This window comes from Heloderma suspectum, chromosome 3, assembly GCF_057233095.1.
Source record: "Heloderma suspectum isolate Gila_16-S chromosome 3, 16-S_ref, whole genome shotgun sequence".
NCBI lineage: Eukaryota > Metazoa > Chordata > Lepidosauria > Squamata > Helodermatidae > Heloderma > Heloderma suspectum.
In genome coordinates this window covers 88,429,321-88,717,678 of record NC_139460.1, presented here as the reverse complement: position 1 = coordinate 88,717,678, position 288,358 = coordinate 88,429,321, and the positions used below count along the sequence as shown (strand labels likewise).

Genomic DNA, 288,358 nt, shown 5'->3' with positions numbered 1-288,358 from the left:
TCTTTATAACCATGATTGTCCCCACAAGAAGCAGTTCTGCTACCTTCCACAATATGAACTGCATTTTGTGTTGACAACACTTAATCTAGCACAGCTTGATTTGAGCAAGCATCCCGCCTTTAGACCCAACCAGTCAGTGATTATTGCATCAAATGATTCCAGGCATAGAGAACACTGAGCCATGGTGGGCTTGTGCAGATGAGAAACAGAAACCTGTCAGCATGACATATCTGTCAATCAACAGTGGGGATAACATCACAGCACACATCTTAACAGACAAATATAACCGTCGCTTAACATGTGTGTGTTTTAATTGTCATCCCAGAGAAAGACAAAATAATGCAAAAGCCTTTTAGAATATAATTTTGTAATTTTACTTACTATTGGCACAATTTATTATTGCTAAATAATTGTATTTTTCACCTCTCATGGGTTCCTCTGAGACAAAGTATTTTCAATAATATTAGAGGTCAGTCCTAACTATTGCACCCAAGAGAAAGGGCAGAGGGAGTGCATGGAGGAGGAACTAATCCTTCAGAATCTAAAATTTTGTACTGTCATTGTTACGTGCAGCCTCAGATGTGGGATCAAGGGAAGAACCATAGATGCAGCAGATATTAAAGTATATGATGCCTCACCCAGAAAAGGATATTCATTTACAAGAGTGCTTCTGCCACAAAGCTGAATCAGGGTGTACATTATATTATTTTAAATATGTCAAAAAAATTAAATACCCATTTATTATGGAGTATGTGAGGAGGAGGGAGAGGGTTTAAACATAGGCTTCAATTCTTCTTAACTATGTGCATTGTTACCTCCTTTGTGTAGGCAAGTCATCCATAGCCCATCATTCAATAGCTAAAGGAAAGAGAGAGGATAAGTTCACACACAACCCAACTCTTATTTTATGCCAGGGAGGTCTGGGGTAAGCTAGTCCTATGAATGAAAATGGAGAAAGAAGGGGGAGAAATGTAACCATTGCATTTTGTTTCCATTCATCCTATTCCCTTAGAAAAAAGTAAACCAGATTTCTAGCTGAATAAGCAATATTAACTGCAGGGCATGGCAGAGTGAGCAAAGAGCTGAATTATTGACACCTTTAACTATGGCTTGGTATCAAACTTTCCATCTTGGGTTGGCTTGCCTTCCATAACAAGGGAAAAATCCAACAGTGTCCAGACACTAGTGCTAGTTACATTGCACTAGCAGAAACCAATGTTTGTGCAACATCAGTAGCGCTTTCTAGCAAGTGCTGTTGGCATTGCACAAGTGTTGGTTTCTGCTAGCACAACATAAACAGTGGTAGCGGCCAGACACAGTCGGATCCTTCCCCATATCTTCATTTCTTGGAAGAGGGCAGAAGACCTCTGGCAAATTATTAATCAAGGTCAACCACTGGGTTGTTTTTGTAACAACAGGTATGATGAACAATGATGACACTTAAATATCAAGAAGCTCATTCCCCTGTAAGTTTGACTAGGATGAACAAGAAAAGAGGAGATTGTTTGCAAGCTCCTCCAAACCTAAACTTAGCTTGTTCTCTGTGCATGGAAAGTTCTCTATATTTGGTTCTACACAATTATTTTGCCAATGTATGGGTCATGAAGGAAACTGTGTTCTTCCCCACAAGCCACCATAATTTAACCTTTAACACAGTCTTTCCTGTTGTTGGACTACAACTCCCATAATCTCTAACCATTAGTCATGCTGGCTAGGATGATGGGAGCTGTAGCCCAACACTACCTGGGGACCCAAGGTTGGGAAAGGCTGCTTTAACAGAAATGAATCATTGAATTGTTTTCATCTCACAGACTTCTAGATTGAGAGCCAGTGTGCTTAGAGAGCTGTACTGGGACTGGAGAGCTGTACTGGGACTCAAGTCCCCACTTGGCCATGAAGCTCACTGGGTGACTGTGCCAGTCATTTACTCTCAGCCTAACTTACCTCGCAGGGCTGTTATCATGTACACCATGTACGCTCCTTGGAGGAAAAGGCAAACAAATGTAACAAACAAACAAATTGGTTGAGTCCTTCCCAACCATTCTTATTGGTTATACTGCAATGCTAACCACATCCTAGCCATTATAGTTTTTAAATCTGCCGTGGGTCTTCAGTTCTTTCAGAAACAGGGATAGGTTCCTGAAAATAGGCTGAGCTTCTCACACATAATTCCTCTGCCTGTTTTGCTTACAGTGCTGAACTTCTTCCAAATAATACAATTACTGACAACCCTATTCTGGATTTTTCCTTTTCGAGTAATCTTTTTGACAGAGCCCTAATAGGGTATTTGGCCTTCCTTTGTTAGATTTGCAGCCAGGGAATTCTATATATCAGTGTGTTTCATCCTTCTCTTGCCATTTTAATCTCTGCATCTATTCCTTCTGTCATAAACTAACAATGATGTCTCTCACTTTCTCTTCCACAAAACACGCACACACACACACACAATATTATACTCTTTTATGTTCTCTTCTTCTGTTGATCATACAGTAGAACTAGAAATATAACATTTTCAGAGTGTTGCTGATGGTTTGAAATGCCGTTATTTCCCACAGTATATACAATAGACATGCATTTTTCTTCTATCCCTGTTGCAGGCTTTGGTTAAAGCAATTTTGCAAGTTTTCAGCATCCTTCAAGCTGAATCTGGAAAAAAAAACTGGTTCTTCCTCCAAGAAGGAAAAAAATGCTGATTCTTCAGACATATGTACAGTCGTGCGTGCCTGTTAGCTAACATCTCTGACACCACTGGAGTCAAACAACATATTCATCCCACCCACCCAACCTCCAGTCAGTTTGCAACTGTTTTAAAGTTATTTTGATTTTTTTTTCTTTTTTCAAGGAAGGAAGGACTCAAGTGCATGTGTGGCTTAAAAAAGAATACATCGTGATATATTCACTCTACAATAATGCTTGCCATTTTAAGATCACATATCTCTCTTTCTTTAAAACAAAACAAAACACATTTCTCTCTGAACAGAGTATGTTTCCATCTCCAGCACTAGAGCTAACACCTCCAAGGTCTTTAATTTGTTTTTAAAGAAGCAAACTGGCTTTTCCCCAGCAGCAAAGTTATTCCTCCATGGATGAGAAACCTCCAGCCTGTGGGTCCATTTGGCCCACCAGGCTGGCTCATCAACCAGTGCCCCTCCCACTCCCCAAGCTTTGCCCTTTCAAGGCTAGTGGGGAGAGGAGTCCCTGCTGTTATATCCAATCAATGATTGGAGATAACAGCAGATTTCCCTTAGTGCACCCCTCACCCTCCCATTTGAGGGTGAGTGGTGCACTAAGAGCTCCACCCCACATCTTCCCCAATGGGGGAAGGTGCAGGGCAGGCAAAGCCACCCTTGCCAATATATCAGGTAGAGGAGCGCTCTACCACCTGGTGCCCTGGCTAGGGCAACATTGCTGTACATGGGGTTTCCTCAGCTGGGGAAAGTCTGTGCACAGCAAAGCCAGGTCCCTCACTAAAGTGCTGAGTAGAGGAGCATTTCTCTACATGGTGCCTCAGTCAGGGCACCTTTGCCAGCCACATACCCTCCCCAATGGGGGAAGGCATGGGTTGTCAGTGAAAGGGGGCTCCCGACAGCACTTCATCTGGGGACCAAACAACATCAGGAGGCATGGCTCTGTCCCTTATTAGGGATGGGACAACACCCCCTGACATCATCTAGCTCGCTGAGGGTTGGGTGGGGAGTTATCTGGCTCTGACCTAATTTTAGTCCCTCACCCATTCACAACCCACTATGCGAACAGTGCTTTCTGTCTCCATTATGTTGGTGTGGTCGGCCATCTAGCACAGCAGGATAACCATGGCAGCTGCAGGGGGGAAATCACCCTGGGCACTGATGTCTTCACACAGCTTTACACTGCTGTTCTAAACTGGTTTATTAAGCCTCATTGATTCCAGTAGAAGTACATATTAATATACTTAGGATTGTAGCCTTCAACAAGCTAAGGGCCAAACTGGACAAAACAGCAGAAAACTTTTGATTTTTCCTCCAGAGTGTTATTTTATGTGTCATCTTTTATGGGGGACATTTCTCTATTTGAGGGGCTGCCAGAAGACTGTCCTCTATTCTGAAGACATCCTCTGTTTGAAGTAATGTCCAGTACAAGACTGGTACAAAGATAAAGAATCATCAGAAGGAAAAGCTGGGCCTCCAAGTTGCCCATCGGCAGCAGCTGGACAGCAGACTGAGCAAGGCACACAGGTCACCTGGTCACAGTCTTCCTCACCATGCTGAGACTGTATTTAAATAATAACTTCTAAATTTGCACCTATGCATATGAATCAGCATAGGCAATTTTATACAAATGAGTGTTCTCTTTTGTCCTCTCTCTTTAAGTGATGCATGTCCTCTTTTTTGGCAGTTCATAAGTGGCCATCCAATTCTTGACTGGACTTAGATGTCAAGGCTTCAGTTTATTAAAAAGGTGACTGCCCTGGGATCCCATTTTAAAAAATTGTCTGCCTTGGAACTCCAAGTAGCGTCTGAAGCTGCCTCTAGTCATCATTTTAATTTCCCACAATGGCCCCAATTTTTTCCCTGAGGCACTGTGAGAAATTAAAAGGGCAGCCAGACACAGCTGCCTAGTACTGCTTAGAATGCTACTGTCCACCACCAGACAAACCCACCAAAACCTGCCTACATAGGAGGGAACTTTGCACGGGGGGCCCTCCAAGCTGGAGCCAACCTCCCTGTTCGCACAATGAAACAGAATAGACGTATGCGGTCATCTGCATTTCTTATCTTCTATTTACCAGGAATCAGGATGGAAATGCACTTTAGGATAAACATGGGGTTTATCTACTGAAAACAGCCCTCCTGTGTCGGCGTTTCCCCCTTGATAGAATCAGTAACATTTTCCCATGTCCTGAAACCATGACAACGTGCACATCTCCATCCCTGCCAGTGGCAAGCAGTGGTGTGGATAAAGTGTGGGGAAACACATGACATGATGATATCATGGCATGGATGAGCTTTTCTACACATTATGAAAGAGGGTGGTGGAGAATCTGACATGGGCTGCTGATTTGGGTGCTTGGAAAAGCTGCACGGCAGGACATAATCCACAGGGAAATTAATCATCTCATTGGCTGGTGAAAAGCTTCACCTGTTGAATTTTTGAAGCATAAAATCAGGTTGGTGAGCCCAAGCCACACAGCTTTCCAATAGCATCAGTCATACTTCAAATCAATTGGTCTTGCACTGACAGGGCTGAAAGGTGTGCCGTTTTACAGCTTCTCCGATAAAGTGCTAATCTACCTTTTCACAAATCGGCCAAGAGCAAAAGGGCTACAAAAGAGATTTTTCAATGTTACATTTAAGGCATATGATGGATATTGATACATCAGCTGCCCAAGTCACAGACACTGCTGTTATGGAAAATGTACTTGCCTACTTAATGCATAACACAAGGCAGCTGTCCTTTTCTCCTGTTTTTAAACTCATCCTTACACAGGGAAACAGTTCCTATATTCAGAGCTGGTTTATGCATTACTTTGTTCATTTAACACCACTTGCAGAAAAAGTGCCTTATACTTTTCGATTCCTGCCATTAAGTGGGAGCCACAAAACTCACTTGCCCTGTGATCTCTTGGTGACATCTGTGCAATTAAAGCATATGCTTTTGATACCATTGATCACAGTCTCCTTCTGGACCTGTTCTATGAGATGTGGGCATAGCAATACAGTGCTTTTGCTCCTGCTTACAGGATGGCTTCAAGAGGTGGTGTTAGGGGATATCTTGGCACTTCTGTTATGGCAAGGATGGGGAACCTTTGGCCCACAGAGTTCCCCTATCTGGCCCATGGCCCCATCCAACTCCACCCCCCAAAGCCCCTGCCCCCTGGAGGCTAGTGAGTGAGGAGAGGATCCAAAAAGAGAGAACTAGTCTCAAGATGCTGGAAAAATAGTTTATTCTTTAAGAACCCAATACATTTAGGCTCATTATTATTTGGGGGCCTTCCTAAGGGGAATTCTTAAAAAGCCTTCAGAGAACTCTTGTCATGTCTGTCTCATACTTTTGAAGATAGGCAGTAAGGAGAGGAATCTCTATTGCTTTCTCCAGTAACTGTGGGCTTTCCCTTCTGCACTGCTCCTTCTCCCAATTGATCAGAGAAAACAGCAGGATTTCTGGGATTCCCTTTTGCCTGCTGCTTGCTGTCCCAAAGGAGAGAGGCATGGGGAAAGTGAAGCCAACCCGAGTGGGGTGTGGGGTGGAGGAGGAGCAGGTCCCCAGTCAAGACACCTGTTGGAGGGACACTCCTCCACCCCATGCCTCAAGTGGGGTGGCTTCACTGGGGAAAGCCCATGCACAAAGACGCCAGAGACCAGATGATGTCAGGGGTGTGGCCCCTCCCACCAGCCCCAGCACAAGCTCTCTTGCCACCTGAGGCAGGAGAGAACATGTGCCGCCATGTCGCACTCCGCGCCCCTGTCCCCCTTACCTTTGTCGCCGCTGCCTGCCATCTGTTTGCCACATAGTGTGGGAGAACGGCTGGTGGGAATCTTCAGAGCACCTGCTTGAGGTAGTGGGGAAGTGGCAGCAGGCCCTCGGGGGGAGCTAGGGAGTGGCACAGTTCGTCACTCCTCCCACTCCACTGCCTGATGTGGGCACCTCCCCCTGTTTCATGGGAGGGCTGGCCCTGCCTCCCCCTGACACCAGCCAGCTCCCCACTCAGAATAAGTCCCCCCTCCCGGTGTTATGGTGTCCATTTTGTTCCTTACACTCTTTAACTTCTATATGAAGCTACAGGGTGAGGCCATCAGGAGATGTGCTGTAAAATGTCATTAGTATACAGATAACATACAGGTCTACTGCTCCTTGTCAGCTGAGTGAGGTGAGGCTGAGGAAATGCTGAAGTGGTGCCAAAGTTTGGAAGTGGGCTGCACAAGTGGCAATAAACTGAAGGCGAATCCTGACAAGATGGAAATACTGTGGGTGGATGGTTCCCATGTCCAGGGAGACAGGATTCAGCCTATTCTCAATGGGAATACACTCCCCCTGAAAGAACAAATTCACAGGCTGGGAGATTCTCCCAGATCCAGCTTCGTCGCTAGAGCCCCAAGAGGCCTCTATGGCACAGAGTGTCTTTTACCAGCTATGGCTGGTTCGCCAGCAGTGACCACTTCTAGACTGAAATAGTTTGGCTACAGTTATCCATGCTGTGGTACCCTCAATTGGATTATGGCAGTGTGTTATTTGGGGTTGCCTTGGAAGACAGTTTGGAACTTCCATTAGCACAGAATACAGCTGCCAGAGTTTTGACTGGCACAGCTCGTTATGACCATATTGTGCCAGTTTGGGAAGAGCTTCACTGGCTGCCTGTCCACTTTCTGAGTCGGATTCAAAGTTCTGGTGCTTACCTTTAAAGTCTTAATAGCTTGGGTCCCAAGGAGGCCATCTGGCACTAACACTGTTGTCTTTTAATCACCAGGCAAAACCCTTATTATGTACCCAAATAAATAATTTTACAGTTTTGTTAGCAATGTGTTTTATTATCGCTTTAGTTGTTTTATCTGCTGCTTTTGGTCTGTTGGTTTATTGTATTGTATTGTTGTGCTGTGTTTTAATGTCATTATGAACCACCCTGGAATTTAGATCCCCCTACCCCTAAGCAAGTCACACACTAAGTTCAACAGGTCTCACTTCCTAGTACACGTGCAGAGGATTGCAGCCTTAATTATGTACCCTTCTAATTCTATATGAGCCCTCCTGCGGTGACAAATTGATAGATTTCTTAATGCAATTTTTGATTGCTCTAATAAGAAGAAATAACAACAAGCAGATAGGACAGAAAATGGCATAAATGATTGCTAAACACAGACACATTTGCCTGCAAGACCATGCCATACAAATAGCTTTCCATATACTCTTTGAAAATAACAACTACATTATTTTAAGACTTTTCCAGTATACCGCCTTGGTTTGTCGTTAGTCGTTCAGCTTGACTGCTTACATTCAAAGAAATACTTGTCAGAGAATCTTAGTGGTTCTAGCCACTCTAGACAAAAGAATGCCATGTGCCATTCCATGCCTAATGTTTATTACACCAAGACATTGCTATCACTGCTCATACAAGAGAGAACAGTATTTTAATTAACACAGGTTACAAACTGAAAGAGAATTCAGTTTGGTAGGGTAGAGATGCATAACTTTGAGAGGCAACCCCATTCAAGCAGAGCATCATCCATTTTGACAGGATATATTTTGCAAGCAGATATATGTGTTTCATATCCACTGTTCCTTTAACCTGGGTGATTTCGACAGAGTAGCTGCTTTGGGGTTGTTTAGACAATCAGTTAATTCTAAGTCAATGGGGAAGGGAGGGGAAATATTTGAACAAGGTCAACAAGTCTAGATGATAGAAAATAACATTCTGGTGGTGTGAGCACATGCACTAATCTGGATTCCGTATGAGTGGAGTAGCTGTGTTCCCTTTGACTGTACAAGTGCTGGAGAACATTAAAGGTACATTGTTGCAACTGACATGGAAGCCTGCAGGAGCATTTATTTAATTAGGCAGGAGAATGAGCAGAGCCAGAGAGAGAAAGGCCATTCTGTAAGATGGCTTGCCTGCTGGGTTTTGATATTTAGAATTGATTTTTCTTGTTTAATGAAAAGTTAAGCATTTTGCAGGAGGAAAAGGAAATGGAATGTCCCAGTTCCACAGTAGGCTGTTAATGGGCAGACAGCTTATGCTCAAATGGAGTCCTTGTTTCCTTCAGAATTATCCTGCTTCTACATGCATCCTATTGTATTATTTGAACATAGATTTATGCTTTAATACCTTACTAGATTTAACAGCAACAGTGAATCAATTGTGTTGTTGAATGTGCTGTAAGGTAGGGTACTTGATGAAGTAGAATTATTTGAGAGCATGTCTTTTTTATCATGAAAATTTTATTTTGAAATAAAGTTTAAAAAAATAAAGGCAACAAAAAGAAGAACACATATAATGATATAACAAGATCATTAAAGAAACAAAGGAACTCACTAATTATAATTCTTAGCCTATTACCAATATGCTTGTGGAACAGCTAGGGTAAAACAGCCTAAGCTCACTATCTAATGAAAGAACAAAAATACAAATTATATAGCACATATAAGGTGTGTGTATATATGCACGTACGAGTCAGAAGAAATATAGGCAACTGTATTTGGTTGGCATTTGATCAAAAGTTTGAAGAGCTGTGTGACAGACCTGGTCTTAGGGTGGGACCTTCTACACTAAGACAATCCCCTCCTATCACCAAAATTTGGAAGATCACCCCTCTCCACTGGGTAATCCTTCACTTCCACTGCAACCATTAAACTACATTGTTTTTATTTAGTGATTCCCCACCCCCCAAGGTAGCTGGTCATTAGGCATGTGACAAATCAGATCAGAGGTACCAGGAAAGTAAACAATGATACATAATATGTTATTAAAAAGAAAACAAGAATGCTTATTATTTAATAATGTTGTTACTACTTTTAAACAGGGTTTCTATACCACTACTTTTAGCACCAAACAGAAGCTCCAGTTCCTACCCCTAAAAAACTTTAAGCCAATTTCCCTCTCAAGCTCCACCCCAGTTAATTCACAGGCCTAACAATGACGGTTTGACAGGGAGTCTTCTCTCTGGTCAAGTTTGACTTCCGCCTGGAACCTTCAAGGCTGTTCACCAGGCTTCTCCTGAAGTCTTCATTTAGGTCCAGCACCTGCTCAGTCTTCAGACTACCACCACCAGCTGACACTCAAGCTTCAGTTCTTTTCTCCGAAGGCTGCTCCAGGAGGCTTCCTCTCCTCACTTGCAGATCTTCTTCTGCTTCTAACTTACGTGCTCTCAACTCAGCCTCCCAGTCTTCTAACTGCTCTTCTTCCTGGCTGATGTCTTCTTCAGGCTCCCCAGCTTCTCACAAAGATATCTTCTGAAAACTCTTCCTCAGGCCAACTATTCTGACAGACTCCCCTGTCAGACTCCTCCTTACAGATTTCCCCTGATAGACCTCAACAGCTCTTTATATTTGCTCCAGTCAGAACCCTCCAGCCAATCAGCTTTGTTGTGGCCAACATTCCATCACGCTACCTCAATTTAAACTTCAGACAAATGGGCATCTTTAGAATGCTTAGGTATTCTCCAATCAGATGGTACTACTTTTAATCGTACCTTCTAATAGAAATAGAAGCTGGCTTTATTTTCACCTCTTAGAGGTAACAGTAACTGCCATTTTACCAGCACATAAGAACATAAGAAGATCCAAGGGTCCATCTAGTCTAGCTTTCTATTCACACAGTGGCCAATCGACTGGGAACCCACAAGCAGGACACAAGTGCAAAAGCACCCTCCCACCCATGTTCCTAGCAACTGGTGTGCATAAGCATACTGCCTCTGGTACTGGAGATAGCACATAACCATCAGAACTAGTAGCCACTGATAGCCAACTCCTCCAGGAATTTGTCTAACCCCCTTTTAAAGCCATCCAAATTGATAACCTTCACTACATCTCGTGGTAGTGAATTCCTTAGTTTAACTATGCACTGTGTGAAGAAGTACTTCCTTTTATCTGTCCTGAATCTACCACCAATCAGCTTCATGGGATGACCCCATGTTCTAGTATTATGAGAGAGGGAGAAAAATGTCTCCCTATACATATTCTCCACACCTTGCAAAATTTTGTAAACCTCTGTCATGTCTCCCTTAACCTTTTTTTCCAAGCTAAACAATCCCAGCTGTTGTAACCTTCCCTCATAGGGGAGTTTTTCCAGCCCCTTGATCATTTTAGTTGCCCTCCCCTGCACTTTTTCCAGCTCTGCAATATCTTTTCTTTAGGTGTGGTGACCACAGTATTCTAAATATGAATTAGACCACACTTACACCACAGCATTCTAAGTGCTGTCACATGACAGATTTGTATCAAGGCAGTATGATATCAGCACTTTTATTCTCAGTTCCCATCCTTATTATGCCTAACATGGAGTTTGCCTTTTTTTTACAGTGGCTGCACTCTGGGTTGACATTTTCGTCAAGCTGTCCACCACAACCCCAAGATCTCTTTCTTGGGTGGTCACTACTAGTTCAGATCCCATCAGGTTATACTTGAAGTTGGGATTTTTTGACCCAACATGTATCACTTTACACTTGCTTACATTGAACCACATTTGCCATTTGGATGCCCATTCTCCCAATCTGGAGAGATCCTTTCGGAGCTCCTCACAATCCCTTTTTATTTTAACCACCCTAAATAATTTGGCATCATCAGAAAACTTGGCCACTTCATTGCTCACTCCTAATTCCAGATCATTTATGAACAAGTTGAAAAGCATTGGTCCTAATACAAATCCTTGTGGGACTATTTACATCCCATTGGGAGAATTTACTATTTATTCCTACTCTCTGCTTTCTATTCTTTAACCAGTTACTGGTCCATAAGACAACCTCTCCTCCTATTCCATGACTGCTAAGTTTGCTCGGGTGTATTTGGTGAGGGACTTTGTCAAAAGCCTTTTGGAAGTCCAAGTAAACAATGTCTACCGGATCACCCCTATCTACACGTTTATTGACACTCTCGAATAACTCTAAAAAGTTAGTGAGACAGGACACAGGACTTGCCTTTACGGAAGCCATGTTCATTCTTTTTCAGCAGGGCTTGCCTTTCTGTATGCTTACTAATTTTATCTTTAATAATGCTTTCAACCAATTTACCTGGAACAGATGTTAAGCTAACTAGCCTGTAATTTCCCAGATCCCTCCTGGATCCCTTTTTAAAAATTGGTGTTACCTTGGCCATCTTCCAGTCCTCTGGTACAGAGGCTGATCTTCGGGACATGTTGCATATTTTGGTTAGAAGATCAGCAATTTCATATTTGAGTTCTTTAAGAACTCTAGGATGGATACCATCTGAGCCCAGTGATTTATTTATTTTCAGTTTGTCAGTAAGGTTAAGAACTTCATCTTTTGTCACCACTATTTGCTTCAGTTCCTCAGACTCCCTTCCTGAAAATATAAGTTCAGGGACAGGTATCTGTTCTTTATCTTCTGCAGTGAAGATGGATGAGAAGAATTCATTCAGTTTTTCTGCAGTCTCATTGTCCTCCTTTAGTACTCCTTTAACTTCATTATCATCCAGCGGCCCAACTGCCTCCCTACCTGGTATTCTGCTTCTGATATATTTAAAGAATTCTTTATTGTTGGCCTTGATATTGTTAACATTATGCTCTTCAAAATGCTTTTTTGCCTCTCTTATTTTCTGCTTTCATCGCCTCTGTGCAAACTTGTACTCCCTTTTGTTTTCCTCATTTGGGCAAGACTTCCATTTTCTGAATGAAGCCTTAATAGCTTCCTTGACACTGTTCATTAACCATGCCGGCAACCTCTTGGACTTGGTGCTACCTTTCCTAACCTGTGGTATACATGTTAGCTAAGCTTCTATTATTGTGATTTTGAGTAACTTCCAAGCATTTTGAAGGGATTTAACCCTCTTGACTTCCCCTTTCAACTCCCGTTTCACTAGTTCCCTCATTTATGTGAAGTTTCTTCTTTTGAAGTCGAATGTGACTATGTTGGACTGCCTTGGCAATTTTCCACTTAAATATAGTATATTAAATCTGATAGCACTGTGGGCACTGTTTTGAATTGGTTCAGCATCATTTATATCTCAAATTCGGTCCTGGGTAGGGATGTCAGAGAATTCCGCGACGGATCTCGGTGAGGCCGAATGCCAGTGCATTTAGCGCCCCGAAATCCATCGTGGAACGAAGCCCCCACCCCCCCCAACCCACAAAAGACGCGTGGGGTGAAGTCCCCGCTGCCCCCAACCCACAAAAGGCATGCGAAACAGAGCACTTACCTGCTCCCGTCCATGCTGCTTGGCCGCAGAGCGGAGCCAGCCGGGCAGGATTCCAGGGGGGCAGGACCGGATCGCCTCCCCCCCATTGAGGATTCCTGGGGGAGGGACGGAGCACCTTCCCCCCCCCAGCGGAAACAGAACAGAATGGAAGGTAAGTGTTCCGTCCATCCCTAGTCCTGGGTGACACCACTCTGGTTGGTTCCATGACCAACTGTTCTACAGCACAGTCATTGAGGGCATCAAGAAATTTAACCTCTTTGTCATGACTGGAACATGCATTTATCCAGTCAACGTGGGGGTAATTGAAATCACCCATTATTACAATACTTTCTCATTTGGTGGCCTCCCTGATTACATTTTTCATCTCAAGGTCTCCCTGAGCATTTTGGTCTTCGGGACGATACCACATTCCTAGAACTTAATAAGTTTTAGAGCCTGGTATTTTCACCCACAGCGCTTCTGTGGAAGATTCTGCCCCTTTTAGGTGTTCTAGTCTGCTCAACACTATGTTCTGTTTGATGTATAGAGCAACACCTCCCCCAGTACGCCCTTCCCTGTCCTTCCTGTAGAGTTTATATCCAGAGATGACCATATCCCAATGGTTCTCTCTGCTCCACCAGGTTTCTGTAATGCCCATTATATCCAGGTTCTCCTTTCAAACCAAGCACTCCAACTCTCCTGTTTTGGCTCGGAGGCTTCTAAGCATTTTCATAGAAATACTTAACATGGTGTCCCTCCTAGGGGTGTACGAATTCCCTACCTGGGTCTGTTTTGGGGTGTCCACGCGGTGGGGAGGCGATCCATTCCGCCTCCCAGAATCCTCGGGGGGGGGTTGGCTTCCTGGAACTTCCATAAATAATTCTGAAAATACCTGCGGGAAATCCTATTTCGGCACCTGCCATCTCTCTCTGTAATGCGTAGTCCAATTGCTCCGTTTTACAGGAAAGTTTATGGTTCACTAAATTGTCCTTTTGGGTGGAAGGAAAACTACAAACGTTAGGTATAAAGTCTTTTCTTAAGAGAGAAATGTTTGGAATTTTAAAACTTGATAGTTTAACTCCAAAAGGACAATGAAGACCTTGAATATATGCTGTTGTTATAAGTTTCTTACTGGCTATTCTTAAATTTCAATATAGTAAGGACTAAGCCCAGTTTTCTGCATAACTTGGTCATAATACTCATAAGTAAATGAGGCTACACTGTAACCAAGAAACAATAGTTCCCTTTGGATGTTATGGAATCTTCCATACATACCTGCAGTCATTCAAGGTCTATAAAGATACATTAGGTGTGCTTCTAGGTGAGGCTTTTATCACACCACTGCCCGGTCTCACTCATGGAACTTTATGGGGGGTTCAGATGATATCATAGATATAGATATAGACGTTATCTCCTGTGTTTCCCTATCACTTCTTCCATCTTTTTCCTTATTGTTGAAATCTTTTAAGGAGAAAAAGAGGGAATAGCTGCACCTAGCACTACCAATAGCTATCTAACTGGTAGTGCTAAGAGCCTCTTGTCTGGAAACACCCCCAGTCATCCATATTCTCAGTTTGATTAAGTAAGGGCAGAATCCTATGGGGATAGTCAGCCACCTCCAAACTTGGATGTGGACGACTATCCAATGCAGGGTCGGCGGAGCACAGATGGAATCTTCTCCGTACTCTGGCCACCCTGCATTTGCAGCTAGACAGCCAATTTTGGCTGTCTAGCTGGGGGCATCGGAGTGGGGGAGGTGAAGGCTGGATGGTGCATAGGAAAGGTTTAATGACGCTTCTCCCCTCCCCACACCCAGGAACACCCCCTTTTTGCCCGCTCTGCACTGTGCTTACGAGCGCGGAGATGGGGATGAACTGCACTGCCTATGAGGCAGCAGGGGAGGGGGACAGGGAGTGAGGTTTCTGGAAAACAAAAGACACTGGCTACTGGCCATAGGATTGCTCCCTCCAGGAGAAAGCCATGAGAGCACACCTTTGCAGACTGCTGATAAGAAAAGAGTAAGTGCGTCAATTTTTTTTTTTTCCTCTCTTGTGGATGTTGAGGCTGTGAAGTTTAGTGTGAATTTAGTTTATCTTTTATGAGAATGAGCTTGTATATAATAAGAATGCTATCTTATTTTTAATTGGTAAATTGTCTAAGTAAGGTAATTTAATACAAACATTCTGTATTGGTGCTATAATTTTCAGTTGGTTGTCCTTGTAAGAAATTAACTTTTTAGGGGGGAAAAACTACAACCTCATGCACATCTACTCAGACGTATGCCCCACTGAATTCAGTGGGATTTATTCTGAGGTAAATGTGTATAGGATTACAGCTTTAATGCTCTAAAAAGTTGTTCATGTTTTTTTAAAATATATGTTGATGTGTATTTTATATGTTGCTAGATTGCCTCTGAAGAAGGAATTTTGTTCTGAAATGCACTGGGTTTTAATCAGAGCGGGCAACTGCATGAGGTCTGGGAGCCATTTTCACCCCATGGACCCATCTGCCTCACAAGCCACACACATACCTGGGGGGAAAAAAAAATTGGTGGTTTGCTCCTGCCACACTGTTGAATTCAGCCGCAGTGAAAACAGGTTGTGCCTATAGCACTACACAGCGCTACAAGTGTAATAGTTAGCTTGTTTGCAAGCTAAATTTGATCATTTTAGCACTTTGTAGCCACTACAAAGCACTGCAAAGGTCAAATTTAAGTTGCAAACAAGCTAAATTTGTCCCTTGTAGTGCTCCGTAGTGCTGTGGATGCCATTTTTTTCTTTTTAAAAAATGGTGTTGTAGCAGGATCAGTGAGAGCTGCATGCAAGCTAAATGTTGCCCATCCCTAGATTAAATAAATGACTTTGGCACTTTCAGAACAGTTTTGCTACTGCTTTTTCCTTATTTTCAAAAGACACACTGTTTGATTTAAAGACTGAGCCTTGTTCTAGATCATCACAGCTTTGCACCAACTAGAACATAATGGACATACTTTGTACTTTCGTTTTTAAACTTCTTATCTCTTTCAAACAGAATGCCAGGGAACTGAGGGTACTCAGAAATCAAAGCACATCCACCATCTTCCACGGAGCATTTTACTTTTCAGATTTTCTTCAGGCAACTCTACCTGAGAAAAAATAATGGCCACCATAGTTGACATCATGGTCAGTGAAGCTTGTTTGAGCACTAAAAATAAGGCTTTCAACGAAAAAAATAGTTTTACCGTTACACAAACTTGAGTTTCAATTAAGGCAGGTTTGGGATTGATCTTATATAAAAGCAAGGAAGAACAAAGACTGCAAATTTTATATATAAGCTAGACAGAGAACAGGCCTTCTGACCTCTTGTTCTGAAGTGGGAGAAACTAGAATGAATTTCTGCAAGACTGATCAAAGTATATCTGAAATTTAAAATCGCTTTCGTGCTACTGTTACTACATCTCTGAGAGTCAATTGATATCTTCGTAGAAGCTAACTGGGATTCAAAGATCTCAGCATACAAGAAATCCATGTGTTCCATTCCTCACTTCTTACCAGAGTCCAAAGCAGGACAAATAAGTAAACCATCTAGCATTTTTGTAAGCCAATGGGGGAGCTAGGGATTTGAGAAGGAAGCCAAAATTGCAGGACAGTTGAGTAAGGAAACAAGAGTTCCCAGAGAATTGGGGAGAGGAGTGAAAAAGGAGTGAGACTATTAAGTTGTTTATAGTCTAAGGCTGCAGTCCTATACTTTCTTACCTGAGAATAAGTCTCATTAAGCCCAGCTGGATTTACTTCTGAGTTCACACATATGGGGTTACGCTTTAAGAATTACGGTGTTATTATCTGAACATGATAAGAGTTTATTGATTAATAAAACAATAGACCTTTAAAGAAATGCCCTGTATATAACTATGGTTGTTATGTAACATGTACTTTGTGTGGCCTCTGTGAGGCAATAATGTATCTGAGTAGGCCTGAGGCCTTGTTACTCTCAAAGGTCGGTATAGTAGATGTTTAGTGGTGTTCTAAAGAGGAGAGAGAGAGAATCACTTTGAATATTGTTAAATGGGGCCTGGATCAGGTAAATTCAAGTCTGATTGGCTGAGAATTCTAGCTAGGTAGAAAAGGGCAGTTGGGAAATGACAGTTACGATAGGGCAGTTGATAGTTGGGGGAGAGTCTGTTGCACAAAATGCTAGTTTCGCCCCCTGGAGGCTAGTCCAATTTGCCCCAAAGAGGAGAGTCGACTTCAGCCTGGGTCCAACTCGATTTTATTGTTTGCAAACAGTTCAACAAAGGAGCTCACGCTCAAAGGCAGAGTCGACCCTGGGCAACCCCCGCGCTACAGTTTTAGCACTTAGCTTGCATTCCTCAGCCAGCATGTTACTTTTGATTGGTTGCCAGAGGTTTGCCTAGCAACCTTATCTTAGGGTTACTGTCTGCTCATTCCAGGCATGCGCAGCTCTTACAATACTACGTGCTGCTTAAGACATATACAATGGCTTTTAGGTTACATTTTTACTACAATTCTCCCCTCAAAAGGCTTTTCTCAAATTTATACTCTCTTTGGTCCAGCGGTGGACTACGCACTTAAAGGCGCAAACTATTATCGCTGTGGCATTGACGGTTTTCTCTAAACAGCAAGTGAGGCCTAAGACACCTTTGTTTTAGCTACTAGAATGTTGACAACAAAAACACATTTTGGGGTGTAAGTCTGGAATTTGAACTTTTGGAACTCAGTTTTGTTCAGTTCATCAGGAACCCTTGAAACAAGAGTGCCTTCTTTCTGTAGAGGATGTTAACAATTATAGGCCAGTGGCCAACATCCCCTTCCTGGGCAAGGTGCTTGAGCGGGCGGTTGTTGGACAGTTCCAGGCACTCTTGAATGAAATGGATTATCTAGATCCATTTCAATCGGGCTTCAGGCCTGGTTTTGGAACGGAAACTGCCTTGGTCGCCCTGTGGGATGACCTCTGCCGGGAGAGGGACAGGGGGAGTGCGACCCTGTTGATTCTCCTGGACCTCTCAGCGGCTTTCGATACCATCGACCATGGTATCCTTCTGGATAGGTTGTCTGGGTTGGGAGTTGGAGGCACTGCACTACAGTGGTTCCGCTCCTACTTGGATGGCTGATTCCAGAAGGTGGTGCTGGGGGATTATTGCTCTGTGCCATGGCAATTGTGCCATGGGGTTCCACAGGGCTCTATTTTATCCCCCATGCTGTTTAACATCTACATGAAACTGCTGGGGGAGGTTATCCGGAGGTGTGGGCTGAGGTGCCATCAATATGCAGATGACACCCAGCTCTACCTCTCTTTCTCATCAAAACCAGGTGAGGCAGTGGCTGTTTTGAACCAGTGCCTGGGCACAGTAATGGACTGGATGAGGGCTAATAAACTGAAACTCAATCCAGACAAGACGGAGGTACTGTTAGTGGGTGGTTCGTCTGCCCGGCTAGGTGATATTCAACCTGTTCTGGAGGGGGTTGCACTCCCCCTAAAGGATCAGGTTCATAGTTTGGGGGTGCTCTTGGATCCAGAACTGTCACTTGAGGCACAGGTGAACTCAGTGGCACGGAGCACTTTTTATCAGCTTAGGCTGGTATACCAACTACGCCCTTATCTGGACAGAGATAGCCTAGCTACAGTTATCCATGCTCTGATAACTTCTCGTCTGGATTACTGCAATGCGTTATACGTGGGGCTGCCTTTGAAAACGGTCCGGAAACTTCAGCTGGTCCAAAATAGGGCAGCAAGATTGTTAACAGGGACTGGCCTGCGAGCTCATATTACGCCAGTACTTTTCCAGCTGCACTGGCTGCCAGTCCATTTCCGGGCCCGATTCAAAGTGCTGGTGTTAACATTCAAAGCCTTTAACGGCTTGGGGCCAGGTTACCTGAAGGATCGCCTCCTCCCATATGTGCCTGCCCGGACCTTAAGATCATCATCAGCGGCCCTTCTCCATGAGCCCCTGCCAAAGGAAGTGAGGCGGGTGGCTACTAGGAGGAGGGCTTTTTCTGTTGTGGCACCCCGGCTCTGGAATGAGCTCCCTAGTGAGGTTCGCCTGGCGCCTACATTGTATTCCTTTCGGCGCCAGGTGAAGACCTTTTTATTTTCCCAGGCATTTTAGCTTTCTAAATTTTTATCTTTGCTGTTTTAAATCTGTATTTTAAACTCCTGTACTGCTGCTAGGTTTTATTGTGGTTGTATTGTTATATTGTGGTTTTAATGTTCTGTATATTTTAAATTGTTTTATTGTGTGTTGTTTGGTTTTAATTTTTGTGAACCGCCCAGAGAGCTTCGGCTATTGGGCGGTATAGAAATGAAATAAATAATAATAATAATAGAGCTACCTGTGGTTTTCTAATTAAGACAGGCAACAAAGTAAAGTTTCTGACAGTTGATGGGTGTTCGTAATACAAAGCAAAATTATCTCTATTCTGCTTAAACATAAGCTCACCATGCCTCTTAAACTAATGTTTTTTCTTGTTGTTTTTTACTTGAGTGGGGAGTGTTGAGGCAACTGAACTTAAGAAGGAGAGAATAATGCACATGAGTAAGCGTTAGCAGAAAGCTCTCTCATGAACAAATACTTGAGTCCCTCCAGGGGTTCATTTTTCCAATGGCTGCCTTCAAGTGGGTCAGCTTCCGGTGTGACCCTCTCTGGTGCAGGTGATGCCTTTATTCAGTGTGATGAATCCACTTCTTCCCTTTAGCGACTTTTATAGCAGTGGGAGTGGTAAGTAGGATCTGAAACGGGCCCTTATGCTTCTCGGTAGGTGGTTCATCTTTCTAGGTCTGGATTAGCACCCAGTCACTGGGATTGAGATTATGCACTGGAGCGTCTAAAGGCCAGGATTGGTGAGGTGTCGCAAACCTGTGAAAACAAAACAGACTGCAAGGCAGTAACATAATCTTGACTCGTAAAACTCTTACTTCTAAATTCACATTTAAGCTATCAGCCATAGGTAATATCTGAGGTGGGGGCTTATATAATGTTTAAAGGGTGTCCATTTAATACTTCCCTTGGGGTTCACCATACTCGAGTCAAGGTGATTGGCAAGGCCTGTGGCCTTTCAACTTAATCTTTAAACAAATTCTAGTGTGCATTGTCTTTAAGGCGCGGTTCATCTTCTCGACTTGTGGACTGAGGTTTCCAAGGGGGGTGTAGCTTTTAGTTAGTTTGTTATGCCTAGGGATGGGGGAGAATTTCTCCCCAAAACTTCGGGGGGCCGAGTGCCAACGCATTCGGTCCTCCGAAGGTTCGGGGAGAAATTCTCCACCCCCCCGCCACCCCGCCACCCCCGGGATGGGACTTACCTTTCACGAATGTCGCTCCCGGCGGCGGGTCCCGGCAGCGTTTCGGCAGGTCTTCATCAGGGGCGGGGGCGGCAGCCGGTCTTTCAACCAGCTGTCGCCGCCGCCATTACAAGAAAAGTAAAAAAAAAAAAAATGCCCCTGTGATAGGCTACGTAACGATTAACGTAGCCTATCACAGCTAGATTTGCAAAGTCAGCTGTGATAGGCTTCGTTAATCGTCACTTAGCCTATCACGGGTGACTTAAAAAAAAAAAAAAAGTGCATACGCTAATGGTGGCCCCCATAGGGAGCCACCATTCACGTTCCTTATTTGGTCCCTGTAGTCTACGTAAAGATTTACGTAGACTACAGGGACCAAATAAGGAATGCGAATGGCGGCTCCCTATGGGGGCCGCCATTTGCGTACGTGCTTTTTTTTAAAGTCACCCGTGATAGGCTAAGTGACAATTAACGTAGCCTATCACGGCTGACTTTGCAGATCTAGCTGTGATAGACTACGTAAATCGTTACGTAGCCTATCACGGGGCTTTTTTTTTTTTTTTCTTTTGAAGTTCGTGGCCGGGGAGACGGGGCGCTTCTCCCCGGCCTGAATTTCGGCCGGGCGAGGCGGGAAGCCTCCCCCCCGGCCTGAATTTCAGCCGGGCGAGGCGGGAAGCCTCCCCCCCCCGGCCTGAACTTCAGGGGGAGAAGCGAAGCGCCTCCCCCCCACCGCGAAGCAAGCTGCGAGACCAGGTAAGTGACTTTCGTACATCCCTAGCTATGCCTGGGCCACTACATGCGTCATTTGTCCAACAAAATGGGGCCCCTGATTTGATTCACTCTCTTTAGGTAACAAGAGCCTAGGGATTACTTTTTAACAGGTCTTGGCTACTGTCTGTGCGGTGCAGTCAATTGGTTTTATTATTACTATGAGGTACTGATAGCCATGAGTCGGGGGCAACTCTGAAAAGTCAATTTGAAATCTCTGAAAAGGATAGTAAGCCCATGGGCGACTTCTCATTTGAGCTGGGGGCTCAAACATCTTTGAATTGTTTTTGAGGCACAAAGGGCAGTTAGCCACTGCTCTCAGGTCTTGGTCCAACCTGAAGGAGGTGCTATCGCCTCAGGCACACCCAAAATTGGAGTGTTAAAGGGGGAAAGGAAAGGTTCCTCCTGTGCAAGCACTGGGTCATTACTGACCCCTAGAGGGACACCTGCTTACGCTGGCGTTTTCATGGCAGACTATAGTGGGGTAGTTTGCCATTGCCTTCCCCAGTCATGACTACCTTTCCCCCAGCAATCTGGGTACTCATTTTACCGACCTCGGAAGGATGGAAGGCTGAGTCGACCTGAGCCAGCTACCTGGGACCCAGCTTCCGCTGGGATCGAACTCAGGTCGTGGGGAGAGTTTCAGTTGCAATACTGCTGCCTACCACTGTGCGCCACACGAGGCTCATGTTAAAGGGGGATGATCCCTTTATTAGCTAACCATAATTTTTTGAACTTCTCAGTGAGCGGTTTCAAGCCTGCACAGGTGGCTTTCTTCAGAGGATACTGCCTCACGCACACAGGGCTCTCTCCCTTTTTAAAGAAGATTTTAACTGGTGTTATGCATTTGCTCGGGCAGGGGTTCTGTCTGCCCACACACATGGATCAATAAAGCCCTGCTTTATTGGCAGCTGTACTACATTCTGATCATCACAGAAGATTTCAGCTTGCAGTTTTGTTAACAAGTCCCACCCCAAGAGGGCAACCAGGCATGCAGATAAAACTACAAAGGCATGTTCCAGTATTTTATTTCCAATCTTTGTGAGGAGGGGCTAACATACGGGCAATTTCGTTTTTTTCCCTTTAATTCCTTTTACAGTTACATGCTTTCCACTTTCTCTCGCCGGTAGGGCTTCACAGGGATCATAGAAAATGCAGCTCCAGTATCTACTAGGGCCTCACAGTCCCTACCACCAACCCTTACTTTTACCTTGGGATTCTCCCGAGCGTTTGTTTGTAGGGTGGTGGCCCTTCAGCTAGACTCCCCGCCGCCCCTGGAGGACCCTGCCCGCGTTTGGCAGCCTTCAGGGTGAGTCTCTTTTCTTTTCTCTTACAACTCTGGACAATCTTTCTTCCAGTGTCTCTTCTCTCGACAGTACGCACATTTATCGAGCCCCGGTCGGCCCTTTCCTTTTCCGCGCCCCCCCCCCGGTTGCTTCTGTGCTCTCAAGCCATGGTTTATATTTCCACCCATGGTGGCTGCCAGCATTGCCTTTTCCTTTTTTCAGGAATGACACTCTTTTCATGTGCTCTCACATGCACCATAGCTCTAAAAATTTCATGATCTGGGGTCTGATAAGGCTAAAGCAGGCGGTGATAAGAAAAGCCTTTTTTAATTTTAATTGTCCACTTCTAGTGGGTAATATTTTTGTTAAAGCTTCATACGGGGGCTTTGCCCCTTTTTATGGCTGCTATAGCCCCCCTCTTGTAACAGGCACACTTATCTTTTGGCTTGCCTGTTCTGCAGATCATGTTTCAAACTCTCTGTGCCATGCACCAGCTTTAACTCTTTGTCTTCTCTGCAAGTTAGGCTGTTTCCTGTTTGCCATTGCTTCGACAGAGACTCACTTGCTTAGACCTTCTTACTAATCTCAATGACACACATTTGGGATAAGCTCTCTTTCTTTTTTAAGCCTTTTTGTCTGCTACTTTCTTCTGCCTTCTTTTATACCTTTTTCATATCATTAAAATCTAACACCATGACTGGAAAACATTTGTTTTGCATTGTAGGGCATGGTGGAGCAGATCTAACAATTATACTGCTCCTCTGACTGCATGGTCAGGGCCCATCAAAATCAAGGGAAGGGCATTCTTATACATGCAAAGAGTTCCAAGCCACCATTTTTGCATCAGCAACTCCATACTGCATGAGTTTTGGCAGAGTGTCAGGTTTGCCTCTGAGCAAATGGAACGTCGTCAGAACAGTTCAGATTTTGAGAAAGAGCTGGAACACGTGGGGCAGGAACTTTCTCAGGCTTCAGAAACACAGCTGGGCTTAGAGGTATCACAGGAGAGTGGGGGGATCTTTCCCTCTCACCTCTTAAGTTAAGAGAATTTGCTGCGCCCCTTTTTAAAGGGAAACTAAGTTTCATAGTTTCTCTTTGAACTTTTTGAAGGCTGTTTCCTTTGTAGTCTGTGAATCTCTAGCAATTTGCATCTGTATGCTTCATTAGGGTAAATGAAATCAAAGCCTTGGAAATCATAGAATCATAGAATAGTAGGGTTGGAAGGGGCTTACAAGGCCATCAAGTCTAACCCCCTGCTCAGTGCAGGAATCCAAGTCAGAGCATCCCTGACAGATGGCTGTCCAGCCTTGTCTTGAATGCCTCCAGCGTGGGAGAGCCCACCGCCTCCCTAGGTAATGGGTTCCATTGTCGTATTGCTCTAACAGTCAGGACATTTCTCCTGATGTTCAGCCGGAATCTGGCTTCCTGTCACTTGAGCCCATTATTCCGTGTCCTGCACTCTGGGATGATCGAGAAGAGATCCTGGCCTTCCTCTCTGTGACAACCTTCCATGTCCTTGAAGAGCGCTATCCTATCTCCCCTCAGTCTTCTCTTCTCAAGGCTAAATATGCCCAGTTCTTTCAGTCAAATGCAGCTTTTTATTTGAGTGTTGAAATCACAAATCAAACTGTACATTGAGCTGATCACAAACAAACACACAATCTACAACAATGGGAGTTTAAGGCTATGACAAGCCTCACAGTACTTTTTACGGCAAGTCTTTAACTGTCCAAAGTTCCAGTCCATGTGCAGAGTGTCTCTCAAATGTCTGAACACTGATAGAGCTAAACAAAGAAGGCTTTGGGCCATAAAGAAGGGATGTTTTTAACAAAATCTCTCTGTCTGTTTATCAGTTCAAATGGGGAAGGTGTAACCTTACACCTCTTCTAGATTCCTCCACAGATAAGAACAGAGCAGTGCTGCTCAGCTTTCCAGCTGTGATGATTTTGGGGGGGGGGTTTTGCAAACCTCACTCTTTTGTCAGGTCCTCACAGACACCTTCCAGCCTCTCTGCTTGCTAAGGCTAAACCAGCGGCGGCGAGGGGGGTTAGGTAACTCCCCCTTGGCTCTGCTCTGAGCAGGCTGACAGAGATAAGCTTACACAGACCCTGATATTTTAAGAACTTGCTCTGTCTTTGTTTCTTGATTTTGCCACAGTCTTTAAGACTTCAAACAAATCTCTTTCTTCAGAAGTTGCAACTTTTTCAACTGCTTTTGCTTCTTCTAACAAACTTGGATACAGTGGCAGACAAACTGTCTCTGGAAGGTCCCCTCCCTCCCCCAACAACCCCTCCTCCCAACCTAACAAACCAAATAAGATGAGGGGGAGCTCAAGGCACCTTGGGCAGGGTCTCCCAATCTTCAAGCTCCTTCTGTGGGGCTTGAATCAGGGAGAACAGCAGCTTTGGGCTTTATCTCGGAGCACACCATCATGACTTTACAATATTGAACTTTATATTCAACCTTTTCTCGCCTTCAGTGGATTTTGGTCAGCACTTATCCAAATGCCGATAACCTCACTTTGCCTGAGGCAAATCTATCTCACTACTTGATTCAGACGGTCCTTTGCCAGTAACACATTTACACATTTACACTTCTAGCTGAAGCTCAAATATTTTGGCCACCTAATGTGAAGAGAAAACTCTCTGGAAAAGACCCTGATGCTGGGAAAGACTGAAGGCAAAAGGAGAAGGGGACGGCAGAGGATGAGATGGCTAGATAGCATCACTGATGCAATGAATATGGACTTGAGCACGTTCCGGGAGAGAGCGCAGGACAGGAAGGCCTGGCGTGCTATGGTCCATAGGGTCACGAAGAGTCGGACACGATTTAACGACTGAACAACAACAACAACAACAACTAAGGGGGATTCTTTCCGCACCAATTCAACCAACAATCAATATAGGGGAATTGATCCCATTGCCCATTATTCACCACATTTTTATATACAGCATTTATAAGATTTACATCGAAGGATCCTATGTCTGGCCAACTAATTACAAATGCTGGCCAGTCCAGTTGGCAAAAGAAGGTCAATTTACCCTTGGCCATCTTAATTCTAAAATCTCTTTTGAACTTCCTAAAGTTCCTGAGCATGCATTCCAGTGGGGTTGCAGAGTTTTCTTAACAGGAGCTACCCGACCCCATTGTGCCTACCTCTGTTCAAAACCATACATGGAGCCTGACAAACCTCAGACGCTCCAAAGGTAACTCAAACAGAAAGACACAAGGGAAATCAAATACTTACTCTGCCCAGCACCCTGGTGCCGTCCCTTCGGACCCGTTCAGCCTGGTTGACTCAATCAATGGAGTCCACGCCTTTAACCTCCCGGGTGTCTCGACCCCCGTTCTCTGGTGCCGTGGCAGACCTCAAAGGCAGTCTGGCGCGCCCCACAGGCACCTTCGCCGGTCCTGTCGTTTGACCCTGGGGTGGTCCAAGGGGACTCCTGACTACTCACCAGATTGTTGCACAAAATGCTAGTTTTGCCCCCTGGAGGCTAGTCCAATTTGCCCCGAAGAGGAGAGTCGACTTCAGGCTGGGTCCAACTCGATTTTATTGTTTGCAAACAGTTCAACAAAGGAGCTCACGCTCAAAGGCAGAGTCGACCCTAGGCAACCCCCGCGCTACAGTTTTAGCACTTAGTTAGCTTGCATTCCTCAGCCAGCATGTTACTTCTGATTGGTTGCCAGTGGTTTGTCTAGCAACCTTATCTTAGGGTTACTGTCCGCTCATTCCAGGCATGCGCAGCTCTTACAATACTACGTGCTGCTTAAGACACATACAATGGCTTTTAGGTTACATTTTTACTACAATTCTGTGGTAGTAAGAGAGGGGAAAGGTCTTCTGGTTGCTGTGTGGGGTTTTAAAAAGACTAGGACAAAGCTGAGGAGAAAATGAATACTTAAGGCTTGAATTTTAAGCTATTCCTTCTCTATAGGATAACCAAATGTGGCTGGTGAAGATCAGGAGTAGGGAGAAGGTGGCTGTGTTGTGCCAGGAAGCTGCCCTTAAATCTTGCCAGAAGAAGGTTACTCGAGCAGACAGTAAACCCAGATAGACTGTCCAAGCAGCCAGAATACACAGGAGGTTCTTTGGTGTCAGAGGAAGACTGTACCCAGAAGCTGGACCTCATTGTTAAAAAAAAAATGTGTTCTATCCCTGGTAGACTCATCCAATTTGTTTACCAAGAACGAGAGGAGGCAGAGATCTGGTCCAACACGATTTTATTCTGCAGAATAAGGCAATCTTTGGGGTTTGTGCACCAACAAAGACGGCAATCAAATAGTGTGATCCAGAAGCTTATATACACAAAGTCTTTGGGGGCTGTCTTACGCTTGCGCTCTATTAATCTCTTTGCCTAGCTGAGAAGGAGACAGGAAACAGGCAACGCCTTTCACATACTCAGGCATGCGCAGAAAGAGGTAGCAGAGAGATAGTCATGTACTCTTGCATACTACATTCTTGATATTCTTGAGTCTCTGATAAAGCACTATATCTTTGCTAGCATGGCAGTTTCATACAGAAGTAGAACACACACAAAAATCTAACTACATAGAACAGCTTAAGCTAAGCTAAACATATTAAAGCTGAAATTTCTATAACATCATGAGTGTATCTGGCTGGGGTGAGGGTTTAGGGAATGTGGCCTGAGGCAAAAGAAGTCATTATTAGAGGCTTGTAATAGCAACAGTGTTTCTTGAGTCTTCAAGAACTGCCACTATGCAGTCTTTTGAAAACCCCAAAGTAAATATTACTAATCTCTTATGTACAGAGTCACACTCTTCCACACTGTAGTGAGGTATACTGTATTTCTATTTAAATTATAATAATTATACACATTTTATACAAATCACTACCTGTTTTTGATGATGCATTCCTCTTTTTGGCAATTAATTAGTGGCCACCATACCTCACCACAAGCATGGGCCCTCATGCATTATTCCTCTTAAGAACACCTCTGTCTTTACAGCCAACTACATTTTAAAAAAAACAAGCATACTGTGCTTTTAAATTTAATTCTGAATATTTCCAATAGTGATTCTTTGACCATTACTATAAATCATGTACCATGTTACTGAAATCTCTTGTTATAATGCCAAGTAGGTCATCTGACCAGTGCCCAGATAATGGCAGGAAAGGTAGAGGGCCTTTAATGAAATGCATGACCACCACCTGCTTTCCTCAGTTTTAACCAAACCATCCCCATCCCCTACTCCTTTGTTTAATTAAAAAAAAAAAAAAAAGCTAAGGAGGCTGTCACCAAAGATAAGGGGGCAGACTCCTCTTTATCCCTGGTCTAGCTTCATCAACACAACCAAAACTGCCAGGTAGTGATGGTTTGCAGTTGCCCTATGATGGCTAGGGGTAGAAAATCAGCCACTACAAGTGAAAACCAACTGCTGAGTTAGATTGTGCTACATTCAGTTCATGCACAACATTGTCTAGTAACTAAAAAGAAAGAACAGCCTCCTTTCCAGTAAAATATATATATTTTAAGGGCCAGACTACACACTGCATACAATTGCATGTAAGAAAACCCCAGCTGCCCCTTCTAAGAAAAAGTAGCTTCAGAGGTGGAAATTTGGAACAGACCAGTGGTGGGAGAAAGGGGGTGCTTTAATCCCTTCCCTATCTACTGTTTTTCTGCTGCAAACTCCATCACCTAGCTGCTTTTCCCCTCACGGGTTTCCAGACACTGTTTTGAAATCTTGCAGCATGAAAAGTAGCTTGGGAGATACTGCAGCATAAACCAATAGGCAGGGTAAGAGTTAAGCAACTCCACATAGGCATGCTGCCAAATTTGAGGGAGCCCTGGGCAAGGTGTCCCCCTCCCCGCCCCCAGCCTTGCCTTGGCTAGTCTCCTACTTGCACAGTAAAAACACAAATTACAGCACAGGATTAACCATGGAAGTGTGTGTTTGGGAAGAGAATGAATCATTGTCTTTTTGTCGAATGCTCAGTTCTGCATAGCCTTTAAAATTAAACGCATATATCATGTTATGTTAGTGGTTTTGAAACCCAATGCATTAGTAGAATGGCTTTATCTGACTAAATTGCTATCCATCCTTCCTTTCTCACTCCCCTCATTACACTCCTCTCTGGGACCAATGACTTGATAATTTCATTGGCCACGGATGATGTAGTGCAGGAGATCTAATTCTTTTCTGAGCGTTAAGGATATTGTTGTTCAGTCGTTCAGTCGTGTCCGACTCTTCGCGACCCCATGGACCATAGCACGCCAGGCCTTCCTGTCCTGCGCTCTCTCCCGGAGCGTGCTCAAGTTCATATTCATTGGAACGTTAAGGATATTACTGTTCCTTTTAAGAGTCAGAACTTCATAGTGTGGCTATTGCTGTGCAAGTCCCAGACATATAATTGATTGATAAATAAATCAGGTTTAGCTGCTTTGTAACAGTGTTAAATTATGCGAAATACGCTTTGCAAAAGTCCACATTGAAACAGATTCACAGGATGTTCAGGTTCCATTTTATTAATGGGGCTCATTGATCTACAGGACTGGCCACCAGGGGAGGCCCTGCAGCTCCAAGCTCATACCTTCTCTCATCCCAATTAATATTACACAGTCACACCTTGTAGGGAAATTAACAGGCCTGCTATTCGCTGGAGCATGTATTTAGTTTCCCTAATTTGATAGGCTATGGAAAATGAGGCCTATACATACATTTAAAATAACCATTTATACACCATACTCTTGGTGTATAGCACAGTACTATTCTGAAGTCTCTAATTATGAAATTGTGGTTCAGTGTATTATAAGTCAAAATGTAGTTTCTTTTAAAGCCATTATGTACTTTATCACTTTAGAAAACAACAGAAATAGCCTCAGGTTATCATGTTATATATTTATTTTGCTACCGTGAAACATCTTTTGAAAAGCTTTCACAGCTCAGCAGCCTCCTGGTGTTTTCAGTTTTTAAGATTGAATATTCAGTATAATCCCATTTCTCACACACAGTTTTATAGTGGCAGTAGTTTGGGTATGAAAAAAAAGTCTGACTGGCAGGGGCATTGCTAGACCAGGGCCCATGGGTCCCCAGCCCTGAACCTATTTACCAGGACCCTGGATCTTTCCCTCAGAGCCTTGAGGGTCCATTGGTGCCAATGGAAGGTTTCTTCCCTCAGCTTAATTGCACCTCAGCAGGGGGCAATTTTCAAGGGGGATTGCATCTGGGGAAGGGAGGGTTAACCTCCCCTCCCCACATGCTGCTAACTCTCCCCCCCCAATCCTCCCCAACATGGCAATTAAGCTTAGAAAAATAATCTTCCATTGGTGCCAACTGACACTTTTTTCCTCAGGCTTAGTTGCATGGGGAGGGGGCTGAAAAGGCCCATGAAAGAAACATAACAGCCACTCTTTTTTTCTGCATTTCCCCCCACATGTTCATAGCCATTGAACATTGATTGTTAACTGAATAGAAACTACAGATATAGGGTAATTTGGCTATAGGTGCAAATTAATTTAATAAAAGTGCAATCCTATGCATGTTTAGACAGAAAAAAAGTCCTACAACTCCCAGCAGCATGGCATTTGCCAGCAGCAGCATTTTCTGTCTAAACACACATAGGATTGCACCCTAAGTCATTTTATTTGGTGTGATTTGGATGGCAAATTAATTGGCTGGCTTTATCTTCTGTGAAATTTAAATATATCATATTTAAAGTTTTCCAAATTTGCATTTATAGACATAAATTAGCATATGTCAGTTTTATGCAGATCTTTTTTTCCTATGGGCCTGGGTCCTGAATCTTTTAAGTGCCTAGTAACTCTGTTGCTGAATTGTTTAAAATTAAGTGTGAAATCCACCAGCATTTTAATATGTAAGCATTGGCTTCTCAGAGTGTTCACCCACCTAGCTATTCTCTATTTTGGGGCGTCTTCTCATAACTCTAGATTAGTTATTTCCTAGCAGTGTTCATTTTTTCTTCCCTCATCCCCTTATGTCAACCCTGTTCCCAGTGCCCCAGCACATGTTACATCTAGTCCAGCTATTACTCTTATTAGCACGTCAGAATTGCTCCAGAGCTACACACACACCCTCTCATATTGTACCATGGAATCTTTTATAGGAAACTTCATCATTAGAGTCGGTGTGTAGCGTATCAATGCCACTTATTACAGTCATAAATAACGCAGACTGCACAACGCAGAGGAAATAAGAAATTAAATTATATTTTGATTATCACACTACTGAACAGTTATATAAAATAATGACAGGAAAGGTCAACATGCAAAGGAGAAAATACAATGTAGATTACATTACTTAACTCACTTCTTCATCTCTGGACTAATGGCATTTCAATTGACCACCCGCTAACCCATTCTCTTCCCAGCAGGATTTCCTATAAATTTGCCTACTTTCTTGCAATTCCCATGTTATATTAGCTTTCTTCTTAGTGAATACATGTTTCTGGAAATGCATCCTTGAACACAAGTTGAACTGTAGTGCTTTGATAAATGGCATTTTTTCTTATTTTTAATAAAGAAACCCCTACAGAAACTGGTTGTTCAGAAGCATCCTCAATAAGACCACCCAAGGTTTGTGGAGGCATAGATCACAATTAAACTCCTTGGGATACTTCTTGTCCCAAACACAATATAAATATGTATAGAAATTCGGTGCTTATTAATAATTTTGAGCTACATTTTAATTTGGTCTTAAATTAAAGTGTTGGGTAATCAAGTGGTCTATATACAAAGAGTTCCCATTAGACCTGGATTCAAGTTTTACTCAGCCAAAAACTGAGAAAGTTGAGTAAAATAAAAAGCTGTAAAAGTACTGCAATGCATTTCTGAGCATATATAACATATAGCAATTAACATATGAAATGCCACATACAAACATTTTACATTCAGCAACACAGAACCTTCATTAAACATCACTAAGATAAAGGTTTGCTTGAAAGAGAATGCTGCAAAGCTGAAAAATGCAAGTTTCAGCAATCTTTGATAGCCAAGTGTGACAATTAAATGTAATTCATTTGCTTGAGTCATTTGGAACTGTTTGCGCTAGAGGCACATATCCGGAATGTACCTGCTCTTTCCTAATGACATATGGCAAGCCAGACTGAGTATTCCCTTGGGGGAATAATGAGTGAATGATTCCACCTTAGGATAGGAGATTATTTATTTATTTATTATAAATTATATTATTTATTTATTACATTTATATCCCACTTCTTCCATTGGGAAACTCAAAGCGGCTACATGGGGTTCCCATGCACTTCCAGATCTTTCACCCAGGCACTTGGTGTGGCTATCAGCCCCAGAATTCTGCACCAGCTGCAGTATCTGAACTATCTTCAAGGGCAGCCTGATGCAGAATTTACTGCGCTAATCCAAATGGAAGGTCTGATTCCACAATGAGAGGGTCTCTCAGCTGGTTTATCATATGAAATTATAAAATACAGAACTGGTCACTGCTACCACCTATGAATCAAGGAATCAGACCTTCGTCTGATCTTCAGTGACCTTCCATTTGGTCCCAGAACATGGTTATAGTCCTGGACTCAGTGAAGTAGAGTCCAGGACTACAACCAAGCTGGAAATGCAAACATTGGGTGGGAGGGAACATGGGGTGTCTGGATTTAGCCTCAATTTATTTTGCATCATTCATCCTGTAACCAAGTCAAGACACTAGCACAAGTAACTGACTGCTGTTACCTGGATCTGATGAAAGAGGTGGATGGGACAAGGTTCTACTGAACTTTGTAGGAATCTTCCACATGCAAGGTCTACACCAGCACTAGGACTGCTTCAGGCCCCAAGTACTTTAAATTGCTTCCACAAACATTTTCACAGGTTGGTGGCTTTTTAAAAGCTGTCTGATCTACTATGGCAGTTAATTGTATCATGCAATCTTCAATACAAGAACCTAAGGGTCTAGGAAACAACAGAGTCAGAAATGTTTGTGTGACTCACGTAGCAAATAAAAACAAATTTCAAACACCCACGGTTTTTCAGTTAAAAATTCCCAAAGTCTATGAGGAAATAGATGCATTTTTAAAAGAGACAGACACAGGAGTTGACGATGGAGAATTTAAGGAACACAAAAATTCTGCCCATGTTTTCACAGTCCTCTCTTGTGTGTGTATGAGAGGTGAGTGACCTTTTTGAAGCTGATGGCCACATTTCCTCAGAGGAGAGTTGTCAGGAACCACATCCCAGCGGTGGATGGATCCAAAGCTGACTATGGACAAGGACAAATCCCAAAATGGGGTGAACACCCCTTTTTCTCACTCACTCCCTCTTATTTATTACCTCTTCCTCATTCATTCTCTTTTATACACACACACCAGCCCTCCACTCACACAAACACACAAGCATTTACCCCATTGATCCATCATCTATCCATTTTTATTTCAGTCATTCTTTCTCTGTCATTGTCCCTCTCTGTCCCTCTCACACACATGAATACACACACACAACCCACCCATTCACATAAATGGACACACACACAAGCAACCACTCTGCTACCTCCCTTCTCCCCTGCAGTACTCTGCTCCCCAGTACTCTGCTAGGCCTTCTTCTGCATGGCCCCCTCATACCTTTGTGCTTCTACCACAATGAAAAGTAGAAGAACTGGCTGGAGAAATAGAAGAGTTGGCAGGAAGGCAGCCAGGCACATGCACAACCCCAAAGCACATGCTCCTAGAATGGCATAGGAATGATGCTCTAGGTATTTTATTTACTTACTTACTTATAGTATTTATATAGCACTCAATATTTACAATATTTATAAACATCACAGTGGTGAACAACAAGATAAAAGAATAAAACCCCATAACTAAAACAAATTAAAACATTTTAACAGAACAGATTCTGAACTTAATAAACCGAGGCTCATCACTCAGGGAAGGACTCTCGAAATAACAATGTCTTCAGGAGGTGCTGAAATCAACACAACATTGGTGCCTGCCTGACCTCCAAAGGCAGGGAGTTCCACAGGAAGGGGGCCACCATGCTGAAGGCTCTTTTCCTGGTGGACTCCAACCAGACCATAGGTTCATGTAGAACCACCAGGGACATGACCTCTGATGACCTCAGTGACTGGGCAGGTTGGTAAAGAAGAAGGGCTCTTTCAGGTATCCAGTCCCAAGTTGTTTAGGGCTTTGTACACTAGTACTAAAACCTTAAACCTAGCCCAGTAGCGAGAAGGCAGCCAGTGCAGTTCCCTCAGCAAAGGAGTAACATGCTAAAAGGAGGCAGCTCCTGACAACAGCTGAGCTGCTGCATTCTGCACTAGCTCCAGCTTCCGGACCAGCCTCAAGGGCAGCCCCACATAGAGCACATTGCAGTAATCCAGTCTTGAGATTACTAACGCCTGCACCACTGTGACCAAGCTATCCCAGTCCAGGAGAGCCGTAGCTGGCAAACCAGCTGAAGGTGGTAAAAGGCACTCCGAGCTGCAGTGGCCACTTGGGCCTCCAGCAACAATGATGGACCTAGGAGTACCCCAGTCTATGAACCTGATCTTTCAGCAGGAGTGCAACCCCATCCAAAATAGGCAATGATCCCATCTACCATTCACCTGCAGTGCTTCCATCTTGCCAGGATTCAGCTTCAGTTTATTGGCCCACATCCAGCCCATTAATGAGTTTAGGCACTGATCCAGGACTTGCACAGCCTCTCCTGATTCAGATGTCACAGGGAGATAGTGCTGCATGTCATCAGCATACTGATGGCATTTAGCTCCAAATCCCCTAATGACCACTCCCAGCAGCTTCATATAGATGTTAAACAACATTGGGGACAAGATGGTACCCTGCGGCACCCCATAGCTCAGTTGCTAAGGGGCCGAGGAACAGTCACCCAATGTTAGTCGCTGAAATCTGCCCTGTAGGTAGGACTCGAACCACTGTAACACAGTGCCTCCAATACTCATCTCACAGAGTCGATCCAGGAGGATACCATGGTCGATGGTATCAAAAGCCAATGAGAGGTCAAGTAGAATAAACAGGTTTGCACTCCCCCTGTCCCTCTCTTGATAAAGATCATCCATCAGGGCGACCAAGGCTGATTCATAACCAGACCAAAACCCAGACTGGAATGGGTCTAGATCATCAGTATCACCCAAGAGTGCCCGCAGTTGCTCCGCCACAACCCTCTCAAGTACCTTCCCTAAGAAAGGGGTATTTGTGACTGGGCAGTAGTCTAATACTGTTGGATCCAGAGTGGGCTTCTTCAGGAGTGGCCACACTACTGCCTCCTTAAGGACAGCAGGGACCACCCCTTCCCACAGGGAAGCATTTATCACTCCCTGAACCTGGTTAAGCCTCATCTGGAGTACTGTGTCCAGTTCTGGGCACTGTACTTTAAGAAGGATGCAGACAAGCTGGAGAGGGTTCAGAGGGCAACAAAGATGATCAGGGGACTCGAAAAAAAGCCCTATGAAGAGAGACTGAAAGAACTTCAGAACTTTGGGGGTTGGACTCGATGGCCTTGTAGGCCCCTTCCAACCCTACTATTCTATGACTATTCTATGAACTGGGCATGTTTAGCCTTGAGAAGAGAAGACTGAGGGGAGATATGATAGCGCTCTTCAAGTACTTGAAAGCTTGTCACAGAGAGGATGGCCAGCATCTCTTCTCGATCATCCCAGAATGCAGGACATGGAATAATGGGCTCAAGTGACAGGAAGCCAGATTCCAGCTGAACATCAGGAAAAACTTCCTGACTGCTAGAGCAATATGACAATGGAACCAATGACCTAGGGAGGTGGTGGGCTCTCCCACACTGGAGGCATTCAAGATGAGGCTGGACAGCCATCTGTCAGGGATGCTCTGACTTAGATTCCTGCACTGAGCAGGGGGTTGGACTTGATGGTCTTGTAGGCCCCTTCCAACCCCACTATTCTATGATTCTATGATTCCTTGGCTAGCTTTTATTAGCCAAGAGGGGCATGGATCAAGAGAGCATGTGGTTGGTCACATTGCTGCAAGCACCTTGTTCACATCATCAGGCTGCAGAAACTGGAACTGATCCCACAAAATCAGGCAGCTGGTGGCATCAGACACCTCAGCTGGAACTGTGATAACACCAGTACCAAATTTGCTGCGGAGACAAGCAATTGTGCCCTCAAAGTGCAATGCAAAAAGGTCATAGTGGGTCCTCGATGGGGCCAGGGCCCTATTTGCTGGGCGGGGTGTTAACAACCCCTGGATCACCAGGAAGAGTTCTGCTGGATGGCTACTCGAGAACACAATGGAGGCAGCAAAATAAGTCTTCTTTGCTGCCTGCACCACCACGCAATAGGCACAATTATGTGCTCTAGAGTGTGCTCAGTCATCTTCGCTTTGCATCTTCACTTCTAGGTGCCACACTTTGTGCTTGGGTCACACATTCCTGCTGGCTCTTGATTCTTACAGTTGCATGAAGGTATGGGAGGGGGCTGCACAGAGGGACATGAGGGCTCTAGATTGCTCACCTGTGGTATATGTACTACATTCTAATGAATCACTGCTTTGTGCAGGAAGGTTCCCTTTAGGTTAGGATAATCTGCTGCTCATTCAGAACAGTCTGTTAAATCTTAGTTATTGATCTTGTTTTCCTGAACAATCAAAAAACAAGCAAAACTGGAACAAAATTCTAGAAGGTAAGAAAATGTATTCCAAATTCTTATACCTTTGCTACTATATAAACCACTACAAATTACAGCTGAAATTGCCAGTATATGAGCTCCTTCCTTCTTCCCTCCTCACTGCCCTTAAAAACAATGATAATGAGATAGTTCTCTGCATTAAGCCATATAATATCAGGCAATCCTAACCACCAAACCTACTCAGAAAACAGGTTCCAAAAATTAAACACACACAGAGAACAATGTCTAACATTTTTCATTCGGAGCTGGCTCAAAACCATTTTCAGTATCTGTTACCCTAGCATTTAGCTCTAGCATGCTGTCCTTGATATTAAGGTTGGAAGCTCTCTATGTTGAATAAGTGGAGAGAGTATGCTATTATATGAATAAAAGAAGTATCCAGGCAGGTGCAATCTTAGAGGCTAGCAAATATCAGTACTATATTTAGTTAGACTTTGACATAATACTGTTATTGGCAGTTTCATATGTAAACATGCCCAGACCATTTTTGAACACTATCTGGACAAAATGTTTGGTTTGTGTTAGTAATCTCAGTTGATGTAAACTGTAAAGTTGCCATGAGGAGCAGGTGTTTCTGTACACCCTGTTGTCTGGGAAATCCAGAAGAACAATACATTTTTGTTCTGAGGCAAATCTTGTCAAAATGGTGAATGGCAGATAGGACAAGTTAATCAGGAAACCAGAGGGAAACTAGTATACCCACATAATTTTCATAGATCATTTGTGAATTCTTACATTTATTTGGTGTCATCTTGAGTTTATTGGGAACTTGGTTCTGAAGCAGAACAACTATTCCTCTTTGCTCTGCTTTCCCTCTCATTCATGTGATCATTCATTTCTAAACTGTGAGTGCTTCCAGATGAGGCTTTTATTGTGCATTCACCCTGCCTCATTCATGAAGTGAGGGGAGGCTCAGATGATGGTGTCTTCCACATGTAACCCTCCAGTGTTTTCTCACTGCTTCTTCCATCTTCTTTTCATACCACAGAAAATTCATTAAGGAGGGAAAAGCAAAATAAGTGTGCAATGACTTCTGACTGGTAGCACTAGGAGTTCTCCATCTGGGAGAACCTGCTTTTTTTTTTAACAGATCTGCTTCACTACATGGCTTTCACTTACTTTGTTTTAATTTGCTATTGCATAATAGCTAGAATTTGTGAAGGAAGAAGCACTGTTGTATAGACACTTTGCTAGCACAAGATGTGTTGTCTTTTTTGATACCAGGTGAAGACCATTTTATTCTCCTGGGCTTTTAATGGATAATTTAATTTTTGTGTTTCTTGTTTTACTGCTACTTTCACTCCTGTTTTTAGCTGTTGTTTTTAAGGTTGTGTGAATTTTAATTAGCTTGATGTTAATTCGGGGGGGGGGGGAGTGAGAGAGAGAGAGAGACCTTCTTAGCCTGAAGTGTTATCGGAAATGCAGCCTAAAAACCTTTTAAATAAATAAATATCAATAATGCAACACAAACAGCATGGACCTGAAAAGCAGACATAGGCATCCTTCACAGAATGAACTCTTTGCATATAGTTCGTTACAAGCTTATCAAGTAGAAATGTAGCCACTTTCTTGCTCCTAGGACTGAGTTAATACGAAGTGCTTGTTTTACAATCAGGAGTACAGACTTGACTTATTTTTTAACCATGCCTTGATCCAGATTAATCCTCAAATTAATTTATATGAATAAGGCTACCCAGAAGAATACTTATATTTGCTCATTTTTGTAGTAGTGCAGTAGATTCACCTAGAATGCTAATGCAATGTGAATATCCCCTTTGAGAGTTCAGCAATATCACTAGTTTTAAAGAGATCACAGGCAATGCAGGTGGGCAGCCCCCTGTGCAAGAGCAAGGCTTTATTGTTTTTCCTCCTTCCCCTGTGTCCTTATTTGGTGTACTCTTCTGCATAAATGGTAGTATAATCCTTCAGTGTGTGTGAATTCTCGATAAAGGTTAGCTAAAGAAAAAGGCTGGTGCCTTTGGTAAAGAACAAGGGGATATCTATACTACAGATTTACAGGGCATTCCTATGGTCCAGCTAAGGTGGCTGCTGCCATGCTAGAGTTTACAGCAGTGTAACTAATTGGTATCCTATGCAATCCTGGCAGCAGCATTGGAAGCAAAATAATAGCAGTAGGGAGGGAAAGAGCCAGTTAAACAATGATGGAGACTCCCACAGAACCCCTGGCAATTCTGTCACACCACTCACCACCCACAACATTGCTCCCCACAATGCCCCCACATTACCCCTGAACCAATCAACATGTGTCAATGCCATAAACACCATGATGACATCTCTTAACCCATCCCACACATCCTACATGAAGAACAAACATGCTGCCAGGAAGAGCCCATGATGCCTTCCTAACAGCTACATTCAATAAAACAGTCAACCCTTTTATTTTAAATATTAATACACTTTTGGCATAAGGGAAGGATTATTTTCCAGTTTTAAGCAGATGGAGTTTTGCACATAGCTTTACAGAAGCTTGGAAGTACATCATGTGATGAGAGGGGAATCAGACTAGCTTTTGTTTTCATTTCTTTAGTGAAGACTAAAATTGAGTTTAATTAAGTCCAAGACTGATGGATCCTACAGTATATTTCTAGTTTCAAGGCTTTTGTCCCACTTTGAGAGCTTTTCTTAGCATACAGAAGAACATAAGAAGAGTTGTGCTGGATCAGATCAAAGACCTACCTAGTCCAGCATTCTGTTCACACATTGGCCAACCAGCTTCCTATGGAACGCCCACAAACAGGATATGACTGCAATTTAACATGCCCCCTAAAAGGCCAAGTGAGTAGTCTCAGGTGGCTGCAGTGTCCAGGAGTGTTTTACCAGCTTAGGCTGGTACTCCAGCTGTGGCCCTATCTGGAGAGAATGGACTGCACTTCAGTTGTCAGTGCACTAGTGATGTCCAGACTGGACTACTGTAATGAGCTATATGTGGAGCTGCCTTTGAAGACCATCCAGAAACTTCAGCAGGTGCAGAATGCAGCCGCCTGAGTGTTGGTGAGGGCAAGACAATTTAATCATATAATGACTATACTGCACCAGCTGCGATGTACCAGTGTGTTTCTGAGCCCAAATTAAATTGCTGGTTTTGACCTTTAATGCCTTAAATGGTTTGAGACCAAATTACTTGAAAGACCGCCTTCACTCGTATCAGCCTGGCCACAGTTTCAGATCAGCAAAAGAGGCCCTTCTCATTTCCCCACCTGTGAGAGCAGTTAGGAAGGTGCCGACATGACGGAGAACCTTTTCCACAGTGGCCCCTCACCTCTAGAATTAGTTGCCATCAGGGGTCCAACAGACCCTGTCATCGCAGGCTTTTAAGAAGGCCCTGAAAACATATTATTTTACTTTGGCCTCCCCCCAATATGTTTGCTGTTTGCTGTTGTTGCTGTTTTTATTGTGTTCTTGCTGTTTTTATTGTGTTTTTATCCTTTTTAATACTGCATTGGTTTTTATTGTGTGTTTTATCATTGTGTGCCGCCTTGGGAGACCTCCTGCCCTGAAAAGTAGCCAAGATTTTTTTAAAAAAAATAGTTACTGGCAGGAAGAGCTTTAAGCTACAGTATGGTTATATTTTTTGTATTTTTGGCTCCATCCCTTTTGGCTTTGGCCCCACCACCTTGTCATTTGCCCCTGCCTGCTAATGGCATGTGGTCCCTGAGAGCTTCTCCGAAACTGATTTCAGCCCACGGGCTGAAAGAGGCTCCCCACCCCTTGCCTATAGTTATTCAGAACAGGAACGAAGGAAGACTCATACCAAGTCAGACCATTCGTCCGTCTAGCTCTCCAAGATTTCAGACAGGGATCTTTCCCAGTTGTACCTGGACATGCCACAGATAGACCCAAGAACCATTTACCTTCAAGGAATGTGTTCTACCACAGTGCTATGGCACTTCCCCAGAACACTGGGAAGCCCAAGAATGGTTCTTCATAAACTGCCTAGTATGGTCCATAAGGATCTTACAATTGTTTTGCATATTTTATGCATGGCAGTAGCTCCCAGAGGACTCACAGACAGATGTACAAGTACAACTGTCTTTTATTTATTCATAAGCCAGCCCCACTTGTACTTCATAAGACTAATGTCAAAAGGCTTTAGTCCATCATCACAGAGCTGCCTAAGGGTAATATTGCTTAACCTTTGCGAACTAGTTTAAACAACTCTCAAACTCTCAAAATCAAAATTTGTATATTCCACAAAAAAATCAACTAAGGTGCTTGGTTTATGGTCAGTTTGTCTCCAGTATGACTTGCAAGAAACATTTATAAATTCTACTTACATCCTACCTTTTCACCATTCAGCAGGTATAGAGTTTGGAACATCTTCCTATATTGCAACAGGGAAGCTTCCTGTAGCATAGACCAAAACAAAAAATTACAGAACTATAAGGGAAGAAAGTACCCCAGATCAGGCTATTGATGTTTAATACATGGGTATACATACAGTATACTAAGGGTCGAAAAAATATTATGCCCATTATGTCCCTAACAGATTAACCCATATTTATTCAGTCTATAACACAGAGGTGTTGAACAGCAGGCCAAATCTGGCCCTCCAGAGTTCCCCAGATTGCCATGCCCCCTTCCCCTAACCATACATCTTTCTCCTGACTGCCATGTGTTTGATTTCCCAGCTTCTGTGCAGTTTTTTTCTAAAAGGCAGGAATTGCCTCTCCTAAGACTTAGTTACTGAACCAAAGTATATTCTGCTACAAGTGATGACCAAAAAAAAAAGAGATTAAGATGCATCAATGTGAAATATGCTTGTGGGCATGGTTGAAAGCATTCCAAACTGGCAAGGGATGAATGGTCTTGACAAAAATATGGTCACCAAGCCATGCAGAGCACATCAGGCATATTCTGTGGCCATTAAGTGCCTTGACAAAGCACATGATTTCCTTTTGTTTTGATCTCGCTAGTCCGGCTTTTCATTCCTGTTGACTAGAAAATGTTTGCCTAAGTGGAAGGGGATCATGTTCTGCCTGAACTCGTTTGAGAAGCATAACACAGAAATATAGTTGAATTGCCATACATTAATACATTTGCAAAGTGTTGCATTACAATCATTTTTTCTCTTGAAATGAGTCAAAATCTCATTTGGCTCCACTGCAATATGTCAGCACTAGGTAGTAATCTCTATAAGATGAAAATCAAAGGTTGTCACCCAACTGTCCATGCCATTTATTATTCTAAATAGCAGTTTGCTTTAATAATGTACACAAGCAGTACAAGCATTAAAAATACTGCCATTCATTTCAGAAGCTAACCCATCTTGTATTTCTCTAGTTTCTCCACAGAAAATCCCCAGCCTGAAAGAATGTGATACAACTTTCACTTAAAACCAGGTAGCTGTAGAAATACAAGGAGGGAGAGAGAGAATATTAAGCATGCAAAACCAGACACTGAAAACATAGAAAAATTCAGATTGACAATTGCCCCGTAGTGTTAATTTAGTGCCCCATGCTTCATGTGTAAAATAACCCCCATATTAGACTGGATAATTTATGTAGGCCTTTCCACGTGATCTGACAAGCATGCCCTGATTGCTTTTTAACCTTTGCATAAAGACCTCCCAAGTCCCTATTCTGTTTCAATACTGTAGAGTCTTGTATCCACAGAATAGCTAGGAAGGACGACGGTAGAAACTTGGTGGAGGGAGATAAAACTGGCTGGATGTCCAGTCTAGTACTGGAGTAGAGGAGCATACAGTCTCTCAAGTGCTTACTTGTGCGTGTGTGTGTGTGTTCACAAAATGTCAGCAAGTAGGATGGTGTGTAGCCTTGCTACTCTTTTCTAAATATAAATCTTTCCAGATGGACCCTCAAGCACTAGGGTAGCCCAAGAGGAGAGTACACAGCCACAGAGGATGGTGGTGGTGGTGGTTTGTTTTCAATTAAAACCAATAAAAATACAATTAGGGTGCAGTCCTTAATTATTATTTTTTTAAGAAAGTTTTCAAAACGTTTCACAATGGTGCATGCATGAGAGGGAGTTCCATTGTTCTGCATTTTTATGCATCAGTAGCTTTCACCTTGCTTGCCAGGATGCATTGATAACTGACCAGACAAAAACAAGTACGCCACCCTTCCAGCCCTGCCTCTATGACATAAGAGAACTGAAAGTGAAAACTGGTGTACAGATTTCATTGCAATTTTATGGTGCACATGGAGGCAGGTGAAGGGTAAGACCTGACAAATGTTAGGGATATAATATGGAATCCCCTCAGACCAGGAGGGATATTTAATTCTGATTTAATACCAGAGTGCTCAAGTCCTGGGGGCATACAAGTTGCAATGCATCTGTTTGGAGCTGTGAACAGGAAGCTTTGCAGAATAAAGTGTTTAGCGAAAGCCATTTCTTTATTGCATTCCCCCTACATCAATAGGCATCAGATGAACAGTTATATTGTTATTGGTACTGCAGTCATGATCAGGAAATGTTTGTGGGGGATGAACACATATTGAAGAGCAGAGGAGGCCAGTTAATATTGTTAGGGAAGGTGATTTTTCCCCTTACACTGTTACATCTCTTAAGTTAAATTTTTTGAACAGCATCCATAGCATTGCATTACAAACCTCCACCATCTGTACATATCTCCCTCAATCCCTAATCTAATTGCCTTTGGGGCATATTTACAAGGCAAAAGATCTACCTATGATCATAGATCTGTTCTGACCCTGGTGTTTTTGTCTCCATGTAATCTATTGGTTGGGGTGGGGGGATGGTTGTTAATATGCAACTTAGAAGTAATGATCTTGATTTGGGTTTGTTATGTGCTCCACATTTTCCCAAACGGCAAGACGTTCCTGGGAATGCACTATTTTGTAATATCTGCTTTATTTATAAATATGCACCTAGAACATAACTGGAGGCAGGAGGCAAACACACTCCCACACCAAGCAGCAAATCTGCTCCCTCACATCAGATCTCCACTGGGAGACACCCTGACCACAGCATACTTCCAGCCTTAGAGCTCCATCACATGGGTGGAGAATTCCACATCAATGCTGATTCTTCTTCGTGGTCTCTGTGCATCACACATATGGGCTCTGCGCCTGCGTGAAGCCTTGATTCAGGAAACTTCTATAGCTAAGGAATGTGTTTTTTGGTGGGAAACCTCCCCCACCATCCACTGAGCATGTCCCTGCAGGTTCCGCCCATTCCCTCCTCTCTCTTTCAACCTCTGTAGTGGTTACCTCATCGGGAACTTCTTCCAGTCAAATTGATTGTTTTTCCTCAATCGCTCAGGCTCTATCCTTCTTTTTCCTTAGTTTTTATTCCTCCTGTTCTATTCTTCCTATCATTTTCTTCCAACTTTCTCATTGGTGGTTTTTTTTCATCGTTTTTGCGTTCGCATCATTGATCGCTATCCACCTTAGGCGGATGGCCCCATGGGGCCCCTTTCAAAAGTGCATACATTGTTGGAGCAAATTGCCCCCATGGACAGACACTCTTTGTGTTTATTTTGCTTGGGGGAAGCACATGTCATCGAAGCCTGCCACCACTGTCAGTCTTTTTCCAAGCAGGCACACAGAAACCGGGCAGACAGGTTGAAGGCGGCGCTTTGGAAAAAAGCTTTGGAAGCGGTGGACGTTCTCAAAGAGCAAAGGTCTCACGTATTGGAGACCTCTCCTAAATTGTCGGGCATGGCGTCACCATGACTGGCATCACCAGTACAACCCGCCTTGGCTAAAGAGCACCCAAATCTGCTGACTCCTGGACATTCTTTGTCACTTTCATTGGCAAAGAAGTTGACTAAAAATGCGAAGGCCTCAAAGTGACCAGTAGAAGAGAAGTGGAGAAAAAAAGAAAAACAAAGAGAAGGGGGCAGAAAGATCGCCTATCCCACTGCTTCCTCCATTGCTAGATTCTCCTATTCCAACAGTCTCAGTGTCGGTACCGACCACCTTGGTACAGACTACAGACACGAACCGCCTCGTATCGATGTCAGAGGGTGAGATAAGGGATCTCTCTCCAATGCATTCATGTATTGCTTCACCTTTTCCAGTGCAAGCTTATCCCCTACCGACCTTTCATCAAGAGGCTACGTGTTCGAGGGGTAGGTCTCCAGAGTCATTGCACTGCTTTGACTCAAGCCGCAGACTTGGTTTCTACAGGGACAGGGAATCCCATGTGAGATTGAGATTCTTGATACAGGATTGGGATCGTTATTCTGAATATCATGATCCCTCCATGCGATACACGTATTGGAACGAATGGGACTATCAGGACCATGAGAGATACTCTGATCGGATGTGCTGCCTAGGTGCTTCTGTCCCTCGGTACCGACCACCTCTGTCAGCATCAGCATCTCGGCCTCCAGTGGATAAAAATTTGCCACCTCTGCCACCACCAGTACTGAGGGATTTCCTTCCTCCACCGGTTCCACTGTGCTCTTCTTCATTGCTCAAGCACCAGGATCAACATCACCTTTCAGTCCCACTGCAGAGGCATTTGCCCATACCTCCACCACAGGTGCAGGCTCAATGCCAAGAAGAACCTTTCGTGGCCACCACAACCCGACAGTCGGACGCTGAGGACTATGAGTCAGATTCAACTTCTTATTCTTCTGTGCCGCCTTCCATATCTTCTGATGATGTTGTTGGTGTCTCAGAGAGAGCCTCACCATTGGAAGATATGGGACATTTCACAGACCAAGTCCTTCGTATGGCCCAGTCATTGGGCACTGAGACCCAACAATCCACAGAGAAATTGCAGGACCCAGTGTTTGACGCAGTTTACACAGAGTCTTCAGCACCAATGGCAGTACCGTTTCTACCTACCTTGCTACAGACTGTACAGCTTTCATGGAAAGCTCTGTCTTCGATGGCTCCAATTTCTAAAACGCTGGAGTCAATGTACAGGGTGCAAGAAAAGGATGCCAGCTTTCTTTTTTTGCACCTGAAACTGAACTCTGTCATTGTAGAGTCTTCACAAGGGAAGTCACAGAAACTACATGCCTCACCAGTCGACAAGGAGGGTTGCCGTTTAGACTTATTTGATAGGCGAATATATTCATCAGTGGCCTTGGGACTCCGTGTATCTAATTATCAAGCAATGATGTCTCGATATCAGCTCTTCCTATGAGAGAAAATTGGATCTCTCTGTGACTACTTACCAGATGGCTAGAATGTTTCAGTAGGAAGCCCTGAAACTATCTAAACTACAAATAAACACTGCTAGTCACCAAACAAATTGTGGGGCAAAGCACAGTGGTTGGAGCAGTAGCACTCAGGAGGCATGCTTGGTTTCGTTCAGCTGGCTTGGCCCCTGAGGCCAGGTCGCGGATAGAGGTTCTCCCTTTCAATGGAGTGGGGTTGCTCAAATCTGGCACTGACGAAGCAATGGACAATGTCCAGAAGGCCAAAACCACTGCAAGAAAAATGGAATTAGGTCAGATACAGCAGCCATACAAACCATGTAAATGGTCTAGTCCACAACTATACTATTCTCCATGACAATACACAGATCATACATCCCGACAACAGCCTTTCTCTCAACAAAGGCGCTCTAATCCATTCAACTGCTTCTATCAAACCTGAGGGCAGATTGACCATGGTTCTAAGCAGTGTCTTTGACTTCCATTTTCTTCGTATTCAACCCCCTTTGTCAGGCCCTTTATTCGGTTCCCATTTGGTTCATTTTCTCCCCAATTGGGAAAAGATCACATCAGACACTTGGGTGCTGGCTATCATCAAACAAGGATACAGGATCGAATTTGATACCTTCCCTCCCCTCGGTACCATAAAACATTCACCAGTCATGGATGCACTGCTATTAGAGGTGGCCTCTCTTCTACAGAAGGGAGCCATCCAACGGGTGGCACTCATTCAGCAACTGGATGAGTTTTATTCCTGCTATTTTACTGTACTGAAGAGGGACAGAGGACTTTGTCCAATCCTAGATCTCCGAAATCTCAATTGCTTTGTTCACACCAGAAAGTTTTGGATGTCTACACTAGCAACCATTCTTCCTCTTTTACGGAAGGGTGTGTAGTTCTCAGTGATGGATCTCAAAGATGCAAATTTTCATATAGCGATCCACCCCTCACATTGGAAGTATCTGTGCTTCACTATTGACCACAACATTTTTCCGTTTCGGGTCTGCCATTCGGATTAGCCACAGCCTCGAGAGTGTTTACCAAATGCATGGCCATGGTGTGTGCACATCTCAGGACCCGACACATTGAAATATACCCTTTAGTTGACTGGCTAGTTGTGGGCAGTTCCAGAGAGGCTCTATCTCAGAAGGTACTTCTGATATGCAATCTTCTGCAGGACTTGGCCTCTGCATCAATGAGGAAAAATCCAAGCTCCACCCATCTCAGAAGATTCTCTTCATCAGAGTGATACTGCACTCCAAGGCCACAAGAGCTTGTCTCCCTCAGGAAAGAGCATTGGCTATCCTTGGTCTTGCCACATCACTAGTTCAACAAAAGAAGGTGACAGCTTATTCTATTCAGCGTCTTCTCAGTTTAATGGCAGCCACAGTGTCAGTGTTGGTGTGGGCTCACCTACAAATGCAGCTGCTTCAAACATGGTTCATATGTGTTTTTCCCGGGTGGAGGATGCATATCGAGTCCTACTGATGCTACCAGATGAAGTCCTGCAGTCACTTTTATGGTGGACATAGATAGGGAACCTTTCTCAAGGCATGCCTTTTCTTCAAGAGCCACCTTCCTGCGTTCTCACAACCAATGCTTCACTCCTTGGATGGGGAGCACATTGCATGTCCCTTCGGGCCCAGGGTCTATGGCCCAGATCCGAGAAGAGGCTACATATAACCATCTAGAATTCCTGGTTGTGTGGAAAGCATTGAAGGCTTTCTAAACAAATATAATGGGTTGCCATGTACAGATCACATCGGACAACACAGCTGTTGTTTGGTACTTAAACAGGCAAGGGGGAACTCATGAGCCAGCCTTGAGCTCCCTAACTCTGAAAATATACTACTGGGTGATTCACAGAAGAATTTGTCTGTCAGCGATTCACATCGCAGGGAAGGACAATGTGCTAGGAGATTTGTTGAGCAGGACATTTCGGCAGTCTCACGAGTGGCAACTTGCACCTGACATCCTACACTGCCTATTCAGAATGTGGCGTTCTCCAACAGTAGAGCTATTCACAACTCCAGCAAATGCGGTGTGCGAGAGCTTCTGCACAAGAGCAGGAATAGGGACTGGAACTCTTGGGGATGCTTTCCTTCTTCCCTGAACAATCAACCAATATTACCTGTTCCCTCCCTTTCCATTACTATCGAAAGTCATTGCAAAGATGGCCTGGGACAAAACGCAGGGGATTCTGGTCGCAATGTGGTGGCCATGGTAGCTTTGGTTCACTCCCCTGCTGGATCTATCCAGAGGCAACTTCTGGCGACTGCCACTGATACCAACACTGCTGTCACAAGCCCAAGGGCATCTCAGGCACCCGGATTTAAGGACACTCAAGCTGACGGCTTGGAATTTTCAATGAATACCCTATCTCTTCCTGTAAGGTCAGTACTGGAGGCAGCTAGGAAGCCTTCAACAAGGTGCTCTTATACTGTTAACTTGAGAGCGTTTTCTATTTTTGCAGCTGCCAACAATGTGGATCTTCTTCATTGCTCTGTAGAGCATGTTCTTTGTTTTTTGCATTCGTTGTTCCTGAAAGGTTTAAAGTATTCTTCTGTTAGGGTTTACTTGGCAGCTAGTTCTGCTTTTCGTTCACCACTACAGGGTTTCTCAGTCTTCAAGCATCTGTTGCTGAGACCATTTCTCAGGGGTTTAAGACATTTAGTGCCACCAATTCAAGCACCTGTCTCCCAATGGAGCTTGTCCATCATACTCCATGCTCTCACAAGTAAGCCCTTTGAGCCCCTTGCCACAGTCGATTTGCCCCTTCTGTCTTGCAAGGTGGCCTTATGGTTGCAATTATGTCGGGAAGGAGATCAAGTGAACTTTGTGCATTAAGGATTGACCCTCCATACCTCATATACCACAGAGACAAAGTGGTGTTGAGGCCGGACATTACATTCATACCAAAGGTAGTGTCAGAATTCCATTTGAACAAGGATATAGTTTTGCCAGCATTTTTCCCAGCTCCTGTTTAAAAATTGGAGATAATTCCTCCCTGGTTCGTACCACTTTGCCTCCCCTTGCACGTTACTGGTGTATGGGGACTGACACACAGACAGAGCCTCCCCACCACCACCAATCTTCCTGGGCCACCCACCTCCTTGTTCAGTGTTTTTGACAATCTCTGCTGTTTACTCACTGGGAATGCACAGCAAGGGGGTATCCCAGAAGGTCGGAAGGCTGGCATGCTGCTCTGCCATTCTGCTGACCTGCTGCCTTGTTCAGAATGCCGCAGGCCAAAAATGGCGAGGGCCCAAAATGACACAGGTGCGGGAATGCGACACACCCCACAGCCCATCATCACCATCTTCGCCATCATGACCACATTCCCAACAACCCAAAACAACTGCCCACAGCCACCAACACACAGCAGTTCATTCACGCTACGAGAGAAATACATGGGGAGGTCATGGTGCTCCATTTGTGCATGTTTGGAAAAATACCACCTTTTTTCCTTTTGAGGAAAACATGGGATAGGTGGGCAGAAATGGTGGGATAATTACTGGATGATGATGATGACTTCATGTAATGGACCTGCACAATTCAGTAAGTGGCCAATCATGCATGTGCAATAAACTGGAGGTGTAGAGACGCCCTTAATCTGACTCTCAATGCTCATTCATTCTGCTTCTGTCTGTCTCTATCCCCAAAATGCCTTCCTTTGTTTATGCACACACCTTCCCCCAACCTTCCCCCACCTGCTGCCCTCTAGATGTGTTGGGCTGCAATCCCCATAATCTTCCAGCCATTATAGCCATTTTTCATGCTAGTTTGGGGATGATAGGAGTTATGGCCCAACATATATGGAGGGCACCAGATTGGGGAAAGCTGTCTTACATCAATCCAGTGGAGACTGGTGGCTCCAGTATCTGCGGGGTGTGACCCAAAATAGGTTCAGCATGTTGGATAGCTCCTTTAGACTTCTGGCTGGTTCTCAGCAGGATCCAATCATGCCCATGGTCCTGGTGTGAGCTTCCCCTTCCAGAAATAATAATTTCCACTTGTTTCAGGGCTTGTCCTTGGAAGCACTACATTGCAGCTACTAGCAGTAGGGGCCGTGTGCACACCGGGACCAGCAGGCCTGGTTGCTCATGCAAGGGCACAGTTGGATCCTGCTCAGTACTGAAACGCAAAAAGAATTCATAGCCCTACTAAAATCAGAGCCATGAGTCTGCACTGCATCAATCCCCTCCTCTTAGCTGTGAGGGAGGAAGGATTATATCACCTTCCAACTTCTGCTTACTCTCCCATCAAAGGCCATGAACAAACAGACCCAATGGCAGCACCAGCACCCTTGGGCAGGCTGCAAAGGCCCCAGCAGGACCAAGGACAATGATCCCAGTCCTGAGCCCATCCGCCATACCAGACTCCTAGCGACTACAAGCCACCACTTTAAATTCCCCACATAGCATCACTTTGGGACATTGTAGGCCCACCAGGTGCAGTTTCCCCTGGCATGGCCACAGAAGGCGGAACCACTACAAGCCAGTGTTTTAAATTCCCTACAGTACCTTGAAGTCACACTATACCAGGCAACAGGGCTGGCTCAAACCCTTTTGCTGGCCAAGAGGTGGAACAGCAAATGGTACACACATTCCAGTCTAGGTCCTGATTACAGACAAGACCTTACAGCAGCCTTCCTGAATAGGGTGCCCTCCAGCTGTTTTGTACTACAATGCCCATCTTCCCTGCCCATTGCCCAAGCCAGTTGGGACTGATGGGAATTGTAGTCCAAAACATCCAGAGGACACCACATTGGAGGAGGCTGCTTTCTGGAAAAGGCACATTTGACAAAGCCAAAATAGACTCCCAGGTTCTGGTTTAGTTCAATTTTCTTCCTGCGCTGTTGCTCATTTTCTCCTGCAAGCAGTTCTCCTCTTGTCTGAGATTAAGAGTGTGCATAACAGAGACTGAAGAACATTTCAAAGTTTTGCTTATCTCTTAAGGCACAAAGCTGGTTACCAGTGGTTGCTGGGTTATGTAGCATTTGAGCAGAGAACAGTTTAACTTTTTAGTAGTGGAAGAGGTATATCAGGGAACTGGCATATGGAAACCAAACTGATTTGTTTTTGTTTTTAAGTAGAAAGCCTTCCTGAAGCATGAAAGTAGCATTCAGGCAAGTTAGGTGCATCTCATTCAGATGAGATGACTAGGGATGGATCAGTCTATTTCCAGTCTGTCCCTCTTCTACATGAATGTGATTTAAAAAAAAAAAAAATCTGCATGAATATTCCTGGATAAACACACATTTAAATACATATTTTTTGAATATTTTTTTCATAGAAACAAGCTTTTCTTTTTTTCTCATGATTTTTTTTTCCAAAATAAGGTTAACAACATAAAGGCAACAAAAAGAAGAAGAATGTAAATAATAATAAAATCAAAATCACTAAAGAAACAAAGGAATTCACTAATTATAAATTTTAGAGCACAATCCTACGGCTGCTAGTCAGTGGCTAGATGGCCATAGGGTAGGCTGGCTCCCGGGAACCAGCCCTCGACACCTGCACTCCAAGGTCGGTTCCCTGAGAACCGACCTCCGCCCCCTCCCACACTGCCTTGTAGGCAGTGCAGATCAGCTCCACGCTCTGCGCTTGTAAGAGGAGCGTGGAGCAGTGAAAACGGGGAGTTCCTGGGGGCAGGCTGGGGCGGGGAGGGCAGAAGTGCCATTCTGACACTTCCTATGCATCGTCCTGCGTCCCCCCCCCTGCTCTGACTTCCCGCGGCTAGACAGCCAAAATCGGCTATCTAGCCGCAAATGCAGGGCAGCTGAAGTGCGGAGGGGAAGATCCCCTCTGTGCTTCTCCTACCCTGCACTGGATAGGTTGTCACCTCCAAGTTCAGAGGCAGCCGCCTATCCTGATAGGATTGTGCCCTTAGTCTATAACAGATATGCTTATGGAACATCTACAATAAATTAACCTAAGTAGGAGTTTAATATCTAGTGAAAGTAAAAATACAAGTTCTACAACACATAAAAGGAGCATGCGTGAGTGTATGTCATTTTGTGTGTTTGTGTGTATTAATCAGAAAAAATACAGGCAACTGTACTTTATTGGAACTTTATCAAACATATGAAGTGCCTTAACACAGGAAATGAATGGAAACCATGGTGCCATAATACCATTCTTCACATTAGGATTCCTATCTCACTGTACTTGCTGAGTAAGTTTATACATACTCATAGTATCCCAAGTTTTATTAATCCACTGCTCTTTAGTTGGTTGCTTTGGGGACTTCCAGTTACATGCTATACATAACAAGCTTTTCTGAATGCATTTTCTCTAAATATATGCATTATGAATGCATTTTATGCTAATACACACTTTAAAGTGCATCTTGATACATTTTTGAGCCAAGAACTGCAATGCAAAATTCGGAGAAGTGCGAAATCTGTACAGCAATAACATTCTGACCTGCATATGATGCCAGGTGATGCAGATCATGTCAGTTTGCATTAGAATTCACAAATATCAAATTCCTCAAGCATCCCTAGAGAGGACCAGAAGAGAAACAGACAGAGAATATGACAGTCTTGATCCATAATTTAAAGGACAGTAAGTAGCCCAGGAGAACATAGCAATTAACTGAATGACAGTGGAATTATGTATAAAATCTGACATTTATTATAACATTTAAAAATTGAGGGAAAGAACATAGAAATTAATTACAGCTCTCTTTCACTTCAGACAGAGTTACTGTAAGCTGAAGGACTAATAAAAAGCAATTAAAGAACCACTACAGGACACCTCTTCAAAATTCCTTTCATACTTCATACCATTGTGAATAAGCACATTATTATATCTCTCATTTTAAAATCCTCATTTATGCATTTTTGGATATACTTTAATTTATAGTTCCACGTTTCATTTTTCTATTTGAAAGGGTGACAGAACACTGCTCATTCTCAGCCCCTAAAATAGATGTATTTGCGTCGCATTTTGAATGCAAGAAGCAAGCAGGTGCAATGAGCACACAAATGGTTGCAGAATTAAAGTCCAAGGGTCAAGTACACCGTAGTGAAAATATGGTAGAAACCCCAGATCAAGCTGTCAGCCTCAGATGACTGTTTCCATATTTGCACCCAGTTTGTGTTTCATTTCACAGTGATATTTGCACCTGAAGGGTGGGTAATTAGGGAATTGGTTAGTTGTTGTTGTTGTTCAGTCGTGTCCGACTCTTCGTGACCCCATGGACCATAGCACGCCAGGCCTTCCTGTCCTGCGCTCTCTCCCCGAGCGTGCTCAAGTTCCAGCTACCAATTCAGAGGTATAGCCCATTCTTTCAGAACAGCTTTTCCCAACCTTGAGTGCCCTGATGTTACAATACCAGGACAGGATACAATGTGCAATTTAAAAAGCCTTATATAACATACAATACAAATGACAAAACAACACCAACTACAGCAATAATAGACAGAAAATACTTAGAATAGACAACGCACATTAACCAGCTTAATAAAACAGTTAAAATGCCTGGGCAAACAAATAGGTTTTGACCTGGCACTGAAAAGAATATAATGTTGATACTACTCACAACTCCATAGGGAGGGTGTTCCACAATCGGTGTGCCACAATGCAGAAGGCTCTCTCCCTTGTTCTCATATGACATACCAATGGTACTTGGAGAACAGCCCCCTGTGATGGTCTTAAAGGCATTAGCACGCTGGTATAGGGAGCGATGCTCCTGCAGATATTTCTGTCCCAAGCCGTTTAGGAGTTTATAGATAAGCACCTTCTTCTGGGAGTGCCATTCCACCGTCCATCCCCCTCGAAAGTGATAACAATGGACGCATCTCTACAGGGGTGGGGAGCTCATTGTGCAAAGCCACTGGATAGGATCAGAAATGGGCAGACATATAAAATTCCTTGAGTTGCTTGCAGTACAGAAAACAGTGAGGGCTTTCGAATTGGAGGTCTGGGGTCGGATTGTAGAAGTGGCATCAGATAACACAACCATTGTTTATTATTCAAACAAACGAGGGGGAACAAGGTGACTCTAGATATTTTCCAATGCTGTATCACAAGGGAGATTTCCCTAATAGCAGCTCATGTTGCTGAAGCCAACAATGTTTTGGCAGATCAACTAAGTCAGTCTTTTCGGGCATCACACAAATGGCAGCTCCATCTCAAAGTTGTCCGCTACCTGTTCAGTCAAAGGGTGGTACCTCTAGTAGACCTTTTCACAACAGAGGAGTACACAGTGTGCTGGGACTATTGCAGCAGAGCGGGTGTAGGTCTAGCCTCCTTGGGGGATGCCTTCCTCCTGCGATGGACCAAAGGATTTTACTTCTTTTTCCCACCATTTCCAGTGTTGACTCAGGTGCTATCAAAGATTCTGGAAGACAAAACAGACTGCATACACATCACCCTGTGGTAGTGAGGCAGGGGTGGTTTGCTCCATTGCTCAGCAGACCTTGACACCAGTATCTCCAGCTCCCACTGAAACCGGACCTCCAGACCCAGCAAGATGGACAGATCCAACCTCCAGATGCTGCGTTTAATGGCATGGAGAATCCAAAGTTGATAGATGCACTGCAGTTCACGGAACCACTACATGTAATTTTTGAGGCTGCTAGGAAACCAGCCACTAGACATTCTTATGCCCTTAAATGGGCAAAATTCTCTGACTTTACAAATGCAAATAAGGAAGACCAGGTTAACTTCTCTCTTCAACAGGTTCTGCAGTTTTTGTTTTCCCTATTTGAAAAAGGACTTAAATTCTCATCTATAAAAGTTTATCTGGCAGTGATTTTGGCTTCACATGCTCCGTTAGACGGTTTCTCCATTTTTTCATACCCTCATACCCGGCAGTTTCTTCGGGGAGTCAAAATTCTTCAGCCTCTGATTAAACCACTGATATACCAAGTTGGAGCTTGTCAGTCGTCCTCCAGGCTTTAGCAGTTAAGCCTTTTGAACCCCTCACAACAGTTGATTTTCATTTATTGTCTTGGAAGGTAGCCTTTTTAGTGGCAATTATGTCTGCCCATCAGGCTAGTGAATTAGCAGCCTTCAGAGTGGATGATCCTTACATGGTTTTCCACAAAGATAAAGTTGTGCTTCGTCCAGATCTACAGTTTTTACCAAAAGTTGTGTCTACTTTTCATGTTAATCAGGACATTATCTTACCTGCATTTTTTCAATCTCCTCAGTCAGAGTTGGAATCTCAGTTGCATACTTTGGATGTTCGCAGAGCATTAGCTTTCTATAAATCAAGGGACTTTTTGTGTGTTATGGGGGCAACAAGAAAGGTCTACAGATATCATCCCAGAGATTGGCCGTTTGGGTAGTCCAGACAATTACCCTCGCCTACCACCTGTCAAACTTGGATGTGGGAAAGGTGACAGCGCATTCTACATGAGCCATGGCAATATCCATAGCGTTCAACAGTGGTGTTTCTATTCTGGAGTTATGCCGTGCGGCAACATGATTGATGCCATCAACCTTTGTGCAGCATTATCACTTAGATGTCAGGTCTTGAGCAGACTGTTCCTTTGGCTGTGCTGTTCTTTCATCTGTACTACATTAGAACACCTGCCTCCCCTTCCAGTAAGTGAGCTTGCTACTCGCCCATATCTGTGATGCACAGAGACCACAAAGAAGGAGGACAGGTTCCTTACCTGTAACTGTGGTTCTTCAAGTGGTCATCTGTGCATTCACACAACCCACCCACCATCCCTGCTTCGGTGTTCATAATTTGATCTCTGATACTGAGGTGGTTGTTCATTCTATTCCCTTCGGTTGTGAGGCCACATTAGGATCTCATTGAACTGAGGGATTAGGCAGGAATCCCTCTGAACATGCACAATGGGATGGTGGGGGAGAGTTCCTGCCAAAACTTTCTCAGCTTTACAAGTTTCCCAAATCAAGGCTCCACGCTCATATGTGTGAATGCACAGATTACCACTCGAAGAGCCACAGTTACAGGTAAGCAACCTGTCCTTGCATTACTAAGCGTGCAATACTATCGGCTGCATACTTGATCAACAGAGGGCTCTGAGTTCAGAACCCTCCGCCTATCCTATGCCCTGCTGGCAAAAGCCAGACAGGGCAAGAGGAGGATGGAGAAAATTTCACCTCTGTTCCTCCATTTAAATTTCAAAAAGCAACTAGATGGGCCTCTGAGCCCATCAGTGGGTGGGGAGGGGACTAGAGAAGCCATAGGATTATGTGTATCATGGCCTCACCTCTCCCCCGCCCTTCCCTGCCTATCAGCATGCCCCATTCTCTCCCTCTCCAACTTCTCTTACAAGGTCACAGTTGCTACCTCATAAAAGAAACTGTCCACAGCAGCTGGGAGGGGGGAGGAGGGAGGAGGGAAGGAAGATCTCCTCCATACCCATAGCTCTGTCTCTAGGCATGGAGGAAGAGATCCGCAGCATCCTATGGCACCCCCGATGCTGTCTAGGGGGCATAGAATTGCTCTCCAAGGAGATTGTGCTGATTTCATGTTTACTGGTGGTTTAAAAGAAGACATTGGTGGCAACAAAGGGCCTTTCTACACAAGGCTATTAATCCATTGCATATATTTTCAGTTTTGTCCTAGAACTGAGATCTGAGCACTACAAGAGGAGCACTTCCTTTCCTGCTTTTCCACTACATAACCTTTAGATGGTGCTGTGGTATAGCAGAATAGCACAAATACACAAGAGGAAATTGCATTTTCGCCATCAGAAATAATACCTGTTTTCCTTGCTCTAAAAGAACTTGCAGAAAGTGCTGTTTACAAACAGGAGCAAACTGGAAGAACACGATGTCCTCTGAAGAACCCATAAATAACTGTGAGTAGGGAATAATGAGTGCACAACAAATGCCTCATGCAGAAAAGTTCTAAGGAGCCCATTTTTGAACTTAAGGAAATATTTGACCCTAGCTCTCCCCAGCAGCATTCAGTATGAAGTAGGTTGATCTTAGTATTTAGCATAACAAGTATAGGATGACTCCTGTGTTGTCAGCTTTTGCAGAGGTGGGGTTGGGGTGGGGAACTTAAGTGCCTCTAGAAACTACACACTACTACGTAACAGAAATGTTACAACATAACAGTTACATGCAAATGTTTGTAATCATAGTCTGATGGCCTTTTTTGCACATTAGTTCAGGAGAGGGGCATTTTGAAGGGAAGAAGTAGGAGCACTTAACTTTTCCCCACCCACCATTTCTTCTTCCCAAATTACACCTTCCCTGCGGCTTTCCCCTCTCCCATGAAGTTTCAAATACATAGGGGAGGGGCATAGCTCAGTGGCAGAGCACATGCTCTGCCTGCAGAAGCTCATAGGTTCCATCCCTTGCATCTCCAGTTCAAATAATCCGGTGACAGGTGAAGAGGCCAGTCTTCACTGCCGATCAGAAGGGACAATGCTGGGCTAGATGAACCAATTATCTGACTCAGTATAAGTCAGCCTTCCGTTTTCGTGCCATGTTCATGCAGTGATGGGGAAAAGCTTTGCCCGCTGAATTTCCTGTCATCCATTTGTCAAAGCACAGAAAAATATTGGTAACCCTAAATATATGAATAAATAATAAAGACAATGAAAAAACAATGGAAATTCAAATGGAAAGTAATCAAGCATAAAAGTCTTGTTACAACTGATCACACCAATTAAAAGCAAAAGGCTGCTGATTTAACTACAGTGCTACTTCAACAGGAACTTGTCTGAAATTTCCATGTGAATGAGATTGAGAGTTTGATTGCCCAATATCAGGTCAAGCGTGTAATGCTAAAGTCAGTTGCAGCTAACAGAAATTTATCACAGTCAGCTGTTATATTAATGGCTTGCCAGATGTTGTTTGCAGAACTTGAAGATGGATATATATATACACACACACACACACACACACACACATGAGCAGCAGACAACAAGGGTAAATATATGAAGTAACCAAGGTGTGCCAAATGTCATTTTGTTGAGAACACCATCTGCTCCATCTTCCTAGCTCCTTTGACTGTCTTTGGAAAGGCAAAGTCTAGCGGCAGATTGCATTTGCTAGGTATTTTAACAGCACATATTAGCCTGAAAAGCCATTATCATAGCATCAGTTTCTACAATAAGAAGAGCTAGAATTAAAGGTGGACCAAAATATCTCCTATTGGCTATAAGGAACTATTTTTGCATCTTATTGCAATTCAGCTATGATTTGTGGTGCAGGCATTGTCAAATATACATTAATATTTTCCCCAGCCTCTAGTCATAATATAATATTTCCCCTCTTACTAGGGTGGCCAGGGACAAAAGAGGACAGGGCTTATGCAGCTTTAATAGTTGTGCCACCCTAATTTCGCCTCTTAGCACCTCACTCCCTATATCAGGGGTCCATAACCTGAAGGCCGAAGGCCAGATCCAGCCCTTCCCCTGGCCCCTTTTCCCCAACCACTGATCATTTGGTGGTTTCCCAGCTTTTGTGCAGTTTTTCCCCAGTCGAAAAGGCTGAAATGCCCCTCCTAAGGCTTGGTTACTGGCAGGAAGAGCTCTAAGCTAAGCTATGCTGGCATTTTGGCCCTGTCCCCTTTGCCTTTGATTCCTCCTTTTTTGCATTCAGCCCCACACACCACTGGAATGCAGCCCCCAAGAGCTGTTCCAAAATGGAATTTGGCCTTTGGGCTGAAAGAGGTTCAACATCCCTGCCCTATACCATACACTCATTTGCAGGTACATTCAGACTGGCTGTTCTTCCTCATGATCTAGTACTGATATATCACGTAAGCAGGTGGCACCATTCACACCACATCCCATAATCGGTCCCCTGTCGTTCCTGTTTGGCTTGCAGAATACAGGTGAAGGATTGCATGTTTGAATGACCACCACATTAAAAGAAAAAGGCCATGAGAGCTGCGTGGATGCGGCCAGAGCCAATGTCGCCCTGGCAGCATTCCGCGGAGCCTCCGTGGGACACTATCTCAAACAGCTTTTTTAAAGGTTGAAAACCCTTTTTATCTCTCCCCGGAATTAAAAGAGGAGGCAAAGAGCGCATCTGGATGAAGACTTGGAAGTTTAGTCCTCTCTGCGAAAGAGCAGGGGGGCTGGATTCTGAGACCAGTCTGCGAGAGCTTAATCATCGTTCAAAGTTGTTTTGAAACTCCTATCTAATTAGGCGAAATCAGGGCTGACATGTTCCATTGTAGTTTATGGATTAAGAAATACCAACAATTTCTGAGGAATTGTTTAAGAAATACTAACAATATTTGAGAACCTGCAAGATAGGGATGGAGGAGAATTCCTGTGGCAGAACGGAAGACTAACCTCCATGCCCCACCGGAATCCATGCGGGTCAGCTCCCTCTGTGTGTTGATCCCGTGGAGCCAGCTGCCAGCTCCGCTCCACTGGCAATACAGCTGACCACCATTGTTGTGCTGTATCGCTGGGGTAGGGTAAGTGAGTCTCTGGATGCAAATGGCGTAGTGGGTGCCATTTGCAGCTGTAAAGCCAGTGCATTTACGGCTGCATTTAGGCTAATCTACCAGCTTTACGGCCTCAAATGGTGTTCGCTACACCATTTGCGTCCCCGTTCACATAATAGGCTTCGCAAATATTTGCGTAGCCTATCGTGGGGAAAAACAGGGACGCAAATGGCATGCAGCCATTTACAGCTGTATTTAGGCTAATCTACCAGCTTTATGGCCGCAAATGGCGCCCACTATGCCATTTGCATCTGGAGACTCAACTACCCTACCCCAGCGATACGGCACAGCAATGGCGGCCAGCCATATCGCCAGCGGAGCAGAACCAGCGGCCAGCTACACAGGATTGCCACAGAGCCAGCCCACATGGATTCCAGGGGTGAGAAACAGATCACCTCCCCACCCCCTGTGGAACCCCTGCGGAATCAAGGTAAGGGGGTTTCACACATCCCTTCTGCAAGATCTGTTTGAAGAGAAGGATGGCTACATCAAGGAGAAAAAAAGTGACTGAATCTCCACCTACCCCCCCCCCGTCCCTCCTTTGGCAAAGCTTCCGAAAATGAAAGATATAGGGGAGTTACTTGCTCTGATAAAAACTTTGTCTTCGCAATTTGCTGAACAGGTTGGATACAATTCAAAATTCCATCACCACCCTGCAAGGGTCTGTGGATTTAATTCTTGGCAAAAAATGGAGGTGAAGGTTAACGAGCTGGAAGATAGAGTTGCAACGAATGAAACTGCACCACAAGCTTTTTTCAACAATTTCTTTGTCAGAATTTCTCAACTGGAGGCTTTTATGCGCAGGGCAAATGTACATATCATTGGTATTAAAGATCTACCTAGTGATGTAAATGTGTCTACTTTTGTAGATAAGCTTTTGCATGAGATACTCCCGGTGCCATCTGATTATTTACTTGATATTGAGCAGGCATTCCATGTGCCAAATGCCAAAGGGACTGTTTATATGATTATAGTCCAATTTGCAAGAATCTCCAAAAAAATTATATCCTGAGTTTGGCAAGAGGGGGTGGAAATCTTTTTTGGAAACAAGATAAAGTTATGTTATTTCCGGATTACACCAAAGAAGTTGCTTATAAAAGAAGGCAATTTATCAAGGTGAAAAATCTGCCAAAACAAATGAACTTACAATATCACTTAAAATATCCTGCTACATTGTGCAATTTTTCTGAAGGTCAGATGAAGAAGTTTCTAAATCACGAAATGGCAGAGGCGTGGCTAAATGAAAAAATGCGTGAGATTTCTGTCCCAGCCCCATAAGCTGGAATCTACAAACATGTTTTGTTAACTGACCGTGTTTAGTCTGTAAGATTTAGGCTAGGCCAGAGATAGTTGCTCATACATAGATCCGTCTTTTTTCTCTCATTTTTTCCCCTTAAAAAAAAATCCTTTCTCTTTAAAATGGATAGGATATATTGTACTTAAATCTACTGTTTGAGAGTGTATAGAAATGTGCACACTCATTTATATATCTAGTACAAAATACATTAGTGTTTGCTGTAAGGTTGTTTTTATTATATAATATTATAAAATTTATTAGTGATTTGTTATTATAATTTATCCTTTTTAATTTCCATCCTTTTTTATTACTATTATTATCATTATTATGAGACTGGTTAGTAAGATTTTTGGCTGGTTAAATTGTTAAGCTTTATAATTAAATGTTAACTGAAGGGCAATATATGGTTACTGGAAATGAATTGTAGGCCTGCTTCCTTCCTATAAGGTTGATGATGGAATATTGAAATGTAAGGTTGATTATCTATGCTCTATTGAATTGTAATACTGCCAATGTTATAGGTATAATTCTTAAGTAGAATGGGATTTGAAGTTGGTGTGTAATGGATTTTTTCTTTCTTTTCCTTCTTCTGCTTTCTTTTTTCCTTCTTTCTTTTTCTCCTTTTTGTTATTGCTGTGTCCTCCTAAGAATACTGTATTGTTGGGAAACTGTAGTTACTGATTAGGTTGTTGGTACTGTTTATTCCATTTAAAAAGATAAAAATAGAATAAAAAGTATTCTTCAAAAAAAAAAAAAAAAAAGGCCGTGGCCTTGCAGACAAAAAAGTAGCACATCAGGGAGAATACTGGTCTAGAAGCCTATCCTCCGCCATCCTAGCTTTCAATGGATAGACAGCTGTGAGCACTCTGAATCAGGACCCAGCATGATGAAATAAAGCCCTTTGAGGAAGACAGTACTATGTGCTTTTTCTGAACATGTAGGGCCGATTTACACTGCGCCTTGCCATCGCAATGAATTGGTGCCCTGTCAGGTTAAATCCTCTCGCATTAAAATGTGATTATTCACACTCACCCATTTTCCCCATTGCAGTGCTTCAACAAATGCACGAGGTCGGTTCACACTCAAGCGCTGTGCTGTTTTCCTGCCGTTTTCCTGCGTGTGCTTGTCTGATCTCGGATGCTAAGCAGGGTCGGCCCTGGTCAGTAGTTGGATGGGTGACCACCTAGGAATCAGGCTTCCTGCATTGAGCAGGGGGTTGTTCTTAGGGATGTCGGAGAATTTCTTCACGAATCTCCGGGAGGCCGAATGCCAACGCATTCGGCCCCCCGAAATTGGTGGAGAAACGGTCCGCCCCCCCTGCCCCCCCCCAGGATGGGACTTACCTTTGTTGAATGTCCCTGGCGCTGGCGGCTCCCAGCGGCAGTTCGGCGGCGGCGGCGGCTGGATTTCTGACTGGCTGCCGCCGCCGCCATTTCCCAGTAAAAAAACAACAACAACAACAAACGTGATAGGCTACATAAAGATTTACGTAGCCTATCATGGCTAGATTTTCAAAAAACACCGTGGTAGGCTACATAAATCCTTACATAGCCTATCACGGCTGACTTGGGGGGTGAGCGCGTACGCAAATGGCGGCGCCCATGGGCGCCGCCATTTGCGTTCCTTATTTGGGCACGTGTAGTCTACGTAAACATTTACGTAGACTACGGCGAAAATAAGGACAACGCTATAAGGGCAACACCCATGGGCGCCATTTGCGTACGCGCTCCCCCCCCCAAAGTCAGCCGTGATAGGCTACATAAAGATTTACGTAGCCTATCACAGCTGACTGCAGGGACGCAAACGGCGGCGGCTACGGCTGCCACCATTTGCGTCCCAGCAGGAGACGAGGTTCACGGCCGGAGGGACGGGGTGCCTCCCCCCCGGCCAGAATTTCGGCTGGAGGGACAGGGAGCCTCCCCCCCAGCCAGAATTTCAGCCGGAGGGATCGGGCGCCTCCCCCCCACCCAGAATTTCAAGGGGAGGAACGGAGTGCCTCCCCCCCACCATGAAGCAATCTGCAGGATCAGGTAAGGGACTTTCGTCCATCCCTAGTTGTTCTATCCCTTCAAATGAGGCTAAGTTTTACCCCCTCCTATCTCCCACTCTGGAGGTTTTTTTAAAAATTAAGACATTATCCTCGCAGAATTGGGGCTTCTCCACGATGTTTTTTTTTTCTAATTCAGGCATAATCTTCGAAGATTTGAAGTTGTGAAGCTGCTGAGAAAGCTATGCGATCAGTAGCTGGAAGAAGACATGGGGCCATCGAGAGCTGTGATTGGACAGGAGGGAAATACAAACACTGCTGTGTATGGACAGGCGGGGGAGGGGACTACGACCGGATATGGTAGCGAAGGCGGAAAATCAGAGCACTTTAAGGGGAAATACCGGGATATTAGGGTATTGAAAGTGGGAGCACAGAAGTGGGAAATTCCGGTTCCAGTTCGAGGCGAGTACTGCGTAGTGTGAAAGGTGGGCGGTGAAACCTGATTGGAAGCGAAAAAAGGCAGTAAGTGTAGATCCAGCCGTAGATTGACCATTAGTATCTGGACAACAAAAGGACAAAGGAGAAAAGAAATGCAACAAGTCAAATACATAAAATGGGTTTTATTGTCTATAGCTGACTGCAAAAGTCACAAGATCCCTCACTACTTCTTCATGGTCTCTGTGCATCACAGATATGGGCTCTGCACCTGCGCTGAGCCTCATTAGGGAAGCTTCTAAAGCTGAGGAATGTTTTGGTGGGAATCCTCCCCTACTGTCCAATGCGCATGTCCCAGCGGGTTCCCACCTGTTCCCTCAGTTCTCTTTCGACTGCCTTGTTCGGAGCTTCCTCTGTGCTAGAAAGAGAATTACCAGCGGTTTTTTTGCTGCCGCTGAGGACTGTTCGTTATTCTTGTTTGTTTTTCCCCTGTCTTTGTCATCTTCCACCAAAAAAAAAAAAATCCTTTGTCATCGTCCATCTTTTGTCGCTTGCCGCAGCAGCGGTGTCGCTCATGGCTGCAAAGGCACCTTTTTGAAAGTGTGTCAGGTGTGGGAGTTAGTTGCCCCCCACTGACCCTCATTCCCTCTGCCTTACCTGACACCTGCTCTTTGTGCCAATCGTTTACTAAACAGGCACGGAAAAGACAGGCTTAAGGCAGACCTGTGGAGAAAAGCATAACTGGCTACAGGATCTTCTGCAAAGGACAAAGCAGGGGCAACAATGTCTTCGTCCAAGCCAATGTCCCCTCACCTGACAACTTCCATCAAACGGGCTGATCCTCTGACTCTGGGGTGCTGCTTAGCACTCTCAGTCATGAGAAATGTCACTAAAAAGGCAAAGATTCCAAAGTCAGGATCGAATGGCCTTAAAAAACAGAAGAAAAAGAAGGCTGCCAAAAAATCTTCCAAACTGAAGATTCCGGCACCTCCTCCATTGCTGGATTTACCAATTCATGTGTTGTCACCAGTACACTCCAGTCATTGAGGTGGTGTCGACGGTGTCTGTGCGTGAAATCTTGGATTTTTCCCCTCCACTACCAGTCTCCCTGGATTGAGAGATTTCTCCATCCAGAGAGTGTCAGTCACCAATAAGGCAGGAAGCCTCAAATCGTCGTCTCCTCCTCAGGACTGAAAGCAGCAGTTTCATCCTAGGCTGCTTTGTTCTCCCTATAGCGATCACCGTTTTGAGTCCCACTATGGGGAGAGGTCAAGATCTCCTCATGATGATTGGGAGAGGAGTTCAGAATGGTCTTGCCCTCCACAGAGGTCTTACCATTTCGAGGACTGGCGTACTTTTCAGGACCGAGAGTACTTTGCTTCAGATATCTGGGGGCAGCTTCACCTTGGTATCGGCCACGGGCACCAGCAACTGTTTCTCATCCTCCTGCAAGAGGTGAGTTCCTAGTGCCTCTGCCCATGCCACCTTGTTCCTCTTCCCTGTTGTGGAGCCAGTTAGATGCCCCTAAACGGCTTCACTCAACTCCACTGTCAGTGCCACAGCCAATCCTGCCTGTGACTGCTGCCTCATGAACAGACCTGCTCCATGACTTAGCTGATGACTACCAGTCAGACCCTTCCTCATACTCATCTCTCTCACCTTCCATCCCATCTCCAGATGATATGGTGGGGTCCCAAGAGTGAGTGTCCCCTTCAGATGACATGTTCAACTTTGCTGAGCAAGTCAGCAGGATGGCCCATTCTTTGGGCACTGAAGTACAAAACAGCCAGAGGAGCATATATAGGATCGTGTCTTCAACGCCGTCCATATTGAGTGATCGAAACTGGCGTCAGTTCCCTTCCTCCCAACCCTCCTTCAGATGGTTCAACAGTCCTGGAAGGCTCTATCCTCCATGGCCCCAATGTCTAAATGCCTTGAGTCCCTTTATCAAGTACAGGAAAAGGACGCAGAGTTTCTGTATTTACACCTATGCCCCAACTTGATTACTGTGGAGTTGGCACAGGGAAGGTCACAAAAGCTTTGACAAGGAGGGGAGACGGTTGGATCTTTTAGGTCGGAGGATGTATTCCTTGGCTGCCCTCAGACTCCAAGTGGCCAATTACCGGGCCATGATGGCCAGATATCAGCTATTCTGGTGGGAGAAGATGGATTCCCTTTGTGCCTATCTCCCAAAGCACTAAAAGGATCTCACCAGGGTCTTCCATGTGGAGACTGTCAAGCTGTTGAGACAACAAATAAATAGTTCTTGGCATGAGGTGGACTGTAGTGCCAAGTCAATGGTTGGTTCCGTCCCTCTCAGGAGGCATACCTGGCTGAGGTCTGCAGGCTTGACTCCGGAAGCCAGGTCCCGAATAGAAGACTTGCCCTTTGACAGCGAAGGCCTCTTTAATGCCAAGACGGACGAGCAAATGGACTTTGTCCCGAAAGCAAAGACTACCACTCATAAGATGGGCCTGGGCCCTCAACCCATCCAGGATCAGTACAAGAGTCGCAAGTGGTTTTGGCCTCAACCATATGGACCCAAACAACAATTTGACCGGTACCAACACTACCAGCCTTCCCAAAACCAGAAAAAGCAGGCCACTCCATCTTCAAAGTTCCATCAAGGTCTTGGCAGGCCTGAACCAACCTCAAAGCATCGACTTTGACTTCCCAATGTATGTTGTCCCCGATCTCCTCAGTCAACCTGTTTTCGGGTCCATCCTGGCATGTTTCCTGCAGACCTAGAAGACAATAACATCGGACACCTGGGTGTTAGATATAATCGGTCGGGTTACATGAATTTCATACCCTTCCCCCTCAGGGACTGTCTATGTTACTCCATCTTCGCAAGCCCTCCTTCTGGAGATGTCCACCTTGCTTCGAAAAGGAGCTATCCAAAGAGTCCTTCCATTCTGGCCGGAAGACGGATTTTTTTCTCAGTATTTCACCATACTGAAGCGGGAGAGAGGCCTCTGCCCCATCATGGACTTGAGGGACCTGAACAAGTTTATAAATTCCAGAAGGTTCAGAATGATCACGTTGGCTACGATTCTCCCTCTTCTTCAAAAGAATGTTTGGTTTGCTGCCATAGACCTGAAGGATGCATACTTTCATATAGTGCTTGTGGACACCCACCATCATTACCTACGCTTCATCATCGGTACCAACATGTTCCAGTTTCGAGTCCTGCTCTTCGGTCTGGTGACCACCCCGAGGGTTTTTATGAATTGCATGGCGGTCGTGTGTGCGTAACTGAGACTTTAGGGGATCGAGGTCTATCCTTATCTGGACAACTGGCTGCTCATCTCAGACTCCAAAGAGGATCTTTACCATGCCATAGGGATTGTTCTGAACCTTCTGGGTGTGCTGGGCCTGTATGTCAACAGGGAGAAATCAACTCTGAACCCTACTCACTGTCTCCAGTTTATAGGGGCGCTGCTAGATTCAACAGTTGCACATGCTCACCTTCCGCAAAACCAGCAGGTTCAGCTGGTTACTCTCATGGAGACCATCTTCCTTGATGGATGGGTCACCACCCACCCATTCAAGTTTTTCTGGGACACATGGCAGCTACAGTCACAGTTGTTCAATGGGTGAAACTTCAGATGCAACCACTGCAGAACTGGTTGCCCCAAAATTTTGATTCCACCTCGGATGGTCAGCGTTGTCAACTCATGATCCCCAATGAAGTATTGACATCCCTTCTGTGGTGGATGCAGCCATGCAACTTGGACCAAGGAGTTCTCTTCATCCAGCTGTCCCCTACTAGAATCCTGATGACAGACGCCTCTCTCTAGGGATGGGGAGCCCACTGTGGCCTGTTGCAGATTCAGGGTATTTGGTCTGCAAAAGAAAAGGGGTACCACATAAACTTTCTAGAGTTTCTTGCAGCTTGGAAAGCAATGCGAGCTTTCAAACTTTACCTTCAAGGACGACATGTGCAAATTCTGACTGACAATACGACAGTCTTGTGGCACATCCAGAAGCAAGGTGGTATGCATTCCTCCTGGCTTGTCAACCTCACTCTGGACCTTTTCCAATGGGCAATCCAGCAGGACATTGCCTTGAGTGCTCTTCACATTGCTGGACACAACAGTGTTCTGGTGGATACCCTAAGTCGGGCATACCAGTTGTATCATGAGTTGGGGATGTCGGCTTGTATCTTGGATTGGCTGCTTCTGGAATGGGGTCATCCCACAATGGACCTGTTTGCGACACCAACAAATGCAGTCTGCGCTCATTTCTGCATGAGAGCAGGGATCGGTCAATCGTCTGTGGGCAATGCGTTCCAAATATAGTGGCAAGGGGAGCTTTTTTTATCTGTTCCCTCCATTTCCCCTCCTCTCCAAGGTGCTGTAGAAGATAGCACATGACAAAATGGACTGCATTCCAATTGCTCCTTGGTGGCCAAGGCAACCATGGTTCCCAACCCTACTGTGTCTGTCAATGAGGTAGTTCTTGCATTTTCCGCAAGTTCGAGACCTGATCTCTCAGGACTTGAGGCAGGATTTGACATCCAGATCTCAACACTCTGAAACTAATGGCTTGGCAGATTTGGCAATGAATACCATTCCTTGAGTTCCACCCAGAGTTCAGGCAGTCCTGGATGCGGCTTGGAAGCAGGCTGTGCATCGGTCCTATGTTGCAAAGTGGTCGTCTTTTCTGAAGTTGGCTCATCTTCATGCTTTCAATCCTCTTCAGGCATTGGTGGAGAATGTTCTTTTCTTTTTGCATAGTTTGTTCCAAAAAGGCTTAAAACTTTCATCTATAAGAGTGTATTTGGAGGCTCTTTCTTGTTACAGAGGGTCAGTTCAAAGTTTTTCCCTCTTTATTCACCCTACTACTTGCCAGTTTTCTGAGGGGTCTAAAGAACTTGGCATCTCCAGTGCAAATTCTGGTTCCTCAGTGGAGTCTCTCTGTTGTCTTGCATGCCCCCCTCTCTAAACCCTTTGAGCCTCTGGCCACGACAGACCTTTGTTTACGATTGTGGAAAGTGGTTTTCTTGGTCGCCATCACATCCTCTAGGCATGTTAGTGAGATCTCTGCCTTACGAGTGGATCATCCCTACATAATTTTCCACAAGGACAAAGTTGACATGAGGCCAGACGTTGACTTTTTACCTAAGGTGGTCTCAGACTTTCACGTCAACCAAACCATATCAGTGCCTCCTTTCTTCCCAAATCCTTCTTCTGACCTGGAGAGAAAGCTGCATGCTCTCAATGTCAAAAGGGCATTGGCCTTTTACAAGTTCAGGACAGTGTCATTCCATACCACGCAGTTCCTTTTCATTTGCTTTGGTGGTCCCAAGAAGGGCTCGCCTCTCTCCTCCCAGAGACTGGCATCATGGATCATGCAAACCATTCGTCTGGCCTATGATTTGTCTGGGTTGGAACATCCTTCTCACATCGGAGAGCATTCCACTCAAGGAGTGGCCACATCTACAGCTTTTACCAAAGGCTTACCGCTGTTGGACTTATGCAGGGCAGCGATGTGGTTGAAACCATCAACTTTTTTTAAAACACCTACACGCCTCCAGTAAGTGAGCTTGTTAATCACCCATATGTGTGAAGCACAGAGACCACAAAGAAAAAATGCAGGTTGCTTACCTGTAACTGTAGTTCTTCGAGTGGTGATCTGTGCATTCATACAACCCACCCACCATTCCCACTTTGGTGTCAATGTTGGATTCGATGTTGGCACCGAGGCGTGATCGTTTTTTCCCTTGGATCCGAGGCCACACTAGGCGGTCTCAAGGAACTGAGGGAATGGGTGGGAACCCACTGGGACATGCACAGTGGACGGTGGGGGAAGGTTCCCGCCAAAACGTTCCTCAGCTTTAGAAGCTTCCTGAATGAGGCTCAGCACAGGCTCAGAGCCCATATGTGTGAATGCACAGATGACCGCTTGAAGGACTACAGTTACAGGTAAGCAACCTGCATTTATACACCTTCAACTAGGTGTGAACCAAACATATATTTCCGTAAAATATAGGACGTATATTTTTGCAGGTTGCTCTTCCCCAACCAAAGTACAGAGATACTTTAAAGAACAGAACTATTCTATCTAGAATTCATAAAGTTGTAGAAGCTTTGAATTATTTGTGCTCCTGCTGAGCTATGCTAGATGTGTTCTTAAGTTGTATAGGCTAAGCAGGTTGAAAAGATCATGCATCACTATGAAATGAGGATGTTTCTGAAATATATCTGTTCACCCAGTTCTCCTACAAGAAAAAAAATGTGAAAAGGTTAATTCATTCTGGTGAAAGGGGGGTAATTTACGGGGGGGGGGGGGCAATAAGACAGGCTGTCTTTTTAGTACATAACTGCATGTTAGGTTAAGTACAATGCTTCCAGTGACGTCAGGGCCATTAATTTTTAATTAATACTAAGTGAGAGGGGACAGGTTTTAGCATGACTGCCGCACACAAGCAGAGGAGATATAATCCTTCTATCCACCACCACGATCCTGACAAAAAAATCCTCCCCCTCACCCCATGCTGCAAATAGTGATAGGGAAAAAAAGCTTCCATTGGCACAAATTAGAGTTTATTTCTCTCGCTATCTGCAGTGCGGGGGACATTTTTGTTCAGATCACAGTGGGGAAGGGAAAGCTTAAACCTCACCTCCCCGTGCACTGCAGTCCCAATTAAAAAACCTCCCCCCCACACACACACACTTAGTACTAATCTTAAAAACAAAACAAAACCCAGTACCTTCAGAATCTCAGGCCTGGAGGGCACATCTGGCCCACTTGAAGTCCCAGTCTGGCCCTTTAGGATTCCCCAGATGGCCATGAGTCCTTCCATGACCCCACCCACTTTTCCCTGACCACCAATTATTTTGTGATTTCCTGGCTTTTGTGCAGTCTTTTATTCATTCTAAAAGGTTGAAATGCCTCTCCTGCAGCTTAGCTACTGGCAGCAAGAGCTATATTCTAAAATATGCTGGCATTTCTAGTATTTTTGGCCCTGCTCCTTTTCCTTTGACCACCACTGGAATGCAGCCCTCAAGAGCTTCTTTGAAATGGAATTTGACCCTTGAGTTGAAAGAGGTTTAACACCCCTGTTTTAACCCTGATGTCACTGCAAGCAAGGCATTTAACATATGTAGTTAGACCCTTAGTTTCTCTTAGACATATAACCTAGCACTAGTAACCTAGCACATATAGCACTAGTAACCTCAAGACTGGATTACTGCAATGTGCTCTATGTGGGGTTGCTCTTAAGGTTGCTCTGGAAGCTGGAGCTGGTGCAGAATGCAGCAGCTTGGCTGTTGTTGGGAGCTGACCCTTTTCAGCATGTAAACTTCTTTGCTGAGAAAACTGTACTGGCTGCCTATCCACTACTGGGCCAGGTTTTGGTACTAGTGTACAAAGCCCTAAACAACTTGGGATCAGGATACCTGAGAGTGCACCTTTTCCCTTACCAACCTGCCTGGTCACTGAGGTCATTGGAGGGCTTGCTCCAGGTGGTTCCACATGGACCTATGGCCCGATTGGAGTTCACCAGGAGAAGAGCCTTCAGTGTGGCAGCCCCCTTTCTCTGGAACTCCCTATCCCTGGCGGTCAAGCAGGCACCAACACTGTGTTGTTTCTGGTGCCTCCGGAAAACAGCACTGTTCCAGGAGGCATTCCTTAATTGACTAGTCATGGTTTCTATAGGCATTCTGGGTTTTTTTTTCTTGTTTTTTTAGGCATGATTTTAAGGCGGTGTTTTAATCTTTTTATTCTTTTATGGTTTTATCATTTGTGTTCACCACTCTGAAATCTGTTTTGGATCTGGAGCAGTAAACAATTTGTAAATAAATATATAAACCCAGTGATCCTTGACTCTGCATTTTCTATAAATGGGCTCTCTGGAGCTTAGGTACTCACTGCTCCTCTAGTGATCACTGGGAGCAGTGAACTTTTGGACATTTGCTGGGGTGTGTAATGCTGTACCTCCACCAATGTTCAACTTGTATATTTGTAAATAAACCCAAATATTACAAGACACCAAAAAGCCTCCAGTGACCTCATTCCAAAGGAGACCAAACCCAGGGCAACACAGGGCCCCTGGAAATTCTCACTGCTTGGAGAATCGAGCCATGTATGTAACACTATTTATGCATCCACAGTGGAGCATAATGCAACAAGCTATATTCACTTTTGCTACTGATTTTTGTTACCTTGCTATGTGAAAATGAAGCAGCAGCAGCATCCTTGCAATAGATACTTGTAGTTTGGACTTTGCAAAAAAAATTTCTTTTCCTTTCATTTTTAGAATGCTGGGCAAAGAATAAATGCGTACTCTCTCTTACTTTTCAATGTACACAGACGGCAGCTAAGCTCCTAGACATATGCTGTGTGCATTAGCAACCTGTATACATACTGAGCTAAGTCGGATTGTTTCTATTAAGCAAGTCCAGTTGGAGATTATGATTTCCCTCCCAGACAAGTACCTAAATTGGATTTAAAGAAGCTTAAGGCATGTCTGCCTCCCTCCCATATCCAGGTGAGACCAGTAAGCATTTCCTTGTGCTCTTGAGAATGAAAATAATTAGAAATTGCTAGTGTCTCTTCCTAAGCTGGAGGGCAATGTTAATGCTGAATCACACAGTGATCGTTGCCAGCACAACTTTTGCATACATGTCCTCTGTGACTGGATTCGATGATATTTTTCACTCCTTGGCCTCATTTCAAAGTCAGAATTCAAATCACAAAAGCAAAAAAGGGATGAGCTTCGGCTTAAAACATTTCTCCTGCCACCATCAATGTATGTTCAGCAGAAATCCATCAGGTACATGTTTTCCAGACATGGCTATGCAGTAATATCATTACATCGAGCCAAATTAATCATGTACAAACACTTATAACATAGTGCAACATTTTAAACTGGAAAGTTTAAACTGGAAAATTTCAGAGGGGGCAACTGGGACCTTGGAAGCAGTGGGCAAGGAAAGAATACTTAATCCCCCACCCTCCATTTCCAGCCACTTGCAGGGGCTCCCTGCCCCCTGGGTGGTTGTTGTAGTTAGTTGTTAGTTAGTTAGTTAGTTAGTTAGTTAGTTAATTAGTTAGATATTTGATTTGTACCCCACCTTTGTACCAAAAATGGAACTCAAGGTGGCTCCAAATATATCTTTGGAAGGATGTGCCAACATTTATGTTACAATCCTAAACCCACCTGCTAAGAAGTAAGTTCTATTGAACTTACCCCTGAGTAAAGTTACATAGGGTTGCATTGTCAGAATACTCTGTGCAGTTCTGGTTTCCTTCTCTCCGAATGAGTATTGTAGAACTGCAGAAGGCACAGAAAGGGACAATTAAAATGATCAAGTGAAATATTTGGGGCTTGTTGGTTTAGACAAAAATAATGGTGGGGATATTATTATATTTATACTCCACCATTCTTCCATCATAGGACAGCTTACATAAAGTTCCCAGGTGGGTTCCCTTCCAGGCACTGACCAGACCCAGACTTGCTTAGCTTCTTCAGGGTGGCTACCCAATGTTCTTTCAGACTGTGCCTTAGGACTTAGGGTTAAACTACATGTCACCTTTAACATCATAGAATATGACTACATAAGGTCTTTTTTGCTACTCAAAAGTAAGCATGGGGAACCTGATCCAGATTGGGACCCTGGCATGGGGGTGGAGGGTAGAGTGCTTTACCCTCTGTGGTCCCAATCCTGATCAGGTCCCCCATGCTTACTTTTGAACAGGGGAAAAAGAACTGACATGGCTTCATGCTACATGTTAAAGATAACATGTATGTTGACCCTCAGTACTAGAACTGGAGTCACCCAATGAAACTGGCTAGCAGAAGGTTGAAGACAGACAAAATACTTTTTAAAAACATAATGAACTGACATCATTTGTTATCAGAGGCGGTCTGCCTATGTACACCAGTTGCTGGGAAACATGGGTGGGAGGGTGCTGTTGCACTCATGTCCTGCTTGTGTGTTTCCTGTGGGCAGCTGTTTGGTCACTGTGTGAACAGAATGCTGGACTAGATGAAGCCTTGGTCTGTTCTTCTTATGTACAAAAGATATGATGATGGCCACAAAATTAGATGTCTTAAGGTTAGACAAATAATGGATGACAGAACTATCAAATAAGGCCATTAGCCAAGATAGCTAAGTGGGCTGTCCATGTTTAGAGGCAATATATCTCTGAGTATCAGGGGATAGGGACCACCATCATGCCCTGCATTCGAGTTACTGGGGGTGGGAGCATTTGGCTGGCCACTGTGGAGAGAGAATACTGGACTAGATGGAACGTTGGTTGGTTTGATCCAGCAAAGTAACTCTTATTTTCACATGAGTCTAACCCATTTTAACATAATCTTATGTAAATAGGATTCCCATCTATTGTGGATCTAAGTGCTTGTAGATAAGCTAGATAATGTTTCCCACACAATTAATAAACTGAAAGTGTATTCAATTAACGCTATCCAACTGAATGTACCTCTTTGGCTTGCTGATGATTCCCGTTTTCTGCATACATTTGCCAAGATGAGGCTCGCAAAACATTGCTATGATAAAATATATGACTAAACCACTAAGGGACATATTTTATGTTGACTCAGTCTGGTAACTATGGAATGGAAAAATGAGAATCCAGCAGGTTTCTTTCTCTCTCTCTCTCTCTCTCTCTCTCTCTCTCTCTCTCCAGCCTGCTACTGATTAAAAGTGATATAACTCATTGGCATGTGATGCATTAAACAGAATACATTAAAGAGTCCTGAGTTTTGGTGTGCTTTGATTTGGTAAAAATCAAATGAACTAAATATGGGAGGAAATAATTGCAGGTTAAACATTTAAGCAATCATTATTATACAAAAATGACAGTAAAACTGGCTTTCATGTGAGATAGTAGGCATTAAACCCCCGAGTCCCTAAAAGTATAATATTATCTATACCTTTTATATTATACTTTTTATATTATATCTTTTCAGACAGGGGTTTTTCCCTTGCCTATGGGTTCTGGGTGGCTTGTTATCCATGGCAACAAGCCGCCCTGCCCGTGTTCACACATCACAATAAGCCACAGCTTGAACCTCCACAATGGCAGCCGGCATGCACTGCAACCTGACATGGCTCATTTAAGCCACAGTGGGCACCAGTGATCATGCAAACTGGCCCAGTGAGAGCCCCTTTTGGTATGTCAAGCCTACCAGCTGTAGGTAGAGCAATCTCCTTTTTAATTAAGACCCTTCTAGCCACATCTCCTGGCTCCAAAAGGTGATAAGAGGGCCCTCCTCCCTACTTGGAACTTACCTGATCAGTGGAACATGTTGGCAGGCATCTCTGACCACACTAGCAAAACATGATAAATATGGAAAATGGTCCCTTATTCCTATTGTCACCTCCTTCAACCATCCAAGGATGCTGTGCCAGTGCCACCTACATCTAACCTGGTGCCACCAACATTTCTGTGTTTGCTATTCCAAGAGTCATTGTATAGCTTAGTAAGCCTCTTAGTATTTGTTTTGTTTTTAAAGTACCTTTCCACTTTCCCCCTTATTGCATCCTTTTAATAAAGACCATTATTTAAAGGATGCAGTCATGTATTAAGGGCTTGTGGGTGGGCTGTTTGAACTGTCTGTTAACCCTTTCTTTGACATATCTCAGAGAGCAGGAGTTCTTCATCCATCTCACAGCCAGGAAGGAAAGCAAGAGGGTGGTGGTAGCCAATGGTTAAAACCAGTGAAAGCAACCTGAAAGTCCTGCCTAACCCAGCTGGTGTGCACCCAAGAACTGTCACAGCATGTTAAACAAAGCAGTAGTCTTTTAAGTAAAGAAATACTGTCTTGGAAGTGTAATGCTGAAAGGCAGGATAGAAGTATGTCATAAATAAATAAATAAATAAATATAAAAATTAAAATAGAATAAATACCTATCGTGACCGGAGCATGATGTGTGTGCTGCTGGTCATGGGCCATGACGACATAGAAGATTCATGTCAGATTATAAATGTGAAGCCTGAATAGTTGCAACTGTCTTCCTGGCAACCTACAGAGATAGATGCCATGGGTCAGTTATTTATGGATTTGATCCAAGCTCATGTCATAGTGCAAAGCCCCAGGAGGAAGTTATTTCCTTAATTGGTTGCACTCTGATTGTTTCTAATGTAGAACTGAAGCTCACACATAGAGCTGTTGGACTGATTCAGTTGATCTGGTTTACTGAAGGGGTAATTGTTCTCCAACAGACCAAATCCTAGAAGGAAAGCATGATGGAGTTGGGTATGCTTTGTCTGGAGAAGAGATGATTAAGAGGTGACACTATAGCCATCCTCAAATATCTGAAGAGTTGTCACACAGACGATGGAGCAAATTTGTTGTCTGTTGCTTTGGAGAAAAGGAGATTCTGGCTAAACTTTAGGAAGAACTTCCTAATGGTATGAGCTGTTTGACAATGGAACAGACTGCCTCTGAAGACTGTGGACTCTGCTTTGTAAGAGGTTTTTGAGCAGAGGCTGGAAAGCCACCTAGCGTCCAGCTGGAAGGGACCTCAAAGTTCATCTACAGAGATGCTGTAGCAGAGTATTTCCTGCATCAACAGGGAGTTGGATGAGATGACCTTTGTGGTCCCTTTCAACTCTATGATTCTGTGAACAAGTGATCAAGCTGTATAGATGTAAGTGGGACTATTGCATTCCACCTCTCCTGACTGAAACTACTTGAGAGATCAAAGAGAAGGGATATGTATAACGTTTGCTGAGGGTCTTTATAAGCCATTGTTAATTTCACCAAAGAAAGGTACCTGAAAGCCTAGCCCCAGATGTATAGGATCAAACAGTTATTTGGGGGTGAGGGAAGAGGAATCTTTGCACATGCTCAAAGTACCCTTTCTTATTATAACTTCTCACGGTCTAGGCCTAAGGGCTGGCATTGAAACAAACTTGAGGTCTTTTGAGCAATGCTGATTCTGGCTAAATTCTGCTTTCTCGTGCAGAGGATTGGACCTCTTGCTCTAGTCATCTGGAGCAATTGTTCCATCCCAACCTTTCCCAACCTGTCACTCTCCAGATGTGTTGACTAAAAATCCCATCTTCCCCAACCAGTATCTGGCAAGTGCCAGTTTAGGGACAGCTACTTTACAGAAACAGCTGTCTCCACTTCTGGCTCGCTCTGATGGGAAGAGATATGGTGGGGATTGTTCAGGCTGAAATGGGGAGGAAGTTGATAGGTCAATGGCTCTGCTTTGCAGCAGGGAAAGGATTTTGTTTACAAATCCAAATCTAAGTTTCTAGCATTCATTCATTCATTCATTCCTAGTCCTGCAGTGGATGAGGGTCAAAGCCAGTCAACGTAGTGCAGGCTGGTTGCTCTGTTGTCAGTAGGGCAGTGAATCCGCTGCGGGTTTCAGTCAGAACCAGTCAGAACTCTAATGGAGCTATCCAAGGTGCAAAGCACCTGACTGGTTCTGACTGAAACGTGGAGTGGATTCACCACCCTACTGACATCAGAGCCACCAGCCTCCACTGAGTCAACCTTAAATATTCTCTTTTGTAATTTGTATATTCACTGGTGATGGGTCTTCACATTAAAAACACATTGTTGCTTTAAAAGAAAAAGCCCCTTAAATTTTAGCTCACATTTTCCCACTCTGTTCACATAGTGTGTCCAGGATTAATATTTGAAATTCCCATATTAAATCTTCCCTACAAATGCAGCAAATCAGTTGTAGAATTACTAGTTCTAATGAAACGTTACATCTTACAAAGGAGGCTACAGCAAGACCCTAATTTTATCTCTGTAGAGTTCAGTTCAAACTCAAATGTAATTCGCAAGCAAAATTAGCTTGTGTCGTCTCCCACCCTTCAGCCCCCTGAATTATTTGGCTCATTTACAATCAGCCTCAAGCAAGTTAGGGACTGAAGGAGCTTTCTCTTAAATAACAGACTGGGCTGAAGTAGATTGGCAAAGATACCTCGAAACCCCTACAAAATGAGTGAAATCCAACATTAATAGGATTTCCCTGTCCTCTCCTTCCCCTCTCAGCTCACAACATGCCCCTGAAACCTACTTCAGAGGGTCCCCCCAACCCTCTGCAGAAGATTTGGGCGTGAAAATGGCTGCAGGGAATCCACTCCAGTGGCAAATCCAATTCCATCAGCAGATGGATACAGTTGGATTTCACCCAGTATCTCCTTACATAACACCAGGGCCTGATGGAGAAGAGAAAGAATTAAAAATGCTGTTAAGGAATTTCAGCATAATAAGTGGGACTAAACTAACTACAAACTGCCAATGAAAACCTATGCAACCAGAGGTTTCAATAACCAGATGTTTCAGAAGACCGTTAAATCTATGATTCAACAAAAATATAATTCCTTTATAACTTATATCTGCATTCACTAAAGTTGAAAAATTGTTTGTGGATTAGTTGTGCACCAGTTCTCAACCAACCTGAAAAGTGCGCACCACACAAATACACAGTCAATTTGAGGTATCAAAACTGTCCCACACAAACACACAGCAAACTAGCATGGACCTTTGGGATCTGGATCTGCTATGGAATAGTGCGAACAGGGGGCTTGCTGGCAACACACACCTTGCACACTTGCTAAGATGTCTGTCATCTGGCAAGTTCACCTCACGCATCTTGCTGCATTAGAGGAGGAAGCACTGTTTGTAACCTGGAGGCAATAGGGAGACTTGTTAGAAGGGATTTTCTTATTTAAAGAGGAAATGTTTCCGGAAACAAGGAGGGAGCAGTCTAGTTTTGTAAGTTTCAAGATACTTTTGTTCCCTGTTCCTGGGTCCCCATAGGCCCCCAAGAAGTGCTGTCTGACTTCGCTGTTTGCTCCCAAAGTGCTCTCCTTGTACATTTGTGAATTGTGAATTTGTTTATTTGTACACTGTATTTTCCGAGGCTTTTACCACCTGAGTGGCTTTAACTGTTGTTAAAACATCTGCTGTTTTAACTGTTGCTTTTACTCTGTTCTAAGGACTGTTGTTGTGTTGAATGTTTATGGTCTTGTTTTTATTTTGTAAACCACCTTGATAATCCTACACTGAAGGTCTGTGTGAAATTCCGATAGAAAGATAGATAGATAGATAGATAGATAGATAGATAGATAGATAGATAGAGACAGACAGACAGACAGACAGACAGACAGACATTATAAAGACAGCATAAATCTCCAGTGCACTCTCTCATCCAAAAGATATGACAAAGTTGAAGTAAACTTCAACTGCCCGTCCAGTTGGCTTTTATATAGGGAGTGGGAAACTCTCATCCTTTGCTTCAGGCAGCAAAATAACTTGGGCCAGCCATGTGTGTATAGAATATTTTTGCAGGGAGGAGTATTCAAACACAGCAGCTTTCACTTCCAAGCTGAAGCAATGCATTACATAAACATGTTTATCACCTCATCCATGGTTTATGAGACTAGTTGTGTTTCTGTGTCTCTGTGTCTGAATGCTTGTGGTGGGGTGCATTCATAAAGAAGCTATATACATTATATTTGTTGTTGTTGTTGTTGTTCAGTCGTTCAGTCGTGTCCGACTCTTCATGACCCCATGGACCATAGCACGCCAGGCCCTCCTGTCCTGCGCTCTCTCCCGGAGCGTGCTCAAGTTCATATTCATTGCACCCGTGATGCTATCTAGCCATCTCATCCTCTGCCGTCCCCTTCTCCTTTTGCCTTCAATCTTTCCCAGCATCAGGGTCTTTTCCAGGGAGTTTTCTCTTCGCATTAGGTGGCCAAAATATTGGAGCTTCAGCTTCATTATCTGTCCTTCCAATGAGCACTCAGGGTTGATTTCCTTTAGGATGGACTGATTTGACCTCCTTGCAGTCCAGGGGACTCGTAAGAGTCTTCTCCAGCACCACAGTTCGAAAGCATCAATTCTTCGGTGCTCAGCCTTCCTTATAGTCCAGCTCTCACAGCCATACATTACTACTGGGAAAACCATAGCTTTGATTAGACGGACCTTTGTCGGCAAGGTGATGTCTCTGCTTCTTACTATGCTGTCTAGGTTGGCCATAGCTTTCCTCCCAAGGAGCAAGCGTCTTTTAATTTCATGGCTACAGTCACCGTCTGCAGTGATCTTGGAGCCCAAGAAAGTAAAATCTGTCACTGCTTCCATTTCTTCCCTTTCTATATGCCAGGAAGTGATGGGGCCAGATGCCATGATCTTCGTTTTTTTAATGTTGAGTTTCAAACCAGCTTTTGCACTCTCCTCTTTCACCCTCAACAAGAGGCTCTTTAGACCCTCTTCGCTTTCTGCCATTAGGGTGGTATCGTCTGCATATCGGAGGTTGTTGATAATTCTCCCAGCAATCTTAATTCCAACCTCTGATTCATCCAACCCGGCATTTCTCATGATGTACTCTGCATATAAGTTAAATAAGCAGGGTGACAATATGCAGCCTTGTCGTACTCCTTTCCCAATTTTGAACCAATCGGTTGTTCCATGTCTGGTTCTTACTGTTGCTTCTTGACCCTCGTACATGTTTCTCAGGAGACAGGTAAGGTGGTCTGGTACTCCCATCACTTTAAGAATTTGCCACAGTTTGTTGTGATCCACACAATCAAAGGCTTTAGCGTAGTCAATGAAGCAGAAATAGACGTTTTTCTGGAATTCTCTTGCTTTCTCCATGATGCAGCGAATGTTGGCGATTTGATCTCTAGTTCCTCTGCCTCTTCTAAACCCAGCTTGTACTTCCGGTAGTTCTCGGTTCGCATACTGCTGAAGCCTAGCTTGTAGGATTTTGAGCATCACCTTGCTGGCATGTGAAATGAGCGCAATTGTGCGGTAGTTTGAACACTCTTTGGCGTTGCCCTTCTTTGGAATTGGAATGTAAACTGACCTTTTCCAGTCTTGTGGCCACTGTTGAGTGTTCCAGATTTGTTGGCATATTGAATGCAGCACTTTAACAGCATCATCTTTTAGGATTTTAAATAGCTCGGCTGGAATACTGTCATCTCCGCTAGCTTTGTTGTTACTAATGCTTCCTAAGGCCCACTTGACTTCACTCTCTAGGATGTCCGGCTCAAGTTCAGTGACCGCACTATCATGGCTATCAGGGACATTAAGATCTTTCCTGTATAGTTCTTCTGTGTATTCTTGCCACCTCTTCTTAATCTCATCTGCTTCTGTGAGGTCCCTGCCTTTTTTGTCCTTTATCATGCCCGTCTTTGCACAAAACGTTCCCTTGAGATCTCCAATTTTCTTGAAGAGATCTCTAGTCTTTCCCATTCTGTTGTTTTCCTCAATTTCTTTGCATTGTTCATTTAAGAAGGCCTTCTTGTCTCTCCTTGCTATTCTCTGGAACTCTGCATTCAGTTGGGTATATCTTCCCCTTTCTCCCTTGCTTTTCGCTTCCCTTCTTTCGTGAGCTACTTGTAAAGCCTCATCAGACAGCCACTTTGCTTTCTTGCATTTCTTTTTCTTTGGGATGGATTTCGTTGCTGCCTCCTGAACAATGTTACGGACCTCCGTCCATAGTTCCTCAGGCACTCTGTCTATCAGGTCTAATCCCTGAAATCTATTCCTCACCTCCACTGTATATTCATCAGGGATATGATTTAGGTCATACCTGAACGGTTTAGTGGTTTTCCCGATGTTCTTCAATTTAAGCCGAAATTTTGCAAGAAGCAGCTCATGATCTGAGCCACAGTCAGCTCCAGGTCTTGTTTTTACTGACTGTATGGAGCTTCTCCATCTTTGGCTGCAAAGGACATAATCAATCTGATTTCGATATTGACCATCTGGTGATGTCCATGTGTAGAGTCGCCTCTTGTGCTGTTGGAAAAGAGTGTTTGCTATGATCAGCATGTTCTCTTGGCAAAACTCTATTAGCTTTTGTCCTGCTTCATTTTGTACACCAAGGCCATGGCTGCCTGTTATCCCGGTGATTTCTTGACTTCCTACTTTAGCATTCCAATCCCCTATGATGAAGAGGACATCTTTTTTTGGTGTTAGTTCTAGAAGGTGTTGTAGGTCTTCATAGAACCCATCAACCTCAGCTTCTTCGGCCTCAGTGGTTGGGGCATAGACTTGAATTACTGTGATGTTGAATGGTTTGCCTTGGATTTGTACTGAGATCATTCTATCGTTTTTAAGATTGTACCCCAGTACTGCTTTTCCCACCCTTTTGTTGACTATGAGTGCTACTCCATTTCTTCTAAGGGATTCTTGCCCACAATAGTAGATATGATAGTCACCTGAATTAAATTTGCCCATGCCTGTCCATTTTAGTTCGCTGATTCCCAAGATGTTGATGTTCAATCTTGCCATCTCATGTTTGACCACCTCCAGCTTACCTTGATTCATTGATCTGACATTCCAGGTTCCTAAACAATATTGTTCTTTACAGCATCGGATTTTCTTTTCACCACCAGACACATCCACAGCTGAGTGTCCTTTCGGGTTTGGCCCAGCCGCTTCACTCTTTCTGGCGCTACTTGGAAATACCCTCTGCTCTTCCCCAGTAGCATATTGGACACCTTCCGACCTGAGGGGCTCATCTTCCGGCGTCATATCTTTTAGCCTTGTGATACGTTCCATGGGGTTTTCTTGGCAAGAATACTGGAGTGGGTTGCCATTTCCTTCTCCAGTGGACCACATTTTGTCAGAACTCTCTGCCATGACCTGTCCGTCTTGGGTGGCCCTGCACGGCATAGCTTATGGCTTCACTGAGTTACGCAAGCCCCTTCGCCACAACAAGGCAGTGATCCATGAAGGGGATATACATTATATACATATAATTATATACATATACATATACATATACATACATACACACACATATACATACACACACACATACACACACATATATATATATATATATATATATATATATATATATAGTTTAAGTATGGAAAATAGACTGAGGAAATAAGAGAAAGAAATTATTCCTGTATAAATAGGTCTGTATACAAATGACAGAGAAGGCATAGGTACATTTGGTACCACTATCTGATATTTTATTGCTAGTAAAACAAAATGGCCCCCAAACAATAATGGACACATTCATAATTCTACAGATTCCCTATTCTATTCTCATTATGTTAGCAAATTAGTAGCAGGAACTGGTATCCAAACCTAAAGCATTGTGTATTTTACATTAATATTTGTCAAGTCTCAATGTAAATATTTATTTTGTACTGAAAACAGTACAAATTTCTGTTAGTTTACAATGTTAGTCTATGGATTTATTCTCCTCCCAAGGCTGAGAGAGAAGGATGAGTCACTCAACTGTTGCTTTTAAATCGTCAGTTGACATTTTTTATTAAAAAATTCCAATAGGGGAATCAATAAAACCATTTCCAACACCTGATCTTTGTTTCTGCTCCTTTTAGAGCCTTCAGCCTTAAAGCCAATCTTTCTTGCTCATTTATACAGATGCTATTTCCCATAAGGTCAATGTGGTGCAGTGGTTAGAGTGACAGACTAGGCTCTGGTTCAAATTCCCACTCAGCCATGAAACTCTCTGGGTAACCTTGGACCAGTTACCACCTCTAACCTTAATCTACCTCACAAGGTTCTTGAAGATGGTGGATGAAGAAATACATATGTCTCCCTGAGCTTTCTGTAGGAAGAGTGGGATATAATTGCAATAAAATAATTTTAATAAATCATAGTAATGTATATCATTTATATAAATAAAAATGACACAGATATATTAATTTCAATGTTACCTATAACATTTAAATATAATATTCTAGCCAGCACCTTATTCATCTAATGGTAAAAGGCAACTTATTCCTATTAATGTTCTAGTATCATGAAGGAAAACCTTTGGTTGTTTCATGTAACTGATACAGTGACTATTAATGTGTTGATGAATGTTCTGCATGCACCATCACTATTTATGTTCTGTTTTTCTTTAATGACAGCGAATGTGCTGGAAGGAGACTCAATGGAGCAGGACGTGGAGAGCCCTGTTACAATTCTTCCACCAAAGTTGCCCAAACAAGCCAGAGAAGATCTGCCAAAGCACTTAAGCAAAGAATGTACCAAGAGAAAAATCCAGAGGTATGTTAGGAAGGATGGAAAGTGCAACGTCCACCATGGAAACGTGAGAGAGACTTATCGTTACCTGACTGATATCTTCACTACCTTGGTTGATCTCAAGTGGAGATTCAACCTTTTGATATTTGTCATGGTTTATACTGTGACTTGGCTGTTCTTTGGATTCATCTGGTGGCTAATTGCTTACATCCGAGGAGATATGGAGCACATAGGGGATAAGAAATGGACTCCATGCGTCAGTAACCTCAATGGGTTTGTCTCAGCCTTTTTGTTCTCCATAGAGACAGAAACCACCATTGGGTACGGTTATCGGGTGATCACAGACAAATGCCCTGAAGGAATTATCCTGCTTTTAGTTCAGTCGGTTTTAGGATCTATTGTTAATGCTTTCATGGTTGGCTGCATGTTTGTAAAAATATCCCAGCCTAAGAAGAGGGCAGAAACCTTGGTGTTTTCTACCAATGCTGTAATTTCCATGCGAGATGGAAAACTGTGCCTGATGTTCCGAGTTGGGGACCTTAGGAATTCACACATTGTGGAAGCATCAATACGAGCCAAGTTGATCAAGTCTAAACAGACAAAGGAGGGGGAATTTATACCACTCAACCAGACAGATATCAATGTAGGTTATTATACTGGAGACGATCGTCTGTTTTTGGTTTCACCACTGATCATCAGCCATGAAATAAACCAACAGAGTCCTTTCTGGGAGATTTCCAAAGCCCAATTGCCCAAAGAGGAATTAGAAATAGTTGTAATCCTAGAAGGAATGGTGGAAGCAACAGGTAATGTTTCTCATTCTCGTGTTTTCTATAATTTAAACATTTTCATTTTTAAAAGAGAAATTGTGTTGTGAAAGAGGTAAAAATATAACCCTAGGAAAAATGCAAGAAGTTAAACCTCTCAGATTTTCTCAAAGTAAGTCTCCTCATGTCCAAGCTGCCCACAAAAATATAAGACAGACATAAGGTTAATCTTGGAATATTCCTTCTTGCAATTTGATGGCACAAAAAGACTGAAGAAACAAGATGTAGCAAGATTTAGATCTCCCTGAAACATTTTAAGATGACATAGCAAAAAGACTTGGGTCAGGGAGAATAGGTTACTCTATTCTTTCCATAGCGAGGTAGAAGAACCAAAAAAAAACATTTCATTTTTGGCAGCTAACAAGCCCCTTCATTTTCAGATACTGTGATAGTGATCCAGTCCAAAAAAGCTGGGACATTAATTTTCTCCTCCCACCCTATACTAGGGCTAGTATTGTCAAATCTAAATAGTTAAATGATGTGTTTGTATGTTTATAAATCAAGATTGATTAATCTGATCCTAACTTAATTTTTCAGTGTACATTCAGCTTACACTAAGGAAGGTTTCTGTCCAAAAACTCTGCACTGGGGATTGTTCTGAAATGGGGTTGGGGCCTGTTCCATCATGAAATCACAGTCAAACCAGCAAGACAATCATAAATCAAGGGTGTATGTACCTTACATGTAATTACATGCATGTAGAAGATATTTACATACATTTTGTACCCTTCCATTAATAAACAAAGTTAAAATGGCTGAATTATGCTCTTGGATAGACAGCATTACCAAACATATCTATTCCACTTGCCAGGGTTGATTTATGACTTATTAGCTGACTTGACCGTGATTTCATGAGGGGGTACCACCCCTTTCAAAACAGCCCTATCCTGTGCAGAATATTTGGACAGCCACTTTCCTTGGTGAAAGCTGAATGTACCTTGAAAGTTATGTTTAACTGATCTTGATTTATAAGTTGTATAAGCATACAAACACATCGTTTTATTTATATAGATTGGACATGGCTTATATTGGCTCTAGGGGTGGGGATGAGACAATTTGTATCCTGGATTTTGGGGACTCTATAGCTCTCAAAGCACCTGAAAATAAAAGGACACCTTGGTTGCCAGAAGTGAATGGTTTCTTTTTACTTTGCCACTCTCCTAGTCTATCACCCATCACAGTTTGATACTGTGATTCATTGCCCAATGAGGACACATTCTAGGAGAGATTTAGGGCAGCAAAGGAGCCTCTGCTAGTGACAGCATCTCCCAAGGAAGTATGTCTCACACTTTGAGAACTGCTGTGCTGCATTATTTGCTAATGCTCATACCCACCTGGTGTTCATTCTGCCAGGAAAAAACAAACATTCTTTTAACTGCACTTCATCACAGGAATCAGATACGCTTTGCTACAGGCATAAGCACTCAGTCTTATTAGGCTTACAATCCAAAGCATGTTCTGTTTAACTGCCAGCTTGAGTCAATTCAGAAGTTACTTTTCATTCAATCTCTTTTCAAAGAAGCTATCACATTTTCTGAAATACCTATATTTAGCCAGGTGTTGGGGGCATTTTTCCCCATAGTCAGCTAGTGAAATCCCTAAACAAAAGATCTCAGATACAATCTCCACCATGATAAAGACAAAATATTTCAGACAGTAGACCTCGGAAAGACCTCTCCCTTTCCCAAAGCCATGGATAGCTGCTGCCAATCAGACTGTACTGAGCTGGATGAAACTATAGTCTAACTTAGTAGAAGGCAATTACTCTGTAAGACATTATTCCAAGCAAATTCTTTCTACTTTTGGCACACTGTCAATCAGATTGAGTGGGCTGATCCTTGGAGGTGGGGCTAACAGGTAGAGATGGTCCCGTTCTACCTGCTGGCCCCACCCCTTCCGGGCTATTTAAATAGGTGGATTTGATGGCCTGTTGGCCCCTTCTAACGTTATAGCAATAGAAGCCAATGGTGTGAGAGGATGTTTACTTAAAGCCCATAACAGATCTTTATCCTTCTCTTTGCACCCCAAAATATGAAGTAACTGCAATTTTTGACGTACACAGCTAGTACATGTCATGCTTCCATTTCATGGTATCAGAAGAATACTGACTCAATATAAGAAGAGCATAGTGGTGAGAGATTTTTTTTTGATAATCGTCGCTCTCATCCTCAGGAAGATGTGAGCCAACTCCTTCCTCAAAGAAGCTGAGTTTGGTTGGCAATGCAAGCTACTGGTGATGTCAGCAAAACACATACATTAGTAAGCAAGAAATAGCACCAAGTGACCAAAGCCATGCAGAGATATGCCAGCCTAGACATACAGATGGATCTGACATTGCAAAACAGAAGGCATGTGCAGGGCCGCTAGAAGTTGTTCTTTCCAAATGGAAACATTAACAGGCTTTGGGTGCATTAGAAGTGTTTTTCATCAAAAATTCATAAAGGCAGAACACAAGGTAACAATGGCAAAACCAAGGTGCGTTCACAGTAAAAGGAAAGGCAGCCACAAACACTTGTTAAAATGGCAAGGCACAGATGGCCGATAAAGACGGCTATATTGCAAATGCATGCTGGTTTGAGAATGGTAGCAAGGAATCAAAACTGTAAAAAATACAATCATAAATCTACAGCTCAGAGATGGTGATGATTATGATGAACTACAATGATGATCTGGAAAGAGCTCTTTATTGGAAACTAAGATCAACAACAAACTGGTTCACAGCGCCTGGGACACACGAATAAAAATCAAGTTTGCAAGAAAATGCTCTGAGCTCAGTAATGTGGATTACTGAAACCTGTGCATATTTACTTGGGCGTAAGTCTCCAACAGTGTTCAATAGAGCTTATTCTAAAGTGTGTATGTGTGTGCAATTCAAGCCAAGAAACCAAACAATGAGACATATGGAAGATGACAGGTGAGACAGAACGAAAGTAACAAAGCCAGGAGTGGTGGGCATGCCCCATTCCCCTCTCCCCGCTTCCATACTATACACGGCTCTTCCACAGCTGGTACATCCCATCCTGATATATTAGCAAAAAACCAAATAAAAAAAACAGTTTGCAAATCCTGCTTAATAAAAAAGAAATACAGAGCAGATGCAGTTTTGCATTTGACTGAAGGAAAGGCACTCTTTACATGGTGTAAAGCATGCTAATAAACCAAAACACCATTTGACAATACTCACAGCTTGTGGAAACTCTGAGCTTTGGACACTTATAGGCCTTCTACCAATGCAATATGCAAAGGTGTTTGCATAAACACATCCCTGCTTCTTTCCTACCATGCACCCAATGGGGTTTTGGCCTACACCCCACCCCAGTACACCAGACCGCTACGGTTATTATCTGTAGTATGTCAGTGCAGAATTCCCAACCTAATTGGGATGCAAGCATGCCTAATGTTCTTTTGATTATGGTTCTGTGGTACATGAAACTGTATTGGCCCCAGTCTAGGAATCTGGCAGTGCAGAGGGGGGGTTATTAGCAATATAACTTCAGATAGATCTCTGTGCTTGCCACCACCAACTGACCTTCAAAGAAACCAAAGTGCTTTGTAATTCCATAGGTGATAATTTGAACTGTCTGTAGCTGCAGGAGATCATGGACACTGACTGTGTGGATAATGTCATTACATAGTTTAGTCACTAGGAGGCACTGGACTTAGTTGTATCTAGGTGGAGTTAAGAATTTCATATAGCTTTTCTATTGTTTTTGGCAGGAAACAACATAGTTCTTGGCTAGCTTCCTGCCAAATGTGTTCTGTTAGCCTTCCATGACAATGGCCTGGTTCACATGTAATGAGAAGTTACTGAGGGTGAATTTTCCTGTGGGGCTTCTCATCGCAGTGGCAGTAGACTTTCTGAATATTTGAAGATGCACCATAGCTTCTTGTTACAAGCAAACCCAGAAAAGTTGGGTTGTTGGGGTGGTTGACAGGCCACCCACAAACCTAAAACAGCCCATGAGTTCTGGGTGGCTTATCAGCCACCCCAACAACCCACCCTTGCCAAGTTCACATGTCATGAGAAGCCACGGTGGTAGGTGCTTGGATCGCCAACCTGGTGCCTATGGGCTCTGTAACCCACTGTGGCGAATGAGCCATGGTTGGCTGCGATGATTGTGCAAACCAGGTCACTGACTCCCCCCCCCCATGCACACCCAGTCACCCGAACACAGAAACACTACATAACACCAAAAAATATTTACTAAAAATGAAATGTTTACATGTAAGCTTAAAAGAGAGAGACCCAAAATTAATCCTTAGAACACTGTGGCGATATATTCACTTCTTTATACCTAATCATCTAAATCTGTTTGCAATTTCATTTATGTTCCTGACAGATGAGCTGCTCAAGAGTAATGTTTGCAGGAGGGTTTATGGTTACACATAAAGAAGCATGCTCACCAGCTGTGGAAGATGTCTTTGTAAAGCAGTAAACTGTGCACACAGAATGTTATTTAGATACTAAATGAGACTATCAGATAGATTAACACCTTACAAAGATGGCCCCACTCTTAACTATAACCCTGTTGACTGACTGAGTATTGTCCCTTTGGCTCTGTGCTAATAAATGGCTGTATTCATTCTTTATTATTAGAGCTGGGCATACTCTGTGCTTTAAAAAGCCATAGCATTCTAAGTCAAGGTAACGAAAATTCTGCGATCTGCATAGATATTGGGCGGTATCCAAGCTGACACTTGCATTTATGTAAATTGCATTGCACTAGTGCAAGCAACCTCTAGCGTGATACCAATAAAATTGGCAGGCATGATGGGTTTCCCCAGAAACCCATCACACTAGCGAATGTTATTGGCATAGTGCTAGAAGTCCTTTACACTAGCACAATGTAATTTATGTTAGTGCAAGTGTCAACTTGGATACTGCCCTGTACAAGTTAATCACAATTTCAGATTTGCATGATTTATTTCATTTTTGTCATGCAAAGGAACTAGTACAGTATTGGTGACACATGAGCCAACCACCCAGCCTCCACCAGTATCCATATTCTGCACCAGCTAGTTTCTGATCCATCTTTAAAGACAGTCCCACATGCAGTAGTCCAGCCTGTACATCACCAGAGCATGAATATCCAACACAAAATAGGGTAGCAGCTGGCATATAAGCCTAAAATGGTAAAATGTACTCCTGGCCACTGCCAGTGGACTTGTCTGGAAGAGGATGCCTCTTCCCCTTTCTTCCAACCAGTAATATAACCCAGGTTGTCATGTTCTTCCAGATTTAGGTCCACCTGGCATTCATCAGCAGAGCCACAGACTACAGGGGGCTACAGACAAGCCCCCAGAGTTACTGAGGCTGGGAGGCAAACCAGAAGAGGAAACAGTGCGTAGATCTCAATCACCTTCTCCGCTGATGTCACCTCCCACTGCTGAAGTATCCTTTGCTGCACACTATACTTACAATACCCCAGATTCTTCACCACCAGAACACATAACAGGTTTTAGCCAGCTCCAAGACCCACAAGCTACAATAACCCACTCCACTGGTGAGCTCACTATAAAAAACCTCTCTGCCCAGCAAACTGAGCAAGTGAAAGGTAACCATCCAGGACTGTCTTACACAGGCTCGATCATAGCCTCCCACCAACCCACAGCCTTTTCGCCACTCCCCTTCACTTGCACAAGGTGGTCAGATAGGCTCATCCCCCCAAACATACCATGGCTCTCCTCTCACCAAAAGCCCCAGCCTAAAGAGGGTGGGGTCTCTCCCTCATCCCAACTGAAGGGAGTGGCTGATAGAGACAGCCCCCTATGACTCACCTCCTCAGCAGTAATAACCCAGCCATACCAGGCCCAGAATATGCCCCAGTCTCATCTAATAATTGTCCTTCCCCCACCCAAAGTTTCTTTCAGGCATGGATATTAACTATTCTAGCTATTCAGAAATTCTTGGCAGGCTCCCATCTCCACACGTTATTTTTTTCATGTAATTACACAGGTGATCATGAATTGACACACACAGTAGGCAATTGAATGTTACGAAATTCCAGCCATACTCAGAGTTGTGACCCTACATTGTTGTGACCCTAATGTTTCAAACCTGATCTTGAATTGTCAATATTGATAGTATATCATTTTGTGTATCCTATCACTCCAGCCTTCACAACTGCTGCAACATTCTTTAGCATGCTTGAATTACCAGTCTTTAACTCCATCACATGTACAAGTGCATAGCTGTGATTTTGTGTATTGTTATTGTGGTGGTTAATTATTATTTTTTACTATTATAAAGAACATAGAGATCACTTAATTTTGCTACCAAAAATGAAGGCTGCAAATGTGGATATTCTGCTGAAAATATTTTAGAACTGACCAGGAAAAAGTGAAGAGCCTTGTACAATATACCCAGAGTATTAGAATTTTCCACTGACTTAAAGCATCTTTGTACATCTGAAATCCAGACACCACAGGAGGAGTGAATTAATGCAAAAAGATTCAGGTCACCTTTTCAGAGAGAGAGAGAGAGAGAGAGCCCTGTCATTAAAAAAGAAACTAATATAACTCTAATCTCTGACATACAGAAGAGCCAAGCGGAACACATTTCTGCAGTAGCAACTGTGGCATGGACATACCAGCACTGTCTGCTTCAGCACCTAAGATCTGGTCAGGTAGACTGAGCACAGTCATCAGCACCTAGAAATGAATGTGCCCTGGTAGCAGCTGCGGGAAAGGCTAGACCTGGAAGGTGGGGCAGAGCAACCTGAGGGCAGTAGCATGCAGGAGGCTGAGTCAGGGAGCAGAGAGAGGAACACTCCCGCACCAGCTTAAGAGACCTGGGAGCAGTCAGAACTGAGAGTTGGTGGAACCGAGTTGGACCTCACACTGGGAAAGGAAAGATCTCCCCCTGTTGTCCATGACCAACAAAGGAAGAGAGCCCTGGCAGAAGAGGTGGAGGTAGATTGCTGGCTCCGGAGGCTGGAAAGACATCTCCCAGAGGTGGCCAAGCTGAGGGACTTCCATCTAAATGCCAGGCATGGGCCACAGAAGAAGTCTTTCCTGTGTGGCAGCAGGGGGAGTTGAACAGACCAAAGAAGGGACATGAAGAAGGGTTTGAGGACTCTAGGATTATCCCCTCTTCACCAGGAATCTAGGCTCCTCCTGAATAACATAGTATACAGTATCCAACATTGAATCCTGGGCTCGATCTCTATGCCTATTTTTCCATGGACCTACCAGGCCTTTTGATGCATGCTCCCTATAGAATACACTAACACAACTGATTACAAAGATCTTTCATGACATTTGTCTTGTTTGCTATCTATTTATTTTGAGAGGATTGTGATTGTAATCACAATACTCAGGGTGGCTAAAAGTAAAATTAAAATAGGATTTGAAAACCTAGGATGGAAAATCCTAGTCAGTGATTGTGAGCATAAGGAGATGGATATGGAATTCATGCATCTCCCACTGGGGGGAGACACAAATCTCTCTCTCTCTCTTTCTCTCTCTCTCTCTCTCTCTCACACACACACACACACACACACACTTAAAAAAAAAAGAGTACAGCAAGTTATGGCAGAAACTGGAACTACAAGAACATTTGAACATTGGCTTTTTGCCACATGTTTTCTCAGTTCAACCCCTCTGTTCCCCACCTGGCACACCTGCCTCCTCCCCTTCCATCAGAGCCCCAGCCCAGAAAAATGCACTGTGTGTGTGTGTGTGTGAAGAAGTAGAGAAGGGGCTGGGATGGGAGAGAAAAAGAGCATCACTAGGGGCTGGGAGGATGAAGAAATAGCGAGATGAAGGGTGGGGAGAAACAGCAAGTCTAGAAACTGGGAGGAAGGGATGGAGGAGGAAATAGTAAGAGAAAGAGCAAGGCTAGAGGCTAGGAGGGGGAGAAACAGCAAGAGAAAGAGGTGGGGGAAAGAAACAGTGAGCCTAAAGACTTGGAGGGCGGGGGAAATGGCAAGGGAAAGGGGTAGAGGCAAGAGAAAGAGCAAGGCTAGAGGCTAGGAGTGGAAAGCGAGAGAGCACGCAAAGGGGAAGGGTCTCTGTGGATGGAAGAAGGTTAGGCAAGGCCAGGAAGCAAGTCTGTCCTTCTCTTCCTGCCCACCAAAACAGCTGATCAGCAACAGGAAGAAGAATCTGGCACCGTAATGTTTTTTCACATGTTTTTATTTAATTTTTTTTTTTTAAGAGGGCAGGGAGTGGAGAGCTTAGCGGGTGACATTCGAGATCCCCGTGGGTACCACATTGGGGATTCCTGTGGTCATCTTTATATTACCAAAGGTAGAGATTAATTTTTGGTGATACACTATGTACAGAGTCAATAGACTCCAAATTGGGTAGCATTACCTAGTGGTTAGAGGGCATGTAACTGCCACTGCCGCCGCCGCTGCCGCCGCCACCACCACCAAAATAAAGTCACATCTCTAGGTGGTAACAAATAATTTCCCTCTGGTTTAAAGATCCCTCTCCTGGATGGGTAAACACAGTATTCTCCAAAGAACACAAAATGGAAGGTAGCAATATTGGTTCATAAAAAATAATAATGCAAAGCCATAGTGTAGTAAAACCTTCAGCCAAACTCATTAAATTGTACTCGGATTTTATTCTGACTTGCCATCAAGAACATTTTCCCTTCACAAAATAAGGTTGCACTCATTTCAAGCACAGCTCAAAGGTGAGCAGAACCCATTTTGCTTGACAAGTTACTCCAGATAAGAAACAATTGAAGTATTTAAAAGACAGAGCAAGACAATAAGTTCTGTTTGATTGTCACAGAGGCTTGGCTCTGAACTTTTCCTGATATTCCCATTCAATATCAGAAAAATATGTTTTCCTGATATTAAATGGGATGTTTATTTAAGTTTATACAATTAAAAAAACTGATTTCTTAAAAAAAACAATTATTTATTTTGCTTAATGTCATCTAAATTCTATATTTGTTTCTGGATTCTTATCAATTTACCTTGTGAACCCTCTTGGATAGGAAGTGGAAATAATCAAAGCTGAACCAGAAAATAAATCTGTAATTTCAATCAAGATAATATTTAGTGGGGATTGAATTGTAACTACCTGGTTTATTTACCGTTGCCATCTATTTGTTTCTATATTAATGTTTTAATTTCCTTGTTTTAGAAAAAAATGTAAATCTGTGGTTTCTTTATAGAATCATTGTAAATGCTTCCCATTGTTGCTTGCAAGCAAGCACGCTCTCTCTCCCTCTCCACACACACACACACACATACACACAAACACACACAGATGTGGAAGGAGGATTCATGGGGAGGGGGACTTACCTAATTATTGTAAAGGGTTAGCCCAACCTAGTATCTTTCATCTTGGGGTCTCTGTATTTTACATTTGACTTGTGTTAGGTTAACAGAAAACAACAGAAATGTTTAGAAAATTAAGTTTCACTAGCGTGCTCCAGAGTAGAAAAAATTACCCATTTTACAAATGCTTAATTCCTTGTTAATATGCCACATACATGCAAGTTATATGTTTTGTGCTTGTGGCTCATTGTACTAGTCTGGCCTATAGTAGATGGACGGTAGTGGCCTCATATCATCGACGTGAGCCTAACTATTTCTTAGATTAGAATTCCAACACTCCGCGTGTGTGCATGCGTGTGCACTGTATCAATGTTAATCTAACTTAAGACTATTCATTTCAGTTGGTCTACTCTAAGCAGGACTAACAACAGATACAATACTGTGGGGGGGGAGTATATATATGTGTACACACGCACACACATACGTATGACACAGACATACTAGTGTGGCCACTTATGAATTGTCAAAAAAGAGGAAATGCATCACCAAAAAATAGCACTGATTTGCATAACATTTCCATATTGTAATATATATGCATAGAGGCAAATTTAGAAATAAATTATTATAATTTAAAAAGAAATACAGTACAGCTCACCTTAGTATGGAAGGCTGTGACCAGGTGACCTGTGTGCCTTGTCAGTCTGCTGTCCAGGTGCTGCTGATGGGCAATTTCAACACCCAGTTCTTCCGATGGTTCTTTAAACTGGACTTGGACAGCCTTTTGAAAAGAGGATGGCTTCAAATAGAGGACAGTCTTCTAGCAAATCTTCAGATAGAGGACTCTCATCTGTAAAATAGGACACATGGCCACCCTAACACACACATGTGTTATGTACACACACACATGCACACTCACAATATGAAGCTCTATGTTGTATGAAAGATGGCTTGTATGGAAGATGGCTAGAATTTAAGAATATCATCATCTATAAATAAGAAGCAGCTGCTATTTCTGTAAGTTATATCATCCAGCACAGAAGAGAAAAATCTCCACTGTGTTGCAGTCTGTCCACAGATCTGCACTTTTGCAGAACAAATGCTGACTGAGTGTGTGAAATGCCTTCATTCTAATTTGGTAGCTTCCAGACACCATTTTTATTTGGCCTAGCTGTAACTAAGCTCCCAGACTGTAGCATGACAATGAATTAAGCCCTAGACTTATTGTTGATGATACCTTTATAATCCAAAACCCAGCCTTTCAAGAAGAGAACAGTAAATGTGCTAGAAAAACAATCTTAAAAAAAGTATAGCATTCCTTTTCCTTCTACATCACATCCACCTTAATCGTCTTACACCCACATAATTGGCTCGACTTCAATGACACTGTCTCCTGCGCTAGCTTAAGAAACTGTTACATATTTCCATGATAACTGAAAATGAACAATTTTCAAGTCAGGTTGTTAAATTCCACATACTTAGAACAGTGTGTGGGTGTTGTATGGATTGGCACATAGGAATGATGAAGACATCCCTCAGCCTGCTCACACACACACACAATTCTAAGGATTCATAGACTTGCATAAACACTTTTTCTACATAACAGTCTTACCTAAGGACTTCACCATCAAGTCAGGTTTTTTCATCTCCCCTATTCCCTTCCCTCCAACCTGCTTTTTGTAACATCTTGCATGATGAAGAGATCCAGAGATCTCCAAAGCTTGCACATTTTTGTGGTCTTTTGGTTGGCCTAATAAAGGCATTACACTAATATAGATTTAGTTAAGGAAGTTATACATGACACCAACACCTTATGATCCATCATTTCAAAAGCTACTAAAAAATTCAACATGATCAATAGGATGCAATTACCCCGACTGATCTCTAGACAAAGATATCCAGGTATGCCTGAAGCTGGAACATAGGCCCAATACTTACCTTATGCCAGTAGGGTTGGAGATGCAGCAACCACATTAGGATCAGCAACATCGTTTCTTCCAATGCTACTGTTTCCAGCCTCATCCAAGGAGTGACTACATTTTGAACATTACCAGCAGTTGTGCGGGAGCAATCCCATCATGACTGTCACTGTGTGGGCACTGTTTTAACGAATCCTGGTCTGTTAATTTTATTGGCTTAGATCCTAAGTGGCCCTTACATGAACAGAAGGCTCCATCTATTCATGGAAGGAACTTCAATCCAGCAGGAGCTATCACTGGCAAAAGGCGGGAGGCGACTTTCATCCATTCCTCCTTACTCCTGAAACCTGCAGCACCGCTTCCTGTGCTGTTCCGGAGAGGCCCCCATCCCTCCAGAGCAGATATTGGGTGGTGGTGGAGGGCAGAAGAGAACATCAGAACATAATAAGAGCCCTGCTGGATCAGACCAAGGGTCCAACAGTGTTCTGTTCACACAGTGGCCAACCAGCTGAACATGGGAAACCCTCGAGCAGGACATGAATGCAAGAGCGCCCCCCTGCCTGTGTTCCCCAGCAACTGGTGTACATAGGCATACTGCCTCTGACATTGGATGTAGCATATAGCCATCAGGACTAGTAGTAATTTTGTAGACAACGTTTTTGTAATTGGAATATATTAGACGTTAGCAATAGTGTGGGGAAAAATCCATCCAAAGGATATCTTACAAGACTGGTACCAAAACATTTTCATTGCTTTGTTCACTGAATCTCACCACACTGCACTTCAGTATCTCATGGTAATTTGTTGTTCAGTTTCACCATATGCTTATTATAGCCTGATCTATCCATCATATCCCACTTACTCTCTTGCAACAATGCCTTCACTGTCCCATGGCCTCTCTGAAGTCTGCTAATTGTCTCCTCACTGATGACAGTTATGATTTTTTCACTTCCCTTCAGATGAAAAAGGTAATTTTCATGTTATGATAATTCAGCCTGCTTCATGAAGTATTGGAAAAGGCCAAACGATCTCTGTGGTAAAGTTCAGAGAATGTGAAGTAATTATTTTGGCCAGACCCAAACTGGAGATCCAAAAGAAGAACCCCATCATCATCTTTCTGTGTCTTATTAGCCACCGAGGGTTCCTGCAGTGCTGCAGGCACAGCATCCATGAAACTCAACGCCAGTATTAAATTAAATTATATGGGACACATTCACATTCAGAGATAAACTTCAACCACCTAGCAATAAGCACCCACTGCTACTCACTGTGTGGCTGTGATATCACAGAATGTTCATAATTATTCTCCTAACAAGGGAAACTGTCAACAACAGAACGTTCAGAGAAAATCCCACGACAAAGAACTTGGGATCATCCTGTGAAAGTGATTGTCAGTTTCCCCTTATAATGTAAAAAGCAGCCTTTTTTAATCACAGTGAGGATCTTTTAATCAAAGAACAATGCTTTAATCAATTAACCACACCAATCAATTGATTAAATCTCGCAGCCCTATTATTCTCACATAGCAGTGACAGGATAATGTCAGGATAGTGAAAAATAGACAAGTTCAGCCATGGGTTGAGTGTGCCAACCCATATATCAACACATCCCAAATTAGCATTGCTTTGGCAACTGTAATAAAAGCACCAAGAAAGAAACTATGTAATTGCTTGGCTTATGTTGTCATTAAGAACAATGCTGTCTGGAGCTGGGTTGTAAGGTGCTGCAGTTCTGCAGCAAACAGAGCAAAATTAAGGAAACCACAAGAAACACTACCTAGAAAAACTGGGTGAAGTTTTCTCTTATGCCTTCTTCATTAAATACTACTAGTAATAAACCCCCCATACACACACACACACACACATGCACACAGCTCAATTTAGAATGAGTGTAGAAAGTATGATTTTAAAAAATGAATCAGAAAAAAAACTGTTCCCCTACAAATGTTCAACCCCAGAGACCTCTAGACAGGCCCTAGAGGTCTCTGTAACTCCAAGACCACCCCAAGCCGCCCTGTGGTCATCCCTTTCCCTGAAACATCCCTGATGGAGGCTGCTAGGAACGCCAGGAAGCAGGGGAACTTGTGGTGGGTCAGTGTCATCAGTAACAAGAAACATCACTTGAATTCTGATGGAGAAATCAAGACCAAAGACTACACTAACAACATATAGTATACCTGGGCAAGAAGAATGGAATCACTTGATTCCCAATTAGTTTTACACCACCACTCCTAATCTATATATTATCTATAACTCCCACATAAAATATCAGATGGTGATGGATCTCACCATTCCATACATCACAGCAACCATCTGAAACAGCTTTCATAACTTTTGTCTGTTGCCTTTCAACTTCTCTTGCTTTGAAATTACAAATTATTTTGAACTGTTGTACTGAAGCCAAAGTGACAGAAACAGGAGGCCTGAGTCCAAGCCAGAAGGTGAAATCAGTTATTATTGCGGGGGGCAGGAGGGAGGACTGAATTACTGCCAGAGAGCGGGAGAGAAGATGAGACAAAATTCAAGACAGCAGTGATACTAAAGGGTTTTGTCAGATAAAAAGAAAACAAGGAAGGAGGAAAAGGGTAGGAGGGAACCCCAATCAAATTTTCACTAGGGGTAGAGGGGATTAAGACCCCTGCCCCACCTCCCTAGCACCTGCACACATGCACAGTAAGGTGGCCGCTTATGCATCACCAAAAAAGGGGAAATGCATCACTAAATAAGAGGACAAAAGAAGACACCAATTTTCATAGCATTTGCATGTACGAATTTACATGTATCAGTACACATTCAAAAATAATAACTACAATGTAAATAGAAACACAATTTCATTGTAGGGAAGACTGTGACCAGGCAAAAGACTCTGTGCCTACCTGTTCAGTCTGCTGTCCAGGTCCTCTCTGTTGATGGGCCATTTCCAGGCCCCTCCCTGCTCTCCCTTATGATTCTTGATCTTTAAACTGGACTTGGATGGGACAGCCCTGCAAACAGATGACACCTTCAAACAGAGGACAGTCCTCTGTAAAAGAGGACATGTGGCCTGCTTAACAAGCAGAACCCAGGGACATGTGTGACTAGCTCCTTTCACAATATTGCATTGCATCCTTATCAAAGGCAATCACCCAATGGCAGCGCTAGGAAAAAACATCTAGGAGATACACAGAATGGGCAAAATGCATTGGGGGGCAGCCTTAACCCATATGTTAGATTTCTGAAGACAAAATAACAGTATATTTCACATTAATCCTCCCTAAACATGTTTTCTCTGAAGTCTTATTGGTGTTTATGGCATTAACCTTCAAGTAAACATGATTAAGATTGTATTATTATTATTATTATTATTATTATTATTTTAAAAAATTACAGTAGTCAAAGGGGTCCAGCAATTGTGCTAATGTCTGGGGGGGGGGCTGTTTTCCCCCCTTCACCCTCTTTCCTGATGATGCCTGTTAAGCCACTTGGGAAGCAAAACTGGCATTGAACCCGAGTTTTGAGTTGCTTCACCTGCTGATGGAGGATCAGATAATACAACACAGTTGGACAAAGCACAATGAACTCAAACGATACTGGGTGAACTCAGATGTAATTTCAGCAAAGGCTCCACATTTCTGCATTCCTTCCCTTTCCTCTAACTAGTTGCACATTTTCATCCAATGTAAAAGTCAAACTCCACCCATCTCAGTACCTGGGCCTTGTGGGAGATGGCCAAGCTTAAAGCCAGCTTGTGGCACACACAGCTAGAAATGCCTAAGGTGCCCAGTCCAGTGTTGCTGGCTGCAAGAGTTCTTATGCTGTCATAATGAGGGCTATTTGCATACTGTGCTCTTGCCATTGGCTCAGTCACCATCAGGGCTGGCTCCAAGTTTGAGGGGGCTCCCCTCTGGAGGGGCCTCCTCTTCCCTCAGTGCAGTGCCAGCTCCAGCTGTTTGTGGGCCCTTGGGCAAGACACCCTCACTTGGGCTCCTCCCTCAGTGAGTCTGCCTTCTCACCGCAGGGTAGAACAAGCAGGGTACAATGGTGAAGAAGAGGAGAAACCCCAGAGGGCTCTTCTCAGGGGGCTTCTCAGGGGGCTCCCCTTTAGCAGGGGCCCAACGATGCCTACCCTTGATGCTTGCCCTCCCTCAGTGAGCCCTGGCAATAGCAGGTGACTGGGAGCCATCATTTTAATTTCCCATGATGCCAACAACAAACTTACTCCAGGACACTGTGGGGACTTTAAATAGCACCTGATGCTGATCAGGAATATATACTGGGAGGGGGGAGCAGACATCAGTGATGGGCTCTGCTTGGGTGTTGGGGGGCCCACTGGCTGCCTCAGAATGTTATATGCTGACTCTAGGTTTGGATACCACACAGAGAATTTGCAGAATTCTACATGCTGAGGATTTTGTCTTCCATTTAAAATGGCAAAAGCACATTTGTAGCCCTTAAGATACTAATTCAGGATTCAAGATAGGCTTGAAAGTGTGTGGCAATTTATGGTGAAATCTCAGGAAAGTGGTGGGAAAATGTGAGCAGGAAGAGCTGCTACATTCCCCCCGTTGCTACTCAGTTTTGGAGGCAAAACGGAAACTTCTCCACGAAGAACTTTGACTCTCTCTCTCTCTCTCTCTCTCTCTCTCTCTCAGTCTCTCTCTCTCTGGTGGGAGGGAGGAATGGGTGGTTGGGGAGATTTCTTAAAGTGTTCATAGGGTCAGAGGCTTAGGCTGTCCATGTGTCCTATGTTACAGAGGACAATCCTCTACTTGAAGGGTTATCTGAAGGCATCTTCCATTTGAAGGGCTATCGGGTGCAAGCCCAATTAAAAGAGAAAGAGCCATCAGAAAGGAGAGCAGGGAGGAGCCTTGAAATGGCCCACCAGCAGTTCACACTTGGGCAACGGAGCAGGCACACAGGTTACCTGCTCACAGACTTCCCAACTATGCGGGTGAGATGCATAATTTAAACTACAGAAATGATGTTCAAATGTGCATCTAGACACATCAATTTGCATATGCAAATGTTAAGCAAATCTGTGCCCTCTTTTGCCCTCTCCTTTGGCCATGTGTAAGTGGTCTCCATCCTTGGCACTGCCAGCAAGGCAGTGGCAGTTCCCTCACTGCCTTCCCTAGTGTACACTCGATAATCTCTAGCAGCTATAGCTCGTAGGGGAAGCTGGGTAGCGAGTAGAGAAGTTGTCTTTCAGAGAATCTTATCCATCGCTGATCTTCTGAGTCAGGAGCCCCTAGGAAGCTGTTGAGAATTCCCCTGAACACAGTTTGAAAATTGCACTAAGATCTTCCCCTCCCCACTTTTTCTCTCCCCCCCCCCACTTTCCTTCTCTTCCTTTGCTTACGCCTCCCCTTGCTCCACCACCCCAGGGAACTCTGCTTCCTGAGAAGTGTTGCTCTGTACAATCATTTCTGAACGCATGCCTATTTTGTGGTTCATTTCCCTCTCTTTAGAGCTGCCGTGCATGTTCCCATTGAACGGCCTGACTGACCCCACTAAATGGCAGATTTTGCCGCTTGCCATGTATCCAGACGATCTGGGGCGGAAGAGCACATCTTTGCTTTACGCTACATTTCCAGACATCATGTCTCATTAACATCTGTCTGGCTGAACAAAGCACTTTGCTGCACAGAACTGGCAAAAGCCGGGCATGGCTACAGCCGTGTCCTGAACTACAAGCACAAATGGGAACAGCCACTACATGGCAGTGAGCTGAGGCTACTTCTCAGGCTGAAGCATCATGAGCTATTTGATCTGCGGCAGCTACTTAAAATGTAACTGCTCCCCATGTACAGCTTCAGACACAATGCAGACTCCCATCTGTAAGATATCATACCACTGATTCTTGGTTAACCCTCCATTCACCAGGTGTATCACACATGTACAAAAAATTCTACTGCAGCTGAAGCTACCTACCATTTCAGCCTTGCCCAACATGGCACCCTCCAGATGTGTTGGACTGCAACCCCATCATCCCCGCCAGCATGGCCATGCTGCTGGGGATGATGGGAGTTATAGACCAATGAAAACAAACCAACGCCTTTAATAGTGGCCAGTTCCAGAAATGTTACATATAATTTCTACCTAATTAAACAAATGTCCTGGGCATTTTAAGCTTTTTAACTTTTGTTGATCTGTTGCACTGCTTTTGTTGTCCAGTTCTATAGATTTGCTGGTTTTCAGCTTATTTCATGAGTTATTTTATGGTGGTTTTAATATTTTATTGTCAGCCACCCTGATAATGCATTTGTACGGTGGGGTATACATTGAAAGAATGTATAAATAACTGTGACACAGCTAAGCTGAAAAAAACTTTGAAGTGAAGAGTGCTATCATCTCCCTTCTTCTTTGCATATTTCCTAGCTGATATTTGAATATATATTTTTAAATTGAGTTTACAAATGACAGGCCAAGACAACAAACTGAAGGTGTAAGATACATTATGGCTGAGCTGAAACAACTTACCCATTTTTCTGTTCATTCTTGCCATGTTATAAAAAATGTGCTACATTTTCGCCTCTCTCTTTTTTGACAAATTGATATGGTGATGAAATCATGTGTCATCATATCACAATTTCACAATCTCTGATTCACTGTCTTGGTCCACAAGGCTTTGTTTACCATGCAACAGTAATTTGTTGTTCAGTCGTTCAGTCGTGTCCGACTCTTCGTGACCCCATGGACCATAGCACGCCAGGCCTTCCTGTCCTGCGCTCTCTCCCGGAGCGTGCTCAAGTTCATATTCATTGCATCGGTGATGCTATCTAGCCATCTCATCCTCTGCCATCCCCTTCTCCTTTTGCCTTCAGTCTTTCCCAGCATCAGGGTCTTTTCCAGAGAGTTTTCTCTTCGCATTAGGTGGCCAAAATATTTCAGCTTCAGCTTCAGTATCTGTCCTTCCAGTGAGCACTCAGGGTTGATTTCCTTTAGGATTGACTGATTTGACCTCCTTGCAGTCCAGGGGACTCGTAAGAGTCTTCTCCAGCACCACAGTTCGAAAGCATCGATTCTTCGGTGCTCAGCCTTCCTTATAGTCCAGCTCTCACAGCCATACATTACTACTGGGAAAACCACAACTATGCTAAGCAGCAGCAGGTAACTTCAGAACATCACAGAGTATTATTGTCTGCATAATATAACATGACATTATTCACAGAAGTTATTGTCAGCCACGGAGACTTTGGAGGTGATAACAAATGCACCTGCTCCTTGACACAAACTAGTGGTGGCTACACCACCTTCCATCAGCAACCACGTTTGACACACAAATTTGGAGTAATATTTTTTAAAGGGAACATTAGATTTTTGCAAAAATAAATAAAATTAGCACCCCTGAAAGAGGGCCTTTATGTCAAAATGAAAAGATTACAAAAAATTCAGCATAGCACTAACAGAAATAGACATAATTTCTCTTATGGCAGCTAAGCCTGTTCTTAGCACTCTTCTGTGTCTAGGGCTTTTAAAGGACCATTAGCTCACCACATAGAAAGAACAGTTCCCACTTCTTGTCCTTTTTACTGCTTTTTTTTTTCACTGCTCTAAATCTCATCCTGAATATGTGAACCAGAAGCTCTGATTGTCTGTTTGTCCCACTGCCAGCATTTCAAACAACTTGGTTCAAGAGAAGATAAAACTTTGGTTTATCCTATAAGGCAGGCCCAGGACATTTTGCTGACTGATGCAGAATAGCAAATGTCCTCTCCCACTCCCCACAAATCAAGGCACATAGTACCCTAGGCTGGCCAAACTTACATTGGCACCTGAGGCATAAAATCCCACAAGCACCTGTCCCTAGCAGTAAAAATAAATAACAACAAATTAAGTAACTAACCATTTAGCTGCCCTTTCAAGAAACCCAAAACCAGCTGCCTTAGGTAACCACATCTCTTTGTCTAATATTAGAGCTGGCCTAGTACCAAATGCAACGTTTTCCTCCACACGATTGCATTAGGAGCAATTTTTGTTGTTCAGTCGTTCAGTCGTGTCCGACTCTTCGTGACCCCATGGACCATAGCACGCCAGGCCTTCCTGTCCTGCACTCTCTCCCGGAGTGTGCTCAAGTTCATATTCATTGCATCGGTGATACTATCTAGCCATCTCATCCTCTGCCGTCCCCTTCTCCTTTTGCCTTCAGTCTTTCCCAGCATCAGGGTCTTTTCCAGAGAGTTTTCTCTTCGCATTAGGTGGCCAAAATATTTCAGCTTCAGCTTCAGTATCTGTCCTTCCAGTGAGCACTCAGGGTTGATTTCCTTTAGGATTGACTGATTTGACCTCCTTGCAGTCCAGGGGACTCGTAAGAGTCTTCTCCAGCACCACAGTTCGAAAGCATCAATTCTTCGGCGCTCAGCCTTCCTTATAGTCCAGCTCTCACAGCCATACATTACTACTGGGAAAACCATAGGTTTGATTAGACAGACCTTTGTCGGCAAGGTGATGTCTCTTCTTCTTACTATGCTGTCTAGGTTTGCCATAGCTTTCCTCCCAAGGAGCAAGCGTCTTTTAATTTCATGGCTACAGTCACCATCTGCGGTGATCTTGGAGCCCAGGAAAGTAAAATCTGTCACTGCTTCCATTTCTTCCCCTTCTATATGCCAGGAAGTGATGCCAGGAAGATGCCATGATCTTTGTTTTTTTAATGTTGAGTTTCAAACCAGCTTTTGCACTCTCCTCTTTCACCCTCAACAACAGACTCTTTAGATCCTCTTCGCTTTCTGCCATTAGGGTGGTATCATCTGCATATCGGAAGGTATACACCTTCTGACCTGAGAGGCTCATCTTCCGGCATCATCTCTTTTAGCCTCGTGATACGTTCCATGGGGTTTTCTTGGCAAGAATACTGGAGTGGGTTGCCATTTCCTGCTCCAGTGGACCACATTTTGTCAGAACTCTCTGCCATGACCTGTCCGTCTTGGGTAGCCCTGCATGGCATAGCTTATGGCTTCACTGAGTTACGCAAGCCCCTTCGCCACAACAAGGCAGTGATCCATGAAGAGGCTAGGAGCAATACATATGGGGTATTAGGAGCAATACATATGGGGAATGATGTGTCAGAATTCAAAATCCACATGGAGTTTTCAAGAAAGAAGCAAAGGGAACCTTTCTGAACATTCCACATTGTTGTGCAACAATTTATCCGAAGACAATTTTTGGTAACATGCGGTTCAAGAGAAATGGTGACCCAGGAGTGATATGCCGATCACTCCCATAAAACAAAAATGTAAATGCGAGGAGCCATTCTGATGTATATGCCACAAGGGCAAAGTTGGCCCCTTGAGGCTGATTGGTATCAGTAGTCTCTCTCAGATGCTGTCAGCTGAACTTCAACAATAGACACATATACAGAAACAGAAGGTTCAGCTGGAAGAAAAATCTTTCACTGCCTGCTCTCTGTTGCGATCTAAGCTACTACAAAGAGACATTCCAGCATTACAAACCAGAGTCCCATCTGCCAACTAGATAAAGGTTATACTTCCCCTATCACAGGCATGGGGAACCTCAGGCCTGCAGTACAATTTGGCCCACCAGGCTGGACTATCCAGCCTGCAGGGCCTCAGCTGAGGCCCTTCTCCCTCCCAGAAGCCCCAACCCTTCCAAAAGCCCAGAGCCATGGAGGCTATCAGAGGCTGGGGAAGGAGGCAGGGAGAGGAATCACAGATCAGAGTTAAGAGGGTTTCTCCTCGCTTAGCATGCCAAGAATTAGAAGCAGGCACAATTCATTATACTACATAGCTCTAATGGTTATCTCCAGAACGTTGTTACATAAAACAGCAAATAGTAATAATGGGTTGCTATGATGGTTATTTGTCATTTTAATTATATTGTATTTATATTGTTGTGGAATAGTTTTAATCATACGAACATATGCCACCCCAGAATTCCACCTCACCACAGCCCCAATCGGGTTTACTGCCCACCCACCTCATGCCAGCTATTTCTTAAAAAAAAAAAAAAAATCAGTCACGAGTGGCCATGACAAATGTCATGTCTAGTTTTGCCTTTTCCTTGCCAAGTTCTTTTTAGTTCTTTTCCTTGCCAAGATGATTCTGAATGTTTAGGTTGCCTGTCCATTGATAAATATGACATCACTATGAGTTCTTCCAAAGGGACATCTTCTAGTACTACCAGTCAAAAACATTGTGAATCTTCTGACTTGGTTCACATGACATGACAACCCATAGTGGGTTGTTCCCCTTGTTCGTTTCAGGGTGGCTTGTCATGCCACTCTGAAACATCCAAACCCAGCACAGTTTCCTAGTGTGGTTTGTTAATCATGCACAAGACACCCTGAGAACCCATGGCTTGGGTTGAGTTCTTCAGGGTAGCTTGTTTTCAGCGTGGTTGGTCATGATGTGTGAACATGGCAGATGGTAGGTTCGTATGATTGTGGAAGGAAAATAAACCATGGCAGCTTATTATCCCTCCCAGCACATGCCAGTCATGAGCCACGTAATTACCCTCACCAGACATGGGTTGTCATGACATCCGAATCTGGCAAGGGTGGGTGGCTGGGGTCATTTACAAACCACCCTGAAACCCTAGAATGAGCCACGAGTTTCAGGGTGGTTTGTAAACCAACCCAGCCACCCATCCTGGCCAGGTTCGGACTTCATGACAATTCATGCCCAGTGAGGGTAATTATGCTAATTGGGCTGCTTGCAAACAGCATGTGCAGGAAAGGAAAATAAGCCACCATGGTGTATTTTCCCTCTGTGATCGTGCGAACCCAGTCAGAGTGACTTATGCATGGCTTGTTGGAAAAGGCTACAGAACTGCCTGGCAAGAGCATCAAAAAACCTGGTTGCTCCTCACAATCTCACTAGTGCCATCTCCCACCTCCATCCTCCCTCACCATCCACCCCTCCAAATTTAACATTATTTTTTTCACCATTGGGGAGATTTGTGCAAATTCGAAGTAACTACTGTGCTTTAGCAAATTTGTGCAAATCTCCCTGGAGGTGAAAAAAAAAGTTACCTTTGCACAAATCTCCCCAAAGGTCAAAAACATAACTTTCAATATGCACACATCTCCCTGAAAGCAGGGGGAAAACCTACAAAAAAACTCTACTCTAGTAAACTTCTAATGGAGTAGGCTGCTGAGGCTATGTCACAAAGACAGCAGGCATGAGACCAAGGGGAAAACAAATAATGGCATGCTGTAGAGTGCCTGATCGTCTTTTGGGAGTAATATGGGTTAGGGATCAACCCCCCACCCCCCCCACTATGGCTCATTTTCAGCATGGCTTATTGTGATGTATGAACTGGCCCATCACGTCTTTCCCTTCTTAATGCATTTTTTGTGGAAAGAAAAAAGTCAAAAGAAGTGGTGGGAGAACACGGAAGGGTTACAAGTGGAAGATGTCAATGTCATCTGGACCCTCCCCATTCCTACCTCCAGTAAACTTCTGTGAATGAGGCAGAACAATTACACAAAAACCTTGTCTGGCAGCACCCTATATCTCAGGTAGGGATGTACAAATTTTGTAAAATCTGTTATGTCACTATTTTGTGAATTGTTAGGTGCCTTTCATTCCACTGTCCGCTCATTAGCGGGATCAATTTTCTTCCAGTTTCCTGAATTTGTGCCAATTTGCACTGGCGCAAATTTGCACTTGCACAAATTTGCACTTGCAAAAATGTTCAAATCCCCCCAAATGTGCCAGTCCCCCCAAAATGTGCATATTCATGCTTTATCTTATGGGGGCAATGTGCATTTTTGGCCTGTATTTTTTTAATTTCATATATTTTTCTATGACTAAATTTGCATAAAATTCCAGAAAGTAAAAACTCAATCAGCAAATCCACAGAATCCATGAGATTTGGGAAAAGCTGGTCTGCTGTGGAATCCATGGGTCAGATTCATAGAAGTCCAAACTTATTTGATTCCACTGCAGATTTCTCCAACATCCCTGATCTCAGGTATAAGAAAAGTCTGAGCAAGCATTTTTCCACTTGCTCTTCCTTAGGTTAGGTAATTCTTGGGTACATTATTATTTTGCAGTAATTTTGAAACAACAAATAATACAACAAAGTATTTTGATTTCTATCCCATCCAGAGACCCCAAGATGGGATAGGAACCAAACTGATACATTAATATTTTATCAGAGAGCATTTTCTCATCTCTGTTTGAAAGTAAGTGATGGATAATGAAGACCTCGCGAAGTTAAACACCTTAGCCATTTGAGAACAGGCAGAAAGGATAACTAAAGCAGCAATCCTATGGCCACTAGACACTGTCTAGAGAGCCATAGGGTTTTTTGGTTTCTGAGAACCAGGGTTGGAGCCTTCCTATGCATCGCATGGCCTCCCCCCACCCTTCTGCTCCAAAGCTCTCCAGCTAGACAGGTGAAATTGCTTGTCTAGCCAAAAATGCAGGGCGGCCAGAGCATGGAGGTGAGGATCGCCTCTGTGCTCTGGCCATCCTGCATTGGATAGTCATCAGCCTCCAAGTTCGGAGGCTGATGACTATCTCCATAGGATTGTGCCCTAAGTTAACATAGTGCCAAATTTTAAAAAATGTAACCTGAACTGGAACAAAAATGCACTTAATATGCAATTTTGAAACGATGTAGTTGTTTGTTTTTTGCATTTCTATGCCACTCAATAGCCGAAGCTCTTGATGGTTAACAAAACAAGACTTAAAACCATAAAATACAACATAATAAAACATTATATAAAAACATTATAAATTCTAAAATGGAATAAAATGAGAATAAAAACCAAGGTAAAAGCCAGCAGCAGTGTAAAAATCTTAAAACACATTAACACTATTTTTTTAAAAAAAACGAAGGACTAAAAAGCCTGGGAGAATAAAAAGGTCTTCACCTGGTGCTGAAAATACAACAGCATAGGCACCAGGTGAAACTCTCTGGGGAGCGCATTCCACAACCAGCCACCATTGAAAAGGTCCTCTCCTTAGTAGCCACCCACCTCATCTCATTTGGTGAGGGCACCTGGAGAAGGGTCTTAAGCCCCGGGCCGGTACATATGGGAGGAGCCAATCCTTCAGGTAACTTGGCCCCAAGCCATTTGGGGCTGTAGAAGTTAATACCAGCACTTTGAATTGGGCATGGAAACAGACTGGCAGCTAGTGCAGATCACAAAGCACGGGTGCAATATGATCATATTGCAGTCCCGGCCCTGTTAACAATCTCCCTGCCCTATTTTGGACCAGCTGAAGTTTCTGGACCATTTTCAAAGGCAGCCCCACGTATAACACATTGCAGTAATCCAAGCGAGAGGGTACCATAGCATGGATAACTGTAACTAAGCTCTGTCCAGATATAGTCATAGTTGGTACATCAGCCTAAGCTGATACAAGGTGCTCCGTGCCACCCAGGTTACCTGTGTCTCTAGTGACAATGCTGGATCCAAGAGCACCCCCAAACTGTGAACTTGATCCTTTCAGTGGAGTGCAGGTTGAACACCACTCAGCCGGGCAGACAAACCACCCATTAACAGTACCTTTATCTTGATACCACAGTAAAATGCAGGTGGGAGAAATAAAATAAAATTGGCCTGCTGGATTGTATATTAGGTTATCATTTTTGTACACTAGTAGATCTTCAGTGTAGCAAACATTTTACTTGCTTATCTAGCTCAATGTTCCTGTCAACTGTAGCTATGTGTACAGTAACTGTGTACAGTACTACTCTTGGGAGTCCTCAATGCTTCTAATTTCTCTCTTCTTTCTTCCCAGGGATGACATGCCAAGCCCGAAGTTCTTATGTTGCCAGTGAGATCCTGTGGGGTTATCGTTTTACACCTGTCCTCACCCTAGAGGATGGATTTTATGAAGTTGATTACAATAACTTTCACGAAACATACGAGACCAACACACCATCTTATAGTGCCAAAGAACTGGCAGAGATGGCTAGTCGAGCAGAATTACCCCTCACTTGGTCTGTGTCCAGCCAGTTAGACCAGCATGCCATAATGGATACTGAAGAAGAGGCCAAGAGCCATGAAGAACAAACTGAAAGGAATGGTGATGTGGCCAACTTAGAGAATGAGTCCAAAGTTTAGAACTTAGGATAGGAAAGAAAACCACAAATTGTCCTTTAAAAGGGGGAAGAAGGCAAGACATTTAAGGTCTGAAATGCCTGACTGCTCATAAGAGAAAGATTTGGGTTAAAGCTGCAATGTCCCTTCTTCTACTATGTAATCTCTTACCATTGTTCTGCTTTTCAACTGGAAAAACCAGTGTTCTCATACACAGGTATCTGGTTTGGGGTTGGGGTTGGGGTTTTTTTTTAAGAAAAAGGGGCAGACATTCATTAACCTGGGCCAAACACAAATGGAGTGACTGTAAGTAATATTCATTCATGTCCTGAGCTTTAACTCCAGCTTTTTTATATATTCCCCCGAGACAGTTTTGAATGAGATGCCTGCATTGCAGCTTTAAGACCCAAGGTGAACAGAGAGATCTGCAGTTCAATGAGATACTGTACATATGCCTTATGTAATTACTTTCTCTTTCAGTTTAGTAATAAACCCAGCATGTAAAAAAGTACTATAGTGAAGAACCTCTAAATAATGTATATATGTGTGCAATTAATGTAGGTTTAGATATATAATTTAGAAAATAATAGGATGCAAAAAAATATAGCCCACCATGGAGAAGGCATTATAGTTCTAATACCAGAAGTTTATTAGAGTTTGTTTGGCACCCTTATATAACTGCCCCATTAATGCATGCCATTTTCCTCATTGTACCAGACTGGCAGCTATTTAGAGTACCTCACTCTTTTCTTAAGCGATGATTTAGTTAACTCTAAAAAGCCATACGTCTGGGGGGCGGGGGGGGGGGAGGACAGAGAAATTACAACATGATTCCTGATATACTGTGAAACTGTTTACAAAATGACCCCATCCTTCATAATGTTATATGGTGAAACCATTTATGGTTATTTGGGCAGGGCAGCTAGAATTTAACTGTGGCTGATTCTTGCCAAAGGCAAGGATTTCTTTGTATAGCATTTGTCTACAACAGTTGTATATTGGGCTGCTACCCTTTTAAGTGCAATACCTTGGGAAACTTTTTGGTTTTCAAAAACATTCAGTTAAAAAACTGTGTAGTTTGATAAATAGATGACAGACAGACAGACAGAATAGACAGACAGACAGACCTATATAAGCCATGGAATTTTTTTGAATGTTATACATAGTTCAGCAGAGAACATCTTCAGCTGAAGTTCTGTGTGAAAGAAAACAATTGAATTTCAGCTGAATGTCACTATCATAATACGTACTTCATATGTCTTGAATATTCCCCAAATAACATTGCACCAGTGGGTAATCCTTAGAAAGGCATCTCTCATGAGATACCAGCATGCCAGCCTTGCACCCATGTCATTTCTGTGATGTCAGTTGAGCACAATTTGTAGGCCTCATTCTGCCATCTTTACTTATAATGAGTAGTGCCTTAAGTGCTTTCCCGAGTCACGTTCTCCCAATGGTTGACAGCTGCCAATAAGTAGACACAATGTCTATATAGCATCCCTACCCATAATGCCACCAGTGCACATAATTCAAGCTGAACTATCTAATGCACGGGTGGGCAACTTGTGGCCCTCAGATATTTTTGCCTGCAACTTCCATCATCACTCATCATCAGCTATGCTGGCTAAGGATGATGGGAATTGTAGGCCAAAAGTTCTGGAGGGCCACAAGTTGCCCGTCCCTGGAACAAAATGGCTAATTTGTCCCAGTCACTGAATGTGCAAGGTAGACATCTCCAATCTGGTTCTCTAAAGACATTTTGGACTACAACTCCCAGCATTTCTTACAATTGGCTACACTGGCTGGGACTGAAGGGAGTTGAGGTCATAACAAATGGGGGGTATCAGATTAGAGAAGGCTGCTGTGAGGCATGGCAAGCAGCATTACATGTTGTTGACTTCATCCTCATGGCTTGGGTCAGCTTTTTGGCCACCACAGAAAATACCCATGAGTCTTTACCCTCTTTCTTTCAATCCCATGCTATCTTCCAGGATACTATAAAGTAAGCTTGCAAAGATTTTACCACTAAACATTTTCAGCCCATCAAGCATGTTATCAAGGAGAGTGAGTAGACCTAAACAAATGTTTAGCTGTTTATCCACGGATTCATGGAGAAAAGAACCTTCTATGGCAAGCCACCAAAATATTACCAGGTTAAATGCTTATTTCAACATACACACATACATTAATTAAATCACTGGATACCCCACTCCCCAAGGTTCTTCATCATCATTTTTCATGTTAAGGAAGCCTACCAAGTAATATCTTTGTACCCCAATCCCAAATTAATATGCAGCAGCAATTATGCCAATATTATCAGAGTGGCATCTGTTGAGCTTCTTTCAATGGAATATTTGCAGCTCACTTTTTGAAGCCACCCCATTCATGCATATACATGAAAAAATAATTATGCTGAACTACATAATCAGCATACTTTTGTGAACGGCACTAGGCATAAGTCTAGAAATCTGTTTTGGGAACTGCCCCTGGAATCCATACCTATCTATGTTCAGGAAACGACTTCAAATGTCATTTGGTAAGAGTTCCATCAGATTCAATCCTCATGTACATCAGGTGGTTTTGGTCTTTTCCATTATGCCATAGCAGGAATCTGATTCTGACCATTGACACCAGGGTGGTCAACATGTGGCCCTCCTGGCCCTTTCCAGGCCCCCACTAACCCTGGCTCTGCCACACTACCAAATATGCTGCTAACGTTTGGTGGCTCAGCAGTGAAGAGTGGGGGAAGCCTCCTTTCAAGACCATAAATTCGTCACCAAATTTGGTGGTGGCAAAAAGGGGGGCTTCTTGTTGTTGTTGTTCAGTCGTTAAGTCATGTACGACTTTTCGTGACCCCAGGGACCATAGCACGCCAGGCCTTCCTGCCCTCCGCTCTCTCCCGGAGTGTGCTCAGGTTCATATTCATTGCATCGGTGATGCTATCTAGCCATCTCATCCTCTGCCGTCCCCTTCTCCTTGTGCCTGGCTAGTTTGAAGCAAAATATCCCCTTTCCCCTTTTGCTGCCTCATCACCAAATTTAGACAGCAAACCACACATTTCTGCTTTTAAAAGGAAGCTCCCTTCTGTCCTCCCCAATTTTATCAGTATATTTGACAGCATAAACAACAGTATGGCAACCACTGGGGCAGCAGTGTGGCCCACCCCTGATTTACACCTTGCCCCCACAACAAGCAGACTTTGAATCATCCATCACCATTCCTGTGTTGCTGGACATCTTTGCACAATCACATGATGATGACCATGTCTGCTGATGGTGCATTGACCTAGCTTGCTGCATTGTCACAAAACATTAGATTCAAAATGCAATGTAATGTGACATTGCACTGGTACAGGAAGTCAACATACTCCCAAATGTATAAACCTCTTTGCTAGGACAAAGAACAGGCTGGGAGAAATTTTGTTTCTTTGCTTGTTTAGGACAGGTAACAGCTCCCAAGGGTACCTACATTATGCTATTTGTGCTTGTGGAAATATCTCTCAATAGAAATAAAGTTGTCCAGCTCCAATTGAAACCGTTTATCCTGAACGGAATTTGGTAGCAATCAGTATCCAGAGTAAATTACTGCTCAAAGTAAGGTTGGCAGAACAAAGACAACCATGTAAATAGAAAACAATTGGTGTGGCTCCATAGTGCAAATGCCCATTCAAACAAAGTGAGACAATTCCCTCAAAAAAGAAAACAAACTACAGCCTTAATTTTGTCTTGATACCTGCCTGATCTGGAAATCAAAAGTACATTGAGAAGAATTTAAATTATTTTTTGTACAATATATATATCTATATATAACCATGTTTTAAAATACGTAACTCAGGAGAAATCTAGTAGGCAGGTAGAAATTTTGCACTGTGATAGATCCTTCACATTAATTTCTCATCAGTGTGCTGATTTTTGCTGAATACAGTTCCAGTTATTTAAGTTTTATGGAGTGATGACAAATCTGTAATTCACAACTCCTAGAAGCTGCGCTCACTTCTAGGCCAAGATGCTGTACCACTGAGCTAGTCTGATAAAACCAGCCAAACACCATACTAATTGGGTTTGGGAAAATATTTCCTGGTCACTTTCACAAAGAAGTGACCCGTACATATGGCTTTTACTACTTTGGCAGTTCCCTAAAAGGTGTTTCTGCATTTTTATATACCAAGTTGACAAATTTCACCAGGAAGCATAGAACTGCTACTTCCTGTCATTTCCACTTTTGAGCTAGTTTCATTGTAGATAATGTTAATATGTAGTTAGATGCCCTTTGTATGCTGTCACGGAGTCAGAATATGCTGATTATTTATATTTATACAGCTCACCCTGACCTCATTAGAACTCTAGAGGCTCTTTAATATGTGCAACTAGTAGCCCTAGAAGAGGGGGGGTCTGTATACCGCCATCTGACACATCTATGTTGGATCCAGCAGGGACTGGATGAACATCCCAATCACAACTACATCAACTGTGCATGGGATGTCCCTTGCTGGACTGGGGCACCTATCTATTAGTCTGTGCTTGGGGGCAGAAACAGTTTGCATGACAGAAGATGTCACTGACTGCGATGGACTGTTATATCCACAGCCGTGCTCCACATTGTGAGGAGAGGGAGCAGAGAGCAGAAGGAGATGAATATATGTTGTTTGTCTAAAATATATTTGACCAGAGTGGCTGAGAAACAAAACCTCTTGGTTTGGAACCTAATTCTTTTGCCCCTATCACCAGCTGCAGCTTTAAGGGTTGAGAATGAAGTGTCTCCCTAAATATTTCATGGTAGTGTGTTAGCATATATCAGAAGTAACTTTATAATAGAGAGGGGAAGAACAGGTTAGAAAATGGTGGGAACATCAATTATGGGAAGATCCAACATGGCTGTTGTCAGCTTGCTCTACTAATGAGAATGCAAGAGAATGCAAAAGTAAAACCCCACAAAGAGAAAACTTCATTGAGGCAATCAGCTTTTTGATCTCGTAATTTTGGGGAGCCTTTCTGTAATCAGTCATGGCAAGTTTGTTACGATTTTTTAAAAAATATGGAAATGTGTCATGAAAAGTGGATCTGAAGGCCCTATTAAGCTTTCTTTGTGCCTTTTAGCACAGAAAAATCAACCGCATCATTCTGGCCCATGCATGTGTAAGCTGTAATGTTCTGAGTAGGGCACACAAGGCTTAAAGTCTCTCAAATTGTCTTTGTTATTCTCAATGAAGTATCCAATGTAAAGTTTATGGAACCTCGTTTTTGTAATATAAGCTTAAAAACTCAAAGCTTCCGATGCTTTCAGTGGGGAAGCTTCTCCAACATTTTGTACTAAGAATGTCCCACACACTTCTATTTTTCTACAATGACTGATTAAGGAGTTTAACAATGTATTTTGTGTCAATTATTTACACTGAAAATGTTGAAAACTAGAGAAGAATGGAATGCTGTTAATGAACAATGGATTTTCAAAGCTGACCAACAATGAGTAGTGTTTTTCATTCTTTTAATATATACACAACTGATCTGATAATTTGTCATAATTAATTCATTTTCATGTTACTGATTAAAATATTTACATCCTGCCTTTTGGCCCATGGCCCCTCATCTCCTTCCCCAGTGCTGCTCAGCATCAATTAAAACAATATACAATCTATAAAACAATAAACCGCCCAGAGAGCTTTGGCTATTGGGCAGTATAGAAATGTAATAAATAAATAAAAATAAACAAAAAACTGAACTAAAAACCAGAAGCAATATATTAACATCAAAGAACTGTGGAAAATCTAAACAAACCAAAGGCATGGCAGAACAAAAACAGTTTGGCAACCTTTTCGTTATTAAACAACACGGAAGGGGAATTTTCTGACCACTTGTGGAATCTTACTGATTTGAGGCACAATCCTATATAAGTTTAGACAGAAAAAAATGCTTACAGTTCCCAGCATTCCCCAGCCAGCCTTGTTGGCTGGGGCATGCTGGGAATTGTAGGCCTTTTTTCTGTCTAAATATGCATAGGATTGCACCCTTAATTGAGATGACCACAACACTAAAGTATAAAATGTCTAAGGAAGCAACACTATATACCAAGGGTGCAGAACGTCAGGCCTGACAGCCAAATCTGGCCCTCTGGGGGCCCTCAGAAGGCCATACCCCTGGCCCCACCTCCTTTCCCCTAACCACCTGTCATTTGATGGTTTCCTTTTATGCAGTTTTTTTTTGCCATTCTAAAAGGCTGGAATGCTTCTCCTAGGACTTATTTACTGGCAGTAAGAGCTTCAAGCTAAAATATGCTGGTAAGTTTTGTATTTTGGTCCCTTTCCTTTGGCTCTGCCCGTCACTGGAATGTGGCCCCCCTGACAGCTTCTCCAAAATGGAATTTTTGTTTTCCCTCAAGCTGCAACAGGTTCTGCAGTCTGCTATACACACCTGGCAGTAAGTCCCTTCTGAGTGGCCACGCACAGGATTGGGCTGCATGAGATTGAAATTTTAGGAACCTAAAACATGTGCTTCTTCACACAACAGCTTAATTTATGAATCCAGATCCAGCTGAAATCCCTGCCTGTGTATTTCCTGTATATGTATTTCATTTCTACTTTGGTTACCCTACCTGAAATAATCTTGCACAATTTATAAAAGTAAAAGGGCAATGAATATTCTCAAAGTGCAATCCACCAAATACGACTGCTGAGCATCTTCCGTGTCAAAGTTGTTTCATACAGGACTTTTTAGAGAAAATGATCATTATTGTACTTGAATGTTTACAACTTCTGGTACATGTGCAGGGTCTTCATCTTTTTGTAGCCCAAGGTGGAATAAACAATCCAGGGAAGTTTACTGTTGATTTTAATGGAACCAGAATATCATTCATTAATTGTCATGTCTGTTTACATCCATTAAGGATCTCATCTTCTGTGATTTCTTTAAATAAAACTCTATTTTGAGCAAACAAAACAAAACCTGACCTTGGTACTAAAGCAAATCTCCACATTATTAACAACACTATCTTGGTCAACGGTGTTGCAAAAATTTAAGCTTGTTAATAACTTGCCTGCTTTAATCTTTCCATTGAAGTATACTTATATAAGTCAAGTTACATCTCGGTGTAAAGATCTGCAGGTTCAGGGCTCATGTCATGATGTGTGGAAGATCTGGAAGGTTCACTGGTGCCCTCTACAAACAAAAATCAGTACTACAAGAACTGTAATTTGGGGGCTTCAATGCCTACTATATCGATGCTTACTTACTGTAGTGAAGTTCTTACTTGAAAATTATGTCTCTAATTACTTTTAAGCTGTGACAGAAGCTTCATTTCATTAAAATATAAATAATATTTTTAAATACTAAATTCAGGTCTGAGGAATTCAAATATCTTCATTAAGATTATTTGTGTTGCTTACTAAAGAACCCAAATTATTTGTGTATATTCTTTGGTCACAATCCACCAGGAAGTTCACACAGTGGTCTTGAATAGCTCCCATTCATTTCCATAGACCATGCACACTGGAGAGCACCCACACAGAGTATATGCTTTGTCCCTTGGTTTTGTTCATTTTTTGTGAAAAGTTGCATTTTGGAACGGATGCCATTTCTAACTGTTCCTATAACGAAAATTCAGAAGTTGCAAATGTGTCATACTGGCATCCCATGCATAAAATATTCAGACCTGGAATCAAACTAGCAAGCTCAAAAAAGAGTTGCCATTATTTTTTCAGGTTAAATTATTCTGTTAACACTCTTCAGATACCACTTACATTCTTTATTTAGAGGATATTATAGGCTGCCTTTATTTTGCAAGTCTAGTGCCATTCTCATTTTACAAACATAATAGGAACACAGTATCCTACACCACCATATCCCTACAGATTTTAGCATACTATGACTTTATTCACAACGGATACCTACATGCAGCTTGCAAAGTCCAACACTCTGATAATATACCAACTGCTTACATTGAACCACATTTGTCATTTTGATGTCTATTCCCCCAGTTTCGAGAGATCCCTTTGGAGCTCTTCACAATTCCTTTTTATTTTTACCACCCGGAATAATTTTATGTCATCTGCAAACTTGGCCACCTCACTCCAGATCATTGCTGAACAAATTAAAAAGTATCAGTCCCAATATAGCTCCTTCCTGATGATACGGGCTGCTCAACGGTGGAACAGATTTGCCTTGGAAGGTGGTGGACTCTCCTTCATTAGAGGTTTTTAAGCAGGGGCTGGATGGCCACCTATCAGGAATGCTGTAGCAATGAGTCCCCTGCATTGGCACAGGATTCCACTAGGTGACTTTTGAAGTCCCTCCATCTTCAAGATGCTCAGCGGAGGTTGGTTACTCTGATGTCAGTGGGGCAGTGAATCCACTCCAGGTTTCAACCAGAACTCTAAAGGAGCTATCCAAGGTGTGATAGCTCCTTTAGAGTTCTGACTGGTTCTGACTGAAACCCGGAGTGGGTTCAATACCCCACTGACATGGAGCCACCAGCCTCCATTGATGATGCTACAATTCTATGACTAACCAATTAGATTTATATACATTTAGATATTATAACAACTTGGGCAAAGTTAGTTTTGTGGGATCCCCCATGAAGACAACAGTTTCTCTTAACTGTAAAAAAAAGGCCCCTACACTTTTTAAGTGTTAAAAAAATCCTACACTTTTTAAAAAGCAGCCACTAATGTGTCACAATCTAGCAAAAAGTTAGTTACAGATAATTTCTGTTGAAAGCAATTGAATGGAATTCAGTCATGACTGGTTGTTGTTTCTCTTTAATGGGGCTTTTAGAGTACAATCCTGTGAATTGTGCTCTCGATACATGGAGGGGTCTGAGGTCACCTTCCGTCTATCCAACACCCTGCCAGCAAGAGCCAGGTAGGGTGAGAGGAGGATGGAAGATTTTACAGCCTCCTGTTCCTCCGATTTAGTTATTTTCAGCTAGACTGGCCCGAGACCATCTTATTTATTTATTACATTTATACCCCACCTTTTTTTCCTGTTGCAAGGAACCCAAGGTGGCTTGCATGATCTTTCTCATCTCCATTTTATCCTCACAATAACCCTGAGAGGTAGGTTAGGCTGAGAGTCAGTGATTGGCCCAAAGTCACCTAGTGAGCTTTATGGCTGAGTGGGGACTAGAACCCAGATCTCCTGAGTCCCAGTCGAACACTCTAACCACTATACCACACTGGCTCTAGTTAACTTACCTTCCAGTGGGTGGGACAGGTGATGGAGAAGTTTGTGAATCCAGCTGATCCAAATCTCTCCTTCCTCTACCCCATCCACCATCCTGCCCCCTTCTCACCCTCCAAAACTCTCTTCCAAGGCTGCTGTTGTGACCTTGGAAGAGAAGCTACCATGAAGCTTTCCCACAGTAGCTACAAGGGGTGGGGTGAGGGAAATCCTTGGAGTTTTCCCTCACAAAGTTGTAATATTGCTCTGCCCATTGACTACCCTTTGCTGGCGTTGGCCCATCATTTAGAAAAAAGAAAGCAATCTTTTCAATACTCATTTGTGAATAAGACAATCTGCTGACCCTCTCAAGTTTGTGAGTTTAACGGAAGCTTCATATAATAACAAGAGCTGGTAGTGCAGTAGCTCTATTCTCCCAGCCAGCTGGTGCTCTTCAATTATGAATTTAAAACACATTAACATATTAATGTTGGCAGAGTCAAGGGATCTGTTCAGCTTGTCTGCAATAGTATCTGTGGTGGAAACTCTTTCATGAGGCATTGATGTGGCTAGAAATTTTGTCAAGTGTTCCGTTTGAAGTCATATCTTTTGGAACACCAAGAGAATCTCTTTCACATGGCTAGCAGCTTTTACAATTAACTATTTTTATATATATTTAAGATAATCTGTGATGAAAGCTTTCATCAATCAAACACAGCAGTAAATTGAAGAGAACCTGCCATTCTACTAGGAATCAGGGCCAGCCCTACCATTAGGCAGAGTCAGGAGGCTGTCTCAGGCACTGGATGGTGGGGGATGGGGAGGAGCAGCAGCAAGGGGCTGGAGTACAGAGCTGTGCATGCCACGACGCCTGCCCTGTGCCCCCCAACCTCACCTGCTGTACTCAGGTGTAGTGGAAGTTGTGGCTCCAATGACACAAGATTCAACTGCCAATCTCGCCAGCTTCTGTACTTAGAATGGCGGGGGGGGGGGGAGCCATTACCTTGTCTTTCATCTCAGGCAGCAAAACGTCTTGGGCTGCCCATGACAGTGATTTAAGTAATGGGGGGGGTGCCTAAAAGAGAGGTGGTGAATCCTCCCCATCTGGCCCACAGTGTACCCTCCTCATCTTTGTGGCCACCCGCCAGCAATTAGGCTTGTAAAAATGTTTCCACTGGTGTCAATGGAAGCTTTCTTTAAGGTGTAATTCCTGCATGTGTGATTTTGGGGGGGGTGAAAGGGTTAATCCTCCCTGTGTGCTGTCCACCCACCCTGAGAATCACCTCAGGCAGCAATTAGATTGTTTCAATTTGGGGGGAGGGGAGTCACAGCTGGAGAGGGAAACATTAACCCTCCCCACATGCTGTCTCCCCCTGAAAAGTGCCCCTCCATGCCCCTTTTCTAAAAAGCACCCAGTGGTGTGTGTGTGTGTGAAAGAGAGGGAGAGGGGGAGAGAGGGGGAGGGCAGGGGGCGGGCATGGCTGAGTGGTAGACCACCTGCTTGTTATGCATAAGGTCCCAGGTTTAATCCCCAGGTTTTCCAGGTAGGGCTGGAAAAAATTCTGCCTCAAACCCTGGAGATCCACTGCCAGCCAGTGTTGTCAGTACCAAGCTAAACAGACTCGGGGCCAGCCCTACCATTAAGAAGAGTGAGGTCGCCTCAGGCAGTAGATGCTGGGAGGCAGCAGAAAGGTGTTGGAGGAGAGAGCTGTGTGCTATGCAGCCGGCCCTGCACCCCCAAAGTTAGCCTGCTGCCCGCAGATGCAGTGGAGGACACTGTCCCATCCACAGTACTGAAGTAAGATTCAACTGCCAGTCCAGTCGGCTTATGTACATGGAATGGGAAAGTGCACCATCTTGTTCTTTGCCTCAGGCAGCAAAATGTCTTGGGCCAGCCCTGGTCTGACTTAATATAAGACAGCTTCCTATATTCCTATGAGAGGGGAGAAAGAGAGGAATTGATAGGTAGGAGTGTGAATGGGTGAGTGCAAAAGCGAGTATGTGTGTGGAAGGTTCAGCCCCCCCCCCCCATTACTGGCTCTGGCTCCACCCACTGTTGGCAAGCCCCCCCCCGAACTCTCCAGAAGGAATGCAGCCCTCCGGGGAGGGCGGGGGAAGGGTCTGCCCTCGGTTTTACATGATCGCGTCAGGGCAATACTGCCACGGTAACAGCATCTTCAGAACGTGAGAAGAGCCCTGCTGAATCCAACCAAAGGCCTACTTGGTTCAGCATCCTGTTTTTCACAATCGCCAGCCAGATGGCTCTAGGGGGCCCACAGCAGGGAATGATGGCAACAGCCCTCTCCCGCTATTGTCCCCCAGCAATGGGTATTCACAGGTGTGCTGCTGCTGATCCTGGATGTACCGTATAACCATCCTGACTAGTAGCCATTGCTAGCCCTATCCTCCATGAATAACATAAAGATTAAGTGTTGCATCCATAGAGGATAAGGCTTTCAATGGCTACTAGTCAGGATGGCTATATAGTACCACCAGGATCACAGGCAGCTTGCCACTGAATACCAGTAGCTGGCACACACAAGCAGGAGCGTGCTCTTGCTCTCATATCCTACTTGTGGGCTTTCTACTGGGGCATCTAGTTGACCACTGTGGGAAACAGGATCCTGGTCTATATAGGCCTTTGGTCTGAGCTCTTATTACTTCGGTATGTTAGGTGTAAACCCAAGGAACTGTCTCTCTTGCCTTCCTGCCAGACCCTTCCTTGTGTGTTGGGAGTGGGTGAGAATGGTGGGCAGGTCTTCCTATTTCATTTATAATAGTGTAGAGCATGGTGGGCCACCTGTGGCCCTCCAGAGGTTGTTGAACACCGACTCCTCTCAGTTTCAGCCAGCATGGCCAATGGCCAGAGATGATGGGAGTTGTAGTCTAACAACATCTGGAGTGACACAGGTTTCCCCACCCTGGTGTAGAAATCTCAGGGCAAAGACAGAATTTCTTACAGGGTCAGAAAAGTTGGAGCTGGCTGTTCCACTGCAAATACATTGTTGGGAAGTAACAATAACTTTTTAAATAGGGGCTACTTCCAAATAATGGACACAATCCAGTAAAAAGCCAAAAGCCACAGTAGCGTAAGAGGTTTATTAGGACCAACTCAAATGGCACAAAATAGGGTACACACTTCTTCAGGCTGGATGTTAAGCAAAGCAGGGTTTGCAGGGGAGGGGGGAAACAAACCCCAGGCATGATGTTGGAGCCCAAAGGACTCCATTTAGTCAAAGTCTTAAACTAGAATTTATTTATTTATTTATTTATTTATTTATTTATTTCTATACCGCCCAATAGCCGAAGCTCTCTGGGCGGTTCACAAAAATAAAACCAAACAACACACAGTAAAACAATATTAAAATATATAGAACATTAAAACAATACAACCACAATAAAACCTAGCAGCAGTGCAGGAGTTTAAAATACAGATTTAAAACAACAAAGACAAAAATTTAGAAAGCTAAAATGCTAAAATGCCTGGGAAAATAAAAAGGTCTTCACCTGGCGCTGAAAGGAATACAATGTAGGCGCCAGGCGAACCTCACTAGGGAGCTCATTCCAGAGCCGGGGGCATGGATAACTGTAGCTAGGCTATCTCTGTCCAGATAAGGGCGTAGTTGGTATACCAGCCTAAGCTGGTAAAAAGTGCTCCGTGCCACTGAGTTCACCTGTGCCTCAAGTGACAGTTCTGGATCCAAGAGCACCCCCAAACTACGAACCTGATCCTTTAGGGGGAGTGCAACCCCCTCCAGAACAGGTTGAATATCACCTAGCCGGGCAGACGAACCACCCACTAACAGTACCTCCGTCTTGTCTGGATTGAGTTTCAGTTTATTAGCCCTCATCCAGTCCATTACCGTGCCCAGGCACTGGTTCAGAACAGCCACTGCCTCACCTGGTTTTGATGAGAAAGAAAGGTAGAGCTGGGTGTCATCCGCATATTGATGGCACCTCAGCCCACACCTCCGGATAACCTCCCCCAGCGGTTTCATGTAGATGTTAAACAGCATGGGGGATAAAATAGAGCCCTGTGGAACCCGATGGCACAATTGCCATGGCACAGAGCAATAATCCCCCAGCACCACCTTCTGGAATCAGCCATCCAAGTAGGAGCGGAACCACTATAGTGCAGTGCCTCCAACTCCTAACCCAGACAACCTAATGCAGGGGGCATTAGAATGCAGGGGGCATTAAGCAGACTCCAATTAGTCATTGTCTGCTAGGTGTAAAAATATTTCAGGTTGTGTTGTGGGCTTGATGGGACAAAGCAACAATAATGGCTATTCCTCAATTTTTATTTTTTATTTATTTATTTATTTAGTGTGTGTGTGTGTGTGTGTGTGTGTGAGAGAGAGAGAGAGAGAGAGAGAGAGAGAAATTCTAGCATTTACCTGTCTCCAGCATTGATCAGGATCTGATTGCAGCAAGAATTAGAACACAGGGATCCCTTGAGAGAGACAGAACAGAAGTAAAGAGAAACGTAGAAGTCTTATATAGGCATAGTAGCAAAACCAGTAAAGTAAATGATGACTAAAGCTGAAGCCCTATTCCCTTAAGAGGACCATGGATTCATTGGCACTTACTCTCTGGTAAATATTCATAAGAACAGGCTACAAGTCCCATTGAATTCAGTAGGACTCAAGTGAATCTTGACTTCACTTTCCTTTCAATGGGACTTAGCCACAACTAACTTTTGCCGGCTTCTTTTTATTAAACATTGTCTCAAAATCTTTACAGTCATGTGAAAAAGAAAGTACACCCTCTTTGAGTTCTATGGTTTTACGTATCAGGATATAATAAAAATCATCAGGTCCTTAGCAGGTCTTAAAATTAGGTAAATACAACCTCAGATGAACAACAACACATGACATATTACACCGTGTCATTATTTATTTTACAGAAATAAAGCCAAAATGGAGAAGCCATGTGTGAAAAACTAAGTACACCCTTACTGCTTCCATAGGTATAAAGAAGCTAAGAAGCAGCCAGGTGCTGCTAATCAAATGCCCTTGATTAATTGATCATCAGCAAGTGTGACCACCTCTATAAAAGCCGAAGTCCCAGGAGTTTGCTGGTCTTGAGCATCCAGGTGTGTGTGTGTGTTAACACAATGCCAAAGAGCAAAGACACCAGCAATGATCTTAGAGAAGCAATTGTTGCTGCCCATCAATCTGGGAAGGGTTATAAGGCCATTTCCAAACAATTTAAAGTCCATCATTCTACAGTGAGGAAGATTATTCACAAGTGGAAAACATTCAAGACAGTTGCCAATCTTCCCAGAAGTGGACATCCCAGCAAATTCACCCCAAGGGCAGACTGTGCAATGCTCAGAGAAATTGCAAAACATCCAAGAGTTACATCTCAGACTCTACAGGCCTCAGTTAGCATGTTAAATGTTAAAGTTCATGACAGTACAATTAGAAAAAGACTGAACAAGTATGGTTTGTTTGGAAGGGTTGCCAGGAGAAAGCCTCTTCTCTCTAAAAAGAACATGGCAGCACAGCTTAGGTTTGCAAAGTTGCTTCTGAACAAATCACAATGTCCTTTGGACAGATGAGGCCAAAGTGGAGATGTTTGGCCATAATGCACAGTGCCATGTTTGGCAAAAAACCAAACACAGCATATCAGCACAAACATCTCATACCAACTGTCAAGCACGGTGGTGGAGGGGTGATGATTTGGGCTTGTTTTGCAGCCACAGGACCTGGGCACCTTGCAGTCACTGAGTCAACCATGACCTTCTCTGTATACCAAAGTATTCTAGAGTCAAATGTGAGGCCATCTGTCCGACAGCTAAAGCTTGGCTGAAATTGGGTCATGCAATAGGACAATAATCCCAAGCACACCAGCAAATCTACAACAGAATGGCTGAAAAAGAAAAGAATCAAGGTGTTGCAATGGCCCAGTCAAAGTCCAGACCTCAACCTGATTGAGATGCTGTGGAAGGACCTTAAGAGAACTGTGCATAAACAAATGCCCGCAAACCTCAATGAACTGAAGCAATGTTGTAAAGAAGAGTGGGCCAAAATTCCTCCAGAACAATGTGAGAGACCAATAAAGTCATACAGAGAATAATTACTTCAAGTTATTGCTGCTAAAGGTGGTTCTACAAGCTATTGAATCATAAGGTGTACTTAGTTTTTCACACATTTTGGTTTTATTTCTGTAAAATAAATAATGACATGGTGTAATATGTCATGTGTTGTTGTTCATCTGAGGTTGTATTTACCTAATTTTAAGACCTGCTAAGTACCCGATGATTTTTATTATGTCCTGATACGTAAAACCATAGAACTCAAAGAGGGTGTACTTTCTTTTTCACACTATATGAAATATGCAAGGAAGGGCAGTGCAGTAGCCTCAGCCCCCTCCATCTCCATTGCTGTGGAGGGCGACTTTCTGAAGAGGGGAGACTTCTCTATCCATGGAAATTCTCTAAACGATTTGGAACTCCAGAAATTCAGAGCTCCAATTTGCGTGGAGAGCCTCCACAGCTAGCAAAGGCTCCTCCCTTCAGAAAGTCGCCCTCCAGGTGCAGACAGCAATGGAGACAGAGGGGGCAGGGCTAGTGTACTCCATTTTAGAATGTCTGAATAGGGCTACTGAGATGCTAGAAACTGGATCTGAAGATGCGATCTGAATGCCTCTGTGGTTGTTAATAGAGATGCACAAAAGATGCAGAGGAAACTATTAAACCAGCCATGCCAACCTGTTGTCCTTCAGATGACTTCGACTACAATGCCCATCATTGTCAGCCAGTGCAGCCAATTTCCATGCTGGCTGGGAGGGATGACAGTCAAAGTCCAGCACCTTTGGAGGTCACCAGGTTGACGAAGGTTGCATTAAACTGCCAGTTCTTGGAGCAGAATCTCTCTCAAGCTGTTGCTTCGTATTGCCTTCCTAGGCTGTCTGCTCATAGAACTCTTCCTGCTGCTGGGCAAATTAGTACATCCAAATGGGAAAATTTTCTAGTGGTGTCCAAAGAGGAGGCAATTGGTGTGTGTCCCCCGCCCTGCCCCACCCTCCAGCAGATGTTTTGTTTTCTCTTAAAGGAGGAAACCTTAAATTCCAAAAAAACTGGCCTGTCCATAGATAAATGTCAAGGCAGAATTGTTTGCATCCAGCATAGATCAAGCACCACCACAAAGAAGTACTGGACAGCAAATCATGGTATACCGTCACCTCACTTCGCTCATCCTATATTATAGGTTCAGCCAGCGTGGTATATAGAGCCAGCGTGGTATAGTGGCAAGAGTGTTGGACTAGGATCTGGGAGATCCGGGTTCTAGTCCCCACTCGGCCATGGAAGCTCACTGGGTGACTTTGGGCCAGTCACAGACTCTCAGCCCAACCCACCTCACAGGGTTGTTGTTGTGAGGATAAAATGGAGAGGAGGAGGATCATGTAAGCCGCCTTGGGTTCCTTGCAAGAGGAAAAAAGGCAGGGTAGAAATGCAATAAATAAATAAATAAATAGGTTCAATATCTGAAAATTAAAAGGTGTTTAGAATGAGATTTGGGGACCCAATATCAATTCGTAGCATTCTAACATGCATTAGAACCCTACATGGTTGATTTAACTCCAACATGAGCTTGCTTACATGACCAGGTGTAACCCAAAGATTTTTAAATGCAATTTTATCCTCAATATTCCTTGCTTATTGGAGACAATGAACGTGGGGGCTTTTAGCCCTTGCTTCTGATCCCAAACCAGTTTTTGATCACACTGTGGTTGCTGTGAATTATGACCATCACCCACCTAAAAATACACACATGGCACGCTCATTTATCTAGAAATGAAACTTTGGACCAAACTAGATACAATGCAGGAGACGCATGAAGTGTATTCCACTGTTGTTGTGTGGCAATTTTTTTGTTTTGCTTTGCTTTTAATGCAGGTGCAGAGGGCTCTGTGGCGGTGGGCTGCTTAACCTGTTTAGAGGGGCCTAAAAGGACATGCGAATGTCACCCTAAAAGGTGAGGAAATTCTGAAACAGAACCTGGCTTTTTCAAGAAACCATGGTTAAAACAATCTAGGGCTTAGCATTACATCTGAACACAGCCAAGGTATAGAATATACCCCTCCCCTTCATGCTTTAAGGCGCTCCACGTGATTAAAAGGTCAGCAGAGCAAATTGGCCCCCATGGGAGCTGAGGCCCTGCGCAGTCAGGGTTCGAGGTCCTACGCTTCCCTTTCTCAGACTTCTGCACCCAACAAAGGGATGGGGAAACAGGCCACCTTCAGGGCAGGGCCAGCGGCACAGCCCCAGCGCCTCTTTGATTGCACAAAGTCCCTCTACAGAATTAATGTGCGAAGGGGGGGCTTGTGTTAGTTCATCTCTCTCTTACAATGCCATCCTAACAAAACATGTATCCTGCATCTTTGTCTAAGCACGATGGGACTTACTCCCTAGTATGCACCCGCTTGGACCCTTAGGTCATCTGCAGAGGCCCTCCTCCAGGTGCCACTGCCAAAGAAAGCTAGGCAGGTGGCTCCAAGAGAGAGAGCCTTCTCAGTGATGGCACCCCGCCCTAAAGATGTTCGCCTGGTGCCTACATTGTTATTTTTTTGGCACCAGGCTTCCTTTTCTCCCAGGAATTTTAGAGACCTCCATTCTAGTTTTTGTTTTTTAATCTATTCCTGGCTGTTCTATCTATTCCTGAGCTGTTTGTTGTTTTGTTTAGTATTTTATTCTTTTAAACATTTGCATGGTATTTTATATTTTAACTGTATGGCATTTTAGTCGTTTAACTGTTGTAATCCTCCCAGAGAACATTGGTTATTGGGCAGATTAAAAATGTAATTAATTAATTGTACAGCTTTCCCCACCCAGTGCTCTCTGGGTGTGTTGGTATTTTAAGTCCCATCGTCCCCAGACAGCATGGCCATGTTGGCTCTCCAGTAGATCGGCGTTGCAGTCCAGCACATCTGATGTTGGGGAAGGCTGCCCTAGTAAGTGAGTTGAGGTTTGTAGCCGTAATGTTTTTCCCGAGTGCTGTTTCCATGCTGCTGCCAGCTAGAGGACCATTTCTGCTTTGCAGAATGGTGCTTTCAGTCCCCTGGCAACAAATATTTTTGCTCCCTTCGGTGAAAGCACCTGCTGGGTTTCCACTTCCTGATGCTAATGACTCAGAGGTACTGGCAGTTAACACACATAAACAATGAACAACTACATTAAATCATCAACAAAGATTATTTAGGATGAAAATGAACTGCGGGTGGCAAGGGGGGGAGAGATAGAAATCCTAATCACTAATAAATTACATATAAAAAAATCCCTCCCACCCCTTTTATTGGATGCAAATTTGAGAACTCGATAAGTATGTGTATTTAAAAACTAGCTCCTCTGTTAATTTATCATGGAAACAAAGGCAAAGGTACTGCAGTGAGACCAGTGATTCAGTCCTCTTCTGGCAACAGAAATTGAACATATTTTGACATGTACTCATAATGCTGTCAGTAGCTTTTCTAAGATCCTTTCTTTTTATGAGGGAGAACTAGATACATACATTTATATTACCCATTATTAGCAAAAGTCTATCATTCTGCCTGCCACTATAAGAGGCGCTCATTCTAAGTCTCAGCTATACATACATACATCAGCTTGGAACGTGATTAACCCTTTCACAAATGGAAAGGGCTCCCCTCCAGCGGAGGCTCCTGCTGGCAAAGAGGTGTGTGTGGAAGCAATGTTTTCCAATTCAGCCCTTCCACCTGCACCTCCCAACACTGTTCCAGAGGCTCCCTCAACTCTCCAGAAATGTGTGCAGGCACAGAGAGCTGCAGGGGGAATCCGCAAAACTCACATCCTTTCTCCCCCGCTCTTTCTGCTGGTGGGAACCTCCACTGGTCTCTTCCATGAACAGGAGGAGCTTCCATCAACAGAGTGGAACTCAGGATCCAAGCCTCCCCCCCCCTTATTCTACCCAGCCATCAGAGTTCAGCTCATAGGAATTTGTATCCAGCCCATTATATTTTTGTCTAGACAAGGAGTGTGGCACTACCCAAGTGAAAATGTTTACCTTTTAAAATTTGTACTAGCCCTCATTGCCATATCAGAAACTGGTTCTGACACTCCCGTCAGCATGGAAGGCTATTGGTCAAGGACAAGGGTGAGCCTTCTTTAGGTTCACAAAATCAGGATTATCTGTCTACATGGGCATTTATTAAATAGACGCTAAATATTAAATAGACCAGGGTACTTACAAGATCGCCTGATCCTGTACCAGCCTGCTCAGTTGCTGTGCTCATCAGGAGATATCCTCTGGCTTTTACCCTAAGATCTCTGAAGTTCGGTCCATCATGGCTTGGAATACGGGCATTAGTATCACAGTGCCCACTCTACAGAACTCCCTACTACTACAAATTGGACAGGCACCAACCCTTGTGGGTTTTTGGCACTTCCTAAAACATACTTTTTCCAACAGACATGCCCAGGTCCCTATTGGTCCTCTGTAGATCACAGAGTTGGAAGGGGCTTACAAGACCATCGAGTCCAACCCACTGCTCAATGCAGGAAGCCTGATTCCCAGGTGGTCTCCCATCCAAGTACTAACCAGGGCTGACCCTGCTTAGCTTCCGAGATCAGACGAGATCGGGCACATCCAGCTCTTTACATCGCTTAGACATTTATTTAAGTGATTCATAAATATTGTTAAATAAATAAATAAATTCGGTAACGCAGGGGTGGGGAACCTGTAGCCCACCAGACATTGGACTCAAACTCCCATCAGCTCCAGCCATCAGCTCCAGGTCAGGGAAGATGGGAGTTGTAGTTCCACAATATCCAGAGGGCCACGCATTCCCCGCCCCTGGAATAATGTGTAACAAAACATGTTTTGAGCACAGCTGAAATGAAAAGCAGAAGCCTATATATCCATGTTATATTATAAACTTTACCATATCGATGATACAAATTCATCAAGTAAATTGGTAAACTTAAATTCCTTGAAAGAACACATTAAGGGGTACTTTCACCAGCATAAGAACTGAATTCTTTTTTCTTTCTTTCTTTCTTTCTTTCTTTCTTTCTTTCTATTACATTTCTATAGCTGAAGCTCTCTGGGTGGTTCACAAGCCTGCCTCTACGGGTACTGTCTTTACAGGCACTCTTAGTCCCTGCAAACATTCAAAGCAAAAAAAGGGGCTTCAACTGGCAAACCCTCTTCATGGAAGGTGCCTTTGGGGCTTCCATACTTCTCCATCTCCAGGAGAAGTCATTTGGAGGAACCAATTTTAAGCTGTTTGCTTTAGAAACGGGAAACTAAAAGGTTCTAGAACATGGAATACAGTCCCCCGCCCCATATACACGGACACACACACAGGAACACAGAAAGCCACCTCATATCAGTCTGAATGTTTGTCTGTTTGGCCTAGCATCACTTATTCTGAGTGAATCTCCAAGCTACCTCATCTGTTTTTTTTAAACTGGAGATGCTAATGGATGGACCTGGAACTATCAGAATACAAAGCACATGCCATTTATTTATTCATTTCCTTCCTTCCTTCCTTCCTTCCTTCCTTCCTTCCTTCCTTCCAAGAAGCTCAAGGAAGCATATTTGCTTCTCCCCACCACCCTCATCATTTTATCCTCACAAAAGCCCTGCAAGGTAGGTTAGGCTGGCCCAAGGTCACCCAGGGAGATTCCTGGCAGAGGGGGGATTTGAACCCAGATCTTCCCAGCCCTATTCTCATACTCTAACCACTACTTCACACGGGCTCTGAAGAATGCCCCCCTGTCCAAATGCATGCATTTGTGGAATGAACAGCTTAGAAAAGATTGGAAGGTAACTTTTAAGGTAGCTAGCAGGAATGAAGAATTCTCTTACCCAACGTATCCTGTTAACACAATTCCATCTGAAATGCAGTCCTTTAAAAATTATTTTTAGAATGTCCTCTGTTAAGGGCAAAATTTATCACCTCAGTTCTTGCATGGATACAGTCTTCAACAAGTATTTTCATGAGTGTCCAGCTGATCTCTCAGTGCCACTAAGCAAGCCCAAAGGTGTGGGGCTATAGCCTAAAGAGGGTGAAGGAGGCAGGCAAAGATAATACAAGAGGACTGTTCCTGCTCCTCCATCCCCACAGGGCTGCCTACCACAACTGCCGTGAGGGAAGGAGCCTGCTATACGCTTTGATGCTGTACTGATTTATTGTTTTCGTTTGTAATCCGCCTTGGAAGGATTTGTATCCTTAAAGTTGGGAAATAAATGAGTATAATAAATAAATAATACAGCAACTATCCAACACACACCTAGTAGCTCAGTTTAAGCCCACTCATTTCAGCTCTGGGATGGATTGTGTGGCCTGTTGATTTACATTACCACTTCAAAAATCCTTATTATATATTTCAGGTATCAATGGGTGGTAGAATTATAGAAAGATGCTACTCTCATCAAATCGATAAGGATAATGAAACAGGATAATTAACCTTTGGGAGCCTCATTGAATCTTATAATCCTTTCATGCCCTCCTCACAATGCACAGAAATAAGTAGGCTTTCTTCAATGCCCTAAAGCAGGGGTGGGGGAGCTGTTGGACTACAACTCCCAACATGCCTGACCATTAGACATGCTATCTGGGGCTGATGAGAGTTGGAGTCCAATAACATTTGGCCCTGCCCTAAGGAATAACACAATGAAACCTGAATAAATTTAAAAAGTAACTTGCGTTCATAAAAGGATCTACAGTAGGAATAGGAATTGTTGTATCAAAAGCCCACCCAACTCTCCCAAATGAGTTACAAGTGAAACCATCAGTTTTCCCTTCTGTGCATCACAGATAATCAACCTTGTCATCCAAAATGTTTATATTGTAATCCTGCAATATTAATACCATAATGGCATCTAATGTCTCGCATTTTAGAATTCATCCCACAGCTTAAACAACACGTCACAATGATGATAACTGAGCAGTGCCATTCAGAAGGGGGCCTTAAGCAGCTTCCTGTGGAAAACATTTTGCTGAAATACCCTTTCCATGTTCACAACAAAATCGTTTTTACTAACAATGTGCCCATTAAGTAGGTCACAACAACATCCACTGTATAGTGAGGAAACTGAGGCTAAATCTGCAATCCAAAACTCTTGCCTGGGAGTAAGCACCATTGAAGACAGTGCAATGTAACTGCAGAGAAAACATGCCTAGTGTTGCACTTTGTATGCAGCTGAGCAAAGATCAGGGCCCAAGATCTAACAAACCAATCATGCTTTATTCAAGAAAACAATCTCCTTCATTCAAAGAAACAATACAGACCTCAGCTTGAAAGCTGAACATAGTTTTAAGTGCACCGAACACTAGCTCTTTATTTCAAAAGGAAATATACCACAGGTATATTTCAGGTTCCCACTGAAATCTACGGGGCTTAAGTGAAGTCATGACTAAATTTTCATAATGATTTCAATGGGACCCAAGTACAACTAAGTTAGTCTGGATCTAACCCCTCAAATCTGGTTATAGATTCTTAAGGCATGGCTAAACAAAATCTAGATTTATCAGAATTTTTTTCTTCTTCAATCAATCAAATTGTAATGTTGAAATCATAAGCTGTGGTAGAAAAAAATGAATGCATTCAGTTCAAGAAAGATTATTAAAAACATAATCAGTAAATGTAATAAAGTAGTGCATCTCATTCCTGCACATGACTAAAACCTATCATTTTAGCATCTGTGATTCTGATGCAATTTGGCTGCAGCTACAGTGTAAATGGACACTTTGAGCATAACCACGATGGGTAAAAATTGTATTTTCTGCTAGAGATGCCATCAACTAAGCTTTTTTATTATTCAAACAAACCATAGCTGAAGTATTCAGTAGCAATTTTCTTTGGTTTGCAGATAAAAATAAAATCACACCAGTTTTTATCTGAAGCATCAAGCAATGTGAAGTAGCTACCTCTAGATGGCAGTAGTGAGGAAATGCCAAACAAAACCTAATAGGAAAGTAACCATTTTAAAATTTTATTTCAGAGAATTTAAAACCCTCCTTTAAAAAAAAAAATTGTTGAGGCCCTTTAAATACCAATTTCTTCTCCAGATGATAAGACACTTAATGAATAGCTTTGCACAAATGGGTAAACCTCTCAGAGACATGTATACACATGCACAGAAACACTTTTATGGAAAATATAAGCTGCATTTTCAATTAGAATATGGGTGTATGCAAGCCTTCCCCAATTTTGTTCCCCCCAGATGTGTTGGGCTACAACCCCCATCATCCCAGTCACCGTGGTCATTGACAATGGAAATTGTAGTCCAATACATCTGGATGGCATCAGGCTGGGGAAGACTTGGTTTATGTGTATTTGCGAGGGGACCTCCTAGCATTAAAATAGCAGTTAGAGAAAAAGAGCAGTCTCTTTCCTCAGGACACTTGAGGCAGAAATTGAAAAATTACCATACCCAAAGAAGGGGGCTCCTTACCCTGCATCTGGAGCAACAAAAACTACTAATTCCAGAACATTCTTCTCCTTTTGTCCAGAAAGCATAGACTAATCCTACAAATAGGATATATTTGAATGTACAGGTGTCATAGTAGGATTATAATATCTAGGACTATAAATCAGATCTAATGATAACTGAGATTTAAATCTCTCCTTGTATTTTACTTTGCTACAGGTAAGCTAGGCTTTTTCTGTTTGACATACATAACTGGCACATTCCAAAAAAGGAGAGACTTTCAGCATTAAAAAACCTATGTTACTGATAGTTCAATGTGCCTTTTTCTCTTAACAAGAATTCTACTGGCCCTTACTTTTGCCTCGCTTACCATAGTTATAGGCAAGCAGAAACACTTAAAAAAAACTTCCAGGGTACATTATTCTGCATATAATGTATGAAATTCTAGCCTCATTGTCCTGCAGCCAAATCTTCTGCAATACTTTCACACCCAAATAACATCAGACTACCTATGATCCTGGGTCTAAATGCAGTACTGAACTTTTACAAGAAAGATCAAGAAGGAACTAGCTCCAATACATTTCTACATATACAGTTAGCATTGTGTGGGAAGTTAATTTCCTCAATACTTACTGTGGTTGTGTATGGATGATAGCTTTGCAGGCTTTGAGGCAGCACTGTAGAGCTTTCATTGCCCAAGGAATACAGGCTATTGTTTAGTGTTTCCTCTCGCACATTTTTATAATACCTTGAACTCTTATTATGGAAAAGCCAAAATTAACCCAAAGGAGTGAAACCAATGTGGCTTTATTAGATTCATGTACCTTTTGCTGTGGCTGTTGTAGGTACTAGTTGGGTAGTGTGGGAGAAATTTGTTTCACATTTCAGTGCAAACCTGCTTAATTTGCACTTTCTGAACCAGCCTGTCAATCGAAACAGTTATTCTTTGGTATTCACATTTCTCTGAATTCTGTGATGCAGTTTTCCAATGTAAAAAATGTGTACAAAAACACTGTATTAGAGGAAAATGTGCACAAAAATGCACACAAAAAAAGACATACAAAAAAGCATTAAGTTAGAGGCAATTGTGTACAAAACTGCTTATATTAGGAGAAATGTACAGAAAAATTAGTATGACTGTTCATGTGTACTTTAAAAAATCATAAACTAATGCAGCAACAGGACAAAACTAATGTAATATTGGAACAATGAGAAATAGAGAGACTGAAACTAACAGATTCATCCATTCACGGTAACACCCATTCACACACACCATGTTTAACTGTCTTCTGAGTAACACGGAAAGACAAGTACTTCTCTACATAAAACTTTCAGGTAGCCCTTTACAAAGGAGCAACACAGCCAACCTAGCAGGAAGATGCTAAGTCCATGTATATGAGCAAATAGGTTTTATCTTTTCAGTTTGGATAATCACTAGGAGCCAAGATCACAAAAGAGAAATTCCACCTTTGCAGAATCCTGAGAAATATTGACCTCCAGAATACAGTCTAGAAGCTTGTGTTTCATTTATTTTACTGTGCAACTGTTCTACTATGCAACTGTTCTATTTTACTGTGCAACTGAACGGACATAAACTGTTCTTTATGTCATTCAATTTTATTTTTAAAACTTAATGAGCAAATTACTTGATTTACTGAACTGAATACAGTGTTGTACCAATAAGGGATGGTTAACTGTGGTAAATAAGGCAAATTCAACGGAGGGGCTTTTCTTCCTTGTCACTTTGGCCTTTATAGCATGTGCACTGGCAATCAGACTACTACAATACACTGTATATAGGGCTTCCTTTGAATACTGCTTGGAATTTTTAACTCGCCCAGATGTAAACTGCCAGGCATTGGGAATTGGCTGAAAAGAATGCATATTACCTGTGCTCAGAGAGCTGCACTGGCTTCTGTTTATGTTTCTAGCCTCAAATCAATGTGCTGGTTCGATCATGAAATGATCTGGGCCCCAGAGTCCCAGAAGGAATATTATAAATTTATCTTAAATGACACATAACAACAATAAAGCAAATAAACTTTACTATGGCCAACAGGTGGTACAATATCAAGGAACTTGTCAAATCCTTGGAGAAGCAATGCTTGACTTCTTATAGAGAAGGATCCTATGCTCTTTCTCAGGTGAGGGATGATGAAATGCTGTGGCCATTTTGTTCACCACAGCTGCCATCAGTTATAGTGGTTAGGGAGAGGGGAATGCAAATCTGAACTCAAAATGGGTATATCTTGTGAGGAAGGATAGCAGACAAAAAGTGCCAACTAACTTATAACAGGATAAATGAGGTTATTTTCAATAAAAGGTAGTATTATATTTTTAAAGATCATGTTTTTCACTTCAAAACTTTTGCCTTAGTTCGTAGTGGTATAAATAAATGAAGGGGAAGTGCATTCCTCTAGTTCTGCACTTTTAGTTAGTAAGCCTGTGGGGCTGGTTTTATAGTTTATATAGCTGTCAGATTTTTGTTTAGGTATTATCTAAAGAAGTCAATAAATATCTGAAAGGTATTGGATGTGAAAATGTATACCAATTGCAAACTAGAAATAATGCTGTCTTTCAATTAGAATCAAGCAGAGATGAAGGTGTGGGCATTTCATAAGCACCTTGCTATTATTTCAATTAAAAACTCAAATAATGTATTATGCCTCTAAGTTTTACTTCCATAATCTTTTAAAATCTGTGTCAAATGTATGTAATATTTACATGTTGACTATAATCATACCTAGCAGACGAGGCCTTGTAGGAGGTTAATTGCATAGGAGATTTTACTATGTTTACATTTTTGTCTTAAATTATTTTTTAAAAGCACAGTAAAGAGTCTGAGGACAAATTATTCAACTGTTTATCATACATAAGACTGCATGACTATAATACAAAGGGCTTGTCTTTTCATTTAACGTTACAATATACACAGCAAGTCCGGACTAGATCTTACAATCTGAACACAGGTATTTAACCTTTTCCATGCTGTTTATGTTTACAATGCACAGAAGTCCTGTAACCAAACTGTGTAGTAAAGCACACAAAACTGGACTGTAACATAACACAGTATGCAGAAGCACTGGAGTTTATGATTTTTCATTATGTAGGTTAAAAACAGTATTAATTTTTGGTGCTTGCTAAGGTATAGCAACCAGCACAGGAAAAAAAAGTTACCCATATTTGTTACCCTTATATTCCTAGACAGCAGTAAGTACTGGATTCCTTTTTGTATTGCTAAGCTCAGTGTTCCATTTCTAAGATGACGGCCTTTCACTCACCAAACGTTTTTGAACTACAAATGTTCTAAAATATTTTAATTCATAGGCTTGACATTTCAGTACAGAAGAAATATAGATCCCTTGATCAAAAAAAGTTGATTTATAAAAAATGGTAATTCCCAAAGCATTCTTTCACACTGGCACTGTATTCAGCCTCTCTGCTGCCATTGTGAGGACTGGTTAAAAGGAAGAAGAAAAAGAAGAACACCTTTTGTTCAGAAGAACTGACCTAGTTGGCCATATGAAACTGACCCAGTATGAAGTACACGGTTTTCTGCTGAATGACCTTTTTTAACCGGTTTACTGGCAGAGGTAGATTACTGCTTCTGTTCATGTAAAGGGCAAGCAGCATTAATCTGGGAAAGCTAATCACTTCAGTACCCCAATTCCTCAATTTAATTCACTGTGGTTTTATCCATAATTTAAAAAAATCTTTACAAGGGTCCAGAAATGTAGCAACTGCCAAGCTGACTGTGTTATATTAAGGCAGCAGAACCCAAACATTAGGCACCTGTTAAGTACAGCCTGCTAACCTCAGGTCTCATGTGAGCTTTTTGCTTTACACATACTAGTGCCTTGGACCTGTTCATGCAATCAAGGTCTTGCCTTCAAGTTTACATTTATGCTAATAAGGAATACAAGAATCAACTGCTGGTTTCATAGCTTCTGGATCTAGTGTCCCTTTTACTTTCAGAAGCCTGAACACATTTATAATGTAAAAGATGTTATTATAGTCTTGAATTAGATGTCAAATCTATCATGTTCAGTACACAGATTGCTGTAAATGTATTGGCTATGAATTCAACAACAGTTCCAGTTTTGTTTAAGCAATAGTACAGCCATAATTTTCAACTGACATTTAAAAATGGTCTAGTTACACCTTGTGTCAAAGTGCAGAACTGCTACATTATTGGTTACAGACATCTATGTGCTATAAAAACAGCTTTGGTACAATAAATTATCAAAAAAGAAAATAAATTTTTGTAAAATTCACAGCATAATTGTGAGGCAAAAAAGCAGTCACATAAAATTCTGCATTTTTAAAAATGTTCAGGATGAACAGAAGACATCTTTGTGCAGAAGAAATGGTGGAGAAACCACGTGCCCAGGAGAAGGAGGAGGAGGAAAGAAAAAGTGGGGGGAGGAAAAAAAGTAAAAAGCAGGGAGGGACACAGTTGTAGCTATTTCCATCAAAAGCAAACCACTACTCCTGTGACCTTCAACCAATAAGAAAGTCAACTTTATGACACACGCAAAGTGACCTTGCAATACCTTACAATAAGTGGGTCACAAAAGTCTATTTTAAAAGAAAGGCCTCTTGAATTACCCATTCTCTGTGTTTTCAGCATTAAGGACTGTCTGCAAAAGCATGTCCAAAAGTGATTGCATCTGAAATGGTAGGCTCTTCTGAGTCCAAATCCATAAGGCCAAAGGTTATCCCAAAGACCACCACTTAAGACTTCCCCTGGACTGGCCAAGACCAACCTGTTGATTGCTTCTCAGTGCACCTTAGTTACAAGACCAGTCATATTCCAATACTAGCTGATTGTGGTCTCAAATATGAGAGACACAGAATCCCATTATAATTGCTGCTTTGATTCTCAGTAGGTTCAGATAAGGAGAGTCCCGATCACCGCCACTTAGCACGCTTAATGTGCCTCATGAACACCATTACAACTGTCCCTTTTTACAGCTGAATATTATATTTTGTAATCTGAAGGTCCCTCTTCCTTACAGTACTGCCTTTTCGTGCTCATGTATGTTTGGGAAATTAAAACTCACATTACTCCCCCCTCTCTGTATTAAAAAAAACACCCTCAAAAAGCCCATTTATTTGATCCTGGGCAGTGACTTTAAAAATCTGTTTGCAACTAAGACCAACATTTGAACATTTACCACTGCTGAACAAGGGCAGGAAAATCTATGACTTAGTTGTAGTAATTAAAATAGGGGCAACAAGGTGAGACATCACCTCAAAGCTATCTAGGATGTATGGACATGGCTCTAAAAACTTCACTCTCCCTTTGCAATCTGTTCAAGTTTAAAAAAATAGTCAGCTTTGCTCTCCTGTAGCGGTTCAGTAAGTCTATCTCCTTCTGATTCAAGCAGCTTTGAACTTTTTTTTGGAAAAACACCACTTCTATAAAAACACACAAGAAACAAACTTGTTTTAGTTTAGTCACGAGCTAGCCACAGGACTTTGCTGAACACAAACTCCTGTCATGGGAGACTCTTCCCTATCAATTCCCTGCCTCATTGCAAGGTGTCCTTCAGTCATATAATGAGCAGGACCTGTATTGGCAGAAAATTGGTACGTTGGATGTCCTGCTATGCCAGTTTCTTGGCGTGGATTAGAGTAGACTGTTAAATTGACGTCCATCGCTCCATTTTGTCCAAAGTCCAATGTATTAGCAGCCACTGGGCGGTTCTGATAGGCTTGATTGCCTTGATTACCAGTTGAGGAGGAAGATGTAGAGGAAGAAGTAGTTGAGGAAGACAGGGATGTCATGGAGTGGTGACTATGACCCACCTCCATAGAATCCTGGGTGGAGGAGCTGTTTGTTGGGGAATTGTAGACCCTTGGCCTGGTCCGGCTACCCAAGGCCTGCTGTCCATGATGGTGGTGATGGTGGTGGTGGTGATGGTGGTGGTGGGAGGTGTTTCCATGATGATGGTGTAATGCATTCTGTTGCTGAGGGGTTACATGGAAGGAGGTTTCTTGAACTGGATGGGTTTCAACAGTGACTTGCGTAGGAGCTTCAGTGCCTGTCCAACCAAGAGGAGGAGGAAACTGCTGTCGAACCTATCATTAAAAAAAGTGTGATGTCACTTAATGTCATACCCTTCAAGTTAAATATACCAAGACAAGCTTTTTAAATAGATGGAAGACTACATGTGAACAAAATACCATCTTGAAACTTGTTTGATATCCTGCCTATTTTTTTTCAAGAAAAATAAAAGTAAATTTCATCAAAAAATATATAGTCAGGGCCAGAAATACTGGAACAAAGATAACTGTTTTGGCAGTTGGCCTCTGTACACCACCACACTGAAGTTGAAAGGAAACACACCCAGATGAGAGCAAAGTCAGGACTTCCAGCTGTAATTCAAGGGGTTTGACAAAAGTGGGGCACTAACCATTCAGGAAGGACAGCCAGTGGCATACAGCCCCCCCCCAATCATTGGTGGCTCATAAGTAATGGAACAAACCAACATCATTTCAAACTGAAGGATCGCCTTTAATACCTGGATGAAAATCCTTTGCAGTCAATGATGACTGCCTGAAGTCTGGAACCCATGGACATGACCCAATGCTGAGTTTTGAGATGCTTTGCCAGGCCTTTACTGCAGCTGCCTTCAGGTGCTGCTTGTTTGTGGGTCTTTCTGCCTTCAGTCTTGTCTTCAGGAAGTGAAAAGCATGCTCTATTGGGTTGAGATCAGGTGACTGACTTGGCCATTGAAGAACATCCCACTTCTTTGCCTTCAGAAACTCTTGGGTAGCTTTTGCTGTATGTTTTGGGTCATTATCCCTCTGAAATATGAAGCGGCATCCTATCAGTTTGGCAGCATTTGGCTGGATCTGAGCAGAAAGTATAGCCCTATACACTTCAGAATTCATCCTGCTTTTATCAGCAGTCAGGTCATTAATAAACACCAGTGACCCGGTCCCATTGGCAGCCATATATGCCTATGCCGTAACACTGCCTCCACCATGTTTGACAGATGATGTGGTATGCTTTGGATCATGAGCTGTTCCTTTCCTTCTCCATACCTTTCTCTTCCCATCATTCTGGTACAATTTAATCTTGGTTTTATCAGTCCAAAGAATCTTATTCCAGAACTGGGCAGGCTTTTTTAGGTGTTTGCTGGCAAAGGCTAATCTGGCCTTTCAGTTCTTGAGCAGTACCAGTGGTTTGCACCTTGTTGTGAAGCCTCTGTATTTACATTCAAAAAGCTGTCTCTTGACTGTGGATGTTGACAATGACATGCCTACCTCTGCAAGAGCGTTCTTGACCTGGCCAGATGTTGTGAAAGGGTTCTTCTTCACCATGAACAGAATTCTGCAGTCATCCACTTTAGTTGTGTTCCATGGCCTTCCAGGCCTTTTGCTGTTGCTGAGCTTGCCAGTTAATTCCTTCTTTTTCAGGATGTTCCAAACATTTGTGTTGGCCACTCCCAATGTTTTTGCGATCTCTCTGATGGGTTTATTTTGTTTCCTCAGCCTAATGATGGCCTCCTTCACTCGCATGGACACCTCTTTGGACCTCATGTTGGGAGTTCCAGTGAACAGCCACCAAATGCAAATGTGACACTCAGAACCACCTCCAGGCCTTTTATCTGCTTGATTGGTCATGGGGTGCCCAGGAAACAGACCACACCTGTCCATGTAGCTGCTTGTCAGCCATTCGTTCCATTACTTATGAGCCACCAACGATGGGTGTGTGTGTATGCCACTGGCTGTACTTCCTGAATGGTTAGTGCCCCACTTTTGTCAAACCCCTTGAATTACAGCTGAAAGTCCTGACTTCGCTCCCATCTGGGTGTGTTTCCTTTCAACTTCAATGTGGTGGTGTACAGAGGCCAACTGCCAAAACAGTTATCCTTGTTCCAATATTTCTGGCCCTGACCGTATATGAACCTTTTAGTAGTGCCCACCCTCTAGAATTTAATAACGTTCTAGCTCAGTCTGGTATCTAAGTATTCAGAAATGTATTCAGTCCACTGTTCACACATTCTTAGGTGGCATAAGATGGCTAAAATGATGGTAGTTTGATAAGCTTTGGGGATACAAGGAATTACTGACTGGGTTCATACAACACGCTAACCCACACTCAGTGGTTGAGTGTGGGTTGTTACTGGAGTCTGGGCTGGCATGTTGTCTGAACCCAGGACATTTTCTGCAGGGTGGCTTGTTAACAATGCAGTGTGGCTTATTTTTCTCGACCAAGCTACCTTGACAACCCATGGTTTGTTGTTGGGTTGTTCAGGGTGGTTAACAAGCCACACTGCATAGTTAACAAGCCACCCTGCAGGAAATGTCCTGGGTTCAGACAACACACAAACCCACTGTTCAACAAACAACCCATGGTTCAACAACAACCCACACTCAGCCACTGAGTGTAGGTTAGTGTGTTGTGTTAACAGCTGCACTGACTGGGTTCACACAACATGCCAACACATGATGGGTTGTTGTCTGAAACAACCCACAGTGGGTTAGTGTGTCATCTGAACCCCGACTGGGGACATGCCAACCCATCATGAGTAAAGGGCATCGGGCAGTGAGCCACTCAGCAAGAGCAGCAGAAACTCCAGCAGCTTTTCGGGACTGTGGCAAGGCCGCTGCCAGTGCCCCCTTCCCCTTGACAGCACCAGCCCTCCAAGGTGCCCAAACAGCACTTCAGAGAGGCCACCGCTGCCCCACCGAATTGCCGCCAAGCCTCCATCCCCACTTCAACTGTGATTGGAGCCCTTTTTCGTATTTTTTTCTTTTTTTGCGCAAAAAACAAGGCAGGGAAAAGTTTTTTTGCATTTTCCCAGCCCTGTTTTGTGTGTGTAAATGGCTCCTTTATTTTTTAATTTTTATTTTGGCTATTTGCAGTTGCAGAACTGCAGCTATCCAAAGATATAGGGGCTTGCCTAGGCTGCTTGCTTGTATGTCAAGCAAGCAAGGGAACACTCAAAGCAACACTGTAGAAAGTCTGTTTTGACAGCCTTGCACAGCTGACAGGTGGGGAAACAGGGTGTAGATCAGCCCCCTAGCAAGGTTGCCCCAGGGTTCAATGCCTTGCCCTGAACCCTGGGAATACTCTGCTAGGAATCCCCACTTGCCCGAGTCTCCTGCATCTGTTTTTAAGGGTGCCTGAGTCCACCCACCCTTTTCTCTTCTCGCCATATCTACTTCTATTTTGACAGCTGTCAAAATATAAGCAGTTACTTCCTTTGGGATAGAGAAATAGGGTGGTGCCCACTTTTATATGGAAATGGGGTGCTCAAAACTTGGGGAGGGGTGCCCAAAAAGGAGGGGATCAACAGGGGTTGGAGTGGCATTTTAAATTGCAGGGGACTTGGCTAACTGTGTGATCTTAGCACTTTTGGCAGGTGGGGAAAGTGCTCAAGATCCCCTAGTTAGCGGAGTGTTGTCGTCCCCATTTAAAGTCCTGCCCCAACCAATGGGGATACTACCCTTCCACTCCACCCTACCCTGAGTCAGCAAGACCCTGTTCTCACTGAAAAATGCATCCCCCCACTTTTTCATACTTGTTCTATTAGCCGCACAGGATTTTGACAGCTCTCAATGAGGTGTCAAAATTCAGCTCAGCTAGTGGAAAAGGGTGTGTGTGTATTTGTGTGTGTGTAGGGGAGGAGGGAATACAAGTGGATCTGGTTGAAAAAGACTCTATATTACTGCCTTGGCAATGGTTTAGGTTTCAGGGTAGAAAAACAATGTGATAAGTTGCAAACGCGATCGAGGTCATTGCTCTACTGTGATGTCTGCACCAAACTATTTGGTCATTTCAGTTCTCTGATTCTTAGTTAACAGAGACTTCCTTCAAGAGTCTTACCTGTGGACTGTGTGTTTCACAATCCATAGCTTGTACAGCAGCAGTGAAGTGTCCACCACTATGTCGATGCTGATGTGTTGGATCTGACCGTGCCCTTCCACTGTTGCTTGTCCCAGAAGAGCCACCTTTTAAATGTACACAAAACAATGTATGGAAAATCCGAGATTCTCACATTAAGACAGGAAAGAAAAGCTATATCCCAAAACTGTTTTCTGATGTACAGTAAATTAGAGATTTCTATTAATAAGAAAGAGGAAAACTAAGAAGCTGATTTAAGATTATAGAAATAAAAACATTTTTATTGAGTCATTCAATATTCCTGCAAAGGCTTAGTTTGTTTCTAAAATATTAATGGGGCAATAAGCATGTACCTGAGCTTGAAGATGTGCTAGAAGTGGTTCCTGAAGACTGTGACTGCTCCATAGCAGGACTTGTAGATACACTGTTGCTTGTGTTTGTACCTTCATCTGCTGTTTTCTTAAAAAAACTGTGCTGCAGAGCATAGTAAGGTTGAATTCGGGTTTTCGGATCATAGTCAAGCATCCTTAAGATGAGGTCTTTAAACTTCAAGTAGTCAGCTACAGTATGACCCGATTCCCCAGCACGACGTCCCCCTGGTCCTCCTGTTTCTACTCCAAGTATATTGTGAAGTTTACGGGTTCCAGGTGGTTTGTACTCCTGTTGGGACATTAGAAATTCCTTACATTTCCTAAAAATTGTATAGTTGCATTCTATTACAATCGCACATCAATTTGGCAACAAAGTCTGAACATTATCAATTCTCAAAATATTGTTGACAATATTCTAATATTTATATTTTATTGTTGAATTTAAAGGCTCTGTATTCCAAATGAATGCAATTACCAAATATTGTATTTATGATACAATGTGTAAAACTAAGTACTCTTACAGTGCAATCCTATACATGTCTTTTCAGCTATATGTCCCATTGAGTTCAATGGGGCTTACTCCCAAGTAAGTCGGTATAGGATTGCAGCCTTAGAAAGAGTTCTCATTTACAGTACTGTGCAAAAGTCTTAGGCCACCATCAGATTTGTTGTTTTAGCAATGGTATAATGACCATATATAATTATTTCTCAGTCTCTTCATTAGAACACAACCAGAAAATACAGGAAATTTGTATGCAGTATTCAACAATAGAAAAAAAATCAGAAAAAACAGCTTCCATAGGCTAAAGTGGCAAGTATTTAGTGTGACCTCCCCTTACACTAGAGTAACAGCAGGCGCCTGGCCAGGAATGGTCTTTGTGGAAGGGTAGCAGCCAAGAAACCACTTCTGTGGAAAGGGAACAGTGTGAAAAGGCTAAGATATGCTAAAGCTCATAAAGATTGGAATGAGAATCAGTGGAAAAGAGTATTATGGAGTGATGAATCCAAGTTTGAAATTTTGGGGTCCAATCGTTGACAATATGTGAGAAGAAGAGTTGGAGAGAGATGGATGAATGAGTGCTTGCAGCCTTCAGTGAAACACGGTGGAGGGTGTGTCCTGGTTTGGGGCTGCATTTTTGCCAGTGGTGTTGGCGATCTTATCCGTATTGATGGGATCATGAATACTGAAAAGTACAGACAGGTATTAATTCATCATGCCATTCCTTCTGGAAAGCGCCTGATTGGGAATGGTTTCATTTTTCAGCATGATAACAATCCCAAGCACGCTGCTAATGCAGTGAAATCATATTTAGCGAGAAAAACAGCTGATAAAACACCGACAGTCATGGACTGGCCTCCACAGAGTCTAGACCTGAATATTATAGAGGCAGTATGAGATCACCTGGACAGAGAAATAAATAAAAGACAACCTACATCTAAAGAAGAACCCTGGGAAGTGCTGAAAGAAGCCTGGTGTAATATACCAGAAGATTACTTCAGAAAACTTCAGGGCAATCTCCCCAAAAGAGTTCAAGATGTGCTTAGAGCCAAGGGAGGTCACACTAAATACTGACTTTTGCCTGTACATATTTCCTGTATTTTCTGTTTGTATCTTAATACAGAGACCAAAAAATAATCATGGATGGTCATTAAAACCTGGCTAAAACAACAAAGCTGGTGGTGGCCTAAGACTTTTGCACAGTACTGTATATCAATGGGAGCTACAAATAAATGAGTTTAAGTTTTAGGTTCAAAATAGATACTTACCCTTTTCCCATCTTTGGTCTTCTTTAAGTTCCAAGTGCCATCTGGCAACTTCTCAAAGAACTTTCTTGCTTTTGGTGCTTGGTCAAGAATGTGAGCGGGTGGTATACCCAAAACTTCCACTATTTTGTTCATTTGATCCACCTATTTAGATGGAGGAAAGGAATGCATTAGAAGGGAGGGGGATCTATAAAAATGAAGCATTAGGCAAATCAACATAACATGAACACATGTGGAGATTAATGTACTCCTAGTTTTAAACAGTTGGGGCACTCAAAGTAGCAAAGTAAGGCTAGTTTTCACAATTATTTATACTGCCAATTCCAGATGATACTAAGCATGTCTGCTTTACAACATCAAAGATTATCACTACCTTTACAGATTTACATACCTCATTTGCCCCACTGAAGAGAGGTTCTCCAGTGTGCATTTCTACTAAGATACAGCCAAGGGACCACATGTCAATTGCAAGATCATAAGGCATTCCCAATAGCACCTCTGGTGATCGATAAAAGCGACTCTGGATATACTGGTATATCTGCATTTTAAAAACAAAGGTATTTGATAAGTTAAAGCTCATTCCTAGTTTAGATATTAAAGATTTACAAATGAAAACAATATTATTATTATTATTATTATTATTATTTGAAGTATAAGGGGAGTAATAATAAAATATTTGTTAGAAATCTTGGTAATTAATTAAAAAAGTGGACAACTCTAAAAATGTTATCAACAAAACAGAACAATTAAAATATTTTGTTTCAGTAAAAATTTTGCTATTGTGTTCTGAAGCAGAATAACTTATTTTATGGTAAAATTACAACTTTTAACAGGTAGCTCCATGCAACTTTTTGAAAAGCTAATACTTCATATGTTATATTGTTGTGGCTTTAACGTTTTCCTTCCAAAATAGAACTACTTTGAGATTCAAACTAGCCGATATCTTGTGCAATGCAGATGCTGCAATGTGCTAATCTTTTTAGAAAAGCAAAGTATTAACACAGTGGCCATGACATAGTAGAGAATTCAACAGGGCTTAACTGTGTGCTAGACTGCAGGCACTGATTTTATTATAAGCTATTATGATTCACTCTCATGGAATCCCAAGCTAAATGAATACACACTGCACATTTTAAAAGTTTGTTTAGGAAAATACACATAAACACTGGCAGTCCTATTACAGTTGCAGAAGGACTTGTTCAAATTCTTCTTCCATACAAATTCTGAAACTAAGAATTACTTTATTTGTTGAGCTACACTAATTACTATAAATAAAAAGCCAAGATACCCTGAAATAGATACTGCTTTTCAAATTGTCCTAGATTAAATGTTAATACTTAATTATACTCACCCTCTGTCCTAGTTGGCAAGAACTGCCGAAATCAACTATTTTGATAGCGCTTCGTTTGGGGTTACAGAGCAAGATATTCTCAGGTTTTAGATCACAGTGAATGATGCTAAGTTCAGGAGTTGCAAGAAAAAGCAGTGCAGTGCACATCTGTTGTGCGAACTTTCGCGTCAAGTTCAATGAAACCCCTCTGAAGTTTGTGTTCCGCAACAGGTCATAAAGGTTGTAGGAAAGCATTTCAAAAACTAAACAGAGATGGTTTCGGAACATAAAATGACGCTTCAAATGCACTAAAACAAGAAGACAATAATTAAATCAAAAGTGTATTCCCAAAAGTGAAAATCATCTGATAGTATTTAACTTAGTTCACAATAATTAATTTTAATATAAATTATCAGTTTCTAAGATAATGTATTCACTGAAACATTTATGTTTTAAATCGGGGGGGGGGGGATTTGTGGCCCTCCGGATGTTTTGGCCTAAAACTCCCATCAGCCCTAGTCCACATAGCCAATGGTGAGGTCTGGTGGAAATTGTAGGCCAAAATATTTGGGGGCCACAAGTTGCTCATGCCTGCTTTAAACCATTCCTTAGTAATTGTACACTATGCATTTCTAGATGAATACAATTTATTTATTTAACATATTTTTAATCCCGCTTTGGGGGAAATTATTGTCTCCCAAAGCGACTCACATCAACCATATTTTTCTGTTGAAACTGTTGAGAACAACATCAGTGACAAGTCAACAGAGAGTTAAGTTTCCTAAAGTGTCCACAAAAATCTGACCCAACCTGCAAGATAGAGAAGTGATCTGTTTTAAGCATGTAGACCTTCCCTACTATGCAAGCCTTGGCTGAATTAGTATCTGTCTATTTGACCAAAGTACTGTGCTTTACATCAACTGGTAAAGCAGAACTACTGCACCAACGTGATTTGAGTAAAGTGACAGAAAGGTCACTTTTCAGTATCTGGTATAAACAGTCTTGATTTATTCTACGTGAGGAGAGGATGTAAATAGTTTTTTTTTAATAAATAATTTAGAGCACTAAAGGCATGTTGAGTATGTACACCGAAGAGCTTTTTTTTTAAAAAAGAAAACTACATTACCGGGACCTTCCACAAAGAAAATAATAGAACTTGTTCCTTCTTACTTCATTAAGCTATTAATAATTTCAAAATACATAACTCTTCTCTTTCAGCAGCTTACAGATCATGCTTAAAGTCAATAGAACTGAGTGCAGCAATTACAACAAGAGAACTGTATTACTGCCATTCCTAAGACAACAGTTTTGCTTTTATTTTGATGTCTGGCATCAACTAACTAAGCATTTAAGTGCAATTTCAGAAAGCTCAATGCTGCTTTGGAGCTGTCCAATTTATTATCGATTGGCTCTGCATCTGCAAGGCATAGCAATGGCAGTTCAGAGTACAGGGAATACAGCTGGCCTGCTCAGTGGTCTGTTGCAACTGTAGCATCACTGAGGGTGGAAGCAGTGCTGAGGGTGGAAGCAGTGGCATCTGGAGAGGCAGTGGGCTTGGCAACTCCCTTGAGGCTGGTGGAGGAGTGATCAATGTTTCTTGTGGTTCAGGAGCTCTTGACACATAGCTGATGGTTGGGGTTAGTACTGAGAAGGCACCCAATCCGAGGGCCCTACATGGACAGAATATCGGTGTCAGCTGTACAGGTCATCCCTACACTTATCCCAACCTCTGGACCTTCTGTATGGCAGGTCCCAGTCATAGTGTCTGCCCCACTCCGAAACCAGAAGTGGACTGCTCCCACAGCCGCTGTGGCTGACTCTGCCTGATGGATGCAACCAAGAAGATGGAGTCAGGTGAAGCTGCAAGTCTATTTCAAGGTCAAAGACCCCTCAGGGAATGGTGAGAATGAGGTGGCAAAGTGAGTGGTTCAAGAGAGGAGAAGTCCCGGACCTCACCCTCCGATGTCGATGTTATCGGACCTGGGTCCAATCTCGACTTTGGTATCACCATCAGGATAGATGAAAGAAGCATTGGTGGAGCAGTGGGTATCTCCTTCAGTACCAAGGATGCTGGCTGATCCCGAGGCCTCACTGAGCGTCATCGACAACCGTCGGTATTCGGTCCCGAGATGGGGAGCATGGCCTGCCTTGATCGTGAAGGGAGACTGATAGTCTCTTTGACACCATTTTCTCCTCTTTTATTTCCGAAGAAGATTGACCTACTTGCTTCAGCATTGTGGCCTTCTTTGTTAACTTTTTGGCCAACGAAAGTATCAGCGCCTGCCCTGGAGGAGGGAGCTTAGTCACACTTGGGAAAACCTGCGGGGGGGGGGGGCAACACTTTTACAGGTGTAGGTGAGATAGAAATATCCCCAGCCAGGGGGTTAGAGACCTGGGCCATCAGTAGGTCTGTAACCGCCTCAAGCGCTTTCTTCCAAAGCACAGCTTTTAGCTGATTGACACGATTTTGCTGAGCCCGTTTTGAGAATGCCTGGCAATGAGTACAAGCCTCAACAACGTGTCCTTCTCTGACATGGAAAAGACACAGCGAGTGTCCGTCAGACAGCAGTAACTTGCTCCCACAGCAGGAACACTTTCTAAATGGCGCCTTGAGGGCCATACACCCGCAAGGACGATAGCAGGATTGCAAAACAAAAATAAATTAAATAATGCAGAAGATAAAGACAGAAGACTAAAAATAGAGAGAGACTGACTAAAACCTCAGCTTTTTAGTAATTTTTAGCTTTCAGATGAACTGAATGCAGAAGTTCCCCCACAAGGTTACCACAATGGTGGTCAAAAGAGAACTGAGGGAATAGGCAGGAACCCACTAGGGACATGGGCACTGGGATGGTGGGGGACAGGTTCATGCCAAAACTCCTCAGCTATAGAAGTTTTCCTGAATCGAGGCTCGGCACAGGTGCAGAGCCCATATGTGTGAATGCATGCAGACCATGAAGAAGAACTAATGAAGGTTTTCTGCTGAGCGAACTGCTTCCACCAGTGGAACTGTGAGGGGAGCAATGACCCCTGCAGCCACAGTGTGCCCTCAAAATCTGCTCCAGAGGGTTGGGGGCCCTATGGAATAGATTTTCAGGGAGTGATGGAGGCTACAGGAGAGAGGGAGGATGTCCCGTCGTGCAAGCAGAGTTCTGATTATATGATATTGTAACCTGCTTAATGTAACACAATATTTCTGAAAAAGCAATGACCATATGTAGCATTTTCCATGCCTTAATGCTTCTTGATATTTAGATCACACTTTTCATCTATGGTATATTAATTCAGATATTTTTAGTATTTTAAGTCCTTCACAAAATCCATAGTAAAATTAAGAAGAAAATATTTACAGTGCACATGCTGAACCATTGTTCCCATTCTCATTAACGGTGCCTAGCTTTAGGGCCATAAGTAAGGCCATACTATTTATGTGGTCAACGTGCAAGTAAACCATTATTCTCACTGGAGAAGCCCAAGTTATTAGAAAGCCTCTCTTTTGTGACTTCTTTCTTGAGCAAAGTTTATCCGATCTGTCAGTTTATCATCTCAGTCGGGGTTCAGGCATGGAAACAGCTTTGGTCACCCTGTATGTTGGGAGATACAACACCCACCTATGTTGGGAGAGAGACAGAGGGAGTGTGATGCTGTTGATACTCCTGAATCTCTCGGTGGCTCTTGATATCATCAACCATAGTATCCTTCTGGGGTGACCGAACTGGGAGTGGGAGGTTCTGCATTGCAATGGTTCCATTCCTACTTGGATTGCTAACTCCAAAAGGTGGTGCTTGGGGAATATTGCTCAGCTCCATGGATTTGGCAGCATGGGGTTCCTCGGGGATCAGTTTTGTCCCCCATGTTTTTTAACATCTACATGAAACCAGTGAGTGGGGATACCTGGGGTTTTGGAGTGTGCTGTCATCTGTATGCTGATGACATGCAGATCTACTTCTCCTTTTCATCTTCATCAGATGAGGCCGTGGATGTGCTAGATCATCCTGCCTATGACAGTGGACTGGATGAGGGCTAATAAACTGAAGCTCAATCCAAATTAAGAGTGAGATGCTGCTAGTGGGTGGTTCTTCTGACTGGATGGAGGATGCCTACCCTGTTCTGGATAGGGTTGCACTCCCCTTAAAGGAGCAAATTTGTAGCTTTGGGGTTCTCCTGGAGCCCTCTCTGTCACTTGAGGCTCAGGTGACCTCAGTGACACAGAGTGCCTTCTACCAGCTTCAGAGGTAGCCCCGTTACACCCCTATCTGGCCAGGGATAACCTGGCTGCAGTAATCTATGCTTTGGTAACTTCCAAGTTAGATTACCACAGTGCACTCTATGTGGGGCTTGTCCTGACTTAGCAAAGCCTTAATTAGGCTGGGAGCCCTACCAACAGAACTAGTAATGATTGATAATAGCCTCTTCAAGGCCACTTGTACTTTACAGCAGGTTGATAAGGGGTTGTCCAAAAAGCCAAAAGTCAAGCTGTCCAAAAGTCACGCCAGGCAAAGTTCTGCCGTGAAGCAAGAGGCAAGTCCAATCCAGTCCAAAGTTCTAAGAAGGTCCAGTTTCCAAGGCAGAAGGTCAGGATCACTGAAGACACACTAACATGGGAAGCACACCAAGACATTGTTTTCAGCAACTTGCTCACATTGCTTGCCACGTTTTTATCTGAGACAAAGCCAGGACACACCCAACTCCCAGCTGCAACTCATTAACAAGCTTTTCAGTGAAGCTAGCTATAAAAGGAAAGCATTACAGAACTGGATTTCTTGCTTGTAGCCAGGAGCTTTTCCGGAGGGGCCAGGTTTACTGCCTACACTTCATTCTTCGCCAATCTTGAGGGCTGGATGGTCTTGCCATGTCCGGCTCTGAATCCAAGTCACTCTGGGACAGAAGAATCGGAGGAGGGAGGCCCTCATCGGGCATTCCAGATGGACATGCCACTTCTTCAGCTCCACGACCACCATCCTCCTGCAAAGCCACCTCTGGAACATCCTCGGGGAAAGGAGAGCTTTTGAGCTCAGGCAAGGTAAGTTCTTCATTGGATGAAGACTCTTCGGGAGGGGGGGGCATGACAGGGCTGCCCTTGAAGACTGTTCAGAAGCTACAGCTTGTGCAAAATGTGGCAGCCAGATTAATAACTGGGACCAGAAGGTCTAAGCATATAAGACCAACTCTGGCTCTCTTGCCTTGGCTGCCTGTATGTTTCCGATCCCAATTCAAGGTGTTGGTTTTAACCTATAAAGTGCTTGGGACTACAATATCTGACGGAACGCCTCTCCTGATGAACCTACCTGGACACTATGATCAACATCTGACTCCTCAGAGGGAGGCTCGGAAGGTGGCAACAAGGGGGAGGGTCTTCTCAGTGGTGGCCCCCCAACTGGCAAGCTCCCCACCAAGGCGCCAACATTGTCATCTTTCTGGCACCAAGTTAAGACTGCCCGCTACTCCCAGGCATTTAATGGCATATGATGGGGCATTTCTGTCAGCTGCCTTGAACAGATCTATTACTGAAATTGTTTACTAAAACTGTTTTTTTGTTTGTTTAAATGGTTTTAAATATTGTACATTTAAATTTTTAGACAAGGTTTTATTATCATGTAATGTTTGTATAACGTTGTGGTTTGTAATTTTTGTGAACTGCTGAAAGAGCTTTGGCTACTGGGCAGCACAGAAATGAAATAAATAAGAGAGACACTGGCAGAAAGAACATCTAGTAGTTGCTTCATTTTCAGGTTTTAGCAATCACCCCTTTGCTGCCATGAGCAGCGCCTTCGACAAACCCACCCGGTAACAAGCTGGGGGCATGATCTTGGCAAACAAGAATGTCCAGGTGCCAGATGTCTAGAGGAAGACTGTATTGCAGCAGCTAAATTAGGCTGCCAGAAAAACCTGACCTGGATTTTTGGGAGAGTTTGTGTTCCATGCCCCAAATGTCATCCTTCTCCTGCTCTAGTGAGCTCCCTCCTCCAATGCATGGGTGGGGAGGTGTCGCTCCCCCCACCCCGGTCAAGAGGCATGCCTGCTCATACGCATCATACGCACTATACGCATCATACGCACTCTCTCAGCATTTTACAAGCAAATTTATGGGAACAGTAACTTCTGAGGAGAGCCAATGGAGAACAGGCATTATTTACATGGTAATTCATCCATCCCCTGAAGGCTTTTCTGAGGACTGACTGGTAAGAAGCACACAAACCTTGTTCTCTTATAGGTCAAGAACAATAAAAAATTACATTAGAAAAGAAGAAGAAAACAGCACAAAAAGAGGAGCATTCCTTTCAGGCACTCTTAACTACTGTTTATTTATATGAAGGATTAGCTTAGATAGAAGGGGGAAAGAGAGAGAGAAAGTGTCAGACCAAATTCCCCAATCCCCCTTTCTTGTAGACTAGCACTAAAGCAGGAAAAAGAAGTAATCTTGAAAGCAGTTCCCCATGCAAAAATCTTGAAAGCAGTTCCCCTAGAATTTTGAAATTTGTTTTCTTTTGAATACTGCATAGGACAGAGGCTTGGAGAAGGTGGAAAGGGAAATTAGCCATTAACTATGACTGCTATGCTAGACTCTTAGGCTACTATGATACAAGGTATACTTACTTTGGAGTAAGGCCTACTGAAATGGCAATTTAATTTTGAGTAAACATGCATAGGATTGAACTGTGTAAGTCTTTAAAAGCAATAACATTTATTAAGTGCCTAAATAGGACTAGGAACCCATTTAAGGTGTAATCCTAAGCATCCTTGCTTAGAAATAAGGCCCACTAAAACTATGATAGATTGGACTATGCAGCTGGCTGCTAGACTATAAAGCTTGGCAAGTAAGTTGAGTCACAATTTATAGACCCTAATATGAACATATGTAAATTAGCTTTTTATGTGATGCCCTCTTATACATTTGGCCTGTTCAGAATATTAAATAACAGCATCATCACCTCATAGTCCAATGGGTAACACAGAGAGATCAGAACAGCTCCCATCCTCCTAAATCTTATGTATTTTTATTGAAACATTTTAAACTGTCCTTCATCCTTGCAGATACCAGAGTGATACACAAGAGGAGGGATAGGCAACTGGTGCTCTCCAGATGTTTTGGACTACAACTCCCAGAAAGCCATATAGGTGTCCCATGTAATTTAGAACCCTGATCACATGGGGAGCCAACACAAGTGCAGCAGCCCCTCTGCTGCAGACATTTGCCCTAAACATGTGGAAAGCTGCACGGAACGTATGATAATGGGGTCGGAGCTAAAGGCCCTGTCCCATAGTCCTTTCATGTGAATAATGACTGAATACAGCTACTGCCTTACCTGGATTGAGTTTCACATTTATCAGCCCACACCTGTCCAGAATATCTCCTGACTCACCAGAATTAGATCCAAATCACTCAACAAGCTCTCCCAGTGGAGGCAAAGGGTTAGACTTGGATTGAGGAGATCCATGATCTAATCCCTGCTCAGCCATGGAGCTCACTAAGTGACCTAGGGTCAGTCATTGACCTGGTTCACACATAATAAAATGTATGCTAACCCATGGTTTATTTAACTTATGATTTGTTGCCCTAGGAGCACTTGTATGGCAGACAATCAAACACACACCATGGTTTGTTTTCTGAACCCCTGGGTTATTTTCCTCCTCCTTCAACCACTCCCTGCCTGTATCCCAAATGCTTTTGTGGCACTGCAGTACTGGCACGCAGAGAGGCTTTTTTCCGCACTCTTGCCCACCACCTCTGCTGCCTGGCAAAACAACCCATGAACAACCCACAGTTCTGGGTTCATACATAATGACACCCCATGGTTTAAACAACCGAGAGTTTACAACCCAACACCAAACCATAGGTTCTCTTTCTGGGTTGCTCTTGTTAACAAACCATAGTTTGTTAGCATGGCTGGAGTCATACAACACACCAACCCAGAATTCAACAACCTATGCCATGGGTTAGTGTTATGTGCAAACCCAGACGTTACGTCTCATCCATACCTATCTCACAGGATTGAGAAGCTAAACCAGGAAGAATCCTATGTATGCCAACCCGAAGGGCAAGATAAAAATGTAATTTAATTATTTGAGAGAGAAATTCCTCTCACAGAACTGGCTCTCCAGGCTATCTATTCTATTTCAGAAAACTTACTACTCAGGGGCATATGTGTGTGTATGCGACAGCACGGAGTTGGACTTATAACTCACTCATTAAATTCAGTACTGTGTTTACCGTGCTACTGCTTCATCAAGTTGAGGTGGGCATTTAGAGCATAGAAGTTGCTGAGAAAGCTCATAAATGCAATGGGAGAAGTTTTCAACTGGAGCACCAGTTTACATCAGCAACCCTTATTCCTTTTGGCTTTGACTGCTGAGAAGCTTGAACTGTGAACCAATTGGGTTAGCAGTCTATATGAGTACAAATTTGAAAGCCAAGCTTTGGCTACTAATACCAAGCAGTTTCAAAAAGATGGATTACTATCTAACCTAAAATGGACTATCAACACATATGGACAATTACTGAAACAGCTGGAGATGACATAGTTGTCAAACTTCCTACTCTTGAAGCAGAAGCATCAATGAGGAAGATTTGGCATCAACCTTGGATACTTTTACAATTTGCGTGCAATTCACTGAGGTGATACTCTGAAGAAGGTAGCTACAGTCATCTGAAATGTGCTGTCTCTGAATGCCACTTAGAAGAAATTAGAGCTATTTTGCACTTATAAATTGTCCCTCCAGTGTAGCCAAAACTGATCCAGACCAGATACATAAAGCACCAGAAGTCCAAGAAATTAGAGAAAAGGTTAAGTAAAGGCTCCTTAAACAGCTTTTCCCAAATCAGGCACAAATTGCACATTTACAAAGATGAACAGATTTCTTTATATTGAAGAATTTAACTTAACTACCTTAGAAAGAAAATGATAATATAAGTTTCAACATTATGATAAAGAGGCAATATGGAGCTATTAGGCTCTCAGGACTACAGAAGTGGCTGAAAAGATTTTTTTTAATACCTATATAATATTTCATTTCGGTGTCATGTTTGTTCATAAGCTCAAGAAGTCGCACTTCAATCTGGGCTTGATTTAGGAAAGCCTTCTTGTTCTTTATAATTTTAATAGCCACCCACTCTTGTTCCACACGGTCATATGCTTTTACAACCTGTAGAATAAAAAAGGCATAAATATATATCATCCCATTATTTGTATGTTAGGATTTCAAACACAAAATCCAGTATCTAAATAAAATACTTCTTCAAAGCAACAGAACTTTAATGATGCAATCCAAATAATGAACCAAATGAACCCTCATACCCAGGCTTTGAAAAGGCTAGTCACCAGGGTAATTATGGTGATGGGCCCTCCACCCTCTGGCAAATGAATGAGATGATGAGAGAGCTTTGCCTACTGGGTGGTATAGAAATGAAATAAATAAATAAATGATGAGGCTCTCAGGTTTTAAGGTTGTATCCAATCATGTCTGTCTGAAAGTGGAACAGGCACTGCTGGTGGAATGTATTCACTCTCTCCCTACAATGCCCCCCCAACCTCTCAAACCAGCTACAGAGGGTTGGGGGACCTTCTACAGCAGGTTTTGGGATGTGTATGGGGTATGCAGGAGGTAGGAGAGGAAGCAGAAGTCCACTTGCACAACGTTGGATGTAGCTATTACTTGTTTGAGACAGATTAGCTCAGCCTTCTCCAACCTGGTGCTCTTCTGAAGTTTTGGACTATCTACGCACAGGCTACTCTAGAACAATCAGAAAGCTAGACACAAAAACGAAAACAGACTATGGAAGGACAAGACTCTCCAGTGGTGGTGACCTGCAAGGTGTGTGCAATGTTTGTTTTCTTGCCTGAGAACAACATGACATACACGTCCAACAAGTGCAAGCTGATCACACTGCTGGAAGAAAAAGTAAGAGGACTGGAGCGGCAAGTGTCAACCCTCCAGGGAATAAGAGAACATGAAGAGTTCTTGGACAGAATGGTCGAACTACAGCAGCAAAGTGAAGTACAGGAGCTAGAAGAGCAACAGCAAGCTGAGGCAGAAGAGGGAAATGCTGAGGTGAGGAAAAATGAAGTAGAGGATACTCCTTGGAAAAGGGTGACAGTTAGGAGAAGAAGAACTAGAAGCCACTCTGCACCAGTGGAGGCAGTAGAACTAGGGAACCGTTTCCAGGTACTTGAGGATGAGACTGAAGGACAGCCTGCAGAGGAAGAATTACAAGGAACCTGCATGACAGCGAGCAAGAGGCTGAAAGTCAGCCAAGCAGAGGCAATGAAACCAAGGCCTACAGCTACAAGAAGAGAAGAGGAGTAGTAGTAGTGGGAGACTCCTTGTTGCATGGGATCAAAACCCAAGTACGTTGTGAAGACCTGTGGACTTGCCAGGTATGCTGTCCCCCAGGAGGACGGATTAGAGACGTGACTGAAGGGTTGCCTGCACTCATAAAGCCCTCTGACAGGTGTCCCTTTCTTCTCATCCATGTGGGAACAAATGATACCGCCAAGCGGAGCTACGAAGAGATCACGTCAGACTTCGACGCTTTGGGAAGGAAACTCAAGAACTTTGGGGCCCAGATAGTTTTCTCATCCATCCTTCCAGTAGTTAGAAGAGGGACAGAAAGGGAAAGAAAAATACTCTGGGTGAATGACTGGCTACGAAGGTGGTGCCGACGAGAGAGATTTGGATTCTGGGACCACAGGCTATACTTCCTGGATGATGGACTATTGGCAAGGGATGGGCTGCATCTCACAAAGGCTGGGAAGAATGTGTTTGGCCACCGCATGAAGAACTTTATCAGGAGGGCTTTAAACTGAATGCTATACGGAAGGGAGACATAAAATTGAGGGTAACAAGGGACAAAGGCTCATGCACCACAACAGAGAGAACAGCTCTAATAGCACCCAATAATAGTCTTCACAAACATGTAGGAAGAAAGCCAGACCATGAAGCACATGGTCTTTGATGTCTATATACTAATGCCCAGAGTATGGGAAACAAACAGAAGGAACTCGAACTCTTAATACAGGAGGGAAATTATGACTTCATAGGTGTAACTGAGACTTGGTGGGATGACTCTCATGACTGGAATACAGCAATTGAAGGATATAACTTGTTCAAAAAGAACAGGAGGAACAGAAAGGGAGGTGGGGTTGCACGGTATGTGAAAATTATCTCTGCACAGAAATACAGGAGGATGAGCTTGGTAGCCCCATCGAGAGCATCTGGGTTAAAATAATAAAGAGCAAAGAATAAAAGGAACATGGTGATCGGAGTCTACTACTGGCCACCCAATCAAGGAGAAGACGAGGATGAAACTTTTGAAAAGCAATAGCCAATGTTTCAAGGAAGCATGATATACTAGTAATGGGGGACTTCAACTTCCCTGATATTTGTTGGGAGACAAATTCTGCAAAACATGGCCTCTCCAGGAAATTCCTGACTTGTGTGGCGGATAACTTCCTCCTACAGAAGGTAGAGGAAAGAACTAGAGGATTGGCTATCCTTGACTTGATCCTAACCAACAGAGATGACTTAGTGGATAAAGCAGCAGTTACAGGAACTCTGGGGGAAAGTGACCATGTTATACTGGAGTTCTTGGTTCTAAAGGAAGCAAAAGCCAAGTGTAGCCAAGCATGTACCCTGTATTTTAGGAAAGCTGATTTTAATCAACTCAGAACAATGATAAGTAAGGTCCCATGGCAAGTGACTCTAACGAGAAAAGTAGTCCAAGATGGGTGGGAGCTTTTAAAAAAGGAAATTCTCAAGGCACAATTACAAACAATTCCAACAAGAAAAAAAGGCGGAAGACAACAGAAGAAGCCAATGTGGCTTCACAAAACGCTAACAGATGACCTGAAAACAAAAAAAGGACACATACAGGAAGTGAAAGGAAAGCCAAGCTACAAAGGAAGAGTACAGGCGGGTAACACAGAATTGCAGGGATGGTGTCAGGAAGGCTAAAGCTGAGAACGAGCTGAGGTTAGCGAGGGATGCTAAAAGCAACAAAAATACTTTCTTCAGCAACGTGCATAGTAAAAGACAGAGGAAAGACATGGTGGTTCAGCTATTAAATAAGGATGGCAGGATGGCAAAATGATAACAGAAGACAAAGAAAAGGCAGAAGTGCTCAATTCCTACTTTGGCTCAGCCTTCTCCCAAAAGAGGGTCTATGACATCCCCCCCCCCCCCCCCGGCAAAGGCAAAGTACAGGTTGAAGGGGCAGGATTGCAGCTTGAGATCGATAGGCATATGGTCAAGGAACACCGAATTACTCTGAATGAGTTCAAATCTCCAGGGCCAGATGAACTGCACCATAGAGTAATAAAGGAACTGGCAGAAGAACTCTCAGAACCACTATTATCTTTGAGAAATCATGGAGGATGGGTGAAGTGCCAGATGACTGGAGGAGGGCTAATGTTGTCCCTATCTTCAAAAAGAGTAAAAAGGAGTAACCTGGGAACTACAGGCCAGTCAGTCTGACATCAACCCCTGGGAAAATTCTGGAGCAGATGATAAAGCAATCCATCTGTAAGCACCTTGAAAACAATGCCGTGATGACTCCAACGTGGATTTCTCAAGAACAAATCCTGCCAGATGAATCTGATCTCATTTTTTGATCAAGTAACCTCCCTTGTGGACTGTGGGAATGTTGTGGACATAATATACCTCGACTTCAGCAAAGCTTTCGACAAAATGTCCATGATATCCTGATTAGCAAACTAGCTCAAAGTGGGCTAGATGAAACAACTCTCTGGTGGATCTACAGTTGGCTACAGAATCGGACTCAAAGAGAGTCAATGGGATCTTTTCAAACTGGGGAGAGGTAATGAGTGGGGTACCACAGGGCTCAGTCCTGGGCCCAGTGCTCGTCAACATTTTTATTAATGACTTGGAGGAGGAGGTGCAGGGAATGCTGATCAAATCTGCAGATGACACAAAATTGGGCGGGATAGCTAATACCCTGCAAGACAGAAACAAAATTCAAAGTGATCTTGATAAACTGGAGTGCTGGGCAGAAAACAACAGAATGACATTTAATAGGGATAAATGCCAAATTCTGCACCTAGGAAAAAGAAACCAAATGCACAGTTACAAGATGGGGGATACGTGGCTCAACAACACTATAAGTTAGAAGGATCTTGGAATTGTTGTCGATCACAAGCTGAATATGAGCCAACAATGTGATGTGGCTGCAAAAAAGGCAAATGCTCTTTCGGGCTGCATTAATAGAAGCATAGCTTCCAAATCCCGGGAAGTACTAGTTCCCCTCTACTCAGCACTGGTTAGGCCTCATCTGGAGTACTGTGTCTAGTTTTGGGCACCACACTTTAAGAAGGATGCAGACAAGCTGGAGAGGGTTCAGAGGAGGGCAACAAAAATGATCAGGGGACTGGAAACAAAGCCCTATGAGGAGAGTCTGAAAGAACTGGGCATGTTTAGCCTTGAGAAGAGAAGACTGAGGGGAAATATGATAGCGCTCTTCAAGTACTTGAAAGGTCGTCACAGAGAGGAAGGCCAGGATCTCTTCTCGATCATCCCAGAATGCAGGACATGGGCTCAAGTGACAGGAAGCCAGATTCCGGCTGAACATCAGGAAAAACCTCCTGACTGTTAGAGCAATACGACAATGGAACCAATTACCTGGGGAGGTAGTGGGCTCTCCCATACCGGAGGCATTCAAGACGAGGCTGGACAGCCATCTGTCAGGGATGTTCTGACTTGGATTCCTGCATTGAGCAGGGGGTTGGACTCGATGGCCTTGTAGGCCCCTTCCAACCCTACTATTCTGTGATTCTATGATTCTATGCTAATCAACTGGAGGAAGGCGAGAACCCAGATTAAAAGCAAGGCTAGGGGAATGGAAGGTTTGGTCTGCAACCCCTGCACAGTCACTGAGAACTGAAAGCATTTTTCCTAACTTGATGGGAGTCCAACTTCAGCCTAACAGTTTAAATGGTAACACTTCTAATTAAAAGTTAAACGTTGCATTTCAAGCTAGCTGAAAAAGAACCTTTGTTAAAACTCCGTAGCTACATCTGCATGTAAAGCTAAACCATGGTTTAGCGCTACACATAAGCAGAAATGAGCCTGTGTAAAACACACAGCTCACATACTTCCCCTTCCTCCTCCAAAACAACCAAGAGGAGGAATAATCCAGGCTTCAGTTTCACATAGGCAGATTCCTGGTTTGTTGTTACATATGAACCAGGAATTGTGGTTTAAAATAAATGCTAGTTTGCTAAACTACAAAACAATCCAGGGTTTGAAGTTGGCTTGTTTAGTAAGTCACTAAAGTTTATTTTAAACCACAATTTCTTGTTTGCACATGAGAACAAGCCAGGAATCTGCTAAAGTGAAACTTTATTCCTCCTTCTGTCTGCATGAGAGGAGGGAAGAGGAGGGGAGAGTGCTTGAGCCGGACGCTTCGTGTGGCATATTCTGGCTCATGCACCTAATGCTAAATTATGGTTTAGCGTTATGTGCAAACCAACCCAATGTGTTTTACAGGTGAGTCCAGAAGTAGGCATCACTGAATAATGCTTACTCCCAGGTAAGTATGTATAGGATTGCAGGCATGCCACAAGTTTAGTCTTTGCCCCATTTTTCTGTGAGCCTTGTACTAAAAATTCTTAAGACAAAAAATTAAAATAGGCATCTTACTAGACAAAATCTAAATTTTCAGCTTTGTACCAGAACTCAACAATGTAAATGTTGTTTAATAATTGAGCTTATATTAAACATATATATTTATTTGTTGGGGCAAAAACATCGTCCTAGGAATTTGGAAAGGGGGAAAATGTCAAAAGCTGTGGAATAAAAATAAATTTCTTGTATTCATTAACTTGCATAAAGCCTGACAATGCAATCATGCACATGTCTACTCAGAAGTAAATCTCGCTGCGTTAAATGGGGTTTACACCCAAGCATGCATGTATGCTTGAGTTATATAATTTAATCTGACAGTATCTTGTTGATAGATGCATATAATATTGTTGCACTATCATGATGGAACTGGACTAAGTAGCTGGCTAATAGAAACTAATGCTTGGCTACCAAGCCCAGCCATAATTTGTAGACCTCTGCTGAGAGCTTTATTTGGGACATTGCACAGCCATTACTGGGTCAACATGATAAACAGTATGTTTTTCCAGTTTGTTGGACCAGATTATATATAACTGGTGAAGTGGCTTGTGCAGACAGTGACTAGAACTTGCAGTGCTTGAAATAAGAGCTGTTCAGGTTACTTCTTCAAGTTGCTTATAACTCAAATTAATGGTTTTTCAATCTAGCATGCATTACCTGTCCAAATGAACCTTTGCCTATTAAAGAGTCAATTTCATAACGATCCATCCACTTTTCCCCATTTTTCACAATGTAGTCATAGTTATCATCATCATATCCATCGTTGTAAACCTTCCGCTCCTTTTTGTGACTCGAATCATCCCCTTGGCCCTGTTGGTGTCGCCGCTTCTTTTTTGCATAGTAAACCTGAGATTAGGAAACATAATTATAGAATGACGTGAACTTGAATCACAACTATTACAATGCATGATCTTGTGTTAGATATACTCCTACCGATGTTTTTGTTATTGTTTTAAAACACTGCTTTATCCATCCACACAAAGAAAAGAGGGGATATTGTTTTAGTGGTTGCATGCCAATCATTTTTGAGGCAAAACAGGATCACCAAAACACAAGGGAGAATTTGCCATATGCTTGAGTGAACCCCAAAATGCAGAAGTAAAATACTTCCAAAAGAATGCAAAAAATCACTTCTTTTAGTTAGGGGGCAAAAGAGGACTGTGCATCCATGCTGCCATCACATTGCTGTGGGATCCTACCTCCATGATTGGAGAGAGAAGGTGCAAGCTCTCACTCTGCTCCATTACCATTAGCAATTGTTCTGCTCTGTGCTAGAAGTGAAGCATCTGCACAGTTTCTGCAATCAGTTCTGCCCTATTCTATCATTAGATTGCTGACCTGAAGAAGAGGCAGAGTGGTGGTGGAGCTATTATGTTGCCCTGGTTGCATCAGTGAGAGCCCTGATCTTAATTACTATCCGGCAAGACGACAAGAGGGAATTGCTTATAGTCAGAAAGAAAGCAGGGTGCTGGACAGCTTTTACCTATCATGGATGTTCTGGCTCTATGATCTAGGCCTGGCCACCATCAAGAGAGATTTTTCTACTCTCCTCCAGGCTTAGGGAAGGTTTGGGAAATTCAGACGCTGCCTTCCAAGGCAGGGGATTGGTTACCTCCATGGAAGAGAGCCTGGCTATAGGAAGAGAAGGATTTCCACCTTCCATCTGACTCAGAGGACGGCCCCCAAAATATCCCCCACAGATGTCCATGTATTAAGATATACTGCAACATTTTGTTGCAGCTGCTACTTGTACTATCCAATTCACAAAATGAAGCTGTAATTTTGAATTTTTAGATGTAGCAATCCCTAAGTTTTACTTGTACCCATAATACGATGTTTGCAGGGATATATATCATTTCAAACTTGAGAGAATAATTTTTAGCTATTCAAAATTACAAGACATCGAAGTCCAAACAACTATGGTTGTGAAAGCATAGTGAGCAGCCAATATGTTGCACATGCAACTAGTTTAGGTGAATATTTAGTAGTTTTTAGATGAATATCTTTCTTAGGGAGCAATCCTATGGCCACTAGACAGCAGCTAGACGGCCACAGGGTATGCTGTTTTCCGGGAACTGACCTCAGAACCCACGCTCCAAGGTCAGTTCCCAGAGGGCCGACCTCCCCCGACTTCCATGCTGCCTCACGAGGCAGTGCAGAACAGCCCCATCCTCCACTCGGAAGAGGAGTGCAGAGAGGCCGGAAAGGGGCGTGGCTGGGGGCGTTCCAGGGCAGGGAGGGAGGAACTGCCTGCTCGACACATCCTATGTGTCGTACAGCAGCCTCCTTCCCCACTCCATGCTCCTGTGGCTGGACAACCGAAAGCGGCCATCTAGCCAAAAATGCAGGGCAGGAGGAGCACGGACGGAATGATCCCCTACGTGCTTCTGCTGCCCTGCTTTGGATAGGCGGTCGCCTCTGAGTTCGGAGGCGGTCGCCTATCTCGATAGGACTGTGCTCTTAGACAGCTTTTTGCACTTCTCCAAATGCTATTCAAGTAGCAGGTATTCCTTTGAAGAACACAATGTAAGACTACTCAATAGTCTGTAGCAATATAAGTCTAGAAAAAAATATTTTTCTCTAGGCATTTTTAATGCTAGTCATTTTTAATGCCACAAGACATGCACTATTTTAGTAGATTAAGACTGCACAACTCAATTAACATCTTAGGGAGCAATCCTACGACCCCTAGACAGCACCTGGGGGACATACGATTTTTCAGTTTCTGCGATCTGAAGTCAGGACCGGGTCTCCGACCTTGTACCCCAGAAACCACACTCCCTGCCCCCTCGTAGCCAGTGTGGTTCTCTCCAGACCATCAATGTCTCCCGCTTGAAAATGGAGTACGGAAACGGGGGAAAGAGGACGGTCCTGGGGGTGGGGAGGAGACCAGGGAAGCGGCGTTATGCAATTTCCTATGTGTGTCCCAGCCTCCTTCCCTTCCCCTTGCTAAAGCCTTCACAGGGCAGACGGAGCATGGAGGTGAGGATCGCCTTTGTGCTCAAGCTGTCCTGCACTGGATACTCAGCAGCCTCCAACTTCGGAGGCTGCCAACTATCAAGACAGGATTGCACCCTTAATACCAGTAAGTTCACTGTGCTGTGGAAATACAAAACATGTTGAAGTGCTACTCATAATAAGGACATGTGCACAAAAATAAAACTCAACTGAATGCATCATGTAGATTTTACCTCATTAATATGTTTGTATGTTTTGATCAAATCCACGGATAGTTTCCTCAGAGGAGCAGTTGCTGGATCACGGAAAGTTTGGGGCATCCGCCTCTGTAAAATGGCAATATCAGACATTACCTTAAGCAGATTTTGGGGGGGGGGGGGGGAGAAGATATCCAAAAATAATGGACTACACTGTTACACACTCCCAAAAAGAATAACAGAATGTTTGAATGATATAATATTACTGGTAACACTAGAAACACATCTCTTCATTCAAAGACAAAATTACCAAGATCACTTAAATAGTTTCATTACACCCAACAGGACTGGCAGGGTTCGTTTATATGTACAAATAAAGTATGTTTTGTTTCTCACCTGCCTTAACAAGGAAAACAGTTTTGTTAAAAACAGAACAAAACTAGAATTTCTGTCCTCCTTTTTAGTTTTTGTGAAACTAAACTGTTTTGAAAATATGGGCCAGAAGATCTAGAAGTAAACAATTTTCTGGACTGTACCACTTTGGGTGGCAGAAGAGAGAATAATATGTTAAATCTATCCCTCTCCCTGTCTCCTGCCCCGCCTCCATTTAAACAAGCACCCTGAACATCTAAAAAACAGCATGTCAGGGAGTAAGGTTCAGCCTAGCCTTCCTGACATGCTATTTTTGTGTGTGGAGTGGTGAAAGAGGGGGTGGGTGGGAAGTATTCAGACATATAATGTTCAGACATGGTGGCCTGAAATTATACCTTTAATATATATCCTTTAATATATTTCTCAACTAGCACCTCACAATTTAGATCTTGCAGCAAACAAATAGAATTCTTTCCACAATAGAACAAAATTCAACATGAAGCATGTCCTTTATTTTTTGTCCCCAATTACAACTATTTCACTTGGCTGATCAGGTTAACAAGAATTACAACAGTATCAAATTATTAATTCAGTTACTCTTATGTACCATCTCTGAAGACTAGTTTGTATATTAATAACTACCCACTACCCCACTGCCTTATTTGAAGAGGTGATAATATCGCTTAGGACCTTCCACTCACCAACATAATTTATAGAAGAGAATTCATATATGCTTTATTGCACCCTAAGGTGACTTTGTGAAGTCACCTTACAGAGGATATATATTTCTGTACCTCTAAAAAATGTTTAGCAAGCTTGGGGGGGGGGTTGTGGGGGTACATTTGTGAACATGGACTGGCAGGCATCTGAAAGAGTGTTAAACTATTCAAGAGATATGTATATAACAAAGATTTCACTAACAGTTGTTTAGACAGGTATAATGATGTATCTCATATTTTCACAATGTACCTGATCTGAAGTTTGTTATTATGTTTTTTCTATGTAAAATGAAAATAAATACATAAATCACAAACAGAGGACAAAAAGTAGTTGTGATATGCTCTGGGTTTTGCTCATATGATGAACTCTTTTTTTTCTCTCAGTCATAAACCTATGTGCCTGTCCATAACCAACACAGATGGCAGAAATGCAGGATGTTCTAAAACTAAAACAAATCCACTGTAGTGCCATACAATAGTCACAAACATTCTGAGACGGTTGAATGATTCCTGCTCCATTGACTAGCTTGTTTCCCTTACCTGAACAGGTGTGTCCGTGACTCACCTGACCAAAAGAGAAAACTGCAGCTGAATGGATAGAGCACACTCAGCAAAAGATTTATAAATGCCAGCTGAATGTTCTGGGCTTCAAGAATTAATTCATGGGTAGCGGTCCTTCAAGCACCGCTCAAGCCAGATAGCACGAAGCAGTACTACAATTATATATATACACACACACACACACACATCCCTCACAGTATTAGAAAATAACAAAACTTTGCAATGATGAAACAAGCAAGACACATCACTACATACAATAAAAGCATAATAGAAATATTGGCTAGCATATTCATTATGAAAATTAAAGTTTAAGTTCTTATTCTTCTTAACCAGCAAAACAGTCATCTTATCTGGCAGGCAAGGTTGGCAAAGCTTAGGTAATCATGTTTGGTAAGCTTTGTGTTCTCCCAGAATCTCTCTACTCAACCATGTAAAGATTTTACTATTATATTCTACCTAATATTAGCTCTAGTTTCTTATCTTAAAGAAACATCTACGCAACTGGACTTTAACAGGCGCTTCAGACCCAGTCATAGCTCTTACACCCAACCTTAAGAAGGCATCTTCCTAACGCAATCAGACTTACAGGTAATCTCAGAAGCACCTTCACAAAGGTCCATCCCCCCATGAGATAAAGAGCTTTATCTTTATCTCATGGGGGTTCCTAATAAGGGTTGGTTGGTTCCTAATAAGAACCAACCAACCCTCCTGCAGCAAGCTCCCTCACCCCAGTTTCAAGAACACATTTTTGTACTTAAAGCTAGCTCATAGCATATATAGAAATCATCACTCTGCACTTAAAATTAGCACACACCGATTATAAGCAGGAAGTAGCATGTTCACAAGAACGAAGTATATAAGGAAGGGAACAATAATACCTCAAAGATAAGGGTGGTTAAAATAGTATGTGAACTATCATGATTTTATTATAAAATAATTCTACCTGGCTTCTCAAAATGTAAGCTACTGAAAATTGCATTGGCTCTCCAGGCTTCTTTTTAAAGTGATACAATAGTAAGTTAATTGAAATTATGAAAGATTTTGTGATTTTAAGCAAATCTCTGAAGTGAGGGGTGTGTGTGTGTGGGGGGGGGTTGCAGGGGAACTCTTATCAAAGTAAAATCATAATTGCCAACAGTACCAGTGAATGTGATCTTTGTGTGGCGATATTTCGGGATTTTATCTGGCCAGCAGATGGAGCCTAAAGTCTGTAAAACAAGTTATCTAATGGTTTTAACTATATTCTTTGTGACCAACATTCATTGAGCAAGAAATACAGGAGAGATATGCTTTCACAGACCTGGTTCGCACAACACAGTAAGCCATGGCAGGAAGTCACCATGGGTTGTTTCAGGGTACCTTCTCATGACATCTGAACCCATAGTGGTTTCTTCACTGCGGGTTGTTTTCCATGAAGAAGCTGTCCTGAGAACCCACGGCTTGTTGTTGGGTTCCTCAGGGTGGCTTCTTGTGACATTTAAACTTAGCAACTTCCTCACTGCTTGTTGCGAATGATTAGAGTGGCAAAAAACCCTGCCACTCCTTGCAATCTCACTAGTGCCACTGCCATCCTCCCGCATCCCTTGTCAGTGCCCTCCGTTCCGTACTGCTAAAAATTGAGAATGAAGGACACCAGAGAGTGTCCTAAATGCGTTCACAACTCTCTTTTTTTCAGTCTGAAAGTTCAGTGCTATGAAATTTGAATAATTTCCCCCTCCATTATACAGCTCTGCCAATCCCTGTCACTGCTCTGAAACCCATATGTATCTCTGACAGCTAACAACAGAGATCAGTGAAGGGAAGCAATAAGCACAAGTGGGGTGGGGAGCTGAAAGGGGCTAGCAGCTGCAGGAGAAGGAGCTTTTCAGGCAGGTGTAATTATTTCAGTAGTACCTGAAGCAGTCTTTTTTTAAAAAAACATGTTCCCTAAAGGCAAGCTGTGAAGTAGAGGATGAAACTGACAAGGACATTGTTGGGGGGGGGAGGGAGATATATCTGTATGCTGGGCTACATAGTGGACAGGTGGTCTTGCGCTCCAGCACACTTATGCAAGACCCCAAATAAAATGTTTTTTAAAAGTTTGGGAACATGTTACTGCGCTCATAAGGGCTCAGAAAATTATATGCATTTGGCAATCTGATGGGGGGGGGGTTTCCCTCATAAACCAGCAATCCCGGTGGACCAATTCCAGAAAGGGTGCTGATGTAGGAAATGAGGAAACACAGATTTCTCCCCCAAAGGTGCCTGGGATACATGCCGGAAGCAGGTGGGAGGACTGAGCAGGAAACGACCCACAGAAAGCCACAGAGCACCCAACCATCTTTCTGAAATAACAAGCAAACCACCAACCACTGTGGCTTATTCTCAGGGTGGCTCAGCGTGAAGTGTGAACTGCTCATAGTCTTGCTCACTAAGCCACCTTAAAACCAAATAGCTCCTGATGATTCTTCAGTTGCAATAATATATACAGTATCCTCAGTAGGCTGGAATATCAGAATGGTACAACTCTCTAAAAACACAAGGCAGCAGTTGATGGTTGAGTGGCTGATGGACCAGTAGATGGTAATAAAGGAATGAAAGGATTATTGAGGGAAGATAGCAAGATTGCAGAGAACCTGAACAAATTATTTGTGTCTTATCTTCACAGTAGAAGATATTGGACAAATACCAATGTCGAAACTATTTTTTCTGCAGGGTATTAGAAGACATAAATCAAACTGAAGTGACAAAAGGTGACATTACAGAGTGAATAGATAAAATAAAAATTAACAATTCAGCGGGTTCTGATGATATATGCACAAGTTCTGAAAACTCAAATGTGAAATTGTTTATTCCTTACACACATCTGCAGCTTGGCGCTAAAACTGGCGTCTGTAGTAGAGGGCTGAAAGGTAGCTAATATAACACCAATCTTCTGAAAAGTGTCTGGTGGGGTGGGGACAGCTAAGAGGTTGCAGGCCACTTAATCTAACACCTGTCCCAGGTAAATTGGTGGAAAGCATTATTAAAGCTAGGATGATTTAGCATATATCATATGCTAAATGATATATGCATATATATAGCAGAAAAGAATGACCTAAAGCATGTAAGTATGAGACCTGCTGGATTAAAGTGAGGGTCTATCTAGTCTACCATTCAGGTTCCTACAGTGGCCAGCCAGCTGCCCCAGGAAACCTACAAGCAGGGTGTGAAAGCCTGGCTGATAGGCGGAAGCAAGGGGGCATGTGTTCACCTGACAGAGGCAGTGGGGGAAGTGTTGGGGGCCAGACTATACAGAGGCTAGGTGGCAGGCGCAGGCAGAGCGCTAGGGGCAGGCCATGCCAGGTAAGGGAACAAGGGAGAGATGTGTAATATCTGTCCCCTGTTCCAGGCCTGTCCAGAGCCAAAGGATGGCTGGGGGAGGCATGACTCCATCATCTGGCCTTCATTTGCTGCTCTGCAATGCCAGGTCTGTTACCCAGAAAACATCCCTCATCCATGACATGATCCTGGATAAGGGTGCAGACCTGGCATGTATTACAGAGACCTGGCTGGCTGAGGCCTCTGCTCCAACTCTGGTGGCCATGTGCCCAGGTGGATTTTCGTATGCACAGCAGCTGAGGGCTGGGGATTGGGGAGGGGGAGTGGCTATTATCTACCGTGAGTCCTTGGTCTTCACCAGACCCCCTCTCCAGGAGACCAAGGTTGCTGAGTGCATGTACTGGAGGTTGGGCCCGAAGGGCAGTCTGGGGATTCTGCTCGTGTATCGTCCACCCCGCTGCACAACTGACTTCCTGGCCGAGGTGCTTGAGGTGGTCCTTGATGTGCATGTGCAGTCCCCTAACTTATTCGTGTTGGGAGACTTCAATGTACATTCAGAGGCTATCCTCACGAGGGCACCTCAGGACTTCATGGAGACCATGGCTTCCTAGGAGCTGTACCCTATTCTAACTGGGCCCACCCATGTAGCCGGTCATTCACTAGACCTTGTGTTTGTTTCTGGAGAAGCGGGGAGTGATCTGGAAGTCGGGGGTATATCCACCAACCCTTTGTCATGGTCAGATCACTATCTGGTGACGTTGGACCTCTTGGATCCACAACCCCTCCACAGGGGTGGAGGACCCATTAAAATGGTCCGCCCCAGGCATCTTACGGATCTGAATGGATTCCTGAAACCGCTTGGGGATTCTCTGGAGCATGCAAATGGCCACTCAGTCGAGACCCTGGTGGGTGGGTGGAATGCTGCAATCACTGGGGCATTAGATCGTGCGGCTCCGAAATGCCCTCTCCCCCTGAACAGGGTTTGAACTGCGCCATAGTTTAATCCACGGTTAAGAGCTCTGAAACAGGAGGTGAGACGGCTAGAGTGCCGGTGGCGGAACTCTCGCTCCGAAGACGATCGGGCACGGGCTAGAGCTGTATCTTCAGCCTATCACATGGCGATGAAGGCAGAAAAAAGGAACACTACCTCTATCGCGTCTGCAGAGTTCTGTCCTAGGAGGCTGTTCCAAGTGGTCCGGAGCCTGGTTGGTCTAGTTGCTCTGGAACCGCTGGAGCATTCTAAGGCCTCCTGTGAGGCCCTGGCAAGGCACTTTGCAGATAAAATGTATCAGATCAGGAGTGTTATTCCATGCGCTGTGGATACAGTTAGTGAGCGAGAGGCGGCCTGTGGCAAACCGGTTTTGTGGGATCGGTTCCAGCTTCTTCCTTCTGATGAAGAGGACAAGGTGCTTTCATCTGTAAAGCCGACCACCTGCTTACTTGATCCTTGCCCATCTTGGCTCATTATGAGCTGCAGAAAGAGATTAGGTGAGGGGATCAGGGTGGTGGCGAATGCTTCCCTTGAGGAGGAAGTGATGCCATCAGCCCTCAAGGATGCAGGGATGAGACCGCTCTTAAAGAAGCCCTCCTTGGGTCCCCAAGTTCTGAATAACTTTCGCCCAGTCTCGAATCTGCCATTTTGGGGCAAAATCATTGAGCGGGTGGTGGCGATGCAGTTGAAGGCACACTTGGAAGAAGCCGATTATCTAGACCCATTTCAGTCGGGCTTCAGGCTTGGGCATGGGACAGAAACGGCCTTGGTGGATGATATGAGGAGGGCTTTGGAGAGGGGTGAATGCTCCTTCCTTGTTCTCCTCGACCTCTCAGCAGCTTTTGATACCGTTGACCACGGTCTCCTCCTGGACCGCCTGGAGGGGTTGGGCATTGGAGACACCATATTACGGTGGTTCCGGTCCTTCCTCTCCAGCAGGTACCAGAGGGTAGCACTGGGAGAGGAAGTGTTGGACCTGTGGCCGCTCACGTGTGGGGTGCCACAGGGTTCCATCCTCTCCCCGATGCTATTTAACATCTATGTGAAGCTGCTAGGGGCTATCATCAGGAGGTTTGGGGTATGGTGTCATCAATATGCGGATGACACGCAGCTCTACCTCTCGTTCAAATCTTCACCAGGGTTGGCCGTGGAATCCCTGTCTAAATGTCTGGAGACGGTGAGTGGCTGGATGGGGAGGAATAAGCTGAAGTTGAACCCTGCCAAGACTAAGGTACTTTTGATGGGAGACAAGAGATTGGGGGATGTTGACCTGGTGTTGAATGGGGTACAGCTACCCTTGAAAGACCAGGTCCGCAGCTTGGGGGTCATTTTAGACTCCCAGCTGTCCGTGGAGGCTCAGGTGTCAGCTGTGAGCCGGACAGTGCTGTACCAACTCCATCTGATACGGCGGCTGCACACCTACCTTCCTGACCATATGCTCCCATCTGTAGTACATGCCTTGGTCTCCTCTCTTCTAGACTACTGTAATGTGCTTTACGTGGGGTTACCCTTGAAGACGGTTCGGAAGCTGCAGCTGGTGCAGAACGCAATGGCTCACCTGATTAAAGGCAGCCGCCGGCATGATTACATCACTCCGATGCTGAAGGAGTTGCACTGGTTTCCAGTTGTTTTCTGGGCCAAATTCAAGGAGTTGGTTTTGACCTTTAAAAACCTATATGGTTCTGGCCCAGCCTATCTCAAGGAGTGCCTCCAGCAACACCAGACAGGCCACTTAACAAGATCAGCCTCAGATGACCTTCTCTCTGTCCCATCAGCCAGGACAGCAATGCTGGTGAGGATGAGGGAGAGGGCCTTCTCTGTGATGGCCCCCACTCTGTGGAACTCCTTCCCTAGGGAGCTTCCACCATGCCCCCTCTTTAATGAGCTTCCACCATGCACTGAAAACTTGGTTATTCAGACAGGCATTTGGAGTGGGTTAGGGTTTTTTAAATAATGTTTTAATGTATAATTTTACTGTTTTAAATTGTACTGTTGTACATCGCCCAGAGTGGCCAGGTGACTGCCCAGATGGACGATTAAAAAATTTAATAAATAAATAAAAATAAACAGGCATGAAAAAGAAAGAATTAGTAATAGATGAATACTGAGACTGTCTGTTAGAAAATGTCTGTAACACAGAAGATACCCAGTAAGTTATTACCATTTGAAAAGCAAAAAAGTTTTAGAATGCTGAAGTAATAATTATGGATACATCTAATTTAGATTCGATATTCAACAGAGAAGAACCGATGGAGAATTTTAAGACAATGTTCAAATTGTCTGAAGGTAATAATAAACCAGAGGTTTTCAACAAGCACAAAATTAGGATGAGATCCTAAAGTCTTGCCAGTGTAGCCCCAGTACTAGGGTTAAGATTGTACCAACTGCTAGCTGATGGACTCTGCCCCAGGCCCATGTGCTTGAATAGCCAGGTAATTATGGTTTCAAGTATTTTGGGGTGTCTTAATACAGAGTACAGATGTTGAAAATATTTTCTATGATGAGGTGTCTAGCTATGGAAGAAAGTGTTATTTGTACTTGGCTTTAGGTACCCCAATGAAGGAATGCAGATGCAATGAGCACCTTGTGGAATGGAGAGATAAACAACAAAGGAAGAAGCATAATAAACATTGACACGATCTTCATTGGATTAAGTAAGAAAAGTATTAAAAGTAGCTATGATATATTTCGGCAGCTACATCTTGCAAAAAAGATCATGCTCATTCTACTATAATTACAATAGATTAATGGTTGTGGGAAGAAAAAATATCTGATATTAACAACACAGAAAATCCGTGAATGCAAAGTGTGGGCTGGAGTGCCCATTCCATGTAAAATTTTAAATAAAAACCAATTTAAGTAGTTCTTGAATATTGGAAGCATTTCACATATTGTTTAATACTGTACTGTGTCTTTCTCCCCTGCCCCCATCTTTCTCTATACATATCTCTACAAATGATACAACAGTATAAATATTGCACAAACTTGTGGCTTTTCTAAGACCTCTCCGGATCAGCGCAGATGTAATGCTCCCAATTACTTAACCATGGTTAAAGCAATCAAGAGAGAGCTGTGAAGTTGCTTGCTCCTCTCCTGATGCCACACACTTCCTAGAGTGTGAACTGCTACCATTAGCCTTAACCATAACTGTTACATTGTTAGTGAGATTCCAACTCATACTGGCCCTCTTCAGGCATTCTAACCCTCATATGCTGAGGGGAGTGTGGGGACGCACTCAATGACCCTGCCAACTCTGCCACATCCTGTCCCTGTCGCCCAGTGGGCCAACTAACACATTCCTGCTCTCCCTGCACATTATTCTAATCACGCACGGGCCAGAACATCTGCACAAGTCTATGGTTAGACTGGAATTATACGTAACCATCAAACACGTTTCCAAATGCCCAGTTGCCACTGTGCAGTGAAGCAGCAGAGTCAAGAGGGTATGATTTGAACAGGATAAGCTGTTAGCAGGAGGGTCTGGAAGCCAGGCTAGGGAAAGAATATTAAGCATTATCTCAGTACAAATATTTATTTCCTACATGTCACATACCTGGTTGGTGAGAGGCTGTTGAATCTGGTCAGCATATGATAAGGCAGAAACCTGTTGGTCATTTATGTTCTGCGGCCGACGATCGCTGTACTGCTGATGCGAATGGGACATCTGTCCAGCCATCTGAAGGCCAGCAGCATGGAATGAAAATGACGGTGCAAGCCGAACAGATGAAGGTTTGCATGCTGAAGTCTCTGCTCCTAAAAAGGACAGTACAAGAGTTTAGTATAGCTTCCTTACTTCAGCTGAACTTTGCTTTCATGTCAAACATATAAACTGGGGGATTTTCAACTAGGAATATTTTAAAGAATTGGACAAAATGGGTCAAAGAAGGTCACCTCAGACTGAACAGCAAATTTCTCATTTGTAAAAACTGTAAATAAAACCTGTTGAGGAAAATGAATGCTTCAATATAATTTCGATGTAGTTTTCCTGACAAGCCAAAATTAAAATATGACTACATACTTGTGTGTGTGCATGTTGATTCTTTGTATGTATGTATGTATGTAGAATGGATATAATGTACATACACGTTCAATGATTTACTTACTATACATCCTAGGAGTAATATCAACATTTCGTTTTTGCAATCTTTTCTCTACAATAAGATCCAGTCCCACCACATATGCAGTACCTGCATGTAGAGAATAACCACTGAGCTAACTAGTGGCCATTTCCTCCTTCTTACCCTAGTCATGTGAACAAGCTTGTGTGCAGTCCATGATAAGCACCAAAAAAAAAAAAAAAAGGAGAATGGAAGGTCTGTGTGCATCTTCAATATTCCCCATCCAGCACTTCCCTCCTGTTCTGCCCAGAAACTACCAACCCTTGATTCAGGGAAGTCCTGACCCTTGGTCTGCAAGTACATGTCCATGTTCAGCACCCTTTTACCCATTTTTAAAAATAAAAATATGATTGGTTGGATCCAGACAAACACCTGAGGAAGGAGGTGGGCAAAGTTGGCTTTCCTGCCCCCTCCTCTCCCTGCAACACCCCACCCGAAACCCTCTTCTAAGGGCCAGGAAACCCTGAACAGTGTGGACTGTGGTTGAGGGAGAAAGGAATATCCTCTAAAACTGGGCAGAGGCACCTTCTATGAGCAAAGCTGTGGAAGTGGCCAAGGCTGGGGTGGGGTGGGGGTCACATGAGATAGCACCCTGTGTGTTTTTGTGTGCAAGGAGTTGACTTGTAACTAAATAAGCAAATTTCTTAAAATAAAATGGTTGAATAGGTGGTCTAACTGCAATTGCAAGCCTAAGCCTATTTTACTCAGAAATAAGCCCCACTGAGAGAGAAAAAGCTCAGTGAGACTTGCTCCCTAATAAATGATTTTAGGATTGTAATCTTACACCATAATCCTATATATGCCCACTCAGAAGTCCCATTGAATTAATTGGTGTTTACTCCCAGGAAAGTGGGTATAAGATTACAAAAGAAATGTATTGGGTTGGATCTAATATCGTTGTTCCACCAGCAGAATTGATACCGCTGGTGGAATGGGACTTCTGCATCCTCCCCTCCCCTCTGCAGCCCCCCTCCCCACCATGTGCCCTCCAACTCTGCTCTGGAGTGTCCCCCAAACCTCTGGAGCAGATTTGGAGGGGGCTGCATGGGGGAGGAGAGAATGGAAAAGTCTTGTTTTGCTGGTGGTATCCATTCCACTGGCAGAACATTGATATTAGATCCAACCCATTATTTAGTTGTAAATCAACTTATTTTATTGGTTATATTAATTAAGCAATTCGGTATTCACTTTTGTTTGGAGTATTTGCCGTCTGAAGTATAAATGGGAAACCTGATTTAAATCATCAGTTAAATCATTCCCTGCTACAAATCAAGCAGGGAATATGGCAGACACCTGTAAAAAATATTGTTTAACATTTCATTCATTCATTCATTCATTCAAATATTTTAGTGCATTGCTTCTGCTGTTACACTCTAGGCTGTTTTAAGTGCTTGCTAAATCTTTTAGTAATTGCTTTATTGTGTTTTACTGTTGGTTCTAGTACAGAAATACTAAACTACTAAGTTTTAGTAGTTACAAAACAGAAATTTAAAATAAAAATTAAGTAAATTTTTGTGATATTTCACTGTGGTACCCATTCAATAAATTGCACCAAAAGGACTGTAACAGAAATTTGATGCTTTCAGATAATAAACATTGTTTCTACTGGCTCTTCCTCTGTTTTACTTAGAAAGATGACAGCAGTGCTGTGAGTCATAGTGTAGGCAAAGTTTAGTATTTGCAGAAGTCCAAGTCTATGCAGATATTTGTGCATAAACACCTGAACTGACATCTATTCTGAAACAGGTGGACTGCTGCTGCTCAACTTAGCTACATGACACTAAGCATACATGAAAAACAGCCTTGCTACAGTTTTTCAACAGTATAATATTATACATCAGTACGGGAAAGAGGCTGCTCTAGTGACCCTTGGAATGCAGGACAAAATACCAACACCATCCCCTCACAACCACAATTAAGACTAGAGCATCTAGTCATATATATGTAAAGCTATATATTTCTAAATATATACATAGCCATTTGTTGCATGAAAAGGCTTTGGTATCTGGTGTAACTTATAATCTTGTACAATATTTACCCTTTCAGGAGACTCATTTTGTTCATACGAGGGGACCAGCTCAAGAAATGCTTAGTATTGTTCGTGTCAATTAAGACTTTCACCCAATTAAAGAAACCAAAGTCAATTAATCATATGAATGTTAACTGATCCAGTGATTAGTCAATTAAATGGCACAGGTATGCATATAAATAGAATAGTTCAGTTCTCACACTCTCTAGCCTAGTTCAGGCATAAGGATCCCACTCTGATAAACATGATTTATCAGACTGGAAACCAGCCATGTGCCTCCATGCTCCCTCCTCATCCTGACTGCCCCTGCACACCCAGCTTAAGCAAAGGAACCTTAGGGCACAAACCTATGGCGAACTCAGAGGCTTGCAGGCATCCTATGCAGAGAGGGAGGAGCAGCAGAGATAATTTTTACCTCTGCGCTCCTCTCACTCTGCATGTTGGCTAGATGGGCTTTTTCACCTGTCTAGCTGGAGCACGATGGAGAGGGAGGGAAGGAGGCTGGAGAGGCTTCGGGATACATCATATTCTGGCTTCCCCAGTCCCCTCCCCACCTACCAGTATGCCCCCTTTAACTCTTCTCCGAGGTCCCCTTTGCAATCTCGGAGAGGCAGCTGGAGTGGTTCTCTCCATGCTGGCTGTGGCAGGGAGGGGAGAGCAGATTTCTGGACCTGCAGAGTACTGTTTCCTACCTGGAATCTAGGCATCTGAATTATCCTATGGCCCCCCAGACTCTGGGGGGCCATAGGATTGCTCCCTTAGTTTCTTAAACCAAGGTTGCATCATTTGAACACCATGAGAAACTGGTTTAAGGAACTACAGCTGCAATCCTACACACATATGGAAGACCAATCAAAATCAATGGGCTTACTTCTGAGTAGGCATGCATACGATTGCGCAATAAGACAGCTCTGCTGAAGCCAGACACAAGAGGGGAGGAGGGAACATGGAGGCACATGCTTTGTTGTTGGGCTGATAAACTATGGCTTAACTGAGTGGGATAATTATGTCTGAATCAGGCCTATCTGTGGTTTTAGATCATAAATATCCCTGTTGCAGCAGACACCATATAAGGTTCTGTAGGTATTAGTTTTAAAAAATAATTAAACTTTAAAAATATCTGCTGCTCACTTAAATTAGGGCATCTTTTTAATTGATTGAAAGACTATCAACCAATTAAGTCTCAACATCCTAGTGGCAATATATCACTATGCAAGAGAATCTCCAGGTAAAACATCCATCTATTTTCACTTTCCAGAAATACCTTAAAACTGAAAATACAAATTTTCAGAGCTTAACTATTTTTTGCTCCAAATGGTTTTCATTAATGACCATGTTAGAAGTGTTTAAATATCTATACAAAATATTTCCTGGCCAGAGTAGGAACCTTGGTGTCTCACATCAATGCAACAGTGACCGGGAAGATAAGGTAAGAGCCATGCTGGATCAGATCAAAGTCCATCTAGTCCAGCATTCTGTTCACACAGTGGCCAACCAGTTGCCCAGAGAAAACCCACAAGCAGGACATCAGTGCAACAGCACCCTCCCACAGGAGGTAGCATATAGCCATCTGGACTAGTAGCCACTGACAGCTTTATCTTCCAGGTATTTATCCAATCCCCTTTTAAAGCCATCCAATTTGGTGGCCATCACTACTTCCGTCTTGTGGAAGTGAATTGCATAGTTTAACTATGTAATGTGTTTAGAAGTACTTCCTGCCCTGAATCTCCCACTAATCAGCTTCATGATGACCCTGGGTTCTAGTATTATGAGAGGGGTTTAAAAATGCCCTGCTATCTGCTTTCTCCACACCATGCATAATTTTGTATATCTCTATGATATATATCTCCCTTACACACCTTTTTTTCAAGCTAAACAGTCCCTGATGTTGTACCCTTTCCTCATAGGGCAGTTGCTCCAGCCCCTTGATCATCTTAGATGCCCTTTTCTGCACTTTTCCCAACTCCACAATATTGTTTTTTAGGTGTGGTTACCAGAACTATACACAGTATTCCAAGTGTGGTCACACCATAGATTTGTGTAAGGGGTGTGTGATCTTGGCAGTTTTATTTTCAATTCCTTTCCTAATGCTGCCTAACACAGAATTTGCCTTTTCACAGCAGCACACTGGGTTAGTATTTTCATTAAGCTGTCCACCACAAGTCCAAGATCTCTTTTTTGGTCAATCACTACTAGTGCGGATCCCATCAGCATCTACTTGGTTGGGATGTTTTGTTCCAATGTGCATTACTTTACACTTCCTTACATTGACCCATCTAGATTGCCTAACTCAGAAACCCACATTCTATTTGCCATAAACAGATAACCCACTCTCACTACAGAAAAACAGATGTTGGAAAATTATTTCACTATAAGTACGTATATAGCTGGATCTCTAGCATGTACTGATGTAAAAGGCCTGTTAACTTATTGGAAACAAGCTTAGCCTGTTTTACTTGATGGAAAATAGTAAGTTAATGATATGATATTACACTCAACACTACAAAATTCTACACATTTTCAACTAGGAAACTGCCCTATGAAATAGATTGAAAAAGTCCATACAAGAGTTTGTTTACCATAATTAGAGAAAACCCATATTTACATGAGTGATTTCTTAACACAAAGTAAACAGGAAAAAGTGCACATGGGAAAACCAACTTATCCAAGAAGTAGCAGATGCTTTGGTACATACTACTGCAATGTTAGGGGTCCACAGAAGAAGCCACCTCGAAGGTTGTTGTACAGTCAGGCGTACCTTGGTAATGGTGCATTGCACCAGCTAATCCTTCTACCACTTGATCGAACCGCAGCTTGGCGGTGGCTACATTTTGGCGGAGCTGAGTTTGGTCTGGACACAACACGAGGACGATAGCAAAGTTAAAGAAGTATTTCTACATTAAAAGGCACCTGGAACTATTGCTAGCACTTCGGTGTAGCCAATAATGATAAGCACTTCCCTGAAGTTCGTGGTCTTTCTTTTTGATGTCAAACCCCCAAACCTGGATACAAACTTGGATTGTGAAAGACTCTTTTTATAGTGAAACTGACAGACATGTGCCAGACACATATGCACATATACTGTCCAGTTCAGATCTTTGGGAAGGCAGTGCATTATACAAATAAATGTCCAATACTGGTATACTAATTGATAGTTTTGAATGTTACTATTGTAAAGTACATTAAAGTACATTATTACCCAGATCCATTTCAGTCCAGCTTCAGGCATGGATGTACTAAAACAGCCTTGGTTGCCCTAATGGATGATCTCTGTCAGGAGAGGAACAGGCTGTATATGACCTGTTGATTCTCATTCATTCATTCATTCATTCATTCATTTATGGTATTTATATATCACTAAACATAATAAAATCCCTCAGCAATTCACATATAAATATTAAAATCACATTTGAAATACAGTATTAAAAACACAATATTAAAAACAATTACAATTACAAAAAAAGCAATACAAGGAGCAGTAAGATAGAGCAACATGATTAATTTAATTACAGCCCAGGGAAAGCCTGGGTGAAGAGGTGTGTTTTCAGGAGGTGTTTAAATAATGCCACATTTTTTGCTTCCAAAACTGCACAAGAGAGGGCTTTCCAAAGGGCGGGTGCGGCTACCGAGAAAGCCCACCTTCAGGGTATTGCATGGCGACATTCCAGTAGTTTTGGAATGACCAGCAAGCCCTCCTCTAATGATCTTAAAGGTCACCTGGGTATGCATAAGGGAAAGCGGTCTGATAGGTATCCTGGTCCCAAGTTGTTTAGGGCTTTCTATGACAATAACATAACCTTGTACGTGCCTCGGTAGCTAATAGGTAGCCAATGCAGTTCTTTTAACACAGATGTTATGTGAGCATAGCTGCTACACTCTGTACTAATTGAAGCTTCTGAATAAGGGTACTCTCACATAGAGCATGTTGAAGTCTAATCATGAGGTTATCAGTGTGTGGATCATTGTGGCTATTTATTTAAAACATTTCTATCCCGCCCTATATCATTAAGATCTCAGGGTGGCATATCCCTAGCCAGGAACAGGCATGGTGGGCATACCAACCAAGTTGGTAATGGGCGCTCCAGGCCACCGAGGTCCCCCAGGCCTCCAGTGATAAAGAGGGATCTAGGAGCACTCCCAAACTGCTCCTTCAGAGGGAATGCAACCCCATCCAGAAAAGGGAATAGCCCAGTTCCTGGACCTGGGAACTGCCAACCTGTAGGGGCTCTTTCTTACTCAGATTCAGCTTCAGTTTCTTGGCCCTCATCTAAGCCATAACTGCATCCAGGCACTGTTTCAAAACATACACGGCCTCTCCCAATTCAGATGTCACAGAGAAATGCAGCTGGGTATCATCAGCATACTCATGACACCTTGCCTCAAATCTCCTGATGACCACTCCCAACAGCTTCTTATAGATGTTAAATAAGATGGTGTCCTGTGGCACCCCACGGTTCAGCTGCCATGGGGCTGAGGCACAGTCATCCAATGCTATTCTCTGGAACCAACCCCCCACCTATGAGTCAAATCACTGTAGAACAGTGCATCCAACTCCCAAAGAAAAAAAAACATTGCTTGGTGCTGGAAAAGCATTAGCATAGGTACAGAGGAAATCCCTCTAAGAAGAGAATTCCTTAAGTGGGGAAGGACGTGCCCTGCTGAAAATGCCCTCTCCTTGTAAGCTTGGGCAAAAGATTACTGACAAAAATATTCATGTTATTACAACATTCTCAGCACCATCCTGTGCATATTGTCTAAGAAGAACACCCTATTAAATCCAATGGGACTTACCTCCAAGTAAGTGTACATAGGATTGTATTGTCTCGCTATTAGGAAGCATTAAAATATTTTAGTTCTCTCCATGCATATCTTCTGGATATTCAACTGCATAACTAAGTAAGCTATTCATCCAGAGGCGGCGGGGGGGGGGGGGGGATTCTTAACCATTTAGAGTCCCTAGGGTTCACCAATGTAAATTAAGTATCTTGCACTGAAAACAGTTTTCTAAAGAACAGCAGGCACAGCAATTGATCTATATTCTTTTCACAGAGGTAATTCCAAAACAAGATGAAACTTTATGGAATTAAAACAAACCTTAAAAAATAATGAAAGAGAAAATATCACCTAGTGCAGCTCACTAAGCACCTTACAGATCAGTAACCTGAGTGCACAACTTAAAATTATTTAATGGATCACTAGTACATTTTATTTAAAGGCAGAAGTTTGAAAATTCAGTCCTCACTCAGTCATAAATTCATGAATGCCCCAACACTGCAGCTCCCAAATGTAGCTCAACCTACAGTGGTACATAATGCGATAGTATAATGCATGCAGCTGAAGTTAACCATCAAACAGGCAAGCCTGAACTTGCTGACATACCATTTTTTTTGGTACATGCAATACCGTAATTTGGAGTTCACCCACCAACATAATCATGCCAGCAGACTCCATAACTGCAATTCACAACTGCATGACACTGTACTCTGCACATAGGTATGTAGTTTTGGCTACAGTTTTAGCTGGACCCCATCTCCTGCATGCCCTCCATCCTACTTACAGATCCCCCAAAGCTAACAAGACATATTTCAATCTCTACCAAAAGGATTCAGATGTGACAGATGGCACTTTGAACATGAACACACGGAAGCTAAAATTTGCTAATTTCAGTTCCGCCTGTGTGATATTCTGCTCCAAGTAAAGAAATCAGGGTGTGTTTAGGTTATGGGATGAATTCACTGGAGGTTTTAGCTATATGAAGAGTTTTTAAGATGGCAATAATTATGCCACCTGACCCACTCTGGTGCTTAAAATAGCCATCAATCTGGGTAGCTTCAGTTCCAAACAAATGGCTTTTTAAAATACTTGGAAGACTAGAATCCCTCTTTTTATGCATCTCAGATTGGTTTCTATTGTGCTAACCAAGCTCTACAAGATTGCTTGAGTAACCTGCGAACAATTCTCAGGAAGAGTCTGCAATTCTGGTAAAATAGGTATATATGCAAGACATTGCCTAAAAGGTAAAGGTGTCCCCAACCAGTCGTGTCTGACTCTAGGGTGCGATGCTCATCCCCGTTTCTAAGCCGAAGAGCCAGCGCTGTCCGAAGATGCTTCCGTGGTCATGTGGCCGGCATGACTGAACACCGAGGTGCACGGAACGCTGTTACCTTGCCCGCCAAAGCAGTGCCTATTTATCTACTTGCAATTTCTTGCTTTCAAACTGCTAGGTTGGCAGGAGCTGGGACTGAAGACGGGAGCTCACTCTGTCACGCAGCACTCGGGTCTCGAACTGCTGACCTTCCAGTCTGCAGTTCAGCGTCTTAACCACTAAGCCACCGCGGTCGGACATTGCCTACCACTCTATTAATTTTATCTTAGATCCAGTAAAAACCTAGCAGTGACTGCAGGTTGAGATAGACTGGACGTAGTACCACTGATCACAGCACAAGAATACAGAATCAACTACACTGAAGCTCTTATATGGAAATCGGTAAGCAATAGATTTCATTTATTACTGTTGGGAGGTGCAGCAGTGAACAGGGAAAAGAACAAAAATGACTGAGTTCACACAACACGATAACCCACACTCAAGATTGAATATGGGTCAAGTGTGGGTTGTCACTGAACTGTGGGTTTTTGTTGAAATGTGGGTTGTTGTGTTGTCTGAACCCTGTTAACCACAGACAACCTATGAAGACCACCCATGGTTTGTTGTTGGGTTGTGAACTATGTGTTGTTTGTGGTTAATAAACCATAGCTTGTTATCACGGCTGGGTTCAGATAATGTGACAACCCACATGTTCAACAACAACCCACAGTTCAACGGCAACCCACACTCAATCCATGCTCAACCTTGAGTGTGGGTTATTCTGTTGTGTGAACCCAGTCATTTTTGTTCTATTCCTGTTCAGTGGGTAACACAGACGGGACAGTGGGCAGGGAGGGGATTGAGGAAGCCAGGATACAATGTATCCTGGGGCCTCCCCAGCCTCCTTCCCTCCGCTGCACCCCAGCTAGATGGGAAAATAAGCCCATCTAGCCAAACTGCAGAGTGGGAGGAGTGCGGAGGCAGAGAGTTCAGAGGCTTTCAGGCATCACCATAGGATTGCGCCCTTAATTAACATTAATTCCTTATTTTGGAACTTTTATTTGACTCTCCCTCTAAGGTAGTAGAGTAATACATATATTTATCTAATTTGACCATAAGAACCCTGAGAAGCTGGTCACCAAGACCGACACCAACTGAACTAAGATCTGAGGTGAAGCCTCTTTTGACTAATTACAGGAATTTATTTTGCTGGACCAAACTAGCTCTTCAAAACTGAATTTTTAATATAACAAATTTAGCATGAAAGGAGCTTTATAATTCCTATATTATTCACCTTCACTATAATTTATTTATTTTATTTATTTTATTTCTTAATTACCTCAAAAATAAATTTCTCTATTTTATTTTATTCAATTTATTCAAAGCATTTATATCCCACTCCTCAGTCAAGGCTCCCAGAGGGGCTTACAAAAATCAGCAATCAGATAGTCCCTGCCCTCAGGCTCACAATCTAAAAAGACAGGAGATATAAGGAAAGGACACTCAGCTGTGGATGTGTCTGGTGGTGAAAAGAAAATCCGATGCTGTAAAGAACAATACTGTTTAGGAACCTGGAATGTCAGATCAATGAATCAAGGTAAGCTGGAGGTGGTCAAACATGAGATGGCAAGATTGAACATTGACATCTTGGGAATCAGCGAACTCAAATGGACAGGCATGGGCGAATTTAATTCAGGTGACCATCATATCTACTATTGTGGGCAAGAATCCCTTAGAAGAAATGGAGTAGCACTCATAGTCAACAAAAGGGTGGGAAAAGCAGTACTGGGGTACAATCTTAAAAATGATAGAATGATCTCAGTACGAATCCAAGGCAAACCATTCAACATCACAGTAATTCAAGTCTATGCCCCAACCACTGAGGCCGAAGAAGCTGAGGTTGATCGGTTCTATGAAGACCTACAACACCTTCTAGAACTAACACCAAAAAAAGATGTCCTCTTCATCATAGGGGATTGGAATGCTAAAGTAGGAGGTCAAGAAATCACCGGGATAACAGGCAGGCATGGCCTTGGTGTACAAAATGAAGCAGGACAAAAGCTAATAGAGTTTTGCCAAGAGAACATGCTGATCATAGCAAACACTCTTTTCCAACAGCACAAGAGGCGACTCTACACATGGACATCACCAGATGGTCAATATCGAAATCAGATTGATTATGTCCTTTGCAGCCAAAGATGGAGAAGCTCCATACAGTCAGTAAAAACAAGACCTGGAGCTGACTGTGGCTCAGATCATGAGCTGCTTCTTGCAAAATTTCGGCTTAAATTGAAGAACGTCGGGAAAACCACTAAACTGTTCAGGTATGACCTAAATCATATCCCTGATGAATATACAGTGGAGGTGAGGAATAGATTTCAGGGATTAGACCTGATAGACAGAGTGCCTGAGGAACTATGGACGGAGGTCCGTAACATTGTTCAGGAGGCAGCAACGAAATCCATCCCAAAGAAAAAGAAATGCAAGAAAGCCAAGTGGCTGTCTGATGAGGCTTTACAAGTAGCTCACGAAAGAAGGGAAGCAAAAAGTAAGGGAGAAAGGGGAAGATATACCCAACTGAATGCAGAGTTCCAGAGAATAGCAAGGAGAGACAAGAAGGCCTTCTTAAATGAACAATGCAAAGAAATCGAGGAAAACAACAGAATGGGAAAGACTAGAGATCTCTTCAAGAAAATTGGAGATCTCAAGGGAACGTTTTGTGCAAAGACGGGCATGATAAAGGACAAAGAAGGCAGGGACCTAACAGAAGCAGATGAGATTAAGAAGAGGTGGCAAGAATACACAGAAGAACTATACAGGAAAGATCTGAATGTCCCTGATAACCATGATAGTGCGGTCACTGAACTTGAGCCGGACATCCTAGAGAGTGAAGTCAAGTGGGCCTTAGGAAGCATTAGTAACAACAAAGCTAGTGGAGATGACAGTATTCCAGCCGAGCTATTTAAAATCCTAAAAGATGATGCTGTTAAAGTGCTGCACTCAATATGCCAACAAATCTGGAACACTCAACAGTGGCCACAAGACTGGAAAAGGTCAGTTTACATTCCAATTCCAAAGAAGGGCAACGCCAAAGAGTGTTCAAACTACCGCACAATTGCGCTCATTTCACATGCCAGCAAGGTGATGCTCAAAATCCTACAAGCTAGGCTTCAGCAGTATGTGAACCGAGAACTACCGGAAGTACAAGCTGGGTTTCGAAGAGGCAGAGGAACTAGAGATCAAATCGCCAACATTCGCTGCATCATGGAGAAAGCAAGAGAATTCCAGAAAAACGTCTATTTCTGCTTCATTGACTACGCTAAAGCCTTTGATTGTGTGGATCACAACAAACTGTGGCAAATTCTTAAAGTGATGGGAGTACCAGACCACCTTACCTGTCTCCTGAGAAACCTGTATGAGGGTCAAGAAGCAACAGTCAGAACCAGACATGGAACAACCGATTGGTTCAAAATTGGGAAAGGAGGACGACAAGGCTGCATATTGTCACCCTGCTTATTTAACTTATATGCAGAGTACATCATGAGAAACGCCGGGTTGGATGAATCAGAGGTCGGAATTAAGATTGCTGGGAGAATTATCAACAACCTCCGATATGCAGACGATACCACCCTAATGGCAGAAAGCGAAGAGGATCTCAAGAGCCTCTTGTTGAGGGTGAAAGAGGAGAGTGCAAAAGCTGGTTTGAAACTCAACATTAAAAAAACGAAGATCATGGCATCTGGCCCCATCACTTCCTGGCATATAGAAGGGGAAGAAATGGAAGCAGTGACAGATTTTACTTTCTTGGGCTCCAAGATCACCACAGACGGTGACTGTAGCCATGAAATTAAAAGACGCTTGCTCCTGGGGAGGAAAGCTATGGCCAACCTAGACAGCATAGTAAGAAGCAGAGACATCACCTTGCCGACAAAGGTCCGTCTAATCAAAGGTATGGTTTTCCCAGTAGTAATGTATGGCTGTGAGAGCTGGACTATAAGGAAGGCTGAGCGCCGAAGAATTGATGCTTTCGAACTGTGGTGCTGGAGAAGACTCTTACGAGTCCCCTGGACTGCAAGGAGGTCCAATCAGTCCATCCTAAAGGAAATCAACCCTGAGTGCTCATTGGAAGGACAGATAATGAAGCTGAAGCTGAAATATTTTGGCCACCTAATGCGAAGAGAAAACTCCCTGGAAAAGACCCTGATGCTGGGAAAGACTGAAGGCAAAAGGAGAAGGGGACGGCAGAGGATGAGATGGCTAGATAGCATCACGGATGCAATGAATATGAACTTGAGCACGCTCCGGGAGAGAGCGCAGGACAGGAAGGCCTGGCGTGCTATGGTCCATGGGGTCACGAAGAGTCGGACACGACTGAACGACTGAACAACAACATAAGGAAAGGGATTGGAATGGAGGAAGGAGAAAAAGCATGATGGTGATGCTTAATTCAGTTGCCCAGATGGCTGAACTCAGGTTTGCACTGCATGTATCATCCTTGTGGACTGGCCTGTTCTCTGCTGTTCATTTTAGCACATGGGAGTTAACTTTGGCTGCAGCAGTCCATAGATGTTAAAGTTTAAAATCTTAATCTGAGTTATCTGATAATCCAAAGGATTCCAGTTACGGACTGGAGGCACTGTACAGTATAACTTAAAACATAACATAATCAAATACAATAAAAACAATAACACTATAAAACCAATATATATCAACAAGGAGCCTGGGGAAGGAGGACCAGCCAGCAGCTGCACCAGGTGGATCCTGAGCCTGAGCCTGCGTCTGCCCCCACCCACAGGTACTTAAGGCGGGGCTGCCAGAGGCAGCGCCTTGGCATGCGCCTCGGCGTCGCGCCAAGTGCGACGCTAAGTGTGTACTTAGCGTCGCACTTGGAGTCGCGTAAGATCTGAAGACCTACCCACCTGCCTCTCCAGAGACACCAGCAGCCACAATACCAGCAGCAAATAGCAGCAGCAGAGGGCAGCAGTTTTAAAGACAAGGGGAAAGGGGCAAACATGGACTATCTGCTCCTTCTTAGCTACTGTTCTCTTTTATCTCTTTTATATTCTTTTAAACTGTTGCACATTTTATATCCTAACATTTTAATATGTGCCTGGGAGGACTATTGGGCAACTCAGGGGGTCGGGGAGGTGCCACCATAACTGTGGTCATGGGCAGGGGGAGGTATGGCATTGGGGGATTAACAGGCCAGCTGAGGAGAAGAGGGGCTAGATACCTTACAGCTGTCCCCTCTTCTGGTTCTTCCCCCGACCTGATGGTTCCTGGCAGCCTTACCAGTCTGCCTTCGGGTCTGGTGGTGCTGCTGCTGAATGCCAGGTCGGCCCAAAATAAAATCTCCCTCATCCATGATTTGATTGTGGATGAGGGGGCTGACTTGGCATGTATTACTGAGACCTGAGTGGGGGAACTGGGAGGGGTCACTCTCTCCCAGTTGTGCCCTCCTGGCTACTTGGTGCAGCACCAACACCGACTTGAGGGTCGGGGAGAGGGGGTTGCTGTGGTCTATAGGAATTCAATCTCCTTCTCCAGGCTTCCTGCTCATTCGAGTGCAGATCTTGAGTGTTTGTACCTTGTGTTGGGTACCCGGGACAGATTAGGGATTCTGCTGGTGTACCGCCCACCCCGCTGCCCATCAGACTCCCTGCCTGAGCTGACGGAGGTGGTCTCGGACTTGGTGTTGAGGTTCTCAACTTCCATGCCGAGGCCGCTGTATCCGGGGCGGCTCAGGACTTCATGGCCGCCATGACAACCATGGGGCTGTCCCAACATGTCATCGGCCCAACGCATATAAAAGGACACACGCTTGATCTGGTTTTCTCAACTGGGAAGGAGGATGGTGATCTGAAAGTGGAGGACTTAACATCTGTCCCTTTGTCATGGTCAGATCACTTCCTGCTGAGGTTTAGACTCCTGGCGGCCTTCCCCCTCTGCAAGGGTGGGGGACCTATTAAAATGGTCCACCCCCCGGAGATTAATGGATTCCGATGGATTCCAGAGGGCTCTGGGGGATTTTCCTGCTGGTATGGCTGGTGCTCCTTTCAAAGCCCAGGTCGCTCTGTGGAATGCAGAGATGACTCGGGCGGCTGACACGATCGCGCCCAAGCGCCCTCTCCCTCTGAGCAGAGCCCGGCCAGCTCCTTGGTATACACCTGAGCTGAGGGCAATGAAGCAAGAGGGGAGACGGCTAGAACGCAGGTGAAGGAAAACCCGTGCTGAGTCTGACCGAACACAGGTAAGAGCCCACTATCGAGCCTACTCTGTGGCGGTGAGGGTGGCAAAGAGACAGTTCTTTTCCACCAGCATTGCATCTTCTCAGTGTCGTCCAGCGGAGCTTTTCCGAGTGGTTCGCGGCCTGTTACATTCTGGGCCAGGAAGAGAGACGGTGGAACCCTCGGTAGCACGCTGTGACAAGTTTGCACAGCACTTTGAGGATAAAGTCGCTCAGATTCGTCATGAATTGGACACCACCATTAATGCAGTTCCATTGGTAGAGGCGTTCAGAGCACCGTCTAGTCCAGTTCTATTGGATGAGTTTCAGTTACTGAGGCCTGAGGATGCGGACAAGATGCTTGGCCAAGTCCGATCGACCACTTGTGTGCTTGACCCTTGCCCTTCATGGCTTATTAAATCAAACAAGAAAGGGATGTCCGGCTGGGTCCAGGTGGTTGTAAATTCCTCCTTGAGAGAGGGAGTGGTGCCTGCCACTTTAAAAGAGGCAGTAATTTGACCACTCCTGAAAAAGCCTAACCTGGACCCAGAGGATGTTAACAATTATAGGCCAGTGGCCAACGTCCCCTTCCTGGGCAAGGTGCTTGAGCGGGGTGGTTGTGGGACAGCTCCAGGCACTCTTGAATGAAACGGATTATCTAGATCCATTTCAATCGGGCTTCAGGCCTGGTTTTGGAACGGAAACTGCCTTGGTCGCCCTGTGGGATGACCTCTGCCGGGAGAGGGACAGGGGGAGTGCGACCCTGTTGATTCTCCTGGACCTCTCAGCGGCTTTCGATACCATCGACCATGGTATCCTTCTGGATAGGTTGTCTGGGTTAGGAGTTGGAGGCACTGCACTATAGTGGTTCCGCTCCTACTTGGATGGCCGATTCCAGAAGGTGGTGCTGGGGGATTATTGCTCTGTGCCATGGCAATTGTGCCATGGGGTTCCACAGGGCTCTATTCTATCCCCCATGCTGTTTAACGTCTACATGAAACCGCTGGGGGAGGCTATCCAGAGGTGTGGGCTGAGGTGCCATCAATATGCGGATGACACCCAGCTCTACCTCTCTTTCTCATCAAAACCAGGTGAGGCAGTGGCTGTTCTGAACTTCTGAATCAGTGCCTGGGCACGGTAATGGACTGGATGAGGGCTAATAAACTGAAACTCAATCCAGATAAGACGGAGGTACTGTTAGTGGGTGGTTTGTCTGCCCGGCTAGGTGATATTCAACCTGTTCTGGAGGGGGTTGCACTCCCCCTAAAGGATCAGGTTCGTAGTTTGGGGGTGCTCTTGGATCCAGAACTGTCACTTGAGGCACAGGTGAACTCAGTGGCACGGAGCACTTTTTATCAGCTTAGGCTGGTATACAAACTATGCCCTTATCTGGACAGAGATAGCCTAGCTACAGTTATCCATGCTCTGATAACTTCTCATCTGGATTACTGCAATGCGTTATACGTGGGGCTGCCTTTGAAAACGGTCCGGAAACTTCAGCTGGTCCAAAATAGGGCAGCAAGATTGTTAACAGGGACTGGCCTGCGAGCTCATATTACGCCAGTACTTTTCCAGCTGCACTGGCTGCCAGTCCATTTCCGGGCCCGATTCAAAGTGCTGGTGTTAACATTCAAAGCCCTTAACGGCTTGGGGCCAGGTTACCTGAAGGATCGCCTCCTCCCATATGTGCCTGCCCGGACCTTAAGATCATCATCAGCGGCCCTTCTCCGTGAGCCCCTGCCAAAGGAAGTGAGGCGGGTGGCTACTAGGAGGAGGGCTTTTTCTGTTGTGGCACCCCGGCTCTGGAATGAGCTCCCTAGTGAGGTTCGCCTGGCGCCTACATTGTACTCCTTTCGGCGCCAGGTGAAGACCTTTTTATTTTCCCAGGCATCTTAGCTTTCTAAATTTTTATCTTTGCTGTTTTAAATCTGTATTTTAAACTCCTGCACTGCTGCTAGGTTTTATTGTGGTTGTATTGTTATATTGTGGTTTTAATGTTCTATATATTTTAAATTGTTTTATTGTGTGTTGTTTGGTTTTAATTTTTGTGAACTGCCCAGAGAGCTTCGGCTATTGGGCGGTATAGAAATTAAATAAAATAATAAATAAACAAGGTCAACAATATAACATGGATGCAAAAACTAACCACTAACAGGTACAAGAGTTAAAACTACACGACAGAGATTAAAATAGTGGATCTTAAACTCTAAAATACAAAAATACTTTAAAAGCTTGGGAGAACACAAAAGTGTTATCTTGGCACAGAAAAGATAGTGGTGTAAGTGCCAAGTGAGTGCCACCTGAAATGCTCAGCTGGGTTAGCATTCTAGAGTAGAGAGTGAAGGGGCCCACTGGAAAACCCCTCTCTCTCATTACCACCCTCTGAGTGTCAGAATGACAGGGCACTTGAAGAAGGGATTCTGATTATGACTTCAAGGCAAGGGTGTTGAACCTCTTCCAGCCCAAGGGCTGAATTCAATTCCTACTGGTGGGCAGGGCTAAAAACAAAGGGGAAGGGCCAAAATGCCCAGGTCCAAAGCCACATAGAGCATTATAGGTCAAAACAGGCACTTTGAACTGGGATGGGAAACAAATCAGGAGCCAGTGCAAGCAACAGTAGGATCACAAAGCCTGATTCCAGTTAGAACTCTTGCTGCCGTATCTTGTACTACCTAAAGTTTCTGGATCATCTTCAAAGGCAGACCCACGTACAATTTATTACAGTAATCCAACAATGTGAAATGGGTGTTCTATATTATTCCCATTTTATTAATTTTCAGTGAGAGCTGAAGTGGCCTGATAACTTGTCTAAAAGTTCAAAATATTTTTGCAATGATTCAACTGCCATAAAACAAGAGGAAGTCATGGGATAAAGAATTTAGAAAAATAGGGGGTAAAAAACTTGTGCTCACAATCTCTAGATCTTCTCTGATTCTAAGCAGACATCACTCATACAATCTCATGGCTACTGGCAGTGGAAAGGGGTAGATACTGACATCTTTACTGATATCTAGGTTTCTGTACTACATAGTGTGCACATGCAAAACATAGTTACAAGTCCTTAAAATTGATTATAAAACTAAGAGTCATTATATTATTAGAAATTTATACTTCTTTAGCAGACACAGACACAAATTTAGGAAAACCTGAAACCATCAGCTCCAGAATGCTTTGTACATATCTGTGACATGAATGTGAAATTCTACATATAGAAAGACCAAATGTGGAGGGTAAAATCCAATTGTGTTTGTTCGTGGATCTCCCCCCCCCCCCACACACACACACACACCGCTAGCCCTCCATCTCCCACGAAATCTGCTCTGGAATATTGGGGGACCATCCAAAGCAGATTTTGAGGGCAGGCAGGAGGCTGCAGAGGAGCGGATCAAGGTCAGCTTGATGTAACCCTAAATAGCTTCTCCTTCAGTTGTTTTATAATAAGATTAATTATTAATGTTTTAATACAGTATAAATTAAAAGTAGACTGGAAAATAAAAAATAAGTTTATTTAACTGCTATAGTTTTTAATATTTAAACTGGAATAGTTCAACAACAGTTTTTTTCTTTTAAAAAGTGATTTAAAATAAAATCTGAAATTTAATAGAAACAGATCATAACCAAGTGTACATTTATGTCTTAAAACTAAAACCCTGACACTGTCACACACACACACACACACACACACCCCAGTTATCAAGCACAGGTACTGCAATCCTATACATCTCTACTCAGAAATAGGTTCAATGGGTCTTATTCTTAGGTAAATGGGTAGAGATTGCAGCCCAAATTAAGGACTGCTTTCCTATAAAAGAAAAAACATGGGGAAAACATATGCCTTTTAAAGTTATGTATTATAAATATGTGACAATAAATCATGTATTTATAATAGGCTTGACAGTGAGGATCAGGATCTGGCAAGTCATTAAAGGCAATAGAATCCATCCCTTATCTTTAGGAGATATGATCCTGTATCTCACCAGGAGCAGCCACTGAGCTCGTCAGGAAATTTGGACTTTCTTTTTACGTCCATTAAGTACATGACCTTGGGAATACTCAGTTCTCAATTTATGAATATTTAAGATTCTGCCTACCAACCAATTTGACATTTTGTCTTCTGGAAAAACAGTGACCTACCCAGAAACTATCAGCCTTTGCTTCTGGAAAATTATGGGCAGTGGTCCGCAAATTGTAGTCTTGCTCAGGTTTCGTATGTGTAAAGAAATGGAAAAAAACAGAAATCCAAGTTTTCAAATGAAATGGCATTTATGTATTGTGTTGTGTGTAATTAGTGTCTAGTTATTATCTAGTTCAGTTTAACACAAGTCATAAACGAAGAATAAGGGCACAAACCATCTCCTCAGGAGTGCATCACAATAAAATCTTCCCTCTATTCCCATGTGACTCTCAGCTGAGCATGCACCACAGCACACTGGTCATTACTTTCAAATGGAAGACCTGTACGCAGCTCTCATTAAAAGTAATAGCTAGCACACTGTGCTGTACACTCAGACAACAGACAACCAGGGAAGGAGGAATGAGAGCTTCACTAGAGATGTAACATTTCCAGAAAGTCTGAAGCCATTGGGGGTGGGGTTGTTCCCCAGAACCCCCCCCCTCAAATTTTTGGGAAAATGTAAAAATATACAATACTATTTGTAAAGAGCATTTATACATACATACATACAAATGTTCTTTACAAATCTAAAGTCATTAATTACTCTTAATTAATTTTATGAGCAAACAAATTACTTCGTTTACTCATAACATTTTCATTAAAAATAAAAATATTTAAAAATAAACTCAGTTAATAAATTTGTCCTTATTGTCTGAATAAACAATACTTTTAAAATTAAGACACAAAAGATGTTAATTTTATAAGCAAACCAATGTCTGACCAGGGGGAACTTCAGCAAATAGTCCCTGAAACATATGAATCATCCTAAAAACTGGAGGCCGAGGGAGGCTACTGTACAACACCTGTTCCTTTTTGTGAGGAACTGGTTGGAGTGGAGTTTAGGGAAATCTGCTCTGAAGCAAATGCTATTGAGAGTTTATTTAGTTGGGAAAGATGCTCTAACAAGCCATGGGGAACAACTCTAGGTTGTCTCTTCCCAACAACCCACAATTCCGGGTTCAGACATCATACGAAACAACCCAGGGATGGAGTGTCCCCGGGTTGTTTAGCTCAATGGGAGCAGGTGAGAGCCAGCCCGCTCACTCACACCTGCTCATTCACGACTACCCAGAGTTAAACAACCCATGGGTAATTGTGACACGCAAACCAGGCCAATGTGAGTTCTTCTATTTATTAACAAACTCGCATACGCGACGTTATCGCCAACGAATTCTACGCGGCTTACAACAAAATGCAGTATAAAGGTCCTAACTGGCTGAAAAACAACATCTTTAATGGTTAGGCAATAAAATTAGATAACAATTCATACAAACAAAAAGACAGATATACAGAATTGACTTAAAAGTTTCCTATCTGCACTGCTAAGAAATGCATACTGATCACTTATTTAACCATATTCGGTTTGGGACCTTCATTAGCATGTACTGACTCCCCAAGTTTTCAAAGGAACAAGCTTCCTGGCATTTTCTTTTAAAATAAGAGAAGAGCAGCCTTGTTTCTACAACAGGAACACAATGCCATACTACAGCTCTTCACAGGTATGCAATTTAGAAGCACAACAGAGTGAATTGAATGCACTGCATTATCCAGCAAGATCTAAGCCAACCCCCTCCCCATTTAATTTTTAAAAACTGTTTAATTTTATAACTTAATTGCAAGATTGAAAAAACACACACCCTCTTTTGAGAAATGCTTCTGAAGTCAACCATATATTACAATTTCACAAAGGAACTGGAATTTTCTCAACAACTGTTTCAAGTGGTTACAGTATTACAAACTTTGTTCTATCATAATTTAATTATGGAAGATCAATGACATTATTTTCAGTTTTTCAGTCTTTCAAATAGCAGGAGACTGATTCTGTACATAATACAAACACAGAGGAATGCTTTTAGGGGGAGGGGGGAGAGGTATTTGAATGTGTTGTTGTTCAGTCGTTCAGTCCTGTCCAACTCTTCGTGACCCCATGGACCATAGCACGCCACGCCTTCCTGTCCTGCACTCTCTCCCAGAGCGTGCTCAAGTTCATGGTATTTGAATAGGGAAGTTCAAAATGGTACTGCCAAGGGTCAACATTCATGATGTTTCAGAATACTGCCAAGGGTCAACGTTCATGACGTTCCACCAATTTTCAGCTTTGGAGAATTTGACTACGTTAGGTAAAATAACAGAATTTCCCTTCCCTAATACAGACTGAAATGTTGAATTTTTAAATTAGATCTATTAATGTTGTGATGTTACATTTTGGTGGTCTAAGAAACTTGAGGCAGTTACACCAATCTAGACTCCTTGCATGTACAGGAGAGCTCAATTCATTGCAATGCCAAGGAAATGCCAAATGCACATCCCAGTGTTAATGGAATGCATTCATGTTCACCACCAATGGCTTATTGCATTAGAATGCCTATAGAGCTTTGGATAAGTGTAGTTCAAATGAACTGAGATGTGCTTTAGTCCCGCTGACTGAGTCCACAAAAATGCCTAGCCAACCCGCTATATTGTTGGCTTGGCTATATTCCATTCAACACCATACTGTGAAAGAGTGCTGCAAATTAATGCGTAGTTCCATTATGCAATTGCATTTCCAACATCAAACACAATCAGACTTTAACTCCTTTACTTCTAGTGATATATCCAAATTGATACGTCTGTGATGCACCCCAAAATCCAAGCAACTTCACTACTTTAAAAAGCACAAAACTATGGGTAAATACTACTAATGTGGGCAAATCTACATGTCACAATTTGGTTCTTAAATTAATACAGGTATCGTTATATTATCTCCCAGTAAGAAAGTGCTTTTTACTGGGAAAGTACTTTTGCCTGGGGTGTCAGTCTGTGTCATCAGCAGCAAACTAAGACTGGAAATTTTAATGAAATCAACATTAATGAAGTATGTAACACATATAAGAAACAAAGGAAAACCAAAAGCCTCTTCTTGAAAACAGCCACCCTGTGCACCTTGGTGCTTGTGATTCTAACCTTTATGTGTTCATGCCCTCATTGGATGTTGTGATTCCTCCCTATACAAAACAGTAAAGAAATTGAGAAGAAAAACACCTCAAATCCTGCAGCACCTGGAAAGTCCACCATGGTCTGCCTGCCTGCCTCACTTTTACAAGTACAATTCAATAATGCTTTTTCTATTCAACTAGACAGAACTTCTGGGCATAAATAATCATCACAGACATTAAAAGAATGTCCTTTTGACATTATTTCAATTTGGGGAAAACCCTCCCCCACACAATGGCAAACTTCGTAATGGCAAAATTGTTTTAAATTGTTAATGTTTATTTGTTGTGAGTTGCCTAGACCTTTTATAAGAGCATATGTGGGATTTAAGTATTTTAAAATAAAGAAATAAATCATATTTGCTTGGACCTCGCATTGGCTTTCAGTATCATTGACCATGGTATCTTTTTGGACAGAGTGTTGGAGGTACTGCATTGCTGGTCCTCCTGCTATTCGAATGACCGATACCAGAAGGTAGTGCTGGGGATTATTGCTCTGTCCCTTGGCAGTTATGCTATCAGGTTCCACGGGTTCTATTTTATCTTCCATGCCGTTCTTCATCTACATGAAACCACTGGAAGTTATCCAGAGATGTGGGCTGAAGTGTGAGCAATACGCAGATGACATCCAACTGTATCTCTCCTTTTCATCAAATCAGGTGAGGCAGTAGATGTTCTGAATCAGTGCTTGGGTTCAATGGACTGGATGAAGACCAATAAACTGAGACTCAATCCAGACATGACGGAGGTGCTATTAGCAGGTGGTTCATCTGCCCAGATGAGTGTTGTTCAACCTGTTATGGGGGGGGTGAACTCCCCTAAATGATTAGGTTCATGGTTTCGAGGTGCTCTTGGATCCAGCATTATCACTGGAGGCACAGGGAACCTTGATGGAATGGAGCACCTTTTATCAGCTTAGGCTGATATATGAACTATGATACTATCTGGACAGAGATAGTTTAGCTACAAGTTATCCACACTCTGGTAACTTCTCATTTGGATTATTGCAATACATTCTATGTGGGGCTGCCTTAGAAAATTGTCCAGCAACTTGCTGTCCAAAATAGGGAGGCATGATTATTTAGAGGGACTGGCATATATGATCACATTATGCCAGTGCTTCATGAACTGCACTAACTTCCAGTCTGTTTCTGGGCCCAATTCAAAGAGTTTATATTAGCCTTCAATGCCCTGAAAAGCTTGGGGTTAGGTTACCTGAAGTACCATCTCCTCTCATATATACCTGCCCAAACCCTAAGATCATATTCAGAGGCCCTCCTCCAGTGCCCCAGCCATATGCGGTGAGTGGCTACTAAGGAGAGGGCGTTTTCTGTGCTGGCACCCAAGTTGTGAAATGCCTTTCCCAGAGAGACTTGCCTAGCATCTACATTGTGAAGACCTTTTTATTATGTCAGACTTTTCCCCCGCCCCGCCAGGTTTAAAAATTGTGTTACTGCTTTTTAGATCTCAGACTGCTGCTGGTTTTTACTTTGGTTTGATTCTATTTCAGATTTTTAGGTTTTTACATTGTTTTATTGTGTTTCTATACTGAATTGTTTTAAGTTTTATTTTATTAACTGTAAGACCACTTTGGCTATTGGGCAGTAGAGAAATGTAGTACATAAATAAAACCGACACACACTGGTTTTGGACTGCTCTGTTCCATTTAATCAAACTATTTTGCATATTCGTTATGACACAAAAGTAATAATTGAAATGTTCTCAGCTAAAAAATTAAGAATATGTTGTACAAATATTTTGTAACATCATAGGTTTAATACTAGTACAAAGCAAGAAAGATGTCAGTCATCGACTGAAAGTTTAGAAGGGAAAGCAGGACAAGTAAAAATGTGATGTATGGCTGGCTAGTACATATATGGGGTAGTTGGAGGTGGCAGAAGAAAGCAGAGTTTAGAGTGACTTCTATATTATGGGGAAACGGCCTGCATTTTCTGAAAAGAACTGTTGAACTGGATATGTTTTGAATACCCATATAATTATATATCTGAAATGGACTTAATAATTTTCCAATAACAACTGTATTCAAATATATAAAAATAGCATCTGCTTTACACAGCTTTGTAAGCACTTGTTGCTGTCGTTTTAAGTACCCCAGGTTTTAATATTGCATTAAGATTCTCAGATACAATAAGCAATTTTCTTAATCTGATATCCATAAATACTAGCAAGATAAAAGTATAATAACCTTCTCCCTGGAAAGCACAAACTTCTAAACACAAAATCCTATAAAATGCACATTTAAGAGTAAACATTTTGTCAGCATAAAAATCCTAGCGTAAAGATTTAAATATTTCTGTTTTCATTGTAAGAGAAATTAAATCCTTATTTCTACTTCTGTTCTAAAATCTGTGTCTGCCTGCAGTGAGTGGAAACTGCTGCAGATCATTAACTACTCATTTATCAATGTCTCTCACCAGGCAACACAATGCAGCAGAACAGCACACAGAAACCACCCTGAACCCCAGCAACAGCAGCTAATTAGCATAGCCTACCACTAAAACGACACCATATGATTGGAAGAGTTAGTCAGAGAGCTGGCCAATCAAAGCAGGTTATGCAAATAGCAAGCTTTAGTTGCCAGGGTAGAGCTGCTGCTCATTGTCCAATAGAAAAACAAGCAATAAACAAGAAATGAAATTGAGCTTTGTCACATTTTCAAGTGGTTGTTAACACTTTCAAGTTTAAAGCAAAATTAGCCACAACTGCACAGGATTAGAATAATGTTCTACATTTCACCCTGAAAGAAAGGGCAGGTAAAGGAAATAATGCTACACAAGAATTTGAGCTAAGTACTGTATTAGGACTTAAATTTCTTTTCACAACATAGCTGTATTTAGCACGTTTGATTTAAAATATTGCTGGATATTCTAGAGCATTTAATTACTCTCAACAGTGTCAACATGCTTTCTAATAATTATTAAGATGAATAAAGCACTTAAACCTAAGGAAAGCAGGGGAGAAATAGAGATCTGTGGCTTCTTCTTTTGAGAGGAAAAAAAACTATTAAAATATCAGAAAGCATGCATGCTATTACACTGCTTGCAATGCACTAAAACACAATTAGGATTTTGTTATCACCTCTTTATGAGATGGCAAAATGTTGATATGTAAAGATAAGCAAAAATGCATTGTTGGCTTGAAGTGCAAGTATCAAAACATGTCAAGCAAAAACATGAATGAGCTTACAAATGTAGATATATTTCTATATACATGTACATATGCACACAAGTATTTAAAACATGATTGTGTCCATCCGTAGTTCTTACAAATCTTATCTGAACTTCAGAAAATGATACATTTCTCTCAGAAAGTACCCCCCCCCCCCCGCAAATCTTATTACCAGCTACAAATATCAACTCTTAAAAGTGAGAAATGTTACAAGAATAAATGCAATGCAGCTGCAGTTAGGCTAAAACTCAAGTGATCTTTAGATGTTTTAATAGGTGTTTTTAAAAGCAAAATCTGGGAGCAGTCAAAATATCACTGAATCACTGAAATTCACATCACCATGTCTGATGACCTCCCCCTCTTTTAAATACATGTGAAACATATCAGCGAGTTATAGAAACTGTGTAAAAACAGGTGCTGCATAATTGTGAGAGAAATACATAAATATCTTAAACTTTTTGATGGAACACTCTGTGCGCCTCAGAAGTTTGCACATACCTACATTGGTCCAGATGGCAGCACTGCGTTCAGTAAGTGACAGGGGTACACAGTCTGTATTTTGTTACAAGCCCAAAGTTTCAGAAATTATGTTGAGAATTTGGAAGCAGGTTCATTCCCAACCCACCCCCACACACGTGTACATATACATGTGTGTACACACACACGTACACACACACACACCAATTTTATTTTAGGACTAATGTCAACAGCAATATAATATGGATTTTGGAATTTTTCTTATGGCCAACACATTGCCCTTGCTTTCTGTATAATTTAAACTGGCACCTTTCCTCCACCGCCACCCCCCCCCACACACACACACACATGGGGGGGGGGAGATCTTAACAACTAACAATTGGCATTCAGCGTTAGTTTTAAGCCAGGCTTCTAGCCCTTACTATCAGAGAGACCGTGTTAGAAATTATGCAGGTAGTGTCTGCAAAGGATCCCATGACAACATCTAGATTCTAGTACATCTGTGACCTATGTGCAGGGCTCTATAGAGTGTCTCGCTACTTCAGAAGCAGCAAGAGGCTGCTCAGCCTCCGCAGGAAGGAATTGTAATTCAATAGCTACCCTAACCCCTTTCCCCCCGCCAGCAAAAAATGGGGACAAGAACCCAAAGCACTAAGACAGGAGGTATGTTTCTTGTCTCAGTGCTACCACAGCTCTCCCACATGCAAACCACCTATTCCACCATTTGCAAACAGCTAGCACAGATGGAAGAACAGAATGCAGAGGTGCTGCTACATTCCTAACCATACACAGCCTGACTGTAGGCCAAGGAGATGCTTAAACTTCAAATGGAGAATTATGCTGTAAACATACTTCATATTTCATCATGAATTATCAACCTTCAAGTCAGACATTATAGTGTGTGTGGTATTCCACATCTTTCCTGGCTCTTTGAAAATTGTTGAAGTAATTGACTTAGGGTTCATCCTTGAAATGTAGAATATTCTCCTGAATGTGTGCACCAACTTTCATCCCAATTTCTGAATTCATGGCAGATACTGCATTGTGCTGTGTCTTGCTTTACCTCCCCACTCTGAACACAGGTAGAAGGAGGATTGTACTGGTATTCAAACATGAAACATGGAATTCACATGGCCTCTCATTGCTCAACAATTAATATTTATTTTAACAAAAGTAACTGTTATTCTTTTGATACAATTCTTTTTACATGATCAAGGGAAGCCTGAAATGATGGTGTTTGGTAGTTCAGTCAATCCAGGAGATGTGATGTTGTTTGTCCTGGATAGAATCACTGAAAGAGGAGGTCTGCACTGGTTATGTCATGCTCTTGGACTTTGCTTTGCTACTAGAAGGTCATTTTATGGCAGTGATCAGAAGTGGTATTTACCAGTTACATCTGGTATGTCAGTTTATCCCCTCTCCTCAGAGAAAAGGATCTTGCAAGAGAGCTTTGGCTATTGGGCGGTATAGAAATGAAATAAACAAACAAACTCATTCATGCCTTAATAATCTCTAGGACAGATTACTGACTACTGCAGAAAATGTTTTGGAAATTTCAGCTGGCACAAAATGTGGTAGTGCGTCTCTTTGCAGGGGTCCAAAGCAAGCAAACAAACTGCATTGGTTGCCAGTGTATTTCAAGTCATGATTCACGGTGCCGGCAATGATCTAGAAAGGGTAATAATGGCCAACATAGTTTAGGCCAACATCATTGAGACAACATTTTCTCCTTATAAATCCACATCCCAGTCCTTTGAGATTGTCTGCTACTGACCCAACTAGCAAAGGGGGAAGGACAGAGGACAACCCAATCTTCCCACTCTTGGAAGCTGAATCGGTCAGGGCTCAAAGGTAACATTTTCTGATATAATTCCCTAACAAAAGAGACACCTGCCTGATTCATAGTAACCTGCCTATGCATTAAGGTCTTCAGAGGAAGCCCTTCTCCGAATACCATCAGTGGGAGAAATACACTATGCCTCGGGTCCCCCACCAGGCTCCCTGCCCAACTTGATTTTTTAATATTTTAAAAGTTTGTTTAATTTTTAAAAAGTAACTGGAAGGCTGGCATGTTGCAAAGCAAAGTGCCAGCCTCCAGAGCTGCTCCATTTCCAAGAATGAAGACCCCTGGATACATTCTTAGAAAATAAAAATGGCGGTTGGCTGCAGCCCAGTACTTTGTTTTGAAGTGCACCTTGCATGAAGTAGGTGTTGGAGCACAAACCTGTGGGTTCAAAACAATGGTTTTGTGTTTTGGAACTCAGAACAAACATCTGCCTCGTACTTTTAAACATTTAACATTTTAAAAGTTCTAAATTAAATTTAATTCTTAAAATGTTATTGTGTTTTTGTTTGATTGCTTGTTGAATAGGAATTGTTGTGGTTTGCTTTTTAATTTGTAATTATATGGGTTTTATATTGTTTTTGCTTTCAAATGTTATGTACACAGCCCTGGGATCCCTTGCAAATGAAGGATGGGCTATAAATTCTATAATTAATAAATAAATAAGAGGATTTATACCCTGCCCTTCAATCAAAATTCCCAGGCCAGCTTACAGAATTCCAAAACATAGTGAAACAATATATAAAAATATACTTAGGGCGGTACATGTAAGCCTCCAAACTCAGAGGCTTACGTGTATCCAATGCAGAGTGGGAGGCACCTTGTGCCTCCTCCCGCACTACATTTAAGCTAGACAGGGAATTTTGCCCATCTACCGGATGCTTTGAGGAGCAGGGAGGGAAGGGGGCTGGGGCAGCAGTAGCAAAAGGTGTAAGCCAGCTGCCCTGATCTCCTCCCTTCCCCACCCCCAGGAACACCACCTTTCCCCAGTCTCCGTGCTACGTTTACCAAGGGTGGAGAAGGAGCCAGTGTGGTTCTCTCGATGCCAGCTACAGGGGGGAGGAGGTGGGGAGCATGGTTTCCTGGCTCCAAGTCCGGAGCACTGTCTTCGAGCTTGGATCCAGGTAACTGAACAATCCGATGTCCCCCAGATGCTGTCTAGGGGACATAGGATTGCCCCCTAAAAGAAGCTCTCTCTCTCTCGCTCTCTCTCTCTCTCTCTCTCTCTCTCTCTCAAAACACCAGTAAAATTGAATTAAAAGGCCTGAGAAATTAAGGTGGTCTGTGATCGGGGATTAAAGTGACATTAAAGTAGGGGCCAGGCAAATGTCCCTGGGGACTGCATTCCAACATCAGGGTGCTATCACTGTGAAGAAGGCCCAGTCCCCAGTAACCACCTGCTGTTCCTCAGTTGGCAGGGACAATCAAAGATGGGGGCTTAAGACAGTATACAGATAGGCACGAGTGGTGGTGACAGGCAGTCTTTCAGGTATTCCAGTCCCAAACCATAAAGGGCTTTAAAGGTAAAGATCAGTGTACTAGGAGCTATTGCAGTTGATGAAGCACCAGTGTGATATCACAAAACCCAGTCTCAGTTCAGAATACAACTGCTAATTTGCTAGCTGCGGTACCCAAACTGCTTTCAAAGGCAGCCCTACATATAATGCCTTACAGTAGTCTAATCTGGAGGTTACCAAAGCATGGATAACTGAAGAAAAGTTCTCTCTGTCCAGGTAGGATGCAACTGGTGCACTCCATGCAAAACAGAAGCCATTTGCCCCTCCAGTGACAAAGATGTATCAAGGAGCACCTCCGAACTATGAACCTGGTCCTTCAGATGAAGAGGAACCACATCCAAAATGGGATGAACATCATGTTCAATATTCATTCAAGAAAGCAATTAAGAACTTATTTTGCCTGACATTTGGTAGACAGCTGGAGACTTAATGTATTTACTGGTTTTAAGCTTTGATGATGTTGTCACTTTGGGGTGTTTTTAATTGCATTTTATGCTGTTTTAGTATGTGAAATTTGTAAGCCTCAGTAGTCCAGTTTGGACTGTCGTTCCAGGCTTCACAAACCATCATTTATGAAAAGCCAAAAAAGAATGCTGGGGCCCAGCACTCCTCCCTCTCCCTTCTTGTGCTGCTTTGGGGTTATGTTTCTGCCTTGTATTAAGCCAGAGTTCGCCTGACTTATTATCCTGGCTTAACTGACATTAAGCCAGGGTTTCTTGGTTCTGACATTACCAGGAAACTCGTGCTTAATACACACCACAAATGAAGCACTGAAGTGGTACGCAAGGAGAAGAAAGGGAAGGGGCAAAAGAGGAACACTCGGTCAAGATGCTCCTTCCCAGCTTCACAAACCACTGTTTATGAAGCTTGGAACAATAGTCTGACCTGGGCCACCAAGGACATCTCTGAAAGGAAGGGTATAAATCATATATGTCATAAATGATATTGCACAAATCTACAAATCTAAAACTCTTTATCCAAATTTTAAACTCACATCTAAAGAGATACCATTCACTGCTAACAAAAGACAAGTTCCTTTTATTTTAGATATTATTACTAGGGGAGGAGGCAGCAACCCGAAGAAATTAAAGCAAGCCATTTCTCGCTCGTAAGATACATAGACTCAAGATGTATTTAAACAGTTGGTAGAGAAAGAAATTGAAAGTATTTACCCTATCAATGTACAGCAGCCATGTCAAACCATTACAGTAAGAGCTAACAGGGAATGAATACATCATGTGTAATACCTGCATTACAGAAAAAACTGCTTAAAACATAGCATTGCATAATTGTGGCAAGCATGTTGTGCATTATATATAGTCTTGTCCATTGAAGGTTTTTATGATAGCTGTACATTAAAAAGATCATCCTTCAAGCTCCATCCACTTAAATTAACTCTTGTTAACATTCTACTTTTCGATGTGAAGCACTCTCATCTTCTGTTCTTTTCAGTTCTCCTTCCCACTTCCTTCTTGGCTGTGTTCACACATAAAGCTAAACCATAGTTTAATGTTACGTACACAAGGAGCCTTGAGTCTGTGCATTCCCCCCTGCTTCTCCAACATAGCTCCAAGGAAATTGGAAGCTTTTGTGGTCTCTCATTATGTTCAAACCCAGACAAGCTATGGATAGTGCTAACTACAGTTTATTGAAACGAATTGTGGTGAATTACCCTGGTTTGTTTCAATAAAGCATAGTTAGCACTAGCCAATGGTTCAGACAAAATGAAAAATTGTGGTTAGTTGAAAATGGAAGTGAAAGCTTCAGATCTCTTCCTTGAAGTGTGCCAAAGATGGGAGAGGGAAGCACAAGAGCTTGAGGCTTGTGTATGTAGTGCTAAACTAACATTTAGCATTATGTACGAACCAGGCCAATGTCTTTCTATATTATACTGTGATGCTGCAGGCACAATCTTGTCTACTTTTGCCTTTCAGCAGTATAAAATTACTACTATTATTATGTATTAAAAATAAAATGCTATTGCAATGCTCAATTCTTATGCACAGAAGCCTATATAGTTTTCATATTCCCCTCTACTGATGATTTGAATTTATGCCCCTAATCATATTAATAATACAAGTATTACAGCATTGCCCTTGTATGGCTACCTACTTTATATGCACTTAGGAAAAAAAGTGTAATTTAAACTTAGCCAAAGGAAGTAACTGGGGTACAAAATGGTACTAACTGAGGAGTAAAGTTCCTTGGAACCGGTCTAAAAGAAAAGGCTTTTCACAATAGGTATGCAATTTAATGACTATTTCTTGCTGGTTATTTTGTTCAAATTTTCTAAGTTTTTACATTAGGGTGACCAGAACGGACTGCCAGATTCCATTTTCTAGTCCAGGGTCCCCAACCTTTGGGGGTCAGTGACCACATTTGGAATTTTGAGAGTTATGGGCACTATCATAAAATTGTTGCAATGGGGGCTTGCCCATTCACAAAATGGCTGCCATGGTGGGCATGGCCAGTCACACATTTCCCATAAGGCAAACTGATGAGACTAAAAGAAAAGTAACCTGCCCAAGAACCTAAGCACAAGGCAAAAGTGGGGTCTCAACTCCAAAACACAACATCACTCATTTGAACCTGCTGTTTGCTGCTACAACACCCATTTCACAGAAATCAAATTGATGTGGCTCAGGGACAAGTAGTTTGACCAAGAAACTGAGCTCAAGGCAGAGGTGAGGTCTGAGCCCCAAATGCTAGATCGCATATTTGCCCCCACAAAGCTCAATAAAATACCTATTTCTCAGAAAGCAAACTGATGATGCTTATAGATATACACCACACACAAACACTCAGAGACATTCTTTGTAATAAAGGTGATGCTGGAAGGCGGCACTTCACTTTGTAGGATACCAGCCTCCCAGTTATTTTTATTTTTTAAGTATTTATTGAGAAAGTATACAAGTACAAAACACCTATAGCATATATGTTATTTTTAAAATAAAAAACAAATCTTTAAAACTAAAATAAAAATCAGGAGGAGGAGGAACCATGCAGGCACCAAACCCATGAGCACCATCTTGGTTACCCTGGTTCTAGTCCATTAATGCCATATGGAGGTCTCACTAGTAAACGCCTCCTCTTTTTCTTCCTCCCCACTGCCTTGCTTACACTTCTAAAGAAAATTATTAGGCTGCTGAGTCCCTTACAGTGGATCTCATCCTCACTTGTTTTCCTGCTGTAACTTTATGTCCCTTGTAGAACCAGATTTCCAATATGCCATAGAATAGACCATTCAAGTGACTTCCTGCTAGTGTGCATAGCTGCTCAGTCCTTTGATTTTTTTTACTACTCTGTCAATCATTATATACACAAATGTATGTTCAATAATGTTTTTCCCCTCAGATAACTAATGGCATTGAAGCTCGTTGTTGTTGTTCAGTCGTTCAGTCGTGTCCGACTCTTCGTGACCCCATGGACCATAGCACGCCAGGCCTTCCTGTCCTGCGCTCTCTCCCGGAGCGTGGTCAAGTTCATATTCATTGCATCGGTGATGCTATCTAGCCATCTCATCCTCTGCCGTCCCCTTCTCCTTTTGCCTTCGGTCTTTCCCAGCATCAGGGTCTTTTCCAGAGAGTTTTCTCTTCGCATTAGATGGCCAAAATATTTGAGCTTCAGCTTCAGCATCTGTCCTTCCAATGAGCACTCAGGGTTGATTTCCTTTAGGATGGACTGATTTGACCTCCTTGCAGTCCAGGGGACTTGTAAGAGTCTTCTCCAGCACCACAGTTCGAAAGCATCAATTCTTCAGCGCTCAGCCTTCCTTATAGTCCTACGTTGCTACTGGGAAAACCATAGCTTTGATTAGATGGACCTTTGTCGGCAAGGTGATGTCTCTGCTTCTTACTATGCTGTCTAGGTGTGCCATAGCTTTCCTCCCAAGGAGCAAACGTCTTTTAATTTCATGGCTACAGTCACCGTCTGCGGTGATCTTGGAGCCCAAGAAAATAAAATCTGCCACTGCTTCCATTTCTTCCCCTTCCATATGCCAGGAAGTGATGGGGCCAGATGCCATGATCTTCGGTTTTTTAAGTTGAGTTTCAAACCAGCTTTTGCACTCTCCTCTTTCACCCTCAACAAGAGGCTCTTTAGATCCTCTTTGCTTTCTGCCATTAGGGTGGTATCATCTGCGTATCTGAAGTTGTTGATAATTCTCCCGGCAATCTTAATTCCAACCTGTGATTCATCCAACCCGGCGTTTCTCATGATGTACTCTGCATATAAGTTAAATCATCAGGGTGACAATAAGCAGCCTTGTCATACTCCTTTCCCAATTTTGAACCAATCGGTTGTTCCACGTCTGGTTCTTACTGTTGCTTCTTGACCCTCGTACAGGTTTCTCAGGAGACAGGTAAGGTGGTCTGGTACACCCATCTCTTTCAGAATTTGCCACAGTTTGTTGTGATCCACACAATCAAAGGCTTTTAACTTTAACAGCATCATCTTTTAGGATTTTAAATAGCTCAGCTGGAAGACTGTCATCTCCACTAGCTTTGTTGTTAGTAATGCTTCCTAAGGCCCACTTGACTTCACTCTCGAGGATGTCTGGCTCACGTTCAGTGACTGCACTATCATGGCTATCAGGGACATGAAGATCTTTCCTGTATAGTTCTTCTGTGTATTCTTGCCACCTCTTCTTAATCTCATCTGCTTCTGTTAGGTCACTGCCTTCTTGGTCCTTTATCATGCCCGTCTTTCCACAAAACATTCCCTTGAGATCTCCGATTTTCTTGAAGAGATCTCTAGTCTTTCCCATTCTGTTGTTTTCCTCGATTTCTTTACATTGTTCATTTAAGAAGGCCCTCTTGTCTCTCCTTGCTATTCTCTGGAACTCTGCATTCAGTTGGATATATCTTCCCCTTTCTCCCTTGCTTTTCGCTTCCCTTCTTTCCTCAGCTACTTGTAAAGCCTCACCAGACAGCCACTTCGCTTTTTTGCATTTCTTTTTCTTTGGGATGGATTGAGTTGCTGCCTCCTGAACAATGTTACGGACCTCCGTCCATAGTTCCTCAGGCACTCTGTCTATCAGATCTAATCCCTGAAATCTATTCCTCACCTCCACTGTATATTCATCAGGGATATGATTGAGGTCATACCTGAATGGTTTAGTGGTTTTCCCTACATTCTTCAATTTAAGCCGAAATTTTGCAAGAAGCAGCTCATGATCTGAGCCACAGTCAGCTCCAGGTCTTGTTTGTACTGACTGTATGGAGCTTCTCCATCTTTGGCTGCAAAGTACATAATCAATCTGATTTCGATATTGACCATCTGGTGATGTCCATGTGTAGAGTCACCTCTTGTGCTGTTGGAAAAGAGTGTTTGCTATGATCAGCGTGTTCTCTTGACAAAACTCTATTAGCTTTTGTCCTGCTTCATTTTGTACACCAAGGCCATGCTGGCCTGTTATCCCGGTTATTTCTTGACTTCCTACTTTAGCATTCCAATCCCCTGTGATGAAGAGGACCTCTTTTTTTGGTGTTAGTTCTAGAAGGTGTTGTAGGTCTTCAGAGAACCGTTCAACCTCAGCTTCTTCGGCCTCAGTGGTTGGGGCATAGACTTGAATTACTGTGATGTTGAATGGTTTGCCTTGGATTCGTACTGAGATCATTCTATCGTTTTTAAGATTGTACCCCAGTACTGCTTTTCCCACCCTTTTGTTGACTATAAGTGCTACTCCATTTCTTCTAAGGGATTCTTGCCCACAGTAGTAGATATAATGGTCACCTGAATTAAATTTGCCCATACTTGTCCATTTTCGTTCGCTGATTCCCAAGATGTCGATGTTCAATCTTGCCATCTCATGTTTGACCACCTCCAGCTTACCTTGATTCATTGATCTGACATTCCAGGTTCCTAAACAATATTGTTCTTTACAGCATCGGATTTTCTTTTCACCACCAGACGCATCCACTGCTGAGTGTCCTTTCCTCTTTAGCCCAGCCGCTTTACTCTTTCTGGTGCTACTTGGAAATACCCTCTGCTCTTCCCCAGTAGTATATTGGACACCTTCCGACCTGAGGGTCTCATCTTCCGGCGTCATATCTTTTAGCCTTGTGATACATTCCATGGGGTTTTCTTGGCAAGAATACTGGAGTGGGTTGCCATTTCCTTCTTCAGTGGACCACATTTTGTCAGAACTCTCTGCCATGACTTGTCCGTCTTGGGTGGCCCTGCACGGCATAGCTTATGGCTTCACTGAGTTACGCAAGCCCCTTCGCCACAACGAGGCAGTGATCCATGAAGGGGCATTGAAGCTCAGACCTTGTTAATAGTACATTTCAAGGATTCAGTCTTATCTTCCCTGGAACCTGAGAACAACTAATTGTCAAGATCTAAATATCACTTATAACACATAATTCACTTTTTCCAATTTGAGTTTTCCCATGCTGGTGCTTATGTAGCCAAAACTGCACTACCCACACACAAAATGGAGGGACCAACAAAGTCAGCGTAACCCCAAGGTTTTCATATGCTCAAAAAACCTTTAGAAAAAAACTCTAAGGGGGAGAATCCCCAAACAATTCATAAGAACTCAACAGCACAGAATGATGAGAGATCAAGAGGGGAAAGAAACCTGACCATCGGGTGAGAAGGAAATGGAATGGAATGAAGTGGCTTGAAAGGGAGGATAGAAACATGGATGGAAAGCACCATCACATTGTCTGGATAGGTCACTTCCTGATTCACACAGAGAAGTTATTTTTAAATGTCCCCAGGGATGGAACTGAGAGCTACCCATAGAATCAATGTAGAAATCAAAGATTCTAATGTAGCTGGGACTGGGTACAAGTGTGTCAGAGCCGGAAAAGCAGGAAGGAAAACCCAACTCATTCACAAAACTACACAAAACATTTTAAAAATAGGCAGACAAAGTTGTCAACAATAGAACATAGATAGGAACCAGCAACGCAGGGATAAGAGGGAAAAGCCTATGAAGCCCTAGCTACCTACTCAACATGTGCCTATGAGGGCATACCAGACAAAATGCACAAATGGAGGTGGTAGGAACACCTACAAGGATGAGTATTTATGGCAAGTAAACATTACTTTCTTTACTAAGAGTCCAGATAACAGTCTAGTTGGGATGTACAGAAATGTCTAGGGTAGGGCTCCCAATATACCAGGTCACTCTTCTGAGAACCCTGCATTCAAATGCACATGGGACATGGCCCACTTTATAGTGTCTGTTGAACATGTGTACTATTGCCCAAATTGCTGCATTACAAATCTACTTGATAGGGGACATTTCCCTCAAAAGCTTCTATAGTAGATGCCCCCTTTACCAAGTGAACTGTAATTCCAGACCACAGAGCCTTCCCTAGTGCCTTGCAGACACTATAAATCTCTTTTAGTCACCTGGAAAGAGAAGCCCTGGAAACCTTCTTTCCACAGAACACATAGATTACAATTACCTAATGCCATATGTCCTATCCATGTAGAACCTTAGGGCCTTATGTTTAATTCTGTGCCACTCAGATTCCGTGGAAAGCACAGAGTTAGGGCAAAATTAGCAAGATACAGGTGCTATGAAATACCTAGTTAAAACTAGGTATTTCATAGCATAAAAGCAATATCTGAGCACTAACATATCTCTGTGAAACATACATTACTCCAATGGAATAGTTCTACTCTGGTACCAATGTATACAGTCCATTGTTTAGTTCACAATCCCAAACTGAAAAAAAAGCTTCACAGAACATTAACAGATTTGAAACCTTGATAGCAAATAAGACAACAGCATAATATCATTTCTACAAAAGTGTAATACCTAGGCTACAGATAGGTTACAAAAGTATAATATCACTTCTCTAGGAGGATACTCCTAGGACCAACAAACTAGAACAAAACCTTTTATTTGTTCAAAAATGTGCAACAGACATTGGAACCTCTCATACCACAGATGTATGGTCTGGAATTTGGACCTCTGTCCCTTTTACATCTTTCTCAGTCAACATCAGAGAAATGACATTCATATTTTGTTTTTATTTAAAGCATTTCTATACCACCCTTCAATTCAAGATGCCCAGGGTGGTTTACAACAACTAATAAACACACAGAAAGGTAGTGCTAAAACCTATCACAGCAAAATACATCAAAGCTTAGAAACCTAGAGAAATAAAAAGGTCATTGCCTGGCATCAAAAAGACATTAGTGCAGGAACCAAATCAGCCTCCTTTGGGAGAGTTCCACAAGCAACATGCCACAGTGAGAAGGCCCTCCCTCCTGTAGTAATTAGCCTCACTTCAGATAGCAGGGGAGGGCCTCCGAACAAGATCTCAGTGTAGTGGCAAGTTGATGTGGGAGAAGTAAATTCACTAAAATATCTAGGTCCCAAACCATGTAGTTAAGGTAACCACCAGCACTTTGACTTCTGTTCAGAAAAAGATCTGAAGCCAACAGAGCTCTTTAAGCAGTGGTGAGATGATTCCCAATGTCTGATCCCATTACTGCCAATGACTGTGTTCTGCGCTAAAATGGAGTTTCTAGGCAGTCTTCAAAGGCAGCCTCACATACAGCATACTGTAGTCTAACTTGGAAGTTACCAGAGCATGGATAACCAAAGCATAGATAAGTGCAGGCAGGCACTCTCTATCCAGGGCAGGTTATCGCTAGTACAGCAGCCTCAGCTGGTGAAAAGGTGCTCGGTGACACGGAGGCTTCTTGGGCCTATAGAAACAGAACTGGGCCAATGAACACCTTTGTACTGCAAACCTGATCCATACAACACCTTCCAGAACAGGTTGAACACCACTTTCCTGGACAGATGCATCACCACCAACAGTACTACCATCTTGTTGGGATTGAGTTTTTTGGGGGGAGGGGGTGGCCCTCATTCAGCTCATCACTGCCTCCAGGCAGTGATTCAGTATTTCCAGTCTTCAATACTTCCAGGGAGCAATTCAGCATTTCCACTGCCTCACCTGAGTCAAATGTAAGGGAGAGAGTGGAATGTCATCTGTATATTGATGACACCTGACCCTGCAGCTCCAGACAGCCTCACTCAGTGACTTCATGCAGACACTGAAAAGCACAGGGAACAAGATGAAACGCTGTGGGATCCCATAGCATAGGTGCCATGGGGTAAAACAGAAGTCCCCCAGCACCACCTTCTGGAATCAGCAAGAGTGGAATAACTGACCCAGTTCCCAAAGCAGAAAGTCTAACTAGAAGGATACCACAGTCGATGGTACTGGAAACTGCTGAGAGATCCAGGAGAATTAGAAGAGTTGCATTATGCCAAGCTCCTTCTGATGCATGTCCTTCATCGGGGCAATCAAGGCAGTTTCTGTGACAAAACCAGGCCTGCAATCAGATTGAAATGGATCCAGATAATCAGTTTCATCCAAGATTATATCCTAGATGATACTTACTGCCAACAAGATTCTGTGTCCCTGCATTTGTTCCAAACTGTGCTAGTAGAAACTGGGCCTATCCCAAAATATAAATATATTGGGCATGGATATATTAGAACATTTAGAATAAATTCAGGATAATATATCCCTCTAGGGAAGGAGTGGGCGGCAGATAGATCAGGATCTATTGGCAGATCTCTGAATGACTTGTAGTAGAACAATAGAGGTTTCTGATTCCCAATAATTTCACAACAGCAAATTAAATTGAAAGTTTAAAAAAACCTCTGCTATGGCTGGCCTTGTGCTAATCATTTATCTCTTAGACTCATGCTTCTCACATCTAAAATATGAGCAGTAATTGGTTGCCTTTGACCAGGTCTTTGTGCTGCTCTAGTAGCCACTTTGAAAATTTTGTGTTGTGTTGGAAATCCTGATCTATAGCAATTCAGGCATATATTTGTATTTGCATGTACAGTGTATGGCTCATGAGTTGCAGTAACTGACTCCAGTGCTCCCATCCACCCATCATTTTGCACTTGGCTCTGTTTAGTGGACCTTGGGGTTCTAATTTTTAAAAAGTAGATTGCACAAGCCCAAAGACCACTGAAGTTTAACTGCATACTGCTGTATTAAGGCATAAAATATCTTATTGGTCTATTAACAAATATCCAGTAGAATAATATATACATAACAGCTAATATATTTGCTACCATATATTATCTATATACAAGACGTTGACAATGTTATAAGCTCCATTACTAGTTTTGTAATTGTTTTGCACTATTTGTTTTAGTAATTATATTATTTTTAAAAACTACAAAATTTTAAATATAGAACGTTTCATTACTTTATTTTGATATTTATAAATAGTCCTTTATGAAAAGATGTCACAACAGTGAATAATACATATAACAAAAAGGGCCATACACAACCACAAATTGCAATAAAAACAATAGCATTAAAAGGCAGTAATAATAAAACAAGACAGACTGCCTAGCTTAAAATACCCAGGCAGAAAACAGAAAAGTTTCGACCTAGCCTGAAATTATTACAAGGTTGGTGCCAGTTGTACCTCCATGGGGAGGGTGTTCCACAAATGGAGCACCATAACAAATAAGGTTCTTTCTCTAGTTGTCAAACAACTAGTAGAAGGCATCCTGAGAAGAGCCTACCCTGCAGATCTTAAGACACAGGCAAGCTGGTATAAGGAGAGGCATTCCTTCAGGTACGAGTCTCAAGCCATTCAGGGCTCTACAGGTAAACACAATCTATAACTTGGGCCTGGAAACAAATAGGAAACCAGTGCAGCTCCCTTAGAATTGGTGTAATCCCATCTTGTTGCACCCAACATTCTAGCAGCCACATTCTCCACTACTTGAAGTTTCTAGGTCATCTGCAAGGGCAGGCCCAAATACAATGTATTACAGTAGTTCATTAATGGACAAGGCCCCAACTCCAATACCAGCCAAGTTCATGTGATAGCCATTAACAGGACTATCTTCAGAGTAGGCTCCCTAAGATTTCAAAGAGACGGCCTGAAAGCACTTGTGAGCACCCCATTTAAATTCCAAGTGGGGAATCTATGGACCTGGAAAAGGTTCCTCAACACAGCCTACTTGAAAAACCTGCCTTTTGCTGGTACACCACCTAGTACCTGACAATCCCAAAACCTGTCTATCAACTCCTCTTCCAGGCCATCCTGAGAATGTATGAAATATAATTGTATCCTCACCTATCAGAATGTTTAGATATAACAGCTTTTTCAACTGGCTTGTACCAAATTTTCCTTCTCAATCTCTGTGTGTTTTGTGTGTGTGTGTGTTTTGTGTGTGTGTGTGTGTGTGTGTAAGCATGTAGACACATACCATGAAATGAATGCTGCTCACAGGAATGATAGGTGCCACTTCAGCTTAAATAAATTAATAGGTTTTTGCATCCACACCACTTGCAGAGCACAATAAAGTCACTCTTACTACCTTCTTGACATAGAAATTAAAAAAAAAAAAAAGGACTGAAGCTTAGTTAAGAATTTCTAACAGCCTCAACTTTGGTAATATTTAGATATTGCCCATAAATCAGTGTTTTCTTATCTTTTCATTAAAACTGATTAAAACTTGGCTCTTACCTTGAAAGGCTTTATTTATCTAATGTTTTATTTTTCATCTCAAAAGCTTCAGTTTTCACAGCTCACTGTTTATCAACACCACCCAGAGAAAATCTCATCCATGTATTCTGTGTTAATAAACCTGGCATAAACTATCACCAGCACTTACTCACATCCCCATTTCACTCCTGAGCATGAACCAGCATAAAAAAAAAATCCCTTGCCAGTCCCTAAACAACTTGATTACGATAATGTGGCCAAAGGGTGTTAAGAAGTTGCCAATATGTATTTATTGACTGGGATATGGGCCCACCCACCTCTGCCCAGTCACAGTTGCGATTAATATTTCTATTATCATAAACAGAAGTTTTTGATCACTGTAACTGATAATAATTACAACAGCAATGTATGCTACCCCATGGAGAAATTATGCTGACAAATCTACTCTCTCCAAATTCAAGGCAGTTTCCATGGAATTTCTAGACAAAAGCTAAATTCCACTGAAACTAAATGGCATACCAATGCCCCAAGGCTCTCTGATTAGCTTGGCATCACTAGGCCTTTGAACAAGGCTGTAGGCCCTAGTGTGCACTGACCATGTGAATACTGAAGCTTCATGGTGGCCTTGAATGCTTCAGTGCATGAGCACTGCTAGGCAATGGGAACAATAATTCTCATGATTCCATGTCATTACATGAACTCACTACACAACTGCACAAGGCATTTGTGGCTTCTGATAAAGCCCAGGGCCAGCACAGCCCCTCCCTAATACCCTTGGCCTTCCAAATGACTTTACAGGAACACCAGGGCATAATGTCCAAGGTTCACAGTAAGGCTTCTATGAAATGGGACACACAATCCAGGACCAGATTTAACTGTGGTTACGTTTTGATAAATCCCATTCCCTGCCGTTCCAAATTCCGTCATATGTTCCACATAGGCAAACCTCCAATACACTACAAAATTATGTTTGGGGAAGAATTCTGCAGCAATCCTTTATTCAGTATCCTGAGAGACTGCATTTGGCTTGGCCAAACTGGCTAAGCAAGCCTGAATGAAAAACAAAGACTGCACCTCAATGAAGACAAAGTATCTGGCAGATTCTTGGTAGTTATTGGTTGTCTTATGATAACTTCTCACAACTACTAAGCAGAGGAAAATCAAGCTAAACAAGAGGTAAAGAGATTAGTGTGCAGTAGACAGAGACTTCAGTACTTCACACACACATCACACACTAAATACAAGATAGTGTCTTTTGCAACATATTGATGTAGTACTCTGCTCTCAACTGTGTATCCAATGCTGTTAATTGCAAGACACAAAAATGGAAAGGAAGTCAACAAGATACAAGAAAGTCATTATGAACACATATCAGCACATACTTGAAAAGATAATTCAAATTCCTAGGCATCATCATCAAGTTTTAAGGAGTCTGATGTGACAGGCTTCTGGCAGGGCTCAGCCACAATCACAAGTCAAAGCTATTACCATGAACAAAACCCAAAGCAGATCCACATACACTGGAGTTCCCAAGTACATCTGACAGACCTTGGAAAAATGCCCAAAGTACTGCACACAAAGCATTCAAAGACTGGAACTTCAGGCAGTCTGTTGGATACAGTTTTAATTTACCCAGACTGGCAATCATATGGGGAAGCTGGTCAAGTAGAGATCCAGGGGGACATGAAAACACAGAGACTACCCTGAAGATCTAAAATCAGTAGCCCCAATATGAGAAGCAAAAATCCTGTCAATCTTAGCTCTAGAACATTCCAGAAGATGATCTGCAGAGGCACAGAACCCATATGTATGATGCACAGAGAACAAGAATAAGAACTTCTAGTTTCCCAAGAGACTTGCTAAATACTTGAGCGGCCAATTAAGCTTCAATTAGTTGACAAGCAACAGAGGGGCCTGAAGCACTAGAACAGTAACAACAAAAAAGCCAGAAGAGTCCAGCCAGTCAATCCTGATATTTGTTGGGGGAATCTGGGGTGGGGGGAGGTGGAAAATGCATCTGCATCTTATTGCTATTGTTCTTCATAGCAATCAGACATACACTCACCAAGATCCTACTCTCCTTTGCACAGTTCCTTCTCTATTATTCAGCTCTTTCATCCCCCTTGCACAGCTATTATACTAACCATAAAACTCCACCATAATGAATTTAGAGCCCAATTCCTTCTCTTCAGCAACCCTGGTGGGGCTGTGATTCACACACCAGTAAGATATACCAATTATACTGAGCACTTGCATTAGGTAGAGCCAACTATATTTTCCAGAGTTCTGCTCTGAGATGTTTCTCTTTTGTGTGCTCATTTGGTCCAATTCCAACATCCTCCCCCACATTTGTATGTACTTTCAAGTGCATTATGCATTATCTAGTTATAACCCTTACTACAACCCTGTAAAATAAGTCAGTATTACCCCCAATATTGCAGATCTTACTGAGGTTGAGAGTGGCTTGCCTAAGGCCACCTACTGAGTTCATGGCAGAAGCAACATTTGAACCAGGGACTTACTGATTCATAGCTTAGTCTCTGAGCCACTACCCTACACCAGCTCTCATGAAGACATCTGGAAGACTATAAATTAGAGTAGCAGTTTCAAACATTGTTCCCGGCAGTGCCAACTCCAGGTTTTGAAGGGCCCTTGGGCGAGACACCCTCAATGGGACCCCTCCCTCAGTGAGTCTACCTTCTCACTGCCATTGTCACCAGCTACTATTGCTCCTTATCCTCTTTCTCATCATTGCTGCCAGTTGCTTGCTTAACAAGCACACAGCCAGTGGAACCTACTGCTCCTCCTTCATACCACCACAGTAGTCTGGCCAGAGCAACAGGCAGGTGAACAAGTAGGCTGAAATGGTGAAGAGCAGCAACTCCAAGGGGCTTGTTAGGGGGTCCCTGCTGGGGTGGGAACCCTCAGCAGGTGGTCAAACATACCTACCCTTGATGCCAGCCCTGGTTCCCGGAAACTTGGGGTTTCTTGGATGTTTATCAAGGAGGTCCTCACGGAGAACATTACTAATGGCAGGTAAGATAACTGAAAGTCACCTTGCTCACCAATGCCAGTATTCCCTAGCAGTGTGCAGCTGAAGGAGTGCTGGATGTCACACACTCAGTTTAATCAGGTCAGCAATGAGACCCAATGGGTCTGACATGTACCCCCTCAAGAAATGAATTTGCACCATAGAAAAATGCGGAAACAGGTGCCTGAAGGTAGAAAGCCACTGCATTAGGGAAACCCCAAGATAGAACAGCCAGTGTGGTGTAGTGGTTAGACTGTTGGACTGGGAAGACCCGGGTTCAAGTCTGCACTCAGCCACGAAGCTCACTGGGTATCTTTGGACCAGTCACTGAGCTGGTTCACAACATCAAATAAGCCACCATGGCTTATCTAAACCACCATGGGCTGCAGCACATGATGGCACGTGCGGGTGGCAATTTTGAATATTCAAGCCATGGTCACAGCTTATCATGTTGTTTGAGCCTGGGGGCGGGAGTTGTGTAAGCATTAAACAGTCATCGCATAACCAACCCATGGCCTATTCCAGGGTTATGTGAGGGTTGTTCAACCCTCACAAAAACCATGCCATCCAGGTTTGGACAACACAAGCCACGGCCTGAATATTCAAAACTGCCCAGTACACACCACAGCCCACCGGGGCTTAAACAAGCCACAGTGGGTTGTGGTGATCATGTCAACTGGGTCAGTGACTTCAGCCTAACTACCTCACAGGGTTGTTGTGAGAATAAAATGGAGAGGAGGTGGACCATGTAAGCTACCTTGGGTTCCTTACAAGAGGAAAAAAGGTGGGATATAAATGTAATAGTAAAATAAATAATAAATAAAAATAATTATATGAAGTCAGACTATGTGTCTATTTAGCACCATACGGTGCGCTCTGACTGTCAACAATTCTCCAGAGTCTTGGGAGGAGCTTTTTTCCATCACCTGCTACCTAACCCTTTTAACTGGTAATGCCAAGGATTAAACCTGGAACCTTCTGCATGGAAAGCATATACTCTATCACTGTGCTTTTGGTTCTACTGAATAACGAATTCCTGGGATGGATTTAAAACTAATGTGAGATGACTCAGAACAAAGCTTATGTGACTGCATTAGCTCACATAGAAATACAACCATCTTAAGCTCTTTTGTGAGGGATCAAAGTTTGCCATGTGTTAGACTGACTGTGAATCCTAGGAAATATCTAGAATCAGAGTAGTCACAAATGTAACTCAAGGAGTTTTGAAAATATTATTTTATGAATGGAATGGCAAGCAACCGATAATGAATTAGTCCATGGGTGCCTTGTACCTTGTATGTACATAAGAGCTTATCTTTCCCCCAAGGACTTCCTCTCAGCATCCACTGACATCACAACATCCACCCTGTTAACCAGGCACAAAGCCCTGGCTTGTATCATTGGCCAGGTTCATACATTGTGGCAGCCCACACTGCGGAATAAGCCATATTGTGTGAGTTGTGGTTGGAGCAACCCATAGTGAGCCTGACAAATGATTGGGCTCACCATGGGTTGTTCCCTCCTTGGTCCTCCAGCCAGCTCCACCCAGTATCCCAGATGACATGGAAGCAGTACCCATCTTATCTGCCACCAAGTTCCCTGCCCCTGCTCTGATCATGGCCCTGGCTGCGGTCAGAGCCTTTTAAAAAATGTTTATTTTATTTAATTTATGCAAAATTAATTTATGCCTGCAGGAGAAGCCACCACCACCACCACCACCGGGGAAGAGGCGTGCTTGCCGTCGCTGGGCCTGCTGCTGCCGCCGCTGGGCCTGCTGCTGCCGCCGCTGCCACCACCACCAGGCCTTCCTTGTGGACTTCTGCCTGGCAGACCGCCAGGCCCTGCAGGACCAGGCCCCCAGGTACCGAGCCAGCTGTGCTGCTCCACCTGCCCCTTCCTGGAGGGGCTACATAAGCTGGCTGGCTGAGGTGGCCTGGGAGAGCCAGGGCCTGCAGGAGAAGCCACCACCACCACCACCACCACCGGGGAAGAGGCGTGCTTGCCGCCGCTGGGCCTGCTGCCGCCGTCGCCGCTACCACCGCCACCAGGCCTTCCCTGTGGACTCCTGCCTGGCATTTTTAAGGGGATTTTAATTGTTTTGTTTGTTTGTTTTATTTTGTTGGGGGGGATTTTGTTGTGTTTTTAGGGGTGGGTAGCCTGCCTGATAGGCGGGAGCGAGGGGGCATGTGTCCACCTGATGGAGGCAGTGGGGGGAGTGTTGGGGGCCAGAACATACCGAGGCTGGGCGGCAGGCGCTGGCGGAGCGCTAGGGGCAGGCCATGCCAGCTAAGAGGAACAAGGGAGAGATGTGTAGTATCTGTCCCCTGCTCCGGGCCTGTCCAGAGCCAAAGGATGGCTGGGGGAGGCGTGACCCCATCTTCTGGCCTTCGTTTGCTGCTCTGCAATGCCAGGTCTGTTACCCAGAAAACCTCCCTCATCCATGACATGATCCTGGATAAGGGTGCAGACCTGGCATGTATTACGGAGACCTGGCTGGCCGAGGCTGCTGCTCCAACCCTTGCAGCCATGTGTCCAGCTGGATTTTCGTATGCACAGCAGCCGAGGGCTGGGGATCAGGGAGGGGGAGTGGCTGTTATCTACCGAGAGTCCTTGGTCTTCACCAGACCCCCTCTCCGGGAGACCAAGGTTGTTGAGTGCATGTACTGGAGGTTGGGCCCGAAGGCCAGTCTGGGGATTCTGCTCGCGTACCGTCCACCCCGCTGCACGACTGACTCCCTGGCCGAGGTGCTTGAGGTGGTCTCTGATGTGCGTGTACAGTCCCCTAACTTACTGGTGTTGGGGGACTTCAACGTACATTCGGAGGCCACCCTCACAGGAGCACCTCGGGACTTCATGGAGACCATGGCCTCCTGGGAGCTGCACCATATTCTAACTGGGCCCACCCATGTAGCCGGTCATTCACTAGACCTTGTGTTTGTTTCTGGAGAAGCGGGGAGTGATCTGGAAGTTGGGGGTATATCCACCACCCCCTTGTCATGGTTAGATCACTATCTGGTGATGTTGGACTTCTCGGTTCCACAACCCCTCCGCAGGGGTGGAGGACCCATTAAAATGGTCCGCCCCAGGCGTCTTATGGATCCAAATGGATTCCTGAACGCGCTTGGGGATTCTCTGGGGCATGCCAACGGCCACTCGGTCAAGACCCTGGTGGGTGGCTGGAATGCCGCAATTACTGGGGCATTAGATCGGGTGGCTCCGAAACGCCCTCTCCCCCTGAACAGGGCTCGGACTGCACCATGGTTCAATCCACGGTTACGAGCTCTGAAACAGGAGGTGAGACGGCTAGAGCGCCGGTGGCGGAAGTCTCGCTCCAAAGACGATCAGACACGGGCTAGAGCTATATCTTCAGCCTATCACGTGGCAGTGAAGGCAGCAAAAAAGGAATATTATGCTGCCTCCATCGCATCTGCAGAGTGCTGCCCCAGGAGGCTGTTCCAAGTGGTCCGGAGCCTGGTCGGTCCAGTGGCTCCGGAACCACTGGAGCATTCTAAGGCCTCCTGTGAGGCCCTGGCAAGGCACTTTGCAGATAAAATTGATCAGATTAGGTGTGTTACTCTGCACACTGTGGATACAGTTAGTGAGCAAGAGGCGGCCTGTGGCAAACCGGTTTTGTGGGATCGGTTCCAGCTTCTTCCTCCTGATGAAGTGGACAAGGTGCTTTCATCTGTAAGGCCGACCACTTGATCCTTGCCCATCTTGGATCATTATGAGCTGCAGAGAGAGACTGGGTGAGGGGATCAAGGCGGTGGTGAACGCCTCCCTTGAGGAGGGAGTGATGCCATCAGCCCTCAAGGAGGCAGTGATAAGACCGCTCTTAAAGAAGCCCTCCTTGGATCCTCAAGTTCTGAACAACTTTCGCCCAGTCTCAAATCTGCCATTTTGGGGCAAGGTGATTGAGCGGGTGGTGGCGGTGCAGTTGAAGGCACACTTGGAAGAAACTGATTATCTAGACCCATTTCAGTCGGGCTTCAGGCCAGGGCATGGGACAGAAACGGCCTTGGTCGCCTTGGTGGATGATATGAGGAGGGCTCTGGATAGGGGTGAATGCTCCTTCCTTGTTCTCCTCAACCGCTCAGCTGCTTTTGATACCATTGACCACAGTATCCTCCTGGACCGCCTGGAGGGGTTGGGCATTGGAAACACTGTATTGCGGTGGTTCCGGTCCTTCCTCTCCGGCAGGTACCAGAGGGCAGCACTGGGAGAGGAGGTTTCGGACCCGTGGCCACTTACTTGTGGGGTGCCACAGGGTTCCATCCTCTCCCTGATGCTATTTAACATCTATGTGAAGCCATTGGGGGCTATCATCAGGAGGTTTGGGGTGCAGTGTCATCAATATGCGGATGACACGCAGCTCTACCTCTCGTTCAAATCTTCACCAAGGTTGGCCGTAGAATCCCTGTCCAAATGTCTGGAGACGGTGAGTGGCTGGATGGGGAGGAATAAGCTGAAGCTCAACCCTGACAAGACCAAGGTACTTTTGGTAAGAGACAAGAGGAGGCTGGGGGATGTTGACCTGGTGTTGAATGGGGTACGGCTACCCTTGAAAGACCAGGTCCGCAGCCTGGGGGTCATTTTGGACTCCCAGCTGTCCATGGAGGCTCAGGTGTCAGCTGTGAGCTGGACAGCGCTGTATCAACTCCATCTGATACGGCGGCTGCGCCCCTTCCTTCCCGACCATCTGCTCCCATCGGTAGTACATGGCCAAATTCAAGGTGTTGGTTTTGACCTTTAAAACCCTATATGGTTCCGGCCCAGCCTATCTTAAGGAGCGCCTCCAGCAGCACCAGACAGGCCGCTTAACAAGATCAGCCTCAGATGGCCTTCTCTCTGTCCCATCAGCCAGGACAGCTAGACTGGTGCGGACGAGGGAGAGGGCCTTCTCTGTGGTGGCCCCCACGCTGTGGAACTCCCTCCCTAGGGAACTCCGTCATGCCCCCTCTTTAATGAGCTTCCGTCGTGCATTAAAAACGTGGTTGTTCAGGCAGGCATTTGGGGTGGGTTAGGGTATTTAAAAAAAAAAAATTATGGTAAAATTTTATTGTTTTAAATTGTTTTATGGTGGGTTGTACATCGCCCAGAGTGGCTGGGTGACCAGTCAGATGGGCGATTAATAAATTTAATAAATAAATAAATAAAATAAAAATGGGGCTGAAATATTTGTTCACTTTTTTCAGGGGAGCCTTTTGGGGGGGATGTGCCCAAATGCCTCCCTTTTTAAAATCTGTTTACAGAGTTGCAGAAGTGTGAAACTCCAACTGTCAAAATACACAGGCTTGCCTTGCCTGGAGCCTTGTATGTTTGAGCTGTCAAACATACAAGGTAAAACACAAGACTGGACTGAATACAGGCTGGTTTGACAGCCTTTGACAGTTGACATGTCGGAAATGGGGTGTAGATCACCTGCTTAGCAAGGTTATCCTCAGGGTTCAAAGGGTTGACCTGAACCTTAGGTGTGCCCTGCTTCAAATCTCCACTTGCTTCAGTCCCCAGCAACTGTTTTTCATAGAAAAGTGCACACACCCCTTTTTCACTCCCAATAGTAGTAACTGCATCTAGTTTGACAGCTGTCAAACTAGATGTGGTTATTGCAATTGGGATATAAAAGGGATTTGTGTAGGACTCTATGACAAAAGAGTTGTTCCTGACTTGGGGAGGGGTGGTCTGGGAGGAGGACACCTCCAAGAGTCGGGTCAACACTTTAAATCCTCAGGATCCCCTTGTTAAGTGGGTGATCTTGAACCCTTAACAGGTGGGGTAAAGTGCTCAACATCACGCACTTAGCAAGGAGATTCCCCAGGAAATCCCCGACCCTTCGGGGTGCCCTCCTCACAGTCCACCCCTCCCCAACTCAGCAGCCACTCTTTTTCATAGAAAAGCACATGCCACGCCCTTTTGCACTCCCACTTGCACTAACTGCATCTAGTTTGACAGCTGCCTCCTTTAAGGCTCCCTTTTACTTTGAACGCCCTCTCAGAATTCCTGCAGGATGCTCTTCCTTCACATTTCTCATCCAATACACCTTTTCCATAAGGCTTGGACTGCACCCTCAACCCTCATCCTCAATCCAAATAAAGTGTAAGTAGTTATATAACTAGGTTTAGTCACATTCATCCCTTGTTAATCCTTGCCTCTTCGTATCACCTCACCCCATTACCACCATCACCTCGCCCCTGCCAAAATTTAGATAAAGTTCCTCTAAGCTTATGCTAGTCTGTAAAGTGCCATATACATTGGGGCAGGGGTGAGAACAGAAAGAGAGAACAAACTTATAGAGGCACATAAGGCTGAATGATTTAAAAAAAAACCCATCTAGCAAGGCAGAACCACCTGTTGGAAAAAGAAATCAATAAAGTATACTAACTGTGTTTTAAATGTTATATTCAAACAAATTCAAAGTTTACTTAGAAATTATGTTTACTGTAATATTTTATATTACTGTAATGTTTTGACATGGCAACTCAACAGCATGCACTTCTCTTACATAGTTCAAATTTTTAGAAAAATCAGAAGGCAATAAAAACCATTACTCTAATAAAAGTACCAAAAGCACTCTTGCATTTAAATAAAGAAGCAACGGTCATCTGGAGGAAAAAAATCATAACTTTGCAAATTCCCAATTCGACTGGTATTGTATCCATATATTTCATTACATAACTAGACTTTTATGAAATAACGAATGGAAATTTTTTCACAGAAAAATGAAATGAAAAATTTTCAACCTCACAACACTGTTGCTATAAATAACCAATGGATTAATCTGTAGGTTGATTATGACATAGCTGGGGATTGGGAATTGCCTGCACGCAGAGCAAGAGTTGCCGCTTTTCCCCCTGCATAGCTAACTCCCGCTGCCTCTCATCCCCACTGCTATCTCCAATCAGAGATAGCAGCGGGGATGCCCTCTGAGGGATTTCCCTCAGAGGGCATCTCTGTAGAGTAGCCCCTGCCCCTTGGAGGAAACCCAAGAGGTGGTGTGAGCTGGAGGTTATGTAGCCCTGGTTAACAGAATTGACATGTTCTTTACTGAAGGGAGACATAGAAGTTATTCAGAGTGTGGTTTTATAATAGACACCGCCCTAGCAATCCAATAGCATAGATTTGCCTGTCAATTAATATATCTATTGTTTATTTTCTAACTGCCAACTGCTTTCAGTATTAAGTCACAGCTGTCCTGTGCACAGTTGCCAAGGCTTGTTTGTGGTCTTATGCCCTATCTTCCATCCTTCTTCCCTCAGTACTAGACACTTCAACAGTCCTCAGGATGTAGTGGCCACGTGAAAGTTTCCCTAATGTCAGCCTCAGAAAGAATTTTTTGTGTGCTTGGAATAGAGCTGGAGTTTGCATGTGTGAAGGGAATAATGGGATTGTTGGATGATTCCATGGTAATATTTTATTACATTTGGACATGCATAATCAAACATTTCACAGGTTAGCATATTAATTTAAAAAGAGATTTTACATTCTAACAAAGCTACATGGTTGTGGTCCAACTGTATTCATGTCAAAATAAGGTAACTTGTGTTACACAAGAAGCATATGTTTTAATTTTTCAGATATTTTTATTTTTTATTTACTTAAAATATTTAGGCCACCTTTACAGATAAAAACCCTTTCAGATATAAACTGAAAATGTTCCTCCATTATCTGGCAATAAGCCTCTGCAAATTACCTACTTCAGCAAGCTGTCAATGCCCTGATTTTCTAAGCAATTTTCAGTAAGAACTTGTAAATTACTAAAGTCAATAGAAGGTTGCTATACTCATGCACGAAGTAGGTTAATTATAGAACTAGAGACATACACTGCATCTTTCCATTCATAGTTATACCAGCTATACCCTCAAAAACTAAGAAGATCTGAAGTTGAAATAAGATAATGGCTACAGCTGACCCTACAAACTATTGACCTGGTTTGGACAATAGTCTCTTAGCTTAATAAACCAAAATATGAATGAGCATTATGCCCATGCACATCACCTCTTTCTTCCTCTATTCTCGGTGCACCTCAGTTAAACCCAGAAATCTCCAATTAATCATAGTCTCCCATTTTGTCTGAACCAGGAAGCTATGGTTACTTGCTTCAGAACAAACCAAAAACTTGAACCAACTTCAAACTGTGATTTAAGATTCTGGCTTGTACTGAAGCAGGTAATCATAGTTTCCCAGTTTGGACAAAACATTAAAGACAGACTGCTACTTATAACTATAGTTCTCCGAGTGGTCACCTGTGCATTCACACATATGGGCTCTGAGCCCGCACAGAACCTCAATTTGGGAAACTTCTATAACTGACCAATTTTGACGTGAACCCTTCCCCCACAACCCCAGCGTGCATGTCCCTAGTGGGATCCTGCTTATTCCCTCAATTCCTTGAGACCAACAATGCGGCCTTCGAACCGAGAAGAAGTATCTTCGGTACCCAACATCAAACTCAAGTATGACACTAAAGAGGGGATGGGAGGTGGGTTTTCTGAATGCACAGATGACCACTTGAAGAACTACAATTACAGGTAGCAACCTGTCTTTCTTCTTTGTGGTCTCTGTGCATTACACAAATGGGCGAGTAGCAAGCTAACTTTCAAGGAGCTGGTGTCCTATTACAACACAAGGAAAGGACAGCATGACCAAAAGCACAGTCAGCTCTAGCTCGAACATCCAGTCTCTAATGTCTAACAAAGGTAGACAGTGTCGACCAGGTTGTAGCGCAGCACAATTCAGGGATGGCAACCCCCCGTAGAATGTGACCAACATTGCTACCGCATGAGTGAGCTCGGACTGGGGCAGACAATTCTAGTCCAGCCAGCTCATACGATAACTTGATAGTCTTGATGACCCAGGAAGTAAAGCACCGAGTCGAACGTGGCTGGGCTTTATGCTAGCCCCCATAACAGACAAACAGGCAAGGTGAAAGTCGAAACTGCTCAGTCCCCAACTTGTAAAAGGCCAGTGTGCATCGAACATTGAGTGAATGCAAAGTCGACTCCAAGGGCATAGATGGAGATGCGAAGAACGAAGGCAGGATAATATCCTGATTTAAATGAAATTCCGATACAAATTTGGCTAAGAAAGAAGGGTCCGGTCTGAGGACCACCTTGTCCCAGGTAAAGCTGGTCTACTCTGAGTGCACAGAACTCACTAGCACATCATGCAGACATAACAGCCATTAGAAAAGCAACGTTCCAGGAGAGAAGGCACAAGTCTGTGGTCACCAAGGGCTCAAAGGGCTTCGATGATAGTGCCTTCAGCACCACAGACAGGCTCCAGCTAAGTACTATGGAATGAATAGGTGGTGCCAGATTCCTAATCCCTATTAGAAATCTCTTCACTGTCAGAAGCGAGATGACTGAAAATCCCTCAACAGGAGAATGAAAAGCAGAGACTGAAGACAGAGAAACTCTTAAAGATGACAACTTGAGTCTTTTCCTCAAAAACAGACAGAAGAAACTGGAGGATTTGGTGCAAGGCGCACCAGTCTGGGTGAAAACTTTGAACTTGAGTGAAAGACAAGAAACCAGCCCATTTCTTTGTGTAGGAGCACTACATAAGAAGGCTTCCGAGCGGCATCGAGGATCTTCTGTATCGATGCAGTGTCGATGATGCTGTATCGATGATATATTGAGTCATCCGATCTTCCAGGCCGTCAAGCAAAGAGTCGTGAGGTCTGGATGCCAGACCCTCCCGTTCTCCCTGGTGAGGTGGGATGGGTGCAGCGGGAGATGACAATATCACCCTTGAGCCATTCTGAGTAGCTGAGCGAACAATGGCGGTTGAGGCCACCAAGCCATCACAATGATGCACTCGGTCTAATCCATCCTGATCTTTGCCAGAGCCCTCATAATCAAGGGAAAAGGAGGAAAAAAGTAATACAACACTCCCGTCCATTGAAGAATGAAGGCATCTCCCAACGAACCCATATCGTGGGCCGCCTGACTACAGAAGGCTTGGCAAACAGCGTTGCGTTGTCTGGCAAAGAAATTCACCTCCATGTACCTCAGAGGTGAACAAGTCCCTCAGGACCAATCTGTCCAGCTCCCATTCATGAGAGGTCATCTTGGTCTGGCTGAGTTGATCAGCCAGAACATTGTCCACTCTCCAGCAATATGGATTGCGACAAGTCCAATCAGACGAGGTGAACACCACTGAAAGTTCTCGAGTGTTAGGTTGAGGAGTGGAAGCAATCTTGTACGCTCTTCCTTGTTGAGGTACACAACAACTGTAGTGTTATCTGAGGTGACATGCACCACTCTGCCTCCCAGGTCCAGCTCGAACACCTTAAGAGCCTTTTACATGGCTCTGAGTTCTAGAAGGCTGATATGCTGTTTTGCCTCTGAGGCCAACCATTGCCTTTGGACTGTGAGGCCCAAGCAGTGGGCTTCCCATCCCGAGAGCAACACATCTGTAGTTACTACTCAGGATGGAGAAGACTGATGGTAGGGCATGCCTCCTGACAGTGTGGCTGGCACCATCCACCACCATAAAGTGTTCTTGATGTCCTGCAGAAATCGCAGTTTGGTCTGGCAGGCGTCCTGCTCAGTACTGAAGTTGTGTATGAGCCAGTTCTGAAGAAGCCTCACATTCAACCGAGTGTAGTGGACCACAGATGTCATCACAGCCATAATGCCTAAAGCTGCTGAATCTTGAGGGTCGAAATGGACTTGCAGTGATTTAGCTCTGCTGCCAATGAGATCAGGACCTCCATTCAATCCCCGGGAAGAAACACTCTGCCCGTGAGGGTGTCTAGCAGCACCCCAATGAACAGTAGAGCTTGGGTAGGTTGCAGATGAGATTGAGGCAAAGTCTCGGGCTCTGAAGGAGATTGCAAGTCACCTCCATTGACCAAAGAAGACGGCTCAGCGTCGACACCACCAGAAGCCAATCACTGATATACGGATACACCTTGACATCTCTCATCCGAAGATGGGAACAGACCACCACCATGCATTTGGTAAATACCCTCGGAGGAGTGGCTAGGCCAAAAGGTAGTCCCTGGAACTTGTAGGCGTCAGTAGCAATGACAAAGTGGAGGTAACGTTGGTACAATTCTTCTATGGAGATGTAAAAGTATGCGTCCTTGAGGTCGATAGAGGTGAACGAATCTCCTCTGGATATAAGATGGAGTACTGACACTAGGGAAATCACACGGAACTTCCTGGGAAAAATTTAACTCCCGCAGGTCCAGGGTCACCTGAAGACGTCCATTCTTCTTCGGAATCATGAAGTACCTCGACTAAAAACTATCCCAAAGTTGAGTATGTCAGACTGGATGAGTTGCTCCCTTCTCCAGAAGTGTCTGGACTTCGAGGTGGGCAACATGGGATGGACCGGTCACACGCATGGTATTGAGCAGAGGGAAGGTGTCAAACTTGATCCTGTAGCCCCTGCGGGCAATGGAAAGGACACAGGAATCTGATGTGATGTTGTGCCAAGCCAGAGGACAGAAGAGTTCCAAAGATGGGAAGATAAGCAGAGGGACAAAAAGGAAGGGGGTCTAAGTCAAAAGCGCTGCTTGTTTCTGCTGTCAATTTTGCAGCTATAGCCACAAAATTTCAAACTCGAGAAAGACTTTCAATAAGTTGTTGGCTGAAGACTCTGCTGCTGTGAAGACCTGGGCTGTTGAGGTTGGTATGTGGTAGTAGAAGGTTGGAACCAATGCTGTTGTCTGGGTGCCAGCTGGGGCATAAATCCCATTCAATGCACCATGATATGGGCCTTCTGTAGTGAGTCTAATGCATCATAAACAGTCCCTGACCATCAACGGGTAGATCCTTGATGCGTGCCCTAGTTTCTTGAGGAAGGCCAACTGCCCTCAACCAGATGTGGCAACGTAGGCCAATGGACCCAACAAGGACCTTTGAATCACAATTGGCTTGATGGCAAGACATGTTTATTTGTTGCCTTGACAACCTCATTGCCTCGGCTTGGAAAATACAGCCTAATTCCTTCTTATCATCTGGTAGATGCTCAAAGAGGCAGCTAGCTTTATCCCACAACAATAGCTAATACTCTGACATTGCTGCTTGGTAATTTGAGATTTTTGACCCATCAGCTCCAGAAAAATATAGTCTCCTCCCAAGTAGATCAAGGCATCTGCCTTCTTTATCAGTTGGAGAAGAATGTAATTTCTTAGACTTCCCCTGTGCAGCCTCACCACCACCAAGTTTGGAGCAGGATGCCTGAATTCTTCTGTGTTGGCTTCTTGCAAATTATACATTCCTCCAAGTACTTTGATGTTGATGGCAGAGTGGATGGAGTTTTCCAGGACTGTTTTACAGTCTCTTCCAGGGCAGGAAGGACAGGTATGGTGACAGGTCAAGGAAGTTCAGCATTCCTTGCGTCAAAAACTGGATCCTGCACTGTGGAGGTTACTAGTTGTGTTTCCAAATCCAAAAATTGAGCCATTCTCATCCTCTTAGAAAACTGTCCAAGTTCCTCTGGCAGCAAATTGGCGTCATTCAACCCAACAACAGCATCAAGTGAGGAAATGGACATGAGGCAGAAGAACTGAGACAAGGTGTCAGACAGACAGCCTTCTATACTGGACAATGGCGATTCCCCTGGCAGTGCCTGTGGCAGAGCTTGCTTGTCACTTTCCTTGCAGGGAAGCGAAGACTAGTCACTGGTGTTAAGCTGTAACTGTGGCTGTAGCGTGGCCAGTGGTTGCAGCAGTGGCTGTATTGCAGCCAGTGGTTGCACTGGTGGCTATACCATGGCCAGTGGTTGGTCACGGAGCAAGGGTGTTGGTACCTGGATTGCTTGCTGCGATTGCAGAACAGGATTAGGGACTGGAGGTACTCGAAAAGTAGTCTTGATCCAGAGGTCTTGACAAGGTAGCTGATGGATGATGATGGTAGCGACTCCCACACCAAGATGGAAGGTCAGGATGGCGAGGGGGGTAGTACGGATCATATGGTTCATACCGAGCCTTATCCCAATCACGGGATCTCCTGTATTGAAAATCCCATGTTGGACGTCTCTCCCAATCAGAGAAAGGTGATCTGGACTGATCTCTTTCCCGGCTCTGCTCATAAAAACTAGGGGGATGATTTCTGTTGAAGGAGGCAACAGAGTACAGCTGATCCGGAGATCCGTGACGTCAGTCTCGAGATGTCTCGTACCATTGCAGCCGGTATAGATGAGGTGCCAAAGCGGATCAACTGGTTGGGGATTGGTCTCTGATCTCACCCTCCGATATAGAAGTTATCGGAATGGAGTCCTCCAGAAGCATTGAGTTCACCATTGGAATTGGTGAGAATAACATTGGTGGAGTGGGAGGTGCAGCCGTCGGGAGAGGAGAACAGTTCTGAGGCATTGGTGGAGCAATGGGAGATGTGGCCAGTATTGGAGGTCACTGTTGATCCTGAGATGCTGAGCCAGAAACGGGAGGAGCGGTCAGAAGAGAAGAACATGCTCAATCCCGAGGTGGGGTGCTGGAAGACATGGCTGGTGCTGGAGGTCGCTGTTGATCCTGAGATGCCTGGGCAGGATCAGGGAGAGCAGCAGGGCCCGAGGGATACGCTTGATCCTGAGTAAAGTCATCCAACTTTTTAGAAGTCTTTTTCTTCTTTTTAGGTTCTGAAGAAGACAGACTAGCCTGTTTTGAATCTTTAGCCCTTTTGGTTAGCTTCTTAGCCAGTGAGAATGTCAAAGATTGTCCTGGAGTGGGAGAATCTTGTGTACTCAGGGGAGTATGACATTGAGGGGAAGATATCCCCAACACTGGGGCAGGCTCCTGCTTAGCGGATGAGCTCCCTGAGGACGAGATTGGCTTCTCCACCATACCTTTTGGCTCCTCAACAGCTTCCAATGCTGGTTTCCAAGGAGCGGCTTTTAATCAGTTACAACGATTTCGATTCACCTGCTTCAAAAAGGTTTGGCAATGAGGACAAGCCTCAACAATGTACCATTCTCAGAGGCAAAAAAAACAAAACAAAGAGAATGCCTGTCACACAGCAGTAATATAGCCCCACAACACACTTTCTAAATGGTACCTTAAGGGCCATGCACCTGTGACGGCAACTGCAAGGTCATGAAAAACAAATAGAAATAAAAACAATGCAAAGATTAAAGAGAGAAATACTTTGATAGGTAAGAAGAAAGACAGAATAAAACCTCACCTTTGAAACACTTTCAGACTGAACTGAATGCAAGAGAAGTTCCCTCATGAGGCCACCACAATGGTGGTTGAAAGAGAACTGAGGGGAAAAGCGGGAACCTGCTAGGGACATGCACGCTGGGGCGGTGGGGGAAGGGTTTCTGCCAGAATTTCTCAGCTATAGAAATTCCCCGAATCAAGGCTCCACGTGGGCACAGACCCCATATGTGTGATGCAGAGACCACAAAGAAGAACTATGGTTAATTAAAGACTTCTGGGTTTAACTGAGGCATGCCAAGAAGAGAAGGGGGAAAGGGGCATGCATAGGCACAAGACTCGTTCGTATCTCAACTTATTAAATGAAGAGATGATCCACTGAACCCCGGATCATTGCATTTGTTCTAAACTTGACAACATCATACCTCAAATATAACTCCAGTCTGATAAAACAATTTCATTACCATTTCCTATCTTTTATGCACACTGTGCTGGTTTGCACATCACAATAAGCCACCGTGCGCCAACCGCCATTTCAAATATACAAGCTGTGGCAGCGGCACACTACAGCTTGTCATGTTGTGCGAACTCGGGCATCATGGCTTATAAGGGTTAAGCAACCCTTGGATAACTGTAGAACCAACAATAAGAGTACAGAATAATTATAATACAGTAAAAGTAGCACCACACCCTTGAACAAAAAACACCACGAAGGAGAGCTTATGACCAAGGAGATGGGCGGGGAAAGAAAAGTCTGTGAAAGCTCCAGCAAGAATCTCTCAGCTGTGAGAGTGGATTCATTTTCAAGCCAGCCTTCCTTCATATCTCTGTAGCCAGGTGGGCAACAGGAGTGGACCAATGACACAAACTAGGACTAAACCTGGATACTGAGTTCATATGCAACAACAAACCAGCTAGTGCAAGCACTGATTCAAGCTAATTTCCGACCATGGTTTCAGATCCTGGTTTATTAGAATCCTGGTTTAACCAGAGTTAATGAGTCAAGTTTGTATGTATAAACAAGCCAAAGTTAAGCTAAACAAACAATGGTTTAATATTATATCCAAATGTCGTCAGTGAAGTAGTTTAGACAATTTTCCTGGAGGTGCTGTTCCACAGAACAGGCACCATTATAATTTATAAACTTCTCTTTCTCCTTCCTGTTGGTGGTAATACTTTGGTCAACAATTTCAAAATAACAAACTATTATTATGCTGTCTGAGTTTTAAAATAGAAATAACTTTAAAAACATCACACAGCTGTTCCGAAACTTCCAACTCTTAACATTCCAAACACCAATCATTCCAGAGTTTGTCATCTCTTGCTATATTCAAAATACTGTCTCATACACTGAATGAAATTGAATATATAAAATGCTCAAATACATTGATTTCTTTGTTAGTCCCATACACTTCGGAGAGAAAGATTCCATGGAAGCACACTAATGGAAACATGTATCACCTCAGTACCAACCACCTTCCCCAAGAAGTGCCATACTTTCCTCAACTGTTTTTCAAGAGTTTTTTCACTTCTTGCAAAATATATTTGTGCATGGGAACATTTACTCTCAATATTCAAATAAAGATCCACAATACTGTGAGGATCATAAGCCATCTGTTTTCAATGGCTAACTCTGGAAACCTAGACAGATATTATTTATTACATTTCTAGACTGCCTTTAGATTTATATGGTCCTCAAAGAGGCTTTCAAACAACCAAACAAACAACAGCTTTACATATACAAAACAACAGATCTCACAATTCAGTTTAACACAGCTTTCCAGCTCACAGTTCATTAGCTTAATCATTACAGTGTGGGCTGGTTCGTACGATTGAACAGCTCACCGTGGTTTATTTTAACTGTGGTGGGCTGCAATGTGTGCCGACGGCCATTTTGAATATTTAGTCCCCGGCCACAGCTTGTTGGGTCATGAGAACCTGGCCAGGGTTGTGAAAAGGTTAAAAACCCTCGCATAATCCAACAACAGACCATGAGTTATGCAAGGGTTGTTTAACACTGCACAACCCCTGCTGCCCAGGTTTGCATGACACAAAAAGAATTGAATATCTCTCCTTTTCAAATTGGAGACAGTGGCTGTTTTGAATCAGTGCCTGGGCACAGTAATGGACTGGATAAAGGCCAATAAACTGAGACTCAATCTAGACAAGATGGAGGAACTGTTAGTAGGTGGTTTGTCTGCCCGGCTAAGTGATATTCTGGAGGGGGCTGCAATCCCCTGAAAGGATCAGGTTCGTAGTTATTAAATTACGAATGAATTAAAAGAAGCTTGTTTTGGTTTGATTTGATAGTGCAAACAGGGTCACCGTGACAGCCCACTGTGGCTTAAATTTATCCCTGGAGGCTGTTGCGTTGTGCTGGGCACCCGTGGGGACATTTTTGCAAGGTGGCTGCAGGTACACAGTTTGCTGTGGGTTGTCGTGTCATGGAAACCTGAGCAGCAGGGGTTATTTGAAGCTTACACAAAACTCAAATAACCCATGGCTTGTTTTAGAGTTGAGGGCTGTCTAACCCTCAAAAAAAAAAGACCTTGCTGCTTGGGTTTGCATGACACAACAACCCATGGCAAGGTGGGCACACATGATCTTCCAGCACAATGCGACAGGCCCCGTAGGTATATTAACCCATGGTGGGCTGTCATGTTGTGAGTACCAGCGCAATTAGACTGCAACAACTAGCCCCAAAATTCTTCCCCCAAAAAAGCATTAACTAATTTTCTGAACTTAAGAAGCAAGTGGGCATGGCAAGCACCCAGTAAGCTCCACAATGAGTGTACCATTATGAAAATAAGCCTTGTTCCTACTAACCGCCAGGCTGGCCTCTCTAAATGATGGAATCTGGAATAGGGTAACTGCTGGCATAGAGTGGAAACAGCTCTTATGATCAGCCTCAGCTACATTTTATGTTCACAAACATTATGGCTTCCACATGGAGAACCATGATACCCAGGAGCCCACAAACCTTGCTGGCTTTGGCAGCCAACCCAACATTTGTGGTAGTTGAAATTTTTTTATCTAACATCAAACTTACTTCTAGAGGCAAGGGCTTTTAAAGCTCGGTACAAGGTCATTGATAAAGCCCCCTCCCCAGTTCCAAGTTCAAATGAGATCTCCTATTGCTACACATCCTAATTCATATGCATACATGAACAGCCATGTATACACATGTAATTACGAATGTGGGTCTATGGGGGCCTTTAAACAGAACTCTGGTGTGCACAGAGCAGTTTTATGTACTATGCTCTAAAAATGGGATAGCTGTTTTTAAGATGGAGAAATTAGCTCATAGAATCATAGAATAGTAGGGTTGGAAGGGGCCTACAAGGCCATTGAGTCCAACTCCCTGCTCAGTGCAGGAATCCAAGTCAGAGCAGCCCTGACAGATGGCTGTCCAGCCTCGTCTTGAAGGCCTCCAGTGTGGGAGAGCCGACTACCTCCCCAGGTAATTGGTTCCATTGTCGTATTGCTCTAACAGTCAGGAAGTTTCTCCTGATGTTCAGCCGGAATCTGGCTTCCTGTCACTTGAGCCCATGATTCCGTGTCCTGCACTCTGGCATGATCAAGAAGAGATCCTGGCCTTCCTCTCTGTGACAACCTTTCAAGTACTTGAAGAGCGCTATCATATCTCCCCTCAGTCTTCTCTTCTCAAGGCTAAACATGCCCAGTTCTTTCAGTCTCTCTTCATAGGCCTTTGTTTCCAGTCCCCTGATCATCTTTGTTGCCCTCCTCTGAACCCTCTCCAGTTTGTCTGCATCCTTCTTAAAGTGTGGTGCCCAGAACTGGACACAGTACTCCAGATGAGGCCTACCCAGTGCTGAGTAGAGGGGAACTAGTATTTCCCGGGATTTGGAAGCTATGCTTCTATTAATGCAGCCCAAGCTCAAACACTCAGTGAAGTCCAAAAGTATAGACTTCATTTTAACAGATTTTTGTTCTTAACACACACATGCACACTCATTACAAAACAGGAAAAACACCTGGATTAGTATACCCACCCCCTAGCACATGGGTCGGTATACTAGTTCTAACAGATCTAACCAAGAGATAGAGAAAGACAAAGATCAGGGGAAATCAGGATTTCCCAAATAAGGAGGAGAAGGTGGCACTATGAAAATGGCAAGGGATTGGGAGGCTATGTAACCAAGGAAGCTCAGGTGCTGGTGATAATAATGGGCTGCAGGGCCAGAAATGGATATATTTAGGAGGAAGGAAGAAACAGAGCCTAAGTGATCATAATTACCTGACTTCAAAATAAGGGGAACCCAAAAGACTCCCACCTCCTGGTTGTTTGCAAATACTTAATGCCACCGTTAGACTAGGAACAAACAGCTTGTGCATATGTCGCAGTCCTCTGAGAGGCACTGAAATGGGTGGATGGAGGTGGAACATTGTGCTGTGTTATGCATGAAACCCAACTCTAGACCTGAGGGGGGCTTTACGGGGTGGGGGAAAACTTCTCTCTCTGGATATACAAGGCAAACAAATCTATCTTAGGCTAGGATAGCAGGGACTAGGGCCCTGAAAACACAGTGGAGTGAGGAAACATTCCAGGAAAAGGTCACATGGAACAAGAGTAGAAGCCAATTGGACCCCAGAGAGCTGAGACCCACAAACATGAGGGATGCCTAAGGTGAAAGAACGAAGAACTGCTGCCAGAATAATACGGCAGTTAGTTATGTGCGTTCAAACTGTTCTACAAATGAGCCAGTGACTAAGGTTACAATCCTATGCATTTCTACTCAAAGGTAAATCTGACTGAGTTTAACAGGGCTTACTCCCAGTTAAGTTGGTAGAGGATTGCAGCCTAAATTACCATCCCCTGATGCTTTGACATGTTTTAATTTAGAGCAGGAATTGTCTAACCATATGATTCTTCAAATAGTCAAATGAAAAACAAAAAGAATGTGTATGAGAGAAAAATATTAATACTGGATTCAATGTTGCTTGTTTCATTTAAATATATCCTGTAAAGCTGTTTACGCATGAAGGACTGATGCAACCAAGAACTGCCAATCAGGAGATCATCTGCATGCATGCATAAATCCCTCTATCTTCCTCTTTTCCTCAATTAATTATGCATAGATTTTAAATAAAAGCAAACAAAAATGAAGATATGCCATGAGATGTGGAGACGCTAGAATTTACAGGCTTGACAGATTCATATTCTTTTGTATTTCATATATGTAAAAATTCAAAATAAAAGCTCAAAATGAGTTATATTAAGACAAAGATGAATTTCAGTATAATTTGTCAGAATTTAGCCATATATGTCTAGAATTAGGATTGTATCTATTAATTTTTATCAAGTAACCAATGTCATTGTATAATATTCAAAACCTGCATTTAATGAGGAGGATTTAGCTTCCTTATTGGGAATATTACTTCTCAATGAAAAGAAACCTCAAATACTTTACAGTAGGAAGTGATTTCCCATTAAAGACAACAATGAAAGCAAAACCATCAAGCACATTCACTACTAAATTAAAGCACTACTACCACTATCACCAGACAATGAGTGTTCCGTCATTACCACGAATTGGAAATAAACTGATTCTGTATAACCCAATGTTTCTCCAACTTTTGATAGCTGAAGCACTATTATATCTTAATTTAATTAGGAGAAACATTTCACTCTAGCGCACCCCCCAGAAGAACTGAGATTACGCTTCCTCCAAGAAGTCTACTCATTGGGCTGGTTCACACAATCACCGTGGCTTAAACAAACCATAGTGGCATGTGCTGGGCACCATTTGCCTAATTACCCACCTGGGTGCAGCTTGTCATGTCGTCAACGCCATGCCGCCCACGCCTGAGGGGGAAACAACCTTTGAATAACCCATGGGCTGGCATTGGGTTATTTGACAGTTGTTTCCCCCTCAAACAAGCCATGCCACCTGGGTTCAGACAACGTGACAAGCCACATCCGGGCAAGTAATTAGGTAAATTGTGCCTGGCACCTGCCACAGCTTAAACAAGCCACCGTGGCTTGTTTAAGCCATTGTGATTGTGCAAACCGGGTCACTGAGTTTCTAAATGAATCATTGATCTCTGTGCAATTCCTGATTGAAAGGAGAAAGCCATTAAATTTCAAACAATTCCATCCTGTATCTCATTAGAATTATCCAACAAATTCACCTGCATAATTACCTAGATCAGAACCGGGCAGAAGATAGTTCTGGATCTACTGACAGATCTTTGGGTGATTGGAAAGGATCAGCAAGGGGTTCTGACTCATGGTTGTTTAATGACAGCAACAACAAAATGACTCCCAAATTATACTGCTTAAGGGAGCAATCCTATGGCCACTAGATACTGTCTGGAGGGCCATAGGATATGTATGCTCTTTTTCGGGAACCGACCTCGGAGCCTGTACTCCAAGGTTGGTTCCTGGAAAACTGACCTCCCCCCCACATCCGCACTGCCTCCGAGGCAGAGCGGAGAACCCCCATCCTCCGTGCTCAGAAGAGGAGCGTGGAGCTACTGAAAAGGGGCAGGGCTGTGGGCATTTCGGGCAGAGCGGAGCTGCGTGAATGACACATCCTATGCATGCAGCCTCCTCTCCCGGTCAGCCCCCCATGGCTAGACAGCCGCGAACGGCTGTCTAGCAGAAAATAGCAGGGCAGGAGAGGCGTGGAGCGATCCCCCCCCCCCATGCCTGTCCTGTCTTGCTTAGGATAGGCGGTCACCTCCGAGTTCGGAGGCAGACGCCTATCTTGATAGGATTGTGCCCTAAATGAATAAAGACTGAAGAGGAGATAATCAGGTGTGGATTTTTGGGTGGAAGGACTGTGAGCTAATATTCTGTTACTCAGAACAAATTCCTGCGCTCAGAATTCTTTAATACTAAGTGGAGGTCTTTTGCAACAGGCTGCTGTTGGTAGATGTTGAAGTTCTAGTAAAAAGTAAAATATATCCTGCAAACCTGAAGTCTGCTTACTCCTGCCCTACATTATACCCTTCTTCCAAGTTCTGAAATACATTCAGTACTCATATTACAAATAACTATAGCAATCAACCAAACAGCATGTAAATTTATGTTCTATCCCATGGATGCAGAAGGTAAAAATTACGTCTGCTTGGGCAAGTCTGCCCACTCAGTTCCACTGATACCCCCCATACTACAGCCCCTTGCACTCCCTCACACAATGTTTGAGGGTCACCAAACTTAAAAGAGCAGATTTCAGCGAGGCAAAAGGGATCGAAGTGGGGATGAATGATCAGGAAAGCCCCACTGTGTAAGTGGAAATGAACTTGTGCTTCTCTGAGCTTAACACATTGTTCTACCCAGTAACTTCCAACCCTGGCTTCTTGAAAGCTCTGGGCACTTACTTACAGCCAAGTCCTCTTCATATTGACTTGGAAGTACATAGCAATGAGACCAGGGGTACTTTCTCCCAAGAAAATGTGCACAGGGTTGCAACTCTAGCCTTTAAAGTGAACTTACTTACTGTCCTTGAATATTTAAGGAGAAAGCCAAACATAAATCCATTGATTTCACAATTGTTTCCACCATGTCTCTATTTATTACTTTGTTTTATTACACTCCTCCAAGGAGCTTCACGGTGGCTAGCAAGGTTACCCCCCCCACACACCTATTTTATACTCATATCAACCCTGTGAAGTTAAGTTATAAGAAAATGACTGGCCAAAGGTCACCCAGTGATAAAAGGTTTTCAAACCATGCTTCTAGTTAACATTTATTTAAAAACCACTATTTTAAAAATCTTGCTAACTTGTATCAGCTAACTTGTCATTTTATTAACCAGTGCTAAAACAGTATTCTAAAAAGTTTGTAACAATGGACACGTCCCAAATATATGGAGGAAATCTGCATGTGTTGATTCACAACACCAGAGATCTTGACTCAGTTCGCACATAAAGACAACCCATTGGGTTGTTTAAACCATGGACTGTTGGGGTTGCACAAGAGGAAGCACACAGCCTCCCGCACGCTTGCCACTTCCGTTTACATCCAGTTTCTCAAACAACCCAGGAACACCCCGTTCCTAGGTTATTTGATGCGACATCCGAACCCAGAACTCTGAGTTGTTGGGGGACAAACAACCCAGAGTTTGAACCCATGGTTTGTTGTTGGAGTAAAACTTTGAGTTGTTTATTCCTCAACAACCCAGAGTTCCAGATTCAGACACGGCATCAAACAACCCAGGAATGGATGCAAAGCAGAAGTGGGCAGTGGGCAGTACACTCACTTGATCCCAGACAGCCCCAACTATTCAGAATTGCCATTAAGTGTGAACCTGGTCCTTGAGTTAAGATATAGCCTAAAATATGTCATGGTACCTATCACCTGAACTGTCCTTTTAAAATGTTTTTCTTTATGATAATCTAGGTATAATGCTTTACCAAACCACCACCAGTCTTTTTGGATCTGCTGACTTCACTCCTGTTTCCTTATTAAAGAGCTAGGTGAGTTGGTTAGGTTTAATAGCAGTGAATGCTAGACTAGATGGTTCTTCTTACAAATACAATTAATTGAATAAAGCTTTGGATTTATCTGTTCTCAGATGAGCTTGAGTGTTTTTATACACACGTGCATGGATTATATAGGGAATGGGGCAGTATCTCAAAGGAAATTGCTGGAATTTCAATTAGGAATGAAGTTAGTAGTTACCCATTCAGTTGCTAAGAGGTACTTTACTGGAAGATGCAATTGCCACTGCTAGGGTCAGAAAAGGAGGGGAGAAGCATGACTGAGACATGCTACACTGACTGACATCCATTGCTGTAATAGAAAGGCAGTTAAGAAAAGGAAGAGAATCCAAGTGCTATTTGCAAATTAGGAAGGTGAGCAGAAGTTGGCCATAGCCACTAAAGGTAAGTAAGGCAGCTGTCCTAAACTCCATCTCAATTTTAAAAAATAAACAGAGAGAGGTAAAAGATTATGTGCTCTCTATTGAAGGCAGGGAAGAAGAGTCACTTCAACCTATGTAAATTCAAATAGTGATTGCTGACTTTTGCTCTGCTAGAGTCATATGGGACAGGATATCTTGAAAAGCATCACAGAAAGGAGAATTCATCCAGCAGCAACTTTCCTGCCTCTAGCATAACATATTTTAGCAAAATCTCTGCTGGACAGTATTTTTCCTTTTATAAATGGTGCACATGTTAAAGGGACTCCCCCCTCCCACCTTTCCTATGCTCATACTCAAAGCATACTTTTCCATTTATTGTTTTATTATCCATATAGTAAAAATATGATCTTCACATTATAGAAGATGATATCAGAAATCTCCTAAAAACAACTAAAATGAATTTGAAAAATAAACATAAGAACATAAGAAGAGCCATGCTGGATCAACCGAGGGTCCGTCTAGTCTGGCATTCTGTTGGCCCAGTGGCCACCCAGCTGTCGATCAGGAAACCACAAGCAGGACACAAGTGCAACAGCACCCTCCTGCTCATGTTCCCCAGCAACTGGAGTACATTGGCATACCACACACAGCAGTAAACATAAAAACAGCAGCAAACATAACTGAATGAGCAGTTAAAGCAAATAAAACCTAACTACAATTAAAAGCACAGGCAAACAGGACAGGCTTTGCACAGCACCTAAAAGATCATAATGCGTGCCATTGGGGGGGCGGGCAGAAAGGTGGGGTACAAATCAAATAAATAAATAAATAAAAGGGCAAGCAAATATCTGGGGAGTTCCACAATTGGGATGCCACCACAGAAAAGACTCTCATCAGTAATCACTTGCCTAACTTATGGAGCTTGGAGAACTCAGTGAAGGGCCTCTACATATAATATCAATTGCATACTTCAGAAGACAGCTCTTTAGAAATCCTGGTTCAAGACCATTTATATTAGCATTTATTTATTAATAACTATAAACAATTTATTTGCTTCTTCTGTCCCCCTCCACCCAAACTTCTTCTTTCCTTTACCCCTTCTTCCCACATTTACAGTTTGGGTACTTGTCAATTTCATGGTCTCAGGTACTGTGAATGAAAACTACAATAAAAACATTCATAAGCTTTCACAGGTCCTCTTCTTTCACTCAGCTGTTTCCCAGAAGTTTGCTTTTTACAGACTGGAGAAATGCTATACAGACTTCTTCCAAGCATCCACTGGCCATGACCAAACTGATGCAAAGTTTCAGTATTCTATCTATGTCGCACAAACTGTCATAGTCATAACCATTTATAATTAGAATCATAAGAGATATGTACCATAGTTAGCAAATCACACTTCCAAATTAACAAGTAAATTAAAAATATGGTCACACATAGTAAACCACTGGCCTTTAATCATTGGGTTGTGACCCACAACTGTGTTACGCCCCGACTTTAGCTGGCCACATCAGCAACACCATCGCATCTTTTTAATTCTTTTAAGGTGAAAAAGAAAGATGGGAGGAAGACAGAAAGGTGGGGGGGGGGGCGAGAGAGAAGAAGAATATGTTATGTTTAAAAAGTGGATATGCAGGTTGCTTACCTGTAACTGTAGTTCTTCAAGGGGTCATCTGTGCATTCACACATATGGGCTCTGGCCCTGCACTGAGCCTCATTTGGGAAACTTCTATAGCTGAGGAGCATTTTGGCAGGAACCCTCCCCCGCTGTCCACTGCACATATCCCAGTGGGTTCCCGCCCATTCCCTCAGTTCCTTGAGACTGCCTAGTGTGGCCTCGGATCAGAGGAAAAAACAGTAATGCCTCGGCACCAACATCAAGTCCGAAATTGACACCAAAGCGGGAACGGTGGGTGGGTTGCGTGAATGCACAGATGACCACTCGAAAAGCTAGTTACAGGTAAGCAACCTGCTTTTTTTCTTCGTGGTCTCTGTGCATCACACATATGGGCGATTAACAAGCTCACTTACCAGTGGTGGATAGGTGTCTTACGGCAAGACTGATGACAGCATGGCTGTCCCAAAAACACAGTCTGAACATGCATTGATATCGAGTTTGTAGTGCTTCACAAATGTCAACTGTTTCGACCACGTCGCTACCCTGCATAAATCCAACAATGGTAAGCCTTTGGTAAAAGCTGTAGACGTGGCTACTCCATGAATGGAATACACTCCGATGTGAGGAGGGCATTCCAAGCCAGACAAATCAAAGGCCAGACCAATGGTTTGCACAATCCAAGAAACCAGTCTTTGGGAGGACACAGGGGAGCCCTTCTTGGGACCACCATAACAAATGAAAAGGCACTGCATGGTACCGAACAGCACCATCCTGGATTTGTAAAAAGCCAATGCCCTTTTGAAATTGAGAGCATGCAACTTTCTCTCCAGGTCAGTAGAAGGGTCCTGGAAGAAAATTGGTAAAGATATGGTTTGGCTGATGTGAAAATCAGAGACCATCTTCAGCAGAAAGTCAATGTCTGGTCTAAGGTCAACCTTGTCCTTGTGGAAAATCATGTAGGGATGATACACTCGTCAGGCACCGATTTCACTAACATGTGTAGAGGACATTATGGCAACTTTCCAAGACAGCAGGTGAAGGTCTGTTGTGGCCAGAGGTTCAAAGGGCTTCGTACTAGAGGTGCCAAGTTCTTTAGACCCCACAGAAACTGAAGAGTAGTATGGTGAGTAAAGAGGGAAAAACCTTGAACTGACCCTCTGTAACAAGGAAGAGCCGCCAAATAAACTCTTACGGACTAACGTTTTAAACCTTTTTGAAACAAACTATGCAAGAAGAACATTCTCAACCAATGCCTGAAGAGGATAGAAGGCATGAAGATTAGCAAATGACAGAAAAGATGATCAATTTGCAGCATAGGACTGCTGTGTAGCCAGCTTCTGAGCCACATCCGGAACTACCTGAACTCCGAGCGGAACTGGAGGAACAGTATTCATGCCAAATCCTCCAAGCCATTAGCTTTAGAGAGTTGAGATCTGGGTATCGAATCCTGTCTCAGTCCCGAGAGATCAGGTCTAGAACTTGTGGAAGATGCAAGAACTGCCTCATCGACAGACGCAGTAGCGTTGGAAACCATGGTTGCCTCTGCCACCAAGGAGCAATTAGAATGCAGTCCATCTTGTCATGTGCTATCTTCTGCAGCACCTTGGAGAGGAGGGGAAATGGAAGGAACAGATAAAAAAGTTTCCCTTGCCACTGTATCTGAAAAGCATTGCCCAAAGACAACTGACTGATCCCCGCTCTTGTGTAGAAGTGACTGCATACCGCATTCGCTGGGGTCACAAATAAGTCCATCATGGGACAACCCCATTCCAAGAAAAAACGATCCAAGACGCAAGCTGACATCTGCCACTCATGAGACAACCGGTACCCCTGACTTAGGGTGTCTGCCAAAACATCGTTTTGTCCAGCAATGTGAAGAGCACTCAAGACAATGTCCTGCTGGATTGCCCATTGGAAAATGTCCAGAGTGAGACTGACAAGCTTGGAAGAATGTGTACTACCTTGCTTCCAGATGTGCCACAAGACTGTTGTATTGTCTGTCAGAATTTGCACATGTCATCATTGAAGGTAAGGCTCGAAAGCTTGCATCACCTTCCAAGGTGCAAGAAACTCTAGAAAATTTATGTGGCACTTCTTTTCCTTTGCAGACCAGATGCCTTGAATCTGCAATGGACCACAGTGGGCTCCCCATTCTGAGAGAGACGCATCTGTTGTCAGGATTCATGTAGGAGATAGCTAGACAAAGGGAACCCCTCAGTCCAAGTTGGACTGCTGCATCCACCAGAGAAAGGATGTCAACACTTCATTCGGGACCATGAGTCAACAACGCCAAGCATCCGAGGTGGAATCGAAATTTCAGAGCAACCAGTTCTGCAGTGGTTGCCCATCAAACAACTGTGACCGTAACCGCCATGTGTCCCAGCAAAACCTGAATGTGGCGGATGGTAACCCATTAATGAAAGAAGACAGTCCTCACAAGAGTAACCAGCTAATCCTGCCAGTTTTGAGGAAGGTAAGCACGTCCAACTGTTGAATCTAGCAGCACTCCTATAAACTGGACATGTTGTACAGGCTTCAGAGTTGATTTCTCCTTGTTGAAATACAAGCCCAGCGCACCCAGAATGTTCAGAACAATCCCAGTGGCAAGGTAAAGATCCTCTTTGGAGTCCCAGACGAGCAGCCAGTCGTCCAGGTAAGGATAGATCTCGATTCCCTGGAGTCTCAGGTACGCGCACACGATCGCCATGCACTTTGTAAAAACCCTTGGGGGGGGGGGACTAGACTGAAGAGCAGGACCTGAAACTGGAACATGTCAGTACCAATGATGGAGTGTAGGCACCAGTGGTGGGCATCCACAATCACTATATGAAAATGCACATCCTTCAGGTCTATGGTGGCAAACCAAACATTCCTCCAAAGGAGAGGGAGAATTGTAGCCAATGTGATCATTCTGAACCTTCTGGGGTTGATAAACTTGTTCAAGTCCCTTAAGTCCATGAGAGGGCGGAGTCCTCTGTCCTGTTTCGGTACGGTGAAATACCAATAAAAGAAGCCATCTTCTGGCTGGAATGGAAGGACTCTCTGGATAGCTTCTTTTAGAAGCAAGATGGACATCTCCAGAAGGAGGGCTTGCGAAGATGGAGTAACACAGACAGTCCGGGGGGGGGGGGGGAGGATGTGAAATTTTCTCATGTATCCCCAGCAGATTATATCTAACACTGTCCAATGTTACTGCCTTCTAGTTTGGCAGGAAACACTCCTGGATGGACCTGAAGACGGGTTGTCTGGGGAAGTCAAGGGCAACAAACGCCAGGAAGTCAAAGTCGACACTTTGAGGATGACTCAAGCCTGCCACGACTTTGATGGAATTTTGAAGACAGAGTGGGCTGTTTTTTCTGGTGTTGGGTAGGCTGGTAGCATTGGTACCAGTCAAAATGTTGTTTGGCCACATACGGTTGAGGCCGAAACCACTTGCAGCTCTTGTACTGGTGCTGTGCGGATTGAGGGGCCTGGCCCATCTTACAGGCAGTTGTCTTCACTTTTTGGACAGTCTAGTTGCTCGTCAGTTTTTTAATTGAAAAGCCCTTTGCCATCAAAGGGCAGGTCCTCTATTTGGGACCAGGCTTCAGGAGTCAAACCCGGAGGCAATGGCGCCAACCATCGACTTGGAGCTACAGTCTGCCTCGTGCCGAGAACTATTGATTTGTTGTCTTGACAGCTTGACGGCCTCCTGTGGAAAACCCTGGAGAGATCCTTTTGGTCCTCCGGGAGGTAGGCACAGAGAGAATCCATCTTCTCCCACAAGAATAACTGATATCTGGCCATCATGGCCTGATAATTTGCCACACAGAGTCTGAGGGCTGTTGAGTAATACATTTTCCAACCCAGAAGATCCAGCTTCCCCCCTTCTTTATCTACAGGCAACTCATGAAGTTTCTGTGACCATCCTTGTGCCGACTCCACAATGTAGGAGTCGGGTTGCAGGTGCAAATACAGGAATGCTGCATCCTTTTCTTGTACGTGATAAAAGGACCCAAGGCGCTTCGACATTCATGCCATGGATGATGGAGCCTTCCAGGACTGTTGAACGGTTTGAAGGAGGGTTGGGAGGAAGGGAATCGCCACCAGTTTTGACAACTCCGTATGGACTGCGTTGAAGACAGGATCCTGCACATGCGGCTGCTATACTTCGATGCCCAATGAATAGGCTTTCCTGCTGACCTGCTCAGCAAAGTTAAACATGTCCTCCAAATGGGACACTCCCTTCTGTGACCCCACTATGTCATCCGGAGATGGGATAGAAGGTGGGATGGAGGAGTATGAGGAAGAGTCCGATTGGTAGTCATCAGCTGGGTCGTGCTGCAAGGATGCTTGTGGCACGAGAGCCGCAGGTGGAATCGGGTGTGATACCGACGGCAGAATCAAGTGAACTGGTTTAGAGGCCCTTAACTGGCTCCGCAGCAGCAAAGAGGAACAAGGTGGCACAGGTGAAGGTTCAAGGAACTCATCTCCCGCCGGAGGATGAGAGACAGTTGCCAACTCCCACAGTTGATATTGAGGTGAGGCTGCCCTCACATATCTGGGGCGATGAAGGAAGTGCTCTCGGTCCCGAAATGTATGCCAACCCTTGAAATGGTAAGGCCTCTGTGGAGGGCAAGGCCATTCTGAATTCCTGTCCCCGACCCCATGAGATCTTGACCTCTCTCTATAATGGGACTTGTAGCGACGATCCCCTTAGGGAGAACATTGACACTGATGCTCTCAGGCCAAAGGAGACAAGAGATGGCATGTGAGGCATCCTGCCCCATTGGCAACTGACGATCTCCTACTGGAGCAATTTCTCAGTCCTGAGAGACTAGTGGAGGAAGGGGAAAATCCAAGATTTCACCCTCTGACACCTTAGACACTGGCTCAATGATGGGAGTGGTCGACAATACAAGAATTGGTGACTCCAACAAAGGAGGAGGTGCTGGAAACCTTCAGCTTGGAAGTTTTTTCAGCGACCTCCTTTTTCTTTTTAAGGCCATTCAATCCAGACTTTGGAATCTTTGCCTTTTTAGTGATCTTTCTCATGACCGAGAGTGTTAAAGAGAGCACCTGAGTCAGAGGATCAACCCATTCAGTGGAAACTGTTGAGCGAGGGGACATAGGCTTGGAAGAATACATAGTCACCCCTGTTTTGTCCTTCGCAGATGACCTTGCAGCCTTTTTTGGATCCGCAGCCAACAACGCTCTCCTCCACAGTTCTGCCTTGAGTCTGTCCCATCTATTTTCGTGCCTATTTAGTAAACGATTGGCACAGAGAACAGGCATCAGGTAAATGGGCTTTGCCCAAGCAAAAAAGACAGAGGGAATGAGGGTCAGTGGGAGGCAACTTACTCCCACACTTGACACACTTACGAAACCATGCCTCTGCAGCCTTAAGAGACACCGCAGCAGCGGAAGACAACAAAAATGAAGGGAATTTTTGTTGTTTTTTTGTTGGAAAGACAACAAAGACAGAGGAGAAGAACAAACAAGTCCTCAGTGGCTGCTAAAAGATGCTAGCAATTCTCTTTTTAGCATAGAGAAAGCTCCGAACAAGTCTATCCAGAACTGAGGAAACAGGCAGGAACCCGCTGGGACATGCACAGTGGACAGTGGGGGAGGGTTCCCACCAAAATGTTCCTCAGCTATAGAAGCTTCCCAAATGAGGCTCAGTGCAGGCACAGAGCCCATATTTGTGATGCACAGAGACCACGAAGAAGAACCAACTTTGCAAGTGGTAATTTAACATGGGTCCTGGCTCTGAAAAGATTGAAGACTACAGCTATAAACTACATATACACAGAACTCTTCAGGATAACCAATATCAACCATACACTTTCCAAGTTTTAGACTATTTCCCAAAGAGCGTGCTTTATTTGTCTTCTCATGATGAACTCTGTTTTATGGGACAAAACTTAAGCCACAGAAAACACCAAAACCCTGGGCTTGTAATATTCTTACAGCGCTGAAAGTATTCCAGCAAGAGATCCCCAGTTCCTTCCCAGAACTATAATTTCAAGGAAACCTTGGACAGCATCCCATGCTGCTCATGCACCAGCAGGACTTACCATTAGTACAACAGGGAGCTAGCGCTTCTCTCATTTGCTGAGCAGCACTTCAGGGGTTGATAACATTCAGCTCTCTGTCCTGACTATGCCCACCCAACCCTGAGGTTTCCTGTGTGACCACCGACAATGCATTAAGAATTGCTTTTAAGTGCTGTATACTCCGCTGCTCCTGCTTCGTGTGACGCTGATGGACCAAAGCCGTTTTCAGGGGGAAAAAATGGAGAAAAGCTGAAAGCGATTCCCAAAGCACTGCCATGAAGATCCCCCCTTGTTTTCTGTTGCTCGAGGGAGCATGACTGGAACCAATGGGTGGAAATTGCAAGGAAGCAAGTTTTGGCTAAATGTTAAGATAAACTTCCTAACAGTAAGAGCTGCTTGACAGTGGAACAAATTGCCCTAGGAAGTGTGGGTTTTCCTTTGCTGGAGGCATTTAAACAGAGACTGGGTAGCCATTTGTCAGTGATGCTATAGTTACAGTCTGTATTGCAGATCCTGTATTGAGTGTAGGATTGGACTGGATGACTTCTGATGTCCCTTCCAATTTATGCTTCCAAGATAGAAGCGTGATGTGAGGGCACATGACTGATTCTTGGCCCAATAACCCATGGCTTATTGGACTGAGATTGATACATCTAGACCAGGCCATAAAACTACATAATGGTTGCTATTTGCAGCAAGGCACATAGGATACAAGCTTTTCATTACTCCAGGGCAATTTTCTTCCTAAATATTCTATTACATTATAGAAGCTCAGCCAATGAGAGGGGGACTCACAGCCTGGCAGATTTCCAGCAAGCTCCTGTCTCTTTTCCTCCTGTCACTACTTCCCTCAGTACCCTGACCCCCCTCTATGAGACCTTCCTTGCTACAGTGCTCCTTTCAAAGGCCTCTTGCTTCACTCTCTCTGCTGTTTGTTCAACACTCCTTCCATTGCATCCTTTTGTCCACATATCTATGACCTTTGGCTTTTGCCAATTCATAAATTAACAGCACCATCCTATACATGTCCACTCAGACATTGAGTTCAATGGGGCTTATTCCCAGGTAAGTAGGTATAAGATTGCATTCTAAATTAGGTATTTTAGTATTGATGGATGACCTCATGAAGTGGAGAAAAAAAAATGATATGAAAAAATGAAATAAAATTAAGTTGCACCATCTATATGCTAATAATGATCAGTTTTACTATTTGCTGGAAACTGATCAGGTCAGAATAAGAGTAGAAAAATACTCCCAAGTATACTAGTCAACGGCTCTGAGCCACCACTGTATAACAGCAGCAAACCAAACCAAACCAAACAGAGTGCTTGGATGCAAAAAGCAGGAAATTTCTAGTTATCAGGGAAGTACTAATAGGGTTGCACAGTATTACTGATCCCTATTTTGAATACTGTATTAAGATTTGATCACCCAAATCTTAGTACACTGCAGCAAGTTTAGATAACAGCAAACCAAATGAGTGCAGAACTCATTTTATAAGAAGAGACTGAAAGTTTGACTTGGTTTTGTTAAAATAAAAAGGAGACTGAGCAGATATGATTGTACTAAAAATACATCATAGGTGTTAATGCCATAGAGCAGAGGAAGACAGAAGGTAGATCTTCAGATGTTTTGGACTTCAGCTCTCAGAAGCCCCTGCCAGCATGGATCAGGAATGCTAGGAGTTGGCCCAAAAATCCTGACACCACCTAGTTTTGGTCTCTCTACCACCAGAGTTGTGCTGACATTAAATCAGTGTATGTAATGTTACCGGCAGAGAGCTATATCAAGGTATACTAGTGTAGGGGGCTTTCACCAAATCCTAAAACTTCTCAGCTGGCATATCTAGAGCATATGATTGCACCCTTAGAGATGTAAAAATCTGGAATGGCCTCTTTGAAACAGATATGCAGTTGTAAGGATCTTTGTTGATGTCTAGGCAAGATGGACTTATGAAATATGCGTTTGTTTTAAACTTGATATCCCTGTTATGACTGATTCATGGCAGAAAGCCTCCTACCCCTGCGTCTAAAACTTTAGCTGTGTCACTCTTCAATCTTGGACCAAAAGAAAACATTTCAAAAATGCTCTCTTCAGAAGACCTGATTAATTCTTGTTTTGTATGCAAAGTAAAAGAGCCAGTTGGTACAATGCTGAGGCATGTGGCCAGTAGCATTTTTTGTTGCTGTTGGCCAATGTTTTCCAGAATTATCATCTGGGAGTGCCACCATTCCATCTCCTGTACAATGGTGCATGCACCTGAAAGAGTGCTGAGTCCAGATAAAGTTCAATATCTGCCTCTTCTGATTTGGACAACAAGGAATCCCTTGTCACATTTGGCAGACTCATCTGATAAAGATGGCTCTAGTTTATGAAAGCTTATGTACAATAAATTTGTTCATCTTTAAGGTGCTACAGGGCCCTGTTTTTGTTAGAACACCATTACTTGTCTGGAGTTTCTGTTTTTGAGCCAATATTTGTGGCTGTAGCACAATGTTTGTAGCAGTGTGGGATACTGAGTTGCGTTAAACATAGTTGAGATTTGGTGAACCTGTTTGTCATGCTTTTTTCTCTGCTCTCCCAAACAAGGACAAGTAAGACATGAGATCACAACCATGTAGCCCCAGTTTATTCTTTTAAATGTATGTTGCTTTTGTCTCTTCCCTTACCATCTCCTTTATTGCTTATATTGTATTTTATGAAGCATTTTGTCATTTTAATTGCTGTGAGCTGCCCAGAGAACTTCGACTATTGGACAGTACAGAAATGTAATAAATACATAAAGTAACCAGAAACAAATGGAAATGCTCATTTCCAGAGGAGGGCAGGTCAGTGGAGCTCCCTCGTGCGAGATCCACTGACCTGTACCAATCCAGAAGTAAGTGTTTCTGCTCATTTCCAGAGTTCCTTTACAAAGTGTTCCCTATTACGCTAGCAGTGGGTCCCACTGGTGCAAGGGAATGAGCGGGAGCACAGAAGCAGTATAGGATACTGCCCCTTATCTAGGAACTGTGAAAATTAAGTAATATCAACCTTACGCAAATGTAAGCATGCCAGTTAGCAGGGCTGTTAGCCATTTAGTAACTCTTCAAGAAAAAAAATGATTAACTTAATTCAACAACAATTCATTTTACTTCCATTTTAAGTTAGTTGTCATTTAAGAAAAAAAACTAACAATTCAAAGCAGACTCAGAAGTAATCATTTTTGCCAGCATTATTCTATGGCCACATCACTGGAAAAAATATTCATTCACAACAAGGTGATTTAATACTCATTCATTTGAAACCATTTAACTCATGTTCAAGATGTCACACTTGCCATTTTAATAAATTTCTATCCATATTATACCACTCTGGTAATTCTAAATACCCTGGAAATGAGACCTTCTAATTCACCTGCTCCCACATATATATGGCCCAGTCTATACATGCAGCAGAATGAGATGGTAGCATGCTGAGTTGAGCACACCGCTTCAGACTGCAAATGGAGGATTACATTTTTACATAATCCTTTAAATTAAATGCTACTGTAAATTTAAAAAAACACAGCAAGGAAAAGGTTAGGATAGAAAAGGGATAGGCAACATGGTGCCTGTAGGCACCAGTGTGCCACCAGACACCTTTCTTGGCACCCACCAAGGTGCTCTGGCCCATCCTCTTTTTAAAAAATTAACACATTTTTCTTTCTGGCAGCTGTGCTTGCTGTGAAATACATTTCTGTTGGTACTGAACATTCTGTGTTTAAAGGAGTTGTTTAGTGTGCTGGGACTCAGATCACACTTCTGCCTTGTATTCAAGAATGATGGGAAGGTTACCTGTCCTTTGGCATGCCTCCCATGATAGCCATGGGTTGGAGGAGAGCCAAGGACAGTTTCTCCAATTGCCAAATGTGCCCACAGGCTCAAAAAGGTTGCCAACCCCTGGTTGAGAATCATTCAACTTAATGGGACAGTTTTCTGTTTGCAGGGAGTTGGAATACATGGGGAGGCTTTCACAACTGGTATATTTAATGTGTAGCCCAGATTGGGACAGTCCATTCTACGACCTCATTCTCCTACATGTGTAGACCCAGCCTATGACAACCAGTTGTGGTACGTCAAGCACATACACACATACTTTCTCAATCGAGAAAAGCTTCCTTGCCTGGTCCCCTGGTGCCTTACTTACCACAGGTTATCAGGAAACTGGCTATTTACAAGCTGGACTTAAACAAAATAAAAGACACAGCAAAAAAAAGTGGAGGGTGAACACTGTTTACTCATGCCCTCCACATTTGCTAAAGGTACTTTGAAACTTAAGAGTTACCTGTATGCATCGTCTTCTTTCAAATCTCATACCATCCTGTGGGGTGGGGGGGAGGGGAGAGGCCAGCAGCAAACACTGTGAACATAAAGAAACACTAGTTAGACTATGTCAGGAATCATGCCTGTAACACGATAGGAACATAGGAACCTTCCTTTTACCAGGTCATACTACTGGTCTATTTACCCCAGTACTGACTACTCTGACTGGCAGCACCTCTCCAGGACCACAGGCTGAGTTGTCTTATCTCCCACGGAAGAACTAGATGTCCTGTCTGCCTGCCATCACAGGTGGCAAGAGAAACAAGAAACCTACAGCTGGGCAGGATTACACATATGAGCCTTTAAGGATCCTCCAGAATCTCAAGTAAGCTTTAGTCCCATTGCTATAGATGCAGGGCTACAACTCCACCTACAGGAAGTCCAAGAAGCGTAGTGAGAAGTCAGGCAACACTTGCAAGACTGCGCTGGTTCCAGCACTGTATATGGCAGTTGTAGGTGGAAGGCAGAGAATGAGAAAGCTCAGTACTACTCAGTAGGGTGCTACATATATCACTTCCTATCTGATCCTTTTAACTGGAGATGCCAGGGATTGAACCTGGTGCCGTCTGCATGCAAGGTAGATGCTCTACAGCTGAGCTATATCCATACCCCAAAAATGCTCCACCAGAACTGTGTTTGTATTACCATCACTCCAGAATGTTCATTCACTGTTATGACTTAGTTCAACAGTCCAACCAATGGAGGGCGCAATCCTATCGGAATAGGTGGCCGTCTCCGAACTCGGAGGTGACCACCTATCCAATGCAGGGCAGGAGAAGCACAGAGGGGATTGTCCCCTCTTGCGCTTCAACTGCCCTGCATTTACAGCTAGACAGCCGATTTCAGCTGTCTAGCCATGGGACCTCGGAGCATGGGAAGTGGCAGCTGGACGACACGTAGGATGTGTTGTACCGGCATTTCCGACTTCCCCACCCTGACATGCCCCCAGGAACGCCCCGTTTTTGCCACTCTGCACTCCTCTTCCAAGCGCGGAGCACGGGGCTATTCTGCGCTGCCTACAAGGCAGCGCAGGAAGGGGTGGAGGTCAGTTCTCAGGGAACCTACCTCAGAGTGCAGGCTCCAAGGTCGGTTCCCAGGAACCGACCTATCCTATGGCAATCTAACAGCTGACTAGTGGCCATAGGATTGCGCCCTAAGACATTTAAAAATGATATGGCCAACACCGAAGTACAACTGGAAACAATTATGTGTGCAGTGATTCCAAACACTGGCCATGACATTTGAAAGCCATTCCACCATGTGTGGATCATCTAAATCATGTAGAAGCTTCAATGCCAGCAACACGTATTCTCCTCCACACAATTAGGACAATTAACACAATTAGTGGTTTTTAAAAAGTATGGTCTCCAGATGGAGCTGCTGTTATACCGGAGCAAACCAGTAATATCCACATGGTAGCCACAATATTTTAGTTGCCATGAACATGAATCTCAATGCAATAATTCTCAAAATCTATATAATGGTATTTTATAAACCTATGCAACTTAATCCACCCACTGCTTCCTATGTCTGCTTGCACATTCTAGCACATTCCTTTGTTATGAGAACAGATTCTCCCTTGGTCTAAAATCCTGAGTGAACTCCATCACCTTATGGTCTCAAGTTAACCTTGATAACATCTCAACTAATAAAGACACTAGCTCACTGACGGACAGGGTGGGGCAAAAATATGAAAGGTATAATACAATGAAAATAGATACGTACTAAAAAATATCTATTATTTTATACTGATCTCCTCATGACCCCTTTTCTAATACACTAATATCTCAGTCACAGGGACCATCTTTTTACCCCAACTATACTCAGCACCTACTAAAATGAGATACTCATCTGATTTGTCGATGTATCAAAAGCTACCTTTAAAGGCTACCTTTAACAGTACTATAAATTATGAGGTGCAAGAAGTTAGCTGAATTATCAATCCTTCTCTCTAAGCAGGACTGAGGAGATAGTTCCCTCATTCTCCATAGCTACTTTTCTAGAACTATATTTTAAAAAGCATGCTGCATATTAAAATATAGTATAACATGCAAAAAAAAACTAAGCTGTGTGTTTGATTTCCTGTTAAGTGATAACTTACTGACTAAAACTGTCACATTTACTGAAAGGATGAAATGGTATAATTCTCTTATCTCACTTTTATATCAACAGTAGTATTTCTTCTTCAGATGCTCCAAGATTAAATGTTTCAAGTGAGCATACTGCCATATCTTAAACATGGGTAAGAAAATTCCATGTATACTGTACATCACTTTCTCAAAATTCCAAATGTCCACATGGGCCACAAAAAGGTTGAGGACCCCAGCTTTAAACCAAGAGATCTGTTAAAGATCTTAGGTTCACACTGTAGCTTCTGTTAACTGAAGTTGCTTAAACATATTACAAAGCACTCAAGATGAACTCCAAAGAATTAGTTATGACCATAAATACGAAAATGATTTTTAAAAAACCATATGCTATATTAACAAACCTGATTAAGCTTCTCATATATTAAATGAACTATACTGGCTCTATTTCAAACAGTCCAAAAAGGTCTAAGAAATTTCACATAGCCTAATCAAGGTATCTGTCCTGTTGGGTAGAGTACTGAAAAGAAATTACAAAACTGCAAGCATGATGACACCGAGCAACAAAGGACATGTGTAGAGGTGTGACGGACCAGGACAAAACTGGAAAAATGGGGAGAGGAGGGGACATGTTTGTTTTTCCTATGTCCTTCCAATATATTGTTACTTTTTCTGACAAACTGGGGAGATTGAACAGTTTTGGATTATGAAACAATTTTTGAATTATGAGAGTTTTTGGATTACTCCTATGAAATAGGAAAACTTCTATGTAAAACTAAAAATACAAAATTTCTGAACATTTTGAAGTTGGGGGGGGGAGCTAATCCTCTCTGTAAGTTACCCAACATAAGTTATTTCTTCAGTTCCTTATTAAAATTATTGATCTAATGTATCTTTTACTGAGAGACATTTAGGAATGCTCCAAGTCATGCTCAGTTTCCCAACATGTGGAAAAACTCATCATATCATAATTATGTAAAGGAAGTATGCATTTTGACAGTTTGGGTTTTGTTCTACAGAGTCCTGTGTTTCTGGGCTTGTTCTGGTTACATGCTGTAGCAATCAATGGATGCCATTCTGAACCTGACATGTGAGAGAAACACGGTAGATTCTCCCATCACTGCAATTAAACACAAAACAGAAAAATTTATGTGTTGTCCCACCTGTTTCTTTTAAAAGAACTCACTGCTGAAGTTTTTAATGAAGTCCCCAATTGGATCTCACCATTAAGAAATGCTCCCCCAGCTATAAAACCTTTGACCACTGCCACTTAAACAAACCCCTTATATCTAAAAGATACTCAGTAGCCTGGTTCCTATGGTGTAGGCATGGAATAAATACCACCACGAAAAACAACCTTTCAAAATTAAAAAAAAAATTAAGATGTTTATTAAGGGGAGTTATTTACAAAAGGGAATAAAATGTCACTCTTCAAATAATGTTGAGATTGTTTAAAGGTTCCAAAATTAAATTTGCTTTGTTGCTATCCCTAATAGGTAAAAGAGTTTCCCCCAGCTCTCAATAGCTTTTTCTTCAGACCAGATTTCCCTAAACTCCACCCCAACCAATTTCTCACAAACAGGAACAGATGCTGTACACCAGTGTTCCTCTGCCTCCAGCTTTTCCTGGTTCTTCTGGCTTCTAAAATAATTCAGATGTTTCAGGGACTACTTGCTAAAATATATCACCATTTGCTTATACAATTCTCATGTTTGGTATTAAATTTTAAGGCATATTTTATTCAGATAATAATTGCAAGTTTGCAGAGTTGACTTTTAAATTTTTAAATTTTAATAATAATTTTATGACCAAGCCAAGTTATACATAATGCATTTTATATTGCTAGAGTAACAAAGTGACTTTAAATCTGTAAAGTCAGATTTTAAGAGCACTTTAAAAAAGGACTGCATATTTTTCAACTGTTTCCAAAATTTTTTTTTCTGAAAAAACATTTTAAAAAATTCTGTGTTTTTCCCATGCCTTCAAAGTTTCCAGAAATTTTAATCTCTAGACATGTGGCATCTACGATAATCACTATAATAAAACAATGATAGATTGATGCTGGGTTCCAAAATGTCTAAGCATGCCTGGAAGAATTTTTGACTTTCCCCCCTTTGAATGGCAGCTTAATAAATATATCCTAAATTTGAAAAGATATTTGCCATGGCACACAAGGGATAATATGCTGCTATTCAATAGTATAGATAGTATGCTGCTATTCAAGAAAAAAGGGCACACAGCAATTCTTTGGATCTAGGGTAATGTATTATGGTCCCAACCATTCCTCACTGGCTTACTTTCAGTATATAATCCATGCAGCATGCTACCAACACCATAATAAATCATTTGATATTAAAATCCAGGGTGTACATAATCACAAAATCTTATTTTATTGACTTTTGAAAACTGTACATGTTTCTCTAGGGGCAGTATCCAATGCAATACTACACTAACATAAATTATGTTGCCCTGGTGGAAGTTACCTCTGGTGCTATTGGTGTAGTGCCAGAAGTCTACACTAGCGTGAAGCAATTTATGTTAGCTGTAGTGTCACATTAGATACTGCCCTAAGGAAGAGCCTTTACATCATGATAAACTTATGTAAGAACTGAAGATGAAAGATATTGGAATGCATTATTCAAAATATATATCACAAGTGAGATAGTTTTACTACAACTTCTAATAAGCTGTTCTATAATAGAAGAGAAGCAATCTCTTAGAAAACTTTGACAGTTGGTGAATTTGTAATGCATCTCAAAGCTACAGCTCACAAAATGAAATTGTTAAAAAAAACTTATAAAAATGAGTCCACAAATGTTACTCTCCCACAAAAAGATTTATTAGCCCACCTGCCCACTGATACCTATATTACTAATTTTCTGCTCAAAATGAGGAATGGAAAACAACTTTTGCAAAGTGTCCTTTCATGGTTGTTTGGAAAGTGTTCTTACTTACCATAGGCAATCATGCAGACAGATTTTACAAGCCTGTGCAAAGTAGATATTTAATTTTTTTCTGTTACTGGTATATGAAATCCTTGATAAAAACTAAGCAATGTCAGCATTCTGTTGAAGGAGACTTCCTATAATAAAGACAGCAAGTGAAAATTCTTCAGGTCACTACAGCTGATCACAAAGAGGAAGGGTATTTATTGGGAGCACAGAATTAAATTCCGGTGATACAAGAGGAGATTATAAGGACATATAAGGAACTAAAGGAACTAAATATCAATATTGTACCTATATTGAAAAAAGAAATAGTTTAAAATTAATGGATGATACCAAACACACACTTACTACAATATAGGCATATTTCAATATTTATATGAAAAGTAACATGAGCTGTGAATTGGATTAAGATCTCTCACAGAAATCCTAATCCCAGCACAGGCTTGCGCTTAGTTATTTGAACACTTGCCCAGAGGAAGTAGCAATTGCTGAATCACTATGGATTTTGTTCTCCTGACACTTTAAGTCCTAATGGTGCAAGCACATGCAAGCATAATAGAACCAATGCTATTTTTAGCACTGAAACGTTATTGAGCTTATACACACTTCTGTTTCAGCCCTCACGTGCAACAAGAATACCATGCACAACTGTGAAAGTGCCTTCTTTCAACTCTGGGACTCCTTACTTCAGGCACATAGGTTTCCTGCACTGTGAAAGCTTCTTTGTCCTTCTCTTAGCTGGGAGAGCAATGCACATTGGCAATAAGAATCCAAGACATAATGGCAGCATTTGCATGTAATAACCCTGTTTTCTTTGAAACTGAACGATGGGACTTCTGAATAAAGCACACGAGTACATCCTCTTTCTTTCCCCCCCAAAGAAATGTATGTAATTTTTGTTGGTATAGGTAGTATGGCATGCTTTCTGGACTTTCAGTCCACCTTGAGGAACTTCCGCAAGTCTCTCAAGCAAATTGTCACCTCTTTCCTTGCTTGCTTCAATTATGCCTCTTGTGATTCTTTCCTGAAAAACCACACAACTTTCATCATCTCCCAGAACCCTGTCAGAAATAATATAGTGCTCAGCATCTATTGTTGTGAAATGTATTGAAATGTTAAAGCAGAATTGACAGTAGTGACATTACTTCATGATCAACATTAAATTGAAACATTTATTTAGCAAAGTAAAATGTTTACTGGTAAATTATCCTTACCGTTACAAATGCGAGTGATTCTAATTAGGTAATTATTGGACTACATATAACATACACTGCAAGAGGGAAGGGATGCATGAGAGATTCAAAATCAGTCCTGTGTTCCTGGGCTTGATCTGATTAGATGCGGTAGCCATCAATGAATATAGTTGTAAAACCCACATAACAGAAAAGCCCTATACATTATACCACCGCTGCCACCGCCGAAACAATGTGCATGTTACCCCACCCAGGTTTCTCTTTTAAAAAAATTGTTGAGGTTTGAGTCTATGGAACTCACTGCCACAAATGTTAATAAAGTTCCCAATTAAACCTCACTGTTAGAAAATGCTGCCTCAGCTGTAAAATCTGTAAATGCTGTCACTAAAATAAACCACTTTATACCTAAAAGAAATTCAGTTAGCCTGCTTCCTATGGTATAAGCATGGGATTGACACCACCGCTAGAGACAACCTTTCAAAACAAACAAAAACTAAAATCTTTATTAAGGGGAATTATTTAAGAAAGTGAATAAAATGTCACTCTTCAGATAACAAGTTGAGATTACTTATGGTTTCTTAAATTAAATATGCTTGATTGCCATTTCTAATAGGTAAGAGCTTCTTTCCCAACTAAATAACCTCTCGATCGCTTTTCCTTAGAGCAGATTTTCCTAACCTTCACCCCAACCAATTCCTCACAAACAGGAACAGATGCTATATACTAGCCTCTCTATGCCTTCAGCATTTCCTGTTTCTTCTGGCATCTAGGATGATTCAGATGTTTCAGGGGTAACATGCTGAAGTTCCCCCCGGTCAGACATAAAATAGGAACCTAAAATGTATTATGTACTGGTTTGCTTGTAAAATTATGTTTGGTATATTAAATTTAAATGTATAATTTATCCAGACAGTGATGACAAATTTACTGAGTTTACTTTGAAATGTTCTTAATTTTAATGAAAACTTTATGAACAAAGTTATACATAATACATTTTATTAAGGATGTACGAGAATTTAGTTCCTGTTCGTAAATCATGCAAACATGTCCTCTTCGCAACCCTGAACAAGAGCAGGAACATAGTTCTCAGGAAATTTTTGCAATTTTCCAAACTTGTATTCATGTTAGAAAGTGCACACTTGAACAAATGCGCAGTTGCGCAAATCCCCCCCAAATCCTAATTTTCATGCTTTCCCCTATTGGGGGAAATGCAGATTTTTCATTTGGAAAAAAATGTGTTTCTTTTTTTTCAATTGGGAAATATTGCACACTTTTAAAAATGTACATTTTTCCTGAGCGAAAAAAGATGTTCATGTTCAGGGACTTAAACAAGTTGAAATTCTTCAAGGAAGAATTCAGAGAACCTCAATGACCTCAATCACTGCATGTTCGCCCATCCCTACATTTTATGTTCCTAGAGTAACCAAGTGACTTTAGATCTATAAAAAGCATTAAAAGTAATTATTGTATATACTCCCCCCCCACAAATTGTTTTTTCCCATGGCTTCAAAATTTCAGGAAATTTTACATCTCTGCTCTCGTCTTCCATGGGTTGTGGAAGATGCAGCACACTACAATCATGTCAGCTACAAGATCTTCTTCCATATCCAGAAGTTTGTAAAGGGACCTCCACTTCACCTTCAGCCTCCCCACCTCTCTTTCCACGCGTCACCACTTGTAGTCTTGCCCTGCTGTGGTAGTAATTGCAGGTGTTTTCCTTAGGTGTTCTTAGAGAGTGGTATGGAGCCATGAACCAGGGTCACAGTGTGAAAGCTTGGTTTCTAAGGATGACTGGGTGCACTGGAATTCTGTTAACCACAACAGATGGCCCACTGAAGAAAGTACTGACTGACATCTTATCTGCCAATGAGGAAGTCCAGAAGACCATGGCTTTGACCTGACACACCTGCGTAGACATCCATGAACTTTCCATTAGCATCGACCACCACCTGCAGTAGCAACCAGTAGAAGCACTTGCAATTTAATACTCTGGACCATGGGCTTTAGGTGTTAGGATCCAGACGTGAGAAAAGTCCAGTGTACCCACAGGCCAAAGAAAATCTCAGCTCTTGGAAATCCTGAAGTACTCTCCCCTCTTCACTCAACTTTATCACGTCTGAAAGGTACAACTTGTTCAGAATGCAAATAGTCTCTTGGAAGATTTCACAGGCAGTGGATTTCCCTTCCCCAAAGGTGGTGCTGAGGGGAAGGTAGCAGAGGTTGAAAGCTAATTTGTACAGTATGATGGCAGTCTCTTCCTCACTAGGATTGCTCGTGTCACAGAAGATCTCAGGGCTCTCAACAGCCAATTGATAAGTGGTAATGTGTTCTCCTGATTGCATTAGGATCTGGGCAACTTTTGGCTTCTGTGCTTCCAAAAGCTCCTTAGTCTAAGACAAAGACAACCAGGAGATACACAACTGGCCGTATCAATGGAGGGTAGTTACTGGTCCTGCAAACACAGCGGGCCAGTTTGCATGATCAAATAAGCCACCGTTGCTTATTTAAGCCATAGTGGGCTGCGACCCATGCAGGCAGCCATTTTGCATATTCAAGTCGTGGCCTGTCATGTCATCCAAATCCGGGTGGCATAGGTTGTGTGAGGGTTAAACAACCCTCACATAACCCATGGCTTGTTCTAGAGTTATGCAAGGGTTGTTTAACCCTCACACAACCCATGCCATCTAGGTTTGGATGACATGACAAGCCGTGGCTGTGGCTTGAATATTTAAAAATTGCTTGGCATAACCCATGGTAGGTTGCGGTGATCGTGCAAACCAGGTCACCCCGTCTTGCCTAGCTAGCCCTTGCCAACTAGCTGTTACAGATGAGCTGATGAGCCAAGGTGATAGTGTGGGGTGAAATGGCAGTAAACTCCATGGTACCAAACCCCAGTTTTGTCTCTGGAGAATGTCTTTCCCTATTAGTTTTCATAACTAATATAACTAATATAATATATTATATTCATAACTATATAATAACATTATATCTGCACACCACACATTTTTCTAAACTAAAAATAACTCATTTAAATTTTCTTTTAGAATCATCTATTCATTTACTTTATATATTTATACTCCACCCTTCAATATATGTTTTTGTACAGTAGCATTCAAAAAATTAAAACACAATAAAATGAAAAAAAACCTACATTAATATGCATTAAAAAAATACGAACATTTATTTCGCATGTTACAAGCTCCTTTTAGATAAAAAGCAGTTCACAGAGATGTCACGGGTGAACTATTACAACACGAAGACCTTTTTTTCAAAATAAAAGGTAGTTGCCTTGACCATAAGAAAAATTCCAAAATCTATATTAGCGTAATATCTTTATAGGTCTTCAAGATGGCCTAATAAATGTCTTTTCAAAATAGTTATAGTCAGCTAATTCAAGACACATAAGGACAATTTGGATTGTTTTCTCCTCCAAAGTACACTACTTATTAACCTTGAATCTAATCTGAGAGGTACTTCTTGAAGCTCTTCACAGTCTGCTTTGGACATTATTACATTGAATAATTTGCTGAATCTGAAAACCTGGCCATCTCAGTATTCACTCAATATGATTTATCATTTTAAAAACACTGATCCCACTGTTTACCTCTTCCCCATTATAAAACTATAAATTATTTTTATTCTTTGCTTCCTAGTGCATAGCAGCTAGGTTTCCCTCAAAAGCCTTTTGTATGCAAAGTTGGTGAGCATGATTTCCATTTGCAGAAGACTTGCTGACTCTTCTTCAGAATATCCTGAACACCTACAATGAACCTCAGTTATTCAAAAAACAGTTTGATTGTCCAAGTGTGAGAAGCTCCAAGAAAAATAAAGTTACTGAATACTTCTGTGTATGCCCCGGCCGTGGGCTGCTAAGGTTTGGAGGTGTCGAAATAATGATAAGCCAGATCCAGATTTGCTTACAAGGAGACTTTGTTGAGTACTTACAGCACACAGACATACCCAATGGTTGGATCAGACAGCTTCTCTGAACCTAGAGCCATGGGGTAAAAGAAGCCCCCTCCCCATGGCTCTAGGTTCAGAGAAGCTGTCTGATCCAACCATTGGGTACGCCTGTATGGTGTAAGTACTCAATAAAGTCTCCTTGTAAGCAAACCTGGATCTGGCTTATCATTATCTTGGCACCTCCAAACCTTGGCAGCCCATGACTGGGGCATACATTCTGTTGCAACACCAACTCTAGAATGCAACCTGTAAATTTCTTCTTCAGATTACTTCTTGAACTTGTGTTGCTGTAAATTTACATTTGATTTCGCAACGTTTGCCCGCTTTTCCATTTTCTGAATTTGGACAAAATCAGGAGTCCAGGAACATGCTTGCCACAGTCAACATGGCAACCAAGAATGTAACTGGAGTGGATCAAAATTGGAGTGCCGTTTTCAGCCATGAGACCCCCCAACTTTTTTCACTGTTTTGCCCCCTCCCCCATTTTTTAAACAACTGTCAGTATTGTTCCTATTAATCAGATAAAGTCCACTACAAGGCAGGCTGCTGCTGCTGCCTTTCATATTACCTAGGCCCCCATCCCCCCTTTTCTACAACTGACTGAGCAGGAGCAGGCAGCATTTTAAAACCTCCGTTTTTTTCCTACTTCTTTGTATGCCTTCATCTGCTGCTTTACCCTGCATCTCCACTTCTTTAGAGTCCTTCTCCACTCCCTACCTGCATTCCCTATGCATCTGTGAATAGCTGAAATTTCTACATCCTGCATGCTTTAAACTTTTAAAATCTCATTGTCCTTGAGGACATCAGACTGGCATAATAGGATATGAACAGTGCTTACTGCCCTGGCAAGAGCTAAGTTCACCAGACTCATCAAAACAATTTGCACAGAATGACAACCCAGAGTATGGGTTGAGTATGGGCTGCTGGCCACGAACAACCCAGGAAGAGAAGACATGGGTTGCTGTAAGATTATGAACTCTGGTTTATTTTAACTCTGTGTTGTAATTACATCTGAACTGAAAACAATGTGGTGTTTCATCAGGCTACAGAGGCTACAGGGCAATCGTGGTTAAAAAAACACCTGGGCGCTCTACATGTCAGTACTACTTCATCACAAAGGCATTTGGGATACAGAGAGGGAACAGGCAAAGGAGAAGCGAATCAATCAACCCAGGAATTGAAAAAATAATAATCTGAGCTTTGTGCAACTGTCTGGCAGGCAAATCATGGGTAAACTCTGGATAAGGCAACAACCCATACTCTGGTTTGTCATTACATGCAAACCAGGTCAATGTCATTCAAAGCTGCTCAAGTGCGACAGAGAAGAGCAGGTATGGATTAAATAAATTAATAACAGATGTTTCAGGACATGGGAAACTCACTATCTGCAGATATCTTAATGACATGTTAGTCTCCACAAGGCCACCTAAGCAGGAAGAATTACACCTGACATGCATCAATAATCTGTTATAATGGCAATGCAACCTACAGATAGCCAATATAGAGGATGCATTTGCCCCATTTCTTGCTAACAATGTAAAATGAAAATTTTTCACAAAAAAGTCCGCTACTATATTTTTCTGCAGAAAATGTTTCCACATTTAGAAAAGCAATATTTCATAAAATTAATTAAATACAAGTCAAACAGGGCAACTGGAATGGATATAATACTACTCACATCTAACTTAACATTTCCAGATTATTATCCCTAGAAAACACATATTCAGGCATGCTAAAATTAGCATGTTAACCATTTTCAGTACTATTTTTTCCTTAAAGTCTAAATAATATAAGGCAGAAGTGGTCAGAAAATAGATCTCAATCTACTGGTAGATCTCTGGGCAACTTGCAATAGATCTGAAAGGATTTCTGACTCCCATATGTTTAACAATAGCAACAACAAAATGATGCCCACCCTCCAACCCTAAATTATACTGCTGAAGTGAAGAAAGCTTAATATAATCAGGAGTAGTTTTTGTGTGGCTCCATTCAGTTCTGGTACTGAAAACAAATTCCTGGGCTCAGAATTCTTTAGTTTGAAGTGTATGTCTTCTAAAGCAGCCTCCGGCTAGCAGATCTCAGGGTTCTGGTAAAAAACAAAGTAAAGCCCACAAGCCCAAATTCTGCCCACCCCTGATGTAAGAGGAGTGTATGCTATTGAGCTGTCATGTTTTAGCATTCCAATAAAAATGATTTCCAAGTAAAGCTTTGAGTCGTTTGATTATAAAGTTCAAATCATATTATATGTACTTTATCCCCTCCTGAAATTCAAATCTTCCAGTTCGACTTCTCTGGGAAACTTAAAAACTTTTCACATATTTAAATAACATGTAAAATTAACACAACATACTTTTTGTTTTGTTTACTAAATGTCAATCAAATAAACATGTTAAATCAGATCTCCCTGAATGTACAACAGACGTACGCAACCTTGTGCCTTCCAGATATTTTGGACTATAACTCCCATAAGTCCAAGCAAGCATGCTCATTGGTTAGGGATCATAGGAGTTGTAGTCCAAAAACATCTGGAGAGTGGAGCAAAAATGTGATTCTTACTAATTTTGAGCTTACTCAGAAGTAAGCAGGACAAGCCTCTGCATATCTATTCATAAGCAGGAATAACTTGCTCAGTGGAACTTTAAAAAAGCATCCCAAATATCAAGCCCCTGCACGTCTACCCAGAAGCAAGCATGAGCAGCATGTCTACTCAAAAGTAAGCAAAATAAGCCTCACTCAGCTTCCTCCCCAGGCCCTGCCCTCTCTCCCCAGCACAGAAAAGCTCTTATCTCTCATCAGCAGCTGATCAGAGATAAAAGCTTTCCCAAGCTGAGCACTGAGGAGATAAGAGCTTTTCCCTGCTAGGAGAAAAGGCTGGGCCTGGGGAAAAAGCTGACTGGTCAGACAGGAAATCATACTCAGCCCACAGGCTGGAGGTTCCCCATGCTTGTTGTAAACAAACATACTAATATCTATTTAGCATATCCATGGGCATAGCTTGGCTAAAAAAAGTTGCAAAGTTATTCAAGATATAAAATCTTAAGTGAGCTGCAAAGAAACGTATAAGGATGTACAGAGAACATATCTAATCTAGCACTTGATTTCTAACAGTAGTAAGTATCTATATTTCATTTATTATTTATTGATGACACTGTTATGGCTGCCTGTCACGTCAAGATTCTGGCAGTTCAGGCTCTAGATCACTGTCTGACATAAGCTATGCAAGCATACCTTAAAACACTCTTGCATTACTCAAGACATTTAATGGTTATTGCACTGCTAGGAATGTGAGCTGCTTTTATTGGAAAGACCCCAGCCAACAGCACATAATGATCCCGTGTTATCATTTTCCAGTAGCGACAGGCAAATGCACATTTTGCACCTTCCTATTACTGCTTCAAATGCTAGAAAAATCAGTTGTGCATATGTTTACACATTAGTTTTATCAGGTGATTTTAGTCCTAGTATTATACAAAGAAATTATAAAATCCATTGTTAAGCTATTCATTTTATATATCTTCTAATTTTCTCCTCCTAAGGAATGTTTTCCACACTCTTAATTATTTTGCTGCCCTTCTCCATACTTTTAAGTTGTATTCTGTGAAAAGGTGTGCTCACTTTTTATAGCATTACATTCTCTGTGGTGAATGTAGCATTACATTACATCACTCTGTAGCATTACATTCTCTTCATAATCATGGGTAATGTCTTCTTTACCTTTGTACACTGTGACTGTAATGATGTTTCTAGGGAACTGTCCACAACACTTTCTTTCCTGAGTAGTAGAAACAAAATCATAGGAAAATAGGAAGTTACCTTATACCAAGTAGGATGACTGGTCTACCTACTCAGTATTGTCCTCACATTGCCTGGCAGTAGCTCTCCATGGTTTCAGAAAGGAGTATTTTCCATCCCTATCTGGAGATGCTAAGGAGTGAACCTGGAACCTTTTTGATGCAAAACCTGAGCTATATCGCTGAGCTACAGACTTTCCCCAGTTTCTAAGATGCTGCAAGGTACGGGTCATTTTAGTGCTACTTCCAGCCCTCCAATTTTATTATTTCCTTATGAAAATCCTCACAAGCCAACTTTCTTCACTGCATACCTTTAGCACTGTAAGCAGTGTAAGATTTCCACAAATTTTGAAGCTATGGGGAAAAACACATTTTGAGAAAAACTGAAATATATGCAAGAAGGTTTCTTATGAAACCTACACCTATTTTACTGCTTTAAGAGCATAATATACATCATTTATAATTTAGGATATCAAATTGTACTATCTGGTATATTTCTGATATTTACAGAGCAATCCTACCTAGAAGTAACTTACTCAGAAGTAACACTCTGTTTAGTGGAGCTTACTCCCAAGTAAGCATGCATAGCATTATGAACATAACCAATATTATAGAGACAGAGTGCTGTAAACTGTTGCACACTATGCTACCTAAGCACATGTATCTTAGTTTTTGTCATCCAAGTAGGAAAAAGTAAAAGTTGAAAACAAAAGCCACCGATCAATTCAAAGGCCACCAGAAGAAGGCAGGCAGCACTTCACAAGCAACAAAGGCCCTGCATGCGCCTCTCATCAAGATGTTAGCACTCTGGGTGCAGAAATTCCAGTAGGCTGTAATGAGGGAGATGGGAGGAAGAAGGGGGAGCATTACATCAGCCCTGGTGAAAGAGCTCTCCTCTCTCAATTGTCATCACCAGCAGCCATTCCAGCAGGCTGTAATAGAGGGAGATGAGATGGGAAGCAGGGCCATTCTACCAGCCTTGCTAAAAGACTACTTCATTTTTCCTCTTCCCTATGCAACCCGTTTTCCTTGTGCATCGTGACTATTTAGATTGGAAGCCTGAGGGGAGGGACCGTTTAACTGATTGTTTGTAAACCATTCCAGGAGCTTTTTTGGAGAAGGAGGACGGAAATATTTTAAATAAATAAATAAAAGTAATAAACTCATCTTGCATTTAATAAGTAGAATAAGAGCCAACCACTAGTAGCCCATGGGCCAGATCTTGCATCCAAGGAGTTTTGCCTCCTGTCCTCACCTCCTGATATTAATTCACATTGCAGAGGATTAATATGTAGGCAACCTGTTGGTGTCCAGCTGTTTTGAACTACAGCTCCCATAATCCATGGCCACTGGGCATCCTGGCCAGGGATTATGTGAGCTGTTGTTCAAAACCTCTGGAGGGCACCAAGTTGCCTATCCCTAATGTAGAGGAAACAGGGATTTGTAGTGTACAGGGCTGATATGTCACTTTCTTCCTCATCCTCATAAAATGAGTTACTGAACAGGAAAATTATGATTGGGCATAACTAGTAAATTGTCACTGGAAAGAAGAAAGTCCTTCCAGGTGGTTGTATCCAATGGTGTCATTCCACTAGCACACAGCTTCTAGTGTTTGTGGAACCCCCATTTTAATCATCTGCACAAGTGTCAAATCCAGTACTTTGGTTCCACTTGCACAAGCCATTGCACAACCACTTTTATCACTCATTATGCTAGGTGCTGCTTGTGCTTCTTGCACAACTGCTAGAGGAACACACAATCAGTAATGGAACAAATCCACCACTTATACTTCTTCCTCTAGCACTGACCCGGTTCGCATATAATGACAATTCATGGGTTGTTTAACCCATGAATTTTCATGGGCAAGCAGGAGTGAGCGCATGCCTCCTGCGTGCTCAATACTTCCGCTTTACGTCCAGCTTTCTAAACAACCTAGGAATGTGTGAACCCAGAGTTTAACCAACAACCCATGGTTTGGTTTTACCCTAAAAAGCCAGTTATGAATTTGTTAAACCAACAACACCTCAGTCTCTTTTATAGCCTTTAGATGATAGTCAAAAGATACAACAAGATCAGAACAAATGTTTTATATCTATTCTGACTGAGAGTTACTTTCTAGTAAGACTTTCTGATGTAGCTTTCTCCAGGCAATGGCTGTAAAATGCAACAACTGCACAACACATGAATTGCCTGAATTGCACTGGCAGTCCCTCCTTGACACTGCCAAACATTGTTGCACTGATGCAAACTACGCACAAATCTAGCAATAAGTAACTACCTGCTATTTTGCAACACTTCATTTCTCTCTTCATCTCATGCTTTCATTCTTTTGGTTGGAGTACACCACATAATTTCACTGAGATGGAAGGTGATTTTTTAATCTAGAAGCCATACATTAACAAAGAACACACAAAGCATAAAAGTTTAGAATTCGTTAAATAGGTCCATAATGTATATTGTAATGCACTAGTATTTTGTGATGGCTGTGGTTAAGCTTTATTTAATGATCAGTCTGAGCTGCCAACAGAGGCAGGGAGGACAGAAGGTCCTCCCTGTCTCTCGCTGAGCTACTTTTAACCTAACAGTCTGTGACATCATTATTGGGGTGAGCTGGTCAGACCCTTAAGAGATGACAGTTATGAGGGCCTAGGAACACTGGGCAAGCAAAGGCCAGGGCCCCCAAAACAACAGCTAGTAAAGCAGATAGGAAATCAGGTCTGACACCTGGGAGATAGAGTAGTCCAGAGCAATGAGGAGGAAGCGTCTGAAAACAGAAGGAAAACTGAGAGCTCCACAGGCAGGAACAGCAGAGATAGAGAACAACATACTAACCTGAAATTATCACTTAAACCTTAGGTTGCATGTCTTTTGCAACATCTAATGCTCTATATACTATGAGGTATTTTTGACCCTGATTACTTCTTTACAACTATACTGTTTTACTGGAAAAGAAACGTTCTCAATGAAGGCATATTTTTTTTCTTACAAATGGGGTCATGCTTTATACCTTCCCCCAGGTATTGTATTTTGATGGCTTTCTTGGAGTATATCTGACTCCAAAACCAGACTGATGGAGGGTTTGTTTTCTATCTGTGGATGGTTAAAGATATATTAATGTATTTTAAAGTTAAACCTCCTCTCCATCCCCCAATATTACCTACTTAACCTCTCTGACAACATAGATTTCCCATTTAACTCAAGGCATAATGCAGCCAGTGTACTGGAGTTTTTCTGTGGTATTTCTTTTATCAGCACTTCTCCCAAACTGCGTGGGGGGTGGGGGGGGAGGTGGATTCTGGGAACAAGAGCCCCTAATGAGGAAACTAGGAAAAATGCATCCAGAGAATGTTTCCCTATCAGCAGCTCTCATGTCAACTGAAAATTGCTTTTTAAGCTGTCCCCAAGTTTAAGTAGTAAGTGTATTGTTCTCTGGTTGAACTACCAATAGGAAAACACTTCATATAGCTAAGGAATACCACACTTCCAGATTATGCAGACAGCCATTAAAGTATGGTAGCTTTTTCAAACACATAATGTAATGGAGATCATCTCCTTATAGTTAGTTACTTTCTCTAATGAACACCAATTAAAAACTGCACCTTATACTTAAAAATCCAAGTGTATATTTCTATCTTATTTTCTTTTATCTTAGGAAGCTGAAGCTTGGCCAATGCTACCAAACTAACAATTATTTAAGCATTCTTCAGAACCCAAATAATATTTTTGTTGTTGTTGTTTATTCGTTCAGTCGCTTCCGACTCTTCGTGACTTCATGGACCAGCCCATGCCAGAGCTTTGCGAAAAATAATATTTGCAGTTTTCTAAAACACTCCAGCTCTGCAGTTTCCACTACTCTGGTCAAACCCAATATTTCACTTTCTATAGCACATATCACAGGGGGGTTTAAATAATAGTTTGTTTGCTTCCCTGCTGCAACTATTCTTGAGGTGTCCTTTTCATATTATTGATTTCAAATTTCCACACAGTGATTTGCTGAAATATCTTTTAAAGCATGCTAGAAATCCAGTGATAGCTCCAAGCATCCCATTGGCTCTAGAATTAACAGGAACTCCTCTCAGGAGCCAAAAGCATTTCTGTCCTCTTTAACCAATTTCTCATTCCCAAATGCTGCATCCCCCACATACACTCAGCGTATGCAGGAAGAGTGAAGACAGGTCAGAAGAGAAGTCATTACACGATACTACAGCAAAGTAATAACATCAGGAATAGGGTCAAATGTTACTTAAAAAGAAAAACATGTCAGCACAATCATGACTACAGGCAAGACTGCAATAGCATAAAACAAGTAACAACTATTCACATGATGAAAGTATAATATCATCCATTAAGACTTACTTGGAAGTAATCCCCCATGAAAGTGGGACATTCCAAGTAAACATGTATTTGATAAAGCTACAAATTCCTCAACAGCAAAGTTTCAGCACATGATCAACTCAGACTGATGAATGAAAGGCAGTGAAACTAGACTTTTATGCAGATGTTCTTAAAAATCAAATTCACCACTGAGGTACTTTTAAGCAAATTATTCTCTTAGCCAGCATATTTCTGTCTAAGCAACTGGTCAAATGGTAGCACATAACACAGATCACTCTTACTGGCTAAGCAAGGGAGATTATCTTCATCATTCACACTGTGCAAAAAGTAAACATAATTTCACATGCACCGGAATGCAGAGACAAAAAAAATAAAGGCAAAAAAGCAGTTTTCCACTATTATTAGTTTTGTGTTGTTTTTTAAAGATCAAAATGGATATTATACTGTGCTGTTGAGATATGTTATCTTTAAAAGTATATGAGCCCTTCCTATCAAAAGCACTGACTTGGCATAAATGGTGAAGTTGAAGTTAGTGTACAAAACTACATCAATATTCTATAATTTGTTCTATTTGTAATGGTGACACCACTGAACAACCTCCAGTATTGCCATCATCAGTAAACTCCAGTGATGTTAATGACAGAAGCAGCAGCACTATAGAAATTCTGTAATACTACAGTCATGACAACATACCCTTTGCACTGCTGTTATCAATATCATGATATTCAGTTCCTACTACACACCAAGTACTATGAATATTGCATTTTAAAAAACTGATTCTTCACAAATTCTTACATGAAATGCAATATTCAGACAATTGTGGACTCATATGTAACAAACTGCATTAACTGCAATATCACCATTGTGATCATAATGTATTCTAAATGCTTTTTTATCCTCTTTTCCAAAGGAAGAATTATGCTTATATTGTTAACAGCAATTAATATTTCTACATTTGCCATATATATCCTTTAGATACAAAGGCGATCCAGCACTGCTCATCTGCTAGAGGAATGGATTTTCCCTCCCCTCTGCAGCCTCCAAGGCACACACACCCCAATCTGCTCTAGAGGGTATGCAGGGAGCTGCAGGAGGAATGACAAAATAGGGAAGTCCCACTGTGCAAGCAGAAGTCCACTTGTGTGACACTAGATCCAACCCAGTGCCTCTGTCATTCCTGATGGATCACAGCAGATCTCACAGTTCAGCAACCAATCCTCCAATAATTACAGGCTGAAAAAGTCAACATGATGGTGTACTATGCACCAAGAGGCCAATACATATTATGAGCTTTTTGAATATGGGGACAATCATTGTGTTAAGACCAACATGTGGCAGATCACAGGCTAGATCTGGTGTTCTATCCTGGACAACATGGAGGTAATAAATGATTGGGGAACCCTTTATTGACCCCTTTGTCACTGCCTTACAGCTGGACTTCCAGCTCAAGTTAACCACCATGGATGTGGAAGACCAATCAGGGTGGTCTGCTTTGAAGACTAATGGATCCAGACAGTTTGAAAGTGACCCTAGGAGAGTTTTACAGTGACTCAGACAACTATTCTTTCAAAGTCCAACTGAGCTCTTGGAATAAGGAACCCACCAAGGCAATTAAAACAAAGGCTCCTAGGAGCTCCCTCCTTCTTGCCACAGCTCAAATCCCCCGGGTCCACTGGGCAACAAAGCACAAAGAGAACAGCCAGAACACAAGGACTAAAAATCTTGCAATTAATCTGTGGCTTACAACCCATTTGAAAACTGGTTCCAGAATCAGAACAGATAAGAAGTTCCCCACCGCCATTGCTCTCATAGTCTCATTCAGTAGAGCTTTTCCAAACGGACAAGGGAATGCTTCTGACAAGACTCATCCATCTGCGGCTTTTGAACTCTCACTAAACAACTGTTCGTTTTCCAGAGTACTTTGCTGATAAAATCACTCAGATCCATTCTGGCTTGGACTCAGCTTTGGAAACAGAGGCTTGTGGGAGCATCTAGTGCTCTTGTCCTATATCATTGAATGAGTTCAGAATATGGGCAGAGTGCTTGGTGCTGTTCACCCCACTACATGCCTTGCCCACCCTGGTTAGCGTCAGCCTGTTTAAAAAGACTATTACATTCTATTTTGGTGATTATGAAAGCTTCTTTGTGTGAAGGACAAACACCATTAGTCCTTAAAATAAACTACTGTAAAATCTTTTTTCAAGAAGCCTTCTATCAATTACACATTAGAGAATTAGAAGCCTTTTTCCTACTTTCCATTCCTAGCTAATGTGACTGAGCAGACATATTAGCTCCAGGTGCTTTTTGATGAAACAGAGTATTTAAATCCATTCCAGCCTGGCTTCAACCTGGGGTTCAGGGCAGAAACTGCCTTGAAAGATAAACTATACCAGCAGAAAAGGGAAATGTGACACTGTTGAGTCTCTGGATCTCTCAGCAGCTTTCAGCACCAACCATGGCATCCTTCTGGATCACATGGGTGGGTTTGGAGTTGGAGACTTCTGAGCAGTTTCAGACGTGATACTAGGAGAATACTGCTTTTCCATATAGGAGCTATCCTACAGGGTTCCATCTCATCTTTCATGCTTTTTTTTAATTAACATCTCTATGAACACTCAGCTTTATTTCTCCTTTCCTTCACTATCAGATGCGGCACAGTACTCCATGAATGATTGCCTGGCGTCAGTAATGGACTGAATAGATTAGATAGATCTTAATCCAGATAAAAAAGGGATGGGAATATTAGATAGACTTGCTATTTGGGTAAGAGGGATGTGCTTGTTTTCAATGGGGTCATATTCCCTCTTAAAGAGCAGACTTGCCAGTTGGAACTGCCAAGGAAGTCCAACACAGTCACATTTGACTTCAAAAGGGGAAACTACACGAAAATGAGGGAACTGGTAAAAAGGAAACTGAAAAGGGGAGTTAAGAGAGTTAAATCCCTTCAAAATGCTTGGTGGTTACTCAAAACCACAATATTAGAAGCTCAGCTAGAATGTATACCACAGGTGAAGAAAGGTAGCATCAAGGCCAAGAGGCCATCAGCACAGTAAACAAGCAGTGTCAAGGAAGCAATTAAGAAAAAAGAAGTTTTCCTTCAGAAAATGGAAGTCTTGCTCAAATGAGAACAAAAGGGAGCACACACAAAGGAGATGCAAGCAGACAATAAGAAATGCAAATAAGCTTTTGAGGAGCGTATCACTAACAATATCAAGGCCAACAATAAAGAATTCTTTAAATATATCAGAAGCAAGAAACAAGCTAGGGAGGCAGTTGGGCTGTTGGATTCAGGATCGATAAAAGGAAGTATTTCTTCATATATCACGGAGTTAAACTATGGAATTCACTTCCACAAGATGTAGCGATACCCACCAAACTGGATGGCTTTAAAAGGGGACTGGACAAATTCCTAGAGGAGGTCATCAATGGCTACTTGATATGCTACCTCCAGTATTAGAAGCAGTAATACCTATGTACACCAGTTACAAGGGAACATGGGTAGAAGGATGTTGTTGCATTCATGTCCTGCTTGTGGGTTTCCCATAGGCAGCTGGTTGGCCACTGTGTGAACAGAATGCTGGACTAGATGGACTTTGATCTGATCCAGCATGGCTTTTACGTTCTGGATCCAGAGTTGCTTTCAGGCTGCATCATTTCATCTCTGGAATATTTGCCAGCTGCACCCCTTTCTTGAGGCAAAGACTTGGAGTTCTGCATGCTCTGATAATTTCTCAGATTATTTTAACGTGCTATTAAATTCTCAAGATTATTTTAATGTGCTATACATGGGGCTTCACTTGAAGACAGTTCAGAAACTACAACTGATCCAGAATGCTACTGCTCAACTTCTACTTAGATCTAATCATAGGATACAGATAATACTGATCTTATATAATCTATACTAGTTCCACTAAGTTTCCAGACAATGGCTATTACTCTTGATGGCTATGTACTACCTCCAGTACTAAAGGCAATATGCCTTTGTATGCCAGCTGCTAGGGAACATGAGCAGGAGCACTCATATCCTACTTGTGGGCTTCCCATCTGCATCTGATTGGTCACTGTAGGAACAGAATGCTGGACTAGGTAGGTCTGTGATCAGATCCAGCAGGGCTCTTATGTTCTTATTTCTTAGGCCAACTCTATCAGAATTTTTAGTCATCTGATTAAACTTTTCTTTTCTGCCCTGCATTCTGTGGACTCAGAATTTGTTGACTTTAAAATTTTGCTATTGCTTTAAATGTAGTAGCTTTTCTAATTGGGATGTTGTTGTTTAGCTTTTCATAAGATGTTATATTATCTTACTGTAATCTGCTTTGAAGGCCTTATGGCAGAGGTTGTAAGGGTTGGTAACAAGGTCTTCTGGCTGCCATCAAGCCAGAGTTTCAGCAAGGAGTACAGTAGCATTAAGGTGTTCTATAACAAAGTTGCTTATTTTTAGCCTACATGTGTGTGTGTGTGTGTGTGTGCGTGCGCGCGTGCGCATCTGTCTGTCTGTGTCTCTGTATATAGATAGACAGACACACACAGACACGCTATTTTTAAGAAAAGAAAAATGCTGACATGCACATAGAAGAGACAGCTAAATGAATTCACCTTGATTTATGCCTCAAATTCTGTTTCCCCTTCTTCATACCAAAACAATTTTCCTTATATTAGCATTAGACAGAAATGTACAAAGTAACTAATCTTTACTTGGACTCCAAAACTATGCTTTAGGATGCAGCAACTATGGCACTTTACTAACATACATAGGCTTCTACTGTTGCAGTTACACAGTCATGACACATTATTCTGTTTTCCTTGTAAGTTCTGTTGCAATCCTGTTTAAAACAAAACTATAATAAAATTCCTTGTGCAGACTAGTATCCTGCCAAATCCATTTGGTAAATTGCTGTACTTCTCTGCACAGTCTAATCAAGCATAGCAATTAAACAGGAACTTTCATAGGACACAGGATTTGAATACTGCCTGCAACTTTATTCACTTCACTCTAGTGCTCAAAGGGATAACTTCAATAAATACAGTTACTTGCAGTGTATAAACTACACTGAATGTAGACAACCCCAGATAAAAGCGAATCCGGATCCAGAAGTCCACACTCAACACATGAACACAGGAAGATGGGGCTGGCTCAACTGTGAAACTTAAGTGAAACAGTCACACTCCTCCATCTACACATGAGAACATTCCATGTGAGTAACACATGAAGAGAGCTTAGGTGTCAGGGAAGAAGGTTCTATTTTAGCCTTCTCCCTGACAATTAAGTTTTCTATATACAGAGAATTCTTTCATATGGAGAAACTTTCAGTCATAGGAACTGCTGCCTATAGTCTGAAGTGTGTAGCCCAAATAGAGGTTTACCACCATAGTGAGAACGAGGCTTATGTGCCACAAAGCATCTACCGCATGCAGCTCACATAATCTATACCTCATTCTGCCTGTGCCTATTCCTGCTTTGCCTCCTGAATATGCAAGCCTCTCCCTGGCCCAATACCTACTTTTCTCCCCACACCTATCTGGATTGCCTTTTCAGAACTGACTCCAGCTTGCTTCTCCAGCCAACTGTTTTGTCCCATCCTTTGGTTAACCCAACCAGCTAACTAAAGAAGACCCAATTTCACAATGATTCAGAACCTCCTCCTCTCCTCTGACACACCCTGATCCTACAGGGGAGGCAAAAAGCCCCTCTAGCAGATGACACTAATGTGTGTTTTTAATTTACTAGATTACCATATAATGGGCAACTGAAAATATCAATATTCAGTAGTATGCGAGGAAAGTCACATAAGTCAATGAGCCATCAAGAGGTTTATAAACTTGATTTTTAAAAATAATTTTAAAGAGGCATTTCTTCTCATTATGAAGTTGTAATTTAAAAAAATACATGTATTTGGCAACAATTTACCAGTTAAGTTACTTTTGTGTAGCTAACATAATACATTATTACACAAAACATGGCTGCTCATAATTAAATTCTATGCTTAGACAAAGTAACTATGGAAATATTTAATATTTGCATTTGTCTACAAGAAAACAAGAGGCCACGGTGGCTTAGTGGTTAAGACGCTGAACTGCAGACCGGAAGGTCGGCAGGACAGCAGTTCGAGACCCGAGTGCCGCGTGACGGAGTGAGCTCCCGTCTTCAGTCCCAGCTCCTGCCAACCTAGCAGTTCGAAAGCAAGAAATTGCAAGTAGATAAATAGGTACCGCTTCAGCGGGAAAGATAACAGCGTTCCGTGCACCTCCGTGTTCAGTCATGCCGGCCACATGACCATGGAAGTGTCTTCGGACAAAGCTGGCTCTTCGGCTTAGAAATGGAGATGAGCACCACACCCTAGAGTCGGACACGACTGGTTGGGGACACCTTTACCTTTACCTTTTTACAAGAAAACAACGTTTCTTTAAGTTTATCCCATCACTTCAGTACGGATGACTGCTCTATGTCACTGGGCTCTTTCACCAATCAACTAATTACAACTTGACATTCCCCCTCTCCTTGTCTTATCCCTAGCCAAAATGGGACTAAAACCAGAACAGGGTACCGGGACAAAAACAGCAACATAGTCTGCAAGTGTGCAAGATAGAGGGTCCCTGAATGTCAGGCTGGAAGGGTATGGAAGAAATGAAGAAGTAGTGGAGCTGAGGCAGTGGTAGAAAAATGAGTAATTGTGACAAGGTAGAAGCCATGGTAAAACTCGTAGGAATAAATTATTGTGTGCCTAGCAAGGATTTATATAATAATATTACCAATCAACTTGTAGTCAGTTAAAATTATTTATTCTGTTTTATAGTTAAAGAATCTATTTCATATCATTGTACTCTGATCCTAAGCACACTCCAAAGTTCTTTTAGAATGGTTTTCAGCCCAATAAGTACACTAGAGCAGCCCTACTGTATCAGAACATAGGTCCATCTAATCCAGCATCCTTTTTCCATAGTGGTCAGCCAGATGTTTCCAGAAAACTTACCAACACAACATGAAGGCAACAGCCCCCTCCACAACTGGTATTCAGTTGCATACTCCTTCTGAACCCAGACATTCCATTTAAATATCATGGCCGATAGTTGCTGACAGACTTATCCTCCATGATGTGTCTATGCAACTTTTAAAACTATCTAAGTAGTAGCCAAAATCACATCCTAGGACCTATAGCAAGACATTATGGAAATTAATGATATGTTGTGGGAAGAAGAACTATACACATTCTTATGTGAAGATCCAATGAGTTCTTACTCAGACGTTCCACTGAGTTCACTGGTAGCTTCCAAGGGCAATCAGAACAAAGCAAGAAGCAAATAGGATTTTGAATGCTTCCAAGTGGGTTTTGCTGGCTAGAATGCTCTCCTACTACAGTAGGAGGATGTTGTCTCAGCTGGGAGCTAATGCCAACTGAAGCCTTATGTAGGCTTACAAGACTACAAAACTACTGGTTTGGTTAGCTATGCCTTTGCTGGAGATGACTGGACTATTAAAGGGGCCTTGGCTGATTTTGTAGCCTGAGACTTCTGGAAGGCTGGGGAGATAGTGGGTCTGCCAAGGACTAATCCTCTGAGCCAGAGGACAATGGCAGGACTGTGTTCTCTGGCACAGATGGTCCTAAACAGTCTGTGCCTCATCAGAATCCTCTGCTGCACACTGGAAGGTCCAAGGGCTTGGGGTCATGATGCTATCAGTAGCATGGAATTCCCCTTTTTCACAGCTGCTGCACACCGGGTCAACATTTTCATTCAACAATCCACCAGGACCTTAAGATCGCTCTCCTGTTTTGTCAGTGCTAGTTCAGACTCCCATCTGCATATTTATGAAGTTAGGATTTCCCCCTGCCCCCAACATTCATCACTGTACTTTACATTTCACTGGAAAGTGCTGCCTGGATGCAGATTAAGAGTGCAGTCCTAACCTCATGATGTTGCTTGCTGGAGGAAAGTTAGACTGCGGTGGAGGTGCCTTTCCACTAAGACAGAGGAACTCCGCTAGTGGGGAGCCCACCACCGCAAAGGCCCCCATTGCACCTAACGAGAGCTCAATAGATGGAAAGCTACCATCAGCAGTGTTCCCACACGCAGTTGCTGGTTTGAGGCCCCAAGAGACAGGGAGGAGCTGGCATTGGATCCTACTGCTTTCGGGGGGGGGGGGGATTTAAAATACAAAAGAAACTGCCTGGTCCCAGTTAGGACTGCTCTATCCATTAGTTGAATTTTTGTTCTCAAAGAAATCAATGGGGCAAATTAGTCATGACTGAACTAAAGTAACACTGAAATCAATAGGAACTAACAGTCTGAATCCAACCCAATGTAAGTATTATCATGGATTTCAGGAGAATCAGGATTTTATCTGAAGTTGCTAGTAAACAAATGTTCCTGCTGGGAGATCTGAAAGAAAAATTTGGTAATACGAACTCTGAAATTAAAACTGACTGCAAAGCAACATTGATTTATCTTATAGTAGGGGTGGGCAGACTCCAAACTTGCTGGATCTACTTTGTTTTTTACTAGAACCCCAAGATCCACCAACCAGAGCCTAATGAAAACCACACTCAATTAGAATCAAACAATTTTGGACCCAGAAATTTGTTTTGAGAATTGAACAGAGCTCGCAGTCCTTCCACATAAAAATCCACTCCCGGTTATCCCAAGCTTTCTTTGTTTGATCAGTATACTTTAGGATGGGAGGGGAGTGATTTTGTTAGAGCTATTTTAAAACAATTGGGAATCAGAAATCTTTAGTGATCTACTGCCAGCTGCCCAGAGTAGATCCTGTCCTCCCCTGCCCAACAGTAAACAATTAATATTATGTGTAGTGTCCAAAGTTTAGGTTGCAATCTTCACTGCACTCGTAGCAGACAACTACAAACAGAACCTCCTTCCACAAACTTGTATTGACTTTCCTAAACTATACAAAAGTTGAAGTTAATTCCTTTTAAGAAACATGTCTATCCCTTCCAGATTTAGTGGTAGCAGTGATGTGGGGCTGAAAAATTTCCAGTTCTTTATTTTTCCATAGGAAATTTTCCATTTTGTAAGTTCAATGTAAATAATGAATGAATGCTAATTGATTGTCCCTAGCTAAGTATGTCAGAGAATACGTATATGTTATTGAAACGTATATATGTGTCAGTGTGAAACTGAACTAATAAGTGAGTGACAGAGAAACTGATGGTATCCCAGCAACCTCAGTGGAAGAAAGTTGAACTAGGTTGAAGTAAATGAGTGGTTGCCAGCATATCATACACAGTTCTTTGAGCTGCTAAACTTATTAGCGTGTGAACAGTTTTCAGCACCTTTGGGGGGTTTTCCTTAAATTTAAACAATACAGAGGAAATACCCGCTATTGTAATTAAAAAATTATGTAATATAAATCACATTAAGGGGACAATCCGATCCAGACAGTCAGCAGCCTCTGAACTATGAAGATGCTGAGTATCTAATGCGGAGTGGGAGGAGAGCAGAGCTCCACGCTCCAGTCGCCCTGCATTTCTGCTAGACAGGCGATTTCGGCGTAATGCAGCCACCTGTCTCCTCCTCTCCACTGGGAACACCCCCTTTTCCTTGTCTCTGTGCCACATTTTCTGAGTGTGGAGAGGTTGCCGGCACAGTTCTCTTCATGCCTGCTACAAGGGGTCTGGGGAGCATAGTTTCCTGTCTCCAAGCTTGGAAACAGAACTATTCTATGCCCCCACACACACTCTGTCTGGTGGGTATAGGATTGCTCTCTAAGTGTGCTTTATTTTTTCCCCTCAAATATTTCAGGTCAAATACCTGGGCTATATTGGGGAAAAAAATAACATGGGGTACTTTTCTGTTTGCTAATTACAAGTAAAATGAACATGCTAAATTAGATCACTCCTTTAAAGCATCCAAAAATTTTCCAAAGCAAACAGAACATTTTCCAGTGCAAACGACTGTATACAAATTCACCTAATTCGCATAGCAATTTTTTATGGAAAATTTTCCAATTCAAAATTTTCTAGAAAAAAACCACATCATTGAGTGGTAAAAAACTTAACTTTTAAATCTCAAAGAGGATTCTCTGTTTGAATAGACCTTTAGGTAAAATTCTAATACTCCTGATGTCAACATACTATTGACCTGATTCACACATATCAACAACCCAGTATTAACCTGGCATTAAATGCATGAAACAACCCTCGCTTAACCCCTACTGCAAATCAAGGATTAAATGAGGGTTGTTTAACCCTTGAATAACCCACAATAACTGGGTTCAGACAACATGGCTCAACCCCAATCAGGGGTTGGTGCAATCAAAACAGCCACAGCACATGCCAGGGCTCATCATGGGTTAAATAACCCGCCATGTCATCCAAACCAGGTCTTTTGGTTGTTAACTACAAAATACCCGGAATTCACAACCAAAGAACAAACCACAGGTTCTCTTCCTGGGTTGTTCATGGTTAACAACCCATAATAAAACTATAGTGCTGGGTTCACAAGTAATGACAACCCAGGATTCAGCAACAACCCAGGATTCAATGACTGGCTGGGGAATGCTGTAGGACTTTTTTTCTGTCTAAACAGCCATGGGATTGCGCACTAAGTCTTTAATTCTGTACCCGCATCAGGGAGTAAGTGTACAGGATTATGCTGGAAGGCGCAATTGTATACCCACTTACATGGGGCTAAGCCTGTTGAATTCATTCTCCAGAGGGGTAGCCATTGAATTCAATGCAACTTACTTCAGTGGGCATGTACAGGATTTCAGTGTAATTCACTGAGTTCAATATTATCTATTTTTAGTATTTTTATACTACCTTTCTGCCAGAGCCACAAAGGCAATTAACATCAATCAAAAACAGTAAAACTAAAATAGTCAGAATTCTGCACTCTCTCATAATTACCAGTGACCTAGTATGAATCCTCCCACATAATTAAGAAAAATATTCTTGTTTTCAGGAAGTTTTTAAAAAATAAACAGAAGGCAAAATAAAAGTGCTTCAACATTCTGCGCAATTAACCAACTTCTTTCATTACCACATATAATCACCTGTCAAAAATTAAGTAAAGTTCCCCTTCAAGAGTATTTTCTTGAGTCCCATTCCAAAAGTTATCTATTCATGAAGATATGTATTAACAAATATCTACCAAGGATACAAGACAGTTATTCTCACTCTTTCTAAAAACTACAGCTGGACTGTACCAATCAGGCTGACAAAATCTCTTTTGAAAGATAAGGGCACAATCCTATGCATGTTTAGACAGAAAAAAGTCCTATAACTCCTAGCATTCCTCAGCCAGTGGCTGACTGGGAAATGCTGGGAGTTGTAGGATTTTTTTGTCTTAACATGCATAGGATTACGCCCTAAATATTAAGAGTACTAACCATTTATAAGATTTTATTTGTGTAACTTGTTAAAAAAAGAAAAGGATATTTAGACTGCATCATAAACACAGGATAAGTTCCTCTGATCACAGTGGGACTTACTTCTGAGTAATCATGTATAGGATTGGGTTGTAAATCTCACTTCTCACAATTGTATTTCATATCAGTATCATAATAATTTGAATTCCTAATTTAAAAATATAAAACTTTTGTCTTTATTTGCAAACATTCTATGTGAAAATCAGTAAGTTGTGCATTTGATACCTCTACAACTACAACCGACTTACTTCTGGGTAAACAAGCTTAGGATTGTACCATAAACAATACTTGCTAGAAGGTAAAGGCAGCTTAACTTATGGCATCACAATTTCACTCTACTTTCTAACTCATCTCATTGTCCTGTTCTATAGAGAGAAACATTAACTATGAATACTTAACTCAGCTTTACAAATGTCTAGACCAAGGTTAGGCAACCTGGTGCCCTCCAGATGTTTTGGGTTACAGCTCATAGAAACATAGGACACTGCCTTATACTGAGTCAGAACAGTGGTCCATCTAGCCCAGTATTATCAACACTACCTGGCAGTGACTCTCCAGGCAGGAGTTTTTCCTGCCCTACCTGGTGATGCCAGGGATTAAGCCTGGGACCTTCTGCATGACAAGCCTGTATTCTTACCACTGAGCTACGGCCCCTCCCATTGGCCCTGCTAAGCCAGGGCTCGTGAAAGTTGTAGTCCAAAACATCTGGAAGGCACAAGGTTGCCTGCCTCAGTTCTAGACAGTTACTTACACACCACACCCTCCACGTGGAACAAAAATATAGTTAACAAATCCTGTAACATACAAGTCGTTCATTGCACTGATACAATTTTCTATCCGTTTTCTTCAAATCATTTACTTGAGAACCAAGATCTCTTCAAAACAACTTTGGTTCAGTAATTTCACATGCTGTTCAACTGGGTTACACTATATACATCTGCTAAAATAGAACAGCATTCTTACCAATACTCCATAAAGAAGGTAGCCCAAGTTTTATACACTGAGGATACAATTCTCAACTTATCTGGGGGTAAGCCCATTGAACTCAATGGGACTTATTTCTAAGTAAACACACATAGGACTGTGCTGATTTTAGATTCTAGTGCTGAAACTAATTCTCCTCTCATGCTTTTGCAAAATAAAATCAGTAGACTTAAATGAAAATAAAAGAATTCAGCTGTAGCTGGAAAATATGTAGAACTAAACTGAATGAGCTGACAGTCCTGTGAACAATCTATTTAGTACTTTATATAGTATTTAACACTGTGCAAAGTGAAACATTTTCCAAACTGATAGCACTGATACAGTACTTAAGGTTGTAATTTTCAATGCAGTTTGCCACTAACATGGCACTTTCAGAAGTAGACTAAAAGTACATCCTTAAGAATATTGTAAACATTCAAATCCAAAATACTGCAGTCACAGTATTTTATTCCACAAAACCTTCTCTACTTAAATGCAATAAAGCCAACATTTTTCTAAGCATAGTTCAGTTATTTCCTTACCTGTGAACATCACTTCCCAGATTTCTGTTTGAACTAGCAAAGCAGGCAGAGAAAACCCAATCTCAAAACCTGCTTTGCCAGCAAATATAACTTAAGATGGGGTAAACTGACTGCTGTGTCAGAGCAATATCTCCCATGACATTAGGTCAAGACTGCAAGCAATACACTAGTACAAGTCTTTGGAGGTGAGGAGCCAATCCTTCTGACATGGCACAAGTAAGTTCTCTCTTACTCACAGTTTCAACCAAGTTCTATGAAGTTACATACAGAATCAAGTTCACATTTGACTCATTGTCTCCAATAAAAATTCACCATCATAATATTTGGAATTCAACACAACAGCCCGATCCTATGCAGATGTCTCATTCAGTTCAACAGGACTTACTCCCTGATCATTTTGTTTAGGATTGCATCCTAATAGAGTTCAACTTCTGATGATGAGGAATCAAGGGTTAACATTCACACAATATATGTACATATTTATTGAAAATAAGCAGCTATGCAATACTATAAAGATGACAATGACTGATACATATATTGCGCTTTCTGAATTTATCGTATGGTATATGTATCTGTTTATTAAGTAAAATGCTTGTTCTCTCATGAAGGAAGTGTAACCAAAGATTCTTGATGGGAAACCCCTTTAACCACGTCTTGGTACAGACTCAACTGAAATTTCCAGCATACCTATTTGGAAATAAATACCTTTAAAATCAAAACGACTTACTTCTTAGTAAGAAGAGTTCTAGATCAGAATAAAATGTAATTAAAATGCAAATCCAATCACTCAGAATATATTTATTCTAGTTGGGTTTATTGATTTCCTTCCCCCCTGCTATCTGACATTAAAACCCAACAATTCAGAGAAGTTATTTTGGTTTCTTTGGCATCAGAATGAAACCCTCCCTGAGTGACAGAGAGTATTTACATGCTGCAATGACCCTAGATTGACAGAAACACGACGAAAGTTCTCGTGACCACATTGGACTTCCACACCAGTCATATCAAGCAGACGTACCAAGTCTAAGTACTTATAGTCAAGAGCTTAAAAATCAACCCTATTTCTACAACAGGTGCTAACTGAGAACTACTGACTTTCTACCCACCTGCCCAGGGGAGTTGCAGAGAGAACAGAACTTCTTCCTCCCCCACCCCAACAAGACATCATGGCCAAGGTATGGGCAATGCCGAGCTACCAGGACCAATCCCGTAGCCAAGTGGGAATGGTCTCCCAGGCCTCAGCCGTCACCTTCGCGACTCAGAAAAGGAAGAAGCCTTCCCTCGCCTCCCCATGCCTACCCGGGAGTAACGGGGAAGAAGCCGGCGTCTGCCTTTCCCTCCACTAGGTCGGCCTCCTCCTTCGCCTCACCACCGGGGCGGACCAGGCTCCCTCTTCAAGATGGCAGCGGCCCCTCTCTCCCTGTGTCGTTGAGCCGGCGGCCGCGCTGCCAGAGGCCCTACTACTTACCCGTGTACGGGGCGGTGGCCGCCTCTGGATGCTCTCCGGGGGGGCCGCAGTCGTCCGGGTCCTGACCGAGGCCTCCTTTCTCGGGATGCAAGGAGGTGGAGGTAGTGGCGGCGGCGGGTGGGTTCAGTTCATTCCCCGCCTCAGCCAGCGGCCCGGCCCAGCCCAGCAACGTCTCCGCAGTCCTCTCACCCGGCTTGCCTCACTTTGCCCGCCACACTCGGGCCCCGGGCGTTAAGGGGCAGAACAGGGCCGTGGCCCCGGAGCGGAGGCAGCAGTGCGCCTCCCTCTTGCGGGAGGAGGGCGGCCCGGCCCGGCGGGCGGATCCGCGGCGTTTCCTGGCCGGGCAGATTTTCTATCGCTCACAAAATGGCGCGCGTTCCAAACCTGCGCAGCGATCGGCAGCGGGGCCCGGACCCAGCGCGGCGGCAGCAGCGGCGCCTCGGCTTCGACCGCTGCTTGCGCCCAGGCCAGGCAGAGCGGCGCGAGCCGGAGCGGCGCGGGCGAGAGGGGGAGCGCAGCGCGGAACCGAGCCCCCGGGAACTCCTCGCTCGCGCCCCCTCCCCGCCCGCCCCGCGCTCTCCTCCCCCTCCCGAGCGCCGCCGCTGATGCCGCCGAGCCGGCTTCTCCGGACCCGCGCTCCGGATCGTTCCAGTCTGTGCGCGCGCTCGCCCCGCTTCGACTCGCTCCGTCTGGCAGAGGTGGGGTAAATCTCCCCCCTCCCCCTCGAAACCCGAAGGGAGAATACCCCACGCGAAGTTATAATTCGGGCGGGAAGGGAAATTATTTTTTTTTAAAAAGCCCAACTGACAAAATGGCGACCAGAAGAGCTTGTTACTATGGCAACTGTCAATCACGCCGCGAGAACCCCGCCCATGCCAGGCGGGAATCCGCGCTGAGGGAGAGAAGAGGAATGGCCGAAGGCGGGGCTTGGTCGCCTTGGCGACTGCTGGTTCATTCTCTTCCCCGTCCTCTGATATTATAAATTCTGAGGCACGCGCCGCTATTGCTGTCATTACCGCCTGCTCGGAGAGGGCTTTCGTCTGGTGCGGTCCTCCTTGCGGATTTCTTTCGGGAACGGAGCTGAGGGGTAGCAAGCAGCCCCGTTCAGTGCTCATCCGCGGAACCTGCTCCAAGGTTAGAGGGAGGTCTGCTTTGCCGAATCCGTGCTCCGTAAGAAGGACCCAGTCTCGCTTGCGTTCGTTCACTTTTACATCTCGACCTGGTTCGGTGGGAAGCTGTCCAAATCGCCTTCGGCACGAGTATCTGCCCTGTAGCAACAACTACAGATACAGCAGTGTGTGTGTGTGTGTGTGTGTGTGTATGTATGTATGTATGTATCTCCACAGCAACAACAGGGCCGGAGGATGTAGCTTCTGGATGTACAAGTCTCCTGGCGAAGCAAAGCGGCGCTGCTGAATTGCTTCCCGCTGCAACCTGCACGCTGGAAATGAGGATGCCCAGTTTCTGTCCCCTCTTTTTCGCACGCACGATCGCTTCGCTCCGGGACGCTTAAACAGCTCTGCATTTCTTTGCTGGGCCAAATTAATGTCTGGTATCAGTTTCAGTGAAATTTCAGGCAGAATTGCTGAGGATCATTTGAACACCTGGGGCATGGCTCTGGAATGGCCCACCCATAGGTTGGCAAAGCACGAATATGTTCAGTTATGCATGCCCGACTTTTCACACGCACATCTACCCACAAATGTTAGATTGTTAGGAAGAAGCGGCACATGGCCAAACTAATTTAATTTCAGTTAGGGCTTCTTCCCACATGTGCAATAAGCTTCCTGTTTTTTGTGTTTTTGATTTTTTTAAAGATGACATTAATAATATAAGTACTTGGAGGGAGCAATCCTATGGACACTGGCTAGAGGGCTGTAGGATTTCTTGATTTCTGGGAACCAAGGTTGGAGCTAGGGCTCCGAACACAGTTCCCAGAAACTGCCCCCTCGTAGCTTGCGCAGTTCTCTCTGCACTGGCTACACCTCTGTGCTCGGAAATGGAGCACAGAGACAGGGAAAAGGGGTCCCAGGGGGGAGCAGAGGAGACCACAGAAGCGTTACGCAGCTTCCTCTGTGCCATGTGGCCTCCTTCTGTCCCCCTCCCTGAAGCCACAGCTAGACAGCCAAAATCAGCTGTCCAGCCATAAATGCAGGGTGGCCGGAGCACAGAGGCGAGGATCGCCTCTGTGCTATGGCCACCCTACATTGTATACTTGGCAGCCTCTGACTTTGGCAGCTGCCAACTATCTCAATAGGATTGCACCGTAAATTGTTCGTACTCTTGACTTTCTTCAGGTAGCCCATCTTTGCATAGACCTGACCTGTAACCACTGTTGATTTGTTTTAAGCAGATTCGTTGCCTGAGACAGGAGAATCAGCTGGACAATCTCCTGAGGTTGACTTTAAGCCATATATCCTGGCATTCATAAGTGGAAATGCATGAGGGCGTGTGGTCCTCTGTCAGTGTTAGATTTGGGTGGAATTCATGTGCCTGAGAGGGTTGAGATTATAATTTCTTTCTAATTTATGATGAGTCTTCATGTTCATTCATTCACACACACACACACACACACACACTACTGCCTAAGAAATGGACTACAGGAACATGTATCTAGTGAAGAAAGGTGGAAGAACAAAGTCCTAAAATATTTAATTATGATCTGGGGTGGGCAACTTTGGATGGTCTGGGGGCCAATTTCCACCCCCCAGAGCCCACTAGGGGCTACACACACCACCCGCACCACTGCTGAAATTGCCACTGCCGAATTTCAGCCCAAGATTAAAATAAGGCACGTTTTCACTTTGAAACAAGGGGAGCCCTGTAGCGCTGAAATTCAACAGCACAGCAGTGGCCATTTGGGTGGGTGGGTAGCACCACAAAAAAGGACGGGGAGCCACATGTTGCTCAACCCTGATACATAATCTCAGTTCTCTGAGTGCTGGCCCTTATGCATCCAAAATGGCACCACCCACAAGAGAGGGAGGTATCCACAGGCTTGGGGGAACTGGATCCCAAAGGTTTGCAGGAGTACAACAAATGTACTGGTATACAGAGAACTCCAAAAACAGCCCTACAGAGACCAACTGTGCTCAGTAGCCACAGAATACTGACTGCTTGGGGGTGGGGTGGAAAACCAGGGGGAGGGAATGAAACATCCTGGAAGAGGTTCCAGCCAGCCTACCATGAGCTGGGACACTCCACACCGCAAAATCTTGTTCCAGCTCCCACTTGCAATGTGTGTATGCTCAGATTAAACTGTAATCTATATATATGATCAGATTAAACCACACTCCGGGAAACATTTATGCATACATGTGTTGCTAAGTGAGTACATCCATATGTTTATGCTGGGTTCAGTCATCGGCCACAAATGGTAAGCATTCTAAAGTAATAACCATTGGGATGTATCCAATATTAGTCTAACCTATGTCCCATTCATTTCAACTTCTTCAGAGGTTTGCAAACTGGTTAACAGACTAGGCTGCTGGCAGTAAACAATAAGAATACTGGTATATAGGAAATGTAAAAAAAACCACCGGCTGACTTTGGGCCAGTCACAGGCTCTCAGCCTACCCTGTCGCATAGGATTGTTGTGAAGATAAAATGAAGAGGAGGAGCGTGTACACTGCCTTGGGCTCCTTGGAGGAAAGGTGGGATATATATTTAACAAATAATAAATAATGTAAAGAATCAAATTCTATCAACAGCATAATACAAATCTGCGTGTGTGTGTGTGTGTGTATATATATATATATACACACACACACACACACTAACCCTTAAAAGTATGGAAAATATCCATATGTAAAATAAACTGTGTAGTTCTCTTCCAAGTGTTTTAGCACTTCTACCACTCTAACTAAACTGAAATAACGAATGCCTCGTTTTCAGTAGCCTGTTGGTATAAGTTAAATGGATAGGAATCAGATCATTTTTAGTTTGCTACTATTTAGCAAACAAATTAGTAACAGTAAAACAAAGTACTGGACAGAAAGGCATTACGGAAGTTGATGGGATAAAAATGGAGAAGTCTCTTTGATATACATATTTTAAAGTTAATTAACTAGTGTTGAAGTCCTATGCATGCCTATTTGGGAAGTCACATTGCATTCAGTGGGATATCTGGCTACTGTTTTTATATCAGTCTAATGATCCGATCCAAGGACTTGCAGCACTCACAAATAAGGACTTGCAGCACTTAGAACTGGATACACCAACAAACTATGAGGTTACTTTGGATATGCAAGATTATTATTATGGCATTGCTGGTATAGATGTTTAAGATCAAACTTGCAATATACGACCTATGTGTGTTTACTCAGAAGTAAATCCCATTGAATATAATAACAGTCTGATCCTTTGTAAATTTACTCAGAAGTGCCATTGAGATCCTAATGAGGGGACTTTCATCCTAATGAGTTTGTATATATTGCTACCTGTTTCCCAAGTAGGTGTCAGATTGCAACCATGCATTCAATCTTGTCCATGTTTACTTGGAAATATCCCATGGAAGTCAATGGGGCTTATTCCTAAGTACATGCATACAGGATTGCAGCCTTGGAAAGGTAGCTGATTCAGGTTGCAATCCTATGAAAGTCTGCTTAGGCATAAGCCCCACTGAATGCCGTAGTACTACTAAGCAAAAATGTATAGGATCGGCCTGAGGACAGTTCAGTTATCGTCTTTAGTAAGGATTGGATGGCTTATACCTTTTTGTATCAGTTTTGCATGTGTGCCTATAAGAATCTTACAAGGAACGATATATCGTTCCTTGTAACGATATATCGTTATATATGGGAGGGATAGCTAATACTTTGGAAGACAGAAACAAAATTCAAAGTGATCTGGATAGACGAGCGCTGGGCAGAAAACAACAGAATGACATTTAATAGGGACAAATGCCAAGTTCTGCACCTAGGAAAAAGAAACCAAATGCACAGTTACAAGATGGGGGATACGTGGCTCAACCACACTACAAGCGAGAAGGATCTTGGAATTGTTGTCGATCACAAGCTGAATATGAGCCAACAATGTGATGTGGCTGCAAAAAAGGCAAATGCTCTTTTGGGCTGCA

The 288,358-nt window shown here is 43.0% G+C and overlaps 2 protein-coding genes and 2 pseudogenes across 6 annotated transcripts; 3 read left to right on the top strand and 1 right to left on the bottom strand.

Moving 5' to 3' along the window:
* The first annotated feature begins 47,103 nt into the window (after positions 1–47,103).
* Positions 47,104–47,870, top strand: LOC146349893 (uncharacterized; annotated as a pseudogene).
* A 5,532-nt stretch (positions 47,871–53,402) lies between these two features.
* LOC146349892 (uncharacterized) lies at positions 53,403–54,184 on the top strand (annotated as a pseudogene).
* Positions 54,185–81,859: 27,675 nt separating this feature from the next.
* Positions 81,860–107,964, top strand: KCNJ6 (potassium inwardly rectifying channel subfamily J member 6). Its single transcript, XM_084841722.1, has 2 exons — positions 81,860–82,772; positions 107,639–107,964. Exons 1-2 carry the CDS (start codon positions 81,875–81,877, stop codon positions 107,962–107,964), a joined length of 1,224 nt encoding a protein of 407 aa, XP_084697848.1. The 5' UTR covers positions 81,860–81,874.
* A 26,373-nt stretch (positions 107,965–134,337) lies between these two features.
* Positions 134,338–284,097, bottom strand: DYRK1A (dual specificity tyrosine phosphorylation regulated kinase 1A). Of its 5 annotated transcripts, none has more exons than XM_084843710.1 (13): positions 283,282–283,848; positions 250,574–250,648; positions 210,366–210,492; positions 172,104–172,303; positions 162,644–162,736; positions 160,110–160,298; positions 153,815–153,962; positions 144,840–145,126; positions 143,880–144,026; positions 143,492–143,632; positions 141,707–142,013; positions 141,336–141,460; positions 134,338–137,575 (listed from the first exon to the last, which is right to left on the bottom strand). In XM_084843710.1, the coding sequence occupies exons 2-13, from the start codon at positions 250,601–250,603 to the stop codon at positions 136,952–136,954; spliced, it is 2,418 nt and encodes an 805-aa protein (XP_084699836.1). In that variant the 5' UTR covers positions 250,604–250,648; positions 283,282–283,848; the 3' UTR covers positions 134,338–136,951. The 5 variants fall into 5 exon arrangements, with proteins under 5 accessions (XP_084699836.1, XP_084699837.1, XP_084699838.1 ...); XM_084843711.1 differs by lacking the exon at positions 283,282–283,848 and adding an exon at positions 283,113–283,197; XM_084843712.1 differs by lacking the exon at positions 210,366–210,492 and having other exon boundaries at positions 283,282–284,097.
* Between the last annotated feature and the right edge of the window lie 4,261 nt (positions 284,098–288,358).

What these genes read in the sequence shown, in the direction of transcription:
- DYRK1A (XM_084843710.1), bottom strand. Translation starts at nt 250,603, where the DNA reads ATGAGATTTGAAAGAAGACGATGCATACAG. An exon ending in CTTGCCAACTAGGACAGAGG is followed by an intron (nt 144,027 to 144,839) that starts GTGAGTATAATT and finishes TTTAAAATGCAG; the next exon opens with ATATACCAGTATATCCAGAG. An exon ending in GTGAAACACACAGTCCACAG is followed by an intron (nt 137,576 to 141,335) that starts GTAAGACTCTTG and finishes TTTTAATGATAG; the next exon opens with GTTCGACAGCAGTTTCCTCC.
- KCNJ6 (XM_084841722.1), top strand. Translation starts at nt 81,875, where the DNA reads ATGGAGCAGGACGTGGAGAGCCCTGTTACAATTCTTCCACCAAAGTTG. An exon ending in AGGAATGGTGGAAGCAACAG is followed by an intron (nt 82,773 to 107,638) that starts GTAATGTTTCTC and finishes CTTTCTTCCCAG; the next exon opens with GGATGACATGCCAAGCCCGA.